Consider the following 288358-nt stretch of genomic DNA (forward strand, 5'->3'; position numbering starts at 1 on the left):
CCCTGACTGGCTAGCGGCTTGTGGCAACGCAAATATTTTCCTGCACTTTTACTGAATATTACTGATTTTTACTGATTTTATAACATTTTTCTCGAGTTTCTGATCACAAATCTGAATCTGCCATATATGTTTGACGATTGTTTTCCGATCAAATTCGCTCATCTCTACTCCTGGTTGGGTATCTGTTGTGAACTGTATTTCTTGGCTCCCTCTTGTGATCACTAGCGGTATGACACTTGGATTGTCTTTCTCCAGGTTGGTACCCACCTGGTTCGTTAGGCCTTGGGTGTTCCTATTTAGACTTCCTGGAAACTCAGTCTAGTGCCTGGAATCGATGTAGTCAGTCTATGTCTGTTTGCTCCTGTCTCCTGATCTCCTGCTTTTTGCAAGATAAGCTAAGTCCTGCTTTCCTATTTTTGTTTATTCGCATTACTGCTATTTTGTTCCAGCTTGTTACAATGTGATTCCTGATTTTTGCTGGAAGCTCTAGGGGGCTGATATTCTCCCCCCACACTGTTAGTCGGTGCGGGGGTTCTTGGATATTCAGCGTGGATATTTTTGTAGGGTTTTTGCTGACCGCATAAGTCCTCTTCCTATTTTCTGCTATTAATTAGTGGGCCTCACTTTGCTAAATCTAGTTCATACTTATGTTTGTCTTTTCTTCTTACCTCACCGTTATTATTTGTTGGGGGCTTGTATCATAACTTTGGGGTCCTTTCTCTTGAGGCAAGTGAGGTCTTATTTCCTTTGTAAGGGTTAGTTAGTTCTCCAGCTGGTGCGAGACGTCTAGAATCAACGTAGGTACGTTCCCCGGCCACTTTTAGTTGTTGTGCTAGGATCAGATATACGGTCAGCCAAGTTACCACCTCCCTATGAGCTAGATTTTGTGTTTGCGGACTTAGCTGGAACTTCTGCGATCCTCTACCACTAGGATCACAACAGTATTCCAGGCCCAAAGTGAATATTCAATGCATTGCAGAAGCGGGATTAAAAGAAAAGAAGTTCTGAGTTTTTTTTTTTTTTCTTCCCCTTTTTCCTCTGAGTGGCTTGAAGCTCTGCTGCAGACATGAATGTTCAGACTCTGATTACTAGTGTGGATCAGCTTGCTGCACGGGTGCAGGGCATTCAGGATTTTGTTACTAGTAGTCCTATGTCAGAGCCTAAGATACCTATTCCTGAGCTTTTCTCTGGTGATCGATTTAAATTTAGGAATTTTAGGAATAATTGTAAATTGTTTCTATCTTTGAGACCGCGTTCGTCTGGAGACTCAGCTCAGCAAGTTAAAATTGTTATCTCTTTCTTGCGTGGCGTGTCATGATTCCCAATGGCAGGGACTTAGGCAAAAAACGGACAAGCTCTAGGAAGGATGGTATCTTAGGTAACCGCGATACTGAACCTAACACGCAACTAAAAGTAGCCAGGGGGTGTGCCTACGTTGTCTCTAGACACCTCGCGCCAGCCGGAGATCTAACTACCCCTAGTAGAGGAATACACAGACCTGACTTGCCTCCAGGGAAACCCCAAAGGTTATAGTAGCCCCCCACATATAATAACGGTTAGGTAAGAGGAAAACACAAACGCAGTATGAATATAGATTCAGCAAAGCGAGGCCCTCTGACTAGATAGCGGAATATACAAAAGAGGACTTCGCGGTCACCTCAAAACCCTGAACAGCCATCCTGGAATTACCTTCACTCCGTTGTCAACTCATGACACAGGAGTAGCAATTCCAGATCACTAGAGCTTCCAGCCGCACAAGATATGTAAATGCATGCTGGACAAAACAAACACAAAAAGCCAAAGATTCAACTTAGCTGACTTGCAGACTTGGAGCAGGAAGCAAGCAACAAGGTGCTCTGATAACATTGATTGCCGGCACTACAATGACTGGGAAGCCAGACTAAATAGGAGACTCCCAATTTCCTAATGGAAACAGGTGCACTGGAAAAAACAAGACACAGTCAACCAGTACCACCAGTAACCACCAGAGGGAGCCCAAAAACAGAATTCACAACAGTGGCGACCCTCAGGATTGGGCTTTTTCATTGATGCCAGGAGATCCGGCATTGGCAAATATCGACGCGTTTTTTCTGGCGCTCGGATTACTTTATGAGGAGCCCAATCTTGAAATTCAGGCAGAAAAAGCGTTGCTGGCTATCTCTCAGGGCCAGGATGAGGCTGAAGTGTATTGCCAAAAATTTCGGAAATGGTCCGTGCTCACTCAATGGAATGAGTGTGCTCTGGCCGCAAATTTCAGAAATGGCCTTTCTGAAGCCATTAAGAATGTGATGGTAGGTTTTACCATTCCTACAAGTTTGAGTGATTCTATGGCTCTGGCCATTCAGATAGATCGGCGTTTGCGGGAGCGCAAATCTGCTAATCTTCTGGCAGTGTTGTCTGAACAGACACCTGACTCAATGTTATGTGATAGAATTCAGACTAGAACTGAACGACAAAATCATAGACGTCAGAATGGGTTGTGTTTTTACTGTGGTGATTCTACACATGTTATCTCAGCATGCTCTAAACGCCTAACAAAGATGGTTAGTCCTGTCACCATTGGTAATTTGCATCCTAAGTTTATTTTGTCTGTAACTCTAATTTGCTCATTGTCTTCCTACCCTGTTATGGCATTTGTGGATTCAGGTGCTGCCCTGAGTCTTATGGACTTGTCGTTTGCCAAGCGCTGTGGTTTTGTCCTGGAGCCTTTAAAAAATCCCATTCCTCTTAGAGGAATTGATGCTACGCCATTGGCGGAGAATAAACCGCAGTATTGGACACAAGTGACCATGTGCATGACTCCTGAACATCGGGAGGTGATTCGTTTTCTTGTTCTGCATAAAATGCATGATTTGGTCGTTTTAGGTCTGCCATGGTTACAGACCCATAATCCAGTCTTGGATTGGAAGGCAATGTCTGTGTCAAGTTGGGGTTGTCAGGGAATTCATTGCGATTCTCCGTCGGTGTCTATTGCTTCTTCTACTCCTTCTGAAGTTCCGGAGTATTTGTTGGACTATCAGGATGTACAGTGGGGCAAAAAAGTATTTAGTCAGTCAGCAATAGTGCAAGTTCCACCACTTAAAAAGATGAGAGGCGTCTGTAATTTACATCATAGGTAGACCTCAACTATGGGAGACAAACTGAGAAAAAAAAATCCAGAAAATCACATTGTCTGTTTTTTTATCATTTTATTTGCATATTATGGTGGAAAATAAGTATTTGGTCAGAAACAAAATTTCATCTCAATACTTTGTAATATATCCTTTGTTGGCAATGACAGAGGTCAAACGTTTTCTGTAAGTCTTCACAAGGTTGCCACACACTGTTGTTGGTATGTTGGCCCATTCCTCCATGCAGATCTCCTCTAGAGCAGTGATGTTTTTGGCTTTTCGCTTGGCAACACGGACTTTCAACTCCCTCCAAAGGTTTTCTATAGGGTTGAGATCTGGAGACTGGCTAGGCCACTCCAGGACCTTGAAATGCTTCTTACGAAGCCACTCCTTCGTTGCCCTGGTGGTGTGCTTTGGATCATTGTCATGTTGAAAGACCCAGCCACGTTTCATCTTCAATGCCCTTGCTGATGGAAGGAGGTTTGCACTCAAAATCTCACGATACATGGCCCCATTCATTCTTTCATGTACCCGGATCAGTCGTCCTGGCCCCTTTGCAGAGAAACAGCCCCAAAGCATGATGTTTCCACCACCATGCTTTACAGTAGGTATGGTGTTGGATGGATGCAACTCAGTATTCTTTTTCCTCCAAACACGACAAGTTGTGTTTCTACCAAACAGTTCCAGTTTGGTTTCATCAGACCATAGGACATTCTCCCAAAACTCCTCTGGATCATCCAAATGCTCTCTAGCAAACTTCAGACGGGCCCGGACATGTACTGGCTTAAGCAGTGGGACACGTCTGGCACTGCAGGATCTGAGTCCATGGTGGCGTAGTGTGTTACTTATGGTAGGCCTTGTTACATTGGTCCCAGCTCTCTGCAGTTCATTCACTAGGTCCCCCCGCGTGGTTCTGGGATTTTTGCTCACCGTTCTTGTGATCATTCTGACCCCACGGGGTGGGATTTTGCGTGGAGCCCCAGATCGAGGGAGATTATCAGTGGTCTTGAATGTCTTCCATTTTCTAATTATTGCTCCCACTGTTGATTTCTTCACTCCAAGCTGGTTGGCTATTGCAGATTCAGTCTTCCCAGCCTGGTGCAGGGCTACAATTTTGTTTCTGGTGTCCTTTGACAGCTCTTTGGTCTTCACCATAGTGGAGTTTGGAGTCAGACTGTTTGAGGGTGTGCACAGGTGTCTTTTTATACTGATAACAAGTTTAAACAGGAACCATTACTACAGGTAATGAGTGGAGGAAAGAGGAGACTCTTAAAGAAGAAGTTACAGGTCTGTGAGAGCCAGAAATCTTGATTGTTTGTTTCTGACCAAATACTTATGTTCCACCATAATATGCAAATAAAATGATAAAAAAACAGACAATGTGATTTTCTGGATTTTTTTTTCTCAGTTTGTCTCCCATAGTTGAGGTCTACCTATGATGTAAATTACAGACGCCTCTCATCTTTTTAAGTGGTGGAACTTGCACTATTGCTGACTGACTAAATACTTTTTTGCCCCACTGTATTTAGTGAGTCCAGGTCCAGTGCCCTTCCTCCTCATAGGGACTGCGACTGTGCTATAGATTTGATTCCTGGTAGTAAATTTCCTAAGGGACGATTATTTAATCTATCTGTACCTGAACATGCCGCAATGCGTTCTTATATAAGGCTAGGTTCACATTGCGTTAGTGGGTGATCGCTAACGGACAGCGTTGCACGGCGAAAATGTCGCAATTAACGCCGTGCAACGGGTCCGTTAGCGCACCCATTGACAGCAATGTAAATTTTGCCTGCAGCGCATCACTAGCGCGTGCCTTTTTCGGCTCGCGCTAGTGATGTGCCATTCTTCTGTGACGCGCCTCGGACGCTGCTTGCAGCGTCCGCGGCGCGCCCGAGGTCCGTTCCCCGCTCTCGCAGATCGGGGATCTGCGAGAGCGGGGACGTTAACGCGACCCATGAACGCGGCCCCTAAATAAACATTGCGTTAGCGCAATCCGCTAGCGCTAGCGCTAAACGGATTGCCCTAACGCAATGTGAACCTAGCCTAAAGGAGTCTTTGGAGAAGGGACATATTCGTCCATCCTCTTCCCCTCTTGGTGCGGGATTCTTTTTTGTAGCCAAAAAAGACGGGTCTTTGAGACCTTGTATAGACTATCGGCTTCTGAATAAAATCACGGTCAAATTTCAGTATCCTTTGCCACTATTGTCGGACTTGTTTGCTCGGATTAAGGGTGCCAAGTGGTTCGCCAAGATAGATCTTCGTGGTGCGTACAACCTTGTGCGCATTAAGCAGGGAGATGAATGGAAAACTGCGTTTAATACGCCCAAAGGTCATTTTGAGTACTTGGTGATGCCTTTTGGGCTCTCTAATGCTCCTTCAGTGTTTCAGTCCTTTATGCATGACATCTTCCGGAAGTATCTAGATAAATTTATGATTGTTTATCTGGATGATATTCTGTTTTTTTCTGATGATTGGGATTCTCATGTAAAGCAAGTCAGGATGGTGTTTCAGGTTTTGTGTGATAATGCTTTTTGTGAAGGGCTCAAAGTGTCTCTTTGGAGTGCAGAAGGTTTCCTTTCTGGGTTTCATTTTCTCCCCTTCTACAGTGGAGATGGATCCAGTCAAGGTCCGAGCTATTCATGATTGGACTCAACCCACGTCTGTTAAGAGTCTTCAGAAGTTCTTGGGTTTTGCTAATTTCTACCGTCGTTTTATTGCTAATTTCTCTAGCGTTGTTAAACCTTTGACGGATATGACCAAGAAAGGTTCTGATGTGGCTAATTGGGCTCCGGCAGCCGTGGAGGCTTTCCGGGAGCTGAAGCGCTGGTTTTCTTCGGCGCCTGTTTTGTGCCAGCCTGATGTCTCACTTCCCTTTCAGGTTGAAGTGGACGCTTCTGAGATTGGTGCAGGGGCTGTTTTGTCGCAGAAAGGCTCTGGTTGCTCTGTGATGAGACCTTGTGCTTTTTTTTCTAGGAAATTTTCGCCTGCGGAGCGGAACTATGATGTTGGTAATCGGGAGTTGTTGGCCATGAAGTGGGCATTTGAGGAGTGGCGTCATTGGCTCGAGGGAGCTAAGCATCGTGTGGTGGTCTTGACTGATCACAAAAATTTGATGTATCTCGAGTCTGCTAAGCGCCTGAATCCTAGACAGACTCGTTGGTCGTTGTTTTTCTCCCGTTTTGACTTTGTGGTCTCATACCTGCCTGGTTCGAAGAATGTGAAGGCTGATGCTCTTTCTAGGAGTTTTGTGCCTGACTCTCTGGGAGTTTCAGAGCCAGCTGGTATTCTTAAAGAGGGAGTAATCTTGTCAGCCATTTCTCCTGATTTGCGACGTGTGTTGCAGAGATTTCAGGCTGGTAGACCTGACCCTTGCCCACCTGATAGACTGTTTGTTCCTGATAAATGGACCAGCAGAGTTATCTCCGAGGTTCATTCCTCAGTGTTGGCAGGGCATCCTGGGATTTTTGGTACCAGAGATTTGGTAGCTAGGTCCTTTTGGTGGCCTTCCTTGTCACGGGATGTGCGTTCTTTTGTGCAGTCCTGTGGGATTTGTGCTCGGGCTAAGCCTTGCTGTTCTCGTGCCAGCGGGTTGCTTTTGCCCTTGCCCGTCCCGAAGAGGCCCTGGACACACATTTCCATGGATTTCATTTCAGATCTTCCGGTGTCTCAAGGAATGTCTGTCATCTGGGTGGTGTGTGATCGCTTTTCCAAGATGGTCCATTTGGTGCCCTTGCCTAAGTTGCCTTCCTCTTCCGATCTGGTTCCTTTGTTCTTTCAGAATGTGGTTCGTTTGCATGGCATTCCTGAGAATATCGTGTCTGACAGAGGATCCCAGTTTGTGTCCAGGTTCTGGCGATCTTTTTGTGCTAAGATGGGCATTGATTTGTCGTTCTCATCTGCCTTTCATCCTCAGACTAATGGCCAAACGGAGCGAACTAATCAGACGCTGGAGGCTTATTTGAGATGTTTTGTTTCTGCGGATCAGGATGATTGGGTGACCTTCTTGCCATTGGCTGAGTTTGCCCTCAATAATCGGGCTAGTTCCGCTACTTTGGTTTCGCCATTTTTCTGCAACTCTGGTTTTCATCCTCGTTTTTCCTCGGGTCATGTTGAATCTTCTGACTGTCCTGGGGTGGATTCCATGGTGGATAGATTGCAGCGGATTTGGAATCATGTGGTGGACAACTTGAAATTGTCACAGGAGAAGGCTCAGCGTTTTGCCAACTGCCGCCGCGGTGTGGGTCCCCGACTTCGTGTTGGGGATTTGGTTTGGTTGTCTTCTCGGTATGTCCCTCTTAAGGTTTCCTCTCCTAAGTTTAAGCCTCGCTTTATTGGTCCTTATAAAATTTTGGAAATCCTTAATCCGGTTTCTTTTCGTTTGGATCTTCCGGTGTCGTTTGCCATTCACAATGTGTTCCATAGGTCTTTGTTGCGGCGGTACGTTGTGCCTGTGGTTCCTGCTGTTGACCCTCCTGCTCCAGTCTTGGTTGAGGGCGAGTTGGAGTACGTGGTGGAGAAGATCTTGGATTCTCGTCTCTCTAGACGGAGGCTTCAGTATCTGGTCAAATGGAAGGGCTATGGTCAGGAGGATAATTCCTGGGTGGTCGCCTCTGATGTTCATGCGGCCGATTTGGTTCGTGCTTTTCATGCTGCTCATCCTGATCGCCCTGGTGGTCTTGGTGAGGGTTCGGTGACCCCTCCTTAAAGGGGGGGTACTGTTGTGAACTGTATTTCTTGGCTCCCTCTTGTGATCACTAGCGGTATGACACTTGGATTGTCTTTCTCCAGGTTGGTACCCACCTGGTTCGTTAGGCCTTGGGTGTTCCTATTTAGACTTCCTGGAAACTCAGTCTAGTGCCTGGAATCGATGTAGTCAGTCTATGTCTGTTTGCTCCTGTCTCCTGATCTCCTGCTATTTGCAAGATAAGCTAAGTCCTGCTTTCCTATTTTTGTTTATTCGCATTACTGCTATTTTGTTCCAGCTTGTTACAATGTGATTCCTGATTTTTGCTGGAAGCTCTAGGGGGCTGATATTCTCCCCCCACACCGTTAGTCGGTGCGGGGGTTCTTGGATATTCAGCGTGGATATTTTTGTAGGGTTTTTGCTGACCGCATAAGTCCTCTTCCTATTTTCTGCTATTAATTAGTGGGCCTCACTTTGCTAAATCTAGTTCATACTTATGTTTGTCTTTTCTTCTTACCTCACCGTTATTATTTGTTGGGGGCTTGTATCATAACTTTGGGGTCCTTTCTCTTGAGGCAAGTGAGGTCTTATTTCCTCTGTAAGGGTTAGTTAGTTCTCCGGCTGGTGCGAGACGTCTAGAATCAACGTAGGTTCGTTCCCCGGCCACTTTTAGTTGTTGTGCTAGGATCAGATATACGGTCAGCCAAGTTACCACCTCCCTATGAGCTAGATTTTGTGTTTGCGGACTTAGCTGGAACTTCTGCGATCCTCTACCACTAGGATCACAACAGGTATCCATCTGCTGGACTAGGTGTAGTTGAAGACCTGTCAGTCCCTATTATACTATCTATGCTGTGGTGAAATTGATTCCACTTTGGTGGTGTCTGCCAATAATTTTTATAAATGTTTACACTCATGGTTGAGTCTCCTTCATGCGTGTTGCCTGTAGCCGTAGGCCCCTGAGACGGTCAGGTCTCCGGCTCCTTGGACTCAACTACCCTGTTACTATCCATGCATTTTTCTGACAATGGTAGTCAGCATGAATGGCTCAGCATGAAAGCAGGTAGAGGTGTTGCATGTGATATCAGGGCTCCCAGCAAAGGGGCCCTACACCGATCCCTCACCCACCTCGTCTTACTGAGACGTTCAATTGAAAGCTGTAAATGCTGTCCAAGACCCCGATACCTCATGCCTGGCTGATTGCTGCAGTGCCATGCTGTCTGCACTGTGGTTGAATTGAGGCCACTTTCCTGGTGTTTGGCCCTCATTTGATGTGTTTTGGCAGCATTTGGGGCCATTCTAAGGTATTGTGCATGCGTTTTTTTTTGCCTCCCATTGACGTGAATGGCGTTCGGCTATGTTCGACGAATATTGCAAATTCGGCAAACGTAATCTGAACCAAACATTGAAATATTCGCTCATCTCTAATTACAACCACATAGTGACCAAATACTACAATACTGATCATTAATAAAAAACAATACTAATTTTACCATAAGTGCCATTATACACAAGCTTTGTATATAGAACACAACCAGAAAACATATTACCGGGACCAGAAAACCGTCAGCAGAGGAGCTAATTACCACATAATAATGAACAAATAGCCCTCAGGCCTAACACTAGGCCACCCACTCCATGACACCACTAAGAACAAGGAGAAAATGAGGAGTATATTGGGTATCAAAATTTTTTTATTAGGTATACACTGTATAAATACTAAAATTAATTACGTATTTTAGCAGTCAAAAGTACAAAACAACATGTAAAGTGCATATAGGATGAGGACAGAAATCCCTCTGGTGCATGGCGCCCTAAGGGTAAACCAATCTGCACAATGGCGCAGATAAATAGAAATGGCCGTAATATGCCATGTGGCTTACACAAATACAAAATAATGACACCGGTAGTCGATAATAAGAGCCACAAGGCGTGCTTACCACAACAATAAGAGGGCTACACCAAGGCACCAGGCTGGGACCAGAAGAGAGACCCCCGACGCGCGTTTCGCTAACGCAGTACACAGCTTTCTCAAGGATCCCCTTATTATCGACTACCGGTGTCATTATTTTGTATTTGTGTAAGCCACATGGCATATTACGGCCATTTCTATTTATCTGCGCCATTGTGCAGATTGGTTTACCCTTAGGGCGCCATGCACCAGAGGGATTTCTGATTTACATGTTGTTTTGTACTTTTGACTGCTAAAATACGTAATTAATTTTAGTATTTATACAGTGTATACCTAATAAAAAAATTTTGATACCCAATATACTCCTCATTTTCTCCTTGTTTTTAAGCTTTGTATATAGTACACAGTGTATAGTGTCAATATACACATAATACAGAGATCACCGGTGACATACACAGGAGCTCTGTATATAGTGTCAGTGTACAGGTAATACAGTGATCACCAATGACATTAAACACAGGATCACTGTGTAAAATGCATCAAATAAGTAGTATAATGCACCTCTATAGCAGTATAGTGCATCCAAATAGTAGTATATGGCACCCCATAGCAGTAAAATGCAACCCCATAGTAGTATAATGCACCCCTATAGTAATATAATGCACTCCCATAATAGTAAAATGCACCCCATAGCAGAATAATGCACCCCATAGTAGTATAATGCACACTATAGCAGTATAATGCACCCCAACAGTAGTACAGTGCACCTACACAGCAGTATAATGCACCCCCATCACCCCCATAGTAGTATAATGCACCCCAAAGTAGTATAATGCAATCCCATAGGAGTATAATGCACTCATACTAGTATAATGCACCGTCATAGTAGTATAATGCACCCATATAGTAGTATCATGCACCCCTATAACAGTATAATGCACCCCCATAGCAGTAAGATGCATCCCCATAGTAGTATAATGCATCTCCAAAGCAGTATAATGCACCCCCATGGCAGTATAATTCATCCCCATAGCAGTATAATGCACCACCATAGTAGTATAATTCACCCCATAGCAGTATAGTGCAGCCCCATAGTAGTATATTGCACCCCCATAGTAGTATAATGCACCCCAATAGTAGTACAATACAGTCCAATAGTAGTATAATGCACCCCCATGGTAGTATAATGCACCACTACAGTAGTATAATGCAATTCCGTAGCAGTATAATGCACCCCCATAGCAGTATAATGCACGCCAATAGTAGTATAATGCAGCCCCATAGTAATATAATGCACCCCATAGCAGTATAATGCACCCCCATAGTAGTAAAATGCACCCCTATAGTAGTATAATGCCCCCTTAGTAATATAATGCAGCCGCATAGCAGTATAATGCACCTCACAGCAGTATAATGCACCCTTATAGTAGTAAAATGCACCCCCACAGCAGTATAATGCACCCCAATAGTAGAATAAGGTACCCCATAGTACTATAATGCAATCCCTTAGCAGAATAATGCACCTCCATAGCAGTATAATGCACCCCCTTAGCAGTATAATGCACCCCCATAGTAGTATAATTCACCCCATAGCAGTATAATGCAGCCCCATAGTAGCATAATGCACCCCATAACAGTATAATACAGCCCCATAGTAGGTTATTGCACCCCCATAGTAGTATAATACACTCCAATAATAGTACAATGCAGTCCAATAGTATTATAATGCACCCCCATGGTAGTATAATGCAACACTACAGTAGAATAATGCAATCCCATAGCAGTATAATGCACCCCATAGCAGTATAATGCACCCCCATAGCAGTATAATGCACCCCAATAGTAGTATAATGCACCCATAGAGTAGTATAATGAAGCCCCATAGTAGCACCCCCATAGTAGTATAATGCACCCCCATAGTACTATAATGCAGCCCCATGGTAGTACAATGTATCCCTATAGTAATATAATGTACCCCCATAGAAGCACATTGCACCCCCATAGCAGTACATTGCAAACCCATGGTAGTATAATGCAACACTACAGTAGAATAATGCAATCCCATAGCAGTATAATGCACCCCATAGCAGTATAATGCACCCCCATAGCAGTATAATGCACCCCCATAGTAGTATAATGCACCCCTACAGAAGTATAATACATCCCCATAGCAGTGTAATGCACTTCTGTAGTAGTATAATGCACCCCATAGCAGTATAATGCAATCTAATGCACCTCATAGTAGTATAATGCACCCCCATAGTAGTATAATGCACCTCATAGTAACATATTGCACCCCAATAGTAGTATAATGCAGTTCCATATTAGTATAATGCACCCCTATTGTAATACAATGCACCCCCATAGCAGTATAATGCACCGAAATAGTAGTATAATGCAGCCCCATAGTAGTATAATGCAGCCCCATAGTAGTATAATGCACCCCCATAGCGGTATAATGCACCCCCATAGAAGTATAATGTACCCTATAGCAGTATAATGCAATCTCAAAGCAGTATAATCCACCCCCATAGTAGTATACTGTAATGCACCCCCTTAGTAGTATAATGCTGCCCCATGGTAGTATAATGCACCTCATAGCAGTATAATGCACCCTTATAGTAGTAAAATGCACCCCCACAGCAGTATAATGCACCCCCATAGTAGTATAATGTATCTCATAGTAGTATAATGCAATCCCTTAGCAAAGGGTGAGAAACCTCAGGCCCCAGGGCCATTTACGGCCCTCGATGACCTTTTATCAGGCCCCTAAGCAGATTCTCAGGGATCGTAGTCTTGGGCAGGGAGGTGTATTTTGTTTACAGCCAGCTCATTAATTTCTTCTTGCTCTGTTAGAAGACACACGCAGTGTTCACTACTGAACACTGAAGGGCATGCAATGAAAGATTACGTCCTGAAACCAGTGCCAGAATCAGGACATATTTCGTGGGTGGAGTTTGTAGGGCCCCTGAAGGATGGTATAAATATCCAAATGGCCCCTGGTAGGAAAAATATTCCCCACCCCTGCTTAGCAAAATAATGTACCCCCATAGTAGTATAATGCACGCCATAGTAGTAAAATGCAATCCCATAGCAATATAATGCACCCTATAGTAGTATAATGCACCCCATAGTAGTATAATGCACCCCGTAGTAGTATAATGCAATCCCATAGCAGTATAATGCACCCCCATAGTAGTATAATGCAATGCCTTAGCAAAGGGTGGGGAACCTGTTATGATTTTCCCAATGGCAGGGAAATCAAAATAACAACGGACTAGCTCTCGGGTGATGGGAACTAAAGTGACCGTGACCTGAACCTGACACGACACTGGAAGTAGCCGGGGAGTGTTTCCTACGATGCCCTAGACACCACGCGCCAGCCGGAGATCTAACTACCCCTATCAGAGGAATATACAGGCCTGCCTTACCTCCAGAGATGAACCCCAAAAGGAGATAGCAGCCCCCCACAGATATTGACGGTGAGTCAAGAGGAAAAGACATACGTAGGATGAACAGCAGATTTAGCACAGTGAGGTCCGCTTACTAGATAGCAGAAGTACAGGAAAGAGTCACTTCACGGTCAACTTCAAAACACTACTCAAAAACACCATCCTGAAATTACTTTAAAACTCCAGTGACAACTCATGCCACTGGAGTGGCAATTTCAGTCCACGAGAGCTTCCAGCTACAGAGAGTCACATTGCAAATAGCTGGACAAAAATAGCATAAACTAGAAACAAAATTCAACTTAGCTGAACAGGATCTTGAGGCAGGAGAATGCAACAGAATGCTACTGATACATTGTTGGCCGGCATCAGACCAGCAGCCAAGCAGCCTTAAATAGGAAACTCCCCGAATGGGTGTCAACAGGTGATCAAGGATAGAAGAAGGCAAATAAGTGGCACTACCATAAAACACCACCGGGGGAGCCCACAAACAGAATTCACAACAGTACCCCCCCCCTTAAGGAGGGGGCACCGAACCCTCACCAGAACCACCAGGGCGATCTGGATGAGCACTATGAAATGCACGAACCAAATCAGGAGCATGAACATCAGATGCTGTCACCCAAGAATTATCCTCCTGACCATAGCCTTTCCACTTAACCAGATACTGAAGTTTCCGTCTGGAAACACGGGAGTCCAAGATCTTTTCCACCACATACTCCAACTCACCCTCAACCAGCACAGGAGCAGGAGGATCAGCAGACGGAACAACCGGCACCTCATACCTCCGCAACAATGACCGATGAAAAACATTATGAATAGTAAAAGATGCTGGGAGGTCCAAACGAAAGGACACAGGATTGAGAACCTCCAGAATCCTATAAGGGCCTGTGATGAGGGAACAGCCGCCATCTTGGACGGGCATACTAACAGAGATTGGCGTGACTCCATTTTGCCTCCTGGTCACAGGTCTGCAGAGAGGAGTGCTCCTGGCCCCCACCTTTTCTAATGAACATAGTGCCTATTAGTATGGTAATCGGCTGAGCTCAGAGGAGATTGCAGAAGGTACTTCAAAGCTCAGTTAAGGTACCGTCACACTAAGCGACGCTGCAGCGATAGCGACAGCAATGCCGATCGCTGCAGCGTCGCTGTGTGGTCGCTGGGGAGCTGTCACACAGACCGCTCTCCAGCGACCAGCGATGCCGAGGTCCCCGGGTAACCAGGGTAAACATCGGGTTGCTAAGCGCAGGGCCGCGCTTAGTAACCCGATGTTTACCCTGGTTACCAGCGTAAAAGTTAAAAAAAACAAACAGTACATGCTCACCTGCGCGTCCCCCAGCCTCTGCACCAGCAGGGGGCTTGGAAATGCTCAAGGGCTTAATTTAAGCACGCATGTCAAGGGGCCACTGGATACACATCTAGTATGGTCGTCCAGCCGAACCGTCTCTGACATGGAATCGTGAATTATGGACGCATCGTCCGAGGTAGCGGCTCATAAAAAATATTCCCCTCGTCCTAAAGAAATGGTGCATCTAATGGTGCGACTCCTGTATCCGTGGGAGGTCTGAAACCCGAGATATAGAGATCAGCCTCCCACAGGGACCGAATGGGTCCAGGTTTGATCCCAGTACGACCGGCTGAACAAACCACAGGCGCTGGTACTGCCCGTGTGCTGATCCGATCATCCTGAGAGCAGTTATCCCATTTATTAGATATTGGAACAAATATCGCAGGGAGGCAGAGGGGTGGAGATTGCTAAGCCCACCCAGCTACAGGGGGAGGGACACGGCAGGGTTAAGAGCTGGAACATGTGGAGAGTGACACACACAGAAGATGACCAGCTAAGAAACAGGGCATATGCCAGCCAGAGGGGGGCAAGCACACGCTTTCTGGGGGCTGCCCGGCAACTAAAGTTTTGGACCTGCGGAACGCTGCGCCCCCCCGGCTTCCACAAGCGACCTCTAACCTGGTAAAGTGACCTCCAGCTTTATACCTTAAGCCTTGTATCATTGTTGTTATATTGTACTCTGACTGTAACTCTTGGTATATTGTGATTGTATATTTCTTGTAATTACCTAGTGCGCCCTTAAGGCAATTAAATCATAAATTAATTTTGGGCTGATCCTTTTACTCTGATTGCGAATCTTAGAATACCCAGTGTGGGTAACAGGGCAGTCTCCCCGGCGGCCATTTGCTCTAGGTGCAGTTCCCTTACTGACCTGAGAGACAAAGGGGGCGCCGGAGAGCTGGGCCTGTGTAGGGACGTCACGGATTGGTGACGTGGGAGGAACGGGGCTTCCTTCACAGGGCCGATAAACCGAGGCTTAAACTTAGGAGACGAGACCTTCATAGGAACAAATCGAGAAGACAACCAAATCAGGTCCCCAACACAAAGACGAGGACCGACACGCCGATGACGATTAGTGAACTGTTGAGTCTTCTCCTGGGACAACTTCAGATTGTCCACAACCTGTCCCCAAATCTGATGCATTCTATCAACCACAGCATCTACTCCAGGACAATCCGAAGACTCCAATTGACCGGACGAAAAGCGAGGGTGAAACCCTGAATTACAAAAAAATGGAGAAACCAAAGTGGCAGAACTGGCCCGATTGTTAAGGGCAAACTCTGCCAATGGCAAAAAATCAAGCCAATCGTCCTGATCAGCGGACACAAAACACCTCAAGTAAGTCTCCAAGGTCTGATTAGTACGCTCAGTCTGGCCATTAGTCTGAGGATGGAATGCAGACGAAAAAGACAAGTCGATGCCCATCCTGGCACAGAACGCCCGCCAAAATCTAGACACAAACTGAGTACCCCTGTCAGACACTATATTCTCAGGAATACCATGCAAACGCACAACATTCTGAAAAAATAGAGGGACCAGCTCAGAGGAGGAGGGCAATTTGGGCAAAGGTACCAAGTGAACCATCTTGGAAAAACGGTCACACACCACCCAGATGACGGACATCCTACGAGAAACAGGAAGGTCAGAAATAAAGTCCATAGAGATGTGCGTCCAAGGCCTCTTAGGAATAGGCAAGGGCAACAACAACCCGCTGGCCCGGGAACAGCAGGGCTTAGCCCGAGCACAAACATCACAAGACTGCACAAAAATACGTACATCTCGAGACAAGGAAGGCCACCAGAAGGACCTAGACACCAGATCCCTGGTGCCAAAAATTCCAGGATGACCTGCCAACGCGGAAGAGTGAACCTCCTAAATAACTCTACTGGTCCAGTCATCAGGGACAAACAGTCTACCAGGCGGACAGCGATCAGGCCTATCCACCTGAAACTCCTGCAAAGAGCGCCGCAGGTCTGGGGAGACAGCTGACAATATCACCCCATCCTTCAGGATGCCAGTAGGTTCGGAATCACCAGGCGAGTCAGGCTCAAAACTCCTAGAGAGGGCATCCGCCCTCACATTCTTAGACCCAGGCAGATATGAAACCACAAAGTTAAATCGAGAGAAAAACAACGACCAGCGCGCCTGTCTAGGATTCAGACGCCTGGCTGACTCAAGATAAATTAGATTTTTGTGGTCAGTCAAGACCACCACCCGGTGTCTAGCACCCTCAAGCCAATGACGCCACTCCTCAAATGCCCACCTCATGGCCAAGAGCTCCCGATTTCCAACATCATAGTTTCGCTGAGCGGGCGAAAACTTTCGAGAGAAAAACGCACATGGTCTCATCACTGAGCAGTCAGGACCTTTCTGCGACAAAACTGCACCTGCTCCGATCTCGGAAGCATCTACTTCAACCTGGAACGGGAGCGAAACATCAGGCTGGCGCAACACAGGAGCAGAAGAAAAGCGGCGCTTAAGCTCCCGAAAGGCCTCCACAGCCGCAGAGGACCAATTAGCAACATCAGCACCCTTCTTGGTCAAATCAGTCAAAGGTTTAGCAATGGCAGAAAAACCCGCTATGAATCGGCGATAGAAATTAGCAAATCCCAAGAATTTCTGAAGACTCTTTAGAGAAGTAGGTTGTATCCAATCACAAATAGCCTGAACCTTAACAGGGTCCATCTCCATAGATGAAGGGGAAAAAATATATCCCAAAAAGGAAATTCTCTGAACCCCAAAAATACACTTTGAGCCCTTCACAAATAGAGAACTAGCTCGTAAAACCTGAAAAACTCTCCTGACCTGTTGAACATGAGATTCCCAGTCCTCCGAAAAAATCAAAATATCATCCAAATACACAATCATAAACTTATCCAGATATTCACGGAAAATATCGTGCATAAAGGACTGAAAAACGGAAGGGGCATTCGCGAGACCGAAAGGCATTACCAAATACTCAAAATGGCCTTCAGGAGTATTAAATGCGGTCTTCCACTCATCCCCCTGCTTAATCCGCACCAAATTATACGCACCACGTAGATCGATCTTAGTGAACCACTTCGCCCCCTTTATGCGAGCAAAAAGATCAGTCAGTAAAGGTAACGGGTACTGGTATTTAACTGTAATCTTATTCAGAAGTCGATAGTCGATACAAGGTCTCAATGAACCATCCTTTTTACCCACAAAGAAAAACCCTGCCCCCAGTGGAGACAAAGAGGGGCGAATATGACCCTTTTCCAAAGATTCTCTGATATACTCCCGCATAGCAGTATGTTCAGGTACAGACAAATTAAACAAGCGACCCTTAGGAAATTTACTACCGGGAATCAACTCAATAGCGCAGTCACACTCTCTGTGAGGGGGGAGAGAATCAGTTTTAGGCTCCTGAAAGACATCATAAAAATCTGACAGAAATGCTGGGATCTCAGAGGGAGTAGATGAAGAAATGGGAACCAAAGGTGCATCCCCATGAATCCCCTGACATCCCCAGCTCAGCACAGACATTGATCTCCAGTCCAAGACTGGATTATGAATTTGTAACCATGGTAATCCAAGTACTAATACGTCATGTAGATTATATAACACAAGGAAACGAATAATCTCCTGATGGTCTGGGGAAAGATGCATAGTCACTTGTGTCCAATATTGTGGTTTATTGCTAGCCAAAGGTGTAGAATCAATACCCTTTAAGGGAATAGAAACCTCCAGAGGCTCTAAATCAAACCCACAACGCTTGGCAAAGGACCAATCCATGAGACTCAGAGCGGCGCCAGAATCCACATAAGCATCCACAGTAACCGATGATAAAGTACAAATCAATGTCACGGACAAAAGAAATTTAGACTGCAAGGTACCCATAGAAAAAGATTTATCAACCTTTTTATCAACCTTCTTTATGCGTTTAGAGCATGCTGATATAACATGAGCTGGATCTCCACAATAGAAGCACAACCCATTTTTGCGCCTGTAATTCTGTCGTTCGCCTCTAGACAATACACTATCGCATTGCATATGCTCTGGTGCCTTTTCAGAGGTCACCGCCAAATGATGCACAGGTTTTTGCTCAGAAGATACCGCCATATGGTGCACAGGTCTTTGCTCAAAAGATACCGCCATATGGTGCACAGATTTGCGCTCCCGTAAACGCCGATCAATCTGGATAGCCAATTTCATGGCATCATTCAGACCTGTAGGCACAGGGAACCCCACCATGACATCCTTCACGGCATCAGAGAGACCTTCTCTGAAATTAGCTGCTAGAGCGCACTCATTCCATTTAGTAAGCACCGACCATTTACGAAACTTTTGGCAGTATATCTCAGCTTCATCTTGCCCTTGGGAAAGAGCTATCAAGGCTTTCTCAGCCAAAATCTCTAAATTAGGTTCTTCATAAAGCAACCCCAAAGCCAGAAAAAACGCATCTACATTTAATAACGCAGGATCCCCTGGCGACAATGCAAATGCCCAACTTTGTGGGTCACCCCGCAATAGAGAAATAACAATTTTAACCTGTTGCGCAGGATCACCAGCAGAGTGAGATTTCAGAGACAAAAACAATTTACAATTCTCTCTGAAATTCAAAAAACGGGATCTGTCTCCGGTAAAAAATTCAGGCATAGGGATCTTAGGTTCAGACATTGGAGCACGTATAACAAAATCTTGTAAGTTCTGGACCTTTGTAGCCAGGTTATTCAGACCTGCAACCAAACTCTGTGGATCCATGATTCAAACAGGTGTAACCAAAGCCATTCAGAGATTAAGAGGAGAGGGAAAAAAAAAAAAAGGCTGAAGACTGCAGTTTAAGCAAGGAGTACAAATAAGCACTAAGGTGCACTTTCCAAACACAGAAGGAAAAAAAACATTTTCATATCCTTTCCTGCTTTAGTGCATAGTTTAAACACATCTGGCCGGCCAAACTGTTATGATTTTCCCAATGGCAGGGAAATCAAAATAACAACGGACTAGCTCTCGGGTGATGGGAACTAAAGTGACCGTGACCTGAACCTGACACGACACTGGAAGTAGCCGGGGAGTGTTTCCTACGATGCCCTAGACACCACGCGCCAGCCGGAGATCTAACTACCCCTATCAGAGGAATATACAGGCCTGCCTTACCTCCAGAGATGAACCCCAAAAGGAGATAGCAGCCCCCCACAGATACTGACGGTGAGTCAAGAGGAAAAGACATATGTAGGATGAACAGCAGATTTAGCACAGTGAGGTCCGCTTACTAGATAGCAGAAGTACAGGAAAGAGTCACTTCACGGTCAACTTCAAAACACTACTCAAAAACACCATCCTGAAATTACTTTAAAACTCCAGTGACAACTCATGCCACTGGAGTGGCAATTTCAGTCCACGAGAGCTTCCAGCTACAGAGAGTCACATTGCAAATAGCTGGACAAAAATAGCATAAACTAGAAACAAAATTCAACTTAGCTGAACAGGATCTTGAGGCAGGAGAATGCAACAGAATGCTACTGATACATTGTTGGCCGGCATCAGACCAGCAGCCAAGCAGCCTTAAATAGGAAACTCCCCGAATGGGTGTCAACAGGTGATCAAGGATAGAAGAAGGCAAATAAGTGGCACTACCATAAAACACCACCGGGGGAGCCCACAAACAGAATTCACAACAGGAACCACAGGCCCCAGGGCCATTTACGGCCCTCGATGACCTTTTATCAGGCCCCCGAGCAGATTCTCAGGGACTGTATTCTTGGGCAGGGAGGTGTATTTTGTTTACAGCCAGCTCATTAATTTCTTCATGCTCTGTTAGCACACACACGCAGTGTTCAGTACTGAACACTGAAGGGCATGCAATGAAAGATTACGTCCTGAAACCAGTGCCAGAGTCAGGACATACTTTGTGGGCGGAGTTTGTAGGGCCCCTGAAGGATGGTATAAACATCCAAATGGCCCTTGGTAGAAAAAATATTTCCCACCCCTGCTTAGCAAAGTAATGCACCCCCATAGTAGTATAATGCACCCCATAGTAGTAAAATGCACCACGTAGTAGTATAACGCAATCCCATAGCAGAATAATGCACCCCCATAGTAGTATAATGCACCCCCATAGCAGTATAATGCAATCCCTTAGCAAAATAATGCACCCCATAGTAGTATAATGCAGCCCCATTGTAGTATGATGCACCCCATAGTAGTATAATGCACCCCATAGTAGTATAATGCACCCCATAGTAGTATAATGCAATCCCATAGCAGTATAATGCACCCCATAGTAGTATAATGCACCCCATAGTAGTATAATGCACCTCCATAGCAGTATAATGCACCCCTATAGTAGTATAATGCACCCCCATAGTAGTATAATGCACCCCATAGTAGTATAATGCAATCCCTTAGCAGAATAATGCACACTCATATTAGTGTAATGCACCCCATATCAATCCCATAGCAGCAAAATGCACCACCATAGGAGTATAATGCACTCCCATAGTAGTATAATACACCCTGATAGTAGTATAATGCACCCCAATAGCAGTATAATGCACCGCAATAGCAGTATAATGCCCCCATGCAGTCTAATGCACCCCCATAGTATTCTAATGCACCCTCATAGATGTATAATGTAGCCCCATAGTAGTATAATGCACCCCCATAATAGTATAATGTACCTCCATAGTAATATAATGCATTCCCATAGAAGTATAATGCACCCACAGCAGTTTAATGCACCCCCATAGTAGTATAATGCACCCCCATAGCAGTATATGCACCTCCATAGTAGTATAATGCAGCCCCATAGTAGTATAATGCACCCTATAGCAGTATAATGCACCCCATTGTAGTATAATGCACCCCCACAGTAGTGTAATGCAGCCCCATGGTAGTATAATTCACCCCCATAGAAGTATAATGCACCCCCATAGCAGTATAATACACCCCTATGGTAGTATAATGTACCCCATAGTGGTATAATTTATCCTATAGCAGTATAATGCAGCCCCATGATTGTATAATGCACCCCCATAGCAGATAATGCACCCCAATAGTAGTATAATGCAGTCCCATTGTAGCATAATGCACCCCCATAGCAGTATAATGCACCCCCATAGTATCATAATGCACCCCCATGGTAGTATAAAGCACCCCTATAGTAGTATAATGCAATTCCATAGCAGTATAATGCACCCGCATAGCAGTGTAATGCACCCCAATAGTAGGATAATGCAGCCCCATATTAGTATAATGCACCCCCATAGTAGTATAATGCAGCCCTATGGTAGTACAATGCACCCCCAAAGTAGTATAATGCACCCCCCATAGAAGTATAATGCACCCCATAGCAGTATAATGCAATCCCATAGTAGAATAATGCACCCCCATAGTAGTATAAAGACCCCCTTAGTAGTATAATGCAGCCTCATGGTAGTATAATGCACCTCATAGCAGTATAATGCACCCCATACTAGTATAATGCACCCCAAAGCGGTATAAGGCAATCCCTTAGCAGAATAATGCACCCTTATAGCTGTATAATGCACCCCATAGTAGTAAAATGCAATCCTATAGCAGTGTAATGCACCCCATAGTAGTGTAATACACCCCTACAGTAATATAATGCGCCCCCATGGCAGTATAATGCACGGTCAGTTTTTTAAAATTTGTATTCATTAGCCTTCTGACTGAGCACTCTGCCTCTTAAACCCGACTCTGCCACCGACACTTGAGAGCGGACCGTGCAGTTCCATGTATTGCTGTGCGGCCACACGCTCCGCTCTGGTGTGTCGGCGGCAGAGCCAGGTTTTAACATGCGGGACTCGACCGTATTTCACGCAAGTGAGAAGGAGCCCTAGGTGTTACTATATCTCCACTGCTTTCAGTGCTAGTAATGGCGGCACAGGCAGGGAGACTGCTGTCAGTGGTGAGAGTTCATGACATCTGTTACTGCTGGAGAGCAGCCTGATGCCTGTTCAGCCATTACTAGCCTCACTAGCAGTGGTGAGAGGACAGATCTGCTCCACACTGACCTGCTATAGGGAGACCTTGTTTGTTTCTGTCCCTCCTGTGTCTGGCAGCTACTCACTACACTGCAGTCTCCTGAGGTGAGCTATGATGAGACTGAGAGGGAGGGAGCCATAAATCCTTCACCCCTCTCTCAGATAAGCAGAACAGGTGGCCAGGAAGCCTTGTCCCATCGCTCCCAGATCTGCAAAATTGCCATGAATTCAATGGAAAGTTTTCTAAAGGGTGTTTGTGTTCCCTATCTAACTTCTATGTTAGAAATTGTATAATTTATTGGTGTTGGACAGTCAAAACTTGATTGATAACCTATCCACGGGTCCAATTATAATAATGAGATTATTGGGGTCCAACATCCCGCCCCCACCCCACTGATTATTATTATTATTATTATTATTATTATTATTATTATTATTATTTATTGTTATAGCGCCATTTATTCCATGGCGCTTTACATGGGAGGAGGGGTATACATAATAAAAACAAGTACAAGAATCTTAAACAATACAAGTCATAACTGGTACAGGAGGAGAGAGGACCCTGCCCGCAAAGGCTCACAATCTACAAGGGATGGGTGAGAATACAGTAGGTGAGGATAGAGTTGGTCATGCAGCGGTTTGGTTGATCGGTGGTTACTGCAGGTTGTAGGCTTGTCGGAAGAGGTGGGTCTTCAGGCTCTTTTTGAAGGTTTCGATGGTAGGCGAGAGTCTGATGTGTTGTGGTAGAGGGTTCCAGAGTAGGGGTGATACGCGAGAGAAATCTTGTATACGATTGTGGGAAGAGTAGAGAAGGAGATCTTGTGAGGATCGGAGGTTGCGTGTAGGTAAGTACCGGGAGACGAGGTCACAGATGTATGGAGGAGACAGGCTGTGGATGGCCTTGTACGTCATGGTTAGGGTTTTGTAGTGTAGTCTCTGGGCAATGGGGAGCCAGTGAAGGGATTGACAGAGGGGAGAGGCCAGGGAATAGCGGGGGGACAGGTGGATTAGTCGGGCAGCAGAGTTTAGAATAGATTGGAGGGGTGTGAGAGTGTTAGAGAGGAGGCCACAGAGCAAGAGGTTGCAGTAGTCAAGGCGAGAGATGATGAGGGCATGGACTAGGGTTTTTGCAGATTCTTGATTGAGGAATGTACGGATTCGTGAAATATTTTTGAGTTGAAGTCGGCAGGAAGTGGAAAGGGCTTGGATATGTGGTTTGAAGGAGAGATCAGCATTAAGGATTACCCCGAGGCAGCGAGCTTGTGGGACTGGGGAGAGTGGGCAGCCGTTTACTGTAATGGATAGGTTCGTTGGGGGGGTCGCGTGAGATGGGGGAAAGATGATGAATTCTGTTTTGTCCATGTTACGTTTCAGAAATCTAGCGGAGAAGAAGGATGAAATAGTGGACAGACATTGAGGGATTCTGGTTAGTAGGGAGGTGATATCTGGTCCAGGGATGTAGATCTGTGTGTCATCAGCATAGAGGTGATACTGAAAGCCATGAGATTCTATGAGCTGTCCCAGGCCAAAGGTGTAAATGGAGAAGAGCAGGGGCCCAATTACTGAACCTTGTGGGACTCCGACAGATAGGGGGCGAGGTGAGGAGGTGGTGTGTGAGTGGGAGACGCTGAATGTCCGGTCTGTTAGGTATGATGAGATCCAGGATAGGGCCAAGTCTGTGATGCCAAGGGATGTGAGGGTCTGTAATAATAGGGAATGGTCCACTGTGTCAAAGGCAGCCGACAGGTCGAGGAGGAGGAGGACAGAGTAGTGTCGCTTGCTCTTGGCGGTTAAGAGGTCATTGGTGACCTTAGTTAGGGCAGTTTCAGTGGAATGCTGTGACCGGAAGCCAGATTGTAAGCGGTCAAAGAGGGAGCAAGAAGAGAGATGGGAGGACAGTTCAAGGTAGACGTGTTGTTCCAGTAGTTTGGAGGCATAAGGGAGAAGTGATATAGGGCGATAGCTAGATACAGAGGATGGGTCAAGAGAGGGCTTTTTGAGGATAGGTGTGATGGAGGCATGTTTAAAGCTTGAGGGGAAAACACCAGTTGTTAGTGATAGGTTGAAGAGATGGGTTAGGGTTGGGATGAAGACTGTGGTGAGGTTTGGGATGAAGTGGGATGGGAGTGGGTCAAGTGCACAGGTGGTGGGATGCGATTTTGAAAGTAGAGTGGAGAGTTGATCTTCTGTAATGGTGGAGAAGTTGGTTTTGAAGGTGGAGGGCTGGGAAGTCGGGAGGAAGGGCTCTGGGGGTTGTTGACCAAAACTGTCTCTGATGTTCTCAATCTTCTGCTTGAAAAATGAGGCAAAGTCTTCAGCTGAGATAAGTGGGGAGGGAGGAGGTGCTGGGGGACGGAGGAGAGAATTGAAGGTGTTGAATAACTGTTTAGGGTTGTGAGACAGGGAGGATATGAGAGATGAGAAGTAGGTTTGTTTAGCTGTGGCGAGTGTGGTCTTGAAAGTAGTGAGGGACTGTTTGAATGCGATGAAGTGCTCTTTTCCATCTGCGCTCAGCAGCCCTGGAAGCTCGCCTCAGTTCTTTGGTCAGGCTGGTGTGCCAGGGATGTCTGTTGATTTTGCGAGCTTTGGTATGCGTAAGTGGGGCAGCAGATTCCAAAGCTACAGCTATTGTGGTGTTATATAGAGTGGCAGCATCATCCACATTGTGTAAGGAACTTATGTCTGTGAGAGGGAGGAGGGATTCAGAGAATGAATGTAGGTAAAGATGTTTAAGATTTCTGCGAGGGTGTGAAAGTTTGTGGGGTGGGGATTGTAGACATGGAGTGGAGAGGGAAGAGAATGTGAGAAGGTTGTGGTCAGAGAGAGGAAGAGGTGAGTTAGAGAGGTTAGATAGGGAGCATAGGCGGGTGAAGATGAGGTCCAGTGTGTGACCATCTTTGTGACTGGCTGCAGAAGACCATTGAGTGAGGCCGAAGGAGGAAGTGAGAGATAGAAGTTTAGTGGCAGCTGAGAGGGAAGTGTCAATGGGGATGTTGAAGTCGCCCATGATGATAGTTGGGATGTCCGTGGAAAGGAAATGAAGTAGCCAGGTGGTGAAGTGGTCAAAGAAGGTGGTGGCCGGCCCTGGGGGGCGGTAAATGACAGCCAGTTGGAGGTTGGAGGGGGAGTAGATGCGCATAGAGTGCACCTCAAAGGAAGGGAGGGTAACAGAGGGTGGCAGTGGGATTGGGGTGAAGGAGCAGTTATCTGACAGGAGAAAACCAACTCCTCCGCCATGTTTGCTGCTGGGGCGGGGTGTGTGAGAAAGGTGGAAGCCACCGTAAGAGAGTGTAGCAGGGGAGGCTGTGTCAGAAGGGGTGAGCCAGGTTTCGGTGATGGCGAGGAATGAAAGTTTGGTAACAACAAAAAGATCATGGATGTAGGAAAGCTTGTTGCAGACAGAGCAAGCGTTCCACAGAGCTCCTGTTAGTGGGACTGGGGAAGCGGAGGCTGGGCGAATGGGTATAAGGTTAGAGAGGTTACGGAAGTTTGTGATAGAGCGTGGATGGGAGGTAGAAATGACTGTGGGAATGTGGTGAGGTGAGATGGATGGGGAGGATTGAAGCAGAGATAGACAGTTCTTTACTTGGTGTGGGGATTAGGGGAGTTAGCAGAAAGTGAAGGATTATAGGGATGAAAGTGAAAACAAACAGAAACATTGTTTACAGTGACTGGCCACTTACCTTCAGTTCCTTTCAGGTTCAATTCAGGTTTTAATTCTCCTGTTATCTACACACTTTTAGGACACACTTCTAGGCATCACACTGCAGACTAAAGTCATGCAGACTTTAGCTATGCAATATATGTAAAACTAAGTGCGTTCAGGTGTGAAGCAGAGAGGAGTGGTCTCTGCTCATCTTGGTCAGAGAATTAAGGGTGGACCAGATGCATACAATCAAGCCTGAGTAAACAAGGTCATAAATAACAGGGTAAGCTGGGGTTAGCTGAAAGGCATACCATGAGAATGCTAGGAGCAGAGGAAAGTCTGTGTGCAAAGCTGGGTGATGTACTATGTGCACTTCATAGACAGACAGCAGGAGAGCTGGGTGGATGAACATACCTGTCGGAAGAATAGAGATGCTTGTTAGAGTGCGATGGTGGCAGGTAGCAGGGCACAGTCTGTATACATCTTTCAGGTTTTAATTCTATTGTTATCTACACACTTTTAGGACACACTTCTAGGAATCACACTGCAGACTGATCTGCTGTTATTTGGGTCAGATATAATGATGAATGTAGCTACAATAGTCATTCCATTGAATGTGTAGCAGGCACTGCTGGGTGCTGCAGACCAGCTCTTATTATAGCTGCAGCCGTTCTGCAGTACCCGGTAGCGCCTGCTACACAGCAGCTCTCACACTCCGCTGCTCTATGGAAAGTGTTTACATATTGCCGCCAACAGCTTGGACCTGACCACACACAATCTAAGGCTTTGTGCACACGTTGCGAATTTACTGCGGATCCGCAGTGTTTTTTACCATGCAGAAACGCTGCAGATCCACAAGTGATTTACAGTACAATGTAAATCAATGAAAAAAAAAAAGGCTGTGCTAATGGTGCGGAAAATTCTGCACGGAAAAGCTTGGGATTAAAAGAAGTAGCATGTCACTTCTTTTGTATGGATCTGCAACGTTTTTGTACCCATTCCATTATAGAAATCCGCAGGGGTAAAAAACTCAAGAAATCTGCACAAAATCCGCATAAAAAACACGTCAAATCCGTACCTGCGTTTTCTGCCAAGAGATGCAGAATCCACACAAAAAATTCCTGAGGCAAATCCGCAACGTGTGCACATAGCCTAATATTGATGACTTATCCCATGAATAGCTCCTTTAGTTGTATCGGCATCAGCTGCAGGGGTGTAAGGCTACGTTCACATTTGCGTTGTTGGGCGCAGCGTCGGTGACGCAACGCAAAACGCATGCACAACGCAGTGTTTTGTGACGCATGCGTCCAACGTTTCAAAAATTTACACTTCACTTTTTTTTTTTTCAAAAGACGCATGCGTCAAACAACACAGGACGACGCAGACACTTGCGCCCTATGCGTTTTCTATAGACACTAATGGTTTTTTTTGGCGCATTTACGACGCAAGTGCGACGCATGCGTTTTTTAAAAAAATTAGGACGCAGGAAAACTGCAACATGTAGCGTCCCCTGCGCCCTGTCTTGTGCGTCTATATGACGCATGCGTCATAAAACGCTAGAAAACGCATACCGACGCATGTCCATGTGCCCCCCATGTTAAAGATAGGGGTGCATGACGCATGCGTCGGTATGCGTCGACGACGCTGCACCCAACAACGCAAATGTGAACGTAGCTTAAGTGATGAACTGCAGCATCAGTGTTTAGACCTCATTCAGACATCCATGTTGCATATACATGTTCTGTCTGTGGTTTTCTCAGATACAACACGTCCCTATTATGTTTTTTTTCAACATCTATTATAGCCTGTGGGGCTGTTCACATGTCTCTGATTTTCACAGACTTTGTGTCTGTGCAAAATTCACGGAGACATGTCCATTTTTTTTAGATGACAAACTCCAAATTTGAGGATAGAAAAAGGCTTTGGAGAGGTGCATTATTAACAACTTGGGGAGAACCCCAAATAAATGCTCACTATCAAGCCCTAAAATTTAACTTTTATTATATTAATGTTAAAAATTGCTTTGTGGTCTAAAAATTGAGGTCCCTAATCTGCCTAAATGTGTTGTCATTAAATGGAATCTGTCACCAAAAAATTTGCCTATAAGCTGTGGCCACTGGCATCAGGAGCTTTTCTACAACATTCTGTAATGCTGTAGATAAGCCCCTGATGTAAACTGAAAGATGAGAAAAACAAGTTAGATTATACTCACCCAACGGCGGTCCGGTGCAGTCCGGTCTGATGGGTGTCGCGGTTCGGGTCCAGTGCCTCCTATCTTCATGCGATGACATCCTCTTCTTTTCTTCCTGTCGCTGCTCCTGTGCAGGCGTACTGATTTGCCCTGTTGAGGGCAGCGTAGAGTACTGCAGTGCACAGGCGCCAGGAAAGGTCAGAGAGGCCCAGCACCTGTGCACTGCAGTACTTTACTCTGCCGTCAACAGGGAAAATCAGTACACCTGCGCAGGAGCCGCTGGAGGAAGCAAAGAGGACATCATCGCATGAAGATGGGATGTGCTGGACCCACACCACGACACTCATCGGACCCGAACCGAGACCGCCCCTGGGTGAGTGTAATCTAACATGTTTTTCTTATCTTTCAGGATACATCGGGGGCTTATCTACAGCATTACAGAATGCTGTAGATAAGCCCCTGATGCCGGTGGCCGCAGCTTATATGCGAAAAATGAGGTGACAGATTCCCTTTAATGTGTTCGATTTCTTATACTTAATGGGTAATACCATGGAGTGCTAACACTTATTTGGCAGAGTAGGGCATACACATTTTTTCACCGCATTTGCAACAGCATCAGGGGACAAGGCACTGTCCTATCCCCAAAGTGGTGGCCATAATACTGTAGAACTCCATTATGTTATATGAGGTGAGCTGAATTATATTCTATGGGGAGGGCTGCATTATACCCTATGAGGGGGATGCATTATATTCTATTGGTAGGGCTGCATTATAGCCTATGAGGGGGCTGCATTATATTCTTTTGGGGGATGCATTATACCCTATGAGGTGGGCTGCATTATATTTTATGTGGGGGCTACATTATATTCTATGAGGTGGGCTGAATTATATTCTATAAAGGGCTACATTATATTCTATGGGGGAGAGTTGTATTATATTCTATAGGGGGCTACATTATATTCTATGGGGGAGGGCTGTATTATACTATATGAGGGGGCTGCATTATATTTTGTGGGGGCTATATTATTTCCTATGAGGTGGGTTGCATTATACTCTATGAGGGAATTACATAACCTATGAGGGGGCTACCCCAACCCCTGCTATATCATTAAGACGTGTACTACCTTATATTATACCCTGATATTAGCGTGTTTTACGGCACAATTGGTGGTCTTGTATATATTTGTATGTAGCTACATAGTGGGCCCCAAGAATGATTTTCTCTGGTGGGCCCAAAGTGCTCCAGTCTGACGCTGTTTACAGATACTGAGGTAATAAACTGACCAAATACTGAACGTGTGAACGTGGTGAAAACCTACATTTCTGCAGTGCTTTTATCCTACTGTAGATTGCTGAGTGCTCTCTGACAGGATTCAGTTCTGCTCTGCGCCAGCTGACCTCTCCCCACTGTCCTCAGTGCTGCATGCAGTAGTCACGTGCTTTAGCAAACACAAGTTCATTTGAGGTAAATCAGCTCCTCAAACAGTAGAGTAAGCACTACAGAGAGATGCCTGTAGGTGGCAGTGTAGCACACAGCAATGTGGTCTGCTCTCTGTGTGACCTGGAGCCTACAATCCACACTGACCAGCGGCACGCAGAACACAGCAGTGGTAACATGGCGCTGTGTGCTGCAAACGCTACGCTGGTGTCGTCTGCTCGGTTCCTGCACCGTGTCCTGAAGGCTCCGCAGCCCCGCACAGCCGCACTGTTTTACTGGTAAAGGTTTTTGTGCTTGCTCGTGTTAACCCTTCATATGCTCATGTCGCTGCACAGATGCTTTATGAAAAATGTTTAGAATTGAGAGTCCTCAGTGGTTGATACCTTTTAATGGCTAACTGAAAAGATGGTAACAAATTGCAAGCTTTCGAGACTACACAGGTCTCTTCATCAGGCATAGACTAATACAAATTCTGAAGAAACACATATTTATGCACAACATAGCACAGAAAAAAAATTAAAAATGGATAAGACAGGTGGCATGAAGCAGAATTACCATGAGTGATAAACAGTTATGTCCATAAATGTTGGGCCAGTTCTTAGATAAGGAATGTTTTATTGTCCTCTGATTGGGGTCTGGTTCTGTTGTGATGACCCCTCATAGTCTGAGGGGCAAGTTCCTTAGTTGATGTAAAAAGACATAAATCCGTGCGACACATTCATTCCACCACTAAGACAGTCAAGATCCCAGGTACTTTCAGCTGCGTCACTTCTAATGTGGTGTACTTAATTATTTGTACTAAATGTCCAACTGGGGGTCTGTATGTGGGGGAAACAGGGCAAAAGCTTAGAACAAGAATGAATTCTCATCGCCACACAATAAGAGAAAAAAGAATGGATCTACCTGTGGCAATACATTTTTGTCTCCCCGATCATAACATTATGGACATGAAATTAATTGTGTTAAAAGGTAGCTTCTAATCTAAGAGAGACAGAAGAGTGAGGGAATATAAACTGATGACGACCTTTGACACTCTCACTGCAGGAATGAATGTGTCACATGGATTTATGTCTTTTTACATCAACTAAGGAACGTGCCCCTCAGACTATGAGGGGTCATCACAACAGAACCAGACCCCAATCAGAGGACAATAAAACATTCCTTATCTAAGAACTGGCCCAATATTTATGGACATAACTGTTTATCACTCATGGTAATTCTGCTTCATGCCACCTGTCTTATCCATTTTTTTTTTCTGTGCTATGTTGTGCATAAATATGTGTTTCTTCAGAATTTGTATTAGTCTATGCCTGATGAAGAGACCTGTGTAGTCTCGAAAGCTTGCAATTTGTTACCATCTTTTCAGTTAGCCATTAAAAGGTATCAACCACTGGGGACTCTCAATTCTAAACATTTTCCTATCTACTGGCTAACACGGTACCAAGATATATATCTTTCCTGTATCAGATGCTTTATGGAAACTAGTGACGTTCCTGGCAAGCTTGTGAGGAGTCATGTGACCAGTGCCCTATATACTGAGGTGTCCTGTGATCAGGGCTACCACTAGGAGTTTCGGGGTCCCATACTAGCAAAATTTTCGGGACCCCCTTGAGTCTCCGCAAAAGCTCCTACCCAGCCCTGCCTCCACCCCTCTATCTGTCCACAGTCCCACCACCCTCTCTTGGAAAAACTCAATTTCTGCACCATGTCCTCACCGATCACTCATTTACAGTTCCCATCACCAGATCACATACAAAGCCACAAGCTTTTGTTTTGACCAAAAGATTTTTTAATCTGCCACCATGACAAAGTAGACTCTTTAAGCCCTACTCTACTCTATCCTTTTAATCATTTGTTAAAATATCCAATACAATTTATGTATATTTTTATTTATTTTTCAATGTTTAAAATGACCAATAATATCACAATAATACCACATACAAGGGACAAATACCACCACACCATGACCAGACAACATATTACCATCACAGTGACCGAACAATACCACATACAAGGAAGAAATACCACCACACCATGACCAGATGACAAATTAACACCACAGTTACCGAATAATACCACATACAAGGACTAAATACCACCGCACCATGACCAGATCACATATTGCCTCCACATAGTGACCAAATACTACAATACTGATATTTAATAAAAAATAAACACAATACTAATATTATCATAGGTGCCATTATACACAGGAAATATTTATTTAGTATGCAGTGTCCATGTACAGGTAATACAGTGATCACCAGTGACATTATATACTGGAGCTCTGTATATAGTGTGTCATGTACAGGTAATACAGTGATCACCAGTGACATTATATACAGGAGCTCTGTTTATAGTGTACAGGTAATACAGCGTTCACTAGTGACATTACATACAGGAGCTCTGTATATAGTGTATAGGGTACAGGCAATACAGTGATCACAAGTGACGTTATATACAGGAGCTCTGTATATATTCTCAGTTTACAGGTAATACAGTGATCACCAGTGACATTATATACACAAGCTCTGTATATACTGTATAATGTACAGGTAATACAGTGATCACCAGTGACATTATATACAGGAGCTCTGTATATATTGTACAGGTAATACAGTGCTCACCAGTGACATTATATACAGGAGCTCTGTATATAGTGTTGTCATGGTTTGTTTGGCAGGTTTGGCTGGGACCTCAGGGGTTAAGACTTTTCAGCCTCTCTCTGGCTGTGTTAGGGCTTTATATGACCTCAGCTGGGCTCTGGTCTTTGTCAGTTATACTTCTGCCCTCGGCTGAGTAGTTTGACCCTTGTGTGCTTGTGCCTTGTGCCTGCTCTTGTGTGTTATCCTGTTACTGACCTGGTTTTGGCCCCTCTTTTTGCTGTTGTCTATTGATTCTGTACTGCTCATTCGTTTTGCCTGGTTTCTGACTTCTGCTCTGCTCTGACTACTCGTTCTGCCTGTCCCCCTGGTACTTTTGCTGCCCTCTCTGGTTTCTGACACTTGGCCTGTATTTGATTCCTCTTTTGTACCTCGCTCCTGTACCTCGCTGACCTCTCGGTTTTGACCTCGGCTCTCCTGACCTTCTCTTGTTCTGTTGGTACCCGCCGTCCTCCGCTGTCTTCTCTGGGAGCACTGCGGCTTTCTCCACCAAGGTTTCACTCCCTGCAGTCACGTGCTGCAGGTCCTGCACGTCAGCGGTTGCGTTCCATCCCGGTAAGCTTTCCATGCGCTGCATTGCCTCACTCATCCAGGACATAGCGGAACACGTGTACTGAGTTAGCCTTACCAGTCACGGTGTTCCTTACATTGTAACTGACCATCACAGTCTTCTGGCGCTGGGGGCAGTATAGACCCCCATGCAAACCTTTTCTGAGCAGGTGAAGCACCTGACTCAGATGATGCAGAAATTGACTATGGAGCAACAAGCTCTTGCTCAGACTCAGCAACTGGTATCTGATGCGGTGCAAGGAGCCCTGTCGTCGGGGGTTCAGAGGGCAGGGGATAGAGATGTTACTCTAATTCCTCCTGAACCTCCAGTTAAGTTGCCGGATACATTTGCTGGGGACAAAGTGAAATTTAGAGCCTTTAAAGGGGGCTGTAAGTTTTTTTTTTTGCTAAGACCCCGCTCTTCTGGGGATGAAAGTCAGAGGGTGGGGGTCATAATCTCTTTATTAAGGGGAGCCCCGCAGGCTTGGGCTTTTTCTCTTCCTTCCACAGCCCCAGAGAGAATGTCTGTGAATGCATTTTTTGCAGGCCTTGGGCATATCTACGATAAACCTGATCGTGTGCGGCTGGCTGAGGACATGGTGATGAGTGTTTGTCAGGGAAAGCACTCGGCCAAGTGGTTCTGTACTGAGTTTAGATGCTGGACTGCTGAGGTTTCCTGGGATGATGCTGCCCTTTGGGGCTTGTTCCGAAGGGGCCTCTCTGAATGCCTGAAAGATGCCTTGGCCCTTCATTCTCCACCTGACTGTCACGATCCATGCTTGGATCTGTGGCAGATCTGGTTTCCCTCTGATTTTTTTCCTTTCTGGCCATTTGGGTTTAATGCAGTTTTCCACCCGGTGGCCGCTGGTGTTATTTCATTGCATTGCTGCTGGGTCAGCTGATGTTGGTGGTGACCACTCCCACCATCCTTCATAAGGTCACCTGATGCACCAGCTGACTGTTGGTTATACAGGTCCTTCTGGAGATCAACCATGCAGGTGGAAGGAGTGTTCTGAGTGCAGTGGTTCTTCTGCTGAATATTCGTACCTGGTGCATTACTCTGCTGTACTGTACATTGCAGCAGAGAAAGCTAAGTGTTGTTTGCTTATATCGTGTTTGTCTTTACTTTCCTTTTGTGTTTATTAGTGCAGCGGTGGGACCAGTGCTCTCACTCGCCATTTCCCTACCCAGGGATAGGTGCAGGGCGAGTGAGGGCTAAGGTATCCAGCTCGGCGACAGGTTGAAAGAACCTGTATAGGGACATCAGGAAGATTAGGGCACATCCTTAGGAGAGTGCAGGAGGTGTCCATTTTCCTCATTCCCTATCGCTGGGCCCACTGTTGTTAAAGTTTTCCCTTATGAGTCTCGCCCCTTTGTGACCGACCACCCATTGGGTTGTGTCATGCTTGGACACTCACTTCGTGACACTGACTCTCTGGAGGATGCCAAGACCCAGGCTGTCCACAAGAACTGTAGGTTGCGGGCGAGAGGGGTGATGCAATTAGAAACCTCATTGTTCCCCAGTAGGAGTGAAGATATGTCCTCATCTGAGGCTATGGAGTTGGGTGCTGTCACCCTCAAGGAGAAAGAGAGGAGACGCCATCTTGAGAAGCAGCTGTGCTTTTATTGTGGAGAGTCTGGACACTGGAGGAAGGACTGTCCCTCCTGCCCTTCATCGATCAAAGTGTCGGGAAACGACTAGGTCTGGATAGTTTTTGAGGAGACTATCCAGACCCTCAGGTACACTTTTCCTCATTTTCTAAAGTTTTTCTGCAAGTGGAACTTCTGGTGGACGACTGTCCTTTTTCGACAGCTTTTGTTGACTGCAGTTTGTCCATCAACTTCATCGACTCTCGGTTGCTTTCTCAATGCAAGATAGGGACAGTCAGGCTTAAGCCTCCAATTAAAGTGGTGGCTATTGACTCTTCTCCCCTCACCAAGGAAGGGATTCTCTGTGTTGGACATTTTTTCACTCAAGGTGGGCTCTCTTCATGTTGAAAAAATAGGTTGTTTTGTCTTGGAAAATCTGCCTGCTGGGTTGGTGTTGGGGATGCCTTGGTTGCAACGTCACAACCCCAATCATTTGGGAGACCGGAGAAATTGTTCAATGGGGGCCTAACTGTTTCAATCAATGTTATAAATCTGCATTTTTTTCTGAACCTGTCAGATCTGTCTCTATGTCGTCTGTCGGTCTGGAGGGTATTCCGGAGTACCTGAAGGACTTCAAGAACATGTTCTCTGAAAGCGAGGCTGAGGTTTTACCGCCACATAAACCCTTTGATTGTGCCATTGAATTGGTTCCTGGGGCTAAGTTGCCTAAAGCCCGTTTGTTCAATTTGTCCAGTCCTGAGCGTTTGGCCATGAAGGAGTATATTGCAGAAAGACTCCGCAAGGGGGCATATACGTCCTTCCATCTCTCCTGTGGCTGCTGGATTCTTTTTCGTTAAAAAGAAAGATGGCAGCCTACATCCCTGCCTCGACTTTCCAGAACTAAACAATATAAACTTGAAAAATACATACCCTCTTCCCCTTATCCCAGATCTATGTAATCAATTGTCTGGGGCTAAATGGTTCTCCAAACTTGATCTCGGGGGAGCCTGTAGTCTGATAAGGGTTCGAGAGGGGGACGAGTGGAAAATGGCCTTCCTCACATCTGATGGTCTCTTTGAAAACCTGGTTATGCTGGTTGGTCTTACTAATGCTCCCACCATATTTCAGAATTTCATTAATGTAGTGTTTGCTGATCTTATAGGACGTTTTGTTGTTTTCTATCTTGATGACATTTTGGTGTATTCCCCAGTCATACTCATTTGCAGCATTTACTAATTGTTCTCCAAAGGCTCAGGAAAAATCAGTTGTTTGCTAAATTGGAGAAATGTTCGTTTTTCATACAGGAACTGTCTTTTTTTGGTCTGATTGTGTCCTGTGAGGGGTTTCGTATGGATCCTAAAAAGGTACAGGCTATTGCTGACTGGTTTCAAACCCAGGATCTTAAGGGACTCCAGCGCTTCTTAGGGTTTGCCAATTATCGTTAATTTATTAAGGGGTTTTCACAAGTGGTTAAACTGCTTACTGATCTTATACGTGAGGGCGCGGATGTAAAAAATTGGTCTGAATCTGCCAAAAATTCCTTCTTGACTCTGAAAAAATGTTTCATGTCCGCTCCGATTTTGGTGCAGCCAGACTCGTCTAAACCTTTTATTGTGGAGGTGGATGCCTCTGAGGTGGGGGTAGGAGCAGTGTTGTCTCAGGGACCTGCCACTTTGACCAATCTCAAGCCATGTGCCTTCTTTTCCAGGAATTTCTCTTCAGCCGAAAGAAATTACAATGTGAGCAATAGAGAACTTCTTGCGGTCAAATTGGCATTTGAAGAATGGAGGCACTTTTTGGAAAGGGCTGCTCATCCTATCACTGTTATTACAGATCATAAAAATTTTGCCTATATTGAGTCTGCTAAAAGATTGACTCCCAGACAGGCCAGTTGGTCCCTTATTTTTTGTCGGTTTCCGTTTTCTATTACTTTCCGTCCTGGGTCCAATAGTGTTAAAGCTGATGCTTTGTCCCGAAGTTTTGATTGTCTCCCCCCGAGCCGCTGTCCTCGATTCTTCATTCTGGGGTGATGGTGACTGGGGTCTTGTCGGAAATGGAGCAGGAGATTGTGGGGGCTCAGTCTCTTACCCCTGCCTCCAAACCAGGGGGGAAATTGTTTTTCCCGGAGAAGTTTTGACTTAGGCTCCTTCAGGAGTTCCATGAGTCTAAGCTTAGTGCTCATCCTGGTATTTCGGCCACACAGGAGGCGGTGGCAATAATTTTTTGGTAGCCCTCACTGGGTACGGATATCAAAAGATTTGTAGCTGTGTGTGGGGTTTGTTCCCGTTCTAAGAGCTCCCATTGCCGGCCGGGGAACTGGTGCCTCTCCCAGTTCCTGATAGACCAAGGACTCACCTGTCCATGGACTTTATCACCAAACTGCCTCTTTCCAGGGGTAATACTGTGATATGGGTGGTGGTGGACAGGTTTTCTAAACAAGCCCATTTTGTACCTTTACCTGCTCTACCTTCAGCTGAAACTTTAAGTTGTTTGTGTTACATGTGCTGCACTTGCATGGGGTACCCGTGAAAGTGGTGTCTGACAGAGGTGTGCAGTTTGTGGCCAAGTTTTGGAGGGCATTCTGTAAGAAACTGGGTCTTTCTTTGTCTTTCACGTCAGCTTAACGTCCTGAGAGTAATGGTCAGACAGAACGCACCAATCAGTCCCTGGAACAGATTCTTAGGTGTATGGCCTCTGTTAGGCAGGATGACTGGTCTGATGCATTACCTTTGGCGGAGTTTGTCTTTAACAGTCGTGTGAGTAGGTCCACTAGTATATCCCCATTTCTGGTCAACTATGGGTTTAGCCCACATTTTGGGCAGTTTTCATGCCTGGATTCTGGTTGCCCTGGGGCAGAGGGGACGGTTCAGCAGTTAAAAAATCTCTGGGTTGAGGTCCGTCATAATATCTCCAAGGCTCAGGGGAGGTATAAGTTCTTCGCTGACAAGAGATTTCCACACGGAATATCAACCTTTAGCTTCCGTCTTCCAAGTTAGGTCCTAAGTTTATTGGGCCATATGAAATTGTGGAGGAGGTCAATCTGGTAGCATATAGGTTACGTCTCCCAGACTCTTTTAAGATTGCTAATGTATTTCATAAATCTCTTCTGAAACCCTTGGGGGCGGTTGAGGAGGACTCTGGGTCAGCTCCTTCTCCAGTACTGGTTGAGGGTCATAGTCATATGGAGTATGAGGTTGGACACATTGTGATTCTCATCTGGTACGTCGCTCCTTGCAGTATCTGGTTCATTGGAAGGGGTATGATCCAGAGGATCAGTCATGGGTTCCTGCCCACTCCGTACACACTGATAGTTTGGTTCAGGTTTCTCATACCAGACACCCTGAGAAGCCTGGGGGTCCAGTGGCCCCCCGTTTGAGAGAGGAGTACTGTCATGGTTTGTTTGGCTGGGACCTCAGGGGTTAAGACTTTTCAGCCTCTCTCTGGCTGTGTTAGGGCTTTATATGGCCTCAGCTGGGCTCTGGTCTTTGTCAGTTATACTTCTGCCCTCGGCTGAGTAGTTTGACCCTTGTGTCCTTGTGCCTGCTCTTGTGTGTTATCATGTTACTGACCCGGTTCTGTCCCGTTTTTGCTGTTGTCTATTGATTCTGTACTGCTCATTCGTTTTGCCTGGTTTCTGACTTCTGCTCTGTTCTAACTACTCGTTCTGCCTGTCCCCCTGGTACTTTTGCCGCCCTCTCCTGTTTCTGACACTTGGCTTGTATTTGATTCCTCTTTTGTACCTCGCTGACCTCTCGGTTTTGACCTCGGCTCTCCTGACCTTCTCTTGTTCTGTCAGTGCCCGCCATCCTCCGCTGTCTTCTCCAGGAGTGCTGTGGCTTGCTCCACCCCAGTTTCACCCCCGGATGGTGCACCACCACATTATGGGTGTCAGGTCCGAGCATTCCTACATGAACAGTTTCCTGGAAAGTGGATTGGTCGTTGTGGGCCAGTTGAATGGCCACCAAGGTCTCCCGATCTGACCCCCTTAGACTTTTATCTTTGGGGTCATCTGAAGGCAATTGTCTATGCTGTGAAGATACGAGATGTGCAGCATCTGAAACAACGGATACTGGAAGCCTGTGCTAGCATTTCTTCTGCGGTGTTGCTATCAGTGAGTCAAGAGTGGGAGAAGAGGGTTGCATTGACAATCCATCACAATGGGCAGCACTTTGAGCACATTTTATAAGTGGTCATAAACTTGTAAATAACTCATGACAGAATAAAGTTAGGTTAAAACCAAGCACACCATTGTTTTTCTTGTGAAATTTTCAATAAGTTTGATGTGTCACATGACCCTCTTCCCATTGAAAAAAAGAAAGTTGGATCCAAAATGGCCAACTTTAAAATGGCCGTCATGGTCACCACCCATCTTGAAAAGTTTTCCCCCTCCCATATACTAATGTGCCACAAACAGGAAGTTGATATCACCAACCATTCCCATTTTATTTAGATTTATCCATATAAGTGGCCCACCCTGTATATTCTCAGTGTACAGGTAATACAGTGATCACTGGTGACTTTGTGCACAGGAGCTCTGTATACAGTGTCAGTGTTAGGCTATGTGCACACAGTGCAGATTATTTGCGGTTTTTTAGCGTTTTTGCGCTATAAAAACGCTATAAAACCGCAAATAATCTGCATACATTAAGCATCCTATCATTTTTAATGAAATCCGCACTTTCTGTGCACATGATGTGCGTTTTTCCGCATGAAAAACGCATTGCAGTAAAAAACCGGACATGCTCATTAATTTTGCGTTTTTTTCGCGGTTTTCCCACTGTCTAATGCATTGGGAAATGTTTGGGAAAAACCGCGTCAAAAACGCGTCAAAAACGCGTCAAAACCGCGTCAAAAACGCGCAAAAAAACGCATGCGGTTTTTATGTGGAAATCTGGCAGAAATGTCCGGATTTTCACAGGAATTTTCTGCATCAATTCCTGAACGTGTGTATGGGGCCTAAAGGTAAAAAAAATATTTAGAATTGAGAGTCCTCAGTGGTTGATACCTTTTAATGGCTAACTGAAAAGAATGGAGGATAGTAGAAAGGTAATAAAGTGATCACTGGTGACATTGTACACGGGACCTCTGTATATAGGATACAGTGTATAGTGTCAGTGTACAGGTAACACACTGACTCACCAGTGACGTCTCTAGGTGAAGTCTTTCATCTTCACTTTTCATCTTCATCCATAACAGGCCGGTCCGACTTCTTCCAGCCAGGGCTTGTCTCTTCAGGAAATAACACAGTTGTCTAGAGCACCGCTTGCAGAGCACATTACTTAATTTTTTCCCAACTTTTACACTACAATACATGAAGAAAAAAAGGTGACATAGTGTTGCTCTGCACAGTAACAGCCCCCCCCCCCCCCATTGAAAACAGTATCCTCAAAAAATAAAATGCATGATTGCAATAATAATATCCCTTAATTAGCCCCTAGGGTAATAATATTCCCCATCCTGGCCCCCTTGTGTCTCCATCCTACCTCATGATCCTGCACCATCTGTCTCCATCCTGCTTCATGATCCTGCCCCATCCATCTCCATAATGCCACATGGTCCTGCCCCATCTGTCTTCATCCTGCCCTATTTTCCTGCCCCATCTATCTCAATCCTGTCCCATCTGTCTCCATCCTGCTCCACGTTCCTGCCTCATCTGTCTCCATCCTGTCCCATCTGTCTCCATCCTGCCCCATGTTCCTGCCCCATCTGTCTCCATCCTGCCCCATGATCCAGCACCATCTGTCTCCATCCTGCCCCATATTCCTGCCCCATCTGTTTCCATCCTGCCCCAAGTCTCCATCCTGCCCATGATCCTGCACCATCTGTCTCTATCCTGCCCCATGTCTCCATCTTGCACCATGTGTCTCCATCCTGCACCATGTCACATGGTGCAGAATTATGAGGCAGGAAGGATACAGATGGGGCACAATGGAGACTCACGGTCCATGTGTCTCCATCCTGCTGCCCAAACATATTGCGGCTTGCCGCTTTCAATAAAAATTTAAAAATTAAAAAAAAACACTTTCTCCTTACCTGGCCGCTCTCCAGTGGCGGCATCCACCCCAGGTATTTCAAGCGCCTACTCATCGGACCCAGGTTCAGTTACTGCACTGGCAGAATCCTGCCGCTGGGGCCCGGTGAGCAGAAGAGACGGGGCCTGCTGTGGGCCCCCTCTGCTCATCGGGCCCCATACGCCAGTCAGGCCTGTAATGCCCTGATGGTGGCCCTGACCACATTTATGGCCATTTTCATAGTTACCCACTACCGTGCACTCCCGGTGGTAACATAAAAAAAGTCCATTCAAGTTTCCACAAGTTTATCTGAAGCTGCTGTCAATTGTGGCGGTGTCATGTAAGAGGTTATGGTGGGCTGAGATGGCAGCCAGGGGTAGTGCTTACTGAAGGTGCCCGTGTTACTGCAGGTGATTGGCAGTCTTCCATTACACTGCGGTGTTACAGTATGGGCACCTGTACAACTGTAGACTAAATAGAAATAGTAAAAAAAAAAATAAATATAAAAACCCTCACCTTTTAATATAATAACTGAAATTTCCTCCTTTTCCCAAAGTTATTTCTCTGTGATTGATTGTCTGAACTTGTACAATATTAAAGTATTTCTCCCAGATGGTGAACATCAAAACAAGAAAAAAATGTTTGAGTCAGTTATTATTGTTCCGTCATATTGATGCCCTGTTGACCTGCTTAGGTTGGCATGGGTTTTCTACTGATATCAGCTTTAGTCCAGGGTCCGAGTTTTATCCAGAAAACCCAAAGGATTTCAGCCCTATTAAATTACACTAATCTGTGCGTTATTTGATTTTTACTCAGACAGCAGGCATAATAAGTTAGTCTGAACAAGCCCTTAGGAAGATAGACCTCACCCCCATTTTGGCTCTCTAAGGCTAGTTTCACACTAGCGTTTGGAGGAGCTGCAGAGGGCTGCGGACTTCCTCCATGAAGCCCCGCCCTCGGCCGCTAGCCCCACCTACTTCTGCATGCGGCCTGCATGCGGCCAGCGTACCTATCTTTAACATTAGGTACGCAGGTCGTGCTGCTATATGCAGATGCTTCCGTATGCGTCGTTTTGACCATGCAGAGAAAAAAAATTGCTACAAGCTGCGTTCTACGCTGGTCGCCACATCGTCAAAACGACGCATGCGGAAGCATCCGCATACAGCGGCACGACCTGCGTACCTAATGTTAAAGATAGGTACACAGGCTGCATGCAGGCCGCATGCAGAAGTAGGCGGAGCTAGCGGCGGAGGTGCGGCCGAGGGCGGGGCTTCACGGAGCAAGTCCGCAGCCGTCCGCAACGCTAATGTGAAACCGGCCTAAGGGTATGTGCACACGTGGCGGATTAAATTGCGGATTTTTCCACGCCGGTTCTGCAAAATTACTGCGGATTTACTGCAGATTTAGGCTATGTGCCCACGATCAGGATTTTTTTGATGGTTTTCCGCTGCAAAAACGCTTAAACGCTTACATTAAGCATTCCATCATTTTAATGCATTCCGCCATCACACTAGCAGTATTTGGTCTGTATTTTACATCAATATTTGTAAGCCAAAACCAGGAGTGGAACAAATAGAGGAAGCGTATATGGCCGGCGTCACACTCAGCGTAGGGAAATACGATCCATATTTTACGGCCGTAATACGTAGTAATTTTCACAAAACACTGTTTAGTATTCAATGCGAGGATGTGATTTTTATGGACAAATGTATCCGTGTGTCATCCGTATGGCTTCCGTACGACTTTTTTTTTGCGCAGGCGTGCAAAATGGACAAATCATGGATCCATCGGCTAAAATATTCCTAAAAACATATACCGTATATACTTGAGTATAAGCCGAGATTTTCAGCCCACTTTTTTGGGCTGAAATTGCCCCTCTCGGCTTATACTCGAGTCATACCCGGGGGTCGGCAGGGGAGGGGGAGCGGGGGCTGTCTAAAAATACTCACCTAGTCCAGGCGCGGTCCCTGCAGGTCCCTGTCTTCCCCGGCGCCGGCAGCAGCAGCTTCAGCTTCTTCCTGTACTCAGCGGTCACATGGTCCCGCTGATTACAGTAAATGAATATGCGGCTCCACCTCCCATAGGGACCGCTGAGTACAGGATGAAGCGCTGCGGCGTCGGGGAAGCAGGATCTACACAGCGGCAGGACCAGGTGAGTATACGGGGAGGGGAGCGCTGCGCTGCGCGATAGTCACCTGCTCCTCGTTCCGGGCACCGATCTGTCTCCAGCACTGACGCTGAGGTCAGAGGCACGGTGACGTGGTCAGTGACCACCACGGGGATATGAACACACACACAAAATGCGCCACACACTATCACGTGCTCGACCACATATACCACCCTCAGCGCACATTTCACCACACATACACCAACCTCGCCACATAAAAGTCGAACCACAAAAGTCGCCGCCCAAAACTCGCCACGCGCAAAACTCTCCACATGCAAAACTCGCCACACGTGCAAAACTCACCTCATGGAAAACTCGCCACACACAAAACTTGCACACACAGAAAAATTGCCACATGCACAAAAGTTGCAACACATGCAAAATTTGCCTCACACAAAACTTGCACATACTCAAAAGGCACCACACATAAAACTCGCCATGCGCAAAACTTGCTGCACACAACTTGCTACACTAACCTGTCACATGCAACTCGACACACAAACAGTTGCTACACGCCTGTCGCCACACAAAACTCATCTCACAAAAGTCGCTACATGCATGTCGCCACACGCAACTCAACACACACAACTTGACACACGAAACTCGCCCTAAAACACACACAAGTCTGGTATTATCCTTCAAAAATAAAAATCTGATTAATAAGCAGACAAACTACAAGAGCAACAAATGTACCATATAGGAATCCGGCAGCTGTCAGTCACATGACCAGTCTATTATGTGTATGTGTGAGCTAATATATACTGCCAGGGGGTGGGCTTACTGTTGGCTGGGGATTTATCAGGCTGCCAATTTAGCTTACAAATACTGAGGTAAAAATACTGACCAAATAACGTGTGAACGAGGGCCAATACAGGAGGAGATGACATACAGATATATACTATATACAGGAGGAGATGACACACAGGTATATACTATTTACAGGGGAGATGACACACAGGTATATACTATATACAGGAGGAGATGACACACAGATATATACTATATACAGGAGAGATGACACACAGGTATATACTATATAGAGGAGGAGATGACATACAGGTACATACTACATACAGGAGGAGATGACATACAGGTATATACTATATACAGGAGGAGATTACCTACAGGTATATACTATATACAGGAGGAGATGACATACAGGTATATACTATATACAGGAGGAGATGACACACAGGTATATACTATATACAGGAGCAGATTACCTACAGGTATATAGTATATACAGGAGGAGATGACATACAGGTATATGCTATGTATAGGAGGAGATGACATACAGGTATATACTATATACAGGAGGAGATGACACACAGATATATATTATATATAGGTGAGATGACACACAGGTATATACTATATACAGGAGGAGATTACATACAGGTATATACTATATACAGGAGGAGATGACACACAGATATATACTATATATAGGTGAGATGACACACAGGTATATACTATATACAGGAGGAGATTACATACAGGTATATACTATATACAGGAGCAGATTACCCACAGGTATATAGTATATACAGGAGGAGATGACATACAGGTATATGCTATGTATAGGAGGAGATGACATACAGGTATATACTATATACAGGAGGAGATGACACAGATATATACTATATATAGGTGAGATGACACACAGGTATCTATATATATAATTGTCTAAGGGTTTTTCTGTCTGTCTGTCTGTCCCGTTTATTCATTCGCTGATTGGTCGAGGCCGCCTGGGCCTCGACCAATCAGCAATGGGCATAGCATGGCGACGATGATGTCATAATGGCAATCCCGCGTCTCTGATTGGTCGAGGCACAGTATCGACGTAGATGTCATAATGGTTGCCATGGCGACGATGATGTCAAAAAGGTTGCCTCAACCAATCAGCGACGGGCACAGTCGGAATCATCATTGTCCATATACTACGGGGACATGCATATTCTAGAATACCCGATGCGTTAGAATCGGGCCACAATCTAGTATACTATATACAGGAGGAGATTACATACAGGTATATACTATATATAGGAGGAGATGACATACAGGTATATACTATATACAGGGGAGATGACACACAGCAGGTATATACTATATACAGGGGAGATGACATACAGGTATATACTATATACAGGAGATGACATACAGGTGTATACTATATATAAGGGAGATGACAAACATGTATATACAGAGGTGAAAATGAGAGGTGTGAGTGCAAAATGAGAGGAGTGAGGGAAAATAGTGGAGTGATCGGAAAATGACAGATGTGAGGTCGAAATGACAAGTGTTAGGGGGGAATGAGAGGAGTGAGCGGGAAAATAAGAGGAGTGAGGGGGAAAATGAGAGGTGTGAGGGAGAAAATGAGAGATGTGAGGGGGAAAATGAAAGATGTGATGGGGAAAATGAGAGGCGTGATGGGAAAATAAGAGAAGTGAGGTGCTATAACTATCCACAGATATTTACTATGCCCAGGCAACGCCGGGCTCTTCAGCTAGTATATATATATATATATATATTTATATTTAATTCAGCGCAAGATAGCATAAAAGCCGGTAATTCAATTGCCGGCTTTTGCTATCTCCTTCCCAAACCCGACAGGATATGAGACATGGTTTACATACAGTAAACCATCTCATATCCCTTTTTTTATTACATATTCCTCTTTACTAATGTAACAAGTGTCTGTGTGTAAAATTTTGAAGCTCTAGCTATTAAATTAAAGGGTTAAATCCCGGAAAAAATTGGCGTGGGCTCCCGCGCAATTTTCTCCGCCAGAGTGGGAAAGCCAGTGACTGAGGGCAGATATTAATAGCCTAGGGAGGTACCATGGTTATGGGACCCCCCGTGGCTAAAAACATCTGCCCCCAGCCACCCCAGAAAAGGCACATCTGGAAGATGCGCCTATTCTGGCACTTAGCCTCTCTCTTCTCACTCCCGTGTAGCGGTGGGATATGAGGTAATGAAGGGTTAATGTCACCTTGCTATTGTAAGGTGACATTAAGCCAGGTTAATAATGGAGAGGGGTCAATTATGACACCTATCCATTATTAATCCAATAGTATGAAATGGTTAATAAAACACAGGGAAAGCAAGGGGGGTAGCCAGCTCACCAGTAATCACCGCAGGTGCACGGAACTCCGCTGCGGACAGACGTAATGTTCATCAGAAGAAAACAAAAATTTGAGTTCCAGCTCCTAAAACAATTCGTTTATTGAATCCAAGTTAAAATCCAAATGTCCATGGTGTACACACTCCCACCGATAAGTGCCTTGGTCACAGAGCTTATACGGCAACGCGTTTCGATCAGAGTGATCTTTATCAAAGCCATACCTTGATCTGGTTGTGTTCCTCTATATGGGGAAACTCCGCCAAGCAGAGCATTTGTATATATCACATGACAATTTACAAGGTCCTATTTTAAAACCAATATATAAACATGTAAGGAAACTTAAAATATTTATCTCACAGTCAACAATAATGTAACATAGTTTCTATTCTTTTATTTAGTCCTATTGGGGCACGAGTATTTAGTTGGAAAATCCAATATGCTTCTCGTGTGAGAAGCCGGCGTCTAATATCGCCGCCACGAGGAGATGCACTGACTCGTTCTATTCCCTGGACCTGGAAATACGTAGTACTGCGTGAGTGGTGCATAACAAAATATTTCGATGCTGCCGATATACTTCTATTTCCATTAAGTACATTACCTATATCATATAGGTGTTCTCTAATGCGAGTTTTTAATTTTCTAGTTGTACAACCCACATATGATAAATTGCACTTTGTACATTTAATTTTGTACACTACATTAGATGAATTGCAGTTAATGAACTGCTTTATATCAAATTTAATTGTTTCATCCGAGTTTTGAAAATTTTTATCGACAGCTGCAAATTTACATGTACTGCAATTAGTCGTACCACATCTAAAGAACCCTGAGCAGCTCAACCAGGTTTTTGTTGATTTAGTCCTATCAGGGCGAAACATATTGGGAGCTATCTTGCTGCCAATTGTCGGAGCCCTTCTAGATACCACATTAATACCAGAATTCAGTATATTGTATAACTGTTGATCTTCATATAAAATGGGCAAATACCTATACAGGTCCTTCTCAAAAAATTAGCATATAGTGTTAAATTTCATTATTTACCATAATGTAATGATTACAATTAAACTTTCATATATTATAGATTCATTATCCACCAACTGAAATTTGTCAGGTCTTTTATTGTTTTAATACTGATGATTTTGGCCTACAACTCCTGAAAACCCCAAAAACCTGTCTCAATAAATTAGCATATTTCACCCGTCCAATCAAATAAAAGTGTTTTTTAATAACAAACAAAAAAACCATCAAATAATAATGTTCAGTTATGCACTCAATACTTGGTCGGGAATCCTTTGGCAGAAATGACTGCTTCAATGCGGCGTGGCATGGAGGCAATCAGCCTGTGACACTGCTGAGATGTTATGGAGGCCCAGGATGCTTCAATAGCGGCCTTAAGCTCATCCAGAGTGTTGGGTCTTGCGTCTCTCAACTTTCTCTTCACAATATCCCACAGATTCTCTATGGGGTTCAGGTCAGGAGAGTTGGCAGGCCAATTGAGCACAGTAATACCATGGTCAGTAAACCATTTACCAGTGGTTTTGGCACTGTGAGCAGGTGCCAGGTCGTGCTGAAAAATGAAATCTTCATCTCCATAAAGCATTTCAGCCGATGGAGGCATGAAGTGCTCCAAAATCTCCTGATAGCTAGCTGCATTGACCCTGCCCTTGATGAAACACAGTGGACCAACACCAGCAGCTGACATGGCACCCCACACCATCACTGACTGTGGGTACTTGACACTGGACTTCAGGCATTTTGGCATTTCCTTCTCCCCAGTCTTCCTCCAGACTCTGGCACCTTGATTTCCGAATGACATGCAAAATTTGCTTTCATCAGAAAAAAGTACTTGGGACCACTTAGCAACAGTCCAGTGCTGCTTCTCTGTAGCCCAGGTCAGGCGCTTCTGCCGCTGTTTATGGTTCAAAAGTGGCTTTACCTGGGGAATGCGGCACCTGTAGCCCATTTCCTGCACACGCCTGTGCACGGTGGCTCTGGATGTTTCCACACCAGACTCAGTCCACTGCTTCCTCAGGTTCCCCAAGGTCTGGAATCGGTCCTTCTCCACAATCTTCCTCAGGGTCCAGTCACCTCTTCTCGTTGTACAGCGTTTTCTGCCACATTGTTTCCTTCCAACAGACTTACCATTGAGGTGCCTTGATACAGCACTCTGGGAACAGCCTATTTGTTGAGAAATTTCTTTCTGGGTCTTACCCTCTTGCTTGAGGGTGTCAATGATGGCCTTCTTGACATCTGTCAGGTCGCTAGTCTTACCCATGATGGGGGTTTTGAGTAATGAACCAGGCAGGGAGTTTTTAAAAGCCTCAGGTATCTTTTGCATGTGTTTAGAGTTAATTAGTTGATTCAGAAGATTAGGGTAATAGGTCGTTTAGAGAACCTTTTCTTGATATGCTAATTTATTGAGACAGGTTTTTTGGGTTTTCAGGAGTTCTATGCCAAAATCATCAGTATTAAAACAATAAAAGACCTGACAAATTTCAGTTGGTGGATAATGAATCTATAATATATGAAAGTTTAATTGTAATCATTACATTATGGTAAATAATGAAATTTAACACTATATGCTAATTTTTTGAGAAGGACCTGTAGATGATGTCTTTAATTTTAGCAAATTGTGGGCTATATTGGAAACATATATATGGCTTTTTATCCATTTCCAAATTATTATTTTTATTTTTATAAGATGTAACTAGCTCTTTGCGATCTCTTTCATTTACAATTCTTATTGCCCGATTAATTGTCCATTGTGGGTATTTGCGACATTTTAATTTATTTGCTATTTGGTTAAATTCACCCTCTAAATCTCCCTCCATACTACAGTTTCGTTTGATTCTGGTGAACTCGCCCACCGGGATTGATTTAATTGTATGCTTGCTGTGGCTACTAAGTGCATGTAGCACAGTATTACCTCTCACTGGTTTGTGGTGTGTTTTAGTAATAATATTCTGATTTTTCTGTCCCGTTAATTCCAAATCCAGAAAGGAGATACTTACATTCTCCAACCTATATGTAAATCTGATGTTATATTCATTATGATTGAGGTATTCCATGAAGTGTGGTATGGCAGGCACATCCCCCTCCCATATTAAGAGGGTATCATCTATGTATCTGCCATACCACACCACATGTTCAAGGTATGGATTAGTGACAGAAAACACATACTCCATCTCCCAAAAGGCCATCACCAAATTTTCATGCGAGGGTGAGTATTTAGCACCCATGGCGACTCCCGCCTGTTGTACATAAAACTGGCCATCAAATGTAAAGAAATTACTTGTCAACAGAAAATGTATAACCATTAATAGATACTCAATTAGATCCATAGAATAATTGCTAAACCTTATGAGATGTGTTGTGAACTCTGTTTCCGGGCTCCCTCCTGTGGTCATGAGAGGTACTGTGTGAGTTCTCTCTTTGGGCTCCTCCTGGTGGCTCTTTTTGTTATTTTGCAGGTTTCTGGCAGGATCAGCTGTCTCGTCATCTGCTAGTTAGGTTTCCTATTTAATCCACCTGGTCCTTCATTCCTTGCCTGTTGTCGTTGTATTCAGTGCTATTCTGATTGCTCCTGTCTACATCCGTTATCAGTCTCTCCAAGAGAATCTAAGTTCTGTTTGCTTATTTTTGCTCATCTGTGTTCAAGATGTTTCCTAGTATATGATGAGTTTTTGTCCAGCTTGCTAATATGTGATTTCCCTGCTTGCTGGTGCTCTGGGGTGCTGAGTTGCTCCCCCCACATCGTTAGTTGGTGTGGGGGTTCTCGCATTCTCTGCGTGGATATTTTTGCATAGGGTTTTTTACTGACCACACAGATCCCTTGCTATTTTCTGCTATCTAGCGTTAGCGGGCCTCATTTGCTTAACCTGTTTCATCTCTGCGTTTGTCTTTTCCTCTTAACTCACCGTTATTATTTGTGGGGGGCTTCTATATCTCTGGGGGATTTCTCTGAGGCAAGTGAGGTCTTTACTTTCTCTTTAGGGGTAGTCAGTTTCTCAGGCCGTGAAGAGACGTCTAGGATTTCAGGAAACGTTCCACGGCTGCCTATAGTGTGTGCGGTTAGGATCAGGTTTGCGGTTAGTCCAGTTACCACATCCCCAGAGCTCGTCCTATTATTTTCTACTTAGCTGGTTAGATTTGTGATCCTAAGCCACTAGGATCATAACAGTGCAACAGGCCAAAAGTGTTAAATGCATCGCAAAAGTGGGATAAGAGAAATCCTGAGTTCAATTTTTTTTTTTCTGCTCTGCAGTCTGTCCTGCTTATCTCCTCCCCTTAATCTCTGGGTGGCTTTGAGTTCTGCTGCAGACATGGATATTCAGAGTCTGACTTCTAGTGTGGATCATCTTGCTGCAAGGGTGCAAAGCATTCAGGATTTTGTTGTTCACAGTCCTATGTCTGAGCAAAAAGTACCTATTCCTGAGTTTTTTTCTGGAGATAGATCTAGGTTTCTGAATTTTAAGAATAATTGTAAATTATTTCTTTCTTTGAGACCTCGTTCCTCTGGTGATTCCGCTCAGCAAGTTAGAATTGTTATCTCTCTATTACGCAGCGACCCTCAAGATTGGGCCTTCTCCCTGGCGCCAGGAGATCCTGCATTGCTGAATGTGGATGCGTTTTTTCTGGCGCTTGGATTGCTTTATGAGGAACCTAATCTGGAGAACCAGGCAGAAAAGGCCTTGCTGGCTCTCTCTCAGGGTCAGGATGAAGCTGAGGTGTATTGTCAAAAATTTCGGAAATGGTCGGTGCTTACTCAATGGAATGAGTGTGCCCTGGCTGCAAATTTCAGAGAAGGTCTTTCTGAAGCCATTAAGAATGTTATGGTGGGGTTCCCCACGCCTGCGAGTCTGAATGAGTCAATGGCTTTGGCCATTCAGATTGATCGGCGTTTGCGGGAGCGCAAACCTGCGCACCATCTGGCTGTGTTTTCTGAACAGAAATCTGAGTCTATGCAATGTGATAGGATTCTGACCAGAATTGAACGGCAAAATCATAGACGTCAGAATGGGTTGTGCTTTTACTGTGGTGATTCAGCTCATGTTATCTCAGCATGCTCTAAGCGCACAAAAAACTTTGCTAGATCTGTCACCATTGGTACTGTACAGTCTAAATTCATTTTGTCTGTTATTTTGATTTGCTCTCTGTCATCCTACTCAGTTATGGCTTTTGTAGATTCAGGTGCCGCCCTGAATCTGATGGATTTGTCATTTGCCAAGCGCTGTGGTTTTATCCTTGAGCCATTACAGTTCCCTATTCCATTGAAGGGAATTGATGCTACACCATTGGCCAAGAATAAACCTCAATACTGGACTCAAGTGACCATGTGTATGACTCCTGCACATCAGGAGGTGATTCGCTTTCTTGTGTTATATAATTTGCATGACATTGTCGTATTGGGTCTGCCATGGTTGCAGGCTCATAATCCAGTCCTGGATTGGAAAGCTATGTCTGTGTTGAGTTGGGGTTGCCAGGGAATTCATGGCGATGCTCCCTTGGTATCAATTGCTTCCTCTACTCCTTCTGAAGTCCCTGAGTTTTTGTCGGACTACCAGGACGTATTTGATGAGCCCAAATCCAGTGCCCTACCTCCTCATAGGGATTGTGATTGTGCTATAAATTTGATTCCTGGTAGTAAGTTCCCTAAGGGACGACTGTTTAATTTGTCTGTACCAGAGCATGCCGCTATGCGGAGCTATGTAAAGGAGTCTTTAGAGAAGGGACATATTCGCCCCTCCTCGTCCCCTCTTGGTGCGGGATTCTTTTTTGTGGCCAAGAAGGATGGTTCGTTGAGACCCTGTATAGATTATCGCCTTCTAAATAAAATCACGGTCAAATTCCAGTATCCCTTGCCATTGTTGTCTGATCTGTTTGCTCGGATTAGGGGGTCTAGTTGGTTCACCAAGATAGATCTTCGCGGTGCGTATAATCTTGTGCGTATAAAACAGGGCGATGAATGGAAAACAGCATTTAATACGCCCGAAGGCCATTTTGAGTACTTGGTGATGCCTTTTGGACTTTCTAATGCCCCTTCTGTGTTTCAGTCCTTCATGCACGATATCTTCCGATAATATCTGGATAAATGTATGATTGTGTATCTGGATGATATTTTGGTATTTTCAGATTATTGGGAATCCCATGTGAAGCAGGTCAGGATGGTATTTCAGGTCCTGCGTGCCAATGCCTTGTTTGTGAAGGGTTCCAAATGTCTCTTCAGAGTCCAGAAGGTTTCCTTTTTGGGCTTTATTTTTTCTCCTTCTTCTATTGAGATGGACCCAGTCAAGGTCCAGGATATTCATGATTGGACTCAACCTACATCGGTTAAGAGTCTTCAGAAGTTCTTGGGTTTTGCTAATTTTTACCGTCGCTTCATTGCTAATTTTTCTGGTGTGGTTAAACCTTTGACGGATTTGACCAAGAAGGGTTCTGACGTGACTAATTGGTCTCCTGCGGCCGTTGAGGCCTTTCAGGAGCTGAAGCGCCGGTTTTCTTCGGCTCCAGTTTTTTTTTTAAACCAATAAATTTTTATTGAAAGATTGTATATCAAACAACATTTCAAAAAGAAACATCAGGAGGGGGAGAGGAGTAAGGGAGGGGGAGAGAACAAGGAAAGGAGGGCAACAAAAACCCCAGTACATAATACAATAGGACCATAATGTAGACAAAGCAAAACACATAAAATCCACAATAATAGAGTCAGTCATGACGAGCGACAATAGTAGACGCGAGGCCTTGCATAAAACTTTAAACTTTAAATGAAAAACAAAATTTTAAATTAAAATGCTAGATGAGGGCAAGTGCCGACTGAGATATGTGTGTGGAGGAGATCCATGGGTCCCACCACGAAAGAACCCTGGACCTCCGCGATAGATCCTGCGCCATAATCACCTCATAACAGAAATGCAGTTCAATTTTCGCAATCAACTCGGCTCTGGAGGGGAGGGCCGGGGACTTCCAGTACTTTGCAATACATTGTCTGGCGGCCACAAGAACATTAGAGATTACGGGCCGGAGAGAGGAGGGGAGGTCGATGAGAGAAATACCCAGAACCGCAAGCTGCCCACTCAGCAGAAGGGGGAGACACGTCAGCTCAGTAATCAGTGCCTCCACCTCACGCCAAAAAGCCCGAACCCGCGGACATGACCACCAGACATGGGAAGCCGACCCCACAGCTCCACAACCCTTCCAACAGAGGGGGGAGGAAGATGGGGAGAACCTCGCCAGACGGGACGGAGTAATATACCAATGTAATTGTATCTTTTTTACCTGTTCCAAGTGGCCAATGCATGAAGAGAACTTAGCGGGATGTATCATTGCAAACCGCCAGTCCTCCAAGGAAGCCTCAAAACCCAACGAGGACTCCCAGGAGGTCATGAATTGAAATTTGTCAGCAACGCCACAGGATAGGAGGGCTTTGTAAATAATGGAAATGCCATGGGACAGTATAGTGGAAGGTCTAAAAAATCTATGGACCAAGTCCTCTGTCAAAGGCGGGGGGGCCCCGAATGAGGGACGAGACTTGAGGAAACTACGGAGTTGGAAGTATTGAAAAAAGTCAGAGGCGGTCAGGGAGAACCTCCCCGAAAGCACCTCAAATGACAGAAGGCCATCTGAGCCGAATAGGTCCGCCACCCGAAGCACCCCGCGCCTCCTCCAAGAGGAGAGAGATATGTGTCCAATGGCATATTCCAGAGCCCTTAGAGAGACATGATCATGCATGAACCCCAGTAGAGAGGGAATGAGCAGCGACCACAGTTTTGTAGCAGTCCTGACAGAGCGGAGACACCTGCCCACAAGGGGAATCCGGAGAAACTGGAGTTCCAAGAGCAATTTTAACGAATTTTGGGGGGCAAAGTGAGATTCGATAAGAAACCAGGGTAGACGTGAACCCCCTTCCCACCATATTTTAAGGGGCTCAAGGATCGCCGCTTTATAATAAGATTGAACCGCCGGGACACCCAGACCTCCCATTGAGTACGGTAAACACATAATCCGACGCTTGACCCTATGCGGTTTCTTGTTCCAAACGAACCTATCAATCAGCGATTGGAAAGCAGAGATAAATTTCGAGGGAACAAAAAGGGGAAGGCAACGGAAGAGGTACATAATTTTAGGTAGAAATAACATTTTCGCAGTTTGAATACGAGCCATCCATGATAGAGTCGCACTCGATAACTGATCCATACCTCTTCTGACCTCTGTAAGGGTTTCCTCACAGTTCGCACGGACTATGTTGTCTAACCTAGTTATCTTGATGCCCAAGTATGTGAATCCCAGGGGGGCCCAAATGAACGCATATTTCGATTGAATCTGGACCTGAAGGGAGGTTGGAAGAAACAAAGGGAAAATAGTGGATTTTGTCAAATTAAGCTTATAATACGAAACCGCTGAAAATTCAGTTAGAATAGAAGTAATGGCGTTCAACGAGGTTAGGGGTGAAGTGCAAGTTAATACTACATCGTCGGCATAAAGACCGATTTTATGTTCCGACCCCCCCACCACAATTCCCTTTATATCCGACGACTGTCTAACTCTCGCGGCCAGGGGTTCCATAACCAAAGCGAAGATAATCGGTGAAAGGGGGCAGCCCTGACGCGTACCATTACGAATAGGGAACGTCCGAGAGCTAAAACCCGCCGAGCGAACCGACGCACAGGGGTTGGAGTACAACGCCATAACAGCTCTAACAATCTGTCCAGTAAGCCCAAATTTCCCCAAAGTGAGTTCAATATAGTCCCAGTGTACCCTGTCGAACGCTTTTTCAGCATCAAGTGACAGGAATACACTGGGAATGCCCCCCTCCCCCACCACATCCAAAAGGTCTATCAGGCGTCTAGTGCCATCCCTGGTCTGCCTACCCGGGACGAACCCAACTTGATCTGGGTGAACAAGACTAGGGAGAACTGCAAATAGTCTGTTGGCCCAAATCTTGGCATAGATCTTCACATCACAGTTTAGCAGTGCTATCGGGCGGAAATTCCCCGGAGATGTTGGAGGTTTTCCTGGCTTGGGGAGAGTCGCAATGGAAGCCTCCAAACCCTCAGCCCTAATACTACCCGCCGACATCCAACCATTGAAAAGCCGCAGGAGGAAAGGAGAGAGAACAGAAAAGAACTGTGCGTAGTAGAGAAAGGAAAAACCATCTGGTCCAGGAGAGGAACCTTTATTAGCCTCTCTAATAATTTGTGATAGTTCAGACTCAACAATGGGGGAGTTTAGGAATGCGAGCTGCTCCTGGGTAACCGAGGGGAGATTAGCCCCATCCAAGAACGCCAAAATTGACTCCCGCGAAGGCTGGGGAATCCCTAGGTCAGACCCGAGGTCGTAGAGCGAGGAGTAATAGGAGGCAAACTCCTCAGCAATCTGAATCGGGTTCCTCACCTGGGAGCCGTCAGTCCTAAGTAAGAATGGGATCTTAGACTGAGCTTCTCTCTTCCTTACACGTCTGGCCAGGAGAGCGCCCGCTCGGTCCCCCATTGCGTAGAACTTCGCTCTAGATTTCCTCAGGTTCCTCTCAGCTCTATGGAGCAGAAGGTTACGGACATGTATACGGGCCCTAGAAAGGTCAGAAAGAAGGGCTGGGGTAGGAGATAGTTTATGAGCAGACTCCAGACGAGATAAATCCTCCAGAGCCGAGTGTAGGACCGCATTATACTTCCTCTTAGCCCTGGCAGCCAGTTTAATGAAGTGGCCCCTAATTATCGCCTTGTGCGCAAACCAGAGGGTGTCATCCGCTATATCAGGAGTGTCATTGTAGGCGAAAAATTCACCCAGAGCCGCCTCTATGCATTGGGAGTTGGTTTGGTCAGCAAGGAAATGGGCGTTAAGACGCCAATGTCCGGGGGGTCTAATGGCCAGGGGGTCCTTCAGGGTGAGGGACACCGGAGCATGGTCCGACCAAGTAATGCCTCCAATATCTGCTGAAATACAATGAGGGAGAGCCACGTCATTCACCAGCACAAAATCAATCCTGCTATAGGAACCGTGCCTGGGAGACAAAAACGTGTAGTCTCTCTCGCCGCAATGCAGATATCTCCAGATATCATGAAGGTTGAAAGAATTGATTAAGGGCCCCGCTTCACATCTTGAAAGCGAGGAGGCAGAACAGTCCAAATCCTTAGACATTGGGACATTGAAGTCGCCAGCAATCAACTGGTGACCATGTTGGATATCGTGAAGGGTTTGAAAAACCCCCTCCAGGAACCTAAGCTGCCCCACATTAGGGCCGTAGATCGAGGCGATGGTATAGGGTACATTGTTAATGAGACATAACACCACAATAAACCTACCCAGCGGGTCTGCAATGGAACGGACCAATTGAAAGGAATTGGACCTACTAAAGAAAATGGCTACTCCCGCCTTTTTAGTCGGGGCGTTAGCAAAAAACTGGTGCGGATATAAGCCTGAGTGCATTCTCTGGTTGTCACATTCCAGCAAATGCGTTTCCTGAAGGCACAAAATATCATGGCGGGATTTACCTAATTGGCGCCACACAACAGACCTCTTGCCCGGGGAGTTAAGACCATTAACATTAATTGAAAATAGCGAGATACTCATAATGAGAACATAAAAACAATTTGATAAACATCAAATACTGACAATCTGTGAATAAAAGAAAACACAATATGGTCAATGAATTAAAGCATATATGCGAGCAGACCGGGGGGAGGGGGGAAGGGAAAGGGAGGACACAAACAAGACATACAACAAGTAACAAATAAACTAGCGGACTGGAGTCCATTCAGGAAAACCCTGAGTCCAAAAAGGTGAGGATCCAAAAAACAATTCACCTATGGGGCACAAGAAAGCTGTAGAGAACCTCAAAAGAGGACTCAATACAGCAGCAAAACCAAGAAAAAAGAAAAAGAAAAAAAAACCAGAGTACAACCGTGTGGGAAAATAGCCAGGAGCCACAAAAGCCGTGAAATCAGACCTCCTCCCAATCAGGAACAATGCGGGCCCTGGGGCCATTGTTACCTCCAGTCTTGGTAAAGGATGCAGAAACCGGAGAATCAGGAGACGCGAGTCCCCATTTGGAGAGAGCGGAGGCCGCGTGGGCCGGAATTAAGCAGGTAGTAATCGAACCATCTTTACGGATGAGAAGCTTGGTAGGAAATCCCCAGCGGTACTGGATACCTTTCTCTCTGAGGATGGTGGTGTAGGGACCAAAGGACCTCCGAAGCGCCAAAGTACCTGGGGAGAGATCTGGAAAAACAGCAATGCGCGCGAACTTATCAGGAAGCGCTGGATTTTTCCGTAGAGCCTGTAGAAATTCTTCCTTTATTTCGTAGAAGTGTATTCGTGCTAACACATCTCTTGGGACGGAAGGACCCAGGCCGGACGGTTTAGGGATCCTGTGTATACGATCAATTATGACCTTCTCAGGGGCAAGTTGAGGAAGAGCTGCAGCCACAAATTCCTGCAGGAAGAGTTTCAAATCTCCTGACAAGATAGATTCATCAATGCCCCTGAGTTTGACGTTGTTTCTCCTGGACCTATCTTCCAGATCCAGGGCTTTAGATTGGATTTTAGAAGCCATGGTTTGCAGGGCCTCATGAGCGTCCCAGAGGTCATTGTGTGAAGAGACCAGCTCCGCCATCTTACGCTCCAGACGGTCTGTGCGGTTACCCAGTTCCGCCACTTCCCCTTTAAGCTCAGCCAGCATATTGCGCATATCCTCTTGAATGGAAGCTCTGAGGTCTCCAAGAAGGTTTTTGAGGAGAGCAGCAGTCACCGGACCATCAGCCGAATCCGACGCCGCAGCGCCTGAACGCGACGCCTCTCCGCCAGATTTGAACGCTGCAGCGTTGGACTTCGGCGCCGCACCACCCGATTGCGACGCCTGAGCGTTACGTTGCGCAGAGCGGGAAGACCTGGGAGGGGACGGCGCCATCTTGGCTGTCGGCGGGAGCTGCGGGGCAGCGGCAAAGAAATCAGGAATTCTCCTTGAGGGGTCCCGGGCGCCTGCTTTCGCTTTCCCCATGCACTCACCACTGCAGCAGGGATCAGCGGCGATATCGTGGAGGCTAAGAATACAGCAGAGAAGGTAGATAAGTGCCGTTTTAGGGATCCTGGCTGAGGAGCTCCCACTCTGTGCGACCTACTCCATCAGCAGTTAGGCCACGCCCCCTCGGCTCCAGTTTTATGTCAGCCAGATGTCTCTCTTCCCTTCCAGGTCGAGGTTGATGCTTCTGAAATTGGAGCAGGGGCTGTTTTGTCACAGAGAAGCTCTGATTGCTCTGTGATGAAGCCATGTGCCTTCTTTTCAAGAAAATTTTCGCCGGCTGAACGAAATTATGATGTTGGTAATCGGGAGTTGTTGGCAATGAAGTGGACATTTGAGGAGTGGCGACACTGGCTAGAGGGAGCTAAGCATCGTGTGGTGGTCTTGACTGATCATAAAAATTTGATTTATCTTGAGTCGGCCAAGCGGTTGAATCCTAGACAGGCTCGTTGGTCGTTGTTTTTCTCACGTTTCGATTTTGTGGTCTCGTACCTTCCTGGTTGGAAGAACGTGAAGGCTGATGCTCTTTCTAGGAGTTTTGTGCCTGACTCCCCTGGAGTTTCTGAGCCGGTTGGTATCCTCAAAGAGGGGGTAATTTTGTCTGCCATTTCCCCAGATTTGCGACGGGTGTTACAGGAATTTCAGGCGGATAGACCTGACCGTTGTCCATCAGAGAGACTGTTTGTCCCAGATAGATGGACCAGCAGAGTTATTTCAGAGGTCCATTCTTCAGTGTTGACGGGTCATCCTGGGATTTTTGGTACCAGAGATTTGGTGGCTAGATCCTTCTGGTGGCCTTCCTTGTCGCGGGATGTGCGTTCCTTTGTGCAGTCCTGTGGGATTTGTGCTCGGGCTAAGCCTTGCTGTTCTCGTGCCAGTGGTTTGCTTTTGCCTTTGCCGGTTCCTAAGAGGCCTTGGATGCATATTTCCATGGATTTTATTTCGGATCTTCCGGTCTCTCAGAGAATGTCTGTCATCTGGGTGGTTTGTGATCGTTTTTCTAAAATGGTCCATTTGGTGCCCTTGCCTAAGTTGCCTTCTTCCTCCGATTTGGTTCCGTTATTTTTTCAGAATGTGGTTCGTCTGCACGGCATCCCTGAAAACATTGTGTCTGACAGAGGATCCCAGTTTGTGTCCAGATTTTGGCGGTCCTTTTGTGCTAAGATGGGCATTGATTTGTCTTTTTCGTCGGCCTTCCATCCTCAGACGAATGGCCAAACCGAGCGAACTAACCAGACCTTGGAAACTTATTTGAGATGTTTTGTTTCTGCTGACCAGGATGATTGGGTGACTTTTTTGCCATTGGCCGAGTTTGCCCTTAATAATCGGGCTAGTTCGGCTACTTTGGTTTCGCCTTTTTTTTGTAATTCTGGTTTTCATCCTCGTTTTTCCTCGGGTCAGGTTGAGTCTTCTGACTGTCCTGGGGTGGATTCTGTGGTGGATAGGTTGCAGCAGATTTGGAACCATGTGGTGGACAATTTGACGTTGTCACAAGAGAAGGCTCAGCGCTTTGCTAACCGTCGTCGCTGTGTGGGTCCCCGACTTCATGTGGGGGATTTGGTGTGGTTGTCTTCTCGTTATGTTCCTATGAAGGTTTCTTCTCCTAAGTTTAAACCTCGTTTTATCGGTCCTTATAAAATTTTGGAAATCCTCAACCCTGTGTCATTTCGCTTGGACCTCCCGGCATCGTTTACCATCCATAATGTGTTCCATAGGTCTTTGTTGCGGAGGTATGTGGTGCCTGTGGTTCCTTCTGTTGAGCCTCCTGCTCCGGTGCTGGTTGAGGGAGAATTGGAATATGTGGTGGAGAAGATCTTGGATTCTCGTATTTCAAGATGGAGGCTTCAGTATTTGGTTAAGTGGAAGGGCTATGGTCAGGAGGATAATTCCTGGGTTGTCGCCTCTGATGTTCATGCGGCCGATTTGGTTCGTGCCTTCCATGTGGCTCACCCTGATCGCCCTGGGGGTTCTGGTGAGGGTTCGGTGACCCCTCCTCAAGGGGGGGGTACTGTTGTGAACTCTGTTTCCGGGCTCCCTCCTGTGGTCATGAGTGGTACTGTGTGAGTTCTCTCTTTGGGCTCCTCCTGGTGGCTCTTTTTGTTATTTTGCAGGTTTCTGGCAGGATCAGCTGTCTCGTCATCTGCTAGTTAGGTTTCCTATTTAATCCACCTGGTCCTTCATTCCTTGCCTGTTGCCGTTGTATTCAGTGCTATTCTGATTGCTCCTGTCCACATCCGTTATCAGTCTCTCCAAGAGAAGCTAAGTTCTGTTTGCTTATTTTTGCTCATCTGTGTTCAAGATGTTTCCTAGTATATGATGAGTTTTTGTCCAGCTTGCTAATATGTGATTTCCCTGCTTGCTGGTGCTCTGGGGTGCTGAGTTGCTCCCCCCACATCGTTAGTTGGTGTGGGGGTTCTCGCATTCTCTGCGTGGATATTTTTGCATAGGGTTTTTTACTGACCACACAGATCCCTTGCTATTTTCTGCTATCTAGCGTTAGCGGGCCTCATTTGCTTAACCTGTTTCATCTCTGCGTTTGTCTTTTCCTCTTAACTCACCGTTATTATTTGTGGGGGGCTTCTATATCTCTGGGGGATTTCTCTGAGGCAAGTGAGGTCTTTACTTTCTCTTTAGGGGTAGTCAGTTTCTCAGGCCGTGAAGAGACGTCTAGGATTTCAGGAAACGTTCCACGGCTGCCTATAGTGTGTGCGGTTAGGATCAGGTTTGCGGTTAGTCCAGTTACCACATCCCCAGAGCTCGTCCTATTATTTTCTACTTAGCTGATTAGATTTGTGAACCTAAGCCACTAGGATCATAACAGAGATGGTACCGAATTGCTTTTATTGCCAGATCATGTGGTATGCAAGTATATAGGGATATAACGTTGCAGCAAAGCCAAGAATAATTGGCCTGCCAAATCCTATTTTCAAAGACACGTAACACCTCTTTGGAATCTCTGATATACCCAGGGGTTCGTTTGACAAGGGGCTGTAGAAGTGAATCTACCCACTGGCAGAGTTTTTCATTGCATGATCCAATTCCGGATACTATGGGTCGCATAGGTTGAATACCCTCTTTTTTATGTATTTTAGGTACCCCATATATAATGGGGTTAATTGGATTTTCTACTGTAAGATATTCTGATTGTTTTTTTGTTAATACCCCCAAATTAAATCCTTCCTTTATGATCATGTCTCTTTTGCCAATAATTTCTTGAGATGGATTATTTTTTAATTTTTTTATATGTATTTAGGTCAGATAATAGCTCTAACATTTTCATATGGTAGTCTGTTGTGTTTAACACTACAACAACCCCTCCCTTGTCCGACATTTTAATGGTTAAATCTGTTCTCTCTTGAAGTTCTTTTAATGCATTTCGTTGTTTTATGGATATATTTTTATGATTATTTTTACCATTTATTTTAACATCATTGTATAATCGTCTTAATTCTCTTTCTACATTCTCCTGAAATCGATCCATACATTCAGACCTAGTTTGGACCGGATAATAATATGGATTTTTGGTGACAAAATCTTGGGAGATTTGCACCCGTTCATGATCTGGCAATATTTCAGAACTAAGGTCCTGTAACGCAATTAGCGCCACTTGTTCTTTAAAATCCATTTGCGAAAATTCATTAGTCACTTCATGTGAGATAATGGTTTTGGTTGCTTTCCCTTTGTCATTGATATTGTTGGATTGCCGTGCCCCCAGTTCCGCTCCCTAAAAATTGACTGTGTACAATTGTACTTATATATTACCGATTAAGTGGCCTGTGGATACGGAGCAGTTTTATTATTTATCTCACCTGTTAATATGGCTATGGACCTGTCCAGAGACAGACTGCGCAAAGCTGCACAGGTGTTCTCCACCCAACAAGATATTGATGGGGGTATATTAACCCTCAATGAAAATCTAAATAAAATAGAAGCACTTATGGTGCAGGAAACAAAAGTATGGTGGGTTCAGACCACACTAAATAATTATGTGGCTAAGGACATGATTCCGAGAGGCTTGCGGATCAAAAAATTACCTACAATTGTATATTCAGCGGATTTTGTAGAGGAATGGAACTCTGTTTTGAGCAATTGCTCAAAAGATTTGATGAAACTCATTATTAAATATGAGGATGAAAAATTAAAAGGAATACAGCGAGAATTGGATGAAGTGAATTCCCTCTTGAGTGAACATAAACGGGAGCACATTTTAATGCATCTATGACGAAAATTAATGAAAGAATAGCTACTCTAGAGGAACAGATCATGGATCGTAAAAAAAGAAAATTCACCAGAGATTCCAATGATTATTCCACCAACAAGGTATATGACTGTGGAAATTGGACAAATGTTAATGGAACCCCTAAATCTATACTCAAACAGAGTCAGCCGCATCAAAGACGCAAAGGATCTAAAAAGAGAAAAGCTTCTAAACCACATGTTTATTTTACCTCATCAGATCCAGACTCGTCGGATAATCAGGGTAATACCTCAGATGTTTCCCTTAATGATAATAGGGCATGCACCTCCAGAAATGATAACCGCCAGACAAAAAACGTAAAAGGCGGGGGGGAGAAAGCACAGACGAAGGCGGGATGATTACACGCAACAAGAAACTTCACATGAAATAAATGATTATACTAATGTGTTGAATTTATCATCCATATCTTTATCATCTGAACAGACTGAAGTTCTAGCTCTTGGCTCTTGGCCTTAATTTCGTTCCGGATCAGGATTTTGACCTTTTTTCAACCATCATGGATACCAATAAATTCGTACGCAATCTGACTATTAGAAAGCATTTTCAAAATGCAGAAGATCATGAAGAGGAATTCAATCAGGATAAAACCATTATCTCACATGAAGTGACTAATGAATTTTCGCAAATGGATTTTAAAGAACAAGTGGCGCTAATTGCGTTACAGGACCTTAGTTCTGAAATATTGCCAGATCATGAACGGGTGCAAATCTCCCAAGATTTTGTCACCAAAAATCCATATTATTATCCGGTCCAAACTAGGTCTGAATGTATGGATCGATTTCAGGAGAATGTAGAAAGAGAATTAAGACGATTATACAATGATGTTAAAATAAATGGTAAAAATAATCATAAAAATATATCCATAAAACAACGAAATGCATTAAAAGAACTTCAAGAGAGAACAGATTTAACCATTAAAATGTCGGACAAGGGAGGGGTTGTTGTAGTGTTAAACACAACAGACTACCATATGAAAATGTTAGAGCTATTATCTGACCTAAATACATATAAAAAAATTAAAAAATAATCCATCTCAAGAAATTATTGGCAAAAGAGACATGATCATAAAGGAAGGATTTAATTTGGGGGTATTAACAAAAAAACAATCAGAATATCTTACAGTAGAAAATCCAATTAACCCCATTATATATGGGGTACCTAAAATACATAAAAAAGAGGGTATTCAACCTATGCGACCCATAGTATCCGGAATTGGATCATGCAATGAAAAACTCTGCCAGTGGGTAGATTCACTTCTACAGCCCCTTGTCAAACGAACCCCTGGGTATATCAGAGATTCCAAAGAGGTGTTACGTGTCTTTGAAAATAGGATTTGGCAGGCCAATTATTCTTGGCTTTGCTGCAACGTTATATCCCTATATACGTGCATACCACATTATCTGGCAATAAAAGCAATTCGGTACCATCTCATAAGGTTTAGCAATTATTCTATGGATCTAATTGAGTATCTATTAATGGTTATACATTTTCTGTTGACAAGTAATTTCTTTACATTTGATGGCCAGTTTTATGTACAACAGGCGGGAGTCGCCATGGGTGCTAAATACTCACCCTCGCTTGAAAATTTGGTGATGGCCTTTTGGGAGATGGAGTATGTGTTTTCTGTCACTAATCCATACCTTGAACATGTGGTGTGGTATGGCAGATACATAGATGATACCCTCTTAATATGGGAGGGGGATGTGTCTGCCATACCACACTTCATGGAATACCTCAATCATAATGAATATAACATCAGATTTACATATAGGTTGGAGAATGTAAGTATCTCCTTTCTGGATTTGGAATTAACGGGACAGAAAAATCAGAATATTATTACTAAAACACACCACAAACCAGTGAGAGGTAATACTGTGCTACATGCACTTAGTAGCCACAGCAAGCATACAAATAAATCAATCCCGGTGGGCGAGTTCACCAGAATCAAACGAAACTGTAGTATGGAGGGAGATTTAGAGGGTGAATTTAACCAAATAGCAAATAAATTAAAATGTCGCAAATACCCACAATGGACAATTAATCGGGCAAAAAGAATTGTAAATGAAAGAGATCGCAAAGAGCTAGTTACATCTTATAAAAATAAAAATAATACTTTGGAAATGGATAAAAAGCCATATATATGTTTCCAATATAGCCCACAATTTGCTAAAATTAAAGACATCATCTATAGGTGTTTGCCCATTTTATATGAAGATCAACAGTTATATGATATACTGAATTCTGGTATTAATGTGGTATCTAGAAGGGCTCCGACAATTGGCAGCAAGATAGCTCCCAATATGTTTCGCCCTGATAGGACTAAATCAACAAAAACCTGGTTGAGCTGCTCAGCGTTCTTTAGATGTGGTACGACTAATTGCAGTACATGTAAATTTGCAGCTGTCGATAAAAATTTTCAAAACTCGGATGAAACAATTAAATTTGATATAAAGCAGTTCATTAACTGCAATTCATCTAATGTAGTGTACAAAATTAAATGTACAAAGTGCAATTTATCATATGTGGGTTGTACAACTAGAAAATTAAAAACTCGCATTAGAGAACACCTATATGATATAGGTAATGTACTTAATGGAAATAGAAGTATATCGGCAGCATCGAAACATTTTGTTATGCACCACTCACGCAGTACTACGTATTTCCAGGTCCAGGGAATAGAACGAGTCAGTGCATCTCCTCGTGGCGGCGATATTAGACGCCGGCTTCTCACACGAGAAGCATATTGGATTTTCCAACTAAATACTCGTGCCCCAATAGGACTAAATAAAAGAATAGAAACTATGTTACATTATTGTTGACTGTGAGATAAATATTTTAAGTTTCCTTACATGTTTATATATTGGTTTTAAAATAGGACCTTGTAAATTGTCATGTGATATATACAAATGCTCTGCTTGGCGGAGTTTCCCCATATAGAGGAACACAACCAGATCAAGGTATGGCTTTGATAAAGATCACTCTGATCGAAACGCGTTGCCGTATAAGCTCTGTGACCAAGGCACTTATCGGTGGGAGTGTGTACACCATGGACATTTGGATTTTAACTTGGATTCAATAAACGAATTGTTTTAGGAGCTGGAACTCAAATTTTTTTTTTTCTTTTAATAAAACACACACACATTATTAAAAAGTATTTTAATGAAATAAAGACACAGGGTGTTTTAATATTTTATTATACTCTCAATCCACCTGAAGACCCTTGTCACCTGAAATAAAGTTAAACAAAACAAACAACAATATTCCATACCTTCCGTCAATCAGTCTTGTCCCACGCTGTAAATCCATCTGAAGGGGTTAAATCATTTTACACCCAGGAGCTCTGCTAATGCAGCTGTGCTCCTGTCTGTAAAATTTGGTGAATGAATGGAATGCAGGGGAATGTCCTGTAGTTACCTCGAGTCGCAGTGATGCGCCCTCTGCTGGATGAACTCATATGAACTCGAGCCTGGGAACTTTTCTCAACTGCTTTTTATAAAGCAATAAAATTAACATTATGCAGAATTAAAAAGGCAGTCCGAAAACTAAAGTAAATTTCATAGTAGACGTCTATTTAATTTAATAATGTAATCACTTTTCTAACATACTTTAATTTTTAAAAATTCTACCATTCCCTCTCTATAACTTCCTCTCTGCTTGTTTTTTTGTTTGCTTGTTTTTTTTTTATTTCCAACAATGTTTGTTTGAGAATGCCAGTGCATTTTTGGATACTCACACAGAATTTCATAAGGGGGGCGGAGGCTGAGGTCACAGCCACAGCTGCTTTCCCCAGCTTGAAATGAAGCATCATCAGTGGCATCTGTTTCAGACACTGGACTAGTTCCTGCTCGCCGTATTGCCTCCTTACAATTTGCACTGTCACTTCTCTATAGAGCCAACAAGGGAGCGCACTGTCACTGTGCATTCACAGGAATATAGCATATACTGAGTATGAGTCGGAATTTACACCTGACACATTATCAGGTGAGCAAAACTAACCCAGCCCCTGAAACAGACATCACTCATGATGCCTCATTTCAGAGAGTGCACAGAGGCCTTTGTCCCCTGATGACTGCTCATTTGAGTATCCCAGCATGCACTTGTGAATCTCATGCAAAATGTCCTTGGAAGTTTAAAAAAAAAAAAAGGACAGAGAGGAAGTCAGATTGTAATGAAATTAGGTGACACTAAATAGGTACATTTAGTATGAAATTCACCTTTGGTCAGCCGTTTTGCCCCTCCACAACAGTGCCAGTTTCTCATCCGACCCCTTGGGAAAATTAATTGCCCACCCATTATATACACTGAATGGCCACTTTATTTGACACCTGCCCTTTCACAATTGCACATCTCACCTTTCCTTAGTATACATGAGTTACACCAGTAGATTACCAGTTTGAGTGCCTTTGCTGTCCAGTGCTGCATTCATTACTTCCATGCAGATGCTAAAGGTCTCCTGACAGAAGTCTAATTAATTTTGCTGGTACTCTAAAGTGCAGCTTTTTGGTGCAGAAATGTCTGCTGCAAATGCTGAATGTGTGCATATACCCTTGTTTCAGTTTTGATACCTGCTCTTTTTGAAGAATGGGCAGAGTTTAGTGGAGAGCATGGATTAAATGATGACAGAAATGTTCTTCGGTCCCTCACTGAAGTACATTTCTTACTCTGGCACATTGCAGCTCAAAGATGCGCTAAATTAAGAGGCGCATAGCTCTCAATGAATCTGGTGCATCATGTACTTGTCATCAAGACTGGCTTATATTAACCTTGATTCAAAGCCATAGCCTAAACCTTGTACAAGAAGTGAACAGTAACGGTTAAAAGTTTGGACATTCCTGTTCTTGCAATGGGTTTCCTCCGCTCTTATTGGAATGTGCACATTGTAGATTCAAAACAAACTAGCAGGTGTAAGGCAGCCCTTTAGGGATGAAAATTCTTACTCACAGATTACCCAGAGGGTAAATAAACCCTATATAAGGGATGTAATAAAACGTGACTTTTATTTAGTATGAATAAAAGGTTGTATATACTATTTAAAAGTGTTAAAGTTACAGCCTATATGTTGACCCAGTATAATGTTAAGCCCTATTGGCGTTCCGCATAGCCAGCTTTCCCTCACCTGTCCTACCTCCCTACCTGCCTAAAAATTACTTGTTATAGTTTAAAACGCGTTGTCCCTAACTAGTCCTTATGTCCCTACAGTGTCTCTATACACTGCTGCTCAGCACGTTGTGCTTAGCCAATGTTGTAGTTTTCCCTGCCCTACCTACATCCCAGTTATGCCCGACCCGTTCTATTTATGTTGACCTGATCACCCAACACTTCTTCCCCATCTACCACCCGAGTAAACATTGTCCATCTCGCCGGAGCATAAGGGCCTCTTCTACTTCCCGCCCCATGCCACGTTTGATAATTACCATAAGTGATTCTCATATCCTCTTACCATGCCGCTAACGATTATTTCGCACAATGTACGGGGCCTTAATTCTCCACACAAACGTACCAAGGCCTTTCGCTATTATAGGTCTCAACGGGCTGATGTGGTCTGCCTCCAAGAAACGCACTTCTCGGCTAGCTCCTATCCGAAGTTTCTATCCACTTCCTACCCATTATATTATTTAGCTAATGCCCCAAATAAAACTAAAGGCGTGGCCATCTGTTTTAAGAGGTCCGTCCCCTTTGTCTTTAAATCTTTAGTAGCCGATAAAGAGGGCCGTTACTTAATAGTTACAGGCTCCATTTCGAATGAACTGATAACTATTGTCTCATATTATGCCCCTAACACTCATCAATCCGTCTTTTTCTCCCAGTTGTGCGAATTAATCACCGAACACGCCCAGGGAACCACGATACTTTGTGGCGATTCTAACTGTATACTCAAACCTAATTTGGATAGGTCAATTAACGCACAATCCCCTGCTACCCCATCGCCGCCTACATCAGTGGACTCGACCTCCCTTAATAAACTCCTTTCCCAATATCACTGGGTGGACCTGTGGAGGGACTTGAACCCTTCATTTAGAGACTATACGTATTTTTCCCCAAGACATTTAGTCCATACTAGAATAGACCATATATTTGCCCACCCATTCTTTATTCCTAACGTCACTAATATTTCCATCCTTTCCACCCCATGGTCTGATCTCTCCCCAATCATCCACGCTACATCCTAAACCTCAATCATACAATTGGATCTTGAACGACTCTCTGCACTCCTACCCTGACATCGCTCTAAAATTAAAAAACCACCTCGAAGAATATTTTTCTTTAAATCTTCAATCAGCTTCTTCTCCAATTTCTTTATGGGAAGCTCATAAGGCAGTGTTGAGAGGTCTTTGTATTCAAGTGGCTTCCCGCAAGAAGAAAGAAAGACGTGCGAGGGTGGCAGAATTGGAGGACAGGGTATCAGTGCTCGAGACTCAGTTGAAGAATTCGCCATCCCCAGATATATACAAAAACCTCACTCATGCTTGAACTGAACTCGATCTTTGCCTATCCGAAGATGCAGACCGAGCCCTACGCTGGTCACAGAAACGGTTTTACGCCCTCAATAATAAAAACAATTCTAACCTGGCACGACGGTTAAAATGTTTACCCCAGCCCCGCCCCCCAGTAAGATTACGTACTCCTTCAGGAATCACGTCCAACCCGCAAAGAATTACTCAACTGTTCCAACAGAAATTAAAACAATTATATAGCGCTAATACATCTGTGGATCCTGAGGAGCTAGACGCTTTTTTAGGTTCCGTTCCTCTCCCAGCGTTAGGCCCAAATTTGATTGAATCACTGAACCAACCTATTTCCTCTAACGATATAGAGTTGGCTATCCAGCAATTGAAAGTCAATAAAATGCCTGGCCCAGATGGATTTACAGCCCTATATTATAAAAAATATGCCCCACTCCTGATTCCCCATCTTACCAATTACTTTAATTCCTTGAGGGACGGTAATAAACCTGGAGAGGCATCATTGATAGCGGCAGTGTCTATGATACCAAAGCCTAATTCTGATCAGTTAGTATGGTCCAATTATAGACCAATATCCCTAATCAACGTAGATCTTAAGATATTAGCTAAAATTTTATCTCAGCACTTAAAATCGGGTCTGGGGATGTTGATACATAAAGATCAGGTGGGTTTTGTTCCTAGAAGACAAGCTTCCGATAATATAAGAAGGGTCTCTCATCTGTTGCATCACTGCAAACAGCACAATATACCAAGCATGTTACTGTCGCTAGACATTAAAAAAGCCTTTGACTCCATTTCGTGGTCGTACCTGTTTGCGGTTTTGCAGAGATGGGGTTTCCCTGATCACTTCCTTACATGGATTCACGCCCTCTATAGCTCCCCTTCAGCATATGTACGATACAATGGCTTCTCTTCTACACGCTTTCCCATTCATAGAGGCACCCGCCAAGGCTGTCCCTTATCGCCCTTATTATTCCTTTTAGCTTTTGAGCCTCTGGCGATACATCTTCGACTCAACTCATCCATCCAAGGAGTTACCATAGCATCAGTCCCCCATAAACTTTTCTTATTCGCAGACGATATGCTGCTCCTCCTAACTTCTCCTCGGTCATCCCTCCCAGCCCTACTACAGACTCTTTACAGTTTTGAGTACATTTCAGGTCTACAACTTAATCCTTCTAAATCCTATGCCATGAATATAACGCTCCCTCCCTCCACTATTGCAATACTAAAACAAGATTTTCCGTTCCAGTGGACCTCCAACCACTTGGACTACTTGGGAGTGAAACTCACTCCAGAGTACAATGCATTATACGCAGCTAATTACCCTCATATGCTTCGTAAAATTAGATTAATGCTCCAGTCATGGAGCAAACTTCATCTTTCCTGGCTCGGCCGAGTGCGTGCATTAAAAATGACTATACTCCCTAAACTACTTTACCTATTTCGGGTTCTGCCAGTCTCGGTTCCTGCTCATTACCTTAAAATAGCCCAGCGAGCGATTAATACCTTTGTTTGGAGGGGCGGTCTTCCCAGGGTTAATAGAGCCACTCTTTATTGTCACCGCCTAAAGGGTGGGTTGGGGGTCCCAAATCTCTCGAAATACTATCAAGCAGCCCAACTAGGCCAATTGATGTTATACCATGCCTACTCGGAATCCCCCTTGTGGCTAGCTCTAGAGGCCTCTGAACTCCATTCAAATACCCTTGATACAATACTCTGGACTCTCCCTTCGCAGCGTAGAGAAATTACCAACCCCATCATGATACATTCTCTTAGAATTTGGGACTCTTTAAAATATTCTGCACACTTAATATCACCTTTTCTGCCTTTGGCCCCCCTGTGGAGTAATACCCAGTTCCTCCCGGGCGTGGAATCCCTCAGGGATTTCCGTCTATGGGTGGCAGTGGGAATAACGAGAGTCCACCAACTTTTCAACGTGGATGGGATAATCCCATTCTTTGTTTTGTGCGAAAAACACCATCTTCCACCTAGAGAAATATTTCGCTACCTACAACTTAAAAATTTTGTTCAATCTCTGCTAAGAAATTCCACCCCCCCTTACTCTTTCACCCCTTTTGAACAGAGATGCCGTCAAAATCCACATGCCCCAGGCATCATATCTCTTCTCTATTCACACATCAACTCACCAACTCACAGGCGGTGCCTAGGCTACACCTCTCGCTGGGAGTCCGATATTGGTTCTTCTCTGACGGACTCAGAGTGGGCTCAGATTTGGTCTTCCTCCACTGGTGGTATATTAAACACCCTCATGCTGGAAACTAATTATAAAGTACTAACCAGATGGTACCTGACCCCAGCCAGGGTGGCAAAGGCAGTCGCTAACTACTCCCCAAACTGTTTTCGTGGATGCAAATCCATAGGTGATATGATTCATATCTGGTGGCTATGCCCAATTGAACGAAGGTTCTGGACCAGGGTATACTTCTTGATTCTCTCTATAACGAATATCAATCTTAGGAAAAACCCCTGAGAAGCTCTACTAAATAAGTGTATCCCTAATTTGCCCAGACATTCCCGAGCCCTTATTACAATGATATTTTTAGCAGCTAAACAAACTATAGCTTCGGCTTGGAAAAAAACAAACTTGGACCTCTCTGGAGTTAAATCTCGTCTATCGTGGTACATGGTAAACGAAAAACTATCTGCCATACTTACCGACAAGGTGGACAGATTTGAACTTATTTGGCTCCCATGGGCAGAGTATGCTTGCCATACTCCCTTCGCTATTCCGGTATCTTGGCTGTCCAACTCTAGCCCTCAGGCTTCTGATTAAATTACCCAATTAGGTAAGGATATAACATAATCTTTCCTCGGGTCTCCCTTCCCTCCCCCCCAGACCCTCGACTCCCACCTTGATGTTTTTTTTTCTTTCTTTCTCTCTGTTGTTCCTGTGTTAAGATTACTGTTAGTTTTCTGGAACATAATTGAAGGACAGTTACTCCGTATTCATGGTGCAATGTAATTGACGAAAATATCATTGTTCCTTCTTTTTTCTGTACTGTATTTGTGAATTTCAATAAAAATTTATTGTTCAAAAAAAAAAAAAAAGTGCTAAAGTTGTATATTAACCCCTTTCTGACTTGCGCCGTACATATACTGCTTTGTGGGAGCCGTGTTCTAACACCGATCACGGGCATTAAACCCCTCTGATGCCGCTGTCAGTAGTGACAGTGACATCGAGGAGCATTGCGCAGGGAATGTGTTTCCTGCCCGTTTCCATCAGGACAACGCGATTCACGTTGTCCTGATGGTCTCCATGGAGACACCTGGCCGCAAGATGGCCATGGGGTCCTTCAGAGAAGTCAGTGCCTGCTCAAGGCAGGGCCTGAGATGCCTCCTTCTGTGCCAGTCAGATGCTGTTCTGATGCTCTGCTGTGCAGAAGCATTTTAGAGCATCAGATCAGCTATCTGATGCTATACAGTAATGTCCCCTCCTGAGACAATGTAAAAAAAGTTGTTTTTTTAAAAAAATCCCCAATTAAAGAACAAAAAAAGAAACAAATATTTTCCAATAAATTCATTTACCGTATTTTCCGGCGTATAAGACGACTTTTTAACCCCCGAAAATCTTCTTAAAAGTCGGGGGTCGTCTTATACGCCGGGAATCGACTTGTACGCCGGTGTATATGGTGGGTGGGGAGGGGGAGTGATCCTGATGACGAGGGGGCGTCTCACAGGAAAGTGAGTAATCCCCATTACCTTATCCTAGCGGTGCAGCGTGGGGGTGTCAGTGCTGGGAGCGGCTGTGTTCTGGTGCGGCGGCTCCTCTTCTGTGTGGGGCCTCTGTGCTGTGAGGTGGCGGCGGCAGCGGCGTATCTTTATCCAGTTGGGGCTCCTCCGGCATCTCCTTAGCCCTGGAGGCCCCGCCGCAACTCCATCGGTGCAATGTGGTGGCCTCCGGGAAAATGGCCGCTGCTCAGATTCAGATCTCGTGTCCCGAGATTTCGGGACGAGATCTGAATCTGAGCAGCGGCCATTTTCCCGGAGGCACCGCATCGCACCTATTGAGCTGCCTCCGGGAAAATGGCCGCTGCATTGCACTCATGGAGTTGCGGCGGGGCCTCCAGGGCTAAGGAGATGCCGGAGGAGCCCCAACTGGATAAAGATATGCCGCCGCCACCGCCACCGCACAGCACAGAGGCCCCACACAGAAGAGGAGCCGCCGCACCAGAGCACAGCAGCCGCCGCACCAGAGCACAGCAGCCGCCGCCGCCACTCCCAGCACTGAGACCCCCACGCTGCACCGCTACGATAAGGTAATGGGGGATACTCACTTTCCTGTGAGACGCCCCCTCGTCATCAGGATCACTCCCCCCCCCCCCCAAAAGGCACATATTCACCGGCCCTATAAGACGACATAGGGTGTATAAGAAGACCCCCGACTTTTAAGAAGATTTTATATTTTAACTGGTAAAGTTGGGGGGTCGTCTTATACGCCCAGTCGTCTTATACGCCGGAAAATACGGTATTTATGCAAATAAAAAAATAAATAAAGGAAGCAAATATATTTGGTATCTCCTCGTCCGTAACGACTCGCTCTATAAAACTGTCCTACTAGTTAACTCCTTCAGTGAACAACGTGTAAAAAAAAAAGTAAAAAAACAATGCTTTATCGTACTGCCGATCAAAGAGTGCAATAAAACACGATAAAAAATATGAATGTAAATAAAAAATAGTACCACTGAAAATATCATCTTGTTCTTCACAGAACAAGCCACCATACAGCTCCATCAGCAGAAAAATAAAAGTTATAGCTCTCAGAATAAAGCGATGCAAAAATAATTATTTTTTCTATAAAATAGTTTTTGTGCAAAAAGGCCAAAACATTAAAAAATATAAATTAGGTATCGCTGTAATTGTACTGACTCGAAGAATAAAGCTGCCTTATCAATTTTACCACATGTGGAATGGTATAAAAACAACCCCAAAAAGCAATTCCTGAATTGCTGTTTTTTGTTCATTCTGTCTCCCAAAAATTGGAATGGCAGGCACAATACTAACTAAGGAACCTGCCTCTGACTGTGGAGCCCCTATGGAAAAGCTAGAAGGAAAATCTGGAGGGGGGCTCCCACTTCTCCCCCAGGTGATGCAGTAATTTGGAACGCCAAACTAAGGGGAAGAAGGAGGAAGGGGCGTTCGGCCACACCCACAAGGGTTAAATTCAGGTGCCCGGGGTCAGTACCTTCCTCTTTCTCCCCGGCCAACCCCTGGAAGCTGTTGTGGGAGGGGGGGGAAGCACTGTCTACGACACACGGGTCTCTGCAGTCTAGAAAGTGATAAAGAAAGTCATGTGCCCGAAACTTGTACCAATGAAACTTTCAACTCGTCATGCAAAAAACAATCCCTTACATGACTCTGTGGGCCAAAATATGGAAACATTATAGCTGTCTAAATATTGTAATGCAAAAACTAGTTTTCACAGTAAAAAGCATCTAATAAAATAAAAAGCCATTTATAATTTCCAAAATTAGGTCACTTGAGGGGGGATTCTGCTTTTCTAGTGCAGCGCCCCAGAGTCCTGGTCGTTGCAGTACTGTGGCTCCGCCACTATGGGGAGCTATGGTACGTCTGATGGCACTAAGGGAGTTTCTCTGACCAGGTAACACCTCACTACACTTCACACTCCGGCCACCAGGGGGGGTGGTCCTATCTAGTAGGCCACTCCTCACACTATGGTAAAACTGGGGGTTGGACAGGAAGACAGGGAGAAGTAGCTGGGAAGAGCTAGTGAGAGGACCTGTCAGGGATGGGATCCTGGCAGACTCCTCAGAGCAGAACAAACCAGTGAACAACGGGAATACAGTAAAGAGGAATTAGAACCAGAAGGAGTCGTGCTGTTAGACCGAGGCAACATCCTTCTGAGGCGCAAACAGTCGGTGGCCGGAACGCCGAGCAAGTAAGAGACTTTAAGTACTACTGCAAACCACGGCCGGACAGCCAATTATAGGTTGGCTGTCTCACTTAACAGCTAAGCAGACAACGGAGGCAGCTGTGGGAGAGGGGCGACTCTAGGGTCCCGGAAGAACTCCAGGCCTACCCCGTCATACGGGTGCGTCCTACCATATCATCTGGAGGACGGAGAAAACGAACATCAGAGACAGACAGAAACAGTTGTGAGGACTATCCCGGGAGCTCAGCAGGGAAGAACTACAACACTCAGCGCTAGAAGGTAGACACTGATTCCCACCTGTAAAGAGAACTCCTGATGTGTCTTTGGACCGGCCGGTCTCTGACAACCCAGATAACAGCGCTCTGGACTGAGGTCTCCGAAACCTTCAGTAAAGAGGTAAAGAGACTGCAACCTGGTGTCCTCATTATTTACCGCGACCTGCATCCCACAACTGCACCATTATCATCATTTATTGCACTGGACGTTCCCCCACTGACAGACAGGGCCACGGACCGGGTCTAGCCACCGTGACAACCCCAGAACTGAGACTCAGAGGCCCGGCTCCGGGTACCCCTCGGCCCTGTGGCGGTGTGGGGGCGCTCCAACTTGGCGTCACGAACAGGATCTACTTAAGCCAGAAAAGTCAGGTCATGTGTGCCTTGGAACTGTGATTTGTTGTGCTTGGACTGTGTATTGCCATTTACCGCCAAAATTCGCCATTGCCGCGCACGGAGGGAGGAGCCTTAGCTACGTGGGCGGAATCAGCCAAAAGAAGCGCGGAACGGAAAGCGCGGTAAGGCGCCAATCCCGGAAGAGGAACTCCGACCTCCAGCAGGTTAGTGGGAGGAAGGGACAGCCATGTCTGAGTCGGGAGGAGAGGAGGTGGCGGTCGCAGCCGCAGACGCAGGGGCAGCTCCGGTCCCCGCAGCAGACGAAGCCGCGGCCCTAATACCACCACCGGTAGCTGCAGAACCCGCTGTTCCCCCCAGCCAGCCAGACGCTGCCGCTAACACAAAAGCCATAATGCCCTTCTCTATGCCGTACCTGCCCGGAGCGGCCTGGCTTCAGCAATACTCTGGGGAGTCGCATACATTCACTGACTTTAAGGAAGGGCTCTGCAGCCTGCTCGAGTTCTATCCCCTGACAGAGCCTCAGAAGGTTCATATGATAACCGGCCAACTCTTTGGGGCGGCTCTGAGAGAATTGAAGTCCTGGCCCGCCGAGGATAAGGGAACTGCGCAACAGATTTTTGCAAAGCTTAAGGCCACCTTCGATACTCGCACTGCTACAGAAATTAAACTGACTTTCTATGGATGCAAACAGAGACCGCAGGATAGCTTACGGGACTATGCCCTTAATCTCCAGGAGGCGATGCGGGCCATTAAGCAGAGTGACCCCGGCAGCATGCAGGATGAGGATAAACTTCTGAAGGAACGGTTCATTGAGGGGCTCCTGTGCAGTCACCAGCGGGGTCAATTGCACTTCCTGGCCATGCAAAATCCAGACTTGACTTTTGCGCAATTCAAAGATAAAGCTATCCAGGCATTGCAGGAGCGCCAGCCCAGCCGCACAATACCACCCAGGCGCCCCGCTCTCACATACCACCAGGAGGTGGCATCGGACACCCCAGTTGCCGCGGAGGCCGACGCCCAGAGCTTCGAGGACGACTCCCCTGCAGGACTCCGCCTCCAGATGCAAGAGCTAACCAAGAGCGTTGCTGCCCTGGCCCGGACGGTGCAGTCCCTACAGGAGGCCCCCAAAGGGAAGATCCAGTTGGCTTCCAGCCCGGAGGATGTCCCTTGGATGCGACAGAGGAGGACTCCGCCGACCAGAAGCCGGCCCGACGATCGCTTTCACCAGGATGGACGACCCATCTGCCGCTGCTGTCACCAGGTGGGCCACCTTGCAAGGTACTGTCCTTTAAACGAGCAACCCCTGGGGCAAAGGGCCAACCCCCAGGAGTAGGACGATCCGGCCCGCAGCATTGGAGAACCAAGTACATTGGAGGACGGACAGTTCTCCCTGTAGTGGTTGATGGGATCCCCTTGAACGCTTTGCTGGACACTGGTTCTCAGGTGACGACTATACCTTACGTGCTTTACAAACGGTATTGGGAGGACACTGATATTACCCGTGGCCCTGACGATGATTTCACCATAATTGCCAGTAATGGTCAGCCGTTGCCACAAATGGGGTATAAGGAGGTCACCATCAAGGTGGGGCGGGTGGAATTGAAAGCCCAAGGGATTGTGATTGTTGATATTGATTGTCGAGAATGTAATCCCATGATGACTCTTGGTACTAATGTTATAGAAAATTGTCTTGCAGAAGTTATTGTTTTGCTGCAACAGGTGGCAGAAACCGCTGGCCACAGTGAGCAACGTGCCCTGCAGAAAGAAATCAGAGCTCTGATGCAGAGACAGCAGGTAGAGCTGACTGGTGGTGAGATTGGTCGTGTCACTGTGAGTGATTCAAACCCCATCACGATACCCCCCAGGAGTGAGATGTTAATATGGTGTCGGGCAGACATAGGCCTCAGGGGTAAGGACTACCAGGCCTTGGTAGAACCCGTATATTCAGACAATAGGCCTACTGTTCTGACAGCCCGGGGGGTGGTCGACGTCCGCCAGGGGAGAGTGCGTACGTGTCCTCAATTGTGGGGAGGAAGAGGTTCACCTCACCAAGTATACCACGCTCGCCAAACTGTTCACTGTCAACAATAATGTGATACAGACACCTGAACCCTTGGTCCCGTCCAACGTGGCGGAGAACAAAGGTTCTGCAGAGCCCTCGAAAGACTGGTGTCGGGAATTGCATGTGGGCACTGACTCTACCCCATCCCATCAAAAACAGGGGGCCTACAGGGTGGTACACGAGTACGAGCAGGTATTCAGCAAACACCCCTCAGATTTTGGGCAGGTGAAAGGGATCCAACATCACATCCCCACGGGAGATCACCGACCCATAAAAGAGAGATATCGCCCTGTACCCCCAGCTCATTACCAGTGTGCCAAGGACATGTTGCGGGAAATGAAGGAGGCTGGGGTGGTGAGAGACAGCTGTAGCCCCTGGGCAGCTCCGTTAGTCCTTGTTAAAAAGAAAGATGGTACAATGAGGATGTGTGTTGATTACAGGCAGTTGAATCGCATTACACATAAGGACGCATACCCACTGCCCAGGATAGAGGAGTCTCTGGCTGCCTTAAAATCTGCTAACTACTTCTCTACCTTAGATCTCACCAGTGGGTACTGGCAGGTTCCTGTAGCGGAGGCGGACAAAGAGAAGACGGCCTTCACGACGCCAATGGGTCTCTGTGAGTTCAACTACATGCCCTTCGGATTGTGCAATGCTCCCGGAACGTTCCAGAGGATGATGGAGTGCTGCTTGGGACACCTGAACTTTGAAACCGTGCTGTTATATTTGGATGATGTCATTGTCTTCTCTAAGACCTACGAAGACCACCTGAAGCACCTGGCCGAGGTGTTTGAAGCCCTATCCAACTTTGGCTTAAAGGTGAAACCATCCAAGTGTCATCTGCTGAAACCTAAAGTGCAGTACCTGGGCCATGTGGTGAGCGCTGAAGGAGTGGCCCCAGACCCCGACAAGGTCACAGTGATTAAGGACTGGCCAAAGCCCAGTGACCTCCACGAAGTCCAGCAGTTCCTCGGGCTGGTAGGCTATTACCGGAGGTTCATTAAGGACTTCACCAAGAAGGCCGCACCCTTGCAAAACCTGTTGGTGGGCCAACCAAAGAAGACCAAGGGGAGGAACACCCCCTTTGATTGGAACGAAGAGCTGGAGGAATCCTTCACCTGTTTGAAGTCGGCACTGACGGGAGAAGAGGTACTGGCTTACCCCGAATACGACCAACCGTTTGTGCTGTACACAGATGCCAGCAATGTGGGATTAGGAGCCGTGCTGTCCCAGGTCCAGAAAGGCAAAGAGAGGGTGATCGCTTACGCCAGCCGGAAACTCCGTCCCACGGAAAGGAACCCTGACAACTACAGTTCCTTTAAGCTGGAATTCCTTGCCATTGTCTGGGCAGTGACAGAGAGGTTCAAACACTACCTGGCCTCCGCGAAATTCACCGTCTTCACGGACAACAATCCGCTAACGCATCTGGATAATGCCAAACTCGGGGCCTTGGAGCAGCGGTGGATGGCCCGGCTATCCAACTACAATTTCACCATCAAGTACCGGGCAGGACACAAGAATGCCAATGCCGATGCCTTGTCCCGAATGCCCAATTTGCCAGAAGCGGGAGAAGACCCGGAGGCACTTGAAGAGGTGGAGCTGCCTGCATTCCATCACCCCAAAGCCACCCAAAACTCTCATCAGGTGAAGAATAGGCACAAGAACCAACCAGATGCCACGCTCAATCCCCTGCCCCACCACGGATGGGCAGAAACCCAGGATAGTGACCCCGCGGTCCGTCAGGTGAAGGAGCTCTTGACGCAGGCTGGGTTGCACCCTGGCCCAGATGATCCACAAGAAACCCAACAGCTGTGGAAGGGGAGAAGCAAACTGTTTATCCATGATGGCAAGTTGTGCAGGAGGAGCATCGACCCACGTACTCATGAATTGGTGTGGCAGATAGTGGTGCCAAGGCGAGATGCGCCCATGGTTCTGGGAGCCTACCATGATGGAGCCGGACACTTCGGATGGAGGAAGCTAGAGAAGCTGCTCCGAGGGAGGTTCTATTGGATTGGCATGAAGAGAACCATTGAGAAGTGGTGTCGGGAGTGTGGTCCATGTAGCCTGCGCAGGAAGGACCGTGACAGTCAACGGGCTCCCCTGCGGCCTATCATCACCAAACGGCCGCTTGAACTGGTCGCGCTGGATCATGTGAAGCTGACACCTAGCCGGTCGGGCTATATCTACGCCCTTACCATCGTGGACCACTACTCCAGGTTTTTGGTGGTTGTGCCTGTCAAGCATCTAACGGCCAGGACTGCCGCCAGGGCCTTCCAGCAGCACTTTTGTAGGCCCCATGGCTACCCAGAGAAGGTACTGACCGATCAGGGACCTGCCTTCGAAGCGGAAGTGTTTCAAGAATTCTGCCAACTGTACGGGTGTAAGAAGATCAGAACCACACCGTACCACCCTCAAACCAACGGGATGTGCGAGAAGATGAACCAAGTGGTAATTGATTTGTTGAAGACCTTACCCGTGGAGGAACGGAACCTGTGGCCGACAAAGTTGCCTGACCTGGTGGATATGTACAATCACATCCCAGTAAGTTCCACCAACTGTACTCCAGCGTACCTGATGCGAGGAAGATCTAGTCGGTTACCCGTTGATCTGGACATGGGGGTCCTAGTACCCAAAGATACCTCGCCGGATGCAGATTGGGATGCAGAAAGGCAGCGAAGGTACCGCGAAGTACAGGAGTGTGTAGAAAGAAGTCTCGCCCAGGCTAGGCAGAAACAGGAAAGAGATTACAACCAACACGCTCCTGCGATTCCCCTGTCACCTGGCGAGCAAGTACTTAAACGAAAGAGGAGATTACACAAGCTCGATGACCAATGGGAAGCGGAACCGTACACCATCCTGCCATCCGACTTCGACAACACAAAAGTCTGTCTCATCAGCAAAGACAGAGGGGAGACCTCGACAGCGGTATCCAGGGATCACCTTAAGGTCTGCCCCGATAAGTTGAAAGAGAGGGGCACGGCCCCAGAAATCTCCCCGCCGGTAGAAAAGGAGAAGATGTTCCACACCGTCCTTGGTGACTTTCCCCAGTCCTGGACTCAGATAAACCAAGCCATCGTGGTGCCTGTTCTAATGTTTCAACAGCCGGACCCACCAGAAACAATGGTGATACCAGATCATCCGGCCCCGCTACCTCAACAGGCCTTACCTGATGAAGCCATGCCAACCATTGAACCGGCAAATCCTCCCTCTGCTATCAGTGAATCTGCTGTACCCACTGTTGATAGCAGCAGCTCTGAGAGCCCCAACCTGCCAGTGCTACCCAGACTCACTAGAAATGTAGCTAGAAGACAGTACACTACACCAGCGGTAGCAAGCATAGCGGGCCCTGTTAGGCCAATAGCAACCCCTGCGCTGCGAAGGTCCACACGCAGCACTCAAAATCAAACTCCCCTCCGCTACAAAACTTGGAGGTATTAATAAGGGCTGCTCTTTAGTTGAAAATGTTTTTCTTGTATATATCTTTTGTTACAGGTTTTAAAATGGACAATAGAGTAATGGACGGTGAATTGCTCGAAAACTTTCAAAAAGGGGGACCCCTTTGTTTACCCGGGGTCCCCGCTGTTTCAACCACTGAACTGAGAGTCATAAACTGTGCATGACCTAACTTTCGCAACGTTCAAGAGTTCTCACCTCCCCTAAGGGGAAGCACTGTTATGTTTAATTGTTTATGCTATTTCAAAATGTTGTGTGTTTCCTGTTGACATGTATTGTTGTTCTTGTTTTCCCAGTCCCGGAGTACTGGATTTAACCGGGGGGGAGTGCAGCGCCCCAGAGTCCTGGTCGTTGCAGTACTGTGGCTCCGCCACTATGGGGAGCTATGGTACGTCTGATGACACTAAGGGAGTTTCTCTGACCAGGTAACACCTCACTACACTTCACACTCCGGCCACCAGGGGGGGTGGTCCTATCTAGTAGGCCACTCCTCACACTATGGTAAAACTGGGGGTTGGACAGGAAGACAGGGAGAAGTAGCTGGGAAGAGCTAGTGAGAGGACCTGTCAGGGATGGGATCCTGGCAGACTCCTCAGAGCAGAACAAACCAGTGAACAACGGGAATACAGTAAAGAGGAATTAGAACCAGAAGGAGTCGTGCTGTTAGACCGAGACAACATCCTTCTGAGGCGCAAACAGTCGGTGGCCGGAACGCCGAGCAAGTAAGAGACTTTAAGTACTACTGCAAACCACGGCCGGACAGCCAATTATAGGTTGGCTGTCTCACTTAACACCTAAGCAGACAACGGAGGCAGCTGTGGGAGAGGGGCGACTCTAGGTTCCCGGAAGAACTCCAGGCCTACCCCGTCATACGGGTGCGTCCTACCATATCATCTGGAGGACGGAGAAAACGAACATCAGAGACAGACAGAAACAGTTGTGAGGACTATCCCGGGAGCTCAGCAGGGAAGAACTACAACACTCAGCGCTAGAAGGTAGACACTGATTCCCACCTGTAAAGAGAACTCCTGATGTGCCTTTGGACCGGCCGGTCTCTGACAACCCAGTTAACAGCGCTCTGGACTGAGGTCTCCGAAACCTTCAGTAAAGAGGTAAAGAGACTGCAACCTGGTGTCCTCATTATTTACCGCGACCTGCATCCCACAACTGCACCATTATCATCATTTATTGCACTGGACGTTCCCCCACTGACAGACAGGGCCACGGACCGGGTCTAGCCACCGTGACAACCCCAGAACTGAGACTCAGAGGCCCGGCTCCGGGTACCCCTCAGCCCTGCGGCGGTGTGGGGGCGCTCCACTAGCACTTAGGGGGTCTTTATATCCGAATCTATTCTAGGCAAATCTGCGTTCCCAGAGGCAAATAGTGCTCCGTCCCTCCCAAGTCTCTCCGTATGGCTAGGTAGTACTGTACAGCCACATATGGAGTATTGCCTTGTTCAGTAGAAATTGTGGGACAAATTTTGGTGCCATTTTTACCCATTTCCCACTATGAAAATGTAAAACTTGGGGCTAACACACAATCTTGGTGGTAAAATCATAAATTAATTTTTCTTCACTGCCCAATGGTATAAAAGTCTGACACACCTGTGGTGTCAATATAATCACTGCATCCCTAGATGAATTCATTGAGAGGTTTAGTTTGTAAAATGGTGTAACTTATGGGAGGTTCTGCTGTTCTGGCACCTCAGGAGCTCTGCCAATGTAACATGGCACCCTCAAACGAGTGCAGCAAAATCTGCAATGTAATATGGCGCTACTCCCCTTCTGAACTTTGCACTGTGCCTCAAAAGTAGTTTTCAACCACATATGGGGTATCGGCGTACTCAGGAGAAATTGCACAATAAATTTTGGGGTTTCAGTTTCTCCTGTTACTATTGAGAAAATGCAAAATTTGGAGCTACTTTTTTTTTTTCTAAGGCTTTACGTTATAAACTTCTGTGAAGCACATGTGGGTTTAACATGCTCAATTAAGCTTTGTATGGGGTCTAGTTTCCAAACTCGTGTCACTTGTGGGGAATTCCACTGTTTAGGCACATCAGGGGATCTCCAAGCACAACATGGCATCCGCTAATTATTCCAGCAAATTTTACATTCAAAAAGTCAAATGGCGCTCCTTCCCTTCCAAGCCCTGCCGTGCGCCCAAACAGTGGTTTTCCCCCACATATGGGGTATCAGCATACTCAGGAGAAATTGCACAACAAATTGTATGGTCCATTTTCTGCTGTGGTTTTGAGTACCTTGAGGGGTCAGGTGGTGTAATTTTACCACTATCATGAAGTACAATATGTCATGAGAAAACATTCTCAGAATCAGTGATATCTATTGAAGCGTTGCAGAGTTATGACCTCATAAAGTAACAGTGGTCAGAATTGTAAAAACTGGCATGGTCAGGAAGGTAAAAATGAGCTTCAGGGTGAAGGGGTTAAATGGTATTTCTAGGATTAGGCAACCCTATTTGCTAACTACCCTAAACACATTGCTAAGGCTCTACTGTCCTTCATAAACCATGGCTGCAGTCCATGAATTTATATAGCTCTATCAGGGTAAGTATGATTAATAGTATATATACAAGAAGCACTAAAGCTGTCTAAAAGTAACTCTTAAGCTAGGTTCACATTGCGTTAATGGGTGTCCGCTAGCGGACTCTGTTACATGGCGCAATTGTCGCAATTAACGCTATGTAACGGGTCCGTTAGCGCACCCATTGACTGCAATGTGCTAACGGGTCGCTAACGCAAAAATGGCATGCGTCAGCGATGTCCCGTTATTTTCGAACCGACCTCGAATGCTGCTTGCAGCGTCCGAGGTCCGTTCCTCGCTAGCGCAGATCGGGCATCTGCACTAGCGGGATCGCCAAATGCGATCCTTTTTGGGACATTGCGTTAGCGCAATCCGCTAGCGTATGCGCTAAACGGATTGCCCTAACGCAATGTGAACCTAGCCTTAGCCTCCCCAACAGTTTTCGCCTAGACAGGCTTCCTGAGGGGGTTGGGATTGCATTGTAGATTCAGACAGAAGACAGTAAGACCACAAAAGAACACATGGAAACAAGGAGTAAAGAAGCACAAGTGAAACAAACCAGAATATGTATTAAAGTTTAGATTACTCAAAGTATCCTTCTCTTACTTTGATGACCATTTTACACACTCTTGGCATTCTCTTAAGCAGGTTCATCAGGTAGTCACTTGGAATGGCTTTCCATCCATCAGTCTTGAAGACGTTCACAGAGGTGTATAGAACTTGTGGTTTATTTGCCTTTACTCTGCAGTCCAACTCATCCAAAACAATTTCATTTGGGTTAAGGTCGTGTGATGATGGAGGCCATGCCATCTCATGCAGCGCTACAATCCTTTCCTTCTTACGCACAAAGCCTGGATGTGTGATTTGGGTCCTTGTCCTGTAGCAAAGCAAATTATTGACCCAGTAAGTTCAACCTAGATGGGATGGGATGTCATTTCAGAATGCTGTGGTAGCCATGCTGGGTGTGCCTTGAACTTGGAAAAAATCATCAATAGTGTCAGCAGCAAAGCACAATCACACCTCCCCCTTCATGGGCACCATACAGGTAGAAACTATCTACTCAGCTTTTCTGTATCTCACAAAGACATGGTGGGTGGTCCCAAATTTTGACTCATAAGCCCACTGTATCCATTTCCAACAATCTAATGTCCAACCTTTGTGTTGCTTGGCCATAACAAGTCTCTTCATCTTGTTTTTGGTCCTCAGTAGTGTTTTTTTTAGATCAATTCAACCTAAAAGGCTTGCTTCTCGCAGTCTCCCATGGACAGTTGATTTAGAACTCTGTCTGCTACTTGATATCTGTACATCATTTATGAGGGCTTTTATCAGAGGTACAGTCAATTAGCGCTTACAGAGACTAGTAACTCTAATGAACTTATCCTCTGTAGCAAGGTAATTCATGGTCTTTCTTTCTTTGGGTGGTCATCATGCAAGTCAGTTTTATCATAGCAATTTGTCTTCATGACTGCATTTGTTTGATGATGCCTTCAGGGTTGTAGTGATTTTCCAGTGAGACTGACCTTTATGTCTTAAATAGTGATGAGCGAACGTGCTGGGATAAGGTGTTTTCTGAGCATGCTGGTGTGCTATCAGTGTCTTTGGCATGCTCGAAAAATGTTTGGGTCCCTGCGGCTGTTTAAGAGTCGCAAAACACATGCATGGATTGCTTAACAAACAGGCCATCCTTGCATGTGTTGCGGCTGTTGAACAGCTGCAAGTCATGCAGCCGCGGCAACTTGAACATAGTTTTCGAGCATGCCGAAGACACTCGGTTAGCACCCGAGCATGATTGTATAAGGCTACGTTCACATTTGCGTTGTGCGACGCAACGCACAACGCAAACAAAAACGCAGCAAAACGCATGCACAACGCTGCGTTTTGCGACGCATGCGTCATTTTTTTGGTTGATTTTGGACGCAGCAAAAATGCAACTTGCTGCGTCCTCTGCGCCCGGACGCGTGCGCCGCAGTGACGCATGCGTCGCAAAACGCAAGTGCAACACATGTCCATGCGCCCCCATGTTAAATATAGGGGCGCATGACGCATGCGGCGACGCTGCGGCGCCCGACGCTGCGGCGCAGACCGCAAATGTGAACGTAGACTAACACCTTATCTGAGCACATTCGCTCATCACTAGTCTTAAATTAATGATGGACTATCATTTCTCTTAGTTGAGTTGTTCATTCCATATTCTGGTATAGAACAGTTCTGGGATAGGGCTTAGCACTGTATGAAACTGTGCGCCAAAACTGCCACTGTAAAAACCACTTGATGGTCACAAACTCTGAAGGCCTGTGATTCCACAAATAAGCTCTTGAGACATTCCTGTTCTTTGGAAGACATTCCAGGTGACCACTTGAGGGAAATACATTGGAGTGCAAAACTATCTTCAGAATAAAAGGAATCTAAAGATTAAGACTTATTCTTGTATGTGTCACATACCAGTGCTTCTCACAAAATTAGAATATCATCAAAAAGTTAATTTATTTCAGTTCTTCAATACAAAAAGTGAAACTCATATTATATAGAGTCATTACAGAGTAATCTATTTCAAGTGTTTATTTCTGTTAATGTTGATGATTATGGCTTACAGCCAGTGAAAACCTAAATGTCACTATCTCCGTAAATTAGAATACTTTATAACACCAGCTTGAAAAATGACTTTAAAATCTGAAATGTTGGCCTACTGAAATGTATGTTCAGTAAATGCACTCAATACTTGGTCGGGGCTCCTTTTGCATCAATTGCTGCATGGGCTTGACACAAGGAATGTGACACTTGTAGTCCATCTCCTGGATACATCTGTGTGTGGTGGCTCTTGAAACAATGACTCCAGTAGCAGTCCACTCCTTGTGTATCTCCTTCAAATTTTTTAATGGCCTTTTCTTAACAATTCTTTCAAGGCTGCGGTTATTCTGGTTGCTTGTGCACCTTTTTTCTACCACACTTATTCCTTCCGCTCAACTTTCCATTCACATGCTTGGCTACAGCACTCTGTGAACAGCCAGCTTCTTTAGCAATGACCTTTTGTGGCTTACCCTCCTTGTGGAGTGTGTCAATGATTGCCTTCTGGACATCTATCAAGTCAGCAGTCTTGCCCATGATTGTGGAGCCTACTGAAACAGACTAAGGCTACTTTCACACTAGCGTCGGGCTCGGCCCGTCGCGGTGCATCGGGCCGAGGTTCCCAACGCTAGCGTTGTCTCCGCCGTACAACGGGGGCAGCGGATGCATTTTTCCAGCGCATCCGCTGCCCCATTGTGAGGTGCGGGGAAGTGCGGGGAGGTGGGGGCGGAGTTCTGGCCGCGCATGCGCGGTCGGAAAAAGCGGACCGTTGTGAGCAAAAAACGTTACATGTAGCGTTTTTTGGTCCCGACGGTCTGCCACAACACGGCGCAACCGTCGCACGACGGTTGCGACGTGTGTCAATCCGTCGCAATACGTCACTTAATGTAAGTCTATGGGGAAAAAACGCATCCTGCAAGCACTTTTGCAGGATGCGTTTTTTCGGCAAAACGACGCATTGTGGCGGATTGCAGTTAACGCTAGTGTGAAAGTAGCCTAAGGGACCTTTTTAAATGCTTAGTAAGCCTTTGCAGGTATTTTTGTTAATTACTCTAATTTACTGAGATAATGACTTTTGGATTTTCATTGGCTGTAAGCCATAATCATCAACATTAACAGAAATAAACACTTGAAATAGATCACTCAATAATGACCCTATAATAGGACTTTCGCTTTTTATAATGAAAAACTGAAATAAATTAAGTATTTAATGATATTCTGATTTTGTGATTTCTTTACTCCGTGTCTCATATTAACACCTTTGTGGCTTTGCTGCTATCAGTGTTAATCTATAATGTGCACATTGTACAAGTACAAGGAAAACCATTGCATGTATAGGTGTATCCAAACTTTTGACCATTACTGTATCTCCAATGATGGCAAGTGTCTTGTAGTCGAGAGACAACTGTACAATATGATTTCATTCTCTCAAGCCTTTGCCTGCTGCTAAATACAGTATATGTTTCTTTTCAGCACAGCAATCACATCTGGAAGAATACAGGTTAATGGTGCCAAACTTCATTATCAGCGCACAGGACATGGAGATCATGCCCTTCTGCTACTTCCTGGTGCTCTAGGTGTGAATTTAACATAAGCAATGAAAGACATGATGATATATTGAGTGTATATGTACCAGGTAAAGTGTGTTATTCTGTACTTGGTTCACTGCTAGATTGCCTGCTTCATGGAAAAAAGGGTAGTATACAAGATTTGAGGTTTGATTTTTAACAATTATCTTTGGGCTCCTGGTTTATTTACAATATAACTTTGAGAGTTGCAGTATTCACCCGAGTGCCATAACCAATGTAGAGTCATAGGTCCCGATTCCTCAAGACCGGCTGAGGAGATGTACTGGAGTCAGACGTACACCCTTCATGAATCAGGAGTGGTGTACACCTCTTTATGCTCTTCGCCACAAATCCTACTATACTGAATATAATAAAGTCCTTGTGTGATGCCCCAGAGTCCAGGCAGTCACAGTGGCATTGCTTTCCCCAAGGGGAGAGCGATGTCACGCTTGGAGGCGATGAAGGATAACTTTCACCAGGTAAATCTCATAAACAACACGTTCACACTCCAGGCCAGAAGGGGGAGCTCTGAACCCGGATTAAGGGGAGCTGCCCTTATATATATAGTTGAGACCAAAAGTTTGGACACACCTTCTCATTTAAAGAGTGTGCAAAGCAGTCATCAAAGCAAAAGGTGGCTACTTTGAAGAACCTAGAATATAAGACATATTTTCAGTTGTTTCACACTTTTTTGTTAAGTATATCATTCCACATGTGTTAATTCATAGTTTTGATGCCGTCAGTGTGAATTTACAATTGTCATAGTCATGAAAATACAGAAAAAATCTTTAAATGAGAAGGTGTGTCCAAACTTTTGGTCTGCACTGTATTCTGGCTGGAGGGGAAGTAAGAGAGGAGCTGGTCCAGAGAGACCAAAGCAGTTGTTCCAGAGAGACCAAGGGAGTAGAGAGCATCTGACAGCAGACTGGAGCAGTCTGGGGTGAGGAACGTGTTTGGAGTCGTGCAGCCGGAGGTGCTGCAGCTCAAGCATTGAAAGGATTAAGAAAGACGAACAGATTGTGGAAGAGATTGCAGGAGGGAGAAGCGTAGGAGAATAGTGCCAGAGGAACAGAGCTGCAAGTGGCTACCTCCCTGGCTAGTGCAGATTCCGGTAGCCGGAAGACCGTGGCCTTGCTGAACTATATAGTGGCATAGCAGAAACCGGCAGGACAGCTGGATTGTAGATCACCTGTCCTCATTGATACCCAGGAGACACAGTGATATCTATAGGGCCCGGGTCATGATAGAGACCCTGTAAAACGGCCCAGTTCACCTGTCATATGGGTTGTGTCCTAACCTTTATGGGGGACAGAGAGGAACTGCGAGGACCTTATGTGAAGCCTTAGGCAGTAAGGAACCACATCACCACACTTTTAGGAAGGCTTCGATCTCCACCTGGTGAGAGGACTCTGGAGTCGCCTCCAAGCCGGCCGGACTCTGCCTGTACCTGTTGTCCGGTGCCCTGGATTGCGGTTGCCTGAAGCCTACAGTAAACCAGGTAAAGACATTGCAAACCTGTGTCCTCATTCTTCATCGCACCATTCACCATCTTTACCTATACACCGGGAGCCCTAGGGGTCTACTTCACCTGCGGGAAGTTATTCCATCTAGCTGCCATACCATCTCCCCCCAGAGGACCCCTTTAAGCAGCGTCGTTCCCTACTGACCGAATACCGCAGGTGGCGTCACAAACTTTATTCATAAAACCCCTAAAGGACTTTTCCTTTAATTGGGCGCCCAGGGCCACGGACCGAGTTGCCGCTACCGTGACATCCCCTTTAAGACCGGACCCGATACCGAGTATCCCACAGCCCAGGCTGGTGACTCACTTGCAAATGGGTCTGCTTGACATAGGAGAAAGAAAGCTGTCAATGTTGTATTGGGTGGTCGAGCAGCTCTTTCCTCTGCATTGTTGGGAGTAAAATAAACTCGTCCATTTTCAAGATGGACACTGAGATGAACTACAGTCGGATGTCTTTTATGGATGGTAAAATTTAGTAATCGCCACACGGCTTCATTACTACTTATATACCTTCCCATCTGATACAGCATAATCTCATCAGATGTACATTTTGGATTCTCTAGCTAGAAAACTGCCATATCACTGCCCTTGTTAGCATATTTGCAAATGTATTTAATTGACTTAACAGAGTTACAATATTCTACGTTAATGTGCGCATCAAACATTTTTAAAAGCAGTGGAGACTGGAGAGTAAAGGTACCTTCACACTGAGCGACTTTAGAACGATAACGATAGCGATCCGTGACGTTGCAGCGTCCTGGATAGCGATATCGTTGTGTTTGACATGCAGCAGCGATCAGGATCCTGCTGTGATATCGCTGGTCGGAGCTAGAAGGCCAGAACTTTATTTGGTCGTCAGATCGGCGTGTATCATTGTGTTTGACAGCAAAAGCAACGATGCCAGCAATGTTTTACAATGGTAACCAGGGTAAATATCGGGTTACTAAGCACAGGGCCGCGCTTAGTAACCCGATGTTTACCCTGGTTACCTGGGGACTTCGGCATCGTTGGTCGCTGGAGAGCTGTCTGTGTGACAGCTCTCCAGCGACCACACAGCGACGCTGCAGCGATCGGCATCGTTGTCTATATCGCTGCAGCATCGCTTAATGTGACGGTACCTTAAGGTACAACCCATCGATTACACAGGTCAACAAAAAAAATTTTTTTTTCTGGTGTCCAAAATATTTTAATGAATTTGGGGTATTTTTGGGGTGCTGATTCTGAATATGTCATCAGTTTTGCCAGATTGGCTCAAGTTTTTGAGATTTTTGGTATCTTATTTATAGCACTTGTTGGTAAATGCGACGCATCATCTCATTAATTTCTTTGGATTAGTACTTGAACTGAGCAGTTCTCAATATAGTTTTGTGTTAATTAGTGTTCTAAAAGTTTGTTCATAGCTTGATTTTTGCACTAACTTTATGTTGTTGTCTGTTTTCCAGTGAAAAGCATGAACTCATCAAGAAGAAGTTGTCTTAACGATCCAGACTCATTCTGTTACATTTGTGGTGAATACACACTGCAAAAACATAGAAGAAACATAACAGACTTCGTAAAAAAAAGTGTATTTTGCCTATTTTGGGGTTATGCTTGGGGACCAAGACAAGTTTTGGGCACCACACATAGTGTGCAAAGCATGTATCGAATTATTACGAAAATGGAGCAAAGGACAAAGAAAAAGCTTCAAATTTGGTGTTCCAATGGTGTGGAGAGAGCCAAAAAATCATCATGATGACTGTTATTTCTGTGCAGTGCAAGTGCAAGGATTCACTAAGCATAAGAAACGAAAATGGGAGTAACATGGAATCTGCAAGAAGGCCTGTCCCTCATTGTGAAGATGTGCCTGTACCTGTGTTTACCATAAATAACAGTCATCATGATGATTTTTTGGCTCTCTCCACACCATTGGAACACCAAATTTGAAGCTTTTTCTTTGTCCTTTGCTCCATTTTCGTAATAATTCGATACATGCTTTGCACACTATGTGTGGTGCCCAAAACTTGTCTTGGTCCCCAAGCATAACCCCAAAATAGGCAAAATACACTTTTTTTTACGAAGTCTGTTATGTTTCTTCTATGTTTTGGCAGTGTGTATTCACCACAAATGTAACAGAATGAGTCTGGATCGTTAAGACAACTTCTTCTTGATGAGTTCATGCTTTTCACTGGAAAACAGACAACAACATAAAGTTAGTGCAAAAATCAAGCTATGAACAAACTTTTAGAACACTAATTAACACAAAACTATATTGAGAACTGCTCAGTTCAAGTACTAATCCAAAGAAATTAATGAGATGATGCGTCGCATTTACCAACAAGTGCTATAAGTAAGATACCAAAAATCTCAAAAACTTGAGCCAATCTGGCAAAACTGATGACATATTCAGAATCAGCACCCCAAAAATACCCTAAATTCGATGAAATATCTTTGGCACCAAAAATGCTGTTGACCAGTGTTATCTATTTCAATCTCTGTGTTTTGTTTAACCCTTTTTAATCTGATTGTTGCAGTATATCCTCCCTGTTTAGGTTTTCGTCTTGTGTAAAAAGGATAATAATCATCTCCTGTTTGTGTTTCTACAATCAAGTTGCGAGGATACTTTTTATTACATTTTCCTTCCTTCATACATGGCGATCTTGAGTTAAGTGGCCCACATGGGCCATGGATCATACAGTATTTTTAGAAATAGTTTCAAAAAGTACCGGGTCCTCTTCTCAATTTGGAAGCTCAGCAGAAATAACACTGTCAATTTGATTAGGGCATATCTTATCCTTTAGCCATATCAGTAAATGAGCATGTGGAACACCTCTTTTTTGGCACTCAATTGAATATATCCAACACTGACTTTCACCAAAAATGTAACACTTTGTAATTACGTCCATGAGCTTGATCAGTTTTTGTTTTAAAACTCTTGCTGTTAAATAATATCGATCAGAGGGGCCCTGACCATTCAGAAGGTATTCCCTTATCTCTGGCCAAGTTGGATTACATGTAACTGTAATAAACAAATCAGGACGACCATATATCCGAACATATGTCATAGTGTCCTGAACATACTCATGTAGTGATGAGCGAACGTGCTCGCCACTACTCATTACTCGCCCGAGTATCAGTGTACTCGGTGTACTTGGCGAGTACCGAGCATTTCAGGGATTATTCGGCGGTAACTGGTGTCTCAACCAAGTATTTTTGGCGGACTTTAGAGACCCAATCACGCTGCAGGGATTGTCTGCCAGGCCATGAAACGCCACAGCCATCTTTGTTGTGGTCGTGCAGTGATTGGCTTGGCCACACAGCATCATCCCGAGTATAAGAGACATTGCGGTGCCATTCAGCTCCGGATTCAGCGAGAGTAGGGAGAGCTGCTGCAGAGATAGGGTCAGAATCATGGTTTTAATTAGGGTTGAGCGAAACGGATCGGACATTTTCAAAAATCGCTGACTTTCGGCAAAGTCGGGTTTCGTGAAACCCGACCCGATCCCAGTGTGAGATCGGTCATGCTGTCGGCGATCTTCGCGCCAAAGTCGCGTTTCGTATGACGCTTTCAGCGCCATTTCTCAGCCAATGAAGGTGGACGCAGAGTGTGGGCAGCGTGATGACATTGGTCTCAGTCCCCACCATCTTAGAGAAGGGCATGACAGTGATTGGCTTTCTTTCTGCGGCGTCACGGGGGCTATAAAGGGGCGTGCACGCTGACCGCCATCTTACTTCTGCTGATCTGAGCATAGGGAGAGGTTGCTGCAGCTTCGTCAGAAACAGAGATATTGTAAGGGAGGAAATATTAACCCCCAAACCGCTTGTGCTGTAGCGATTTCCACTGTCCAACACCACCTTTTCTTTGCAGGGACAGTGGAGGCTAGATTTCTGTGCATCAGCTCTGTAGCTTATAAGGCTCCCTGATAGCTGCATTGCTGTTTGTACGCCGCTGTGCAAACCAACTGCTAGTGCAGCACCCCAGAGTCCTGGTTGTTGCAGTGCTGTGGCTCCGCCACTACGGGGAGCTATGGTGCGTCTGATTGCACTAGGGAGTTTCTCTGATCAGGTACACTCACACCACACTTCACACTCCGGCCACCAGGGGGGGTGGTCCTATCTAGTAGGCCACTCCTCACAACTCTGGTAAAACTGGGGGTTGGACAGGAAGACAGAGAGAAGTAGCTGGGAAGAGCTAGTGAGAGGACCTGTCAGGGATGGGATCCTGGCAGACTCCTCAGAGCAGAACTAACCAGTAAACAACGGGAATACAGAAAAGGAGAAATACCAGAAGGGGTCTTGCTGTTAGACCGAGGCAACATCCTTCTGAGGTGCAAACAGTCGGTGGCCGGAACGCCGAGCAAGTAAGAGACTTTAAGTACATTGCAAACCACGGCAGGGCAGCTAACTACAGGTTGGCTGTCTCACTTAACACCTAAGCAGACAACGGAGGCAGCTGTGGGAGAGGGGCGACTCTAGGGTCCCGGAAGAACTCCAGGCCTACCCCGTCATACGGGTGCGCCCTACCATATCAACTGGAAGACGGAGAAGGAACAGTAGAGACAGAAAGAAACAGTTGTGAGGACTATCCCGGGAGCTCAGCAGGGAAGAACTACAACACACAGCGCTAGAAGGTAGATACTGATTCCCACCTGTAAAGAGAGCTCCTGATGTGTCGTTGGACCGGCCGGTCTCTGAAAACCCAGTTAACAGCGCTCTGGACTGAGGTCTCCCACATCTTCAGTAAAGAGGTAAAGAGACTGCAACCTGGTGTCCTCGTTATTTACCGCGACCTGCACCCCACAACTGCACCGCCATACCACCGTTAACAGTACCTATTTGCAACGGACGTCCCCCACTGACAGACAGGGCCACGGACCGGGTCTAGCCACCGTGACAACCCCAGGACTGAGATCCCAGAGGCCCGGCTCCGGGTACCCCTCGGCCCTGCGGCGGTGTGGGGGCGCTCCAAATCTTGGCGTCACGAACAGGATCTACTTAAGCCTGAGGAATCAGGTCATGTGTGCCTGGAGACTGTGATTTGTTGTGCTGGAACTGTACTTTATTGAGAGAACTGTGTGCTACTGCTTGCTGCGGAAAGTTACCGCCAAAATTCGCCATTGCCGCGCGCGGAGGGAGGAGCCTTAGCTACGTGGGCGGGATCGGCCAAAAGAAGCGCGGAACGGAAAGCGCGGTGAGACGCCAATCCCGGAAGAGGAACTCCGACCTCCAGCAGGTTAGTGGGAGGAAGGGACGGCCATGTCCGAGTCGGGAGGAGAGGAGGTGGCGGTCGCGGACGCAGGGGCAGCTCCGGTCCCCGCAGCGGGCGAAGCCGCGGCCCTAATACCACCACTGGCTGCCGCAGAACCCGCTGCCCCCATCAGCCAGTCGGACACTGCCGCTAATGCGAAAGCCATAATGCCCTTCTCCATGCCCTACCTGCCCGGAGCGGCCTGGCTCCCACGATACTCTGGGGAGGCGCATACGTTCACTGACTTTAAAGAAGGGCTCTGCAGCCTACTCGAGTTCTATCCCCTAACCGAGCCTCAGAAAGTCCATATGATAACCGGTCAACTCTTTGGGGCGGCTCTGAGAGAAGTGAAATCCTGGCCCGCTGAGGATAAAGGAACTGCACAACAGATTTTTGCCAAGCTTAAAGCCACCTTTGATACTCGCACTGCCACAGAGATTAAACTGACTTTCTATGGATGCAAACAGAGGTCGCAGGATAGCTTACGGGACTATGCCCTTAATCTCCAGGAAGCGATGCGGGCCATTAAGCAGAGTGACCCCGGCAGCATGCAGGATGAGGATAAAATCCTGAAGGAGCGGTTCATCGAGGGGCTCCTGTGCAGTCACCAGCGGGGCCAATTGCACTTCCTGGCCATGCAAAATCCAGACTTGACTTTTGCGCAGTTTAAAGATAAAGCTATCCAGGCATTGCAGGAGCGGCAGCCCAGCCGCGCAGTGCCACCCAGGCGCCCCGCTCTCACCTACCACCAGGAGGTGGCATCGGATACCCCAGTTGCCGCGGAGGCCGACGCCCAGAGCTTCGAGGACGACTCCCCTGCAGGACTCCGTCTCCAGATGCAAGAGCTAACCAAGAGCGTTGCTGCCCTGGCCCGGACGGTGCAGTCCCTACAGGAGGCCCCCAAAGAGAAGATCCAGTTGGCTTCCAGCCCGGAGGATGTCCCTTGGATGCGACGGAGGAGGACTCCGCCGACCAGGAGCCGGCCCGACGATCGCTTCCACCAGGATGGACGACCCATCTGCCGCCGCTGTCATCAGGTGGGCCATCTTGCAAGGTACTGTCCTTTAAACGAGCAACCCCTGGGGCAAAGGGCCAACCCCCAGGAGTAGGACGGTCAGGCCCGCAGCATTGGAGAACCAAGTATATTGGAGGACGACCAGTTCTCCCTGTAGTGATTGATGGAATCCCCTTGAATGCTTTGCTGGACACCGGTTCTCAGGTGACGACTATACCTTACGTGCTCTACAAACGGTATTGGGAGGACGCTGATATTACTCGTGGCCCTGACGATGATTTCACCATAATCGCCAGTAATGGTCAGCCGTTGCCACAAGTGGGGTATAAGGAGGTCACCATCAAAGTGGGGCGGGTGGAATTGAAAGCCCAAGGGATTGTGATTGTAGATATTGATCGTCGAGAATGTAATCCCATGATGACTCTTGGTACTAATGTTATAGAAAATTGTCTTGCAGAAGTGATTGTTTTGTTGCAACAGGTGGCAGAAAACGCTGGCCACAGTGAGCAACGTGCCCTGCAGAAGGAAATCAGAGCTCTGATGCAGAGACAGCAGGTAGAGCTGACTGGTGGTGAGATTGGTCGTGTCACTGTAAGTGATTCAAACCCCATCGCGATACCTCCCAAGAGTGAAATGTTAATATGGTGTCGAGCAGCCATAGGCCTCAGGGGTAAGGACTACCAGGCCTTGGTGGAACCTGTATATTCAGACAATAGGCCTACTGTTCTGACAGCCCGGGGGGTGGTTGACGTCCGACAGGGGAGAGTGCCCGTACGTGTCCTCAATTGTGGGGAGGAAGAGGTCCACCTAACCAAGTATACCACGCTCGCCAAATTGTTCACTGTCAATAATAGTGTAATACAGACACCTGAACCCTTGGTCCCGTCAAACGTGGCGGAGAACAAAGGTTCTGCAGAGCACTCGAAAGACTGGTGTCCGGAACTGCATGTGGGCACTGACTCCACCCCGTCTCATCAAATACAGGGGGCTTACAGGGTGGTACACGAGTACGAGCAGGTATTCAGCAAACACCCCTCAGATTTTGGGCAGGTGAAAGGGATCCAACATCACATCCCCACGGGAGATCATCGACCCATAAAAGAGAGATATCGCCCTGTACCCCCAGCTCATTACCAGTGTGCCAAGGACATGTTGCGGGAAATGAAGGAGGCTGGGGTGGTGAGAGACAGCTGTAGCCCCTGGGCAGCTCCGTTAGTCCTCGTTAAAAAGAAAGATGGTACAATGAGGATGTGTGTTGATTACAGGCAGTTGAATCGCATTACACATAAGGACGCATACCCACTGCCCAGGATAGAGGAATCTCTGGCTGCTTTAAAATCTGCTAACTACTTCTCTACCTTAGATCTCACCAGTGGGTACTGGCAGGTTCCTGTAGCGGAGGCGGACAAGGAGAAGACGGCCTTCACGACACCAATGGGTCTCTGCGAGTTCAACTACATGCCCTTCGGACTGTGCAATGCTCCAGGAACGTTCCAGAGGATGATGGAGTGCTGCCTAGGACACATGAACTTTGAAACTGTGCTGTTGTATTTGGATGATGTCATTGTCTTCTCTAAGACCTACGAAGACCATCTGAAGCACCTGGCCGAGGTGTTCGAAGCCCTGTCCAAATTCGGCTTAAAGGTGAAACCGTCCAAGTGCCATCTGCTCAAACCTAAAGTGCAGTACCTGGGCCATGTGGTGAGCGCTGAAGGAGTGGCCCCAGACCCCGACAAGGTCACAGTGATCAAGGACTGGCCAAAGCCTAGTGACCTCCACGAAGTCCGGCAGTTCCTCGGGTTGGTAGGTTACTATCGGAGATTCATTAAGGATTTCACCAAGAAGGCCGCACCCTTGCAAAATCTGCTGGTGGGCCAAACAAAGAAGACCAAGGGGAGGAAAACCCCCTTTGATTGGAACGAAGAGCTGGAGGAATCCTTCACCTGTTTGAAGTCGGCACTGACGGGAGAAGAGATACTGGCTTACCCCGAATACGATCAACCGTTTGTGCTGTACACAGATGCCAGTAATGTGGGATTAGGAGCCGTGCTGTCCCAGGTTCAGAGCGGCAAAGAAAGGGTGATCGCTTACGCCAGCAGGAAACTCCGTCCCACGGAAAGGAACCCTGACAACTATAGTTCCTTTAAGCTGGAATTCCTGGCCCTCGTCTGGGCAGTGACAGAGAGGTTTAAGCACTGCCTGGCCTCCGCGAAATTCACCTTCTTCACGGACAACAATCCGCTAACGCATCTGGGTACTGCCAAACTCGGGGCTTTGGAACAGCGGTGGATGGCCCGGCTGTCCAACTATGATTTCACCATCAAATATCGGGCAGGACACCAGAATGCCAATGCCGATGCTCTGTCCCGAATGCCCAATCTACCAGAAGTGGGAGAAGACCCGGAGGCACTTGAAGAGGTGGAGCTGCCTGCCTTCCATCGCCCCAAAGCCACTCAGAACTCTCACCATGTGAAGAACAGGCACAAGAACCAACCGGATGCCACGCTGAATCCCCTGCCCCACCACGGATGGGCAGAAACCCAGGATAGTGACCCCGCGGTCCGTCAGGTGAAGGAACTCTTGACGCAGGCTGGGTTGCACCCTGGCCCAGATGATCCACAAGAAACTCAACAGCTGTGGAAGGGGAGAAGCAAACTGTTTATCCATGATGGCAAGTTGTGCAGGAGGAGCATCGACCCACGTACTCATGAATTGGTGTGGCAGATAGTGGTGCCAAGGCGAGATGCGCCCATGGTTCTGGGAGCCTACCATGATGGAGCCGGACACTTCGGATGGAGGAAGCTGGAGAAGCTGCTCCGAGGGAGGTTCTATTGGATTGGCATGAAGAGAACCATTGAGAAGTGGTGTCGAGAGTGTGGTCCGTGTAGTCTGCGAAGGAAGGACCGTGACAGTCAACGGGCTCCCCTGCGGCCTATCATCACCAAACGGCCGCTCGAACTGGTCGCGCTGGATCATGTGAAGCTGACGCCTAGCCGGTCGGGCTATATCTACGCCCTTACCATCATGGACCACTACTCCAGGTTTTTGGTGGTTGTGCCTGTCAAGGATCTAACAGCTAGGACTGCCGCCAGGGCCTTCCAGCAGCACTTTTGTAGACCCCATGGCTACCCAGAGAAAGTACTGACCGATCAGGGGCCTGCATTCGAAGCGGAAGTGTTCCAAGAATTCTGTCAGTTGTACGGGTGTAAGAAGATCAGAACTACACCGTACCACCCTCAAACCAACGGGATGTGCGAGAAGATGAACCAAGTGGTAATTGATTTATTGAAGACCTTACCGGTGGAGGAACGGAACCTGTGGCCGACAAAGTTGCCTGACTTAGTGGATATGTACAATCACATCCCCGTAAGTTCCACCAACTGTACTCCAGCGTACCTGATGCGAGGAAGATCTAGTCGGTTACCCGTTGATTTGGACATGGGGGTCCTAGTACCCGAAGATACCTCGCCGGATGCAGATTGGGATGCAGAAAGGCAGCGAAGGTACCGCGAAATACAGGAGTGTGTAGAGAGAAGTCTCGCCCAGGCCAGGCAGAAACAAGAAAGGGACTACAATCAACACGCTCCTGCGACTCCCCTGTCACCTGGTGAGCAAGTGCTTAAACGAAAGAGGAGGTTACACAAGCTCGATGACCAATGGGAAGCGGAACCGTATACCATCTTGCCATCCGACTTCGACAACACTAAGGTCTGTCTCATCAGCAAGGACAGAGGGGAGACCTCGGCAGCGGTATCCAGGGATCACCTTAAGGTCTGCCCCGATAAGTTGAAAGAGAGGGGCACGGCCCCAGAAATCTCCCCGCCGGTAGAAAAGGAGAAGGTGTTCCATACTGTCCTTGGTGACTTTCCCCAGTCCTGGACTCAGATAAACCAAGCCCTCGTGGTACCTGTCCTAACGTTTCCACAGCCGGACCCGCCAGAAACGATGGAGGTACCAGATCATCCGGCCCCACTACCTCAACAAGCCTTACCTGATGAAGCCATGCCAACCGTTGAACCGGCAAATCCTCCCTCTGCTGTCGGTGAATCTGCTGTACCCACTGTTGATAGCAGCAGCTCTGAGAGCCCTAACCTGCCAGTGCTACCCCGACTCACTAGAAGTGTAGCTAGAAGACAGTGCACTACACCAGCGGTAGCAAGCATAGCGGGCCCTGTTAGACCAATAGCAACCCCTGCGCTGCGAAGGTCCACACGCAGCACTCAAAATCAAACTCCCCTCCGCTACAAAACTTGGAGGTATTGATAGGGCTGCTATGTAATTGAAAATGTTTGTATGTATATCCTTTTGTTACAGGTTTTTAAATGGACGGTGAATTGCTCAAAAACTTCCACAAGGGGGGCCCCTTTGTTTACCCGGGGTCCCCGCTGTTTCAACCACTGAACTGAGAGTCATAAACTGTGCATGACCTAACTTTTGCAACGTTCAAGAATCCTCACCTCCTGTAAAGGGAAGCATTGTTATGTTCAATTGTTATGCTATTTCAAAAATTTGTGTGTTTTCTGTTAACATGTATTATTGTTCTTGTTTTCCCAGTCCCGGAGTACTGGATTTAACCGGGGGGGAGTGCAGCACCCCAGAGTCCTGGTTGTTGCAGTGCTGTGGCTCCGCCACTACGGGGAGCTATGGTGCGTCTGATTGCACTAGGGAGTTTCTCTGATCAGGTACACTCACACCACACTTCACACTCCGGCCACCAGGGGGGGTGGTCCTATCTAGTAGGCCACTCCTCACAACTCTGGTAAAACTGGGGGTTGGACAGGAAGACAGAGAGAAGTAGCTGGGAAGAGCTAGTGAGAGGACCTGTCAGGGATGGGATCCTGGCAGACTCCTCAGAGCAGAACTAACCAGTAAACAACGGGAATACAGAAAAGGAGAAATACCAGAAGGGGTCTTGCTGTTAGACCGAGGCAACATCCTTCTGAGGCGCAAACAGTCGGTGGCCGGAACGCCGAGCAAGTAAGAGACTTTAAGTACATTGCAAACCACGGCAGGGCAGCTAACTACAGGTTGGCTGTCTCACTTAACACCTAAGCAGACAACGGAGGCAGCTGTGGGAGAGGGGCGACTCTAGGGTCCCGGAAGAACTCCAGGCCTACCCCGTCATACGGGTGCGCCCTACCATATCAACTGGAAGACGGAGAAGGAACAGTAGAGACAGAAAGAAACAGTTGTGAGGACTATCCCGGGAGCTCAGCAGGGAAGAACTACAACACACAGCGCTAGAAGGTAGATACTGATTCCCACCTGTAAAGAGAGCTCCTGATGTGTCGTTGGACCGGCCGGTCTCTGAAAACCCAGTTAACAGCGCTCTGGACTGAGGTCTCCCACATCTTCAGTAAAGAGGTAAAGAGACTGCAACCTGGTGTCCTCGTTATTTACCGCGACCTGCACCCCACAACTGCACCGCCATACCACCGTTAACAGTACCTATTTGCAACGGACGTCCCCCACTGACAGACAGGGCCACGGACCGGGTCTAGCCACCGTGACAACCCCAGGACTGAGATCCCAGAGGCCCGGCTCCGGGTACCCCTCGGCCCTGCGGCGGTGTGGGGGCGCTCCACTTTTATAAAAGCAAAAGTCCTGTTGCTCCTTTCTGCACAGTTCTATTTTTTATTTGTCCACACTTTTGTGTGCAGCAGTCCTTTTTATTGCTGGCTGCCATACTTGTCCTGAGATCATTGTAGGGAGATTGTTATTGTAGTACAGTCCCTTTTTTTTATATATATATTTCCAGCCACTTTCTGCCACTTATACTGTGTAGTGTAATACAGTGGGCCTGAATTTTGCAGCAGTCTCCCACACATAAAAAGGGAGATTTATATTGCCACTAAGTGCATCTGCGTCAGTTCTGTTTGGCGTATATCTGCCAGCCACTTTCTGCCACTTATACTGTGTAGTGTAATACAGTGGGCCTGTTTTTTATTTGCAGCAGTCTCCCACACATAAAAAGGGAGATTTATATTGCCACTAAGTGCATCTGCGTCAGTTCTGTTTGGCGTATATCTGCCAGCCACTTTCTGCCACTTTTACTGTGTAGTGTAATACAGTGGGCCTGAATTTTATTTGCAGCAGTGTCCCACACATAAAAAGGGAGATTTATATTGCCACTAAGTGCATCTGCGTCAGTTCTGTTTGGCGTATATCTGCCAGCCACTTTCTGCCACTTATACTGTGTAGTGTAATACAGTGGGCCTGTTTTTTGCAGCAGTCTCCCACACATAAAAAGGGAGATTTATATTGCCACTCAGTGCATCTGCATCAGTTCTGTTTGGTGTATATCTGCCAGCCACTTTCTGCCACTTATACTGTGTAGTGTAATACAGTGGGCTTGTTTTTTATTTGCAGCAGTGTCCCACACATAAAAAGGGAGATTTATATTGCCACTAAGTGCATCTGCGTCCGTTCTGTTTGGCTTATATCTGCCAGCCACTTTCTGCCACTTTTACTGTGTAGTGTAATACAGTGGGCCTGTTTTTTATTTGCAGCAGTCTCCCACACATAAAAAGGGAGATTTATATTGCCACTAAGTGCATCTGCGTCAGTTCTGTTTGGCGTATATCTGCCAGCCACTTTCTGCCACTTTTACTGTGTAGTGTAATACAGTGGGCCTGTTTTTTATTTGCAGGAGTCTCCCACACATAAAAAGGGAGATTTATATTGCCACTAAGTGCATCTGCGTCCGTTCTGTTTGGCGTATAGCTGCCAGCCACTTTCTGCCACTTATACTGTGTAGTGTAATACAGTGGGCCTGAATTTTGCAGCAGTGTCCCACACATATAGAAAGGGAGATTTAAATTCACAACATGTTTACATACACCTTCTACCTTGTTTTACAGTACCATATAACGGTTGTTAGTTTGGTTACATTTTCCCAAGAATGAGGAAGTCTCGTGGAAGAGATCTTGGCCGTGGGCGGTCATTGCCAGCTGGTAATAATGGTGGTGGTGGTGGAGCATCTGGTGGTAGTGGGAAAAGCAAAATAGCACCTAAGGCTCGAGTTGTTGAACCAGCGTCATCATCTGGCTACACAAGGCCTCGAACGCTCCCTTTTCTGGGAGTAGGAAAACTGCTTTTAAACCTGGAGCAGCAGGAAAAAGTTTTGGCTTTCCTTGCTGACTCAGCCTCTAGCTCTTTCGCCTCCTCTTTGGAAAGTTCAAAATTTAAAAGCAGCGAGTCGTCAGTGGATGCTCCCGGTCAGGAACAAGTCGCTTCCTTGTGTCCTTCACCCAGAACAACAGTGAAGGATTTGTCAGGCGACACAACAGGTTACTTCATGGAGCTCTTTACACATACCGTGCCTGGGTTAGAAAGGGAAATTGTTAACAGGCCATTACAAGATGAATCGGACATGGAGTGCACAGATGCACAGCCACAGCTAGATTATTATGCTGTTCCATTGACTCAGATCACAACATTGCCCTCGCAGTGTACTGAGCCAGAACCTGACTCTGATGAGACTATGGTGCCCCGTCCCGAACGCTATAGCACCTTACACGGTGACACAGAGGAAGGTGCACAGGACATTGAAGAGGAGGTGATAGATGACCCTGTTGTTGACCCCGATTGGCAGCCATTGGGGGAACAGGGTGCCGCTGGCAGTGGCTCTGAAGCGGAGGAGTATGAGCCGCAGCAGGCATCAACATCGCAACAGCTTTCATCTGGCAGGCCCGTATCTGGCCAAAACCGTGTGTCAAAACCAAAAACAGTTTTAGGACAGCGTGGCCATCCGGTGAAAGTAGCACAGCGTGCAATGCCTGAAAAGGTATTCGATAGTAGGAAGAGTGCAGTCTGGCAATTTTTTAACCAAGATCCGAATGATCAGTGCAAAGTTATCTGTAAGAAATGCTCAAGGACCTTTAGCAGAGGGCAGAATGTCAAAAATTTAAATACAACTTGCATGCGTAGACATTTAACCAGCATGCACTTGCAAGCCTGGACTAACTATCAAACGTCCCGTAACGTAGGTGCACCCACTCTGCATGAAGCTAGTCAGCAATGCTACATTGCTTCCCTCAATGTAAGCCCACCGTTTAGGACACCACCTGCAGCAAATGTGGAGGTATCGTCACAAGGCCAAAGCAGTCAGGGAATCACCATGTTGTTGGCAGGAAACACTGTATGTAGGCCAACAGAAAGAATACCGTCACCAACCCTCTCTCAATCTGCCATGTCCGCCACCACCCCCGCTAGTTCCACCATATGCAGCTCTCCAGTCCAGCTCACCCTACAAAAGACTCTCGTTAGGAAAAGGAAGTACTCATCCTCTCATCCGCGTACACAGGTTTTGATCGCCCACATTGCTAGACTAATCTCGTTAGAGATGATGCCCTGCCGGTTGGTTGAAAGCGAAGCTTTCAAAGCCCTGATGGCCTACGCAGTACCACGCTATGACCTACCCAGTCGACACTTCTTTGCGAGAAAAGCCATCAGAGCCCTCCACCAGCATGTCAAAGACCGCATTGTCCATGCACTCAGGCAATCAGTCAGTAGAAAGGTGCACCTCACAACAGATGCATGGACCAGTAGGCATGGCCAGGGACGTTACGTGTCCATCACGGCACACTGGGTTAATGTGGTGGATGCAGGGGACAGCCATAGTGGGACAGTTCTGCCTAGCCCACGGTCTAGGAAACAGTTGTCTGTAGGCGTTCGCCACCCCTCCTCCTCCTCCTCCAGCAGAAGTGAAAGCTCGTCCACAGAGCGCAGTCGCACGACCACTCCATCCACAGCTGCCAGTGTTGCACACGAGGTGTCCCATTATGGAACAGCTAGTGGAAAGCGTCAGCAGGCTGTGTTGGAAATGAAGTGTTTGGGCGACAACAGACACACCGCGGAAGTTCTGGCCGAGTTCTTGCAGCAAGAAACTCATTCATGGCTGGGCAGTGTACATCTTGAGGCAGGCAAGGTAGTCAGTTTTAACGGAAGGAATTTTATGGCTGCCATAGCCCTTTCAGAACTGAAACACATACCTTGCCTAGCTCACACCTTGAACCTGGTGGTGCAGTGCTTCCTGAAAAGTTATCCGGGGTTACCAGCCCTGCTCCTAAAGTTGCGAAGACTTTGCTCGCACATCTGCCGGTCGCCCGTACACTCCGGCCATATGCAGAACCATCAGCGATCGTTGAAGCTTCCCCAGCACCGCCTAATAATCGACGTTGCAAAAAGGTGGAACTCCACACTGCACATGCTTCAGAGGCTGTGCAAACAGAGGCGTGCTGTAATGTATTTGTGGGAGGATACACATACACGGGCAGGCAGTTGGATGGCAGACATGGAGTTGTCAGGTGTGCAGTGGTCAAAGCTACAAGACCTCTGTCAAGTCCTTCAGTGTTTTGAGGAATGCACACAGCTGGTAAGTACAGACGACGCCATCATAAGCATGAGCATCCCACTAATGCATCTGCTGATGCAAAGTTTGACGCACATTAAGGAGCAGGCGTCTGCAGCCAAGGATGAGGGAAGCCTTCATGACAGTCAGCCATTGTCTGCTCAGGGAACTCTCCTGGACAAGGTGGTGGACGAAGAGGAGGAGGAGGAGGAGGATGATGGGGATGAATATTTATGGGAGGAAGAAGCTTCTCAGGGGGCAATAGAAACTGGTGGCGTTGCAAGGTCAGGTACAGGGTTTTTGCGGGAGACAAGTGATGTTGATTTGCCAGAAAGTGCTCCTCAACCCAGCACAAGCAGTGATTTGACACCTGGAACATTGGCCCACACGGCTGATTATGCCTTGCATATCCTAAAAAGGGACCCCCGCATTATCAAAATGATGACCGATGACGATTACTGGTTGGCCTGCCTCCTGGATCCACGCTATAAAGGGAAAATGCAAAATATCATGCCACATGAGAACCTTGAACAAATATTGGCTACCAAACAAGTAACTCTTGTAGACCGTTTGGTTCAGGCATTCCCAGCACACAGCGGCGGTGATGTTTCTCACACAAGCTGCAGGGGGGCAACATGGCAGAGGTGTTAGAGGTGAACAAATCAGAAGTGGCGTTGGACAGAGGGGTTTTATGACCAGGTTGTGGAGTGATTTCGCAATGACCGCAGACACGACAGGTACTGCTGCATCAATTCAAAGTGACAGGAGACAACATTTGTCCAGTATAGTTACGAACTACTTTTCCTCCCTTATCGATGTTCTCCCTCACACGTCATTCCCCTTTGATTACTGGGCATCTAAAATAGACACCTGGCCTGAACTGGCAGAATATGCATTACAGGAGCTCGCTTGCCCAGCTGCTAGTGTGCTATCAGAAAGAGTATTCAGTGCTGCTGGTTCAATACTGACCGAAAAAAGGACTCGTCTGGCTACCCAAAATGTTGATGATCTAACCTTGATTAAAATGAACCAATCATGGATTTATAATTATTTTGCCCCACCTTCCCCTGCTGACACGTAGCTTTCCTGTAAAAAGGTCTTGCTTTTGGCCTCCTCTTACTGACTGCTCCAATTCCTCCATTTGCAGCTGCTGAATGTCCACCATAGGCCATTTTTACACCTCCCTAAATGGTCTGACTCCCCCCACGGGGCCGTGGTCACCACTTGGCGCAAGCACCCGTGCGAGTGCCGTTTGCCTGGACAGGTGGGTGTGCCCACTTTTGGCCGACGGCAGTGACACAGGGTCCCTCATAGTACAATGAAGTGTCTCTGGCGATGGTGGTGCACACCCAACATCAGACACACCGTCGTAATATGAGGGGCCCTGGGCCAGTACCGCCGCCCACGAGAGAGTGTTTCCCCCCCCCCAGCTTAAACAGTGCTCTACCACTTGCAAAACTTACTTCTCACTGCTCCACCACTGTTTAGTCTGTGCTGTTAAATCCTTCAATGGCACTGCCAATACAAATTTGTTGAAATGATAGATGATAGTAAAAATATACAGGGGCCCTGCCCTCCATTTAGACCTGTGAATACTGTGCGCGAACTACCACTGTCTGCTACTCAGCAGAGGAACCCACCCCTGTACCTAGCTTTGCCACCTGTTTATTTAGGAACATTTTTTTGCAGACATTTAGCCCACTTTACTATTTTGGCCAACTTACTGTGTCAGCCACTTCTTCCAGTTGTCCTCCACCGAACAAAGCAGTGCCGCCAGTTTACTCCTGTTACCAGTTTAGAACTGCATTGAGCCTACTTTTTTATTTTAGGCCTAGTAAGTCTGTCTGCGCCACTCCTTGCAATCGTCCTCCGCTGACCAAACCAATGCTGCCTGTGTACCCCTGTAACCTATTTTAAACTGCATAGAGTCTACTTTTTTATTTTAGGCCTAGTAAGTCTGCGCCACTCCTTGCAATCGTCCTCCGCTGACCAAACCAATGCTGCCTGTATACCCCTGTAACCTATTTTAAACTGCATTGAGCCTACTTTTTTATTTTAGGCCTAGTAAGTCTGTGCCACTCCTTGCAATCGTCCTCCGCTGACCAAACCAATGCTGCCTGTGTACCCCTGTATCCTATTTTAAACTGCATAGAGCCTACTTTTTTATTTTAGGCCCAGTAAGTCTGCACCACTCCTTGCAATCATTCTCCACTGACCAAACCAATGCTGCCTGTGTACCCCTGTAACCTATTTTAAACTGCATTGAGCCTACTTTTTTATTTTAGGCCTAGTAAGTCTGCACCACTCCTTGCAATCATCCTCCGCTGACCAAACCAATGCTGCCTGTGTACCCCTATAACCTATTTTAAACTGCATAGAGCCTACTTTTTTATTTTAGGCCTAGTAAGACTGCACCACTCCTTGTAATCGTCCTCCGCTGACCAAACCAATGCTGCCTGTGTACCCCTGTAACCTATTTTAAACTGCATTGAGCCTACTTTTTTATTTTAGGCCTACTACCTGTGTCTGTCTGCGCCACTCAATACAGCTGTCCTCCACTGAACAAAGCTGAGCTTCAATCTTCAGGCTTTCGGCCTATATTTTGAATATGAAACTGCATTTGGCCTACTAGTTTGGTTGGGCCCTACTAACGGTGTCTGCCGCTCCTTGCTTTTCTCCTCCACTGAACAAAGCTGAGCTTCAATCTTCAGGCTTTCGGCCTATATTTTGAATATGAAACTGCATTTGGCCTACTAGTTTGGTTGAGCCCTACTAACGGTGTCTGCCGCTCCTTGCTTTTCTCCTCCACTGAACAAAGCTGAGCTTCAATTTTCAGGCTTTCAGCCTATATCAGATATTTAACTGCATTTGGCCTACTTGTTTGGTTGGGCCTACTTACGGTGTCTGCCGCTACTTGTGGTTCTCCTCCACTGAACAAAGCCGAGCCGCAATTTTCATCCTGTTTCGAATATTAAACTGCATTTGGCCTACGTTTTTGGTTGGGCCTACTAACGGTGTCTACCGCTGCTTGTTGTTCTCCTCCACTGAACAAAGCAGTGCCACCTGTTTACTCCTGTTACCAATTTTGAACTACATTTGGCCCACTTTATTATTTGGCCCTACTAACTGTGCCTGCCACTCATTACAGTTGTCTTCCACTGAACAAAGCAATGCCGCCTGTTTAGTCCTGTTACCACATTTGAACTGCATTTAGCCTACTTTATTATTTGGGCCTACTAACTGTGCTTCCTTCTCATCCTGCCCATTGCCCAGCCACTGCTAGATGAGTCTGCTGGTACATTGACCCAGACCACTACATTCCCCTTGCACTCTACACAGCCAGAATCTGACCCTGCTGAAAGTCAGGTTCCCCTTCCCGCATACTATACCACCTTACACGGGGACAAAGAGGAAGGTACAGATGAAAGTGTAGGTTCCGTCATCAGGTAGGGGGGGCATACTCGTTGGCAACGTCACTGGCACAGGGCCCCTCATAGTACGCAAAAGTGTCTCTGCCGGTGGGAGGCGCCCCCACCGTCCACCACACCGCCGTACTTTGAGGGGCCCTGTGCCAGTGCCAATGCGAACGAGTGTGCCCCCCCCTGCTTGCTCAAGATCACAGCACTTGCAAAGTTGAAATACTTACCTCTCCCTGCTCCACCGCCGTGACGTAGTCCGCGTTTCCTGGGCCAACGGAAAACTTGAGCCAGCCCTACCCCCCATAACTTTAGCCAAATGACCCCCAATTTTCAATGCCTAATTATTATAAGGCAAATTAAGATTGACAAGGTTAAGTAACAAGAATTGATGTTTTTGGCATTAAAATGGGCACTGTAGGTGTTTTCCTGTCCTCCACTTACTGCCGACTTTGCTTCCCCATTGACTTGCATTGGGTTTCGTGTTTCAGTCGGATCCCCGACTTTTCGCAATAATCGGCCGATTTCACCCGACCCGACGTTTGACAAAGTCGGGTTTCGCGAAACCCGACTCGATCCTAAAAAAGTAAAAGTCGCTCAACTCTAGTTTTAATAGTTAGTGTAGGTCTGCAACTGTTAATTCCATAACTCCTCAGAAACTAACAGTCCTTTTTAGGGCTAATTCCTGGGTCCTGAGATTGCAGCCCTAGGTAGGCAGGGCACAGCATATCCACATCAGTGCAAGGCCTGCAGGCACTGTATGTGCGTACATTGCTCCCACTGCATCCCTCCCAAAGCTCCATAACTGTCTGCTGCTGCTGCTTATTTACTATATACCGTACCTAGTTGAGTTTTCATTTTTTTTTCTTTTTTCTAAAAATTCACCCCCCAAAAAAATATTCAGTGTGTTCTGTCAGACTGGTGCCTGTTTAAAAATCATAGTTTGTCAGGCATACGTAGCATAGTTATGTGTGCTAGCCTTGTGCCACTGTTTGGTTTTTTTTAATTCATCCAAAAGCCAAAAAAAATTACCGTAATACAGTCTGTTATGTCAGGCTGAGTCATCGTGTATGTTTTTTAAAAAACGTATTTCCACAGGCATACGTAGCATAGTTCTGTTTGCTAGCCTTGGTCAATTTTTTTTGTTTACATTCACCAAAAAGCAAAAAACACATTAGTACAGTCTGTTAAGTCAGACTGAGTCCATGTGTATCTGTTTTTGAAAAATCAAATTTCCGCAGTAGCATAGTTCTGTGTAGCCTTGTGCCACTCTTTTTTTTTTGTTTTAAATTCACCAAAAAACAAAAAAGGCCTCATATACCTGCGTGCTCCAAGTTTGGGCATTTTAGGCCGGTTTTCCACTGTTTTTGCTGTCTGTGACTCTACTTATATACAGCGCTATTTTGCATTTAAAAAATACAGGCCACATATTTGGCAGTGTTGTATTTCCGTGACAGGCCTCATATATCTGCGTGTTCCAAGTTTGGGCATTTTAGGCCATTAGTCCACTTTTTTCCAGTATGTTACTCTACTTATATACAGCACAATTTTGCATAAAAAAATACAGGCCACATATTTGGCAGTGTGGTATTTCCGTGACAGGCCTCATATATATGTGTGCTCCAAGATTGGGCATTTTAGGCCGGTGTACCACTGTTTTTGCTATCTGTGACTCTACTTATATACAGCCCTATTTTCCATTTAAGAAAATACAGGGCACATATTTGGCAGTGTTGTATTTCCGTGACAGGCCTCATATCTGCGTGCTCCAAGTTTGGGCATTTTAGGCCGGTTTTCCACTGTTTTTGCTGTCTGTGACTCTACTCATATACAGCATTATTTTGCATTTAAAAAAATACAGGCCACATATTTGGCAGTGTGGTATTTCCTTGACAGGCTTGATATATCTGCGTGCTCCAAGTTTGGGCATTTTAGGCCATTAGTCCAGTTTTTTCCAGTCTGTTACTCTACTTACATACAGCACTATATTGCATTAAAAAAAAATACAGGCCACATATTTGGCAGTGTTGTATTTCCGTGACAGGCCTCATATATCTGCGTGCTCCAAGTTTGGGCATTTTAGGCTGGTTTTCCACTGTTTTTGCTGTCTGTGACTACTTATATACCCCACTATTTTGCATTTTAAAAAAATTCTACAAAACCCCCCAAAAAATGTAAGACAGGCTGTTATGTCAAACTAAGGCCTATTGTATCTGTGGTTGAAAAATCGTAGCTTGACAGGCATAAGTTTCATAATTCTGTCTGCTAGCCTTGTTCTTTTTTTTTTTAAATTATACAAAACCCTAAAAAAAAGTTAATACAGTCTGTTATGTCAGGCTGAGTTCTATTGTATGTGGTTTAGAAAAATCGTATTTCACAGGCATACATAACATAGTTCTGTGTGCTAGCCTTGTGCTACTCTTTTTTTGCGGGGTTTAAATTCACCAAAAAGCCCCAAAAAATTGAATGCAGTCTATTATGTCAGGCTGAGGCCTGGTGTTTGTGTTTGAAAAGTCATAGCTTTGCAGGCATACTGATCAGATATCATTTAGCTCCAAATAAATACATTTGTGTTGAGCTTTTGAAATAGTGCAGTAGTCCTTTTAAAATGGGCAAGGCAAGGGGCAAGGGACGGGGAAATGGACGTGATGCTGATGGTGCATGCAGAGGACGAGGCCGTGGCCAAGGTGAAAGTGGCCACAACAAAGACCCACATCTCGCTCGACCTTCCTGTCCCAGTTTCTAGGGGACCGCAGCACACCACTATTGAAGCCAGAGCAGTGTGAAATGGTTGTTGGTTGGATAGCGGATAATTCTTCCAGTCACTTAGCCACCACCATGTCTTCCACAGGGTCAAGTCTGAGTAGCCATGAGTGTGGCCCGGATATTCCTCATCCTGATCCTCCTTCCTCCCACCATGCTGAGTGCCCTGAGACAACTGATCCCACACTTGGACACTCTGAAGAGCTGTTCAGTTTTCCATTTCAAGATTCCAGACTCTCGGACGGTCAACTTGAAGTGGGGACAGATGAGATTGCATGTAGAGCTGCCCAAAGCTTTGACCAGCCCCGGTCACACGAAGGTGATGGTGGGAAAGTGTCACAAGAGGTGGACGATGATGAGACACAATTGCCAGAAAGTCAGGAGGAGGAGCAGGGTGCGGATGTGGAAGACGAGGTGGTGGATGACATAGTGACTGACCCAACCTGGCAGGAGGACATACATAGCGAGGACAGCAGCACAAATGGGAAATGAGGCATATCCCCCAACAGGCAGGAAGAAGCAGTGTGGTGGCCACAGAGAAGGCGTGTATCCGTTCCCCGTAACACCAACATGAGTGAAGTTGCCATTCCAACTGTTAGATCTTCCCGAGTCTGGTTATTTTTTAAAGACTCTGCCGATAACCCCAAACAGGCCATTTGCAGCACCTGCCATGCCCGTATTAGCAGGGGTAGGAAAACAACAAGCCTGACCACCACCAGCATGATCAGGCACATGGCAGCAAAGCACCCGACTTTGTGGGCCAAACCCCAGGCTCCAGGAACACTGGCTGCAGGTGAAACCACTGCTTCTTCCACTGTTTTGCGTAGAAGCCAATCCCCAGTCCACCGTGCATGTGAAGATGCATCTAGCCCTGCACCTGTTGTTGCTCACAATCAAGCAGCACCATCATGAAGCCTGTCCACGTCCTTGTCCCAGCACAGCCTTCAGTTGTCTATACCCCAGTCTTTGGAACGCAAGCGGAAATACCCAGCTAACTCACCACAGGCCACAGTCCTAAATTGTAACATTTCTCTTCTGCTTGTGCTTGAAATGTTGCCTTTTAGGCTCATTGGGATGGAAGCTTTCCGCAACCTGATGGCAGTGGCTGTCCCAAGGTACTCGGTCCCTAGTCGCCACTATTTCTCCCGGTGTGTCATACCGGCATTACACCAGCATGTGTCCCACAACATTACCTGTGCCATCAGCAATGCTGTTACAGGGAAAGTCCACCTAACCACGGACACGTGGACAAGAGCTTGTGGGCAGGGACGGTACATCTCACTGACGGCACACTGGGTTAACATAGTGGAAGCTGGGACCCAGTCGGACTTTGGGATGGAACACATCCTTTCCACGCTGATGATTGCTGGCCCTACGTCAATCAGGGTTGCCTCCACAGTCTACAGCTCCTGCACCTCCTCCTCTTCATCCTCCATCTCTGAAATCAGCACATCAGTCAGAAGCTGGAAGCACTGCAGCACTGCCTCAGTCAAGTGGCAACAGGCTGTGCTGAAGCTAATCTGCATATGTGACAAACCGCACAATGCAGAAGAGTTGTGGACAGCGCTGAAAGAGCAGTCAGATATTTGGATGACACCGTTGAACCTACAGTCAGGCATGGTCATGTGTGACAATGGCCGTAACCAGGTGGAGGCTCTGAGGCAAGGTGAGCTCACACATTTACCTTGCTTGGCCCATGTGTTTAACTTCGTGATTCAACGTTTTCTGAAAAGCTACCCGGAGCTGCCGGATCTGCTAGTGAAAGTACACCATCTTTCTGCCCCTTTTAGAAAGTCAGCTACAGCTTCAGCCACCCTTGCTGTGCTTCAGCAGCGTTTGCAGCTTCCAGCTCACCAACTGGTGTGTGATGTCCCCACGCCCTGGAACTCTACGCTGCATATGTTGGAAAGAATTTGTGAGCAGAAGAGGGCAGTTGTTGACTACCAACATCAACAAGGCCATCGATATTCAGTTCAGGCTCCACACATAAGACCTCAGGAGTGGACATGGATGTCAGACATATCTACCATCCTCCAAAACTTTGAGGACTGCAGCAAGATGGTGAGTGGCGATGATGCCATAATTAGCATCACCATCCCTCTTCTCAGCAATCTGAAAACCTCCCTGCTCACAATTAAAGAGGATGCATTGCAGGCAGAGCACGAGGACATGGAGCAAGGAACCATACAGGAGGATTACACTCAGCCTCATGTCTTCTCAAAGTGGATTGGTAGGCAATGAGGAGGAGGAAGAACAGGAGCTACTTTCATGCACTATAGACGGTACTACAAACACAGCTGTCATACCGTCTGTTCAGCAGGGATGGCCTGAGGACAGGGAGGAGGAGCATAGCATGGTCAGCCGTCCTGTTGGTGAGGACACAGAAGTGTTGCCTGTTAGCAGTCTGGCACGCATGGCTGACTTTATGTTGCGCTGCGTTTCATGTGACCCTCGCATTATAAAAATTTTGGGTGACACTCATTACTGGTTGGTGACACTTCTAGACCCATGCTACAAAGAGAACTTCCAATCTCTTCTGCCAGAGCCAGAGAGGTGTAATAAAATGTTGCAGTACCAGAGGGCCCTTGTAGCGGAATTACTTAGAAAATTCCCATGTGAGAACGCTGGCAGCAGATGTCAGAGTTTGTTGTACAACCAAGGAGTCCAAGCGAGAGAGACAGAAGTACAATCCAGCTCAGGCAAGGGAACAATGGCAAAGTTCTGGGACAGTTTTCTCAGTCCCTCCCATCATGATGGCACAGAGGCAAGGGGTGCTGTCACAAGAAGTGCAATGTTTGGGAAGATGGTGAGGGAGTAACTTGCAGATCGTACAAGCATCCTCCGTGATTCCTCTGTGCCTTTTTAATTATTGGGTATCCAAGCTGGACACGTGGCACGAACTGTCTCTCTACGCCTTGGAGATCCTGGCCTGCCCTGCTGCTAGCGTTCTGTCAGAGCAGGTTTTTAGTGCCGCTGGTGGAATTATAACAGATAAGCGCATCCGCCTGCCAACTGAAAATGCTGTCAGGCTCTCTTATAAAAATGAACAAGGGCTGGATTGGGAAAGACTTCTGTACAGCACCGAGTGAAAACAGAGAAACATAACCTCAAATACATTCTGTGTTTTGGGGAGGTGTATTCTCATGCACCTATTCACAACCACACATGGGTATACGCTTCCAGATTTGGTCTGTTTTTCTTATCCTCCTCCTTATCCTCATCCTCATCATCCAGAACCACTAGATGACCAGGGTTAATGTGCTCTGTACTGTTATAGGTCACTGAATTTTGTGCAAGGGGGTTGTGATGGCACTAGTTTATTTATTAAAAAAGATACCTTGGGGAATTGTACTCTTCTACAAGTCTCAGAGACCCACACCCCTACATTGGGCCTACTTCTTAACTCTGTCTCCTGCAATGTCTCTTCTTTAACTGCCACTAGATGACCAAGGTGAACATGCTCTGTACTATTATAGGCCGGTGAATTTTGGGCAAGGGGTTGTGATGGCACTATTTTATTTATTAAAAAAAGGACCCTCTCTTGCTTATCTCTGACTACATGACCTGAGTGAACGTGTTCTATACTGATATAGGCCGGTAAATGTTGGGCAAGAGGGGCTGTGATGGCAATAGTATTTTTAAAAAAGGTACCCCATTGGGGAATTGATTGTCAGCTCATGCACTCCATAACAAGTCTCAGAGACCCACACCTCTATATTGGGCCTACTTCTTAACTCGGTTTCCTGCAATGTCTCTTCCTTATCTCCAACTACATGACCTGGGTGAACGTGTTCTGTACTGATATAGACCGGTGAATGTTGGGCAAGAGAGGCTGTGATGGCAATAGTATATTTTTTAAAAAAGGTACCCCCATTGTGGAATTGTTTGTCAGCTCATGCACTCCATTACAAGTCTCAGAGACCCACATCCCTACATTGGGCCTACTTCTTAACTCGGTTTCCTGCAATGTCTCTTCCTTATCTCCGACGACATGACCTGGATGAACGTGTTCTGTACTGTTATAGGCCACAGAATTTTGAGCAAGGGGGGCTGTGATGGCAATAGTATATTTTTAAAAAAGGTACCCCCCATTGGTGAAACCACATCCTTGTTGGCAAAGACTTCATAACATTTGTGTACCTTGAAAAGCTTCTTTTTGTGTTGCCTGGTTGCTCACATTGGACACAATACACTTCATATAAATTTGATAAAGCAATGCTGTTAGTTTGGCTCAGTAGTTCATTACAAAAATTTTTGTTTGTCCACTATATTAGTTTCTCTACATGAGAGCCATAACTGTGGCTGCATCAAATGTACAAATGGCGAATATACAAATGGAGATTTGGAATCCAGATTAAAATACTGTATACCGAATGCATTCAGACAATTACATAGCTGCATTTCTTGTAAAACATTTACAGATGTGACAGACAATGCTCATAGTGACACAATCTTGAGAAATGTTTGTTTATTCACTTCACAAACAGTTCTAAGCCTCTATATCTTTGCTGTTTGTCATTGTAAAACATTAAGGTTTAAGGTACCTTCACACTAAACGACTTTGCAACGATAACGATAGCGATCCGTGATGTTACAGTGACCTGGATAGCGATATTGTTGTGTTTGACACGCAGCAGCGATCTGGATCCTGCTGTGATATCGCTGGTCGTTGCTGAAAGTCCAGAACTTTATTTGGTCGTCAGATCGGCGTGTATCGTCGTGTTTGACAGCAAAAGCAACGATGCCAGCAATGTTTTACAATGGTAACCAGGGTAAATATCGGGTTACTAAGCGCAGGGCCACGCTTAGTAACCTGATATTTACCCTGGTTACCATTGTAAAAGTAAAAAAAAAACAGTACATACTCACCTTCTGATGTCCGTCAGGTCCCTGGCCGTCTGCTTCCCGCATTGACTGTGAGCGCCGGCTGGCCGTAAAGCACAGCACAGCGGTGACGTCACCGCTGTGCTCTGCTTTTACTTTACGGCCAGCTGGCGCTCACAGTATGTGGGTTCAAAGGGGTAATGGGGTGCATATGACTATGCATCAGGGATGGCCTTGCTGCCAATGTGTAAAACAAAGGAGTACAGGAGTACAAAATGCATATTGTGAAGTGGATTTTCCTGGGCCCATCCAGTATGTGGGTTCAAAGGGGTAATGGGGTGCATATGACTGACTATGCAGCAGGGCTCGCCTTGCTACCAATGTGTAAAACAAAGGAGTACGGGAGTACAAAATGCATATTGTGAAGTGGATTTGCATGGACCCATCCAGTATGTGGGTTCAAAGGCTTATTGGGGTGCATATGAATTGATAGCAGGGCAGGCCTTGCATTCAATGCAACATTTTTTCAGGAGGCCCTCCTGGACATCTTATGAAAGGGGTATTGTGGTGCGTTGTAATTCTTGGCAGCCCATCCGCTCTCAGTGTAGGCTACAACAGTTTAGGAGAACCACTGTTTAATAATGGCCCTTTAACAAGATTAATGCCACCTGATGCACCAGTAAAAATAGGCTCTGTGACTTTAAGAGTCCCTCCTTCATAAATGAAACAAGATGGGTCTGCTTATGTGTCACACACCACATGGCCAGCTAAGGTTCTTAAATGTTACAAAGACATTTCCCAGTGAATGCATTTGTAGTGGTTGAAAGCAATTTTAAAGTTGAAAAATGCTTCAAAAAGCTGCGTCTGAACTAAGCCCAAGTGAGGGAGGAAATTTTCGGTCTGGGGTTAATTATTCGGCCTTGCAGGCAAGTCATTAACCTGCAAAAGATGTGCCTTAACATATTTCCCGGCAAAATCCGTTTTGGATTCGTTTTAGTGTGTTTTTTGTGGCACCGGGAAAAATGGCATGAATTTCGGAAAAAATTGTTTAAAGCTTTGAACTAGGAGTCAGGAATGCTTCCAGGGGCGATCCCCATGATGTCCCTGTGTCAATTGAGCAGTATTTCCATCATTTTCAGATGTTTTTAGGCATTAAAAGGACCCCCAGGGGGGATCACGGTAAAAATACTCTGGTCTCCCATAGACTTACATTGGGCTCGTTGTTCTGGCCGAGTACCCAAGTATTCCAATTTGCTCGACCCGAGCAACGAGCATCCGAGCATTTTAATGCTCGCTCATCACTATACTCATGCATATGTCTGGGACTTCCAGAAAATATAGCCGGTAAAATAAACATACGTCCAATGTCAGCCACGCTGCCATCGTTAGCAACAGCATCCCTTAAATTAATGTATTCATCCACTCCAAGTTTTTGTTGGTTCAATCGTATGTACAAAAGACGCTCACTTTCCACCTTGGCATACATATCAACTATAAATTGATGAAAAAGTTGTCTATGTTGTAAAATGTGGTTAGAAGCCCCATATCTGATCATTATTTGGTAGGCATAAAAGTCCATAGCTGATATTTTTTTATTGGTTAGTCTAGCAGACTTGGGATCAGTCTGTATTAGATTAAAGTGATAGCCATCTTGGCCATTCCAAAATATTATCGGATATTGCAGAGCATCATATGATCTATGTGTTTCTGCAATACGTTGAAGATTGTCACTTCATCGCTGAATAATTATATCTCGGCTTTGAAAGTCCTGTCCAACCATTACAATAGCTACTTCGTTAACAGTGGGAGAATTAAATCCCCTTTCATGCTCGCCAACCGGTGTCTTGTCTGCTCCTCTTACAACTTTGATATTCATCACTTGGCATTCTTTCGAAGGCTATTTTGAAAAGATTTACTAACTGATTGTGCTGATGGAAAAATCTTTGCAAATTCAACTCAATTTTTTTTTCACAAGTATAGCTTCACAACGTCTATCAGCTTGCATTTGTGTGTCTCCCAAAAAATACATTTGTAAAAACTTTGGATCTTCATTTGCTACAGGAAGCATTGAACCGATTTTGTGATATATTTGGCTCTGGACTTTAAAAGTTGGTATAAATCCTGCTTCCTGGAGTACAGCTGTAGTACCAAAGGATGTCATCTGGAATAATGAATTGTATCTCCTAATATTTTGTAGAAAATGCTTGGACTCGGGAGTTGTTCCCAAGATGTATGAAAGAAGTGGTTCAGGAGGTAGATCTAAAGGTGGCAAACTGACTTTGCGATTTGAGCAGCACATACCAGGCGATTCCAAGTTAAACTTCTTTGGTTAACAATGTTTGCATATTATGTCCGTTTTGCCAATTATGACTTTCTGATGTGACCTATAGTCCTGAATTGGGTTGTAGTGAAATGCTTCCAAACTCAAATCAGCCTGCCTACATCTTTGCACACGTTGCATATGTCGTATGCGGTCATTTTCACAACGTTCATCCTTTTGTTCACATGTTTCCATATTCCTTTCTTCAGCCTGCCCTATTCGATTCTTGTGAAGACCACATTCCCGTTGCTCTGATGTCTCAGCTGCCTTACATTTAGCCTGTCTCATCAGTTTCTTTTCAAGCTGCGAGTCACGTTGTTCACTTGTCTCAGCTCTTTGACACAATTTTGTTTTCTTAGCTTTTGGATGAACTTGCCCAATAGATGGCCATTTTTTGGGCTGCATTTTAAAAAACAGTCCTTAGTATTATGACCCTTTACTATTCATCTGACACTGATAAGAGATGTAATAGGATGAACAGTAAATACAGAGCAGCCCTCACACAGTATTACTATGACCTGAGGGAGCTCACATCTCAGTAATCAAAACCGCCTCACAGGCAGACTTGTCTAGTTGCCCATAGCAACCAATCAGAGCTCCACTTTCACTTTACCTCAGAAGCTTCAGTGATGAAAGCTCCCTGTATAGTAAGCAATAATGACAATCTTACTATGAGGCATTTTTTGCCTGACCAATATTGCTGCTCAGTAATGTTCATCCGTGTGCGTAAGGTGCATCCATCTGAGTGTGTTTGCATGCGTGTGTGGTCCTTGCGTGTGTGTGTGTGTGGTGTGCATGTGGTATTTATGAGGTGGTGGTGTGGTGTTTGTAGGGTGGTGTTTTTGTTGCGTGTCTAGAGTGGTCTGGTGTTTGTGTGGTGTGTTGTGGCATTTGTGTGGTGTTGTGCTTGTGGTTTGATGTATGTGTGATGTTTGTATGGTGTTTGTGAAATGTTTGTGTGTTGTGTGGTGGTGCGGCCCCTTTAGCAGTGACTTTTTGGCAGTGTCACTATAATCCATCCCTGTCAGTCACAACTGTTGTTTTCCCTTCAGCACTTTTACTTTCACCTTCAGATTTCTCCATTATAAGTATAGGGCCTAACTTCAGGGGCCTCAATCTCATGATGGTGAGATTTAACGTGTGCAGTATTCTGCTCCTGTGGGTGGAGAGGGGGCATGCCAAATTTCACCCAAATCAGGCGAGAACTGTGGATTTGTATAGAGCGGGCTACAACAGATTTTGAGTTTTATATATATATAGATTGACATTAAAGTACCAAGTATCTTCTGCTTTATACAAATCTCCGTAGACTTTAATGCAAATTTTGATTCGCAAAAAGAATGAGAATAGGATGTAGGACTCGTGCATAGGACTGATTTTCTCGTATGAGTGCTCTCCGTGGTTTTCACTGATAGCGCTCATACCTATGATATTCCATGGGGTTGTGCACATGTGTGATTTCTTTTCTCGAACCGAGTGGTCCACAGTAAAAAATTGGACACATGTCCAATTTTGATCTCAATGTCGGATTAAGCTCAGCAATGCAAATCTAGGGTCCGTGAAATGTGCGAGTGATGTACGATTTTCATGAACTGACAGTATGGAGGGGATGGAGTTATTTTTTTTTCTACACATCCAAGAAACATTGATGCCACGCTGATCAAACTCTGATCAAATTAATCTGATCGTTTTTCTCGAATGTGGAGAAGACGATCATGTGACCCTACCAATGCACTGAGTCTCCTGGACCGGAGAACATGGATCCATTTTTAAAATGTATATGTGTATAGATCAATGAAAAGCTATGGATCCTTGTGTTGTCCTAGAAAAAAAACCCACCAAAAACATTCATCCCATTTCTTACAAGTGTTTTGAAACCACTGAAAAAATTAGTGTATGAAGGAGAACTAAAGCCTCCTTCACATGTCCATGTTTGCAGTACGTGCGACATTTGTTTGTTTTTTTTACGGATGCCAAACGTACTCATTATAACTTATGCTGCGTGCTATGCACACAGAGACATGTCCATTTTTTTCCAGCAGCATGGATAACAATGGTCAATAGAAGTCTATGGGTCCATGATAAACACGTACAGCACAAGGATGACTTCCGTATTCTATAGGTGTGCTGTACATGTTTAACATTGCAAAGTATAGGCAAAGCTTTGTAATTGAATTCTTTTTTAACCATACTGGAAAAACACTGATGGTAAACATGGATGACACACTGATGGCACAAATCATGGTTTTTCACGTACGTATTTAAACCTAGACGTGTGAAGGAGGCCTAAAGCAAGACCCAATATAATTGGCACTGTTCCACTTAGGTACTTTTGAACAGGGTTTTGCCCATGATTACTGGTTGGGATGTGCTTTTTAAAAGAAATATTATTAATTGATGTACATTTTTCTAACATTTAAAGCGGTCCTGTCACGTGCTCCAAAAATGAAGTTAAATATTTTGTAAAAATCCCTGAGCTTTCCTATTTTGGATGCCTTTTTTCTATTTTTCTCTTTGTTGCCGCATTGCAGCGATATTCGCATTTTTTTATTTTAGACACCAGTATGTGAAATCTCTGCTTGTAGTGCAGTCGGTCGTTTCAATGGGGGCATGTGATTTTACTACTACCTTCCAGATGCTGAAAATCAAGCACAGATTTTACATACTGCGCTTGAAAGCCAATAAATGTCAATATATGTGCAATGCGGTGATGCAGCACAAAAAAGGCGTGCAGCAGAATTGGGGAGCTCAGGGATTTTCACAAGGAATTTAACCTAAAGGGGTATTCCCGTCTCCAAGATCCTACCCCAATATGTAGTAAGTATAATATTAGCAAATAACTCCAATTAGAAATGTAGTATAACTTTTTGGATTCACTTTGTCTCTTTCCTCATGTAAAGGCATTGCAGGACCTTAGGTGTCCATGATTACGACCACTGATATAATGAAGGTTAGCTAGGTGACAAGTCCTCTTTAATTATACGTGATCACACTGCTTTTATGTGTTTTTAGGATGCAGTCAAACTGACTTTGGACCACAACTCAAATTTCTAAATAAAGAAGTTTTCACTATCATTGGATGGGATCCTCGAGGATATGGACTCTCCATCCCACCAGCTCGTGACTTTCCTCCAAATTTTTTTTCAAGGGACGCAAAAGATGCTGTAGATTTGATGCAGGTAAACTAAATGTTTGTGAATGCATTAGACCTGTGATGATTTGGCAGATCTAGCAAATGTTTCCATGTAGGCTAAAGGGAACCTGTCACCCCCCAACAGGGCCTATTAAAGTAAAAGAGCCACCCTCAGCAGCACTAAGGTTGCATTCTATGAAGGTGGCTCTTATGTTTATTATACCTAGGAACGCTGAAATAATTAGTTTTATAAATTTTCCGCCATACCTCTTTTGAGTCAGGGAGGTATGTTTTCTCCCCCTGACTCAACCGCCTCACTGCCGTCCATCATCCCCCTCTGTCTCCCGGGCGCCGCCTCCTCTCTTTCTAGCGACGTCACCGGCGCCTGCGCTCTGCAATCAGTTCTTGGGCATGCGACGTGCACGCTGCCTGAGAACTTACATAAGGATATCGCGCCTGCATGTAGCGGAGGCCCCAGATCCCGCCCCGCAGTGTGTTATGATGTACTCATACTGTGGGGCTGGGAATCTGGTGCCTGCGCAGTGGAGCGGGTCACCGTGCGATACTTCGGCACTTCTATCGAGGAGCACGGTGACCCGCTTCACTGTGCAGGTGCCAGATTCCCAGCCCCGCAGTGTGAATACATCATAACACACTGTGGGGCAGGATCTGGGGCCTCCGCTACAGAGGACACAGGAGGATGATGGACGGCTGCGAGACGCTTGAGTCAGGGGGAGAAAACATACCTCCCTGACTCAATAGAGGTATAGCGGGAGATTTATAAAACTAATTATTTCAGCTTTCCTAGGGATAAAAAACATAAGAGCCACCTTCACGGAATGCAGCCTTAGTGCTGCTGAAGATGGCTCTTTTACTTTAATAGGCCCTGGGAGGGTGATAGGTTCCCTTTAATCGACTAAAAAATGAAGCTTGCTTAGTCATGAAGTTAAAATTAAGAAGCCACTTTTAATATTAGGCAAATATCCCCTTAGATATTTATTACATTAGGAAACGATCGCACACAATGTTAAAGTGTATTTTTAGTGGTCTGAATTTGTTTAAAAAAATGCTGTTGCCAGATATTCCAAATTTGCCTAGAGTTTAGCAGTATATTGAAAACTGAGCGGAAAAAAATTAGGGAGATCATTCAGCATTGTGAGGGGTTGATTCACTCAGCTGCTTCCACAGGTAAACTCAGGAACGCTTCTTGTGGTATCACCAGCTGGTTTATTAACCCCTTTCTGACATCCGACGTACTGTCCCGTCCATTTGGGCTGGGCCCGTCTGACCATGGATATGATAGTACGTCATAGCCGATTGGCCGCTCACACGGGTGGTGTGCCGATCAGGGCCGGGTGTCAGCTGATTTTCACAGCTGACACCGGTCACAAAGTGCCAGGAGCGGCACTTTAACCCCCGGAACACTGTGATCAAACATGATCACAGCATTCCGGAGCCCGCACAGGGGCTGATGACCCCTCTGCCTTTGGATCGGAGACCCCGCAGCATTCCACGGGGTCCCGATCACTGCCATGGAGACCTGATGTTGTTATAATGACATCCTGGTCACCAGAGCTGAGAGACTTCCTGTCATGTATAGTCATTGTCACAAAGTCTCTAAGGTCAGTGTACAGAAGCTGCAGCGCTGGCAGCTTCTATAGCATGCAGTTCTGCATGCTATAGAAGTGATCTGACTGCACAAAATGAGTGTCCCATAGTTGGACAAAGTGTAAAAGTTAGAATGAAATAAAAAAAATTTTAAAAAAATAATTGTAAAAATAGTTAAAATATAATAATAAAAAAATCAATATTTATTCCATCAATAAATATTTGAATAAAAAAATAAATAATAATAAAGTACATATATTTGGTACCGTTGCGCCTGTAAACACCCGACCTATAAAACTGTCCCACTAGTTAACCCCTTTACTGAACACCATTTAAAAAAAACAAACAATGCTTTATCATCATACCGCCGAACAAAAAGTGGAATAACACACGTTCAAAAAGACGGATATAAATAAACATGGTACCTCTGAAAACATCATCTTGTCCCGCAAAAAACAAGCCACCATACAGCTCCATCACCGGAAAAATAAAAAAGTTATAGCTCTTAGGATAAAGGGATGCAAAAATAATTATTTTTTATATAAAATAGTTTTTATTGAATAAAAGCGCCAAAACATAAAAGAGATATAAATGAGGTATCGCTGTCATCGTACTGACCCAAATAATAAAACCACTTTATCAATTTTACCACACGCGGAACGGTGTAAACGCCCCCCCCCCCAAAAAAAAAGCAATTCCTGAATTGCTGGTTTTTGTTCATTCTGACTCACAAAAATCGGAATAAAAAGCGATCAAAAAATGCCATGCACCCGAAAATGGTACCAATAAAAACGTCAACTTGTCTCACAAAAAACAAGACCTCACATTACCCTGTGGGCCAAAATATGGAAAAGTTATAGCTCTCAAAATGCGGTGATGCAAAAACGATTTTTTGCAATAAAAAGCATATTTTAGTGTGTGACAGCTGCCAAACATAAAAACCCGCTATAAAAACCTGCTATAAATAGTAAATCAACCCCCCCTTTATCACCCCCTTAGTTAGGGACAAATAATAAAATTAAAAAATGTATTTATTTCCATTTTCCCATTAGGGTTAGGGATGGGGCTGGGGCTGGGGTTAGGGTTAGGATTGGGGCTAAAGTTAGGGTTGGGGCTAAAGTTAGGGTTAGGGTTGGGGCTAAAGTTAGCATTAGGGTTGGGGCTAAAGTTAGGGTCAGGGTTACGATTGGGATTAGTGATAGGGTTGGGATTAGGGTTAGGGGTATGTTAGGGTTAGGTTTGTGGTTAGGGTTATGGTTAGGGTTGGGATTAGGGGTGTGTTGAGGTTAGGATTGGAGATAGAATTGGGGGGGTTTCTACTGCTTAGGCACATCAGGGGCTCTCCAAACGTGACGTGGCGTCTAATCTCAAATACAGCCAAGTTTGCATTGAAAAGTCAAATGGCGTTCCTTCCCTTCCGAGCTCTGCCATGTGCCCAAACAGTGGTTTATCCCCACATATGGGGAATGAGCATACTGCATACAAATGGCACAACAACTTTTGTGGTCCAATTTCTCCTGTTACCCTTGGGAAAATAAAAAATTGGGGGCAAAAAGATCATTTTTGTGAAAAAAATATGATTTTTTATTTTTACGGCTCTACATTATAAACTTCTGTGAAGCACTTGGGGGTTCAAAGTTCTCACAACACTTCTAGTTCCTTAGGGGGTCTACTTTCCAAAATGGTGTCACTTGTGAGGAGTTTCCACTGTTTAGGCAAATAAGGGGCTCTCCAAACGCGACATGACGCCCACAGACCATTCCATCAAAGTCTGCATTCCAAAACGTCACTACTTCCCTTCCGAGCCCCGACGTGTGCCCATACAGTAGTTTTCTCCCACATATGGGGTATCATTATACTCAGGACAAATTGGACACCAACTTTTGGGGTCCAAATTCTCCTGTTACCCTTGGGAAAATAAAAAATAGGGGACTAAAAGATCATGTTTGTGGAAAAAATATGATTTTTTTTATTTTCACACTCGGGCGTTATAAACTTTAGTGAAACACCTGGGGGTTCAATGTTCTCACCACACATCTATATAAGTTCCTTGGGGTGGTCTAGTTTCCAAAATGGTGTCACTTGTGAGGGTTTTCCACTGTTTAGGCACATCATAGCTCTCTAAATGCGACATGGCGTCCGATCTCAATTCCAGCCAATTTTGCATTGAGAAAGTCAAGCGGCGCTCCTTCCCTTGCCATGCGCCCAAACAGTGGTTTACTCCCACATATGGGGTATCAGCATACTCAGGACAAATTACACAATAATTTTTGGGGTCCTGTTACATTTAGGAAAATTAAAATTGGGGGTGAAAAGATCATTTTTGTGGAAAAAATATGTTTTTTTAAATTTTACGGCTCTACGTTATAAGCTTCTGTGAAGCCCTTGGGTGTTCAAAGTGCTCACCACACATCTAGATAAGTTCCTTGGGAGGTCTTGTTTCCAAAATGGGGTCACTTGTGGGGGGTTTCTACTGTTTAGGCACATCAGGGGCTCTCCAAACGCGACATGGTGTCCGATCTCAATTCCAGCCAATTCTGCATTGAAAAAGTCAAACAGCGCTCCTTCTCTTCCAAGCTCTGCGGTGCGCCCAAACAGTGGTTTACCCCCACATGTGGGGTATTGACATACTCAGGAGAAATTGCACAACAACTTTTGTGGTCTAATTTCTCCTGTTACCCTTGTGAAAATAAGAATTTGTGGGCGAAAAGATCATTTTTGTGTAAACAAATGCGATTTTTTATTTTCACGGCTCTACTTTATAAACTTCTGTGAAGCACTTGGGGGCTTAAAGTGCACACCACACATCTAGATAAGTTCCTTAGTGGGTCTAGTTTCTAAAATGGTGTCACTTGTGGGGGGATTCCACTGTTTAGGCACATCAGGGGCTCTCCAAACGTGACATAGCGTCCGATCTCTATTCCAGCCAATTCTGCATTGAAAAAGTCAAACAGCGCTCCTTCTCTTCCAAGCTCTGCGGTGCGCCCAAACAGTGGTTTACCCCCACATATGGGGTATCGGCATATTAAGGAGAAATTGCACAACAATTTATGGTTAAATTTCTGTTTTTACACTTGTGAAAATAAAAAAAATGGTTCTGAAGTAAAATGTTTGCAAAAAAAAGTTAAATGTTCATTTTTTCCTTCCACATTGTTTTAGTTCCTGTGAAGCACGTAAAAGGTTAATAAACTTCTTGAATGTGGTTTTGAGCACCTTGAGGGGTGCAGTTTTTAGAATGGTGTCACACTTGGTTATTTTCTATTATATAGACCCCTCAAAATGACTTCTAATGTGATGTGGTCCCTAAAAAAAATGGTGTTGTAAACATGAGAAATTGCTGGTCAACTTTTAACCCTTATAACTCCCTAACAAAAAAAAATTTTGTTTCCAAAATTGTGCTGATGTAAAGAAGACATGTGGCAAATGTTATTTATTAACTATTTTTTGTGACATATCTCTCTGATTTAAGGGAATAAAAATACAAAGTTTGAAAATTGCAAAATTTAAAAATTTTTCGCCATATTTCCATTTTTTTCATAAATAATCGCAAGTAATATCGAAGAAATGTTACCACTAACATGAAGTACAATATGTCATGAAAAAACAGTCTCAGAATCAGCAGGATCTGTTAAAGCATTCCAGTGTTATAACCTCAAAGTGACAGTGGTCAGAATTGTAAAAATTGGCCCGGTCATCAAGGACCAAATTGGCTCTGTCACTAAGGGGTTAAACAATACAGGTCATAACTGGTACAGGAGGATAGAGGACCCTGGCGGCGAGGGCTCACAATCCACAAGGTATGGGGAAAAGAGCTCTTATATGCCTTTTCCCCCATTGCCATGATCCCAAGAGTCCTCAGGAAGATCCAGAAGAAGGCGCTTTGGTTATTTTAGTTGTTCCATTTTGGCCAAAGCGAAGCTGGTTTCCCTTGCTGAGGAAGATGTCCCGGGGAGATCCGCTCCTGTTACCAGAGAGGACCTGCTTTCCCAGGGACCAGTTCTTCATCCAGATCTGAGGAGTCTTCAGTTATCAGCATGAATTCTGAAAGGAACATCTTAAGAGCTAAGGGTCTCTCTGACCAGGTGATGTCCATGATCCAGGCCAGCCATAAACCTGTCACTTGCGCAATTTACAATAAGATCTGGAAGAAGTTTTGTCTGGAATGTGGTAGTTCTTTCATAGACTCTTCCCAGCCGGTCATCCCAAAGATCCTGGATTTTCTCCAGGCAGGATATAATAAAGGGTTAAAGCCAAGCACGCTGATGGTGCAGATAGCGGCCCTGATTATTTTCTTCGATTCTCCCATGGTAGCACGTTTTTCTAGAGCCATCCAGAGATTAAGGCCCACGATAAGGAAATCGGTTCATCCGTGGGATTTGAATCTAGTCCTCAACGCCCTATGTAGGCCCCCTTATGAGCCAATAGAAAATATTAACATGGCGAAGCTCACGCTCAGGACAGTCTTTTTAGTGGCCATCATTTCAGCTAAAAGACTGGGAGAGATTCAGGCTCTTTCAGTGCAGAACCCTTATATTCAGATCTTTGATGACTGCATAGTTCTAAGACTTAACCCCATTTTTTTGCCAAAAGTGGTTTCTTCTCAGAACTTAAATCAGGAAATAATACTTCCCTCCTTCTGTCAGGCTCAAAAAAAACCTTAAAGATAAATTCTTCCACTCTTTGGATGTTAGGCTGGCAGTTATTCATTATCTGGAAGCCACTCGTGAGTGGAGACAGGACACTAATCTGTTTGTACAGTATGAGGAAAAAAATAAAAGGAAAAAAGCATCAAAATCTTCTTTAGCTAGATGGATAACAACCACCATCTCCTTAGCCGAGAAATTGCCCGTTCCCGAGGGCCTCAGGACTAGTGTTGAGCGATACCGTCCGATACTTGAAAGTATCGGTATCGGAAAGTATCGGCCGATACCGGCAAAGTATCGGATCCAATCCGATACCGATACCCGATACCAATACAAGTCAATGGGACTCAAGTATCGGACGGTATTCCTGATGGTTCCCAGGGTCTGAAGGAGAGGAAACTCTCCTTCAGGCCCTGGGAACCATATTAATGTGTAAAATAAAGAATTAAAATAAAAAATATCGCTATACTCACCTGTCCGACGCAGCCGGGACCTCAGCGAGGGAACCGGCAGCGTTGTTTGTTTAAAATTCGCGCTTTTACTTGGTTACGTGAAGTCCCGGCTTGTGATTGGTCAGGGCGGCCATGTTGCCGGGACGCGGACCAATCACAGCAAGCCGTGACGAAATTACGTCACGGCTTGCTGTGATTGGTCCGCGTCCCGGCAACATGGCCGCCATTAACCAATCACAAGCCGTGACGTCACGGGAGGCTGGACATGCGCGTATTTTGAAAAGCGCGCGTGTCCAGCCTCCAGTGACGTCCCGGCTTGTGATTGGTTCATGGCGGCCATGTTGCCGGGACGTCACTGGAGGCTGGACACGCGCGCTTTTCAAAATACGCGCATGTCCAGCCTCCCGTGACGTCCCGGCTTGTGATTGGTTAATGGCGGCCATGTTGCCGGGACGTCACTGGAGGCTGGACACGCGCGCTTTTCAAAATACGCGCATGTCCAGCCTCCCGTGACGTCCCGGCTTGTGATTGGTTAATGGCGGCCATGTTGCCGGGACGTCACTGGAGGCTGGACACGCGCGCTTTTCAAAATACGCGCATGTCCAGCCTCCCGTGACGTCACGGCTTGTGATTGGTTAATGGCGGCCATGTTGCCGGGACGTCACTGGAGGCTGGACACGCGCGCTTTTCAAAATACGCGCATGTCCAGCCTCCCGTGACGTCACGGCTTGTGATTGGTTAATGGCGGCCATGTTGCCGGGACGCGGACCAATCACAGCAAGCCGTGACGTAATTTCGTCACGGCTTGCTGTGATTGGTCCGCGTCCCGGCAACATGGCCGCCCTGACCAATCACAAGCCGGGACTTCACGTAACCAAGTAAAAGCGCGAAATTTAAACAAACAACGCTGCCGGTTCCCTCGCTGAGGTCCCGGCTGCGTCGGACAGGTGAGTATAGCGATATTTTTTATTTTAATTCTCTTTTTTACACATTATTACATTAATGTTGTTGCGATACCCGATACCCGATACCACAAAAGTATCGGATCTCGGTATCGGAAATTCCGATACAGCAAGTATCGGCCGATACCCGATACTTGCAGTATCGGAATGCTCAACACTACTCAGGACCCATTCCACCAGAGCGGTAGCAACATCATGGGCCGAAAGGGCAGGGGCTTCGGTAGATCAGATTTGTAGAGCAGCTACATGGTCTGGCTAAAACACATTTTGTAGGCATTACAAGCTAGATACGTTGGCAGGTAGCCAGATGGTGTTTGGCCAGAATGTTCTACAGGCAGCAGTTCCACCCTAGAGATAGAGTACTTTGGTATTCTCCATAGTGCTGTCAGGAGGGATGTCCTGGAAAATGGGGATTAGACCTACCGGTAACATTGTTTCCAGGAGTCCATCCTGACACCACTGGTAATTCCCTCCCTTAAATTTTGTATTGGTGATGATTAAATTGTACAGAATTTCAATAAATAAGAATGGCATCCATCTTGGTGTGGTACTTGGAAGATCACTGGTGGGTATGGGCGGGGAGGGGTATTTTATCCTCTTGTGTATTTCCTGTCCCTATAAGGATGGAAGGACAACCTCCATGGTGCTGTCAGGATGGATTCCTGGAAACAATATTACCGAGAGAGGTCTAATCCCCGTATTTTATCACTAAAATGATGTTTTAGCCCCAAGTTTTAAATTTTTCTAAGGGCTAGTAGGATGAAATGGACATTAGTTTGTTCTAAAAATTTCTCCTGAGTGCACAAATACCCTACATGTCATTGCGAAATACTTTTCAGGCACAGTGCAAAGCTCCGAAGGGAAGTATGGTTGCATTATAGTGCAAATTTTACTGTTATGGTTTTGCACTTGGTGAGCCCCTGAGATGCCAGAACAGCAAAAACCCCTTCCCCATAATTAACCCTATTAAAAATGCCTTAAACATTCTCTCTCTCTCTCATTATTCTGGCATTTGCAAATATTAATAATTATGGTAATCCTAATTGACTAAAACGGGAAATGTTTATTCTGATTTCATTTCAAATATTGAGAAAAACATGCATATGTGTCTTTTTATATAGTGTATGGAATGAATATATCTACTATATATTTGTCTAAGGGTCACTTCCGTCTGTTCTTCTGCCTGTCTGTCTGCCTGTCACGGATATTCATTGGTCATGGCCTCTGTCTGTTATGGAAATCCAAGTCGCTGATTGGTCGCGGCAAAACAGCCACGACCAATCAGTGACGGGCACAGTCCGGCGGCAAAATGGCCGCTCCTTCCTCCCCGCAGTAAGTGCCTGCTCCATAATCCCCTCCAGTCAGTGCTCACACAGGGTTAATGGCAGCGCTAATGGACCGCGCTATGCCACGGTGTAACGCACTCCGTTAACGCAGCTATTAATCCTGTGTGACCGACTTAATAGTAAAAAGATCTAATGTTACAAATAATAATAATAATAATAATAATAATAATAATAAAAAAAGGTTATTCTCACCTTCCGACGTCGCAGCTGTCCTCGGCAGTGCAAGCGGCAGGTTCAGATGCCAAGGATGCTATGCGAGAAGGACCTGCCATGACGTCACGGTCATGTGACCGCGACGTCATCACAGGTCCTGCACTCATTCCAACCCTGGGACCGGAAGCTGCCCCGTGCACCGCACACAGGCGCCAGGACTTCAAGGGACCTTCGGAAGGTGAGTATATGTTTATTTTTTATTTTAAGTCAATTTTTTTTTAACAGGGATATGATGCCGACATTGCTATATACTACATGGACTGTGCAATATACTATGTGGCTGTGCAATATACTATGTGGGCTGGGCAATATATTACGTGGGCTGTGCAATATACTACGTGGCTGTGCAATATACTACGTGGGCTGGGCAATATACTATGTGGGCTGTGCAATATACTACATGGGCTGTGCAATATACTGTGTGGACTGTGCAATATACTGCTTGGGCTGTGCTGTATACTACGTGGGCTGTGCTATATACTGTGTGGGCTGTGCTATATACTGCGTGGGCTGTGCTATATACTGCATGTGCTGTGATATATACTACGTGGGCTGTGCTATATACTACGTGGGCTGTGCAATATACTATGTGGGCTGTGCAATATACTGCGTGGCTGTGCAATATACTACGTGGGCTGGGCAATATACTATGTGGGCTGTGCAATATACTACAAGGGCTGTGCAATATACTGCGTGGGCTGTGCAATATACTGCATGGGCTGTGCTATATACTGTGTGGGCTGTGCTATATACTGCGTGGGCTGTACTATATACTACGTGGGCTGTGCAATATACTACGTGGGCTGTGCAATATACTACGTGGGCTGTGCAATATACTACATGGCTTGTGCAATATACTACGTGGCCTGTGCAATATACTATGTGGGCTGTGCAATATACTATGTGGGCTGTACAATACACTACGTGGCTGTGCTATATACTACGTGGGCTGTGTTATACACTATGTGGGCTGTGTTATACACTACGTGGCCTGTGTTATACACTATGTGGCCTGTGTTATACACTACGTGGCTTGTGTTATATACTGCATGTATGGGCTGTTATATACTACATGGCTGTGTTATATGCTATGTTGGCTGCTATACACTCCGTGGGCTGTGCTATATACTACGTGGCTGTGCTATATACTCCTTGGTCTGTGCTATATACTTCGTGGGCTGTGCTATATACTACGTGGCTGTGCTATATACTACGTGGCTGTGCTATATACTATGTGGGCTGTGTTATATACTATGTGGCTGTGCTATATACTCCGTGGGCTGTGCTATATACTCCGCTGTGCTATATACTACGTGGCTGAGCAATTTACTACGTGGCTGTGCTATTTACTACGTGGGCTGTTATATACTACGTGGCTGTGCTATATACTACGTGGCCGGCCGCGAACAATCAGCGACAGGTGCAGTCCGGCCACGAATTGGCGCGGGATTTGAACCACGCTTCGCTAATTGGTCGCGGCCGGCCGAATCCTGTGTATTCAATGTATTATTCTAAAATTTTCATAAATAAACTACATACATATTCCAGAATACCTGATGCGTTAGAATCGGGCTACCATCTAGTATATATTTATATATATACTAGACTGTGGCCCGATTCTAAAGCATCGGGTATTCTAGAATATGCATGTCCCCGTAGTATGTGATTCGCGGCAGACTGTGCCCGTCGCTGATTGGTCGAGGCAACCTTTATGACATCATCGTCGCCATGGCAACCATTATGACATCTACGTCGATACTGTGCCCGTCGCTGATTGGTCGAGGCCTGGCGGCCTCGACCAATCAGAGAGGCGGGATTTCCATTATGACATCATCGTCGCCATGCTGTGCCCGTCTCTGATTGGTCGAGGCCCGGCGGCCTCGACCAATCAGAGAGGCGGGATTTCCAGGACAGACAGACAGACAGACAGACAGACGGAAAAATCCTTAGACAATTATATATATATATATATATATATATATATATATATATATATATATATATATATTCCACCAAATATTGATTTCTGAACTCTTCCTGAGTTAAAACATGAGTATTGTTGTTTCTAAATGAATAAGAACTTGTTTTCTTTGCATTATTTGAGGTCTGAAAGCACTGTTTCTTTTTTATTATTTTGATGATTTTTCATTTGCTGCAAAAAAATAAAAAAAATTTAGCTTTGAATTTCGGAGACATATTGTCAGTAGTTTATAGAATAAAACAGCAATGTACAATGTACATTTTACGCAAAAATATACCTGAAAAATCAGAGAAACTGAAAATGTTGAAGTGGTCTCTTAATTTGGGCCAGAGATGTATATGCACTGCTCAAAAAATACAGGGAACGCTTAAACAACAGAACATAACTCCAAGTAAATCAAACTTCTGTGAAATCAAACTGTCCACTTAGGAAGCAACCCTGACTGACAATCAATTTCACATGCTGTTGTGCAAATGGAATAGACAACAGATGGAAATTATTGGCAATTATCAAGACACCCTCAATAAAGGAGTGGTTCTGCAGGTGGGGACCACAGACCACATCTCAGTACCAATGCTTTCTGGCTGATGTTTTGGTCACTTTTGAATGTTGGTTGTGCTTTTACACTTGTGGTAGCATGAGACGGACTCTACAACCCACACAAGTGGCTCAGGTAGTGCAGCTCATCCAGGATGGCACATCAATGCGAGCTGTGGCAAGAAGGTTTGTTGTGTTTGTCAGCGTAGTGTCCAGAGGCTGGAGGTGCTACCAGGAGACAGGCCAGTACACCAGGAGACGTGGAGGGGGCTGTAGGAGGACAGCAACCCAGCAGCAGGACCGTTACCTCCACCTTTGTGCAAGGAGGAACATGAGGAGCACTGCCAGAGCCCTGCAAAATGACCTCCAGCAGGCCACAAATGTGCATGTTTCTACACAGTTAGAAAACGATTCCATAAGGATGGTCTGAGTGCCGACGTCCACAGATGGGGGTTGTGCTCACAGCTGAACACCGTGCAGGACACTTGGCATTTGCCACAGATTGGGAAATTCGCCACTGGTGCCCTTTGCTCTTCACAGATGAAAGCAGGTTCACACTGAACACATGTGACAGATGTGACAGAGTCTGGAGATGCCGTGGAGAGCGATCTGCCTGCAAAATCCTTCAGCATGACCGGTTTGGCAGTAGGTCAGTAATGGTGTGGGGTGGCATTTCTGTGGAGGGCCGCACAGCCCACAATGTGCTCGCGAGAGGTAGCCTGAGTGCCATTAGGTACCGAGATGAGATCCTCAGACCCCTTGTGAGACCATATGCTGGTGTGGTTGGTCCTGGGTTCCTCCTAATGCAGGACAATGCCAGACCTCATGTGGCTGGAGTGTGTCAGAAGTTCCTGCAAGATGAAGGCATTGAAGTTATGGACTGGCCCGCCCGTTCCCCAGACCAGAATCCGATTGAGCGCATCTGGGACATCATGTCTCGCTCCATCCACCAACGTCACGTTGCACCACAGATTGTCCAGGAGTTGGCGGATGCTTTAGTCCAGGTCTAGGAGGAGATCCCTCAGGAGACCATCCGCCTCCTCATCAGGAGCATGCCCAGGCATTGTACAGTAGGGAGGTCATAAAGGCACGTGGAGGCCACACACAATACTGAGCATCTTTTCCTTATCATGAAGCATTTCCACTGAAGTTGGATCAGTCTGTAATTTGATCTTCCACTTTGATTTTGAGTATCATTCCAAATCCAGACCTCCATGGGATATTCATTTTTATTTACATTGATAATTGTTATGTTTTATTGTTCTGAACACATTCTACTATGCAATGAATACAAATTTGCAACTGGAATATTTAATTCAGAGATATCTAGGATGTGGTATTTTAGTGTTCCCTTTATTTTTTTTAGCAGTGTGTATATATATATATATATATATATATATATATATATAAGTGAAAAATTGGAACAGCATCAGATACTACCTTAAGGGCTGTCCCGCACGTCCAGATAATTCCGGTACCGGAATAAATCGGTACTGGAGTTATCCGTGTCCGTATGCCTGGGAACTCACGTAGGCCATACGTGCGGCACACGTGTGCCGCCCGTATAGCGAGTGGGTACCACACGGAGCGTGTGGTACCCACGCGTGTGGTACCCTGCATCGCGGATTCATATGTTCCCTGCAGCAGCGTTTGCTGCAGAGAAAATATGAAGAATAGTGTTTAAAATAAAGATCTATGTGTCCGCCGCCCCCCCACCCCCTGTGCGCCCCCCCCCCCGCTGTTCAGAAAATACTTACCCGCCTCCCTCGCTGCTTCCTGGTCTGGCCGCGGCTTCTAGTGTATGCGGTCACGTGGGGCCGATCATTTACAGTCATGAATATGTGGCTCCACCTCCCATAGGGGCGGAGCCGACTATTCATGATTGTAAATGATCGGCCCCACGTGACTGCATACAGTGGAAGCCGCGGCCAGACCAGGAAGGAGCAACAGCCAACGTGGGAGCGGGTGAGTATTTTCAGGACAGCGGGGGGGCACACAGGGGGTGGGGGGGCGGCGGAGACATAGATCTTTATTTTAAACACTATTATTCATATTTTCTCTGCAGCAAACGCTGCTGCAGGGAACATATGAATCGCGGCTTCAGCACCATGTGGGGGGGACAGCGCTTACTGTAGCGCTGTCTCCTGCACGCATACGGACCCCAGACGGAGAACGTCCGTGTGAGGTGCGTGTTTTACACGGACCCATTGACTCTATTGGGTCCGTGTAATCCGTGCGCTCCCACGAACACTGATATGTCTCCGTGTTTGGCACACGGAGACACGGTCCGCAAAAAATCAATGACATCTGAACAGATGCATTGATTTTTATGGGTCTACGTGTGTCAGTGTCTCCGGTACGTGAGGAAACTGTCACCTCACGTACCGGAGCCACTGACGTGTGAAACCGGCCTAATAATGCGCAAAGTTTCCCCAACCAATATTCAAATGGCTCTTAGAAATAAAGATAAAAAAAGGAAAACAGCACAAAAAAATGAAAAAAAGTGGTCTTTATTGCCCAAACGGCGTGGCTATATATATATATATATATATATATATAATATTTTTATTTTTTTTTAAGAATATTTCCTTTGAAAATGATGTGTAAATGACATAGATCAATTCTCTATGTAAAAGTTCATGTTAAAATCGCATTGCAGCTGGATAGCAATCACACTGCTTTCGGATATAAATCAGATGCTAGCTGTGGAAAATCGGATTGTACTCGCATAAAAAATGCATGGCATTCGCATGACACTTGCATTACACTCGTCCGACTTTGCAGATGGCCAGGCAAGCAATAGGACAGATGGGATGTGCTGCACTTCCTGTTCAGAGGTGCTTGGTCAGCACAGAAGCAGGTAGGAGGTGCAGGGAATAACTGTCAGACCGCTAGCTTTGGTCTAGGCCCTTTTGGCTGAAAGATGGCCATTGTGAAGCCTGAACTCGGTCCTGGTCCCAGAATAAATCAGCAAGCAGGTGACTCTTATTGTGCAGGTGTATTTGGCTGCAGCTGAGGTGGATCAAGAGTGCCAGGCATATTTCTAGAAAGGCAGATTTAAAGGGGGTATCTGGGACTTTACAAAAAACAGAATGTACCTAAGCACTAACAGGCAAGTAATTGCAGCGTACCTGCCTGTTGTGCACAGTGCAGTTCTTCCCAGGTACAGAGTGGTCACAAACTGTTCCTGCTGGGGATTCAGTTGCCTCTGCTGAGGCGGCGGGGCAGGACTTCTGACGTCTTTCTGACTGACAGCCGGCTCCCCCTGTTAGGCAGCGATGATCAGGCTGTCAATCAGAATGACGCCGGAAGTCCTTCCCCATCTAGAGAGCGGAGTGGAAAAGAAGCCTCCGCGCTGTAGACGTAACGTCAGCAGAGCCTTCTGAATCCCTGGCAGGAGCGGTCTATGACCACTCTGTGCTGGGCAAAAACTGCACCGGACACAACAGGCAGGTAAGTAGCAGCTAAATTCATATTTAGTAAAGAGAAAGCCAGCTTACCTAGTACTTGAAGTCCAGCTTGCACAGAACCAGGTGTAGCAACTACCTGCCTGTTAGTGCTTAGGGTATAGTTTTTTGTATAGTCCTGGATATACCCTTTAATGTGTTCTGTAGGCATGAATGTGGCCGGGACCGAGCAGGCAGTGTTGCAGTGAGTATTATGCACTAGAACTCCAGGGCAATGAAATATTTGGCTCTGGTGGAAGACCAGAGTTTCTGATGTAGTTATCTCTCGTTTCCAGATGGTTTGAGCAAGAGAAGGAATATAACTGTATTAATCAATCATCCATCTAGAGCTCTTGTAATAAATGGCCATGTAAGATGCAACTCCCCCAAAAGTCCCTGTGACTTGTTTTTAACGTCGTTCACTCAGTCTGCAAAAAAACATAGCCATATGAATAGTCCCACAGACTATAATGGGTACCAGTACTATTTGTGAAAGAAAAAAAAGATTGAACTTAAATGTGAAAACCTTTCTGAGGTCTAACTCTTTTTACCCCAGAAAGTAGTGCGCCAAAACAGTAGAGCATTATTGTAAGTTTAGGTGTATCTTTGTTTCTTTATGCTGCATGAGATTAATTGTAAAGATATGAAAAATGACCTAAATTGTAACTTTTCGCAGGCTTTGAATTTCAAAAAATTTTCCTTGCTTGGATGGAGTGCTGGCGGTGTAACTGCACTGATTGCAGCTGGGTCTTACCCATCGCTTATCAATAAGCTTGTGATCTGGGGAGCCCCTTCTTATGTTACTGAAGAGGATGTCGCTCTTTATAATGGTAAGAAGATTCAGCTGCCATAAAATGCACTCACTAAATGTTGTTGCATTGCTATAATTACTGGGGAAAACTGGGAGCTCTTTAAGGCAATGCAAATTGTGACATTAATGCTAGCAGTATTTCCCCATAAAAAACATAGTTAAAATTGTTATTACTCTTCCTTCTTCATGCTGGTACACATGCTACATCTGTCTGACAGCTAATGGGTCAAGTGTCTGGATCCTATTAATTGTAGTTGGACCCATGCATGAGTTATGTTAGGTGTCAGATGCTTACCCTGGCACCAGAGCCGGACTGGGACTAAAATTCAGCCCTGGCATTTGAAGTTACACAGGCCCACTTGTCACATGGTGACTTTATAATATGTTTGTACACTTGTAGGCAGGGCCGGTTTTAGGCAAAGTGGGGCCCTAGGCAAAGTTTAAAATGGGGCCCCAAATGCTAACATATTGCACATCACACAAAAGCATTTCGGTTGTATTTACAAGCGCTGAGTTCAGGCCGCTAAATGAGTTTGATCGACAATACTGAAGTTGTTCAACACTTGTTTCCTGGCCTCTTTCCACCGTCTGAGAAAGAATGATGGGACAGAACGATCACTAACAGATCACTAACCGATCCCCATACAGTATAATGTTATCAGCAGCACATCTACAGTTTACAGCGGCGATGTGCTGCTGAGAACAATGACTTTTGTTCCGGCAAAAACAATCTGAATATGCAGCATTTTACTTGTTTAGTAAAATACACCCCATAGTCCTCCATATATTATAATGTGCTCCACAGTCCTCCATATAGTATAATACACTCCCTATAGTCCTCCATATATTAAAATACACTGCTCAGTCCTCCACATAGTATAATACACTCCTCATAGTCCTCCATATAGCATAATACACTCCTCATAGTGCTCCATATAGTATAATGCACCGCCATAGTCATCCATGTAGTACAATTCACTTCCCATAGTATAATGCACCCCATAGTTCTTCATATAGTATAACGTATTCCCCATAGTCCTCGATACAGTATAATGCAGCCCACATATAGTATAATGTAGCCACCACCCTACAGAATATAATGCGGCAACCACAGAGTATAATGCAGCCACCCCACAGAGTATAATGCAGCCACCCCACAGAGTATAATGTAACCCCATAGAATATAATACAGCCCACCTCCCCATAATATATAATGTAGCCCCCCATAGAATATAATGCAGCCCCCCATAGTATATAACACAACCTCCCCCATAAAATATAATATACCCCCACAATAGTATATACCACAGCCACATAGTACATAACATGGCCTCCCCATAGAAGATAATATACTCCCCATAGTACAGAGCAAAGCCCGCATAGTATATAGCATAGTAGGTAACACAGCCCACACAGCAGTATACAGCACAGCCCACACAGTAGTATATACAGCACAGCCCACACAGTAGTATATACAGCACAGCCCACACAGTAGTATATACAGCACAGCCCGCACACTAGTATATACAGCACAGCCCGCACAGTGGTATATACAGCACAGCCCGCACAGTGGTATATACAGCACAGCCCGCACAGTAGTATATCCAGCACAGCCCGCACAGTGGTATATCCAGCACAGTGGTATATACAGCACAGCCCGCACAGTGGTATATCCAGCACAGCCCGCATAGTGGTATATCCAGCACAGTGGTATATCCAGCACAGCCCGCACCGTGGTATATACAGCACAGCCTGCACAGTGGTATATACAGCACAGCCCGCAGTGGTATATACAGCACAGCCTGCACAGTGGTATATACAGCACAGCCCGCAGTGGTATATACAGCACAGCCCGCACAGTGGTATATCCAGCACAGCCCACACAGTAGTATATACAGCACAGCCCACACAGTAGTATATACAGCACAGCCCGCACACTAGTATATACAGCACAGCCCGCACAGTGGTTTATACAGCACAGCCCGCACAGTGGTATATACAGCACAGCCCGCACAGTAGTATATCCAGCACAGCCCGCACAGTGGTATATCCAGCACAGTGGTATATACAGCACAGCCCGCACAGTGGTATATCCAGCACAGCCCGCACAGTGGTATATCCAGCACAGCCCGCATAGTGGTATATCCAGCACAGTGGTATATCCAGCACAGCCCGCACCGTGGTATATCCAGCACAGCCCGCACAGTGGTATATACAGCACAGCCTGCACAGTGGTATATACAGCACAGCCCGCAGTGGTATATACAGCACAGCCTGCACAGTGGTATATACAGCACAGCCCGCAGTGGTATACACAGCACAGCCCGCTGTTGTGAAATTGGATTTTGGGCTCCCCCGGTGGCCACTGGTGGAATTGAACTGGTGTGCATCATCCTCTCTGTTCACCTGTTTCCATCAGGATGTGGGAGTCGCTATTTAGCCTTGCTCCTCTGTCACTTCCATGCCGGTCAACATTGTAATCAGAAGCCTTTCTGTGCATGTTCCTGCTGCTAGACAACTCCCAGCTAAGTTGGACTTAGTCCTTGTTTGTTTTTGCATTTTGTTCCAGTTCACAGCTGTAGTTTCGTTTCTGTGTCTGGAAAGCTCTTGTGATCTGAAATTGCCACTCTGATGTTATGAGTTAATACTAGAGTCTTAAAGTAATTTCAGGATGGTATTTTGATAGGGTTTTCAGCTGACCATGAAAGTGCCCTTTCTGTCTTCCTGCTATCTAGTAAGCGGACCTCAATTTTGCTAAACCTATTTTCATACTACGTTTGTCATTTCATCTAAAATCACCGCCAATATTTGTGGGGGCCTCTGTCTGCCTTTCGGGGAAATTTCTCTAGAGGTGAGCCAGGACTATATTTTCCTCTGCCAGGATTAGTTAGTCCTCCGGCCGGCGCTGGGCGTCTAGGGATAAACGCAGGCTACGCTACCCGGCTACTGTTAGTTGTGCGGCAGGTTTAGTTCATGGTCAGTTTAGTTTCCATCCTTCCAAGAGCTAGTTCGTATGTTTGCTGGGCTATGTTCTCTTGCCATTGAGAACCATAACAGTTTGACCGGCCTAAAAGGGTTAAATTAATTGACAGAGTAAGGAGAGAAAAGAGAAGTCTGCTGAAGATTTTTTTTTTTTTTTTTTCTCAGTTCTGAGTGTGCTTGTAATTGAATCTCTTGCAAGTCTGCCTATATTGCAGCCTTTCTCTCTCTCTCTCTCCTTCTAATCCTGGAATGGCTCTGTGTTCACCTGTTTAAAATGGATATTCAGAGTTTAGCTGCAGGTTTGAATAATCTCACCAGGAAAGTTCAAAACTTACAAGATTTGGTTGTTCATGTTCCTATATCTGAACCTAGAATTCCTTTGCCTGAATTTTTCTCGGGGAATAGATCTTGCTTTCAAAATTTCAAAAATAATTGCAAGTTGTTTTTGTCCCTGAAATCTCGCTCTGCTGGAGATCCTGCTCAGCAGGTCAGGATTGTGATTTCTTTGCTCCGGGGCGACCCTCAGGATTGGGCTTTTGCATTGGCTCCAGGGGATCCTGCGTTGCTCAATGTGGATGCGTTTTTTCTGGCCTTGGGGTTGCTTTATGAGGAACCTCAGTTAGAACTTCAGGCGGAAAAGGCCTTGATGTCCCTATCTCAGGGGCAAGACGAAGCTGAAATATACTGCCAGAAATTCCGTAAATGGGCTGTGCTTACTCAGTGGAATGAGTGCGCCCTGGCGGCGAATTTCAGAGAGGGTCTCTCTGATGCCATTAAGGATGTTATGGTGGGGTTCCCTGTGCCTGCGGGTCTGAATGAGTCCATGACAATGGCTATCCAGATCGATAGGCGTCTGCGGGAGCGCAAACCTGTGCACCATTTGGCGGTGTCTACTGAGAAGACGCCAGAGAATATGCAATGTGATAGAATTCTGTCCAGAAGTGAACGGCAGAATTTTAGACGAAAAAATGGGTTGTGCTTCTATTGCGGTGATTCAACTCATGTTATATCAGCATGCTCTAAGCGTACTAAGAAGCTTGATAAGTCTGTTTCAATTGGCACTTTACAGTCTAAGTTTATTCTATCTGTGACCCTGATTTGTTCTTTATCATCTATTACCGCGGATGCCTATGTCGACTCTGGCGCCGCTTTGAGTCTTATGGATTGGTCCTTTGCCAAACGCTGTGGGTATGATTTGGAGCCTCTTGAAACTCCTATACCCCTGAAGGGGATTGACTCCACCCCATTGGCTAGCAATAAACCACAATACTGGACACAAGTAACTATGCGGATTAATCCGGATCACCAGGAGATTATTCGCTTTCTTGTGCTGTATAACCTACATGATGTGTTGGTGCTTGGATTGCCATGGCTGCAATCTCATAACCCAGTCCTTGACTGGAAAGCTATGTCTGTGTTAAGCTGGGGATGTAAGGGGACGCATGGGGACGTACCTGTGGTTTCCATTTCATCATCTATTCCCTCTGAGATTCCTGAATTCTTGACTGAATATCGTGACGTTTTTGAAGAACCTAAGCTTGGTTCATTACCTCCGCACCGGGAGTGCGATTGTGCCATAGATTTGATTCCGGGTAGTAAATACCCTAAGGGTCGTTTATTTAATCTGTCTGTGCCTGAACATGCTGCTATGCGAGAATATATAAAGGAGTCCTTGGAAAAGGGACATATTCGTCCTTCGTCATCTCCCTTAGGAGCCGGTTTTTTCTTTGTGGCTAAGAAAGATGGCTCTTTGAGGCCGTGCATTGATTATCGGCTTTTGAATAAAATCACGGTTAAATATCAATATCCGTTGCCACTGCTGACTGATTTGTTTGCTCGCATAAAGGGGGCCAAGTGGTTCTCTAAGATAGATCTTCGTGGGGCGTATAATTTGGTGCGAATTAAGCAGGGGGATGAGTGGAAAACCGCATTTAATACGCCCGAGGGCCACTTTGAGTATTTGGTGATGCCTTTTGGTCTTTCAAATGCCCCTTCAGTCTTTCAGTCCTTTATGCATGACATTTTCCGTGATTATTTGGATAAATTTATGATTGTGTATCTGGATGATATTTTGATTTTTTCGGATGACTGGGACTCTCATGTCCAGCAGGTCAGGAGGGTTTTTCAGGTTTTGCGGTCTAATTCCTTGTGTGTGAAGGGTTCTAAGTGCGTTTTTGGGGTTCAAAAGATTTCCTTTTTGGGATATATTTTTTCCCCCTCTTCCATCGAGATGGATCCTGTCAAGGTTCAGGCTATTTGTGATTGGACGCAACCCTCTTCTCTTAAGAGTCTTCAGAAATTTTTGGGCTTTGCTAACTTTTATCGTCGATTTATTGCTGGTTTTTCTGATGTTGTTAAACCATTGACTGATTTGACTAAGAAGGGTGCTGATGTTGCTGATTGGTCCCCTGCTGCTGTGGAGGCCTTTCGGGAGCTTAAGCGCCGCTTTTCTTCCGCCCCTGTGTTGCGTCAGCCTGATGTTGCTCTTCCTTTTCAGGTTGAGGTCGACGCTTCTGAAATCGGAGCTGGGGCGGTTTTGTCGCAGAGAAGTTCCGATTGCTCCGTGATGAGACCTTGTGCTTTTTTCTCGCGTAAATTTTCGCCCGCCGAGCGGAATTATGATATTGGGAATCGGGAGCTTTTGGCCATGAAGTGGGCTTTTGAGGAGTGGCGTCATTGGCTTGAGGGGGCTAGACATCAGGTGGTGGTATTGACTGACCACAAAAATCTAATTTATCTTGAGTCCGCCAGACGCCTGAATCCTAGACAGGCGCGCTGGTCGTTGTTTTTCTCTCGGTTTAATTTTGTGGTGTCCTACCTGCCGGGTTCTAAGAATGTTAAGGCGGATGCCCTTTCTAGGAGTTTTGAGCCTGACTCCCCTGGTAATTCTGAACCTACAGGTATCCTTAAGGATGGAGTGATACTGTCTGCCGTTTCTCCAGACCTGCGGCGGGCCTTGCAGGAGTTTCAGGCGGATAGACCTGATCGTTGCCCACCTGGTAGACTGTTTGTTCCTGATGATTGGACCAGTAAAGTCATTTCTGAGGTTCATTCTTCTGCGTTGGCAGGTCATCCTGGAATCTTTGGTACCAGGGATTTGGTGGCAAGGTCCTTCTGGTGGCCTTCCCTGTCTCGAGATGTGCGAGGCTTCGTGCAGTCTTGTGACGTTTGTGCTCGGGCCAAGCCTTGTTGTTCTCGGGCTAGTGGATTGTTGTTGCCCTTGCCTATCCCGAAGAGGCCCTGGACGCACATCTCGATGGATTTTATTTCGGATCTTCCTGTTTCTCAGAAGATGTCTGTCATCTGGGTGGTGTGTGATCGTTTCTCTAAGATGGTCCATTTGGTTCCCCTGCCTAAGTTGCCTTCTTCTTCCGAGTTGGTTCCTCTGTTTTTTCAAAATGTGGTCCGTTTGCATGGTATTCTGGAGAATATCGTTTCTGACAGAGGTACCCAATTCGTGTCTAGATTTTGGCGAGCATTCTGTGCTAGGATGGGCATAGATTTGTCTTTCTCGTCTGCTTTCCATCCTCAGACTAATGGCCAGACCGAGCGGACGAATCAGACCTTGGAGACATATTTGAGGTGTCTGCAGATCAGGATGATTGGGTTGCTTTTTTGCCTTTAGCGGAGTTTGCCCTCAATAATCGGGCCAGTTCTGCCACCTTGGTGTCTCCCTTTTTCTGTAATTCGGGGTTTCATCCTCGATTTTCTTCTGGTCAGGTGGAATCTTCGGATTGTCCTGGAGTGGATGCTGTGGTGGAGAGGTTGCATCAGATTTGGGGGCAGGTAGTGGACAATTTGAAGTTGTCCCAGGGGAAGACTCAGCTTTTTGCCAACCGCCGGCGTCGGGTTGGTCCTCGGCTTTGTGTTGGGGACTTGGTGTGGTTGTCTTCTCGTTTTGTCCCTATGAGGGTTTCTTCTCCCAAGTTTAAGCCTCGGTTCATCGGCCCGTACAAGATATTGGAGATTCTTAACCCTGTGTCCTTCCGTTTGGACCTCCCTGCATCTTTTTCTATTCATAATGTTTTTCATCGGTCATTATTGCGCAGGTATGAGGTACCGGTTGTGCCTTCCGTTGAGCCTCCTGCTCCGGTGTTGGTTGAGGGCGAGTTGGAGTACGTTGTGGAAAAAATCTTGGACTCCCGTGTTTCCAGACGGAAACTCCAGTATCTGGTCAAATGGAAGGGATACGGTCAGGAGGATAATTCTTGGGTGACTGCCTCTGATGTTCATGCCTCCGATTTGGTCCGTGCCTTTCATAGGGCTCATCCTGATCGCCCTGGTGGTTCTGGTGAGGGTTCGGTGCCCCCTCCTTGAGGGGGGGGGTACTGTTGTGAAATTGGATTTTGGGCTCCCCCGGTGGCCACTGGTGGAATTGAACTGGTGTGCATCATCCTCTCTGTTCACCTGTTTCCATCAGGATGTGGGAGTCGCTATTTAGCCTTGCTCCTCTGTCACTTCCATGCCGGTCAACATTGTAATCAGAAGCCTTTCTGTGCATGTTCCTGCTGCTAGACAACTCCCAGCTAAGTTGGACTTAGTCCTTGTTTGTTTTTGCATTTTGTTCCAGTTCACAGCTGTAGTTTCGTTTCTGTGTCTGGAAAGCTCTTGTGATCTGAAATTGCCACTCTGATGTTATGAGTTAATACTAGAGTCTTAAAGTAATTTCAGGATGGTATTTTGATAGGGTTTTCAGCTGACCATGAAAGTGCCCTTTCTGTCTTCCTGCTATCTAGTAAGCGGACCTCAATTTTGCTAAACCTATTTTCATACTACGTTTGTCATTTCATCTAAAATCACCGCCAATATTTGTGGGGGCCTCTGTCTGCCTTTCGGGGAAATTTCTCTAGAGGTGAGCCAGGACTATATTTTCCTCTGCCAGGATTAGTTAGTCCTCCGGCCGGCGCTGGGTGTCTAGGGATAAACGCAGGCTACGCTACCCGGCTACTGTTAGTTGTGCGGCAGGTTTAGTTCATGGTCAGTTTAGTTTCCACCCTTCCAAGAGCTAGTTCGTATGTTTGCTGGGCTATGTTCTCTTGCCATTGAGAACCATAACAGCCCGCACAGTGGTATATCCAGCACAGCCCGCAGTGGTATATACAGCACAGCCCGCACAGTGGTATATCCAGCACAGCCCGCACAGTGGTATCTACAGCACAGCCCGCAGTGGTATATACTGCACAGCCCGCACAGTGGTATATACAGCACAGCCCGCACAGTGGTATATACAGCACAGCCCGCACAGTGGTATATCCAGCACAGCCCGCAGTGGTATATACAGCACAGCCCACACAGTGGTATATACAGCACAGCCCGCACAGTGGTATATTCAGTACAGCCCGCACAGTGGTATATCCAGCACAGCCCGCACAGTGGTATATACAGCACAGTCCGCACAGTGGTATATACAGCACAGCCCGCACAGTGGTATATACAGCACAGTCCGCACAGTGGTATATACAGCACAGCCCGCACAGTGGTATATACAGCACAGCCTGCACAGTGGTATATACAGCACAGCCCGCACAGTGGTATATACAGCACAGCCCACACAGGGGTATATCCAGCACAGCCCGCACAGGGGTATATACAGCACAGCCCACACAGGGGTATATACAGCACAGCCCACACAGGGGTATATACAGCACAGCCCACACAGGGGTATATCCAGCACATCTCACATCTCTCCTCCTCCTCCCCCCACCCCGAGAATGTCCCCACAGTCCAGTAAAAAAAAACAAAAAAACACTCTCCTCACCTTTCCTCTTGCCCGCGTTGCTTCCTGCTCCTGTCTCAGCAGCTGCAGTCTGCCCGGGACACAGCAGGTGCGCGATGATATGACATCATCGCGCACCCGCAGTGTCAGAGGCAGAGCGGGGAATGATGGGAGAGGGAGCGTCTGTAGACGCTCTCTCCTCCATCATTGCATTCCGTTGAATGCGGCGGCAGGGGGGTGAGTCGGCGGCGGCGGGGGGAGGCGGATCGAGCGGCCCACGACTGGCACCGGCCCTTATGGCATTTGCCAGAAGTGCCCAATGGCCAGTCCGGCCCTGCCTGGCACTGTAGAAACCACCATGCATTGGCATCTCTCCATGCCCGATGTTGGATAATGTGGGAGAGTATGCCTGGACAACCACTTTTTTCTGAGCTGTTATAGTACTATCGTGAGCAGGAAGGTCTTGGAGACCTTAGGTGTATCAGCTGTATTAGGCAGCTGACACCCTCCTCTACTGATTGGAATTCGAGAATTCTAATCTCAGACATTTAACACTTTCGACATCAGGCATCAAAGTGGTTAGCAACTACTCAAATTGTCCATTGTGATCTGATCGCAGGGTGCCACTGTCCTCCAGGCCTTCATATGTGAATGCCTATTGTATGTTGCCTATGATTTTATTATTATTAATAAAATACAATAAATTTCTATTCAAAAGTTCTATATTGTAATATAATTCAATCATAAGTGAGAAACAAGAGTCTGTATATAATAAAAAATTTGAACGGGGATAAACTAGAACTGAGAAAAATGCATTGGATAGGTTCTTCTAATGCCCTTATATGATCCAAAAATACATGCACCTAAACAAAAGTTTTACACTTAAAATATTTTACTGTAAATGATGACGTTTGAAAAAAAAATGTATCACCATATCTTATTAGGTATATTCTCACTCTCACTCTTGCATAGGTTACATTGAGACTGTTGTATATACATCGCATAGGATACACAACTTATGTGTATATGTAGATCACATAGGATGCACGGAACTAATGTATGTAAAACGCATAGAATATATTTAGACTTGTATGTACATCGCATAGGATACACTGAAGCTGTTGTATATGCATTGCATAGGATACATTCCTGGCATAAATCGCATAGGAGACTCTGAGACTGCTGTGTATAGATCATATAGGGACACTGAGCTTTTTCTGAATACACATCACATAGGATAGACTGAGACTCTTCTGTACACATCATATAGGATACGCTGAGACTGCTGTATGTACGTCGCATGGGATACAATACTACTGTTGTATATACATTGCATATTGTAGCATGGCTAAAGGGTGTCTAATCGACAGGAGGTATATATCACAGAGAAGGCTTGTCGCTGTGATGTAACCCGGAGTGTTTTCTGTTTGCACATAAGGCAATAAGGAGTTGCTTAGTATATTTGGGTCTGGGTTACGGGTAGCTATGAGAGATGGGAGGGTCTGGCTACCCATATACCTCACCCCTGGGTAAGGGGCATAACCATGCCTGTCTATGTTTGTTGCAGGACCTGTGGTGAGGTCACAACTACATGTCTGATCATGTGATGGGTTCTGGGTGTGGTTAGACCTATTAAAGAAAGCCTAATGCTAGCCTCCAGGGAGAGTGTGGGAATCTGTCATGGTGGACAGAGATCCCTGTGTCCAGGCGGGACACTACAGACAGGAGTCTGTATGTGTGGAGGAGAAAGCCTCCACAGGACTGAGCCTGAAGGACTGGACATTTGTATTTTCCTTTCCAGAGCTAAAGGCTATTTCTTTTCTGTTTTGCTGTATGGTTTATGGTGCAAATAAACCTGTGAACTTTTAAAGAGAATGTGCCTCCTGTTTCCTCCAATGCACCTGAGCGAGTGAATCCCTACAATTGGTGTTTGGAATGCGGGCAAAGATCCAAGGAGCACGTCTTGCAGCGCTGGCTGGTCTGAGCCAGAAGATTGGACGGTCTTGAAAAACCGTGAGTAAAAACTGATCGGGGTCAGTGAGAACTGCAGTTTGTGGATACCTCTGAGGAGAAGAGGGATCCGGGAACCTGTGTGGCCGCCACCAACAGGTAACGGTCTGGAAACCATGTGATACTGACCAGGGTCAGCGAAAAACTGTGTTTGGGCTGTAAAGCCGGGTGTGAAACAGACCGAAGTCTGTGTGCTGTACTGACCGGGGTCAGTGAAAGACTGTTTTTTTTTTCTATAAAGCATGTGTGCAGGTGCTTGCTGTGGACCGGCGAGTCCAGGTATTTCTCTTTTTCCTTCTGTGATCAGCTTGCTGTGGCTCGGTGAAGTCACGAAGCTTGCTGTGGCTCGGTGGGGTCACGAAGGTGACAAGCGGCTTGCTGTGGATCGGCGGGTCCACGAAGGTGACAAGCGGCTTGCTGTGGATCGGTGGGTCCACGAAGTTTGCGGTGCAGAGCCTTGTGAAGTCTAGCTGCAGTTGCAGCAAAAAAAAAAAAAAAAAGACATTGCTGGTTTAATGTGTGCAGACTCTTAAAGGGCCAGAGTCACATTGGTGTGCTGGGCGAACTGGGGCCTGAGAGTACTGTGGGAAGTCCACGGGGTGTACCCCAGAGTGGGGTGGTGTACCTAAAAGTGGGGTGGAGTCCCAAAACGGAGCGGTGACCCCAAATAATTATGGTTGGCCAAAAAGGGGCTGCATCTCAAAAGGGGGTAGTTGCCCAAAAGGGGGTGGAGTCCCTAAAGGGGGTGGTGGTCCTAAAGGAGAAAATAGCCCACAAGGGGGTGGTGGCCCTAAAAGGGGCAGAGTCCGAAAAGGGGAAAGTGACCCAAAAAGGGGTGGAGCTTTCAAAAGGAGCGGCATTGGTTACCTCAGTAGACATGTCTGGGGAACAGCAATGTTTGTGTTTTGCATATTCTGAGTGCGACATAGACTTCCCATTTGATGACAGCCCACAGGTGTGTACTGTTATGTTACACTGTGAAGGAGTATCTGGACTGCTGGACTCAAAGAGTCAGGTGACTCTGACAGGAACTCCTCTCGTTCTCTGTCTAACCGAGAAAAAGGTCAATGTTCGCTGCATTCATGGGGTCACTGTTAACTATACTGTGGACAGAGTGTTCATTGATATGTCCAAAAATGTAAAGTGCCAAGATGGCGGTATAACACCAGACTTGTTCTACCCATTTGAGAGGGGCCGGGACTTTGTGATCTTTGAAGACATATGGGAAGTTGACGCAGTGTGGGGTTGTTCAGAGGAGAGACGCAATGGTCAATGGTCATATTGAAGCCCCACTACAGCAGCAGGCTGTGGGGATTCCTGGTAATGGGATGTGTGGAGAGGAGGTGGCGCCACCTAGTGTCAATGGTCCAGAGTTACGGGTGACCAGAAGAAAGTGTGGGTCTGACACCTGTTTAAATGGGGAATTGCTGTTCCAGGATGACAGAGTGAGAGAGGGTGACTCCTGTTCAGACTGTGACTCAAGCGCAAAGGGAAAAGAGTGCAGTAAGGAGGAGCCGAGTAAAAATCACAAATCTTCATCTCGTCGTCAGGGCCGCAGAAAGGCGGGACAGGTTACACCCTCTGAGAAGAGAGGTGATGAGGAAGAGACAGGGTCAGGTACAGATCAGGTTACTGTCCTTGATGAGGAGGTCAATTTATCTCTGACAAACCCTAGCACTGAGATAGTTAGTGACGGGCTGGGGTTAGAACAGACCTGTAGTAGACCCACATCTGCAATGCCTGGTAAAAGTGAAGTGGCTCAGTATGATGAAGTACCTGATGCGGAAGAAATGGAGAACTCTGAGGTTACCAAGAGTCCAGAGGTACCAAAGAGTAAACAGACAGAGAGCCCAGGAGAGACCATAGAGCTGGATGCAGAAACAGCTGGAACTCTAAAGAGGCAGAGTCTGGGTGGACAAGAGAGCCCTTCTGAAAATCTACATGTGCTGGCCAAAAGAGAGCAGGACCATAACATAGAGCTGCTTAGAGAAACAGTCGAACGAGAAAGGGTCCTGAGTAGTGTTGAGCATTCCGATACCGCAAGTATCGGGTATCGGCCGATACTTGCGGGTATCGGAATTCCGATACCGAGATCTGATACTTTTGTGATATCGGGAATCGGTATCGGGATTAATAGCAATGTGTAAAATAAAGAATTAAAATAAAAAATATTGCTATACTCACCTCTCCGACGCAGCCTGCACCTCACCGAGGGAACCGGCAGCCTTCTTTGCTTAAAATGCGCGCGTTTACTGCCTTCCGTGACGTCACGGCTTCTGATTGGTCGCGTGCCGCCCATGTGACGGCGACGCGACCAATCACGACAAGCCGTGACGTAATTTCAGGTCCTGAATGCCTAATTCTAGGCATTCAGGATTTGAAAATTACGTCACGGCTTCTGATTGGTCGCGTGCCGCCCATGTGACCGCGACGCGACCAATCACAACAAGCCGTGACGTAATTTCAGGTCCTGAATGTCTAATTCTAGGCATTCAGGATTTGAAAATTACGTCACGGCTTGTGATTGGTCGCGTGCCGCCCATGTGACCGCGACGCGACCAATCACAAGCCGTGACGTAATTTTCAAATCCTGAATGCCTAGAATTAGGCATTTAGGACCTGAAAATTACGTCACGGCTTGTTGTGATTGGTCGCGTCGCGGTCACATGGGCGGCACGCGACCAATCACAAGCCGTGACGTAATTTTCAAATCCTGAATGCCTAGAATTAGGCATTCAGGACCTGAAATTACGTCACGGCTTGTTGTGATTGGTCGCGTCGCCATCACATGGGCGGCACACGACCAATCAGAAGCCGTGACGTCACGGAAGGCAGTAAACGCGCGCATTTTAAGCAAAGAAGGCTGCCGGTTCCCTCGGTAAGGTCCAGGCTGCGTCGGAGAGGTGAGTATAGCAATATTTTTTATTTTAATTCTTTATTTTACACAGTAATATGGATCCCAGGGCCTGAAGGAGAGTTTCCTCTCCTTCAGACCCTGGGAACCATCAGGGATACCGTCCGATACTTGAGTCCCATTGACTTGTATTGGTATCGGGTATCGGTATCGGATTAGATCCGATACTTTGCCGGTATCGGCCGATACTTTCCGATACCGATACTTTCAAGTATCGGACGGTATCGCTCAACACTAGTCCTGAGGCAAGCAATTGAGCACAAAGTGGGTGACCTAGAGAAGGAGGTCGTTGAACTCAGAGGTCACCTATCAGCGTGTCAGGCCATGAATAGGGCCATATTGAAAGATATGGATGTGCTCAGAATGGCACAAGAAAAGCATCAGCAGGAGCTTCTCCAGAGAGAGGAGGAACGTCGCTGCCTGGCAGAGGAGTTTCCAATGCCCATCTTGGCGAAGGCTCAAGCGGAAGAAAAGACTGAGGAAGAGTTCGTGCTAAAAGCGGAACAAGAGAGTCACCCGGTCGTGACAGACGTCTTGGTGGAAAGGTCAGAGGCAAAAGGGGAGCCATCTGTCTATGAAGAGAGTGAGACCCTGCTCTTCAAGACCGTGATTGATGTACCTGAAGAGGTGCAAGAAGCCTGCACCGGTGAAGGTGTGCATGAGGCATTTAGAAAGGCAGTAGAGGCATGTAGTGTGCCCTGGGCGCCTGAGACTCATCAACTGGTCATACTTTCATCTAGAGAAGTCACAGTGAAGCGGGTGGCTGTCCTGAGAGAGATGCATCTACAATGCCTCCGCACAAAACAAATGATCACGTTGAAGAATGAGAAAGCCGCTCGACGTCTAGAGCTAGCGAGAGAAGCTCAAAATCGGCTTGGCTTGGTGGAAGACATCATTCTGGTACCCAGAAATTTGGTGGGAAAAGTCATCGGGAGGCTTGGCCGAGTGATGCAGGAGATGGTGAATAGGTCCGGTGTGAAGAGACTGAGAGTTCTGGGTGATGACGAGGCCCAGGTCGTGGGTGAAGATAAGATGGTTCCGTTCCTTGTTGTCGGATCCATGGAGAGTCTTGAAAATATCCGGATGCTCCTGGGGTATCGCATGAGTTACCTAATAGAAGTTGAGCAGCTAAGACGTGAGAGGGAGCAGGTCAATATAGAGCTGCGGGAATTGGCAAACAGATTGCCACCACCTTCAACTTGCGGTGTAGAGAGACGAAGAGGTTCTCTAAAGATTCGAAGTCCCCAAGCTAACAGAGGATATAGAGATACAGGGAAGAACTGCTCTTTAGGCAATAAAGACCATGGGAGAAGGTGGCCTGTTGAAACAGGTAGAAGCAGTAGTGCCTCAGTTAGCTCAGGGTTAAGTGACCTCAGCAGGAGATCCTGTAGCAGACGAGGTGACAAGGGTTCAATAACAGGCCCTGACTTAGACAGACGGTTTGACTGTCAGGGACAACTGAGAGGGGTCTCTAGTCGGTTAAGGACAAGTGCCAAGCCCCACGGCTTTAGGCAGAGGGGGGAGGTATGTAGCATGGCTAAAGGGTGTCTAATCAACAGGAGGTATATATCACAGAGAAGGCTTGTCGCTGTGATGTAACCCGGAGTGTTTTCTGTTTGCACATAAGGCAATAAGGAGTTTCTTAGTATATTTGGGTCCGGGTTATGGGTAGCTATGAGAGATGGGAGGGTCTGGCTACCCATATACCTCACCCCTGGGTAAGGGGCATAACCATGCCTGTCTATGTTTGTTGCAGGACCTGTGGTGAGGTCACAACCACATGTCTGATCATGTGATGGGTTCTGGGTGTGGTTAGACCTATTAAAGAAAGCCTAATGCTAGCCTCCAGGGAGAGTGTGGGAATCTGTCATGGTGGACAGAGATCCCTGTGCCCAGGCGGGACACTACAGACAGGAGTCTGTATGTGTGGAGGAGAAAGCCTCCACAGGACTGAGCCTGAAGGACTGGACATTTGTATTTTCCTTTCCTGAGCTAAAGGCTATTTCTTTTCTGTTTTGCTGTATGGTTTATGGTGCAAATAAACTTGTGAACTTTTAAAGAGAATGTGCCTCCTGTTTCCTCCAACGCACCTGAGCGAGTGAATCCCTACAATATATATATATTCATTGTAGCAAACAGCCGGAAGCGCCGGGTCCACCGCCTCAGGCTTTTTCGCCGGAGACAAAAAACGTTGCAGTAGACGTTTTTTTCAGAAGCCAGAATCGGAATTTTAGCCGGATCTGGAAAAAAAGGAAGAAACGCTGGGCCATGCTAATACAAGTCAATGGGGGAAAAATCGGTTCCGGTTTTTATTTTTTCCGGTTTTTCTCTAAAGAGACAGATTTAGCCTGAAACAAAAAACCTGATGTGTGAAAGCAGCCTTAGCATGATAGAGTGCAACCTTTTTTGTTTACCTTTAATTTTTCAGGCACCTGGTGGTTCAGCATCACAGGGGCGGGTCGCGCAGCGTGCACATGTAGCTGGAGCCACGGCAGGCTTCACTAATGTGCATGCAGTGGTGAGAGGGGGCAGCTCCTTGAACACAACTAAAAGAAGAGGAGCAGCATCCTCCTCTTCTCTGTGTGCAGATCTCTGATGTCAGATCAGCCAGGAGGGGGAGGAGCATCAGAGTGCAGAGCAGCAACACAGGACAGCAGGGCAAGATGAGAAATAACTGCCCTGTGTGCCCACTGCCCTGAACACTCCAGATAAACTCTCCAGTGGCCCATCTCAGCTTTTGCTGTGCTAAGTAGCAGGGGGCATTTGACAAATGATAAATTAAGCATGTCAGGTTATAGTATGTGTGTTTTCCTGACTGTGTGATTTCCTATGTGTGTGAGCGTGCATGTGTGATTTCCCATGTGAGTGAGTGTGCATGTGTGTTTTCCTATGTGTGTGAATGTGCTTGTGTGTGTTTTCCTATACTTGTGAGCTTGCATGTGTGTGTTTTCCTATGTGTGTGTATTTTCCAATGCGTGTGTGTGAGCATGCATGTGTGTTTTTTGCAATGTTTGTGAGCGTGCATGTGTATCTTTTGCAATGTGTGCGAGTGTACATGTGTGTCTTTTTCAATGTGTGTGTTTTGCTATGTGTGTGTGTTTTGCTATGTGTGTGTGTGTGCATATTTTCCAATGTGTGTGTTTTGCAGTGTGTGTGAACGTGCATGTGTGTGTTTTCTCCAATGTGGGAGCGTGCATGTATGTTTTCACATATATGTGTGTGTGCATGGGCAGCCCATAATTTCACTGTCAAATATCACATATGTAATGTATATATACAGTGGGTACGGAAAGTATTCAGACCCATTTAAATTTTTCACTCTTTGTTTCATTGCAGCCATTTGGTAAATTCAAAAAAGTTCATTTTTTTCTCATTTATCCCGTGTGGTGGCTATACGTCGGACCGGGCGTATCCCCATGTGGTGGATACTGGTCGGGCCCAAAGTATCACGTGTGGTTGATACTTGTCGGCCCCGGTGTATCCCGTGTGGTGGATACATGACAGCCCTGGCGTATCCCATGCGGTGGATACATGTCGGCTCTGGCATATTCTGTGTGGTGGATACTTGTTGGCCCCGGTGTGTCCCGTGTGTTGGATACCCGTCGGCCCTGGTGTGTCCCGTGTGGTGGATACATGTTGGCCCCGGTGTGTCCCGTGTGGTGGATACTCGTCGGCCCCGACGTATCCCATGTAGTGGATACTCATCAGCCCTGGCGTATCCCGTGTGGTGGATACTCATTGGCCCCGTTGTGTCCCGTGTGGTGGATACACATCAGCCTGGCATATCTCGTGTGGTGGATACTTGTCGTCCCCAGCGTATCCCTTGTGAAGTAAATGGCATAATTAAAGGGAACCTATCAGCAGGATTGTGCTCAGTAGCCTACAGACAGTGTAAGGTTGGTGCCATTATACTGATTACACCTGGTGATGAAATCCGTCTTGTGGTTGTTGTGTAATCTTTATTTGCAGTTTTGTGTTAATGATATGCTCGTGCTCCAGGGCGGCCTGGGGGGGGTCTTCATGTGGTGCTCTGCTTAGGTATTCATCATTATGGCTTCAGACAGGTCACTGATCCCTCTCTGACTGCCCCCTAGTTTACATAATGAATAATATGTATGTATCTTGGGAAAAAAATCCCCTTCTGCAGGCAGGCGCCGGCGCTGCAGCCTGATCGCATATGTAATGTGTATATAATTCATTTGTTTAAGGTTATCCTGAAATTCATTAAAAAAAATTGTTTTGAAAATGGCACCCGGCGTGTCTGCACAGTAGCAGCTATCAGTGTGTATAGAGGTGATCCGACAGAGAAGAAAAAAAATGTCCTCCTCCAAGATGGCGCTGCTGGTGCCTGCCCAGTAGCAGCTATAGTATCACCTCTATACATAGCTGCTACTGCGCAGGTGCGGCCGGCTACATTTTCAAATGGATTTTTTTTTAATGAATTTTAGGATAACCTTAAACAAATGAATATACACATTGCATATGCGATCAGGCTGCAGTTCAGGTGCCACCGTCAGCGCCTGCCTGCAGAAGGGGATTTTTTTTTCCAAGATATATATAATATTCATTTTGTAAACTAGGCGGCAGTCAGTGAGGGATCAGTGACCTGTCAGCAGTCTTCATTATGAATATCTAATCAGAGCACCACATGAAGACCCCCCACAGGCCACTCCAGAGCACAGGCATATCATTAACTCAAAACTGAAAATAAAGATTAAACAACAACCACAAGATGGATTTCATTAACCAAGGTATCATTTTAATCAGTATAATGGTGCCGACCTGACACTGTCTGTAGATTACTGGGCACAATTCCGCTGACAGGTTCCCTTTAAGTATATAGCGAGTACTTGTGTAAATAGCATATAATAAGGTGCGGTGTATAGTTATAATGCAGATACGTGTATATAATATGGTGCTGTGTGTATATTAGGCCTCTTTCACACGTCCAGATAATTCCGGTCAGTATTTTACATCAGTATTTATAAATTACCAAAAATGTCCCAGAAAAATAATTAATGGCACCACATTAGTTATAAATCAACAGCACGGATGTCCATCAATCCGCGACAAAGAAGAGACCCATAAATAAAACTAATAAGTTTATTTCAACATATAAAAAAAAAATTATAAATAAATAAAAAAGCAAAATGTCTCAAAATAAGAACATGCCACTAACCACAATTACGGTAATCCTAAAGGGAGAGTAAAAGTACCCATAAATAGCAAAAAAGGATATTTAGCTTAAATCCACAGTAGTGGTACACATTAATAATATATGTTCCCAAAAGCTCTCTACAATCAAGGATACATCAAAATAATAAAGTGCACAGTGCTATTTCAATATGTCATTAACCCCTTAAGCCCCAAGGGTGGTTTGCACGTTAATGACCGAGCCAATTTTTACAATTCTGACCACTGTCCCTTTATGAGGTTATAACTCTGGAATGCTTCAACGGATCCTGATGATTCTGACAATATTTTCTCGTGACATATTGTACTTTATGATAGTGGTAAAATTTCTTCGATATAACCTGCATTTATTTGTGAAAAAAACGGAAATTTGGCGAAAATTTTGAAAATTTTGCAATTTTCCAACTTTGAATTTTTATGCCCTTAAATAACAGAGATATGTCACACAAAATACTTAATAAGTAACATTTCCCACATGTTTACTTTACATCAGCACAATTGGAACCAACATTTTTTTTTCTTATGGAGTTATAAGGGTTAAAAGTTGACCCGCAATTTCTCATTTTTACAACACCATTTTTTTTTTAGGGACCACATCACATTTGAAGTCATTTTGAGGGGTCTATATGATAGAAAATAACCAAGTGTGACACCATTCTAAAAACTGCACCCCTCAAAGTGCTCAAAACCACATACAAGAAGTTTATTAACCCTTCAGGTGTTTCACAGGAATTTTTTGAATGTTTATAAAAAAAATGAACATTTAACTTTTTTTCACAAAAAATTAAATTCAGCTCCAATTTGTTTTATTTTACCAAGGGTAACAGGAGAAATTGGAACCCAAAAGTTGTTGTACAATTTGTCCTGAGTACGCCGATATGCCATATGTGGGAGTAAACTACTGTTTGGGCGCATGGCTGAGCTCGGAAGGGAAGGAGCGCGCGTTTGACTTTTCAATGCAAAATTGACTGGAATTGAGATGGGACGCCATGTTTCGTTTGGAAAGCCCCTAATGTGCCTAAACATTGAAACCTCCCACACGTGACACCATTTTGGAAAGTAGACCCCCTAAAGAACTTATCTAGATGTGTGGTGAGCACTTTGACCCACCAAGTGCTTCACAGAAGTTTATAATGCAGAAACGTAAAAATAAAAAATCATAGTTTTTCACAAAAATGATCTTTTCGCCCCCAATTTTTTATTTTCCCAAGGGTAAGAGAAGAAATTGGACCTCAAAAATTGTTGTTCAATTTGTCCTGAGTACGCTGATACCCCATATATGGGTGTAAACCATTGTTTGGGCGTATGGCAGAGCTCAGAAGGGAAGGAGTGCCATTTAACTTTTCAATGCAAAATTGACTGGAATTGAGATGGGATGCCATGTTGCGTTTGGAGAGCCCCTGATGTGCCTAAACATTGAAACCCCCCACAAGTGACACCATTTTGGAAAGTAGACCCCTAAGGAACTTATCTAGATGTGTGGTGAGCACTTTGACCCACCAAGTGCTTCACAGAAGTTTATAATGCAGAGCCATAAAAATAAAAAATCATATTTTTTCACAAAAATGATCTTTTCGCCCCCAATTTTTTATTTTCCCAAGGGTAAGAGAAGAAATTAGACCACAAAAGTTGTTATGCAATTTGTCCTGAGTACGAAGATACCCCATATGTGGGGGTAAACCACTGTTTGGGCGCATAGCAGAGCTCGGAAGGGAAGGAGCGCCATTTTACTTTTCAATGCAAAATTGACTGGAATTAAGATGGAACGCCATGTTGTGTTTGGAGAGCCCCTGATGTACCTAAACATTAAAACCCCCCACAAAAGACACCATTTTGGAATGTAGACCCCCTAAGGAACTTATCTAGATGTGTTTTGAGAGCTTTGAACCCCCCCCCCCAAGTGTTTCACTACAGTCTATAATGCAGAGCCGTGAAAATAAAATTATTTTTTTTTTCACAAAAATTATATTTTAGCCCCCAGTTTTGTATTTTCACAAGGGTAACATGATAAATTGGACCCCAAAAGTTGTTGTCCAATTTGTTCTGAGTACGCTGATGCCCAAAATGTGGGGGGGAACCACTGTTTGGGCGCATGGCAGAGCTCGGAAGGGAAGGAGCGCCATTTGGAATGCAGACTTAGATGGATTGGTCTGCAGGTGTCACGTTGCATTTGCAGAGCCCCTGATGTACCCAAACAGTACAACCCCCCCACAAGTGACCCCATATTGGAAACTAGACCTCCCAAAGAACATATCTAGATGTGTTGTGAGAACTTTGAATCCCCAAGTGTTTCACTACAGTTTACAACGCAGAGCCGTGAAAATAAAAATCCTTTTTTCCACAAAAATGATTTTTAGCCCCCAAAATTTTTATTTTCCCAAGGATAACAAGAGAACTTGGACCCCAAAAGTTGTTGTCCAATTTGTCCCGAGTACGCTGATACCCCATATGTTGGGGTAAACCCCTGTTTGGGCGCACGGGAGAGCTCAGAAGTGAAGGAGCACTGTTTTACTTTTTCAATGCAGAATTGGCTGGAATTGAGATCGGACGCCATGTCGCGTTTGGAGAGCCCCTGATGTGCCTGAACAGTGGAAACTCCCCAATTCTACCTGAAACCCTAATCCAAACACACCCCTAACCCTAATCCCAACTGTAACCCTAACCACACCTCTAGCCCTGACACACCCCTAATTCTAATCCCAACCCTAATCCCAACCGTAAATGTAATCCAAACCCTAACCCTAACTTTAGCCCCAACCCTAACTTTAGCCCTAAACCTAACTTTAGTCCCAACCCTAACCCTAACTTTAGCTCCAACCCTAGCCCCAACCCTAACCCTAGCCCTAGCCCTAACCCTAACCCTAACCCTAGCCCTCATGGGAAAATGGAAATAAATACATTTTTTTAATTTTATTATTTTTCCCTAACTAAAGGGGTGATGAAGGGGGGTTTGATTTACTTTTATAGCGTTTTTTATATCGCATTTTTATGATTGGCAGCTGTCACACATTAAAAGACGCTTTTTATAGCAAAAAAGTTTTTGCGTCTCCACATTTTGAGACCTATAATTTTTCCATATTTTGGTCCACAAAGTCATGTGAGGTCTTGTTTTTTGCGGGACGAGTTGACGTTTTTATTGGTAACATTTTCGGACACGTGACAGTTTTTGATCACTTTTTATTCCGATTTTTGTGAGGCAGAATGACCAAAAACCAACTATTCATGAATTTATTTTGGGGGAGGCGTTTATACCGTTCCACGTTTGGTAAAATTGATAAAGCATTTTTATTCGTCGGGTCAGTGCGATTACAGCGATATCTCATTTATATCTTTTTTTATGTTTTGGCGCTTTTATACGATAATAACAATTTTATAGAAAAAATAATAATTTTGGCATCGCTTTATTCTGAGGACTATAACTGTTTTATTTTTTGGTTATGATGCTGTGTCATGGCTCGTTTTTTGCGGGACAAGATGACGTTTTCAGCGGTACCATGGTTATTTATATCCGCTTTTTTTATCGCGTGTTATTCCACTTTTTATTTGGCGGTATGATAATAAAGCGTTGTTTTTTGGCTCGTTTTTTTTTTTTTTCTTACGGTGTTCACTGAAGGGGTTAACTAGTGGGACAGTTTTATAGGTTGGGTCGTTACGGATGCAGCGATACTAAATATGTGTACTTTTATTGTGGTTTTTTTTTTTTTTAGATAAAGAAATGTATTTATAGGAATAATATTTTTTTTTTCTTCTTTATTTAGGAATTTTTTTTTTTTTTTTTACACATGTGGAATTTTTTTTTTAACTTTTTTACTTTGTCCCAGGGGGGGACATCACAGATCGCCGATCTGACAGTTTGCACAGCACTCTGTCAGATCGGCGATCTGACATACAGCCGTGCAGGCTTACCAGCGCCTGCACGGCACCCGGAAGTAGTCCCTGCAGGACCCGGATGCAGCCTCGCGGCCATTTTGGATCTGGGGACTGCAGGGAGGAGACGCTCAGTACAAGGTGAGTACATCGCCTTGTACCGATCGTCTCAGGGAAGCCCGCAGGGAGCCCCCTTCCTGCGCGATGCTGCCCTGTACCGCCTGTACACTGCTATCATGTTTGATCGCGGTGTGCCAGGGGTTAATGTGCTGGGGGCGGTCCGTGACCGCTCCTGGCACATAGTGCCGGATGTCAGCTGCGATAGGCAGCTGACACTTGGCCACGCTCCCCCCGTGAGCGCGGCCGATCGCTATGACGTACTATCCTGTCGGTGGGAATTAAGGCCCACCCCACCTCGACGGGATAGTACGTCATATGGGATTAAGGGGTTAAACTGCACGAGGAACGGAGTAAAAAATAAATAAAACCAGTTCTTCACCTGCTGTTGATTTCTTTCATTCTGCCATTCTGCAATTTTCACTCGTTGCTGATTGTTTCTGGAAAATACCCATGGAGTCAAAATCAATACTACACCTGTAGATAAATTCCCAAGGGGTATAATTTCCAAAATGGGGGCACTTGAGGGGGGATATTGCTCTTCTAGCAATGACGGGCTCTGTGTATGGAGTCCGCAAACTGATCTATGAAAATCTGCGCTTCCGGAGGGAAATAGCGCTCCGTTCAAGTGTTTCCGTATAGTTAAGTACTACTGTACAGCCACATATGAGGTATTGCCACGTTCAGTAGAAATTGTGGGACAAATTATAGTGTCATTTTTACCCACTTCTTGTGTGAAAATGTAAACTCTGGGGCTAAAACAAAATTTTGGTGGTAAAAAGGTAGTTATTTTTTCTTTACTACCCAATGGTATAAAATACTGTGACACACCCATGTTGTCAATATGATCACTGCACCTCTAGGTGAATTCATTGAGAGGTGAAGTTTGTTAAATGGGGTCACTTATGGAGATTTCTGCTGTTCTGGCACCTCATGGGCTCTCCCAGTAGGTCATGGCACTCAAAACCATAACAGTAAAATCTGGCGCTCCTTGCCTTCTGAGCTTTGAACTGTGCCTGAAAAATATTTCTCGATTTACTGTACATGTAAGGTATTGGTGCACTCAGGAAAAAAATGGACCTCAGTTTGTTGTAAAAAAAAAAAAATTCCTATTAGCTCTTAGAAAAATTAAAATCTTGGGCTAAAACAGCATTTTAGTGATAAAAATGTAATTTATTCTTTCTTCACCGCTCAATGATATAAAATTCTGTCAGGCACATGTGGTGTCAATATGATCACTGCGCCCCTAAATGAATTAATTGGGGAGTGTAGTTTGTAAAATGAGTTCACATATAGGGGTTTCGGGTGTTCTGGCACCTCATGTGCTCTGCCAATGTGTCATGGCACTCTCAAACCATTCCAGCAAAATCTGTACTCTAATATGGCGACTCTTCCCTTCTGAGCTTTGTACTGTGCCTCAAAAGTAGTATTCCCCCACATATGAGGTATTGGCGTACTCAGGAGAAATCGCACAGCAAATTGTATGGTGCAATTTCTCCTGTTACCCATTTTGCATAAAAATACAAAATTTGGGGCCAAAATAACTTTTTTGTGGGAAAAATGTGATTTTAGTTTTTACAGCTCAACGTTATAAACTTCTGTGAAGCACCTGGGGGTTCAAAGTGTTCACCACACATCTAAATACATTTCTTGAAGGGTCTAGTTTAAAAAATGGAGTCATTTGTGCGGGGTTTCCATTGTTTATGCACAAGAGGGGCTCTCCAAACATGACATGGCATCCGCTAATTATGCAAGCAAATTTTACATTCAAAAAGTGAAATGGCACTCCTTTCCTACACAGCCCTGCTGTGTGCCCAAACATTGGTTTTACCCCATATATGGAGTATCAGAATACTTAGGAGAAATTGCACAACAAATTGTTTGGTCCATTTTCACCTGTTACCCTTGCGAAAGTAAAAAAAAAAATAGGGCTAAAGGAAAATTTTTGTGAAAGAAATGTAAAGGTTTATTTTTTCCTTCCACATTCCATTAATTCCTGTGAAGCACCTGAAGGGTTAATAAACTTCTTGAATGTGGTTTTGCGCAGCTTGAGGGGTGCAGTTTTTTCAAATAGTGTCACTTTTGGGTATTTTCTATGATATAGACCCCTCAAAGTGACTTCAAATGTCATGTGGTCCCTAAAAAAATGGTTTTGTTAATTTTGTTGGAAAAATGAAAAAATGCTGGTCAACTGTTAACCCTTATAACTTCCTAACTAGGGTTGAGCGAAACGGATCGGACAAATTCAAAAATCGCCGACTTTCGGCAAAGTCGGGTTTCATGAAACCCGACCCGATCCTAGTGTGGCATCGGCCATGCGGTCAGCGATCAGCGTGCCAAAGTCGCGTTTCGTATGACGCTTTCAGCGCCATTTTTCAGCCAATGAAGGAGGACGCAAAGTGTGGGCAGTGTGATGACATAGGTCTCGGTCCCCACCATCTTAGAGAAGGGCATGACAGTGATTGGCTTGCTTTCTGCGGCGTCACAGGGGCTATAAAGGGGCGTGCACACCGACCGCCATCTTACTTCTGCTGATCATAGCATAGGGAGAGATTGCTGCAGCTTCATCAGAAGAAGGGATATAGTTAGGGAGGGAAGATTAACCCCCAAACTGCTTGTGCTGTAGCGATTTCCACTGTCCAACACCACCTTTTTCTTGCAGGGACAGTGGAGGCTATATTTTTGTGCATCAGCTCTGTAGCTTATTAGGCTGCCTTATAAGGCTACTTTCACACTAGCGTCGTACTCGGCCCGTCGCAGTGCGTCGGGCTGACGTACCGACGCTAGCAGTGAATGCGCCGCACAACGGGGGCAGTGGATGCTGTTTTTCCACGCATCCGCTGCCCCATTGTGAGGTGCGGAGAGGTGGGGGCGGAGTTCCGGCCGCGCATGCGCGGTCGGAAATGGTGGACCGTCGGCACAAAAAAACGTTACATGTAACGTTTTTTGCTGCCGGCGGTTCACCAAAACACGACGCAACCGTCGCATGACGGTTGCAACGTGTGTGCATACGTCGCAATGCATCGCCAATGTAAATCTATGGGGAAAAAACGCATCCTGCAGACACTTTTGCAGGATGCGTTTTTTCGCCAAAACGACGCATTGCGACGTATGCAAAAAAACGCTAGTGTGAAAGTAGCCTAAGGCTCCCTGATAGCTGCATTGCTGTTTGCACGCTGCTGTGCAAACCAACTGCTTTTTTAAAAGCAAAAATCCTGTTGCTCCATTCTGCAGTTATCTTGTTTATTTGTCCACACTTTTGTGTGCAGCAGTCCTTTTTATTGCTGCCATACTTGTCCTGAGATCATTGTAGGGAGATTGAAATTGTACTTCAGTCCTTGTATTTTTTCATATATCTTCCAGCCACTTTCTGCCACTTACATTGTGTTTTGTTACACACTGGGCCTGAGTTGCGGTGCAGTCTCCCCCCAAAAAAAGTGAGATTCAAATTCTCACAAAGTGGATATACTTCTGTCCTGTTAGTTTGTTGTATATCAGCCAGCCACTTTCTGCCACTTACATTGTGTTGTTTTATACACTGGGCCTGAGTTTTGGTTCAGTCTCCCCCAAAAAACAGGGAGATTTAAATTCTCAACAAGTTAATCTACACCTTCTACCTTGTTTTACAGTACCATATAACAGTTGTTACGGTCATTGCCAGCTGGTACTGATGGTGGTGGTGCATCTGGTGGTAGTGGAAAAAGCACAATAGCACCTAAGGCTTGAGGTGTTGAGCCAGCGTCATCGTCTGGCTACACTAAAAAGCAAGAAACAAAGTAGGCCATACACACTGGGGATCACCAGACAGCGAAGGTTTAGACCAAAAAACACAGCTTTATTATGATATAACACAGGACATGAACATCTAAAAACATTTAAAACAAATAGGAATACACAAAGTCTATAATAAGACAAGTGCCTGTGCTAGATAAATGAGGGAGGCAAGAGAACAAATATTATGCTCCTATATGGACAGCATATTCACGATGTGCAAAAGAATGCAAGTAAATAGCAGCAAAAAAGAACACATATATACAGTTAGGTCCATATATATTTGGACAGAGACAACATTTTTCTCATTTTGGTTATAGACATTACCACAATTTAATTTTAAACAAAACAATTCAGATGCAGTTGAAGTTCAGACTTTTAGCTTTCATTTGAGGGTATCCATATTAAAATTGGATGAAGAGTTTAGGAGTTTCAGCTCCTTAACCTGTGCCACCCTGTTTTTTTAAAGGGACCAAAAGTAATTGGACAATTGACTCCAAGGCTATTTCATGGACAGGTGTGGGCAATCCCTTCATTATGTCATTCTCAACTAAGCAGATAAAAGGCCTGGAGTTGATTTGAGGTGTGGTGCTTGCATTTGGAAGGTTTTCCTATGAAGTAAACATGCGGTCAAAAGTGCTCTCCATGAAGGTGAAACAAGCCATCCTTAAGCTGTGAAAACAGAGAAAAAACCCATCCGAGAAATTGCTACAATATTAGGAGTGGCAAAATGTACAGTTTGGTACATCCTGAGAAGGAAAGAAAGCACTGGTTATCTCATCAATGCAAAAAGACCTGGGCGCCCACGGAAGACAACAGTGGTGGGTGATCGCAGAATAATCTCCATGGTGAAGAGAAACCCCTTCACAACAGCCAACCAAGTGAACAACACTCTCCCGGAGGTCGGCGTATCAATATCCAAATCTATCATAAAGAGAAGACTGCATGAAAGTAAATACAGAGGGTTCACTGCACGGTGCAAGCCACTCATAAGTGTCAAGAATAAAAAGGCTAGACTGGACTTTGCTAAAACACATCTAAAAAAGCCAGCACAGTTCAGGAAGAACATTCTTTGGACAGATGAAATCAAGATCAACCTCTACCAGAATGATGGAAAGAGAAAAGTATGGCGAAGGCTTGGTACAGCTCATGATCCAAAGCATACCACATCATCTGTAAAACACGGCGGAGGCAGTGTGATGGCTTGGGCATGCATGGCTGCCAGTGGCACTGGGTCACTAGTGTTTATTGATGATGTGACACAGGACAGAAGCAGCCGAATGAATTCTGAGGTATTCCGAGCCATACTGTGTGCTCAGATCCAGCCAAATGCAGCCAAACCGATTGGTCGTCGTTTCATACTACAGATGGACAATGACCCAAAACATGAAGCCAAAGCAACCCAGGAGTCTATTAAAGCAAAGAAGTGGAATATTCTTGAATGGCCAAGTCAGTCACCTGATCTCAACCCAATTGAGCATGCATTTCACTTGTTAAAGACTAAACTTCAGACAGAAAGGCCCACAAACAAACAGCAACTGAAAAGCACCGCAGTGAAGGCCTGGCAGAGCATCAAAAAGGAGGAAACACAGCGTCTGGTGATGTCCATGAGTTCAAGACTTCAGGCAGTCATTGCCAACAAAGGGTTTTCAACCAAGTACTAGAAATGAACATTTTATTTAACCCCTTCCTGACATCTGACGTACTATCCCGTCGAGGTGGGGTGGGCCCGTATGACCGCCGACGGGATAGTACGTCATACGCGATCAGCGGCGCTCACGGGGGGAGCGCCGCCGATCGCGGCCGGGTGTCAGCTGATTATCACAGCTGACATCCGGCACTATGTGCCAGGAGCGGTCACGGACCGCCCCCGGCACATTAACCCCCGGCACACCGCGATCAAACATGATCGCGATGTGCCGGCGGTGCAGGGAAGCATCGCGCAGGGAGGGGGCTCCCTGCGGGCTTCCCTGAGCCCCCCGCAGCAACGCGATGTGATCGCGTTGCTGCGAGGGTCTTACCTCCCTCCCTGCAGCTCCCAGACCCGGATCCAAGATGGCCGCGGATCCGGGTCCTGCAGGGAGGGAGGTGGCTTCACAGACGCCTGCTCAGAGCAGGCACTGTGAAGCAGCCTGCACTTTCCTCAGATCGGTGATCTGTCAGAGTGCTGTGCACACTGCCAGATCACCGATCTGTATTGTCCCCCCCTGGGGCAAAGTAAAAAAGTTAAAAAAAAAATTTTCCAAATGTGTAAAAAAAAAAAAAAAAAAATATTCCAAAATAATGAAAAAAAAAATAAAATATTATTCCCATAAATACATTTCTTTATCTAAATAAAATAAAAAAAACAATAAAAGTACACATATTTAGTATCGCCGCGTCCGTAACGACCCAACCTATAAAACTGCCCCACTAGTTAACCCCTTCAGTAAACACCGTAAGAAAAAAAAAAAAAAAACGAGGCAAAAAACAACGCTTTATTACCATACCGCCGAACAAAAAGTGGAATAACACGCGATCAAAAAGACGGATATAAATAACCATGGTACCGCTGAAAACGTCATCTTGTCCCGCAAAAAACGAGCCGCCATACAGCATCATCAGCAAAAAAATAAAAAAGTTATAGTCCTGAGAATAAAGCGATACCAAAATAATTATTTTTTCTATAAAATAGTTTTTATCGTATAAAAGCGCCAAAACATAAAAAAATTATATAAATGAGATATCGCTGTAATCGTACTGACCCGAAGAATAAAACTGCTTTATCAATTTTACCAAACGCGGAACGGTATAAACGCCTCTCCCAAAAGAAATTCATGAATAGCTGGTTTTTGGTCATTCTGCCTCACAAAAATCGGAATAAAAAGTGATCAAAAATGGTCACGTGTCCGAAAATGTTACCAATAAAAACGTCAACTCGTCCCACAAAAAACAAGACCTCACATGACTCTGTGGACCAAAATGTGGAAAAATTATAGGTCTCAAAATGTGGAGACGCAAAAACTTTTTTGCTATAAAAAGCGTCTTTTAGGCTGGTTTCACACTTGCGTTTTTATCTGCATGCGTTTTTTAAAAAAACGCATGTGTGAAAAAACGCATGTAAACGTGGTAAAACGCATGCGTTTTTAGACGCATGCGTTTTTATAGAAAAACACAAGAAAACAAACAAAAAAAAAAAACCCTACCCCTAACCTGAAATACGTGGCACTAAAATATACGTTTATATACGTATATAAGTGCCACGATATTTCAGTGGCCACGTATATAAGTGCCACGTATATAAGTGCCACGTATATAAGTGCCACGTATATAAGTGCCACGTACTTAAGTGCCACGTACTTAAGTGCCACGTACTTAAGTGCCACGTATTTACGTGCCACGTATTTACGTGCCACGTATTTACGTGCCACGTATTTACGTGCCACGTACTTAAGTGCCACGTACTTAAGTGCCACGTATTTACGTGCCACGATATTTCAGTGCCACGTATAACCACATAGTTATAGTATTTATAGTACGTGGCACTGAAATACGTGGCACTGAAATATCGTGGCACTGAAACACGTGGCACTGAAACACGTGGCACTGAAACACGTGGCACTGAAACACGTGGCACTTAAATACGTGGCACTTAAATATGTGGCACTTAAATACGTGGCACTTAAATACGTGGCACTTATGACTGTCAGAAAATGTTCATTAAACGGTTAGAGGTGAGGTTAGGGGTAGGGTTAGGGTTACCGTTGGGATTAGGGTTAGGGGTGTGTTTGGGTTAGGGTTTCAGGTAGAATTGGGGAGTTTCCACTGTTCAGGCACATCAGGGGCTCTCCAAACGCGACATGGCGTCCGATCTCAATTCCAGCCAATTCTGCGTTGAAAAAGTAAAACAGTGCTCCTTCCCTTCCGAGCTCTCCCGTGCGTCCAAAAAGGGGTTTATCCCAACATATGGGTTATCAGCGTACTCGGGACAAATTGAACAACAACTTCTGGGGTCCAAGTTCTCTTGTTATCCTTGGGAAAATAAAAATTTGGGGGGCTAAAAATCATTTTTGTGGGAAAAAAATATGTTTTATTTTCACGGCTCTGCGTTGTAAACTGTAGTGAAACACTTGGGGGTTCAAAGTTCTCACAACACATCTAGATAAGTTCCTTGGGAGGTCTAGTTTCCAATATGGGGTCACTTGTGGGGGGTTTGTACTGTTTGGGTACATCAGGGGCTCTGCAAATGCAACGTGACGCCTGCAGACCAATCCATTTAAGTCTGCATTCCAAATGGCGCTCCTTCCCTTCCGAGCTCTGTCATGTGCCCAAACAGTGGTTACCCCCCACATAGGGGGTATCAGCGTACTCAGGACAAATTGGAAAACAACTTTTAGGGTCCAATTTATTCTGTTACCCTTGTAAAAATACAAAGCTGGGGGCTAAAAAATCATTTTTGTGAAAAAAAAAAGAATTTTTATTTTCACGGCTTTGCGTTACAAACTGTAGTGAAACACTTGGGGGTGCAAAGTTCTCACAACACATCTAGATAAGTTCCTTGGGAGGTCTAGTTTCCAATATGGGGTCACTTGTGGGGGGTTTGTACTGTTTGGGTACATCAGGGGCTCTGCAAATGCAACGTGACGCCTGCAGACCAATCCATTTAAGTCTGCATTCCAAATGGCGCTCCTTCCCTTCCGAGCTCTGTCATGTGCCCAAACAGTGGTTACCCCCCACATAGGGGGTATCAGCGTACTCAGGACAAATTGGAAAACAACTTTTAGGGTCCAATTTATTCTGTTACCCTTGTAAAAATACAAAGCTGGGGGCTAAAAAATCATTTTTGTGAAAAAAAAAAGAATTTTTATTTTCACGGCTTTGCGTTACAAACTGTAGTGAAACACTTGGGGGTGCAAAGCTCTCAAAACACATCTAGATAAGTTCCTTAGGGGGTCTAATTTCCAAAATGGTGTCATTTGTGGGGGGTTTCAATGTTTAGGCACATCAGGGGCTCTCCAAACGCAACATGGCGTCCCATCTCAATTCCAGTCAATTTTGCATTGAAAAGTCAAATGGCGCTCCTTCCCTTCCAAGCTCTGCCATGCGCCCAAACAGTGGTTTACCCCAACATATGGGGTATCTGCGTACTCAGGACAAATTGCACAACGTTTTTTGGGGACCAATTTCTTCTCTTACCCTTGGGAAAATAAAAAATTGGGGGCGAAAAGATCATTTTTGTGAAAAAATATGATTTTTTTATTTTTACGGCTCTGCATTATAAACTTCTGTGAAGCACTTGGTGGGTCAAAGTGCTCACCACACATCTAGATAAGTTCCTTAGGGGGTCTACTTTCCAAAATGGTGTCACTTGTAGGAGGTTTCAATGTTTAGGCACATCAGGGGCTCTCCAAACGCAACATGGCGTCCCATCTCAATTCCAGTCAATTTTGCATTGAAAAGTCAAATGGCGCTCCTTCACTTCCGAGCTCTGCCATGCGCCCAAACAGTGGTTTACCCCAACATATGGGGTATCTGCGTACTCAGGACAAATTGCACAACATTTTTTGGGGACCAATTTCTTCTCTTACCCTTGGGAAAATAAAAAATTGGGGGCGAAAAGATCATTTTTGTGAAAAAATATGATTTTTTATTTTTACGGCTCTGCATTATAAACTTCTGTGAAGCACTTGGTGGGTCAAAGTGCTCACCACACATCTAGATAAGTTCCTTAGGGGGTCTACTTTCCAAAATGGTGTCACTTGTAGGGGGTTTCAATGTTTAGGCACATCAGGGGCTCTCCAAACGCAACATGGCGTCCCATCTCAATTCCAGTCAATTTTGCATTGAAAAGTCAAATGGCGCTCCTTCCCTTCCAAGCTCTGCCATGCGCCCAAACAGTGGTTTACCCCAACATATGGGGTATCTGCGTACTCAGGACAAATTGCACAACATTTTTTGGGGACCAATTTCTTCTCTTACCATTGGGAAAATAAAAAATTGGGGGCGAAAAGATCATTTTTGTGAAAAAATATGATTTTTTATTTTTACGGCTCTGCATTATAAACTTCTGTGAAGCACTTGGTGGGTCAAAGTGCTCACCACACATCTAGATAAGTTCCTTAGGGGGTCTACTTTCCAAAATGGTGTCACTTGTAGGGGGTTTCAATGTTTAGGCACATCAGGGGCTCTCCAAACGCAACATGGCGTCCCATCTCAATTCCAGTCAATTTTGCATTGAAAAGTCAAATGGCGCTCCTTCCCTTCCAAGCTCTGCCATGCGCCCAAACAATGGTTTACACCCACATATGGGGTATCAGCGTACTCAGGACAAATTGTACAACAACTTTTGCAGTCTATTTTCTCCTGTTACCCTTGGTAAAATAAAACAAATTGGAGCTGAAATAAATTTTGTGTGAAAAAAAATTAAATGTTCATTTTTATTTAAACATTCCAAAAATTCCTGTGAAACACCTGAAGGGTTAATAAACTTCTTGAGTGTGGTTTTGAGCACCTTGAGGGGTGCAGTTTTTAGAATGGTGTCACACTTGGGTATTTTCTATCATACAGACCCCTCAAAATGACTTCAAATGAGATGTGGTCCCTAAAAAAAAATGGTGTTGTAAAAATGAGAAATTTCTGGTCAACTTTTAACCCTTATAACTCCCTAACAAAAAAAAATTTTGGTTCCAAAATTGTGCTGATGTAAAGTAGACATGTGGGAAATGTTACTTATTAAGTATTTTGCGTGACATATGTCTGTGATTTAAGGGCATAAAAATTCAAAGTTGGAAAATTGCAAAATTTTCAAAATTTTCGCCAAATTTCCGTTTTTTTCACAAATAAACGCAAGTTATATCGAAGAAATTTTACCACTATCATGAAGTACAATATGTCACAAGAAAACAATGTCAGAATCGCCAAGATCCGTTGAAGCGTTCCAGAGTTATAACCTCCTAAAGGGACAGTGGTCAGAATTGTAAAAATTGGCCCGGTCATTAACGTGCAAACCACCCTTGGGGGTGAAGGGGTTAAAATTATTGAATCTGTCCAATTACTTTTGGTCCCTTTAAAAACAGGGTGGCACATGTTAAGGAGCTGAAACTCCTAAACCCTTCATCCAATTTTAATGTGGATACCCTTAAATGAAAGCTGAAAGTCTGAACTTCAACTGCATCTGAATTGTTTTGTTTAAAATTCATTGTGGTAATGTCTATAACCAAAATGAGAAAAATGTTGTCTCTGTCCAAATATATATGGACCTAACTGTACATGTGCCATACACATATGGCCATGGATGTGAATGCCGAAATAACAAACAGATGCGCATAACATATAACAGACTTAGCGGACCGAGGACCTTGTGGTCACTAATATAGCAGCTAGATCCCTAGCGATCAAAATCACATAGAAAATGAAATGATTATATCAAGTCAAGCAATTATAAAGCCTGAGTGCACAATAAATAATAAGAAAATAACCTGTGCACCCACATTAGTCCTGACCATATAATATGCACGGAACATCACAACCCAGGGTCCCTTACTACTATGAATGCGCAAATACGCAAAACACAAAGTAATGCTATGAGTAAATACTTAAACCTAATTCATGCATGCACAGAGCCATCCTGAGCCATAACCCCCCGAAACCTGGGTATGATAGCCCAATACTAGCAGAACCAGGCACTAAAGAAGCGGATGCCCAACGCGTGTCGCCACACAGCGGTGGCTTCATCATGGGTGCTATTTCCACCAAAGGTGCCCATGTATAAATATCATAATCAATTAGTACAACATCAAATGCAGCTGTGCTGCTTACCTCAGCCGTGTGGAGGGGAAGCAGGTGTATAGCGCCATCATATTCAAGACAGTATCGGTTGCGCATGTGCCGGCGTCCGAGTCCCGGAAGTGACTCACGTTTAGCAACCAATAAGCATATTGAAACACAGTGACGGCTCCTGTGTCATCGCATTATAGACAGTATCGATTGCGCATGCGCCAATGTCCGAGATCCGGAAATTTTTATGTTTGTATGCTAGATCTTGGTATAACTCTATGCAATTATACATATATAAACTTTTTTATATGCAACCTATACTCGGACGCCAGCGCATGCGCAATCGATACTGTCTTGAATATGATGGCGCTATATACCTGCTTCCCCTCCACGCGGCTGAGGTAAGCAGCACAGCTGCATTTGATGTTGTACTAATTGATTATGATATTTATACATGGGCACCTTTGGCGGAAATAGCACCCCTGATGAAGCCACCGCTGTGTGGCGACACGCGTTGGGCATCCGCTTCTTTAGTGCCTGGTTCTGCTAGTATTGGGCTATCATACCCAGGTTTCGGGGGGTTATGGCTCAGGATGGCTCTGTGCATGCATGAATTAGGTTTAAGTATTTACTCATAGCATTACTTTGTGTTTTGCGTATTTGCGCATTCATAGTAGTAAGGGACCCTGGGTTGTGATGTTCCGTGCATATTATATGGTCAGGACTAATGTGGGTGCACAGGTTATTTTCTTATTATTTATTGTGCACTCAGGCTTTATAATTGCTTGACTTGATATAATCATTTCATTTTCTATGTGATTTTGATCGCTAGGGATCTAGCTGCTATATTAGTGACCACAAGGTCCTCGGTCCACTAAGTCTGTTATATGTTATGCACATCTGTTTGTTATTTCGGCATTCACATCCATGGCCATATGTGTATGGCACATGTATATATGTGTTCTTTTTTGCTGCTATTTACTTGCATTCTTTTGCACATCGTGAATATGCTGTCCATATAGGAGCATAATATTTGTTCTCTTGCCTCCCTCATTTATCTAGCACAGGCACTTGTCTTATTATAGACTTTGTGTATTCCTATTTGTTTTAAATGTTTTTAGATGTTCATGTCCTGTGTTATATCATAATAAAGCTGTGTTTTTTGGTCTAAACCTTCGCTGTCTGGTGATCCCCAGTGTGTATGGCCTACTTTGTTTCTTGCTTTTTATTGCATATGCGTTCTTTAGGTCTAGGTTGGATCCCAATTTTCTACTTTTTGTGGTGCCCCCATAAAATATTATTATCATCTGGCTACACAAGGCATCGAAGGCTCCCTTATCTGGGAGTAGGAAAACAGCTTTTAAAGCTGGAGCAGCAGGAAAAAGTTTTGGCTTTCCTTGCTGACTCAGCCTCTAGCTCTTTCGCCTCCTCTTCAGAAAGTTCCAAATATAAAAGCAGCGAGTCGTCAGTGGATGCTCCCGGTCAGGAACAAGACGTTTCCTTGTGTCCTTCTCCCAAACCAAAAGTGAAGGATGCGTCAGGCGACACTACAGGTTACTCCATGGAGCTTTTTACACATACCGCGCCTGGGTTAGAAAGGGAAATTGTTAACTGCCCATTACAAGATGAATCGGACATGGAGTGCACTGATGCACAGCCACAGCTAGATTATTATGCTGTTCCATTGACTCAGATCACTACATTGCCCTCGCAGTGTACTGAGCCAGAATCTGACCCTGATGAGACTATGGTGCCCCGTCCCGAACGCTATAGCACCTTACACGGTGACACAGAGGAAGGTGCACATGACATTGAAGAGAAGGTGATAGATGACCCAGTTGTTGACCCAGATTGGCAGCCATTGGGGGAAGAGGGTGCTGCTGCCAGTAGCTCAGAAGCGGAGGAGGATGATCCGCAGCAGCCATCTACATTGCAACAGCTGTCATCTGGCAGGCCCGTATCAGGCCAAAAACGTTTGTCAAAAACAAAAACAGTTTTAGGACAGCGTGGCCATCCGGTGAAAGTAGCACAGCGTGCAATGCCTGAAAAGGTATTCCATAGTAGGAAGAGTGTAGTGTGGCAATTTTTTAACCAAGATCCGAATGATCAGTGCAAAGTTATCTGTAAGAAATGCTCAAAGACCTTTAGCAGAGGGAAGAATCTTCAAAATTTAAATACAACGTGCATGCTTAGACATTTAACCAGCATGCACTTGCAAGCCTGGACTAACTACCAAACGTCCCATACCGTTGGTGCACCTGCTCAGAATGAAGGTATATATATGTAACCATGAGCCACCAAATAAACCTGTAGCTGAGGGTATATAACCCTCCCTGGACACCCCGAACGGGTCCAATACAAAGGATAACTCCAAGTAGATGTAAACCAAAAAACAAGGAGTGTAGAAATCCAGACCATCATATTAAAAACCAAAAACAAACTTTTATTAGATAAATTACACAATAACAAATTCTAAAATAGTGATGTATACATATCATAACCAATATATATTATACAGAGGTGCCAAAAAAGGAGACCTAACGGTAGCCAGGTTAAATGCACACTACAAAATACATCCCAGACATGGGTAATAGCGCCAGAGGTAAAAGGATGGCATCAGCTAGGACATTATAACAGGCAATGCGTAGTGCACAATATACCGTGCCCATATAGAGCACAAGGTCCACAGCCCACCATCACAACATAATGATTGCACGCTTACCCATAGTCAGTTCCAAGGGGAATAGTCTGCACTTCACCCGGCGGCCCCGGACGCGCGTTTCGCGGTATAGCTTTATCAACGGGGTAAGCCCACTTTAATATTTGGGCCTACTAACTGTGTCTGCCACTCATTACAGTTGTCCTCCACTGAAAAAAGCAATGCCGCCTGTTTAGTCCTGTTACCAATTTTGAACTGCATTTAGGCTACTTTATTATTTGGGCCTACTAACTGTGTCTGCCACTCATTACAGTTGTCCTCCACTGAACAAAGCAATGCTGCCTGTTTAGTCCTGTTACCAATTTGAACTGCATTTAGGCTACTTTATTATTTGGGCCTACTAACTGTGTCTGCCACTCATTACAGTTGTCCTCCACTGAACAAAGCAATGCCGCCTGTTTAGTCCTGTTACCAATTTTGAACTGCATTTAGGCTACTTTATTATTTGGGCCTACTAACTGTGTCTGCCACTCATTACAGTTGTCCTCCACTGAACAAAGCAATGCCACCTCTTTAGTCCTGTTACCACATTTGAACTGCATTTAGCCCACTTTATTATTTGGGCCTATATCTGTGTTTCCTCCTCATCCTGCCCATTGCCCAGCCACTGCTAGATGAGTCTGCTGGTACATTGACCCAGACCACTACATTCCCCTTGCACTCTACACAGCCAGAATCTGACCCTGCTGAAAGTCAGGTTCCCCTTCCCGTATACTATACCACCTTACACGGGGACAAAGAGGAAGGTGCAGATGAAAGTGCAGGTTCCTTCATCGGGTGGGGGGCATACTCGTTGGCGATGTCACTGGCACAGGGCCCCTCATAGTACGCAAAAGTGTCTCTGCCGGTGGGAGGTGCCACCCGCCGTCAAACACACCGCCCTAATAAGAGGGGCCCTGTGCCAGTGCCAGTGCCAATGAGTGCCCCCCCCTGCTTGCTCAGGATCACAGCACTTGCAAAGTTGAAATACTTACCTCTCCCTGCTCCACCACGGTGACGTATTCCATGTTTCCTGGGCCCACGAAAATCTTGAGCCAGCCCTACCCCACCACAACTTTAGCCAAATGACCCCCAGTTTTCAATGCCTAACTATTATTATAAAGTAAATTAAGATTGACAAGCTTCAATAATAAGAATTGATGTTTTTGGCATTAAAATGGGCACTGTAGGTGTTTTCCTGTCCTCCACTCACTGCTGACTTTGATCCCCCATTGACTTGCATTGGGTTTCGTGTTTCAGTCAGCCCCCGACTTTTCGCAATAATCGGCTGATTTCACCCGACTTTTGACAAAGTCGGGTTTCGTGATCCGAAAAAGGTAAAAGTCGCTCAACTCTATTCCTAACAAAAAAAAAAATGGGTTCCAAAATTGTGCTGATGTAAAGTAGACATGTGGAAAATGTTATTTATTAGCTATTTTGTGTGACATACCTCTGTGATTTAAGAGAATAAAAATTAAAAGTTTGAAAATGGCAAAATTTTTGCCAAATGTCTGTTGTTTTTCACAAATAAATGCAGGTCATGCCGAATAAATTTTACCAGTATCATGAAGTACATTATGTTTTGAAAAACAATCTCAGAATCCATTGAAGCATTCCAGAGTTATTACTTCATAAAGTGACATGGGTCAAAATGTTAAAAATTGGCCTGGTCATTAACGTTCAAGCTAACTTTGGGGGTGAAGGGGTTAAGCTTCTTCTTACCCATTGGGGTTGATTGAAAAACTGTCTAATAGCAAAACTAGCTTAGTTTCCCATAGCAACCAATTAGAGTGCAGCATTCATTTTACCAGAACAGTTTGAGAAGTGAAAGCTGAGCTTTGATTGGTTGCTATGGGCAACTAAGTCAATTCTGCTATTACAGTTTTTGATTATCGCCCCATTGTGTGCACTTTTAAGAAGTACAATCATGATTTTTTTTTTTTGCCTCTACAACGCATAGGACACATTAATACTGTTGTATATGCATCACTTAGGGTACACTGAGGCTTATATTTATATCACACAGGATATAAAGCGCGTAAGATACACTGAAATTTTGCTGAATACACATGACATAAGATTGACCGAAGACTCTGCTGTATGCCTCATAGTATGCACAGACTGCTGTATACATTACATAGAATATACCGAAACTGTTGTATATACATTGCATAACATATATGGAAACTGTTGAATATACATTGCATAGGATACATTGAGACTGCTGTATTTACACGACATAAGATACCAAGACTGTGCTGCACATATCACATACGATACTCTGAGATTGCTGTATATACATCATATAGGATATACTGAGACTCCTGGTAGATTATTTAGGAGATACTGAGCCTGTTATGTATTTCAGACAGGATACACTGAGATTCTGCTGTATACATCATATAAGATTAATTGCAACTGCTGTATATATCACATAGAAGACACTTGTACTGCTGCTTATGTCACATTGGTGACAGAGACTGCTGTATATACTACACACAGGAGATACTGAGACTGATGCATAAATCACAGATGCTGAAATTACTGTATATACATTGCATAGGATACACAGGCTACTGTATACACATCTCATGAGACATACTTAGATTGCAGTGTATATACATTACATAGGATACACTTGTACTGCTGCTTATGTCACATTGGTGACAGAGACTGCTGTATATACTACACACAGGAGATACTGAGACTGATGCATAAATCACAGATGCTGAAATTACTGTATATACATTGCATAGGATACACAGGCTACTGTATACACATCTCATGAGACATACTTAGATTGCAGTGTATATACATTACATAGGATACACTGAGACTGTACATACAGTTCTGTGAAAGTGTTTGCACATTCCTGATTTCCTTTTGCATGTTTGTCACACTTAAATGTTTCAGATCACCAAACAAATTGGACAAAGATACCACAACTAAACCCAAAATGCAGTTTTTAAATGAAGATCTTTAAAAAGTGATTGCCCCCCCCTAAAAAAAGCAGAGTTCACATTCCCTAGCCGCACACAGGCCAGATTACTTCCACACCTGTTTTCAGCCAAGAAATCACTTAAATAGGACCTGCCTGACAGACTGAGGAAGACCAAAATATCCTCCACAGCTAGACATTGTGCCGCAATACAAAGAAATTTTGGAACAAATGAGAAACAAAGTAATTGAGATCTATCAGTCTGGAAGAGGTAATATAGCCATTTCTAAAGCTTTAGAACTACAGCGAACCACAGTGAGAGCGATTATCCACAAATGGTGAAAACATGGAACAGTGGTGAGTAGAGTAGAGTGAATTTTTCAAAATTCAGTTCCGATTACGATCAGCCGTGAATATTGTTTTTGCAATATTTACCGAACACAGCCAAACGTCATTGGAGTCAATGGGAGTAGAAATGAACGAATACGTTCGGAACCGATCAAATATAAATTAGGCACGAATAGGGTACCAATATGGCACGAATATGGCAAATTCAGATTTGGCGACCAATTCCGAACATATTCGCATAACTCTATTGGTGAGCCTTCCCAGGTGTGGCCAGCCAACCAAAATTACCCCAAGAGTGCTGTGACGACTTATCCAAGAGGTCCCAAAAGTCCCCATAACAACATCCAAATAATTGCAGGCCTCAATGTCCATGACTCCAACATAAGAAAGAGACTGGGCAAAAATGGCCTGCACGGCCACGACGAAAACCACTGCTGAGCAATAAGAACATAAAGGCTCGTCTCTGTTTTGCCAGAGAACATCTTGATGATCCCCAAGACTTTTGGGAGAATACTCTGTGGACTAACGAGACAAATGTTGTACTTTTTAGAAGGTGTATGTCCCATTACATCCGGCGTAGAAGTAACACAGCATTTCAGAAAAGGAACATCATACCAACAGTAAAATATGGTGGTGGTAGTGTGATGGTTTGAGGTTGTTTTGCTGTTGAAGCACATGGAAGACTTGCTGTGGTAAATGGAACCATGAATTCTGCTGTCTACCAAAAAATCCTGAAGGAGAATGTCTGGCCATCTGTTTGTAACCTCAAGCTGAAGCGCACTTGAGTTATGCATCAGGAAAATGATCCAAAACACACCAGCAATACCACCTCTAAATAGCTTAAGAAAAACAAAATTCGGACTTTGGAGTGGCCTAGGTAAAGTCCTAACCTTAATCCAATTGAGATGCTTTGGCATGGATTTAAAAAGGCGGATCATGCTCAGAAACACTCCAATGTGGCTGAATTACAACAATTCTATAAAGCTACTCTATAAAATTGTAAAAGATTCCTTGCCAGTTATCGCAAACGTTTGATTGCATTTGCTGCTGCTAAGGGTGGCCCAGCCAGTTATTAGGTTAGGAAGCAATCACTTTTTCACACAGGGCCCCTTAGGTTTGGATTTCTTTTTCCCTTAATAATAAAGACCTTCATTTAAAAACTGCATTTTGTGTTTACTTGTGTCATCTTTGTCTAATATTTAAATTTGTTAGATGATCTGAAACATTTAAGTTTGACAAACATGCAAAAGAATAGTAAATCAGGAAGGGGCAAACACTTTTCCACAAACTTGTATATCACATAGGATACACTGCAACTGCTGTTTACATCACATAGGATACATTGAGACTTCTGCACACATCGCAGGCAGAAGTGGGACAGGAGAGTACTGTGTGTAAACTCTGCCCACAAATAGCATCCTGACACTGGCATTGGTCAGCGCCTGAATTAATCTAGTGTCTCATGCACCAAGGCAAATACGCACACACTACTGAGAAATTAAAGGGCTGGCGGCCGGGAAAACAGGGATTGCTGCCCAAGCACTGCAGTCCTCAGGGAATCTGCCCAAGGACCAAAGCAAAATGATATTCGGAGGTTATCCATTCCTATTTTATTGACAGAAGTACTGGCCAGTCTGTGAGTAAAGCTGTGTAAGGAGGTTGCTTTCCCTGCTCCTTGCCTGGAACCACATAGTCCGACAGCTGGGTTGTTGGGGGGAAGATGTTCTGCCCTGGACAGAGGGGACCAGGGGACTGCTGGGAAGAGAGAGGGGAGTGGTCAGAAAAGTGCGGGAGAGAGAGCGCGCCAGAGAGGGGACAGCGTGCCAGAGAGAAAGCAGGCTGCAGAGCCGCGCTCCCCATGACAGAGTGCTCCCCGTGAGGGCACTAAGGCTGGAGTGAGAGTGGGGACTTGGAAGCCTCCATAATCTGAGAAGACTCTTCCCCTGACAGTGCAGAGACAGTGACTCAGTGCAGCCCTGGTGATCGCAGTCACAAGCAAAGATCCCTGAGTGTGATAAGTAACTGCCCAGTGTGTGTGTGACATCGTTATCACAGAGAAGCTGCCAGGCTTACGGAGACTCCTGCAGCAGTGACGGAGAGACTGTTATTTCCTGGTTCCAGTTTCACTTTGAGAAGAGCAGGCTGCAGAGACTTAACCCCGGACTTTCCAGGAGACACAGAAAAGACCAGAATCTCAAGCCCTGCTGGTGACTGTATCCATGTTGGTAAAAGGACCCTCCAGTCAGGATCTCCCTGGGCTGATAAGTTACAAGAACACTCGTTAACCCTTTTGATTCCGCTTAACTGTTTACTGTTTTACTTGACTCTATTAACCCCGTTTACTCCCTGCGAGGAGAATTCTACCCCTGTTAATAAATCCCCTTCAAGAGTTGGTCTGTCTGTTCCGTGGTGGCATACTCAGTACCTGCATCCTATTACAGCTGCACTAACAAGAGAAAGTGGTCAACCTCTAACTGAGAATCCATCAGTGATCATCATTCTGACAGTCTAATGGGAAAGTTTGTATCTATTTTTTTAAGTGTTTTTCTGAGCTCTCCGCTGATTTATGACCACTGACTACAGTAAAGTTAAACATACAGGGAAACAAAAAGCCTGTAAATCCAGACTGTGCAAAATCTTTAATGAAACCCAATTTTAAAAATTATTTTTAGCAGAAAATTCATGTTTTTAAGTAATAAAAATATTGTCCCCAAAGGTATCCAACCCCTTTAAGCAACAATTCTGGATCATCTTTGTGGAGACACGGGGGAGGTCATAGGGTGCCCTGGTCTGCTAGCCGAAACCGCATGGACCTGGGATCATCCCATCAAACGCCAACTCTCCTTTTCCCTTGGGCGTAACACTACTCAGACAACAGAGGGTGTGGGTAAAACAGTGTGGTAATACTTTATTGAACCACAAATCGGGCAAATAACATGTAGAACAGCCCCAGCAAAATAACTAAGATGGTGCAAATTACAGAGTCTCACCCTTCCGCTGACTTGCCGGGATAAGAGCAGCTATTACTTCAGAGCTTGCAGGGCTGACTACCCCACCTATGGTATGCACACAGAGTGAGGGAAATGACAAGCTTTGGAAGAGGACAGTTGATTGAGGTACAAAGCCAGCTGACCAGATGGTCACAACCTGGCTTCTCCAAACATCTCCATAGAGCCAGTTGACCGGCGGGTTCAATTCCTGGCTTCCACAAACATATCTATGGGGCTCAAGTGACCGCTGGATCCAAATCCCGATTGCCCCAAACATATCCATGGTTCAGTGATGGTTAATGGAGCAGATCTGTATTCTTTCAGCCAGGGCCGTAGTCCCCTAAGCTGACATCCTGTCGAATGTCAAATCTGTGTCCCTCGTGATGGAGCTATGATGTCTTGGCTGCTGTCTTGTAAGGCGTCTCTGGTTCTTTGGATCTCTGGATGTTTATGTGTATATGGAGGCATCTGTTACAGAGGTGCATGTATCCTCTTTTTATAGTTAACAACTGTCCTTCAAGCCAGCATCCAGAGGTACAGGGGTTTAATTATTTAACCCCTTTCTGACGTCGGGCATAATAGTACGCCAATGTTGGACTCCCCCTGTTTGTTGCTGGCTCCGGTGCTGAGCCCGCACCTTTCTGGCCACATGACAGCTGATATATACAGCTGACATGGGCCCGCAACAGCCGGAAGTGGAATCGCGAGCTACCCGCAGCTGTTAACTAGTTGAATGCCACTGTCAATCTCTGACAGCACCATTTAACTCGCACATCCGGCAAGCATGCCGGAAATCCTGCCCAATGGTGAACCCGTCACGAGATCGCAAGTCACCGATGGGTTGGCATGACAACCAGAGGTCTCCAGCAGACCTCTATCATTGTCATAGCCGGATTGCTATGAGCGCCACTCGGTGGTCGGAGCTCATAACAAGTGAGCATTTCTACTAAATACAGGCAATCTAATCTGTAACAGAATCGATCGGACAACTGCAGCTTCTAGTCTCCCATGGAGACTATTGAAGCATGCAAGAAGTAAAAAAAATGCTTTTAAAAATATTTAACCCTAGAACGCATATTGGGGGCCTTTTAGGCCCCCATGCTTACATTTTTGCTATTATCTGCAAAATTACTTTAGTTAGAATTTTGAAACTCCAGGTATTCCTCAAGTATGTCGTTGTTGATAATATCCAGTTGTTCATATAATTTTTTTCATAGGCATTATGGTGTAACAATGCTTGTTTGGTGAAAACTACATCTGTACGAATTGGGGGCCTTTTAGGCCCCTGCTATTTTTATCATGTTCTCAGTAGTGTTTGTGTCTCAAGTTACTTTATTTGTACTCAGTAATGCTGGTGGAGGGGCCAGGGTGTGGATAATCACATGTGAGGATGTCATGTGATTTTTGGAGGGAGTGATAAGGCCATGACATCACCTCAGGTCCTTCGGAACACAGTAATGAGCTGTGTATAGAGTACTGAGGACAGTAAGTGCAGCGCCCCAGAGTCCTGGTCGTTGCAGTACTGTCGCTCCGCCACTAAGGGGAGTGATGGTACGTCTGATGGCACTTAAGGAGTTCACCTGACCAGGTATCACAGTCACACATTACACTTCACACTCTGGCCACCAGGGGGAGCAAAGGGTTCTATGTATTAGGCCACTCCTCACAATCTGGTAAAACTGGGGGCTGGATAGGAAGTTAGAGAGAAGCTGACTGGGTTTTGCCTAGGCAACACCTAGTGAGAGAAGAGGTTGCTTGGGAAGATTCGCAGTAAAAGTCCAATATATGCATAAAGTTCCTCTTTTGAGATATTTTTCCAGGACTTATTTTTTGCAGAAGCGATACGTCTTCCTTCTAGGTTTGAACATAATAGGACCTCTTCTGCAGTATTGTCAGAAAAATAAGTACAGAATACATCTTTAGGGGTAAAGTAACTGGGACTTCCCACAGTTCCTTGAGCCTGTCTCACAATATTGTGTGTTGGAGTACGTCCGACTAATGTAGGATTACTGTCCCAAAAAACATTCGTTTTGGATGTTCTGCTTATCACTTCTTGAGGATCCACTAGATTCACTTATTCATCATCAGAAGAATCACTGGATGAGGATGTTTGATTAGCTGGTGGCAGATATTCTTCATCAGACAAAGATAGTTCACTTTCATCATCGCTTTGAAACATAATCGCTTCAATCTCTTGGTCAGTCAGACACTTGGAGGAAGAGTGTGCCATTGCTGACTAGATGTTAGCAGACTAAAAGAAAAAACAATTAACAGAATCAGGGTTGTCCACTCTTTGCTTGTGTGTGACACACTGTAAGTGTAATGTCCCCCCTTCTTCCTCTCACCCTCAGCAGCTCTTACCTTTTATACTTATAGGTGGTGTACAATTCTCTGGATTTTTGTGGCTCACAAGCTCTAGCCTTTGCAAGGTTCTTAGAAACAGAAACTGAAAATGACTGGGTTTTGCCCAGGCAACATCTAGTGAGAGAAGAGGTTGCTTGGGAAGATTCAGGGGGATCCCTGTCAGGGGTGGGATCCTGACAGAGGCCTAGCGAAAAGGACAGATCGTTAGCCTGCACTTCATTGCGGCGGTATCTTAAGAAAGGATAAGAAGCGAGGTTTATTGTGGAGAAGTGAGAAACGAGATCACAGCACAAAGGCGAAAGAACCAGTAGGAGTCGTGCCCCGAGATCGGCAACATCCTACTGAGGCGCGTAGCCGGTGGCCGGAACGCCGAGGAAGTATTGGGCTCCACGCATTACTTCAAACCAACGGCAGGGCAGTTAATTATAGGTTGGCTGCCTCACCTAAATCACCTAATGAAGACAACGGAGGCAATTGTGGGAGAGGGGCATCTCTAGGGTCCCTATAAAATAACTCCAGGCCTACCCCGTCATACGGGTGCGTCCTATCCATATCATCTGGGGGACGGAGAGAAAGAACAGAAACATACACGACAGTTGTGAGGACTATCCCGTGGTGCTCAGCAGGGAAGTACTACAACACCCAGGCGCTAGTAGGTAGGCACTGATTTCCACCTGCAAAGGGAACTCTGGATGTGCCTTCGGACCGGCCGGTCTCAGCCAGCCCAGTTAACAGTGCTCTGGATTGCGGATGCCAAAGCCTTCAGTAAAGAGGTAAAGAGACTGCAACCCTGTGTCCTCGTTATTTACTGCGACCTACACCACCACCTACACCTTTTATTGGGCGCCCCTTAGCAGGACCACGGACCGGGTCAGGCCACCGTGACATCTTCAGAACCGATAGACCCGGTACCGAGTACCCCGCCGTCCTGCGTCTGGGGGCCGCTCCATATACACTGTGAGCTAATTGCTGAAGGACCTGTGATAAGATAAGCTGTTGAGAGGAAATCTGATTCATTTTCAGTTTCTGTTTCTAAGAACCTTGCAAAGGCTAGAGCTTTTGAGCCACAAAAATCCAGAGAATTGTACACCACCTATAAGGGTACCGTCACACAGTGCCATTTTCATCGCTACGACGGCACGATTCATGATGTTGCAGCGTCGTATGATTATCGCTCCAGCGTCGTAGACTGCGGTCACACGTTGCAATACATGGCGCTCAAGCGATAATTTCATGACGTATTTGCGATGTAGAAGCCGTTGGTTACTGTGCGCACATCGTATACAACCTGTGTCACACGATGCAATCATGCCGCCACAGCGGGACACTAGACGACGAAAGAAAGTTTCAAACGATCTGCTACGACGTACGATTCTCAGCGGGGTTCCAGATCGCAGTAGCGTGTCAGACACTACGATATCGTAACGATATCGCTAGAACGTCACGAATCATGCCGTCGTAGCGATGAAAATGGCACTGTGTGACGGTACCCTAAGTATAAAAGGTAAGAGCTGCTGAGGGTGAGAGGAAGAAGGGGGGACATTACACTTACAGTGTGTCACACACAAGCAAAGAGTGGACAACCCTGATTCTGTTCATTGTTTTTTCTTTTAGTTTGCTAACATCTAGTCAGCAATGGCACACTCTTCCTCCAAGTGTCTGACTGACCAAGAGATTGAAGCGATTATGTTTCAAAGCGATGATGAAAGTGAACTATCTTTGGGTGTGTGTCCACGGTCAGTAAACGCTGCTTGTTTGACGCTGCGCAGAGCTGCAGCTTCAAACACGCAGCGTCCAGATGTTCCAGCATAGTGGAGGGGATTTTTTGAAATCCCGTGTCCACTATGCGTGGAAACCCGCACGCGGCGGGCCTGCGACTCCGGACATGCTGCGCGTCTTTTCAGATCGCAGCATGTCCGTACACCTTGCGGGGACGCAGCGTCCCCGCAAGGCATAACACAGGGCCCTATAAGAGGGGGGCGATGATCCCGGATGTGTACAGTTAACACATCCGTCATCATCGCGTCCCAGAAGGGGGCGGGGCTTAGCGCCGAGCGGCTTCGCCGCTCCGGCAATACCGCCGGCCATCCTGAACGTGGACACGCAGCCTTAGTCTGATGAAGAATATCTGCCACCAGCTAATCAAACATCCTCATCCAGTGATTCTTCTGATGATGAAGAAGTGAATCTAGTGGATCCTCAAGAAGTGATAAGCAAAACATCCAAAACGAATGTTTTTTGGGACAGTAATCCTACATTAGTCAGACGTACTCCAACACACAATATTGTGAGACAGGCTCAAGGAGCTGTGGGAAGTCCCAGTTACTTTACCCCTAAAGAAGATGTATTCTGTACTTATTTTTCTGACAATACTGCAGAAGAGGTCCTATTATGTTCAAACCTAGCAGGAAGACGTATCGCTTCTGCAAAAAATAAGTCCTGGAAAAATATCTCAAAAGAGGAACTTTATGCATATACTAGCTGTACTACCCGGCTTCGCCCGGGTTAATGACTGCTGTTAGCAAAATAGAATGTGTTAACAAAAATTTATTCTGCACACAAAAACCACAAAACAAATAGATAGAAATGTAATTATTAAAAGGCAAAAACTAAGCAAATAGAAGCATTTCACAACATATATTAGCTTTGTTATACTGAGAATGTCTTTGTTGCCTATATTAACCAATCAGAGCTCAGGTTAATTAACTGTAGCAAAATAGAAGCTGAGCTGTGATTGGTTGCTATTGGCAGCCTGATAAATCCCCAGCCAACAGGAAGCCCTCCCCCCTGGCAGTATATATTAGCTCACACATACACATAATAGACAGGTCATGTGACTGACAGCTGCCGTATTTCCTATATGGTACATTTGTTGCTCTTGTAGTTTGCTTATTAATCAGATTTTTATTTTTGAAGGACAATACCAGACTTGTGTGTGTTTTAGGGCGAGTTTTATGTGTCAAGTTGTGTGTGTTGAGTTGCGTGTGGCGACATGCATGTAGCGACTTTTGTGAGATGAGTTTTGTGTGGCGACATGCGTGTAGCAACATTTTGTGTGTTGAGTTGCATGTGACAGGTTAGTGTAGCAAGTTGTGTGCAGCAAGATTTGTGCATGGCGAGTTTTGCGCGTGGCGAGTTTTATGTGTGGTGCATTTTGAGTATGTGCAAGTTTTGTGTGAGGCAACTTTTGCATGTGGTGCAACTTTTGTACATGTGGCAATTTTTCTGTGTGTGCAAGTTTTGCATGAGGTGAGTTTTCCATGAGGTGAGTTTTGCACGTGTGGCGAGTTTTGCGTGAGCCTAGTTTTGCATATGGCGAGTTTTGCATGTAGCGAGTTTTGAGTGGTGACTTTTGTGTTTCGACTTTTATGTGGCGAGGTTGGTGTGTGTGTGTGGTGAAATGTGTGCTGAGGGTGGTATATGTGTTCAAGCACGTGGTAGTGTGTGGCGCATTTTGTGTTTGTGTTCATATCCCCGTGTGTGGTGAGTATCCCATGTCGGGGCCCCACCTTAGCAACTGTACGGTATATACTCTTTGTCGCCATCGCTCTCATTCTTTAAGTCCTCATTGTTCACATCTGGCAGCTGTCAATTTTCCTCCAACACTTTTCCCTTCACTTTTTCCCCATTATGTAGATAGGAGCAAAATTGTTTGGTGAATTGGAACGCGCGGGGTTAAAATTTCACCTCACAACATAGCCTATGACGCTCTCAGGGTCCAGACGTGTGACTGTGCAAAATTTTGTGGCTGTAGCTGCGACGGTACAGATGCCAATCCCGGACATACACACATACATACATACACACATTCAGCTTTATATATTAGATATACCTGTATGTAATCTCCTGTATATAGTATATACCTGTGTGTCATCTCACCTATATATAGTATATATCTGTGTGTCATCTCCTGTATATAGTATATACCTGTATGTCATCTCCTCCTATACATAGCATATACCTGTGTCATCTCCTCCTGTATATACTATATACCTGTAGGTAATCTGCTCCTGTATATAGTATATACCTGTGTGTCATCTCCTCCTGTATATAGTATATACCTGTATGTCATCTCCTCCTGTATGTAGTATGTACCTGTATGTCATCTCCTCCTCTATATAGTATATACCTGTGTGTCATCTCTCCTGTATATAGTATATATCTGTGTGTCATCTCCTCCTGTATATAGTATATACCTGTGTGTCATCTCCCCTGTAAATAGTATATACCTGTGTGTCATCTCCTGTATATAGTATATAGCTGTATGCCATCTCCTCCTGTATTAGCCCTCGTTCACACGTTATTTGGTCAGTATTTTTACCTCAGTATTTGTAAGCTAAAATGGCAGCCTGATAAATCCCCAGCCAACAGTAAGCCCACCCCCTGGCAGTATATATTAGCTCACACATACACATAATAGACTGGTCATGTGACTGACAGCTGCCGGATTCCTATATGGTACATTTGTTGCTCTTGTAGTTTGTCTGCTTATTAATCAGATTTTTATTTTTGAAGGATACCAGACTTGTGTGTGTTTTAGGGCGAGTTTCGTGTGTCAAGTTGTGTGTGTTGAGTTGCGTGTGGCGACATGCATGTAGGGACTTTTGTGAGATGAGTTTTGTGTGGCGACATGCGTGTAGCAACTTTTTGTGTGTCGAGTTGCATGTGACAGGTTAGTGTAGCAAGTTGTGTGCAGCAAGTTTTGCGCATGGCGAGTTTTGCGCGTGGCGAGTTTTATGTGTGGTGCCTTTTGAGTATGTGCAAGTTTTGTGTGAGGCAACTTTTGCATGTGTTGCAACTTTTGTGCATGTGGCAATTTTTCTGCGTGTGGCAATTTTTCTGCGTGTGCAAGTTTTGCGTGTGGCGAGTTTTGCACGTGTGGCGAGTTTTGCATGTGGAGAGTTTTGCGCGTGGCGAGTTTTGAGCGGCGACTTTTGTGTTTCTACTTTTATGTGGCGAGGTTGGTGTATGTGTGGTGAAATGTGCACTGAGGGTGGTATATGTGTTCGAGCACGTGGTAGTGTGTGGCGCATTTTGTGTGTGTGTTCATATCCCCGTGGTGGTGTGATTATCCCATGTTGGGGCCCCACCTTAGCAACTGTACAGTATATACTCTTTGGTGCCATCGCTGTCATTCTTTAAGTCCCCCTTGTTCACATCTGGCAGCTGTTAATTTGCCTCCAACACTTTTCCTTTCATTTTTTCCCCATTATGTAGATAGGGGCAAAATTGTTTGGTGACTTGGAAAGCGCGGGGTTAAAATTTCACCTCACAATATAGCTTTGACGCTCTCAGGGTCCAGACGTGTGACTGTGCAAAATTTTGTGCCTGTAGCTGCGACGCCTCCAACACTTTTCCTTTCACTTTTTCCCCATTATGTAGATAGGGGCAAAATTGTTTGGTGAATTGGAAAGCGCGGGGTTAAAATTTCACCTCACAACATAGCCTATGACGCTCTCGGGGTCCAGACGTGTGACTGTGCAAAATTTTGTGGCTGTAGCTGCTACGGTTCAGATGCCAATCCCGGACATACATACATACATACATACATACACACACACACACATTCAGCTTTATATATTAGATTGGACTTTTACTGCTGGCAGGGAGTCAAAAATCGTATGATGTCCCAATACAAGAATTATTTCTGGACCCACTTTCTGATCCACACTATAAGGCGACAATGTCAGTGGGCAGATATGAGGAAATTAGAAGAATCATTCGCTTTGATGATAAGCGAACTCGTGCAGCGAGGTTTGAAACTGACAAATTAGCCCCTATCAGTTATATCTGGAACATATTTATCAAAAATTGCACAAAACTTTACTATCCTAGTACTAATGTTACTGTAGATGAGCAACTTGTACCGTTCAGAGGACGCTGCAAGTTCATACAGTACATGCCCAGCAAGCCAGCCAAGTACGGAATAAAAATCTTCTTTATGTGTGATTCTGCAAATTATTATGGCATAAATGGTGTAATCTACTGTGGCAAAGAGGTTGGTGCACCAGTACAGAAGGATCTGGGGTCTGAAATATTAAAAACTCTTGCTGTTCCAATATTCAATTCAGGTAGAAACATTACCATGGACAATTATTTCACCAATGTTGAACTAGGCAATTTTCTGCTTGCAAAAGCTATTACACTTGTTGGTACTATAAAGCAAAACAGATGAGAAATTCCAGAAGCACTGAAACACAATTGTCAGCGAGCACTTTATGAGAGTGTCTTTGGATTCAATAACAAAGCGACTTTAGTATCTTACAAGGCGAAGAAGGAGAAATCAGTGATTTTACTCAGTACCATGCATCACAATTGCAGTATTGACAGCAATGACAGAAAATTAAAACCAGAAATCATCCTGCATTACAATAAAACAAAAGGAGGTGTAGATAAAATGGATGAGATGGTGGGAGAATATTCATGCAAGAGGCAAACAAAACGATGACCTGTAGTACTTTATTCAAATATGCTTGATGTAGCAGCCCTAAATTCATTCATTATTTATACAGAAACTCATCCGGAATTTCATGCACAGAGGAAGGACAGGAGACGCATATTCTTGAAGGACCTTTGTCATGAACTTGTAATGCCTCACATGATAGAGCGAAGCGACTTGAAATGCTTGCCAAAGCAAACTAAAGAAGCAATGAAACGGCGTGGCGTACAGTTTCAGATTATTCCAGCGCCAGGAGAAAGAAAACGAAAGCGTTGTTTCATGTGTCCAAGAAACATAGAGAGGAAAACTGAGCGATATTGTTCCACTTGTAAGGAAACTGTTTGCAAAGAACACTCTTCTGAAAAAATAACATGTCAGAATTGTTTGGAAGACTAATATAATAGAAAAGAAAGTTAGAATAAAAATGTAGCTGCAGCTAGTTTGCTATAGATTTCTATGCGTTTTTGTGTGTTTTCATGTCTTTGTGTGAAATTTGTGAAAAAAATGATTTTTTGGGTGTTTTATGTGAAAAATTATAATTAAAATTTTGTCCACTATTCATATTTTATTGAGCAATTTTGAAATAAACTTGTGAAAGTTATTTAAGTGTGTTTTTCTACATTACGTGCATGGGGGCCTAAAAGGCCCCCAATACGTTAATATGTATATTTTTAACGTCATGCGTTCTAGGGTTAAAAAATATAAAAGTTCAAATCACCCCCCTTTCACCCCATTCAAAATAAAACAATAAAAAAATCAAATATGCACATATTTGGTATCACCGTGTTCAGAATCGCTCGATCTATCAATATGAAAAAAGAATTAACTCGATCGTTAAACGGCATAACGAAAAAAAATCAAAACTCCAGAATTACGCCCTCACCCAACCCGAGATAACGAAAAATGAAGATGCTACGGGTATTGGAAAATGGCGCCATTTTTTTTTTTTTTAATAATCTTTGGAAAAAAAGTCACCACTTAAATAAAAAGGAACCTATACATGTTTGGTGTCTTTGAACTCATAATTACCTGGAGAATCATAATGGCAGGCCAGTTTTAGCATTTAGTAAACATGGTAGAAAAAAAGCTGTGGGATTGCACTTTTTTTTGCAATTTCACCGCACTTGTAATTTTCTCCCGTTTTCCAGTACATGATATGATAAAACTAATGGTGTTGTTCAAAAGTACAACTCATCCCGCAAAAAACAAGCCCTAACATGGTGATTTTGACCAAAAAATAAAATAAAAAAGTTATGGCTCTGGAAAGATAGGGAGCAAAAAATAAAAATGCAAAAACAAAAATACCTCTGGTCGATAAGGGGGTTGGTCTATTTGCATAGTTCTGCCTTCTGTGTTTTGCAAGTCAACACGCTAGCTGGCCTGGACAATGTGTAATCAACATATCAGCCAAGTCAATATTACAGGCTTATACAAACAAAAGTCTGTGTTTTCTTGACCAGCCAGAAAGAAACACAAATTCAAAAGTCAACATATAGATAACAGTCAATGACTCCTGGCTTACTGAAAATAGACATCTGGTTAATTAAGATAAAATGCTGTGTTATCACAATCTTTTCCTTAGCATTTCTGTAAATGTATGACTAAATTGACAACTGTGTTAGACACACTATTTGATAGTAATAAGTGCAACATTATTTTAACAGGTGATTGCTTTGTGTAGTGAAATTCAGGTTCATGGATTAATGTATACTTTGCCTTCTGCTATTTTTTGTAGCTGTGAAAGATGTCAGAACCTGGAGTCTAGAGATGAGGAAGCCAATGGAGGATATATATGGGATGGAATATTTTGCCAATACATTTTCCGCAGTGATAGAAGCCATGAATCAGTTTAATAGCAAACCTGATGGTAATTATATAAGCTTAAAGTTATCTGGCTTGACATTTTTTTATCTCACATATATCTGTTTGCATGATCATAAAATGATGCATGCATGTTTTTTCTGTGGGAGATGGGAAGTTTGGCAAACAACAATTATCTGACATGTATAGGCACCATTGTATTAGCGCCGGATTGTGCCTGATAGCCACACGTTTCATCCGTTTTGTTACCAGATCCGTCAAAAAAGCTGTTTCCTGTGGACGAAGAAAACGTACAGAGGAATGTTTTTTCTGTCTGGCGAAAACACGGCCAGCGACGGTTCCAGCGATAAACGGATGAAACTGACATGTGAAATGATGAATCCGGCCCCTGAATCCGGTTTTTCATGCATTCATACAAATCATGCACATTTTTCATTTTGGTCTCTCTCTCTCTCTTTTTTTTTTTCCTCAGACCAGGAAGTCCAAACTCTATCTCTGGGTTAATTTAAAAAAAAAATGGATCCAGCAAAAAAAAGGATCCGTTCCATCAGTTTTTCACAATTTGCTATGGATCCGTATTTTCAAAAGTTCACCGCATCCTGCCTCACGGCAAAAAACTGATGTGTGAAAGTAGCCTTAGGGTATCTATCAATGTCCCAAAGGCAGATGGCAGGGGACCTCAAAAAAATTATATGTTGAATGTTAAGCATAAATATTTTTGGTGGAGATTAGAGAAATAGCTGTCAACCAAACGGTCTTTTGGTCAATAGTTAAGCTGCCACCATGGCGTTATACAGTATGGTAATAGGTTTTGAAAGACGATACTGTCTAAACATCAGTACTGTATTACTATATAGGTACAGACAAATCTACAGAAAATATAACTCCTGATACTCACTTATTGCAGCCAAGCAGTCAGGTTATAAGGTGAAGTAATCCATAAACTTTTTCATAATATAAATTGTCAGAATGGGGGTGAAAAGTGAACCTGTCAATACCCCTGGTTTTCTTTATTCTAATAAAGTGTATCATATACCTTAATAATGATGTAGTCCTTGTAAAATTAACTTTTATTCCACAGTACCACATATTGTAATGAGGCAGGACTATTCTTGCAGTAAATCTTTTTGCATAAAGGTCCTAGTATTAGTATTATAAGCAGGCTGTCAATCACGCCCAGGGCGGCATGATTAGAAGATCGAAGGCAGGACTAGTTGAAAGGGACAGACTTCCCGTCAGACTAGTCCTGCCTCTATTATCTTATTGGCGCTGCAAAATAAAAATTAATTCTTCAAAGAGGACATCATTAGCATGGCACATGAAACCCCTTATTGGAATAAAGAAAACCGGATGTATACCACTATAGGGCCGGGTCACACTTGTGAGTGCTATGCGAGAAACTTGCGGGAGTCTCTCGCCTCAATACCCGACACTGCCACTGGCACTCAGGACCAGAGTGTGCGGCTGCATGTATTTCTATGCAGCTGAACACTCCGGTCCCAAGTGCCGGCATCAGTGCCAGGTAGGGTTGAGCGACTTTTGCTTTTTTAGGATCGAGTCGGGTCTCGTGAAACCCGACTGTCTCTAAAGTCGGATCGTGTGAAATCGGCCGATTATTGTGAAAAGTCGGGGGCCAACCGAAACACGAAACCCAATGCAGGTCAATGGTGGTGGTTCCTCCCCCTCCTCCCCCTCCCCCTCCTCTCTCTCTCTCTCTCTCTCTCTCTCTCTCTCTCTCTCTCCTCCGTCCCTGCAAAGTTTGTGTTTCACTGTGCAAATCGCTATATCCCAAATGTTAAGGCTAGGTTCCCATTGCGTTAGGGCAATTCGTTTAGCGCTAAGCGCTAGCAGATTGCGCTAACGCAATGTCTTTTAAGGGGTCGCGTTAAATGTCCCCGCTAGCGCAGATCCCCGATCTGCCAGAGTAGGGAACGGACCTCGGGCGCGCCGCGGACGCTGCAAGCAGCGTCCGAGGCGCGCTACAAAAGAACGGCACATCGCTAGCGTGTGCCGAAAATGACACGCGCTAGCAATGCGCTTTAACATTGCCAGCAATGGGAGCGCTAACGGACGCGTTGCATGGCGTTAATTTCGCCGTGCAACGCTGTCCGTTAGCGCTCACACTAAAACGCAATGGGAACCTAGCCTAAGATGGCGGTTTTACCCCCTGTGACGCCGCACAAAGCAAGCCGGAACCTATGTCATCACGCTGCCCACACTCCTTCATTGGCTGAAAAAATGGCGGGGAAAGCGTCATAAGAAACGCGACTTTGGCGCGAAGATCGCCGACCGCATGGCCGATCCCACAGTGGGATCGGGTCGGGTTTCATGAAACCCGACTTTGCTGAAAGTCGGCGACTTTTGAAAATGTCCGATCCGTTTCTCTCAACCCTAAGTGCCAGGTATTGATGCGAGAGACTCACACAAGTTTCTCGCATTGCACTTGCAAGTGTGACCCCGGCCTAGTAGTGATTGAGGACAGTCAGAAGATTTGACTGGTTTAAAGGGGTTTGTAACTAAAAGAGCCACCTCGTGTGGCACTAATGCTGCATTCTGACAAGGTGGCTCTTTTAGTTCTTGTTGCTGGCACTAATGAAAGAATCGTTTATGAAATTTGTCCCTCATACCTTGAAATCGTTCTGGGGGCAGGTCTTTCCCTCCTAATACAGACGCACCACAGCCGTCACTCAGGGCCTCTGTGCGCCGGGCGTCGTCTCCTCTTCCTTCATTAGCATTCCTGGCGCCTGCGCTGTAATTTTTTTTTTCGGGCATGCGCAGTTGCGCTGCCCTTCGAACTTACAGAGCAGGAGCCAGGGACGCTAATGAAGGAAGAGGAGGCGGCGCCCGGCGCGCAGAGGCCCTGAGCGACAGCTATGGTGCATCTGTATTAGGGGGGAAAGACCTGCCCCTGGGACGATTTCAAGGTCTGAGGGACAAATTTCATAAACTATTATTTCATTAGTGCCAAGGAACAAGAACTAAAAGAGCCACCTTCTCAGAATGCAGCATTAGTGCTGCACAAGGTGGCTCTTTTAGTTACAAATGCCTGGGGGGTGACAGGTTCCCTTTAAAGAGGACTTGTCACCAAGTCAAGAGTGTATAGTTTTTGCTCTTACTTTTTTCTCACTGCTCCCCTGAGTATTCCAGTTTTTGTTTTTAAAATCTGTCATAATGTTCCAGAGATATGATTCTTTTTATTTAGTGCTAATTTTTATTGTATTTACCAAGGGGGTGTACACAATTATATGCAGGCGTGTCTTTATTCTCCTCTTCTGCATAATCACCCTGTGAGAAACACCCCTTTGTAAAGACCATAAAAATTAACACTAAAAAGGCCCATGTTTCTGAAACCCTATGGCGGACTAAAAACAAAACAAAACAATGGATATTCAGGGAAGCAGCAGAAATAAAATAGGACAAAAAACTGTCCACTTTAAATTGGGTGACCGGTTCTCTTTAAGCCAGTTGAAATTGATGTGACAATAGTAATATTGTACCAGGAATTTATCAGATTAGAAATGCCTGTTGTCATACAGTGGAATTATACTGAATCATAGTAACACAAATTTGATGCACTGGAAAATGTTCTGTCTCAGAAATCTAAATTGCAATAAGGTCTGAAATCTTCCCATCCATTTCTCATTTTCCTTTAATTTACGTTGTTATTACAGTTTGTGTAAACTATGCATGATGATTTGCATTAATGTAATATGTAATTATGATGTTATCAGGTAATATCTGTCGACATTTGCTTCCGCTTATTGGTTGCCCGACATTAATAATTCATGGTATGAAGGATCCTCTGGTCCCAAAAAGTCACCCACAATTTCAACATGAACATATCAAAAATTCAAGGTGAGTGATTACATGGATAAATATAGATATAAATGTGTATATTAACCCTGACAGGAATAATAGTTGATTCCAAAATCTCCCATATACAGCCTTCAGACCAGTTTACTTAGTAATACAAACCCAGACTAAACCCCCCCACTTTACAGACCTCAGGCTAGGTAAGCTCATAGGTACTCGTCTCTCTTCGTTCATTTGCCCCTTTAACTTCTGGGCACTGCTGCGGACAAGGTCCTTATGCCAGTGGGTCATTATCGGTGACCATAGCTGAGAATGGAGAGGAACATAACTTGGAGAGATGAATGTCATTTTAAAATCCCTAAAAATCTATAGCATGGTGTGCTACAGGGATCCTCAACCCGTGATACTTCAGATTTTGTGAAACTACGACTCGCAACATGCATTGACAGCTGCCTGGCAATCTGTGTCGTGTAATGCTGGAAGTTATGTTTTTACCAGTGCTGGAGCGTGAGAGATTGCTGACCCCTGGACTGATTCCCTCTGACTCTACACCTCTCATTTGCACTGACGCCTGTTTTCTTGACGTACCGTAGATTAGGTAAAATAGGCATTTGTCAGTGAAGTATATTCCTTTGATACAGTTTCCTTACCAGTTTACTAAATGTAAATGACTATCATAAACAGTCTTTCTGACTGTACATAGAAAATACAACCTAGAATAGAATTACCATTAATTACTTACTGCAGGGTATATATTCCTTGTTTTTACCCCTAGGTTGTGTTTGTTGGTTAGTGGCTACAGTGTTAACATGCACCTACACATTACACTTATACCAACAGGTGTGCTGGCCTATGTTTTCAGGTTTCTACATAGAAAATAGAAATGTACTTTTTACAAACTTTGCATAAATCAGTAATACAGGAAAATTTCAAAAAAACTTTGTAATAAACCTTATCAATGAAATACGCTTCCATTCCCTCTTATTGAACATTTCTTCCATTCCTGGCTGCCTTTTGAAACTATCAGTTATCATCCACTCTCCAATTATAACTCAAGACTGTCTTGTCCAGACAAGTCGGATTGCTAGCTCCCTATGCTGTCATGTTACAAATATCATTACAGTCTATGGAGAGGGGAGGGGGAAGGAGTGACGAGCAGGGAGAAGAAATGGGCAGATGTAGACAGTGAGAAGAAGATGATGGTGAGCGTTCTAAAAAGTCTTTTACCTAAAATCCAAGCAGATTCACATTGAGACTGCTCAGTATTATTGAATGTGTTCATCTATTTTGTTACTTGTGTGCTAAAAAATGTTTGAAGAGCTGGCATTCCTCTGTGTGCTGTGCTCTGCATGGCAGACATCACTGCAGCTAGTCTTCTCCCCCTATCTACTAAGAGGATTGTAAATTAGAGACAGAGCATGTACTGGTGTAAAAGCAAAGGGCTGTGCAATTTGAGAATTGTCTGAAAAAATTTAAATGCCATAAAGAGGACATTTCACCTAATTTTTCATCTTGATCTGGATACATAATGTAATAGTGGCTACAGAGCAGTTTAACCCCTTAAGGACGAGGTGTATTTCCGTTTTTGCATTTCCATTTTTTGCTCCTCTTCTTCCCACGGCCATAACTTTTTTATTCTTCCGTCAATATGGCCATGTGAAGGCTTGTTTTTTGCAGGACGAGTTATACTTTTGAAGGACACCATTGATTTTACCATATTGTGTACTAGAAAACGGGGAAAAATTCCAAATGCGGTGAAATTGCAAACAAAAAATGCAATTCCACATTTTTTGGGGGGGAATTTTTTTCACCATGTTCACTAAATGCTAATTATGCCATTATGATTTTCCAGGTCATTTTGAGTTCACAGACACCAAACAGGTTTAGGTTCTTTTTTATTTAAGTGGTGAAAAAAATGCAAAGTTTGTAAAAAAAAAAAGTTGCCATTTTCCAAAACCCGTAGCGTCTCCATTTTTCAGGATTTGGGGCTGGGTGATGGCTTATTTTTTGCGCACCGATCGGATGTTTTTATTGATACCATTCTGGTGTGTATACGATCTTTTGATCGCCCACTACTGCATTTTATTGCAATGATGCAGCGATCAAGAAAACATAATTCTGGGGATTCTTTTTTTTTCTTGCTATGCCGTTTACGGATTTGGATTAGTTATTTTTATGTATTGATAGATCAGGTGATTCTGAACGCGGCGATACCAAATATGTGTATATTTGATTTTTTTTAATTGTTTTATTTTGAATGGGGCAAATGGGGGGTAATGTTAACCCCATAGTGACAGAGCCAATTTGGTACTTAATGACCGAGCCAATTTTTACAATTCTGACCACTGTCACTTTATGAGGTTATAACTCTGGAACGCTTCAATGGATCGTGATGATTCTGAAATTGTTTTTTTGGGACATATTGTACTTCATGTTAGTGGTAAAATTTCTTCAATATTACTTGCGATTATTTATGGAAAAAAAAACTGGAAATATGGCGAAAATTTTTAAAATTTTGCAATTTTCAAACTTTGTATTTTTATGCCCTTAAATCAGAGAGATATGTCACAAAAATAGTTAATAAATAACATTTCCCACATGTCTACTTTACATCAGCACAATTTTGGAAACAAAATTTTTTTTTGTTAGGGAGTTATAAGGGTTAAAAGTTGACCAGCAATTTCTCATTTCTACAACACCAGTTTTTTTTAGGGACCACATCACATTTGAAGTCATTTTGAGGGGTCTATATGATAGAAAATAACCAAGTGTGACACCATTCTAAAAACTGCACCCCACAAGGTGCTCAAAACCACATTCAAGAAGTTTATTAACCCTTTACGTGCTTCACAGGAACTGAAACAATGTGGAAGGAAAAAATGAACATTTAACTTTTTTTTGCAAACATTTTACTTCAGAACCATTTTTTTTTTTTTTTCACAAGTGTAAAACAGAAATTTAACCATAAATGTTGTTGTGCAATTTCTCCTGAATACGCCGATACTCCATATGTGGGGGCAAACCACTGTTTGGGCACACCGCAGAGCTTGGAAGAAAAGGAGCGCCGTTTGACTTTTTCAATGCAGAATTGGCTGGAGTTGAGATTGGATGCCATGTCACGTTTAGAGAGCCCCTGATGTGCCTAAACAGTGGAAACCCCCCCACAGGTGACACCATTTTGGAAACTAGACCCATTAAGGAACTTATCTAGATGTGTGGTGAGCACTTTGAGCCCCCAAGTGCTTCACAGAAGTTTATAAAGTAGAGGCGTGAAAATAAAAAATCGCATTTGTTTACTCAAAAATGATCTTTTCGCCCACAAATTCTTATTTTCACAAGGGTAACAGGAGAAATTAGACCACAAAAGTTGTTGTGCAATTTCTCCTGAGTACGTTGATACCCCATATGTGGGGGTAAACCACTGTTTGGGCGCACCGCAGAGCTTGGAAGAGAAGGAGTGCCGTTTTACTTTTTTAATGTAGAATTGGCTGGAATTGAGATCGGACACCATGTCGCGTTTGGAGAGCCCCTGATGTGCCTAAACGGTAGAAACCCCCCACAAGTGACCCCATTTTGGAAACTAGACACCTTAAGGAACTTATCCAGATGTGTGGTGAGCACTTTAAACCCCCAAGTGCTTCACAGAAATGTATAAAGTAGAGCCGTGAAAATAAAAATCCTTTTTTTTTCCTCAAAAATGATTTTTTAGCCTGCAATTTTTTATTTTCTCAAGGGTAACAGGAGACATTGGACCCCAAAATCTGTTGACCAGTTTGTCCTGAGTATGCTGATACCCCATATGTGGGGGGAGCACTCTTTGGGCACCCATCGGGGCTCGGAAGGGAAGGAGCGCCGCTTGGAATGCAGACTTTGATGGGATGGTCTGCGGGCGTCATGTTGCATTTGCAGAGCTCCTTATGTACCTAAACAGTAGAAACACCCCACAAGTGACCTCATTTTGGAAACTAGACCCCCCCAAAGAGCTTATCTAGATGTGTGGTGAGCACTATGAACCCCCAACTGCTTCACAGAAGTTTATAATGTAGAGCCATGAAAATAAAAAAAATCATATTTTTTCCACAAAAATGATTTTTCACCCCCAAATTTTTACTTTCACAAGGGTAACAGGAGAAATTGGACCCCAAAATGTATTGTGCAATTTATGCTGAGTAGGCTGATACCCCATATGTCGGGGTAAACTACTGTTTGGGCGCATGGCAGAGCTCGGAAGGGAAGGAGCACCGTTTTGGAATGCAGACTTTGATAGAATGGTCTGCGGGCGTTATGTTGCGTTTGCAGAGCCCCTGATGTACCTAAACAGTAGAAACCCCCCACAAGTGACCTCATTTTGGAAACTAGACCCCCCAAGGAACTTATCTAGATGTGTGGTGAGAACTTTGAATGCCCAAGTGCTTCACAGAAGTTTATAATGCAGAGTCGTGAAAATAAAAATAAAAAAATTTTTCCACAAAAAAGATTTTTTAGCCCCCAAATTTTTATTTTGACAAGGGTAACAAGAGAAATTGGACCCCAAAAGTTGTTGCCCAATTTGTCCTGAGTACACTGATACCCCATGTGTGGGGGGACCACTGTTTGGGCGCATGGCAGAGCTCGGAAGGGAAGGAACGCCATTTTGGAATGCAGACTTTGATAGAATAGTCTGTGGGCATTATGTTGCGTTTGCAGAGAACCTGATGTACCTAAACAGTAGAAACCCCCCACAAGTGACCCCATTTTGGAAACTAGACCCCCCAAGGAACTTATCTAGATGTGTGGTGAGAACTTTGAATGCCCAAGTGCTTCACAGAAGTTTATAATGCAGAGTTGTGAAAATAAAAAATATTTTTTTTTCCACAAAAAAGGTTTTTTAGCCCCCAAGTTTTTATTTTCACAAGGGTAACAGGAGAAATTGGACCCCAAAAGTTGTTGTCCAATTTATCCCGAGTACGCTGGGGCATCCATATGTGGGGGTAAACCACTGTTTGGGCGCACAGCAGTGCTCGGAAGGAGGGAGCACCATTTGACTTTTTGAGCGCAAAATTGGCTGTGGCGTTTAGAGACCCCCTGATGTACCTAAACAGTGGAAACCCCCAAAATCTAACTCCAACCCTAACCCCAACACACCCCTAACCCTAATGCCAACCCGATCCATAATCCTAATCACAACCCTAAAGATAATCACAACCCTAACCCCAAAACAACCATAACCCTATTCAGAACCCTAAGTCCAACACACCCCTAATCCTAATCTCAACCCTAACCTCAAACCTAACCCTAATCCCAATACACCCCTAATCCCAACCCTAACCTTAACCCTAATCCCAAACCTAACCCTAATCCCAAACGTCACCCTAATGCCAACCCTAATCCAAACCGTAATCCCAACTCTAACCCTAACTTTAGCCGCAACCCTAGTCCTAACTTTAGCCCCAACCCTAGCCCTAACTTTAGCCCCAACCCTAGCCCTAACTTTAACCCTAACCCTAAATTTAGCCCCAACCCTAACCCTAAATTTAGCCCCAACCCTAACCCTAACTTTAGCCCTAACCCTAACCCTAAATTTAGCCCTAACCCTAAATTTAGCCCCAACCCTAACCCTAGCCCTAACCCTAGCCCTAACCCTAAATTTAGCTCCAACTCCTCTAGCTGCCGGCCAGCAGATCATGGCGGGTGCACTGCGCATGCGCCCGCCATTTTCTTACCGAAGGAAGAAGCCGGCGGCCAGGATAGGACACAGGAGGACCCAGGGACATCGGTAAGTATGATAGGGTCCCCGAATCCCCCTATTTCTTTGTCCTCTGATGTGCGATCACATCAGAGGACAGAATTACACTTCGCTTTTTTTTCTTTTTGCGGTCGCCGGTAAACAGTTAATTACTGGCGATTGCAAAACAGGGGTCGGTAAAAACCGACCCCGATCATGTTCTTTGGGGTCTCGGCTACCCCCGGTAACCAAGACCCCAGAGAAATTCCGACTCTGGGGGGCGCTATTCACTTTTTCCACAGCGCCGTTAATTAACGTATCGGCGGTCATTAAGGGGTTAACATGTTAACAGCTGTGGGTAGATTGCGATTCCACCTGCTGCTGTTAGGGGCACATGACAGCTGCTCAGGTCAGCTGTCATGTGCCGGAAAAGGTGCGGGCTCATCGCCGGAGCCCGCACGAAACAGGGGGAGGCTTTCAATGTCAGATATATCCGTCATTGGCCGTTGAGGGGTTAAAATGTTTTTGGTTTATTTGTTTTGTTTTTTTAATTTTGCCTCTCTATTGCAGAGATATTAGTGATCAAAATATTTGGGACCTAAGCAGTATATTTTATTTACGCCTAAGTTGCATTACCAGAGAGATTTCACTGGGGGTGTGTACTACTTCCTCTTTCTATCATTGACCAAATCATAAGCAGGCGGCAACACACGGGGAAAGAATAACACACTGCCACAATAGAACTGACAAACCGCCTGCTCTCCTCCCTGCAGCGTGAGAACGTGATGGACCGCAGGAAATCTGAGTGTGATTGTTTTATTCTGCTCTGATATATACTAAGACCTAAAATATAACTTTTAATAAATCTCGAATGGATAATAGCGCAACATGTGATAAAGTGCAAAAAAGTGCTCATATAACCAATGCCATATTAAAAATTGGTTTTATCTCACCAAATGGTCCTCATTCTTTTTCCTTTTGTCCGGGAGCATCCAACAATGTTCCCTACGCGTTTCCTCTCCCATAGGGGAGAATCATCAGGGGAACTGCAAAATGAACGTGGGGTATTCCTATCAAGAGGGAGTCCCTGCGTCAGCAGGTGACTCTCGTGTCTAGAGCTCCCAGTAGTGGGACCAGACTTATGGTAAGGTCACCATGTTTTGGTGGGTACAATATAGTAGACTGACTTGGAGACTGCCCTTGTCAGGGCGGGAGCTACACAGGGGCACGACTGGGGTAGTATAGAATACAAATCTCCCCCTCCCCTTAAGAACATTGTTGGATGCTCCCGGACAAAAGGAAAAAGAATGAGGACCATTTGGTGAGATAAAACCAATTTTTAATATGGCACTGGTTATATGAGCACTTTTTTGCACTTTATCACATGTTGCGCTATTATCCATTCGAGATTTTAATAGTATTTATTAAAAGTTATATTTTAGGTCTTAGTATATATTAGTTGGTCTCCTAGCTTATTTGCCTATATTTTGAGGACCTTGAGAGGGGTATCATACTCAGATACACCCTATATGTGATACATTTTTATTCTGCTCTGCAGCGCCTATTAAGTCGTGTCTCCAGTTCAACATGAAAAATTTGGTGAAAGTCCAACTAAAAAAATAAAAAAGGAGTGCCAGCCAACACCTCTAAAATAATGTCTCCTGACTTTTGATAAATCCCAACATTTACTCTGTAGGTAGGAGTGGGCTGCCTTTATCCCCTTCCTCTCCTCTTTATGTAAATCTTTCCTCCAGGTTCGAACTCTCCACGATCCTTGCTTCTCCTCAGCTGAAAGAACCACCCTCTCCAGAGGGAATCCGATTGCCTCCTCTCATCTTCGGAATGGAACAACATACCAGAGATAAGGAGATCCAACTGTCTTACAACAACAAGGCTTATTCCACATTACATAAAAATTCCATAATTTTTATGTTCCGTTCAGCTGATGAGAGGAGGCGATTTGGTGTGGAGGAGCTTGTGTCCTGCTTGCCTCCAGAGCTTTTGGTTGATTCAGCTGAGAAGAGGCAGAGATCGTCTGACTCTCCTATTTTATTTTTTTAGCTTGATTTTGATTCACTGTGTCCAAGGCCCTGGGCGACTGGTTTGGAAGCAGCAGGCTGATCCCAGATGTTGGAAGGCTTCTTTATGTATGTGAGTGGCTTCCATGCCTCACACATATTGTAAGTTCTAATTGCTGTTAATAGTGTGCTTATAGTGTGCTAATAGTGTGCTCCTCTGTCCAGTGTTTTTTGTTTTTGCTGTACATTTGGTGAAAGGTCCTCTTTAATGAGTTAAGTATCTTTTTATATATAGTGTTTCTTTTGTTGGGCTGTACAATTTAAGGACGTTTTACAGTTTAATGAAAGTGGACCTCAAATGTTCTAATATATCTAAAGTAACAAATACAGCAGATACTTGACCTTACTGGGTCCAGAAGCTGATATCTGATGATGCTCAGGTCTTTTTGTTTTGGCTGCAGTAGAAACATCACATCGACAACTTACATCACCGCTGCAGCCAATCACTGAGCTCAGAAGCTGTGCTGTAGTAGACTGCACAAGCCGCTGAGCTCAGTGCTTGACTGCGGTGGTGATGTGAACTGTTGACATGACGACGTTGCCGCAAATACCACATTGCATCAATCGCTCATATCACCACCAGAGCCAATTGCGGAGCTCAGCGCATCATGCCGTCTACCTCAGTACAGCTGCGGAGCTCGGTGATTGTTTGTGATGGTGATGCACATTGTTGACGTGACGTTACCACAGCGGAAAGAACACTGAGACTGAAGCTGGGAGCTGGCTCCGAACCCAAAGAGAGGGGAGTACCTGCTCTTTGTTATTTTAAGTGCATAAGAGCATTTGACGTCTACTTTTCTTAAATTGTAAAACTCCTTGAAAGAGGTATGGGATTGTACATTACTTTGAAGTATCACCTCTTTCTATTTGACATACCAAGATTTCTAGTCTCTAAGTGATGGTTACTGGGTGTTTCTTTCATGCATAATAATATATTAAATTGTGGAACTTTTTTCTTTTACAGGCTGCATCTGATGCCGGAGGGCAAACACAATCTTCATCTAAGATTTTCTGAAGAGTTTAACAGATTAGTGGAAGACTTCTTATGCTCAGCATAACCTTTCTGTAAAACTACCTCAAATGGTAGCGTAGCTAGTAATGAAAGAAAACAGTGCATATCAGATTTCCTTAATATTTTGCTGTTAAAATTAATGAAAACTCTAGTGGCCATGAGTTATGTAATCACTTGCTGACAAAATAAAACTGGTTCATGTGCAAAACTGCTTAGCCTTTCTTTTGTACGTATTGCAAACCGCTTTCTGTGAGTGCCCAGAAATAAAACTCATTTTATGATTTGCAGTAAATTATAAACTGCACCCTATCAAAGCTGTAAAGTTAGATAGCTACATGCACTTTTCTGCTATATGTGTCCATACATATCAGATGAATATTGGCTGAAAACACATTTAAATTGGGCATCTTGAATTTTACCATGTGTAAGAAAGCAGGAGGTATAATCGTTTATGGCACATATGTGTCACCGAGGTGATTGGCCTCGGTAGAATAAAGTCTGCACCAGTAACACTAGGTTACTCAGAGAATTTTAATTTGTCTGGATTTTTTTGTCAAGGATTTAGGAGCTTCCAAAAGAGTCTGGGTGGGAAAGGTTGTTCCTATAATGCAGCCCAGTGCTTACAGGCTTACCAGGCAGCTAAGGCTTCTTTCACACTTCCGTCGGTACGGGGCCGTTGCTAAGCGTCGGCGCGACGTACCGACGGATGTTGTGAAAATTCGGCACAACGTGGGCAGCGGATGCAGTTTTTCAACGCATCCGCTGCCCATTCTAAAGTCCCGGGGAGGAGGGAGCGGAATTCCAGCGGCGCATGCGCAGTAGGAAATGCAGGATGCGACGTACGAAAAAACGTTCCCTTGAACGTTTTGTCGTGACGACGGTCCGCCAAAACACGAGGCATCCAGTGCACGACGGACGCGACGTATGGCCATATGTCGCGATCCGTTGGCAATACAAGTCTATGGGAAAAAATGCATCCTGTGGGCACATTTGCAGGATGTGTTTTTTTCCCAAAATGACGCATTGCGACGGTTGCCAAATGACGCAAGTGGGAAAGTAGCCTAAGTTAGCTCAGCAGAGTGGATTTCTGCTGGAGCTGGACAGAGGTGTTTGGTGAACACATTTAACCCCTTCTAACACCCCCCACATCCACTCCCCCCCCTTTAGCCTGTTTTCACCTTCCTGACCAGGCCAATTTTTTTCAATTCTGACCTGTGTCAATCTATGAGGTAATAACTCTGGAAAGCTTAACCCCTTAGTGACAGAGCCAATTTGGTACTTAATGACCGAGCCAATTTTTACAATTCTGACCAGTGTCACTTTATGAGGTTATAACTCTGGAACGCTTTATCGGATCCCGCTGATTCTGAGATTGTTTTTTCGTGACATGTTGTACTTCAAGTTAGTGGTAACATTTCTTCGATATTACTTGCGATTATTTATGAAAAAAATGGAAATATGGCGAAAATTTTTAAAATTTTGCAATTTTCAAACTTTGTATTTTTATGCCCTTAAATCAGAGAGATATGTCACAAAAAATAGTTAATAAATAACATTTCTCACATGTCTACTTTACATCAGCACAATTTTGGAAACAATTTTTTTTTTTGTTAGGGAGTTATAAGGGTTAAAAGTTGACCAGCAATTTCTCATTTTTACAACACCATGTTTTTTTTAGGGACCACATCACCTTTGAAGTCATTTTGAGGGGTCTATATGATAGAAAATAACCAAGTGTGACACCATTCTAAAAACTGCACCCCTCAAGCTGCTCAAAACCACATTCAAGAAGTTTATTAACCCTTTACGTACTTCACAGGAACTAAAACAATGTGGAAGAAAAAAATGAACATTTTACTTTTTTTTTTGCAAACATTTTACTTCAGAACCATTTTTTTTAATTTTCACAAGTGTAAAAACAGAAATTTAACCACAAATTTTGTTTTGCAATTTTTCCTGAGTACGCCGATACCCCATATGTGGAGGTAAACCACTGTTTGGGCGCACCGCAGAGCTTGGAAGTGAAGGAGCACCGTTTGACTTTTTCAATGCAGAATTGGCTGGAATTGAGATCGGATGCCATGTCGCGTTTGGAGAGTCCCTGATGTGCCTAAACAGTGGAAACCCCCCACAAGTGATACCATTTTGGAAACTAGACCCCTTAAGGAACTTATCTAGATGTGTGGTGAGCACTTTGAACCCCCAAGTGCTTCACAGAAGTTTATAACGTAGAGCCGTGAAAATAAAAAATCTCATTTTTTCTACAAAAATGATCTTTTTGCCCCCAAATTTTTATTTTCACAAGGGTAACAGGAGAAATTAGACCACAAAAGTTGTTGTACAATTTCTCCTGAGTACGTCGATACCCCATATATGGGGGTAAACCACTGTTTGGGCGCACCGCAGAGCTTGGAAGAGAAGGAGTGTCGTTTTACTTTTTCAATGTAGAATTGGCAGGAATTGAGATCGGACGCCATGTCACGTTTGGAGAGCCGCTGATGTGCCTAAACAGTAGAGACCCCCCACATATGACACCATTTTGGAAACTAGACCCCTTAAGGAACTTATCTAGATGTGTGGTGAGCACTTTAAACCCCCAGGTGCTTCACAGAAGTTTATAACGTAGAGCCGTGAAAATAAAAAAATCGCATTTTTTCTACAAAAATGATCTTTTTGCCTCCAAATTTTTATTTTACCAAGGGTAACAGGAGAAAATGGACCCCAGAAGCTGTTGTACAATTTGTCTTGAGTACGCCGACACCCCATATGTGGGGGTAAACCACTGTTTGGGCGCATGGCTGAGCTCGGAAGCAAAGGAGCGCCATTTGACTTTTCAATGCAAAATTGACTGGAATTGAGATCGGACGCCATGTCGCGTTTGGAGAGCCCCTGATGTGCCTAAACAGCAGAAACCCCCCAAAAGTGACCCCATTTTGGAAACTAGACCCCCCATGGAACTTATCTAGATGTGTAGTGAGAACTTTGAATGCCCAAGTGCATCACAGAAGTTTATAATGCAGAGTCGTGAAAATAAAAAATATATATTTTTTAACAATAAAGATTTTTTAGCCCCCAAGTTTTTATTTTCACAAGGGTAACAAGAGAAATTGGACCCCAAAAGTTGTTGTCCAATTTGTCCTGAGTATGCTGGTACCCCATATGTGGGGGTAAACCACTGTTTGGGCGCACGGCAGAGCTCGGAAGGGAAGGAGCGCCATTTTGGAATGCAGACTTTGATAGAATTGTCTGCGGGCGTTATGTTGCCTTTGCAGACCCCTAATGTACCTAAACAGTAGAAACCCCCAACAAGTGACCCCATTTTGGAAAATAGACCCCCCAAGGAACTTATCTAGATATGTGGTGAGAACTTTGAATGCCCAAGTGCTTCACAGGAGTTTATAATGCAGAGTAGTGAAAATAAAAAATATTTTTTTTCCCACAAAAAAGATTTTTTTAGCCCCCAAATTTTTATTTTCACAAGGGTAACAAGAGAAATTGGACCCCAAAAGTTGTTGTCCAATTTGTCCTGAGTATGCTGGTACCCCATATGTGGGAGTAAACCACTGTTTGGGCACACGGCAGAGCTCGGAAGGGAAGGAGCGCCATTTTGGAATGCAGACTTTGATAGAATTGTCTGCGGGCGTTATGTTGCGTTTGCAGACCCCTAATGTACCTAAACAGTAGAAACCCCCACAAGTGACCAAATTTTGGAAACTAGACCCCCTAAGGAACTTATCTAGATATGTGGTGAGAACTTTGAAAGCTCAAGTGCTTCACAGAAATTTATAATGCAGAGTAGTGAAAATAAAAAAATATATTTTTTTCCAACAAAAAAGATTTTTAGCCCCAAAGTTTTTATTTTCACAAGGGTAACAGGAGAAATTGGACCCCAAAAGTTGTTGTCCAATTTATCCCGAGTACGCTGATGCCCCATATGTGGGGGTAAACCACTGTTTGGGCGCACGGCAGAGCTCAGAAGGGAGGGAGTACCATTTGACTTTTTTAGCGCAAAATTGGCTGTCGTGTTTGGAGACCCCCCTGATGTACCTAAACAGTGGAAACCCCCAAATTATAACTCCAACCCTAACTCCAACACAGCCCTAACCCTAATCTCAACCCGATCCATAATCCTAATCACAACCCTAACGATAATCACAACCCTAACCCCAAAACAGCCCTAATCTCAACCCTAACCATAACCCTAATCAAAACCCTAAATCCAACACACCCCTAACCCTAATCCCAACCCTAACCCTAATCCCAAACGTAACACTAATCCCAACCCTAATCCCAAACGTAACACTAATCCCAACCCTAATCCAAACCCTAACCCCAATCCCAACTCTAACCCTAACTTTAGCCCCAACCCTAACTTTAGCCCCAACCCTAACCATAACTTTAGCCCCCGTCGTCACAAAAAAAGTTCAATGTAACCTTTTTTTTGTACGTCGCGTCCGCCATTTCCACGGATGCGTGGCTGTAACTCTGCCCCCTCCTCCCCAGGACATAGACTGGGCAGCGGATGCGTTGAAAAACTGCATCCGCTGCCCACGTTGTGCACAATTTTCACAACGTGCGTCGGTACATCGGGCCGACGCATTGCGACCGCCCCGTACCGACGCAAGTGTGAAAGAAGCCTAAGGCTACTTTCACACTAGCGTCGTACTCGGCCCATCGCAGTGTGTCGGGCCGACGTACCGACGCTAGCGTTGTAAGCGCCGCACAACGGGTGCAGCGGATGCTGTTTTTTCAACGCATCCGCTGCCCCATTGTGAGGTGCGGGGAGGCGGGGGCGGAGTTCCGGCCACGCATGCGCGGTCGGAAATGGCGGACACGTCGCACAAAAAAGTTACATGTAGTTGTTTTTGTGTCGACGGTCCGCCGAAGCATGACGCATCCGTCGCACGATGGATGCGACATGTGGCAATCCGTCGCAATGCGTCGCTAATGCAAGCCAATGGAGAAAAAACGCATCCTGCAAGCACTTTTGCAGGATGCGTTTTTTCTCCAACGACGCATTGCGACGGAAGCCAAAAAACGCTAGAGTGAAAGTAGCCTAACCCTAACCCTAGCCCTAACCCTAACCCTAAATTTAGCCCCAACCCTAACTCTAACCCTAACCCTAACCCTAACCCTAACCCTAACTCTAACCCTAACCCTAACCCTAATTTTAGCCCCACTTGTCTTCTCCTGCCGGCCGGCAGATGGCAGCAGATGGCGGGCGCACTGCGCATGCGCCCGCCATGATGAAAAAGCCGGCTGGCAGGAGAAGACAGAAGAGGACCCAGGGACCCCGGGTGAGTATGATAGGGTCCCCGAATCCCCCTATTTCTCTGTCCTCTGATGTGCGATCACATCAGAGGACAGAGAAATAACTGATCGCTTTTTTTTTTTTTTTTTTGCGGTCGCCGGTAAACTGTTAATTACCGGCGATCGCAAAGCAGGGGTCGGTGCAAACCGACCCCGATCATGTTCTTTGGGGTCTCGGCTACCCCCGGCAGCCGAGACCCCAAAGAACATCCGGGTGCCGGGCGGCGGGCGCACTGCGCGTGCGCCCGCCATTTTTTCCCGGAAAAAAGATGGCGGCGCCCATGGGGAGACACGAGGAGCACCGGGGGAGGTAGGTAAGTATTGGGGGGCTATTGGGGGCCATCGGGGACCACATTTCTCTGTCCTCCGATGTGCGATCACATCGGAGGACAGAGAAATTAAACGGCAAATCGCGTTGTTTTTTTTTTGTTGCGACCGCCGGTAAACGGTTAATTACCGGCGATCGCAACTCGGGGGTCGGTAAAAACCCCCCGAATCATGTTCTCTGGGGTCTCGCCTACCCTCGGCAACCGAGACCCCAGAGAAAATCCGACTCTGGGGGGCGCTATTCACTTTTTCCACAGCGCCGTTAATTAACGGCGCTGTGGATTAAATACCCTTAGCGGCCGCCGTTAAAAGGCGTATCGGCGGTCGTTAAGGGGTTAAACATATTCCAGTGATTCTGAGAATGTTTTTGTGACATGTTGTACTTCATGTTAGTGGTACATTTTGGGCGATATAATTTACATTTATTTATGAAAATATTGTAAATTTTACACACAATTTTGCAATTTTCAAGCTTTGAAATTTTATGCCCTTAAGCCAGATAGTTAATAAACAACATTTACCACATGCCTATTTCACATCAGCATCATTTTTGAAACATTAGGTTTTTTTTAATGGGAAGTTAGAAGGGTTAAAAGTTGATCAGTAGTGATGAGCGAGTGTACTCGTTGCTCGGGTTTTCCCGAGCACGCCCGGGTAATCCCAAAATATTCTTTAACTACCTAAATAGTAAGAAACTAAAAAATGATAGTGTTGGCCCCCTTAAAAATAGTCTAGGTGAAATAGTGGATAAGGAAAAAGCCAATGTCACGGCCACTCCTTCCACTCATTCTTACCCGCTGCGGCGCGGTCCTCCTGCAGGCGCGTGTCCTCTCCTTCATTCTCTGCTCTCTGGTTCTCGTCGGGTGCACGCGCACCGCCCACTCCAGCACTTCCTCTTTCTGATTTGCAGGTGATTTGTATCTCCTCTCTGTGATCCTGGAGGACCGTGACCCGGTAGTCCTCCAGCACTCCATGTATATAAGGTGATTCCTTCCTCTGCTCCTTGCCTGTCTGTCATTTGTGCTTCTGTGACTCAGGTCCACCATTGTCTTTGCACTGCCTGTTCTGAGTCTCCGCTCTGTCCAGCCAGTTCAGCTTCTCTGCCTTTCCCAGGCTACCTTGTCTCCTCTTCCAGTCCAGTCCTCCCAGGGTCCTCTCCGTACTCTGTAGTCTGGTGTCTCTGTCCTGTCCTGCTTCCTTTGTGTCATCCCCTTCGCAGTTCTCCTTTGGTCTCGCCGGTTCCCAGCTCTTACCTAACTGTACTTCATCTTGCCTCACTCTGTCCGTCCTGCGCCTAGCTTCTTTATCTTGTACTTCCTACTACCTGTCTCCGGGTTCCAGCTTCTGCGGCAATAGTCTCCCTTGGGTCTGCCCCTAACGCTCCCTGTATAGGGGGTGGTCTACCTGGTCAGCTCACCCTTGGGAGGTTCGTTGTCGTGGATCTGCGGGTCCACCCCAGGTATTCCAATAGGACTGCACTCGGATGACATCTGAGTGCAGTCTGATTCTCACAGTACAGACAGGCCATGGACCCCGCTGGTACCCCGACTCCTACCCAGAAGGAATTATTATTCCTCCGGGAGAATCAGTCCAGGATTATGTCCTTTTTGAAGTCCATGGAGTGCCGACTCTCGTCCCTGCAGGCCTCCGACCCTGGGAGCGCCTCTCTGTTAGCAAGTCTCCAACAGGAGCTGGCCCAACAGCGTGACACTCAAGCTCATATCCTTAATTTTATGGCTTCGGTGGATGATCGCCTTCATGCCCTCCAGTCTTCCGCTCCCATTCACTCTCAGGCTTCAGCTCCTCATCCGTCTCCCCGTCTGGCTAAACCTCCTCGCTATAGTGGGGATCCTAAATTGTGCAGAGGGTTTTTAAACCAATGCCAGCTTCATTTTGAGTTACTTCCCATGCAGTATCCCACTGACCGTTCTAAAGTGGCATTTGTAATCTCTCACTTAGAGGGCGAGGCTTTGGCGTGGGTTAATCCCCTTTGGGAGCGGGATGATCCCCTTGTTTCCCAACTCCACCTTTGTTGAAACGTTTCGTAAAGTATTTGATGAACCGGGTCGTTTGGCCTCTGCCACCGAGTCTCTGTTTAACCTTCATCAAGGTACGCTTTCGGTGGGTCAATACGCTATCCGGTTTCCCTAGGTATCCCTGAACCCTCTCAACCCCTCACTCTTTCTGCTCTTTTACATGTGGGAAATAAACGTTTCTCTGACTCTGCTTATATAGATTCCGGGGCAGCCGGGAACTTTATTCAACTCGAGGCAGTTAGGAGATTGCGGATTCCGGTCAGATCCCTGGAGACTCCTCGACAGATTGCGTCAGTCGATGGCCAACCTCTGCGGGAGTTCGTTACGTTGGTTACTGAAGAATTGGAACTCCAAATTGGAATCCTGCATCGTGAGAAGATCGTCTTCTATGTTCTGCCTTCTTTATCCCATACGTTTCTTCTTGGACTTCCTTGGTTAAGGACTCACGAGCCTTGTATTGACTGGCGGTCTGGCGAAATCCTGCGTTGGGGACTCTTCTTCCAGAGTAACTGTTTGCTTCCCGTGTTGCCAAGAGAATCTTCTCGTCCTATCTCGGCGTCTTCCAATTTACCTTCTGCATATTTGTCTTTCCTGGATGTCTTCGATAAGAAAGAGGCTGAGACCTTACCTCCGCATCGACCATACGACTGCCCAATTGATTTACTTCCGGGTTCTACTCCTCCTCGAGGTCGAATCTACCCGTTGTCTCCAGCCGAGACTCAAGCCATGACTGAATACGTCCGGGAGAATTTAACCAAAGGTTTTATTCGCAAATCCTCCTCCCCTGCAGGTGCGGGTTTTCGTTAAGAAGAAGGATGGGACTCTTCGTCCTTGTATAGACTACCGTGGCCTCAACAATCTCACAATCAAGAACAAGTACCCGCTACCACTCATACCTGAGTTGTTTGATCGCCTGAGAGGAGCCCGAATTTTCACGAAATTGGATCTTCGTGGAGCTTACAACTTAATCCGTATTCGTTCAGGAGACGAATGGAAAACTGCTTTCAACACCTGGGATGGTCACTATGAGTATTTAGTCATGCCTTTCGGCTTGTGTAACGCTCCAGCAGTATTCCAGGAGTTTGTGAATGATGTTTTCCGAGATCTACTCTACTCCTGTGTGGTGGTGTACTTAGACGACATTCTGGTGTTCTCCGCTGATCTTGCTTCTCACAGAAGAGATGTCCGTCAAGTGCTCTCCCGTCTTAGAGAGAATCGTCTTTACGCCAAACTCGAGAAATGCGTTTTTGAGCAGTCTTCGCTACCGTTTCTTGGCTATATTATTTCTGACTCTGGCTTGCAAATGGACCCGGAGAAAGTGTCTGCTGGGCTTGACTGGCCACGCCCCCAAGGAGTGAAAGCAATTCAACGTTTTCTTGGGTTCACCAATTACTACCGGCAGTTTATTCCACATTTCTCCACTCTGGTCGCCTCAATTTCTGCTTTGACTCGCAAGGGATCCAATCCCCACATCTGGTCTTCCGAAGCTGAAGATGCTTTTCGGTCTCTGAAACATGCATTTGCCTCGGCTCCTGTACTCCGCCGGCCTGAGCTCAACAAACCCTTCATTCTTGAGGTAGACGCTTCTGCCATTGGAGCTGGTGCAGTACTCTCCCAGAGATCTTCTTCCGGACGACTGGTTACTTGTGGTTTCTTTTCCAAAATCTTCTCAGCCTCGGAGAGGAACTACGCCATTGGTGACAAGGAACTATTGGCCATAAAATTGGCGCTGGAGGAATGGCGTTATCTCTTAGAGGGAGCTGTTCACCCTTTCAAGATCTTTACAGACCACAAGAACCTGGAATATATCCGCTCTGCGCAAAGATTGAATCCCCGACAAGCCAGATGGTTGTTATTCTTTGCCTGTTTTGACTTTGAACTACATTTCTGTCCTGGCGACAAGAACTTTAAGGCTGATGCTTTGCCCAGGTCATTTCTTGCTTCCGATGTTGTAGAGGAACCAGCACACATCGTGGACCCCAGCAAAATTATTCTTGTGGCTCCGGTCAGCTTGTCTTCCTTACCACCAGGTAAAACCCTTGTCCGGGTGAGCGAGAGGTCTCGAGTCCTACGTTGGGGTCATGCCTCAAGACTGGCAGGCCATGTCGGGTACAAGAAAACGCTCGCTCTCATCTCGCGCCATTATTGGTGGCCATCCCTTTTTTCGGATGTTCGAGGTTTTGTCGCTTTGTGTCCGTCTTGTGCTAGGAACAAGGTTCCCAGACATCTGCCTTCCGGTCTCCTACATCCTCTTCCAGTTCCTTCAGCTCCGTGGCAGCATATCGCTATGGACTTTATTACTGATCTGCGTAAGTCCTCTGGTCATACAGTCATTTTTGTTGTTGTGGATCGATTCTCCAAGATGGCTCACTTCATCCCTTTGCCTGGATTGCCCTCCGCTTCAGAATTAGCGAGAATCTTCATTTCTCATATCTTCCGGATTCATGGCTTTCCGTTGCACATAGTCTCTGATAGAGGAGTACAGTTCACTTCTCGTTTCTGGCGGGCTTTATGTAAACTAATGAATGTTACCCTGGATTTTTCTACAGCTTATCATCCTCAGACCAACGGACAAGCAGAGCGCACAAACCAAATACTGATGACCTATCTCCGCCATTTTTCCAACGCTCATCAAGATAACTGGTCTGATTTGCTTCCGTGGGCTGAGTTCGCTTACAATAACCACATCAATGAGTCTTCTTCCAAGTCTCCATTCTTCATCGTCTATGGGCAACATCCTGGTATCCCTCTGCCGGTACTCCCTGTCTCGGGTGTACCAGCGGCTGATCTTCTGTCCGAGGAGTTCTCCAGGGTCTGGCAGGAGACCAAAATCGCCCTGGAACAGGCTCAGGCCAAGATTAAGAGACATGCCGATAAACGACGTCTGGATTCTCCTGTATATCGGTCAGGCGATAAAGTGTGGTTGTCCTCTAGGTTTATTCGTCTTAAGATTCCCTCGTATAAATTGGGTCCACGGTACATAGGTCCTTTCGAGGTTGTGTCTCGTATCAATGACGTTACCTACAAATTGAAATTGCCCACCTCACTTCGCATCCCCAACTCTTTTCATGTCTCCCTTCTAAAACCTGTGGTTTTCAATCAGTTCCATGTTTCTCCTGCTCAAACTCCTTTACCTGTCTCTGACCCAGATGTCTCTGAGGTTAAGGACATTCTTGCCATGAAAAAGTCTCGAGGTAAAACTCTCTTTTTGGTTGATTGGAAGGGTTTTGGTCCCGAAGACAGGTCTTGGGAGCCCCGTGAGAACATTCAAGCTCCTCAGATTTTATCCAGGTTTCTGTCTGGTCTTAGAAAGGAGGGGAGTAAGGGGAGGGGTACTGTCACGGCCACTCCTTCCGCTCATTCTTACCCGCTGCGGCGCGCTCCTCCTGCAGGCGCGTGTCCTCTCCTTCATTCTCTGCTCTCTGGTTCTCGTCGGGTGCGCGTGCGCACCGCCCACTCCAGCACTTCGTCTTTCTGATTTGCAGGTGCTCTGTATCTCCTCTCTGTGATCCTGGAGGACCGTGACCCGGAAGTCCTCCAGCACTCCATGTATATAAGGTGATTCCTTCCTCTGCTCCTTGCCTGTCTGTCATTTGTGCTTCTGTGACTCAGGTCCACCATTGTCTTTGCACTGCCTGTTCTGAGTCTCCGCTCTGTCCAGCCAGTTCAGCTTCTCTGCCTTTCTCAGGCTACCTTGTCTCCTCGTCCAGTCCAGTCCTCCCAGTGTCCTCTCCGTACTCTGTAGTCTGGTGTCTCTGTCCTGTCCTGCTTCCTTTGTGTCTTCCTCTTCGCAGTTCTCCTTTGGTCTCGCCGGTTCCCAGCTCTTACCTAACTGTACTTCATCTTGCCTCACTCTGTCCGTCCTGCGCCTAGCTTCTTTATCTTGTACTTCCTGCTACCTGTCTCCGGGTTCCAGCTTCTGCGGCAATAGTCTCCCTTGAGTCTGCCCCTAACACTCCCTGTATAGGGGCTGGTCTACCTGGTCAGCTCACCCTTGGGAGGTTTGTTGTCGTGGATCTGCGGGTCCACCCCAGGTATTCCAATAGGACTGCACTCGGATGACATCTGAGTGCAGTCTGATTCTCACAGCCAATATTCTAAATTACTTTTTTTCATCAGTATTTACACAAGAAAATCCCATGGCAGACAATATGATCAGTGATAACAAAAATTCCCCATTAAGTGTCAACTGCTTAACCCAGCAGGAAGTACGGCGGCGTCTAAAAATCACTAAAATTGACTAATCTCCGGGCCCGGATGGGATACACCCCCGAGTACTGCAGGAATTAAGTACAGTCATTGATAGACCATTATTTTTAATCTTTAAAAACTCCATAATAACAGGGTCTGTACCACAGGACTGGCGTATAGCAAATGTAGTGCCAATATTCAAAAAGGGGACAAAAACTGAACTCGGTAATTATAGGCCAGTAAGCTTAACCTCTACTGTGGGTAAAATCCTGGAGGGTATTTTAAGGGATGCTATACTGGAGTATCTGAAGAGGAATAACCTCATGATCCAATATCGACATGAGTTTACTAGGGACCGTTCGTGTCAGACTAATCTGATCAATTTCTATGAAGAGGTAAGTTCCGGACTGGACCAAGGGAACGCAGTGGACGTAGTGTATATGGACGTTTCAAAAGCTTTTGATACGGTGCCACACAAAAGGTTGATACATAAAATGAGAATAATGGGGATAGGGGAAAATATGTGTAAGTGGGTTAAGAGCTGGCTCAGGGATAGGAAACAAAGGATGGTTATTAATGGAGCACATAGTAAAAATAAGTAAACTGACTGAACAATATATATAATAATTATAAATGCTGGTGCATAGCCAAAAAAATACATACATAATAATAGATTAATCTATTAATCAGTCAGTTTACTTATTTTTACTATATACTATTTTCTGACTTGAACGTCCCGCCCTTCACCATACCTGTGATTTTTAATTACATCTTAACACTATTGGTTCTGAGCCTCCCTATATAAGAAGGCTTTATCATGTCATTAGCCACAAGCATGTGTTCACATTGGGCAGTAGCTCAGAGACCATAGGTAAGTGTTCACACCAGGCAGGCAGTGTAGTTACCCATTCAATCTGAGATTACCTTGTCGTTGGTGAATGGGCTCACAATATTTGGCCAAATCTTGTGCTAAAATCTCATGTTTGTTCATAAAGTTCATAAGCCGTTATGCTATTCCTATTCCTTATATTTCAAACTTCCTTATTTTAGCACAGATGTGTGCAGCCATAATCTATTATTATTAATGGAGCACACTCGGACTGGGTCGCGGTTAGCAGTGGGGTACCACAGGGGTCAGTATTGGGCCCTCTTCTTTTTAACATTTTTATTAATGACCTTGTAGGGGCATACAGAGCAGAATTTCAATATTTGCAGATGACACTAAACTCTGCAGGGTAATCAATACACAGGAGGACAATTTTATATTACAGGATGATTTATGTAAACTAGAAGCTTGGGCTGATAAATGGCAAATGAGCTTTAATGGGGATAAATGTAAGGTCATGCACTTGGGTAGAAGTAATAAGATGTATAACTATGTGTTTAGAAAAGATACAGAGAAATGCGGCAACACTCACCAGTCCAAGTGTGGTTCAATTCCTTTATTGAAGCATGTAAAACACAGCCGTCCTATTCATGGTCCGGGATGGTGAAACAGAGAAGGAGGTGAGCAGCATGTGAGACATAAGTAGGCGGGTAGGAGTGACACTCCCCTCCCCCTACCATCCCTCGTCCATTAACCCCAGCACCTCCATACAAGATAAACCATGTGTAAAACACTAAACATATTACAAATGTTTTAAAAATATATATCAACAATACATTAAAAACCGTATGTATTATTGAAGAGCGACCAAGGTTATTAGAGGACTGGGGGGTCAGCAATACCAAGACAGGTTATTACACTTTGGTTATTTAGTTTGGAAAAACGAAGGCTAAGGGGTGATCTTATTTTAATGTATAAATATATGAGGGGACAGTACAGAGACCTTTCTGATGATCTTTGTAATCATAGACCTGAGACAGGGACAAGGAGGCATCCTCTACATCTGCAGGAAAGAAGGTTTAAGCATAATAACAGACACGGATTCTTTAGTGTAAGAGCAGTGAGACTATGGAACTCTCTGCCATATGATGTTGTAATGAGTGATTCATTACTTACATTTAAGAGGGGACTGGATGCCTTTCTTGAAAAGTATAATGTTACAAGTTATATATACTAGATTCCTTGATAGGGCGTTGATCCAGGGAACTAGTCTGATTACCGTATGTGGAGTCGGGAAGGAATTTTTGTTTCCCCAATGTGGAGCTTACTCTTTGCCGCATTGTTTTTTTTTGTCTTCCTCTGGATCAACATGTTAGGGCATGTTAGGTTAGGCTATGGGTTGAACTAGATGGACTTAAAGTCTTCCTTCAACCTTAATAACTATGTTACTATGAGTATTTGTAACTGTTCGGAGATTTTGTTTTTATCACCTCAGCTGAATGATTTACAGCTACTTGCCAGGCTGAGTACATGTGGGTGTTGCCTGGTTGCTAGGGAATCCCCACATGTAATCAAGCAGACTAGTAGCTGTAAATCATTCAGGGACTGGACTGAGCAGGTCAAAGGCATGTTAAGGATGCACCCTATGACCCCCGCGATGCAAACCGAAATTGCCATGATGGCTCTAGACGGAGAAGCGAGGTGCTCCGTCATGTTCCGGCCTCCTCGAGCAAAACCCCTTTGCCAAGGTGCTACAAATTTTAGAGGAGATGCATGGGAACTCTACAGACGTTGGGGAATTGCGCATGTGCTTGTTTAGTCGTGTCCAAAGGGAGGGGGAGTCGGTGACCCAATACATGAATGTGCTGCAGGAGATCCACGCTGCGATCGGTAAGAGGGATGACACAGACGTAGGGCTTAAGCAGGCTTTATGGGCGTGCTTGTGAGCTAATCCGCCTATGTCGTTTTTGGAGGTTGGGGCAGAGGCACGTGTACGTGACCAAGAGCAAGGAGTGACCGCCCCGGCAGGGAAGGTCTGGAGTGGGGAGGTATCCACTCCGCTTGCAACTGAACCAAGTTAGGTGAGCGAAATTCAGAAGGAAATCCAGGAAATGCAAGAAGAATGGTCTGACTTACGGAAGAAACATCCCCTAACCCTGGATCCCTCTAGAGGTCGAAGTAATCCTAAGCCTCGCTGGGAAAGGAGACAATCTCACCCAGAAAGACCGCTGACCTGTTTTGCATGTGGAGATATTGGACATTTTGCCCGTGGATGCGCACGCCAGGGGAGATCTCCCACTCCTTTAGTGTGGGCAATGACCGAGAAATTTGCCGAGTACCTGTCCGGGTCTGATGTCTTGGTACACACTGATAACAATCCCCTAGCCCACCTGGAAAATGCGAGACTGGAGGCTCTGGAGCAGAGATGGGTGGCCCGTATGGCGAAGTATCAATACAAGATTGCATATTGAAGAGGAACGGAGAATACACATGCTGATGCTCTATCCAGAGTGACTCTTGAGCGACCTGGGTGTAATTGAGACGAAGAGCTGGAGGTCGAAGAGACCCCTGGGTTTCGAAACCTCGCCAGGACGTTGGCGGCAACGCAGGGACAGATCGGAGAGGCGTCCGGGAACACACCCTGGGATGTCCCCGTGATGCCTGGGTCCAGCTTCAGCAAGAGGATGGTGAACTTGCTCAATTGAGGCAGTGGGTGGCCTTGAAGCAACTTCCCAGCCGAGAAGAGAGGGAGGCCCTGTCCCCAGGAACACTGCAGTTCCTCCGGGAATGGAAGAAGCTTCAGTTAGAAGATGACTTGTTGTACCAGAAAGTGCAGCTAACATGAGATATGGGAATTACCTGGCAAGTGGTGCTTCCTGAAAAGCTGATCAGTGAGGTGGCCACCGAAGCCCATGAGAGAGGGACCCATTTTGGCCTGGAAAAGACATTTCAGTGGCTGCAGAAGTTAGTCTACCATCCATGCTAAAGACGGCAGTAGATGAAACGTGTCACAAGTGCAGAAACTGTGAACTGGCCAAGCCTCCGGAACAAAGGGCCCCTATGCAGACCATCGTGGCTTCTGCTCCCCTAGATGTGTTGATGATCGATTACTTGACTGTGAGTCCAGCTCATCTAGGATATGAACATTGGTGATGATCGATCATTTCACTAAATTTGCGGTGGTAACTCTGACCTGGGACCAGACTGCCGAATTGGCGGCACAGGCCTTTTGCAGAGACTTCATCCGAGTATACGGTTGTCTGAAGAGAATCCACTCTGACCAAGGCGCCTGTTTCTGAGGAGTAATAATGGAAGAACTGCATTGCCTGTATCAGATTGAGAAATCCAAAACGACGCCCTATCATCCACAATGAAACGGAGTTTGTGAGCGTTTCAACCGGACACTGATTAAGATGCTGAGGACACTAGAGGAGGACTGGAAAGTCCGTTGGCCTGAGTATGTGGATGAATTAGTTTGGGTGTACAACAACCGGGTACACAGAATGACTGGATGCACGCCATACACCCTGCTGTTTGGCCAAAAAGGACGAGAGATCACCGAATTGGAGCTGGACCCTGAGGAGGACTACCCACGGACAGGGGTGCCCACCTGGGTCTGTGAACATCGACATTGCTTACAGATTCTGCATCGATTAGTCCAGACCAAATTTTGGGAGCTTGAACATCATGAGACGATGCCTCTGCGAGGGACAGCTCTCAAAGCCGGGTGACAGAGTACTGGTTCGAGACATGCGGCCTCAGGGCAAGTTAAGAGTATTGGTGGGAGAAAACTCCGCACCAGGTGAAATGCCGGATTGGGTCCGAAGGTCCTGTCTATGAGATTCAACCCGAAGGAGAAGAAGACGCCCCCACTCGAGTAGTCCACCGGAATATGCTACGTCAGTGCCTGTCACGAGACCCAGATCATTTGGAGGGAACGCAAAATATTCCTGACACACACCCTCCTGCAATTGTTGACTGTGACGATGAATTCACCGGCCCATCACCTATCAACCCAGAAGAGGCACCGGAGCCTGAAACTCCCAAAGTGGCTGCTCCACTGAATATGGGTGCATCCCCGCCCTTGCCCGTTCAACCTGACTCCACTACTCAACCTGACTCGGCCACTCAACCTGATTTACGCCTCACAGAACGAACCACCGCTGGAATACCACCCAATCGATACGAACAAGACCAATTTATTTGGCCACTGATCATTCAAGAAATGGAGGAGTGTCAACGTTTACTGTAGAAACTCTGACCTGTGGAATGGCGATCTAAAGGAGAGGGGGAGTGTAAGAAGTAGAACAAGGCCGCGGGTACCTGTCCTATGCTGGGGCTGTCTACTTTGTTGTCCGGGGAAAAGAGTCAGAGACCGGACAGACCTTTGCACTCAGAAATAGGGGGTATGGCTAAGTGGCAACAGCAACAGCTCATGCGGAAGCAGTCAGTCTCGGCAGGAACAGGCAGCGCGCAGGACAGAGAGAGAAGCGCTCCAGCCCTTGAGCATCGAGGCTGCGCCGGCCCGCGTTCATGTACTCCAGCCGTGACCAGCGGGTACTGCAGAGAGAGAAGTGCAGTGTGCCCGGTAACTGACAGAGAGCGAGGTGCCGTGCACTTTGTGACCGTGAGTACAGCGCCCATGCCACAAAGAGAGAACCGGCTATTGGACATATGTTTGCTGCCCACCTTAACATCAGACACCTTCCCGCTTACAGAGGGCCTTGATCGTGCTGCGGCCTTGTTTGCTCCGGTTGCATATGTTCTATGTTCATGGACTAGTTGCTCAGTGGAAGGTACCGGAGACTGACTGCCAGAAGATGGACTGTCATTACCAGCTGAATCTTCTTGGGCCAACAACGCGCCAGCCGTTGATGGCGCTACCCACCCTCCATGAGATACCTGCATTATGAAGAACTTCTGACATAAGTGCACCACCGAACTTCTGACACTTTGTTTATTTACCTTGCATATTTCCCACAATTGAACTGCTATTCCCCTGTTTAACCCTTCACCTCCCTGCGAGGAGTTAACCCCTTGTTAAAATTAAAACGGTTAAAATTTGTTAACCCTTGCTCTGCCTTCTGTCTGTCACTGCATCCCACAATCTGCTTACATCTGGACGATTTATTGATTGTAGGAAGGTCAGTAGAGCACTGTAACTGCCAGCTTCTAAGAGTCATAACTATCTTAGCTGAGTTGGGATGGTTGTTCAATCTGGGAAAGTCAAGGTTTAATGTAAACCCATTAAGCAATGTCATCCTTTGCAATAATCTAGTTGCCCGTCTTTGAATCAGTTCAAAGACGGGCAACTAGATTGTTACAAGGGATGGAAGACCTCTCATATGATGAAAAGTTGTGCTTGTTTAGTTTAGAAAAACAAGCCTGAGAGGACATCTCATTTACATGTATAAATATGTGAGGCCATTACAAAAAAATGGCACATGACTTATTCCTTCCAATGACCATACTGAGGACTAGGTGGCACTCATTATGGGTGGAGGAAACGGTGATTCTGACAGCTAAAAAGGAAAGGGTTCTTTACAGTTGGAGCAGTCAGACTGTGGAATACCCTACCACAAGAGGTAGTAATGGCAGACACTATAATAGCTTTTAAAAAAGGGCTGGACAATTTATTTGATACACATAACATTGCTGGTTATAGTTAAATTGGTGACGAAATGTACAATTGGTGGAGAAAGGTTGAAATTGATGGACCTAGTTCTTAGTTCAACCTATGTACCGTATATACTCGAGTATAAGCCGACCCGAGTATAAGCCGACCCCCCTAATTTTGCCACAAAAAACTGGGAAAACTTATTGACTCGAGTATAAGCCTAGGGTGGAAAATGCAGCAGGTACTGGTGAATTTCAAAATTAAAAATAGATACTCCATACCGTTCATTATGGCCCCATAGATGCTCCACATAAAGCTGTGTCACATATAATGCTCTGCACCGTTCATTATTGCCCCATAGATGCTCCACATAAAGCTGTGCCATATATACAATGCTCTGCACCGTTGCCCCATAGATACTCCACATAAAGCTGTGCCATATATACAATGCTCTGCACCGTTGCCCCATAGCTGTGCCATATATATAATGCTCTGCATCGTTGCCCCATAGATACTCCACATTAAGCTGTGCCATATATACAATGCTCTGCACCGTTGCCCCATAGCTGTGCCATATAGTGCTCTGCACCGTTGCCCCATAGCTGTGCCGTATAGTGCTCTGCACCGTTGCCCCATAGCTGTGCCATATAGTGCTCTGCACCGTTGCCCCATAGCTGTGCCATATAATGCTCTGCACCGTTGCCCCATAGCTGTGCCATATAGTGCTCTGCACCGTTGCCCCATAGCTGTGCCATATAGTGCTCTGCACCGTTGCCCCATAGCTGTGCCATATAGTGCTCTGCACCGTTGCCCCATAGCTGTGCCATATAGTGCTCTGCACCGTTGCCCCATAGCTGTGCCATATAGTGCTCTGCACCGTTGCCCCATAGCTGTGCCATATAATGCTCTGCACCGTTGCCCCATAGCTGTGCCATATAGTGCTCTGCACCGTTGCCCCATAGCTGTGCCATATAGTGCTCTGCACCATTGCCCCATAGCTGTGCCATATAGTGCTCTGCACCGTTGCCCCATAGCTGTGCCATATAGTGCTCTGCACCGTTGCCCCATAGCTGTGCCATATAATGCTCTGCACCGTCCATTATTGCCCCATAGCTGTGCTGCTGCTGCTGCAATAAAATAATAAAACACATACTCACCTGTCTTGCTTGCAGCTCCTCGGCGCCATCTTCCCGGCGTCTCTCCGCACTGACTGATCAGGCAGAGGGCGCCGCGCACACTATATGCGTCATCGCGCCCTCTGACCTGCACAGTCAGTGAGGAGAGACGGCGGGAAGATGGCGCGGCGCCCGGCGTGTGGAACGAGGACAGGTGAATATGTCATACTTACCTGCTCCCGGCGTCCCGATCCTTCCCCCGGACAGCTGGTCTTCGGTGCCGCAGCCTCTTCCTCTATCAGCGGTCACCGGCACCGCTGATTAGAGAAATGAATTATGCGGCTCCGCCCCTATGGGGGGTGGAGCAGCCTATTCATTTCTCTAATGAGCGGTCCCACGTGACCGCTGTACAGGGGAAGAGGCTGCTGCACCGCCACCGAAGACCGTGGGACGGGCAGGGGGAGCGTCAGGATCGCCGGGACTAGGTAAGTATGCCTCGGCGCCCTCTCCCCCTCACCCGCCGACCGTGACTCGAGTATAAGCCGAGGGGGCACTTTCAGCCCCAAAATTTGGGCTGAAAATCTCGGCTTATACTCGAGTATATACGGTAACTATGTATAACAACAGATGCAAGCACACCTGGATGGAGGGCACATCTAAGAGAGTGTGTAGTCCAGGATGTGCAGATAAACCAGAAGAAAAATAAGTAATCCAACATGAGGGAGTTGTTAGCTGTGGGAAAGCATTATAGAAGTTTCTCTTTGTACTTCAGGCCCATCATGTTCGTAAACTGCCGGACAACCGAGTGATGGCACATATAAACCATCAGGGGGTAACGATATCTCGCTCCTTGATGGAAATAACTGTGGACAGTTATAACAGAACAACACCTCTATTCCCTGACAGCACTACACATAAGGGGAAGGAGAACGACAAAGCAGATTCCCTGAGTCGGGACTCGGTTAAGGCAGGGGGAATGGTCCCTGAAACACAGTGTTCTGGCAGTCATAGGTCTGTGGTGGGTCCCAGAAATAGACCTGCTCGCCAACAAGGGGAACAGGAAAGTGGATCGATTCTGCTCTTTTAACCCAAGGCAATAGCCTTATGCAGTAGATGCCTTGCAGATATCATGGGTGTACAGCCTAGTCTTTGCCTTTCCTCCCATAGTGATGATACTGTTGGTTCTGAGGAAAATTGGGGAAGAACAGGCAAAGGTGATATTAATAGTCCCGTTATGGCCCGAGACCATGGCTTTTGGATGAGGCAGATGTCCATTTCATATCCGTGGATCTTGCAGGAGATCCCCATCTGCTCTCCCAGGGCCCAGTCGTTCACCCTCAGATTTAAAATCTCCATTTAACAGCCTGGATTTTGTGAGGGCACTGTTGACAGGGGAGGGATTCTCCCAGGATTTAGTATCTATCCTTCTGAAAAGCAGGAAACCTGTAACCACTAGGATATATTGTAGAACATGGAAGAAGTTTCTATCTGGCTCATGGGAGAAACTAGGTCGAGAAGTTCCAGTAAGATCTATCCTAGAGTTTCTCCATAAGGGTTGGAGCTGGGGTTGTCCACCACCACTCTTAAGTTTCAGGTGTTTGGCCTTGGGGGGCTCTGTACAGTTATAATCTAGCAGCCTATAGTTAGATTTTCCGGTTTATTAAAGGGGTTGTCCACTACTAGAACATCCCCTTCTTGAACTAAATGTTTGGCCCAGATAAAATTAAAAAACTATACTCTTCTCCCTTGCTGACGCCGTTCCAGCGATGTCCGCACTCGTGGTCCCGGAGTTTTCTTGCGGTGTTGTGACACATGGTGCTTGGCACCCAATCAGCGCTGGCGTCACGGTTTCATTCTTCATACGGATTAAACATGGTGAGGAAATCCGGGCTGCAGCTGATCTCTGGATTCCTCTTCCTCCAGTCATCCAGGAGGCTGCTTCTTCGAATTCTTGTAGCTCTATGGATCTGTTCATCTATTATCAGTGATTTGCATCCTTGTTGTAATAGATGAACAGATCCACAAAGCTACAAGGATCCCAAGAAGCAGCCTCCTGGACTACAGACAGAGGGAGGACAACAGGTTGCATCTTGTGGTCACATACAACCCCCACATGAGCATCCTAAGTAAAATTGGGGCTGATCTCCCCTGCATATTCCACAGAGACCACAGACTGAAAAAAATATTCCCAGAACTACGATTTCTTCCTACAAACAGCCCACTAACTTAAGGAATCTCCTTGTCAGAAGTGTCCTCTCATCACCATAAGTGGCATATTGCCATGTAACAATAAAAAATGCAAAACTTGTACCCACATATTGTTAGGGCTAGCGGAACGCACCAAATAATAAAGAGTATATCACACAAGAGACGGTACCATAACCGTCACTTCAAAGAAGGCAACACATCCATATTAGATCTAATAATTTTTTAATGAACAGAACATAACAAAAAAGTTAAAATTGCCACATACTCAAAGTCTCACCATATTATAACCCCAAGGAGGGTAAACAACCAGCATATTTGAATAAGCAATCAAAAGAGTAAAAATAACTCTATATTTAAATGTTCTTTCATTGAACTAAGTACATAGAAGTCTTTAATAAATAATTTAGGTGCTAAAAAGCATTCCAGTTACTCCCAATTGCATATAAACACAGAAAAATTGCACCCAATATTATACTGATATAGATCATTCAGATGCTAAATCGCATCCTAATTATTCACTGCTACGTATAATACCAGAACAGTTGCAAATAGTGTCATATATCATATGCAAAATAATTTGCACCTCAAATATTCATTACTGCATCTTTATGCCAAAAGGTAAATAACTACCCATCGTACCAGACCTATAAGCACCTTAATACTAAGTCCTAAAGAGGGGACGTGCAAATAAACTTGTTCACAAAAATAGTGATCAAAATTGTTCACTATTTTTGTGAACAAGTTTATTAAGGTGCTTATAGGTCTGGTACGATGGGTAGTTATTTACCTTTTGGCATAAAGATGCAGTAATGAATATTTGAGGTGCAAATTACTTTGCATATGATATATGGCACTATTTGCAATGGTTCTGGTATTATACGTAGCAGTGAATAATTAGGATGCGATTTAGCATCTGAATGATCTATATCAGTATAATATTGGGTGCAATTTTTCTGTGTTTATATGCAATTGGGAGTAACTGGAATGCTTTTTAGCACCTAAATTATTTCTTAAAGACTTCTATGTACTTAGTTCAATGAAAGAACATTTAAATATAGAGTTATTTTTACTCTTTTGATTGTTTATTCAAATATGTTGGTTGTTTACCCTCCTTGGGGTTATAATATGGTGAGACTTTGAATATGTGGCAATTTTAACTTTTTTGTTGTTCTATTCAATAAAAAATTATTAGATCTAATATGGATGTGTTGGCTTCTTTGAAGTGACGGTTATGGTACCGTCTCTTGTGTGATATAGTATTGGTAGGAAGTTGCATTGGAAATATAGGACACTAATAAGTAATTCCAAATAATAAAGAGGCAGATATGAGGTGCGTTTGGAGCGGCCCCCAAACGCAGGACGACGGGGTACTCGAATCCGGGTCTCTCGGTTCTGAGGATGTCACGGTGGCCTGACCCGGTCCGTGGTCCTGCTAAGGGGCGCCCAATAAAAGGTGTAGGTGGTGGTGTAGGTTGCAGTAAATAACGAGGACACAAGGTTGCAGTCTCTTTACCTCTTTACTGAAGGCTTCGGCATCCGCAATCCAGAGCACTGCTAACAGGGCTGGCTGAGACCGGCCAGTCCGAAGGCACATCCAGAGTTCCCTTTACAGGTGGAAATCAGTGTCCTTCCCACCAGCGCCTGTGTGTTATAGTACCTCCCTGCTGAGCACCACGGGATAGTCCTCACAACTGTCGTGTATGTATCTGTTCTTTCTCTCTACGTCCCCCAGATGATATGGATAGGACGCACCCGTATGACGGGGTAGGCCTGGAGTTATTTTATAGGGACCCTAGGGACGCCCCTCTCCCACAATTGCCTCCGTTGTCTTCGTTAGGTGTAAAGGTGAGACAGCCAACCTAAAGTTAACTGCCCGGCCGTAGTTCAAAGTAATGCGTAGAGTCTCTTACTTCCTCGGCGTTCCGGCCGCCGGCTATGCGCCTCAGAAGGATGTTGCTGATCTTGAAGCATGACTCCTTCTGGTTCTATCTCCTTTGTGCTGTGATCCCGTTTCTCACTTCTCCACAATATGCTTCGCTTCGTGTCCTTTCTTAGGAGTCTGCCGCTATAAGGCACAGGCACGGCTCCGTAACGATCTGTCCTTTTTGTAGGGCTCTGCCAGGATCCCACCCCTGACAGGTCCTCTCTCGAGCTCTCCTCAGCTACTTTCTCCCTGACTTCCTATCCAACCCCCAGTTTTACCCATGTGTGAGGAGTGGCCTAGTAGATAGGACCTTTTGCTCCCCCTGGCGGCCAGAGTGTGAAGTGTAATGTGTGTCTGTGATACCTGCAAGGTGAACTCTTTTAGTGCAATCAGACGTACCATCACTCCCCTTAGTGGCGGAGCAACAGTACTGCAACAGCCAGGACTCTGGGGTGCTGCACGTTCGCAGCCTGGGGTCTACCGTGCGTAGATGGTACCTGCTGCTGAGTAATGGCGGATGGACACTTGCTCACACGTGGGTTAGACTTCACCCAGTGTGCATGGAAGCGAACTCTGTTGCCAAAATACACTGCACCCTAGCAGTCACAGGGTGCAGCTGCAAGACACTAGTGGGATCCCTATGAATCACCCCCACTAAACTGGTGATTGGACAAGCTCTGACCCTTGGTGGCTTTTGAGCCCGCGCCTGAGGACGCCCCGAGTCAGATGCAGAGTCCAAGCGGGAATTCCCACCCTACACTGACAGGCTGTCAGGAAAGCGCACTGATTGAGCATGGTGCCGTACAGACGGGCACTACAAAAAAGGCACTGTAACGTGTGCTACGTGTGCAGGTAGCACTGTCTGGCGCTAGATAGCTTCCACCATTCGCAAGCAGTCAACAACACAAGGAATGGGAATGATTAAGGAGCTTTCATCCATCGACAGTCATTCATCTACACACACACATTATCAAGTTTATACCAGCGCATGACCGTGCGGCCATGCGAACCTTTTATAGCTGAAGCTCTTCGGGACCTTCCTAGTGATCCAATAGGAGCCGCTACGGGACCTGAGCATGTGACCCCAGACCTCCAATGAGAGGTCGTCCCTTGGGCATGCTCAGTAGAGGAAAAGCGGGACTTAGAGCCAGGAGCGTCTGTTTACCGCCGCTAATCAGTGCTGGTTACAATGGCTGGACCTGGAAGGGCAGCAGTAACCAAGCGCACAGTATCTGCCTGAGCCAGATGCTGGGACTGACGTCTCTACTAAGCAGGCTCCACAGTGGCTGGAGAAGAATGGGAGACCGCAGCAGACATGGTTTGAGATTCCCCCTGTGCAAAGGCAGGAACTTGACACCTAACACATACTACCAACAAATACAGTCTGCATACCAAACACAAATCAGGACTATAAGATTTCTTTTCATGTACATCCTCCAATGTGGTGTACATGATACAGAGTACAAGGTGCCCTGGAGATATTTACACCGTGTTCCAAATTATTATGCAAATTGGATTTAAGTGTCATAAAGATTTAATTGTTTTGTTTTTCAAATGAACTCAAGGATGGTATTGTGTCTCAGGGCTCAATGGATCACTGAAATCAATCTTAAACACTTGTGATAATTAGTTTTCCAGGTGATTCTAATTAAAGGAAAACTACTTAAAGGGAACCTGTCACCTGAATTTGGCGGGACCAGTTTTGGGTCATATGGGCGGGGTTTTCGGGTGTTTGATTCACCCTTTCCTTACCCGCTGGCTGCATGCTGGCCGCAATATTGGATTGAAGTTCACTCCCTGTCCTCCGGAGTACACGCCTGCGCAAGGCAATATTGCCTTGCGCTGGCATGTACTACGGAGGACAGAGAATGAACTTCAATCCAATATTGCGGCCAGCATGCAGCCAGCGGGTAAGGAAAGGGTGAATCAAACACCCGAAAACCCCACCCATATGACCCAAAACTGGTCCCGCCAAATTCAGGTGACAGGTTGCCTTTAAAAGTGATGTTCCACATTATTAAGCAGGCCACAGGTTTCAAGCAATATGGGAAATAAAAATGATCTCTCTGCTGCCAAAAAGCATCATAGTGCAATGCCTTGGTCAAAGGATGAAAACATTAGGTATTTCACGAAAACTTAAGAGTGATCATCGTACTGTGAAGAGATTTGTGACTGAAACAGAGCACAGACAGAGTTCATGCAGATAAAGGCATAATGAGGAAGGTTTCTGCCATACAAATTCATTGTATTAAGAGAGCAGCTGCCAAAATACCATTACAAAGGCACAAACAGATATTTGAAGCTGCTGGTGCCTCTGGAGCCCCTCGAACCTCAAGGTGTAGGATCCTTCAAATGCTTGCTGTGGTGCATAAACCTACTATTCGGCCACACCTAACAGTGTTCACAGGCAGAAACGGTTGCAGTGGGCCCAGACATACTTGAAGACTAATTTTCAAACAGTCTTGTTTACTGATGAGTGTCGAGCAACCCTGGATGGTCCAGATGGATGGAGTAGTGGATGGTTGGTGGATGGCCACCATGTCCCAACAAGGCTGCGACATCAGCAAGGAGGTGGAGGAGTCATGTTTTAGGCCCGGAATCATGGGGAAACATCTGGTAGGGCCCTTTAAGATTCTTGAAGGTGTGAAAATGACCTCTGCAAAGTATAAAGAGTTTCTGACTGACAACTTTTTTCCATGGTATAAAAAGCAGAAACGTGCCTTCAGGAGCAAAATCATCTTCATGCATGACAATGCACCATCTCATGCTGCAAAGAATACCTCTGGGTCATTGGCTGCTATGGGCATAAAAGGAGATAAACTCATTGTGTGGTCACCATCTTCCCCTGCCCTCAACCCTATAGAGAACCTTTGGAGTATTGTAATAGTATGCAGGTACTGAGTATGTCACCACGGAACAGACAGACCAACAGTTGAGGGGTTTAATAACAGGGATCAGGTTCTCCTCGCAGGGAGGAAGGAATGGAATATAACTAGCAATAAAACAGTGCAAAAATATGGGAGTCAAACAGTGTAACAGAAGTAGGCAGGATTTCTTGAGAAAAGAACACTTATCTGTCTGATGAGAACTTGCTTAAAGGGTTGTCTTCTCCAACGTAGGTGCCGAGAAATAGCGGCACTTGTCGTCCCTCTGTTGTCTGTGGGCTGTGTAGTCTCTAGGAATCCGCTGCCTGGGGTTTCGGGAGTTAATGTGATAGGCCGGAGTCACACTACAGCGAGATACAGCCGAGTCTCGCAGGTTAAAAACAAGCTCTGACACCAGCACTACGGAGCGGAGCATGCGGCTCCATGTATTGCTATGCGGCCGCACACTCCGCTCTGGAGTGCCGGTGCCAGAGCTTGGTTTTAACCTGCGAGACTCGGCCGTATCTCGCTGTGTGTGATCCCGGCCATATGCACAGGCTCTGAGTCTTTAGCTTTTACAGCACAGCCTATCCCGGGAAAACGATGGTCAGTCTATTATTAAGTCTCTCACCAGGAATCAGGGGCTCTGCACTGTTAAGTCTCTCACCAGGAATCAGGGGCTCTGCACTGATACCGTGGGTACCAGGGGTCACAGTCTCTGTACTGATACCGCGGGTACCAGGGAGTCGCAGTCTCTGCACGGGCCAATGTCTCTACATGGGTCTCAAAGCACCCCTCTCCAGTCACAGCAGAATCCTCTTTCATGTACTCACAAGATGCAGTCTTTCTGGGCAGTCTCCCTTTATTTGTCCTCTGACCGGGAGCTCTCTCTCTCCCAGAGCGCAACTGCACCCTGCTCTGACCGCTGCTCACGCTGCTCTGTTCCTTGCGCGCGTGCCTTACCCGCTCTCTGCCTGGCTTCCTTCCTGTCCCAGTCTCTAAGTCTGCCCCCTGGGGAACCTGTAGCACAGCTCAATGGTTCCAGGCATAGAGCCGAGAAGGTAACCGCCCCAGGACTCTTCTTGTGCTTCACCTCTTTACAGTATTATCAAGCAAAAGATCTATGAGGGTGGAAGGCAGTTCACATCAAACAAAACAGCAGCTCTGGGAGGCTATTCTGACTTCATGCAAAGAAATACAAGCAGAAACTCTCCTAAAACTCACAAGTTCAATGGATGCAAGAATTGTGATGGTGATATCAAAGAAGGGTTCCTATGTTAACATGTAACTTGGCCTGTTAGGATGTTTTGGAGTGAAATAGCTCTTTTGTTCAGTGAATGTGACCTCCTAATGCTGCAAATTCCACAAATGAGCATTGTCAGTTCTTAAAAACATGTCAAATGTTCAGAAATTCTACTGTGCCTAATAATTTGGAACAGTGCATTTTGAGTTTTTATTCATTTTGGAGATTATACTGTTATCATTGGGAGGCTTCTTCGATAAAATAGGATGTATACTCTAACGGGTGATTACTTTTATTAGATTGACTATCATTTGCACTGACCATTTAGGAAAATCCGAGAAAAATATAATTTGCATAATAAGTTGGAACATGCTGTATATTGGGGCAACCACGCAGGGGTGGATTAAGGGTAGCCAGGGCCCCGGGCTGTTCAGACACTGTGGGCCCCCCCGGTCATGTGACGGGGGGGTCATGTGACGGGGGTCATGTGACGGGGGGTCATGTGACGGGGGTCATGTTATACCCGAACCAGATTATTCCAGAAAAATGGCCGGGCCCTACTCTACTGTAACCTATTAAATATTTGTTAAAATCTGCAATACAATTTAGGTATATTTTGACCAATAATATCACATACAAGGAACAAATACCACCGCACCATGACCAGACCACAAATTACAACCACAGTGATCGAATAATATCACATACAAGGAACAAATACCACCGCACCATGTCAAGACCACATATTACCACCGCTTGGTGACCAAATAGCACATTCAAGGGACAAATACCACAACACCATTTCCAGACCACATATTACCACCACATAGTGACTGAATACTACAATACTGATCAGTAATTAAAAAAAAAAAACGAAAACCCAATACTAACACCATAAGTGGCAGTATTCACAGGAGATCTGTACTTAGTATGCAGTGTCTGTGTAGAGGTAATACAGAGATCACTGGTGACATTGTACACAGGACCTCTGTATATAGTATACAGTGTATAGTGTCAGTGTATAGGCAACACTGACTCACCAGTGACGTCTCTAGGTGAAGTCCTTCATCTTTCATCCAGCACAGACCGCCATCATTTCTTCCAGCCAGGACTTGTTTCTGCAGGAAATAACAGTTATCTCGAGCTCTGCTTGCAGAACACAGTACTTAATTTTTCACAACTTCTACATTACACCACATGGAGAAAAAAAGGCGATATAGTGTCACTCTGCACAGTAACAGGACCGCCCCCCCCCCCTTTTAAAACAGTATACTCAAAAAATAAAATAAATACATCACTGCAGTAATAATATCCCTTAATTAGCCCCTATGGTAATAATATTCCCCACCCTGGCCCCATGTTTCTCATTCCTTGCTCCAGCCATATGTTCTCCCATCCTGCACTTATGAGTATCCATTCTACACCATATGATCTCCCCATCCTGCCCTATCTGTCTCCATCATATCCATCCTGCCCCATGATCCTATCCTGCCCCATGTCTTTCATTCTGCCCCGTGTCTACATTCTGCCCATGCCTCCAGTCCTGCCCCCAGTGTGTCCAGCATATTACCCCCAGTGTGTCCAGCATATTACCCCCAGTGTGTCCAGCATATTACCCCCAGTGTGTCCAGCAATCTGCCCCAGTATGTCCAGCATATTGCCCCAGTGTCCAGCATTGCTCCCAGACAGTGTCTCCAGCAATCTGCCCCAGTGTCTGACTCCAGCATATTGCCCCCAGTGTGTCCAGCATTGCCCCCAGTGTGTCCAGCAATCTGCCCCAGTGTGTCCAGCAATCATCTGCCCCAGTCTGTCCTCCAGCATTGCCCCCAGTGTCTCCAGCATTGCCCCAGTGTGTCCTCCAGCATTGCCCCAATGTCTCCAGCATTGACCCAGTGTGTCCAGCAATCATCTGCCCCAGTGTGTCCTCCAGCATTGCCCCCAGTGTCTCCAGCATTGCCCCAGTGTGTCCAGCAGCATTGCCCCTGGAGCGCCCCCACACCGCCGCAGGGCCGAGGGGTACCCGGAGCCGGGCCTCTAGTTCTCAGTCTCGGGGTTGTCACGGTGGCTAGACCCGGTCCGTGGCCCTGTCCGTCAGTGGGGGACGTCCGGTGTAATAGGTGGTAGTAATGATAGCGGTGGAGCGGTGCAGTTGTGGGGTGTAAGTCGCGGTAAATAACGAGGACACCAGGTTGCAGTTTCTTTACCTCTTTACTGGAGATCTCTGAGTCCTCAGTCCAGAACACGGTTCACCAGGCTACGCAAGTCCGGCCGGTCCAATGGCACCTCCAGAGTTCTCCTCTCAGGTGGAAATCTGTGCCTTCCTTCTAGCGCTATGTGTTGTAGTCCTTCCCTGCTGTGCTTACGGAAAGTAACCCCACAACGGTTGTGTCTGTTTCTTAAGTTCCCTCACAACTCGATTTGATGTTCCTCTGTAATCCACCCCTTCCCTGTATTCAGGTTGGAATGGCACCCGTTTGTCAGGTAGGCCTGGAGTTCTTCCGGGACCCTAGAGTCGCCCCTCTCCCGCAATTGCCCCCCAAGACTTCATAGGTGATATGTGGTAGACAGCCCGCCTGAGACCGACTGTCCTGCCGCTGTTTGGAGTATGGCTTGAAGCTGTATTCTAATCCACTCCCTCGGCGTTCCGGCCACCGGTATTGCGCCTCAGCAGGGTGCTGCCTCTTTCAGCACAACCCCTGCTGGTATTCTCCTTCTGCTTGATCTCGTTTCTCACTCAGCACAATCTGTCTCGCTTCTAGTCCTTTCTTAAGTCCCGCCGCTTCCAGGAGCCTGCGCGGACCCGTTACGTTCTTTCAATGCCAAGCCTCTGCCAGGATCCCACCCCTGGCAGAGACCCTACAGTCTCTCCCTTCACAACACCCCCTGCCACAGGATGTTGCTCCGTTCAATCCCGTCAGCGTTCTCACTCACTTTCTGCCTGACCCCCAGTTTACCCACTATGGTGGGGAGTGGCCTAATGAATAGCACCCTTAGCTCCCCCCGGAGGCCCAGCTGTGAAACATATTGGTGTCTGTGATACCTGATTGGAGGAACTCCTTCGGTGCCATCGAACGTACCATGGCTCCCCTTAGCGGCGAAGCCACAGTACTGCAACGACCAGAACTCTGGGGCGCTGCACTCCCCCCTGGTTAAACACAGTACTCCGGGACTGGGAAGAAAAACAACAATACAGATTAGCAAAAAGACATACAATTTTGTTGAGTGCAAAACAATAAGTATACTTGAACAGGCTTCCCTTTATGGGAGGTGAGGACACTTTTAACGTTACAAACATGGTCAACATTATAAATTACAGGCTATGCATAACTCCTGTTACCCAACCGGGTATTCTACTTAGTGCAAATTCTGGAACAATAAATTAACATTGCCTTTAAGAAACATACACTCTTAGTTTACCAAAGGCCTTCCTATAATCACATTACAGGGTAAGGTAACTTCACATTCTCCTACTTTGAACCTGCAGGACCGCCTGTCCCTATGGCACCAGACCTACTGCCTCTCCTTTCTTTTACAGGACCGCCCTGTTCATCCAGGGCCTACTGCCTTTCTCTACTATACATGGTATAGACATAACATTCCTTTCGTTTAAAGAACTCTGAGCCAGCTCTACTCGGCTCCTTTAAGGACTCACTCTCTAACCCCTACGGGTTCACTCTCTGTCCTTAGTAACAAAGTAACTTTCAATGGGGACGCGGGGTTTACCTTCTATCCTCACCTTCATTATTACTTTGCTTACTTTCAACTATGCAGACCTCTATCTCTACCCCTACGGGCTCTCTGCATCTTTTCTTTCTGCAAAACATTATTTAGACATTTCAACAAATTCAACACATATAACTTAGCATGTAAAACAGTTACATTTCTTTTCAAGGCATCATTATGGCATTACTGTTCTGCAACAGTATCTCTCTCAAGTTCAGTTTCTCACATCCCCTTTAAGAGGGGACCAAGTCTTTCTAAGGTAGCTCGTCTTCTCAGCCTACCGGCCCATGCAAAGGTTCCGGTATGGTATCTTCGCAAAGTGTCTTTAACTAGAACCGGTAGGAATGATATCTTCACAAAGTGTCTTTGGCTCAAACAAATAGGGCAAATATCTTCGCAAAGTGTCTTTGGCTAAAACCAGTAGGGAGCGCCTTTAAGAAGGTGCAAACTATTTACAAGGGAAGTTCGAATCATGCACAGTCCATGATTTCTGCAGTTTGTATAACTTTTGTGCAACAACTTCAGAAAAGGAAAACAAACAAAGAGGATCCCGGGTCAACAGAGGGATCCATTAACCCTGGGCGGGTTTAGCAGCAACTTAAAGGAATAAAAGACAAACAGTAACTATTTACATTTTCATAAAGTGACTCTTCTTTCAGAAGTTTCCATGAGGCGCCACCTGGCGGGCGGACCCCTGCAATTCAGGTTTCAGGTCCACTCCCGCTGCCAGATACACCCCATGGGTTCGGGTCTGTTGCACGACCAGGTCGTGCGCGGCGATCAAGGTCTGTGTTCCCACTTCTCTCTGTGCTGGCACATCCGGAACATCGGTCACTCGAAGGGGCACCTCTTTAGGCACGACAGTGGTGGCGGCGATCGGGTGGCAGATCGCAAGTTCTGTGGTCAGGCAGGTGGGGCCGACCAGGGTGGTTACAGATCGGTCACACGGCGGCACTTTGGCCACAGGGGCTGGTTTCTCTTTCTTGTAGACGTTCAGAGCGAACCACCCCTTTTCCCCAAGGTGCCGGGTGTAGGTAACACTGTCTCCCGGATAGAGGTCTCGATCGGGGTGACCCTCTCTAAGGTGTGACTCGACATCCCGTCGGTTAACAAAGACCTCTGCGTATAGCCCCGGTTCTTTAATGAAGCCCCAGCCTCCTTGGAGTTTAAAGACGGTGATGATGCCCTGCCTGCGCGGGGCCTGGTGAGTGGTGGGGTCCTTACGGGCCCGGTCCTTGACCGCCAAATCTTTTTGATGATAGGCCTCCCGTTTAGCCTGATGTGTTTTCTCTTCCTCTCGCCACCGCTGTTCTAGCTGGATCTGGTATTCCTCCCAGCTTAGGGCCTGCACCATTTCTCCCTTCTGAGTCTCCACCCCGGGGAACCCCATGAGATTGGATCCAGGGTTCACCCAGCGGCACACCGTGCGCTCCGCGCTGACCTCACACGGCAAGGGAGTAGGGGTGATTGGGGCTCGCATACGGTGTTCCATGCCCGTGGCTTCCTCCCATGGTAACAGGCGCTGAAGTCTATGGGTCCCCGGGAGAGGTGGTGCTGCTACGGGACCCACTAACACACCCTCTGCTAGTGGGGTAGGATCGGCGGACTCACCCACTGGTACGATTCCACTTTCCGCGACAGGTCCCGCTGGTTCTTCCGATGTCCGGGAATCCACTGCCGGTCCCACCTGATGCGGGGCCTGGACTCTTACATGCAGTTGGAGGAGCTGGTTATATAAATCCTCCATCTCGGCTCTCAGGAATTTGGTGTTATCCACGGAGGACAAGCTGCTGGGCTCAGCCGGGTAGTCAGGGGAGACTTCCACTTCAACCCCGCTGTCGGGTTCGGAGCTGCTGGCCATAGCGTCCTCCACGTGGGTCGCTTCCTGGTCTTTTTCCCGCTCTCTCCTGCGTGAGCAGTTTCGTTTTCTCTGCCTCCGCCCCCCATTAAGGATTAGGAGGCGGATCTCTGCTGCTGACGGACACGTCCTCACTGCACAGAAATATTTAGACTGGGCGGCCATTATTCTTCGCGCTCTCCAGCTCGTCTACGCCCACTCCACGCCCCTCTTCTCTTCCTGCGCTTTCCTCAGCGCTGCAATGGCGGCGGATTTTGGCGGCAAATGGCACAACACAGTCTTACAATAAAGTACAGTCCAAGCACAGTAAATCACAGTCTCTAGGCACACATGACCTGATTCTTCAGGCTTAAGTAGATCCTGTTCGTGACGCCAAGTTGGAGCGCCCCCACACCGCCGCAGGGCCGAGGGGTACCCGGAGCCGGGCCTCTAGTTCTCAGTCTCGGGGTTGTCACGGTGGCTAGACCCGGTCCGTGGCCCTGTCCGTCAGTGGGGGACGTCCGGTGTAATAGGTGGTAGTAATGATAGCGGTGGAGCGGTGCAGTTGTGGGGTGTAAGTCGCGGTAAATAACGAGGACACCAGGTTGCAGTTTCTTTACCTCTTTACTGGAGATCTCTGAGTCCTCAGTCCAGAACACGGTTCACCAGGCTACGCAAGTCCGGCCGGTCCAATGGCACCTCCAGAGTTCTCCTCTCAGGTGGAAATCTGTGCCTTCCTTCTAGCGCTATGTGTTGTAGTCCTTCCCTGCTGTGCTTACGGAAAGTAACCCCACAACGGTTGTGTCTGTTTCTTAAGTTCCCTCACAACTCGATTTGATGTTCCTCTGTAATCCACCCCTTCCCTGTATTCAGGTTGGAATGGCACCCGTTTGTCAGGTAGGCCTGGAGTTCTTCCGGGACCCTAGAGACGCCCCTCTCCCGCAATTGCCCCCCAAGACTTCATAGGTGATATGTGGTAGACAGCCCGCCTGAGACCGACTGTCCTGCCGCTGTTTGGAGTATGGCTTGAAGCTGTATTCTAATCCACTCCCTCGGCGTTCCGGCCACCGGTATTGCGCCTCAGCAGGGTGCTGCCTCTTTCAGCACAACCCCTGCTGGTATTCTCCTTCTGCTTGATCTCGTTTCTCACTCAGCACAATCTGTCTCGCTTCTAGTCCTTTCTTAAGTCCCGCCGCTTCCAGGAGCCTGCGCGGACCCGTTACGTTCTTTCAATGCCAAGCCTCTGCCAGGATCCCACCCCTGGCAGAGACCCTACAGTCTCTCCCTTCACAACACCCCCTGCCACAGGGTGTTGCTCCGTTCAATCCCGTCAGCGTTCTCACTCACTTTCTGCCTGACCCCCAGTTTACCCACTATGGTGGGGAGTGGCCTAATGAATAGCACCCTTAGCTCCCCCCGGAGGCCCAGCTGTGAAACATATTGGTGTCTGTGATACCTGATTGGAGGAACTCCTTCGGTGCCATCGAACGTACCATGGCTCCCCTTAGCGGCGAAGCCACAGTACTGCAACGACCAGAACTCTGGGGCGCTGCACCCCCAATGTCTCCAGCATTGCCCCAGTGTCTCCAGCATTGCCCCAGTGTGTCCAGCAATCATCTGCCCCAGTGTGTCCTCCAGCATTGCCCCCAATGTCTCCAGCATTGCCCCAGTGTCCAGCATTGCCCCAGTGTCTCCAGCAATCTGCCCCAGACTCCAGCATTGCCCCAGTGTGCCCAGCATTGCCCCAGTGTGCCCAGCATTGCCCCAGTGTGTCCAGCTGCAGGCTGCAGCAATCATCTGCCCCAGTGTGTCCTCCAGCATTGCCCCAGTATGTCCAGCAATCATCTGCCCCAGTGTGTCCTCCAGCATTGCCCCAATGTCTCCAGCATTGCCCCAGTGTCTCCAGCATTGCCCCAGTGTGTCCAGCAATCATCTGCCCCAGTGAGTCCTCCAGCATTGCCCCCAAAGTCTCCAGCATTGCCCCAGTGTCCAGCATTGCCCCAGTGTCTCCAGCAATCTGCCCCAGACTCCAGCATTGCCCCAGTGTGTCCAGCTGCAGGCTGCAGCAATCATCTGCCCCAGTGTGTCCTCCAGCATTGCCCCAGTGTCTCCAGCATTGCCCCAGTGTCTCCAGCAATCTGCCCCAGACTCCAGCATTGCCCCAGTCAGTGTCTCCGACTCCAGCATTGCCCCAGTGTGTCCAGCAAATTGCAATCATCTGCCCCAGTGTGTCACTGTCACTGACTGACTGCAGTGTCCAGCATTATAATCCGCCCTGGGCCCTGATTATTGCCATTACTTAGTTAGGTCACGGTGGTTAGCAAAATAAAAAAAAAAAAAACAAAAAAAAACCGAGTTCTCCTCACCTGACCAGCGCTCCAGCGGCGAGCTCGCTCCAACAGCGCACACTCGCTGGCAACTGACAATGATGTCAGACGCCGGCGAGTCTCGCAACTTGTGTGCTGCGCCTGCGGCCGGCTTCAGCTGCCAGTCTCCAATTGGCTGGCTGGCGGCTGTTGTTAACTATTGACGTGCGGGCGTGCGCCCGCACGTCAATAGGAGACCGCCGCAGCGGCGCCAGTAGCGGTAGGGGCCCGGTGAGCAGATGAGACGGGGCCCGATGCGGGCCACCTCTCTCTGCCCTCCGGGTCCGGGCCCATAATGATACTTACATACGCGGCGCCAGTCAGTCAGGGGGGCACGACCATGCACGGTGCACTGCAGACAGTAATAGCGGCGGCCGGCGGGCAATCTGTGCGGTAGCCCAGGGCCCTGGGCTACCGCCCATATTGACCGTCTGATAATCCGCCCCTGCAACCACGCAAAAACTACAAACAATCATGAATCTCCACAGATACACAATTAAGAATGAACTGGACACACCTGTGGAAAAAAAACATTTTTCTGGACCTGGACACTGTATGAGAGATTTAAAAGTCTTAATACTAAAAAGTAATTTTAAGGACAACTGAGAGAGAGGAACTTGGGAATTGAAACTGATAAGGATGTTCAATTCTTTGACAATAGGACTCATTTTAACACCTGAATATATAACTCACTACATGGACAGAATTCACATCTCCACCAGACGGACTCCAGATAACTAAGGCTGGTTTCACATTTGCGTTGCGCAGAGCTTTGGAGGGCTGCGTACTTCCTCTGTTATGCCCCGCCCACTGCCACACCTCTTCCAGTCAGCTCCGCCTATGTCTGCATGCGTCCTGCGTACCTATCTTTAACATTGATTGTGCAGCGCCCCAGAGTCCTGGTCGTTGCAGTACTGTGGCTCCGCCACTAAGGGGAGCTATGGTACGTCTGATGGCACTGAAGGAGTTCATCTGACCAGGTATCACAGACACCAATACATTTCACAGCCGGGCCTCCAGGGGGAGCTAAGGGTTCTATTCATTAGGCCACTCCTCACATACTGGTAAAACTGGGGGTCAGGCAGGAAGTTAGATAGAAAGCTGACTGGGTTGGAACCAGGCAACACCTTGTGGCAGAGGGTGTTGTGGGAGAAGATTCAGTAGGGTCCCTGTCAGGGGTGGGATCCTGACAGAGGCCTGGCAACTTGAGAGAACGTAACGGGACCGTGCCTGCTCAGTATAGCGGCGGTACCCAAGGAAGGATTAGAAGCGAGATAGATTGTGCTGAGTGAGAAACGAGATCAAAGCAACAAGGAGAATACCAGTAGGAGTCGTGCTGTAAGACCGAGGCAACATCCTACTGAGGCGCACAACCGGCGGCCGGAACGCCGAGGAAGTATTTATAAATTCAGCTTCAAGCAATACTTCAAACCAACGGCAGGACAGTCAGTCAAAGGCGGGCTGTCTCACCTAAATCACCTATGCAGTCTTGGGGGGCAACTTGTGGAGAGGGGCGACTCTAGGGTCCCGGAAGAGCTCCGAGCCTACCCATCATACGGGTGCCGTCCTAACCGTAACATCAGGGAGGGACGGAAGATTAGCAGAACATCATCTAATCGAGTTGTGAGGGAACTTAAGAAACAGACACAACAGTTGTGGGGACTTTCCGTAAGCACAGCAGGGAAGGACCACAACACATAGCGCTAGCAGGTAGGCACAGATTTCCACCTGCAAGGAGAACTCTGGAGGTGCCATTGGACCGGCCGGACTTGCGCAGCCTGGTTAACCGTATTCCGGATTGAGGACCCAGAGATCTTCAGTAAAGAGGTAAAGAGACTGCAACCTGGTGTCCTCGTTATTTACCCGCGTCCGGCACCGCACCACTGCCACCATCCTCACATATCATTTGACTGTGCGACCCTCGGCAGGGTCACGGACCGGGGCCTAGCCACCGTGACAACCCCAGAGCAGAGACTCAGAGGCCCGGTACCTGGTACCCCTCGGCCCTGCGGCAGTGGGGGCGCTGCAAACTTGGCGTCACGAACAGGATCTACTTAAGCCTGAAGAATCAGGTCATGTGTGCCTTGGAACTGTGATTTACTGTGCTTGGACTGTACTTTATTGCAAAGACTGTGCCGCGCCATTTACCGCCAAAATCCGCCGCCATTACAGCGCTGAGGAGAGCGCAGGAAGAGACGAGGGGCGTGGAGTAGGCGTAGACAAGCTGAAGAGCGCGAAGGACCATGGCGGCCCAGTCTAAATATTTCTGTGTCCTGAGGACGTGTCCGTCAACAGCCGAGGTCCGCCTCCTGATCCTGTTTGGAGGGTGGAGACCATGGAGACGGGGCCGCCCACGAAAGAGACCGCGGGAAGAGGACACCAGAGAAGAAGCGAAAATGGCGACGCCGGAAGCACCGCGTGCGAATGCCCCAACTCAGCACGAGGTTGCAGAACCCGACATAGCCCCGGACGCGCCATTGTTGCGGGAACTGACCCTTGCGGAGCTACCGATAGGCCAGCCCCCATGGCCGATGTCCGAGGAGTGTGTGGCTGCAGCCGAGGCCCGGCAGGTAGCCTACCGCCTGGAAGCCGATGCCCGTGTAATCACTCGGCTGGGCCAACCCACGGAGGTCCGCCTGTCTCCGGTGTCTCCCGCTTCCTTCATCCCGGCCGCGGCGGAGTGTGAGCTGCAGGCACAGGGCCTGAGGATCCTGCCGGAGGCGGAGCACCTGCAGCGCCTGATGACAGCGTGGCGGAACAGGCCACAACCGACAGCCCAGGTCGATCTGAGGAGTGTTGAGGAGGTTCCACCGTCACACTGGGGTGTAGTGGTATCCTTTAACTCCCAGAAAGGAAGGGGAGTTATACAGGAGATCGGGGAGCCACTGCAGGTCCGTGTGGATCGGGAAGAAGTGGAGCCCTGCGGGGGAAGGTACGATCCCGATCTGGAGCCTGGCGATGCGGTGACCTACACCCGGTGGAGGAGGGAAGCTGGCGGAGCTGGCTGGATAGCTCGGGGCGTCCAGCGGTGCGTCGCCCTCCAGGCTGCTGCCAGAACGCCGGAGGACGAGCCTTCTGCAGGGAAGGTGCCGGAGCCCGTCCCCACGGAACCTCAGGAGGTCCGGGTCCACCGCGTGCCTCTGGGTCGCGCTCGCCCACAAGCAAGGAGGGCATCCCGGCGAGGGATCCTGTCGCTGCTGGAGCCAGGACCGGTCCTTGCTGTACCAACGCGGCCCGTTGGCCAGGTGAGGCCTGGAAGGAGACCACCCCCTACACTACAAGACTGAGTAAGCAAGAATGCTTTAATAACTGTAAATAGTTCCTTAAACTGTTTGTTCCCGCTATGTTGCTGCTAAACCCGTCCAGGGTTAACTCTTAAAGGGATCCCTTTGTTGACCCGGGATCCCTATTGTTTTTGGTTATTTTCTATTTTCTTCTTTGTTATCAAGAACTGCCGCAATCATGAACAGTGCATGATACAAACTGCTTGTAAATAGTTTGCACCTTCTTAAAGGTGCTCCCTACTGGTTTTACTTAAAGAGAGACTCTTTGCGAAGACACCGCACCGGAGCCTTTATTGTGTACGGACTGGTAGCTGAAGAAGCTGTGCTACCTCATAGAGACTTGATCCCCTCTTAAAGGGGATGTTCACCTGTGTACTTACGAGTAATACTGCCTTAAAACAGTAAAGTGATAATAATGCCTTGAAAGAAGTGATAATGTTTTGATATAGTGAGTTATATGTGGTCAGTTAGACAATTATAAGAAATGTTGATAATGTGCTCTGGAATAAAGTAATTATTGGAAAGATGCAGCAGACCCGTAGGGGTAGACATAGTGTCCTGCATACATGTTAGTAAGAAAAGTAGAGAAGAAAGTTTAATGTTTTACTTAATAGGAAATGTCTAATAACGTGCAAGAAAATGAGGACAGGAAGTGAACCCGTAGGGGTTAGTGGTGAGTCCTCCTAGGAGCCATGTAGGGATGGCTCAGTGACCTTAAATTGAAGGTAAATGTTATGTTCTATACTGTGTATAGTAGTTGAAAAGGCAGTAGGCCCGGGCTGAAAGGGGCGGTCCTGTATAGAAAGGAGAGGCAGCAGGCCTGGAGCAGTTAGGACAGGCGGTCCTGCAGATTTAACGAAGGAGAATGAAAGAGAAAGAGTTAATTAATATTATAATGTTCAGAATAAGTCCTTAGCGGATAGGAAGTGTACGTCCTTAAGGACAATGTTAACTTATTATTCAAAAGTTTGCACTGAGTAGAATACCCGGTTGGGTAACAGGAGTTGTTTATAGCCTGTAATTTATAATGTTCAACCATGTTTGTAACGTTCAAGTGTCCTCACCTCCCATAAAGGGAAGCTCTGTTCAAGCTTACTTATTGTTATTGCATTTTCAAAATTGTATGTCTTTTTGCTAATCTGTATTGTTGTTTTCTTCCCAGTCCAGGAGTACTGGATTTAACCGGGGGGGAGTGCAGCACCCCAGAGTCCTGGTCGTTGCAGTACTGTGGCTCCGCCACTAAGGGGAGCTATGGTACGTCTGATGGCACTGAAGGAGTTCATCTGACCAGGTATCACAGACACCAATACATTTCACAGCCGGGCCTCCAGGGGGAGCTAAGGGTTCTATTCATTAGGCCACTCCTCACATACTGGTAAAACTGGGGGTCAGGCAGGAAGTTAGATAGAAAGCTGACTGGGTTGGAACCAGGCAACACCTTGTGGCAGAGGGTGTTGTAGGAGAAGATTCAGTAGGGTCCCTGTCAGGGGTGGGATCCTGACAGAGGCCTGGCAACTTGAGAGAACGTAACGGGACCGTGCCTGCTCAGTATAGCGGCGGTACCCAAGGGAGGATTAGAAGCGAGATAGATTGTGCTGAGTGAGAAACGAGATCAAAGCAACAAGGAGAATACCAGTAGGAGTCGTGCTGTAAGACCGAGGCAACATCCTACTGAGGCGCACAACCGGCGGCCGGAACGCCGAGGAAGTATTTATAAATTCAGCTTCAAGCAATACTTCAAACCAACGGCAGGACAGTCAGTCAAAGGCGGGCTGTCTCACCTAAATCACCTATGCAGTCTTGGGGGGCAACTTGTGGAGAGGGGCGACTCTAGGGTCCCGGAAGAGCTCCGAGCCTACCCGTCATACGGGTGCCGTCCTAACCGTAACATCAGGGAGGGACGGAAGATTAGCAGAACATCATCTAATCGAGTTGTGAGGGAACTTAAGAAACAGACACAACAGTTGTGGGGACTTTCCATAAGCACAGCAGGGAAGGACCACAACACATAGCGCTAGCAGGTAGGCACAGATTTCCACCTGCAAGGAGAACTCTGGAGGTGCCATTGGACCGGCCGGACTTGCGCAGCCTGGTTAACCGTATTCCGGATTGAGGACCCAGAGATCTTCAGTAAAGAGGTAAAGAGACTGCAACCTGGTGTCCTCGTTATTTACCCGCGTCCGGCACCGCACCACTGCCACCATCCTCACCTATCATTTGACTGTGCGCCCCTCGGCAGGGTCACGGACCGGGGCCTAGCCACCGTGACAACCCCAGAGCAGAGACTCAGAGGCCCGGTACCGGGTACCCCTCGGCCCTGCGGCAGTGGGGGCGCTGCAAGTGCGCAGGCCATGCAGATGTATGCGGATGCGTCCGCATGCGTCGTTTTAACTCTGCGCCGAATGCAACTGCATTTTGTTGCTGTCGGCGCAGTGTCCAAACGACGCATGCGGACCCATCCGCATACATCCGCATGGCCTGCGCACCCAATGTTAAAGATAGGATGCATGCAGACGTAGGTGGATCTGAATGGAAGAGCGGCAGTGGACGGGGCCTAATGGAGGAAGTGCGAGGAAGTACGCAACTCTGCCCAACGCAAATGTGAAACCAGCCTAAAGGAATATTCCCACTGCCTCTCCATTTCATAAACCCTAATTTGATTTCCTTGGCTTATCTTTAGGAGGCATCACCCCTTCCACCTCATGAACAAATGTCCTATTGTAATATCGTTTAAATGTGCTCTTGTCTTATTAATTCACTTGTAAACCTGTCTGAAGAAGGAGCCCCTTTGCTCTGAAAGCTTGCAAATATATATTTTTTCTGGTTAGCCAATAAAGGTAACACTCTGAAAATACTTTTGTCGTTTTTGGGCATAAAAGTATTTACATCGATTTTCCTGGCTTACATGGTGCCACAATATATTTTTTTTATTGTAAGTCATGTAGTACACCTAGAATCTCTAAGAAGAAGGAGTTCCACACAATAAATGTCAGATGAACCCTAATTAAATACAGCTCTGGCAAAAAATTAAGAGACCACTGCAAAATGTTCAGTTTGTCTGATGTTTCTCTTTATAGGTATATTTTTGAGTCAAATTATGTAGCGCCCCCACCGCCGCAGGGCCGAGGGGATACCCGGTACCGGGCCTACGAGTCTCTGCTTCTGGGGGGGTCGTCACGGCGGCTAGGCCCCGGTCCGTGACCCTGCCGTGGGGCGCACAGTCAATGCTAGGTGTGGATGTTGGTGGTGCAGTTGTGGGGTGCAGGTCGCGGTAAATAACGAGGACACCAGGTTGCAGTCTCTTTACCTCTTTACTGGAGATCTCTGAGTCCTCAGTCCAGAATACGGTTCACCAGGCTGCGCAAGTCCGGCCGGTCCAATGGCACCTCCAGAGTTCACTTCACAGGTGGAAATCGGTGCCTTCCTTCTTAGCGCTATGTGTTGTAGTCCTTCCCTGCTGTGCTTACGGAAAGTACCCCACAACCGTTGTGTCTGTTTCTTAAGTTCCCTCACAACTCGATTAAATGATGTTCTTCTAATCTTCCGTCCCTTCCTGATGTTACAGTTAGAACGGCACCCGTTTGTCGGATAGGCCTGGAGTTCTTCCGGGACCCTAGAGACGCCCCTCTCCCGCAATTGCCTCCCAAGACTTCATAGGTGATATGTGTTAGACAGCCCGCCTTAAACTGACTGTCCTGCCGCTGTTTAGAGTATTGCTTGAAGCTGGTTATTGTAATACTCCCTCGGCGTTCCGGCCACCGGTAGTGCGCCTCAGTAGGATGTTGCTCCGGTCTTACAGCACGACCCCTACTGGTATTCTCCTATTGCTTGATCTCGTTTCTCACTCAGCATAATCTATCTCGCTTCTAGTCCTTTCTTGGGTCCCGCCGCTTCCCGGAGCTGGCGCGGACCCGTTACGTTCTTTCAATGCCAAGCCTCTGTCAGGATCCCACCCCTGACAGAGACCCTACTGTCTCTTCCTCCACAACACCCTCTGCCACTAGGTGTTGCTTCGTCCAATCCAGTCAGCTTTCTGATCTAACTTCCTGCCTGACCCCCAGTTTACCCACTATGGTGGGGAGTGGCCTAATGAATAGCACCCTTAGCTCCCCCCGGAGGCCCGGCTGTGAAATGTATTGGTGTCTGTGATACCTGATCAGATGAACTCCTTCAGTGCCATCGGACGCACCGTAGCTCCCCATAGTGGCGGAGCCACAGTACTGCAACGACCAGGACTCTGGGGCGCTGCAATTACATAGTTACATAGTTATTAAGGTTGAAGGAAGACTTTAAGTCCATCTATTTAGATTGTGAGACCAATCAGGGACAGCGATGATAATGTGTGCAAACTGTAAAGCGCTGCGGAATATGTTAGCGCTATATAAAAATAAAGATTATTAATAAAGATTATTATCTAGTTCAACCCATAGCCTAACCTAACATGCCCTAACATGTTGATCCAGAGGAAGGCAAAAAAAAACCATGTGGCAAAGAGTAAGCTCCACATTGAAGAAAAAAATTCCTTCCCGACTCCATATTCGGCAATATCAGACTAGTTCCCTGGATCAACGCCCTATCAAGGAATCTAGTATATATACCCTGTAACATTATACGTTTCCAGAAAGGCATCCCGTCCCCTCTTAAATTTAAGTAATGAATCACTCATTACAACATCATACGGCAGAGAGTTCCATAGTCTCACTGCTCTTACAGTAAAGAACCCGCGTCTGTTGTTATGCTTAAACCTTCTTTCCTCCAGACTTAGAGGATGCCCCCTTGTCCCTGTCTCAGGTCTATGATTAGAAAGATCATCAGAAAGGTCTTTGTACTGTCCCCTCATATATTTATACATTAAAATAAGATCACCCCTTAGTCTTCGTTTTTCCAAACTAAATAGCCCCAAGTGTAATAACCTATCTTGGTATTGCAGACCCCTCAGTCCTCTAATAACCTTGGTCGCTCTTCTCTGCACCCGCTCTAGTTCAGCTATGTCTTTCTTATACACCGGAGACCAGAACTGTGCACAGTATTCTAAGTGTGGTCAAACTAGTGACTTGTATAGAGGTAAAATTATGTTCTCCTCATGAGCATCTATGCCTCTTTTAATGCATCCCATTATTTTATTTGCCTTTGTAGCAGCTGCCTGACACTGGCCATTTGTCATCCACCCATACACCCAGGTCTTTTTCATTGATGGTTTTGCCCAGAGTTTTAGAATTAAGCACATAGTTATACATCTCATTACTTCTACCCAAGTGCATGACCTTACATTTATCCCCATTAAAGCTCATTTGCAATTTATCAGCCCAAGCTTCTAGTTTACATAAATCATCCTGTAATATAAAATTGTCCTCCCCTGTATTGATTACCCTGCAGAGTTTAGTGTCATCTGCAAATATTGAAATTCTACTCTGAATGCCCCCTACAAGGTCATTAATAAATGTTAAAAAGAAGAGGGCCCAATACTGACCCCTGTGGTACCCCACTGCTAACTGCGACCCAGTCCGAGTGTGCTCCATTAATAACCACCCTTTGTTTCCTATCCCTGAGCCAGCTCTCAACCCACTTACACATATTTTCCCCTATCCCCATTATTCTCATTTTATGTATCATCCTTTTGTGTGGCACCGTATCAAAAGCTTTTGAAAAGTCCATATACACTACGTCAACTGGGTTCCCTTGGTCCAGTCCGGAACTTACCTCTTCATAGAAGCTGATCAAATTAGTCTGACATGAACGGTCCCTAGTAAACCCATGTTGATATTGGGTCATGAGGTTATTCCTCTTCAGATACTCCAATATAGCATCTCTTAGAAAACCCTCCAGGATTTTACCCCCAGTAGAGGTTAAGCTTACTGGCCTATAACTTCCGAGTTCAGTTTTTGTCCCCTTTTTGAATATTGGCACCACATTTGCTATACGCCAGTCCTGTGGTACAGACCCTGTTATTATGGACTCTTTAAAGATGAAAAATAATGGTCTATCAATGACTGTACTTAATTCCTGCAGTACTCGGGGGTGTATCCCATCCAGGTTTGGAGATTTGTCAATTTAATGATTTTTAGACGCCGCCGTACTTCCTGCTGGGTTAACCAGGTGACACTTACTGGGGAATTTTTGTTATCACTGATCATATTGTCTGCCATGGGATTCTCTTTTGTAAATACTGATGAAAAAAAGTCATTTAGCATATTGGCTTTTTCCTCATCCTCATCCACCATTTCACCCAGACTATTTTTAAGGGGGCCACCACTATCATTTTTTAGTTTCTTACTATTTATGTAGTTAAAGAATATTTTGGGATTATTTTTACTCTCTCTGGCAATGAGTCTCTCTGTCTCAATTTTTGCTGCCTTGATTTGCTTTTTTACAGAATTTATTTAATTTTTTGTATTTATTTAATGCCTCATCACTACCTACTTCCTTTAATTCTCTAAATGCTTTATTTTTGTCATTTACTGGGCCCCTTACAGCTCTATTTAGCCATATTGGTTTCCTCCTATTTCTAGTATGTTTATTCCCATACAGTATATACTGTGCACAGGTCCTATCCAGGATGCTAATAAACGTCTCCCGTTTTCTTTGTGTATTTTTATGTCTCAGGATATCGTCCCAGTTAATTGCACCAAGATCCTCTCTCATCCGTGGGAAATTTGCCCTCCTGAAGTTTAGTGTCCTTGTAACCCCTCTACTACACTTCTTATTAAAGGATACATGAAAACGTATTATTTTGTGATCACTAGTGTTGAGCGATACCGTCCGATACTTGAAAGTATCAGTATCGGATAGTATCGGCCGATACCCGAAAAGTAACGGATATCGCCGATACCGATACCAATACAAGTCAATGGGACACCAAGTATCGGAAGGTATCCTGTATGGTTCCCAGGGTCTGAAGGAGAGGAAACTCTCCTTCAGACCCTGGGATCCATATTAATGTGTAAAATAAAAAATAAAAAAAAAAAATATTGATATACTCACCTCTCCGACGCAGCCTGGACCTTACCGATGTAACCGGCAGCTTCCGTTCCTAAGAATGAGCGCTTGAAAGACCTTAGATGACGTCGCGGCTTGTGATTGGTCGTGTGGCGGTCACATGACCGCTCACAATCCCTGTCTTTTTGACAGATTGCCCTATCTGTTCCCCTAATAATTGAGTCCCCCACTACCAGCACCTGTCTGGCCTGCCCTGCTCTCCTATTTCCCTCCTTACTGGAGCAGACCCTCCTCTGGCTTTCAGAGGACATGCCTGGCTGCAGCAGTGCTACCCCTGTACTGACACCCCCCTCATCTGCCAACTTAGCAAACTTATTGGGGTGTGCCAGACCAGGACTAGCCTCCCTGGCACTCTTCCCTCTACCCTGCTTCCTAACTGTCACCCAGCTTGCTACTTCACTGTCCTGCAGCTCCATCCTACCATCCCCCCCCTCATCTATCCTATTGAGCGTCTGCTCAGTGAGCAGCAAACTCCTTTCCATATTGTCTATGGATCTCAGTGTTGCCAGCTGCACATTTAGATCCAGAATCTGGGCTTTCAAATGCACAACGTGCTCACATCTCGCACAGCAGTATGCACCCTCGACCGGCTGCTCAAGGACTGCATACATGTGGCAAGATGTGCATTGGATGGCATTAAAAAAAGGTGGAGCACATTTCCTAATGGGGATTGCACCAGACAGAAGCGTTAAATAAAAATAAATACAAAGTATTAATAAAATACAGACAGCAATTCCTCCCTTGGAAACTCCCTAAATCCAAAGTCACTGAATCACAAGTCACACTTACCGCTGTTCACACTTACGCTCAGGTCACACTCAGCCCATTCACACTCGCTAAGCTGAAGATTTAAAGATTTTTTTTTTCTTTTTCCCCTCAGCAGCAATCCACCTTGCTGTTCAATGCACTTCCAAAAAGGCAAATGTAAATTGTTCTTTTATTCTATAAACTTCTGACAACATGTCTAGGAATTTCCAAGCAATAAATTTTGTATTTTTTTTCTGATAGAAAAATGGTCAAAATTACAAAAAAAAAAACCCATTGCTTTCAGACCTCAAATAATGCAAAGAAAACAAGTTCATAATCATTTAGAAACAACAATACTAATTAGTGATGAGCGAATATACTCGTTGCTTGGGTTTTCCCGAGCACGCTCGGGTGGTCTCTGAGTGTTTGTGACTGCTTGGAGATTTAGCTTTTGTTGATGCGGCTGCATGATTTACAGCTGCTACCCAGCCTGAGTTCATGTGGGGGTTGTCTGGTTGCTAGGGAATCCCCACATGTACTTGTAACACCCCAGGTAACTGGTTGTTACAGTAGCATTGCTTTCCTCACGGGGAGAGTGATGTCATACTTGGAAGCGAGGAAGGATCCCTTTAACAGGTATTCAGCACATACAACACCGTTCTGACTCCAGGCCAGAAGGGGGAGCTCTACACCCGACTTCAGGAGGAGTCAGTTGCTAGGCAGTTGCTAGGCAGTTGGGGAGAGTTAGACAGTTCGTGAGAGGAGAGCTGTCATGCTCGCGCCCAGACTGGTTGGCGCGGGCGTGCGGGGGAGTGGCCCCACTGGACCACAGACCAAACCTCCCTGGAAGGGGCGTAACTAAGTAGCTTCCTAGGTGTTCGCTGGAGCCTCTGATGGTGAGGTCAGACTTGTGCAATAGGAAGCTACCAGGTACCACTCCAGGGTGGAGTCTGGTTGTGGCTGCTGATCCCACCGGGGAACGGAACATAGACAAGCAAGCGGGCACGGCTGGCACATAGGCAGGCAGACGGGTACAACAGGAACACTGTCAGGCAGGCGGGCACGGCTGGCTCTCTGGTAGGCAGGCGGGCACGGCTGGCTCTCTGGAAAGGCAGGCGGGCACGGCTGGCTCTCTGGCAGGACTGGTGGACAAGACTGGTACACTGGAAGAACCGGTAGGGACCGGTCTGCAGGCAGGTATGTAGAACGGGTAAGAACCTGTTCTGACACGAGGACCTAGGAATAAGTAGATAAAGACCGCAAGAGCGGATGCAGAGCGAAAGCACAGGAGCTAGAGCCAAGAACAGAAATGCAGGAGGCGGAGCCAAGAGCAGGAGGCGGAGCCAAGTGCAAAACCGCAGGAGGCGGAGCCAAGAGCTGGAGGCGGAGCCAAGTGCAGAAAGGCAGGAGGCGGAGCCAAGAGCTGGAGGCGGAGCCAAGTGCAGACAGGCAGGAGGCGGAGCCAAGAGCTGGCGGTGGAGCCAAGTGCAGGAGAAGAAGAACCGCAAAGAGCGGAGCCAGGTAGAACCGCAAGGAGCGGAGCCAGGTAGAACCGCAAGGAGCGGAGCCAGGTAGAACCGCAAGGAGCGGAGCCAGGTAGAACCGCAAGGAGCGGAGCCAGGTGGAACCGCAAGGAGCGGAGAGGAGCTGCGGGAGAGGTCTCTGCAGCAAAGCTGAGCAGAGCCACAAGGAATGTGGAGAGAAGCTGCAGCAAGGGATAACTGCAACAGCAGAAGATAAGCTGAGAAGAAAGGAGCAGAAACGCAGAAGTGAGGAGCAGAGGTAAAGTAACAAAGGTTCAGAGCAGGCAGAGCTGCAAGAGTGCGGAGTGTAAGCAGACTGAGAATACAAGGAAAGACAACAGGGAAGGAAGCCAAAGACTAGGAGACCGAGGTAAGACTAAGTGCAGACAAGGCAATGGAACAAGACACAAGGACAAAGACACTGGGACCAGGATATACTGCCTCCTGGTGGGCGGACAACAAGACCAAGGAAATAACACAGAAAATCCTCCAGAGAGGGAGTAACTCAGAGAAAGGCCAGGCAAACTCAGAAGCAAGACACTAACTGAGCTAACACATTGCACAGGCCCAGACCACTGGGTGGAGCTGCACTATATACTGGAGGTCTCTTGGCAATTGGTCAGGAACAGATTAGACAGATGCACCTGATTGCTATAAGAACCAGAGAGTTCAGGCGCCGCCCCTCTATACACAGAACCATGAAGCATGCAGAGAGCAGAGACATAGAACATGGAGCTGGCATAGAACAGAAACCACATCATGGCCTGGAGCAGTGGGTAAGATAGTGTGAGAAATGCGAGGCCATGCCGTGATGCCAGCAGAGTTGTTACAAGAGCGAAGAGAGAGGAAGGAAACCTAGGGCCGTGGAGACTAGTGATTCTGCGGCTCCTGGGTAGGAAAGATAATACAGAGCAGTCTGTAGTAGACTGAGAGGGAAAAGAATCGAAGGAGAGTGAAGAGCTGGAGAGAGAAGTTGCGACTGGGTTTCCTCCCCGCTGAGCGCAGATACCAGTAGCCGAAAGACCGAGGTTATTCAGCACTTTATGTATCACGGCAGAAACCGGAGGACAGCTGATTGCAAGTTACCTGTCCACCATTAACACCCAAGGACACAGTAGCAGATAGAGCCCGGGTCGTGATAGAGATCCTGTAAAAAGGCTTGAGTTACTTGTCGTATGGGTAGTGTCCTACCAACAAAGGGGACAGAGAGAAAACGTGAGGACATTGTGTGAGGCCTAAGGCAGCAAGGGACTACAACAGCACAGCACTAGAAGGAAGGCTTCCAACCCTACCTGGATTGAGGGATTCCCAATTCGTTTCCAAGCCGGCCTGACCATACCAGCATCCATGATCCGGTACCCTGGACTGTGGCTGCCTTAAACCAAGAAAAGAGGTAAAGAGACTGCAACCCTGTGTCCTCTGTTTTCTTACCACACCACCTAATACCAAATGTTTGCACTTGTGTTATGTAACGTTCAAGAAAGAAACCTCCCATAAAGGGAAGCAAAGTTATTTTCTGCCCTTGTATATATGTTCCTGCAATGTTTAAGAAAACAGCCTCCCATAAAGACCTTCCCTTTAACATGGGCGCCCAGGGCCACGGACCGGGTCAACGCCACTGTGACACATCCCTTTAAGTACCGGACCCGGTACCGAGTACCCCATGGCCATGGCGGGCGTTTTATACTCAGGCTGACTAGTAGCTGCAAATCATGCAGCTGTGGCAATGAAAACTAAATCGCCGAGCAGTCACAAATACTTGGAGACCACCCGAGCAACGAATACACTCGCTCATCACTAATACTAATGCTTTAACTCAGGAAGAGTTCAGAAAGCAATATTTTGTGGAATAACCATGACTTTTAATTACAGCTTTCATGTGTCTTGACATGCTTTCCACCAGTCTTTCACACTGCTTCTGGAGCAAAAATTTAAGCAGTTCTTTGTTTGATGACTTGTGACTATCCATCATCCTCTTGATTACATTCCAGAGGTTTTCAATGGGGTTCAGGTCTGGAGATTGGGCTGCCCATGACAGGGTTTTGATATGGTGGTCTCTTAATTTTTGCCAGAGCTGTATATGGAATGATTCTTAAAGTCTATAGAAAGATTAACGGCACTAGCAAAAATAAAATCCCTTAGTGGAATGGCAGACCAGAGAGCTGGAGTTGTTCGCCGAATGGTGTCAGGTGCTCAGCATCAAAGTATACATGACTTCTGGAGATAAAAATATGCAGCACTCACCAATTCTGAAAAGTGTAATAGTCCTTTATTCCGTGCTGTGGGACATGGACAAGACCGAGTCAGGGAGGTTACAGGGGCATGCGGAGAGAGACAAGAAGGATGATGGCCGTTTCGCATAACAATGCTCCAACGGGTCCGTGTGTGTAATTACTTAAGGTCACGCTAGTAGCGTAGCTACTGGGGGGGCCATCGCCCCGGGTCCCGCCCTCTGAGGGGGCCATCGCCCCGGGCCCCGCACTCTGAGGGAGCCCACCTGGAGCTACGCTACTGTAACTGTAATGGCGTGTGCACAGCGCACCAATACAGTTACATTCTGCGGCAGAGCAGGGAGAATCAATCTCCCCTGCTCTGCCGCCTGGCCACCATGGGGCCCCTGAGCAGGTGGGGGGGCCCTGTGCCAGCAGTGGGCCCCCCGCCTGTAATCGCAGGGTCAGCTGTATGGGCTAGATGCCGATACAGCTGACCGCATTCATGAGAGGGAGCATTACGCTGCCTCTCCCATCATCCCCCTGTCAGCGTCTGACTCAGACACTGACAGCGGACACAATGACGTCACTACCTGGCACCCGCTATCCGGAGTAGTGCTTAGAGCAGCAGAGGAGCCAGGAAGAAGAGAGGTGAGTATATATTTATTTTTATGGGGACTGCCTTATACTACAGAGTCTGCCTATGGAAGGGGGGTCTGCCTTATACTAGAGTCTGTCTATGGGGGGTCTGCCTTATACTACAGAGTCTCCCTATGGGGGGTCTGCCTTATACTACAGTCTGCCTATGGGGGGTCTGCCTTATACTACAGAGTCTGGCTATGGAAGGGGGGTCTGCCTTATACTAGAGTCTGCGTATGAGGGGGTCTGCCTTATACTACAGTCTGCCTATGGGGCTGCCTTATACTACAAAGTCTGCATATGGGGAGTCTGCCTTATACTACAGAGTATGCCTATGGGGGCTGCCTTATTACAGAGTCTGCCTATGGGTGGGTCTGCCTTATACTACAGTCTGACTATGGGGGATCTGCCTTATACTACAGTCTGCCTATGGGGGGCTGTCTTATACTAGAGTCTGCCTATGGGAGCTGCCTTATTAGAGTCTGCCTATGGGGGCTGCCTTATACTACAGAGTCTGCATATGGGGGCTTCCTTATACTAGAGTCTGCCTATGGGGTGCTGACTTATACTACAGAGTCTGCCTATGGGGGGCTACCTTATACTACAGTCTGCCTATGGGGGGCTACATTATACTACAGAGTCTGCCTAAGTGTGCTGCCTTCTGCTATAGAGTCTGCCTATGGGGGCTGCCTTGTGCTATAGAGTTTACCTATGGGGGTGCATTATACAAGAGTTTACCTATGGGGGTGCATTATACAATATAGAGTCTGCCTATGGGGGTGCATTATACAATATAGAATCTGCCTATGGGGAGTGCTTTATACTATATGAAGGCCTATGGGGAGTGCATTATACTATATTGAGGACTATCTGGTGCATTATACTATGTGGAGGCTATCTAGGGGCCATGGTGCAGTGTGGAGATTACAGTGAGGTGTTCATCATACAGTGTTGGAGCCATCAGTTTGGGGACTACTAAGGGGTCAGTATACTGTGTGGGTGGTACTATACAGTGAGAGGGCATTATACTTTGTATAAGAGAGCATCATACTGTGTATTGGGGAGCTGTACAGGTTGGAGACTCGGGACATTATTAAATGTAAAGTGGGCACTTATTGTTATAGGGGAACTCAGGTTACTGTGACTATCAAAGGGGCACACAGAATGCATCATTACTTTCTAGGGGGCAAAATATGGGTACTGTTTTCTAGGGCACTTGTACCTGGCATTATTATATTATAGAGGGGTGCTTTAGAATTTAGAAGGCTGAGAGAACCACACAGCAGGTGCAGTAATAGGGACACATACAGCAGCAGCGGCTCAGTATTGGGGTATCAGCAGGATGAGGAGTTTGTGCAGGTTGGGAATAGATGGTGATGGGGCTGGAATATGAGAATTCAGATGTGTCATTGTTGTAATCTCTGCAGACGAGTCCTGGCTGGAAGAAGTCGTCATGTCGGTCAGGGCCAGGTGGAAATGACGGGAAAAATGAATGATTCCATCAGAAAGAACGTCAGCAGTAAGTCATTATCTGTAAGGGTAAGTTCACACAGGACGTTTTTGCTTTTTTTTCTGCAGCAAAACCAGGAAAGAAGCTGTGTAAAAAAAAAGCAGGTTTAGGTGCGTTTTTGGTGCGTTTTTTTATGCATTTTCTTTTTCTCTTTGTCCATGCTAATATCCTTGGATTTTTAGCAGCAAAAACGCAGCAAATAATGATACCTGCATTTTTGCTGGGTTTTTTTCAACACCCATTCAAGTCAATGGGTGAAAAAACGCAGCAAAATCGCTGAAAGAAGTGACATGCTCTATGTCCAAAAAAGGCAGCAAAGCACAAAATACTGATCAAACAAAAAACCAATGTGTGTGCATGACAGTTCTGAAATCTCATAGGCTTTGCTGGAATTGTAAAAAGCAGCTGAAAATTAGCATTAAAAAATGCAGCAAAAACGCCCTGTGTGAACTTACCCTAACTGTGCTGTGATCTCACTTGTTCTGTAGGGCTGGTATCTACCACTGACCATATGGCGGTAATATCTATGTTGGTCTTTATATAGAAATTATCTTTAGTAATAGCACGGTCATCTGCTGAGGTTCTCCTCCACTATTAGGGTGTATCACCGAGTTGTAATCAAGGTTACCTGGTTAGGGGCCCACTCAACAGCTTCGCCCCCCCCTGAACCAAAGCCCTAGCTACGCCTCTGGGTCACGCCCTTTTAAAGGGCTGACCATCCAGTATATAGTGAAGGGAAAATCATGTGATATACAAAAGCATACATAATGAAATAAATAAAGTAATTGCCATTAAAACAGAAGCATATATATCAGAGGAAAACAGACAACCTGCCATTTAAACCAGTTGAACCATTGGTCATAATCCATCTTGTCTCATGTCTTAACAATAAATTATTGTGGTTGCCATGTTGGGGTGGATAGTTAACCATGTCAAGACCTGCAAAGCACAAGGTGTTTGGATCAGAGTTATGTTTCCCCTGCATGAGTTTTAGAAGTCTTAGTGAACCCTTGCCTTAAGTGATTGAATGATAATGTACACAGAATCTGGTTTTTAAAGTTTTGATGGGCATAAAGTTTCAAAGAGCACCTTAGCAAGGTGAATTAGGAGGCCATCAGTATGGCTTATTCTGCCAGAAATGTTTCAATACCGGAAGGCATTAAAGCTCATTCCACTCGAGCAATTGCATCTTCTTAGGCAGAGGTGTCCATCGACCAGATATGTAAGGCAGCAACTTGGTCCTCTCCTTCAACCTTTTAGACACTACAGGCTGGACTTATCCTCAACTGACCTAACTTTTGGTAGAAGGGTTCTACAAGCGGAGGTCCCGCTCTAAGGTGAATTGTTATTATCTATAAATCTCTCAGTTGGTGCAGTCATGAGCAAAGGGAAAAATTTTAAGTTATTCACCAGTAATGGGATTTTGAAGAACCCATGACAGAACCCTTATATTGACCCCTTATCACTGGCTGTGGGTGCACAGAGGGGATCTGGTGGACTGGGGACATTGTATTTTGGCCATATACCCGGAATTATGGTAAAACCATGGACATAAGGAATAAAAAAAAAATAGCTGCATCGTTAACCTGCTTAGGTGATTATTTCAACCAAAAGCCTCAGATCTTCACAGCCAACATGTACTCTGACATTCTGAAACAGAGCATGATCCTCTACCCTCAGAGACTGGGCCACAGGCAGTATTGCAACATAACGACACCAACACACCTTCAAGACGACCACTGCCTAGCTAAAGAAACTGCAGGTAAAGGTGGTGGACTGGGCCAGAACATCTCCAGACCTAAACCCTATTGAGCATCTGTGGGGCATCCTCAAACAGAAGGTTGAGGATCACAAGGTCTCTAACATCCACCAGCTCCATGATGTCGTCGTGAAAGACAATTCCAGTGGCAACCTGTGAACTCCATGCCCAAGAGAGTTAAGGCTGTGCTTGAAAAAAAAAATGGCGGCCACACAAAATATTGACATTTTGGGCACAATTTGGCCATTTTCACTAAGGGGTATACTCACTTTTGTTGCCAGTGTTTTAGACATTAATGGCTTGGCACAATAGGTTTACACGGTTATACAAGCTCTATGCTGACTTTACATTGTATCAAAGTGTGAGATCTGCAATGTTGTCCCACAAAAAGATATATTTATAAAAAGGTGAGGGGTGTACTCCCTTTTGTGATGTGCTGTAGGCCCTGGTTATCCAAAAAAAAAAAAACAACTCATGCTGTCCCTATACAGACTATACCCTACAATTACCGAGTGCTTCCCGACATTTCTTTCAGGTTAATAAGGGGATATCAATCCATATGTTCGCCGGTTTTCAGGATATGGTACCAACATCCCAATAGTGGATTTAGAATCATAATGGTTAAATGGTTATTGGCTTGCTTGATGCTAAATCAACTACTGGGATGTTGGCACCATAGCCCTAAAATCGACAACTGGTCTGTCCATGTCAGGCCGGGAGTATTTGGGGGTAACCAGGGCCCACCTAAATTTTTAAGGGCATCATAGGGTTCTCTCTAAACTGCACTCTATTGGACAGACATTTCATTGCAACATGGACTGGTATGATATGGACTTGGCAACTAGGTGAGAAGGTTCTTTTTTCCTTTGTGTAACTCACTCCTTTTATTAAGGTATGGTTAGATAGATAGCAGATATTAACTGTACAGGTGGGTTCTTTGTATTTGCAGTCCAGTCAATAGGTATCGGTCTGAGCAATTTTTGGTGATTTTTCTCTGTCATACCTGCATCCATCACTACGCATTGGGCATATTTGGGGGTGGTTTGGCCTGAAGCTCACAGGTAATTTATTGTGTGTGAATATTTAATGGTTGTTAACTTTTAATAGATATTGATAAAATTATGTATTTGGAAAAGAGGTATTGACAGTTTTATCACAACATAAAAGAAAAGATAAATAAATAAGCCAGACAACACTGCACAGACAAAAACTTTTGTTTTATGATCTCCAGTGCAAAACAACATCTAAGAGCAGTCAATCACTTCTACATCCTTCTAGTACAAATCTTCTCCCGAATTAGGAGAGCCTAAACAACTTTCAACATTGTTAAGGTAAAAAAAAGACAACGATCTTGACGTCACTGCCAATGGAAAAGAAAAACACATGCTCAAACACAATTCTGCTGTAGACTTCATACTAGCTATTTAGAAACTGTGCCTTGTATTTCTAAGAAACAAAAGCCTTTCTTATCATCAAGCTTCATCATCTCCTTCTTCCTCTTCAAACTCTCCTTGCTCATCAGCAGTGGCATCTTGGTATTGTTGGTACTCTGATACCAGATCATTCATGTTGCTTTCAGCTTCAGTAAATTCCATCTCATCCATTCCTTCTCCTGTGTACCAATGTAAGAAGGCTTTTCGGCGGAACATAGCTGTAAACTGCTCTGAGATTCTCTTGAATAGCTCTTGAATGGCAGTGCTGTTGCCAATAAATGTGGCAGACATTTTGAGGCCTCGTGGTGGAATGTCACACACAGCGGTCTTCACATTATTGGGGATCCATTCTACAAAGTAGCTGCTGTTTTTGTTTTGGACATTGAGCATCTGCTCATCGACTTCCTTCATGGACATTCTTCCTCGGAAGATAGCAGCCACAGTGAGGTAGCGTCCATGACGAGGATCACAAGCCGCCATCATGTTCTTGGAATCAAACATTTGTTGTGTCAGTTCTGGCACAGTCAGGGCACGGTATTGCTGACTGCCACGGCTAGTAAGTGGAGCAAAGCCGGGCATAAAAAAGTGCAGTCGTGGAAAAGGCACCATATTGACAGCCAGTTTTCGTAAATCTGCATTGAGCTGGCCTGGAAAACGAAGGCAGGTTGTTACCCCACTCATGGTTGCAGATACCAAATGATTGAGGTCACCATAAGTTGGTGTTGTTAGCTTTAAAGTGCGGAAGCAGATGTCATAAAGAGCTTCATTGTCTATGCAGTAGGTTTCATCTGTGTTTTCCACCAACTGATGTACAGAAAGAGTGGCATTGTATGGTTCAACTACAGTGTCCGAGACTTTGGGTGACGGCATCACACTAAATGTATTCATGATTCGGTCAGGATACTCTTCCCTAATCTTGCTGATGAGCAGTGTGCCCATACCAGAACCAGTGCCACCACCTAAGGAATGGGTCAACTGAAAACCCTGCAGGCAGTCACAGCTTTCAGCTTCTTTTCTCACCACATCTAGAACTGAATCTACCAGTTCTGCTCCTTCGGTGTAATGACCTTTGGCCCAGTTGTTTCCAGCACCACTCTGACCTAAAATGAAAATAAATTATATTCAGTTAATGAGTCCTAGCAAGATATGCTATGCAATGCAATATGGGAGTATTCATCAGCTGCCGCCTGCGCTATGAAAAAAAACAAAAAAAAAAACCAGGGTGGGTTCCCCTGTATTCTTGATAACCAGCCAGGCAAAACTGACAGGAACGGGCTGCAACCCTCAGCTGTCAGCGTTGGCAAGGCTGGTTATCAAGAATAGAGGGGTCCCCACACTTTTTTTTTTTAAATGATTTAAATAAATAATTTTAAAAAACTGCTTGTGGACCCCCATTTTTTTGACAATCAACCTTGCTAAAGAAGACAGCTGGGGGCTGATATTCTCAAGCTGGTAAATTCAGCTCAGTGAGTTCACCGCAGATCCAAAATCTGCGATTAACTCAGTGACTCCCATGGAGCTGAGATCACCGCAGTTCAGCTTCAGTTCAGAGCTGCTATTTTTAGCCTGGGGGGGGGGGGGGGTGTCAGTATCCATGGACCCTTACCAGCCAGAGAATTCCAGCCCCTAGCTGTCTGCTTTAGCAAGCCTCGTTGTCAAAAATGGAGGGGGGACAACATGCCGGTTTTTTAAATCATTTTAAATAGTCATAAAAAAAAACAGCATGGGGACCCCTCTATTTTTGATATCCGTGCTGAAGCTGACAGCTGAGGGTTGCAGCCTGCAGCCGTCAATTTTACCTAGCTAGTTATAAAAAATATAGAGGAACACGCTGGTTTATTTATTGATTTATAGCGCAGGCTGATGAATACTCCCATCAGCCACCACCTGCTCTCACTGTTATTACTGGCAGCTGGTGTAGGCTGATGGGAGTAATAGTCCCATCAGCCGCCGTCTGCTCTCGCTGTTATCAGTTGAATATAACTCTCACCCACCATTATCTTTTGCTCGCGCTGATCGCTGGCAAAGCAGGGGAGAATCATGAGAGCAGTCTTCAAAATCCGTCGCCGCAGAGTAGCACTAACTGTACCACTGCTTCCCAGGTGCTAGTACGTGTCACACTGATGACACACGGATGTCATCCGTGTGTGGGACATTTTGTGGTCCGTGCTACTGTTAGAAAACGAACATGTCAGCGTACTTTGCCCACGAACACAAGGTCGGAGGAAACACACAGACATGTGCACAGACCCATTCATCTGAATGAGTATACCTGTGTAAGAGTCTCAGGTACGTGTGAAAACTGTCACCACATGTACAGGACACACTGACATGTGAAAGAGACCTAATGGTGATTCATGAATTGTACCTTTATTTGCTTTCTTCAAGGCCTTAAAGGGAACCTGTCTTGTTTGGAATGGAATAAATGAGTCTTGTTATCTAGACTTGTAGAATGTAGGTCTTTTCATAGTAACATAGTTCTTAGGGTTGAAGGAAGACTAAGTCCATCTAGTTCAACGCATATCCTAACCTTCTCAGCACACAAACTTAAAAGCTGATCATGGAAAGCAGATTTTTGAATGTAGTTACGCTGGATGAGCAAACAGTCACAAGATATTAAATCCTATCGAATATATCTGTTCCGAGTGGTCCATGGCAGCTTCCAGTTGGCTTTTTTGCTTGCCAATCTTGGGTCTTATTTAGCAGCATGGCAAGGAACTACAACTTTCAGTAAACAGAGTGGATATTTTGTTCAGCAGCCCACATAGGAATATTGTGTAGTCTTCCAATATTGTTCATTTGTGCTGGTGAACAAAAAAATCCACTTTGTTCCTGTAGGTAGATCTTTGCCACGATGCTAAAGAGATCCAAGATTAGCAGCCAAAAAGGTAGCCAGAACCATCAATGCAGAAATTGGATACTTGAACAAACAAAACTTCTAATTTGTGAATAAATAGAAAGTCCAAGATAGTGGTTAAAAGATCAGATAAATAACATGACTAAAACATTGTGCACAGTAGAGCAAGCATATCTAGCGGTTTCAAGTGCAGTGTACCCATAACCTAATTTAAATAATAGGTGCAGAAATTCTGCAACATCAAAAGCTCATAATGTGACCACAGCCTTAATGCCTCGGTACAAACATTGTAGGAAATGGGTTATGCTCAGTGGTGGAACTTGAAGGCCATGGGCTCTAATGCCCCCCAACTATCATAGGTCTTTAATATTGTCTCTTAAAATGGTAGACTGCATCTTTTAGGCCCCCCTGAGCTCCAGGGCCCAGGTGAGATTGCAACCCCTGCACCTCCTATAGTTACGCCCCTGGCTGTGCTTTATCGAGCAGTGAGAGGACATTCAAAAACCTGCTTCCCATGGAGAGCATTTGAGTGCCGCAATGGCCAATAATCCACAGGTCGACATAGCAGGGCTCGTGGATTCCATTCCAGATGGGGTTGAAGAAAGCAACTAGTGGTACAATGAAGTTTTGGCATTTGTATGAAGTGGATACTGGCTCATCTTTAGAATGTCTTTTCAAAATTTACACCACCTATCAGTTGGCTTACGTCAGGCCAGATATTTGCACCAAACTGCGACATTCTTTGGAGCACACGTCACTTGTTAAGCCATACCTGCTTTGATTAATTTGCGCCCCCTTGATGTACAAAGAATAGAAAGACCACTTTTGCATTTTTTTTATGCAGTTAGCTTGATAAATTCCTTCATTGTCTGTCTGAAAATCCAGGTGTGCATATGGGTGGTCTCTGTACTAGAGCCATGTGTGGTAGAAATGTTTTGTATGAAATTACTTAAAAGGTGTTGTCCAGTCTAAATTGATAATTCACACAGTGACTGCAGACTTATGAATCCCCCCAACACATGCACTACACGTAGCGAGGATTCGCCGATGTCACAGCCAGGAGCGGCGATGATGTATGCGTTATACATACTCCTGGGCAGAAGCCACCTAGTGCGCGCAGCCTCGCTCAGTACACTTGCATTGTATTGTAACCCCTATAACAGAAGTGCCCAAAATTTCCATTAGTATATCACTGAGGAAAGGGAAAATATGTCAAATATATTAAATTCCATTGTTTAACTTGTGACGCCAATTTCAACTACAGTTTTGCTCATGTTCATTTCTGTAACTGTAAATATTTCTCAACCTCCTTTATAAGAAATCACCAAAAGACCATTGACAAATACAAGTGACCAGAACACTGGGTCTGACCCAACATAATGAAAGTGTAAAGACATAAAATGAGATTATGGAGCTATAACGATAGATTTATCAATGAATAGAACAGCAATGGCGTCCTAGATCACAGGAAAAATATTGGATTATTACCGGTCAATCCTAACGGAGAAAGGGAGTCCGTTCCCTAAGTAATCCTAGAGTAAAATTTAGGATTTAAAATTTATTTATTTTTCTTCCATAATCTCATCTGAATTACTGTACTTTATGCAATTTTAGAATTTTTGATCCTAACCCATTTCCGCTTTGGTCCTTATAGAAGGGTATCTCACACTATTGCTAGTCAGGAATCAACCATGATAACAGAAATACTAACCAAATACAAAGTTGTCGGGTCTAAAAATCTGCCCGAATGGTCCTGATCGCACGGAGTCCATTGTGCCGGGTTCCAAATCCACCAGGACGGCGCGGGGGACATATTTATTTCCTGTGGATAGAAGATAAATTATTTTAAACTTGATTGATGAAAAGCCTTATAGCGATGAACATCTAACACATAGACCTCCAACAGAAGTAGACGTCGGATTACCGGAGGCTTCATTGTAGTAGACATTGATTCTCTCCAGCTGCAGGTCACTGTCGCCATGGTAACTGCCGGTAGGATCAATGCCGTGTTCATCGCTAATAACCTCCCAAAACTGGAGGAAAAGAAGAAAATCAGCATTTTTAATATTTGCTTTTATCTCAAGACAGCAGTGGATAAGATTGTGATCAATGGCGTGAAGGAAAAATAAAGAATGTCCAAATCCAGCCACCAGAATAAAGAGGAAAAGGAGCCGTCACTGATGTATTCATTCCTATTTACAGTTTATTCCTTAAACATCCGATGCTCATTTATCAGGATTGTTATCTGGAGACGGCGCTGTACAATCAGCCACATGGTGAATGAGCAGAGTGACGGCACCACACCCAGTGCGATAGTCTGCAGGTGCAGAGCATCGGATGGGGAAGGAACCGAGCATGTCCTCATGGCAGAGGGCAATTCACACAGCCAGACCCTCATATCCCCTGTAATGGGGTCTTCTCTGCAGACCTGCACATTGGGGATTATCAGGGAAGCTGGTGCATCAGATCATCCCCCCAGATGGTAACTACGATCAGACCCTCATCTCATTGCTTATTATATACAACTATGTGACATTTTGCTGCTACACATAAGGATACAATGAAAGCCGACATGTTGTGTTGCCAGGACAACCTTTGAGAAAGCTCAATTCAGCGCCTAGCACAAAGAGCCAACACACCTCCCCCCATAACTAGTGAAGAAGGTGCCTGAGAACCCCACCCAGTGCCTGCTCATGGAGGACCACCTTGCACATCACTTCCACCGGCAGAGACGCTAATGTTACACATAGAACACCCCATCTAGTCAGCGTTTATTAAGCCCCCCCATAGTACAAGCCCCCATGGCACACACCTGAAGGGCGATCCACCTTACCTTAGCGCCGATCTGGTTGCCGCACTGGCCAGCCTGAAGGTGCACGATCTCACGCATGGTTGCTGCGGGTGTGGGGTCAGCCCGTCCTCTGCTGCGGCTCCTGTGCTGGGGTCAGCCCGTCCTCTGCTGCGGCTCCTGTGCTGGGGTCAGCCCGTCCTCTGCTGCGGCTCCTGTGCTGGGGTCAGCCCGTCCTCTGCTGCGGCTCCTGTGCTGGGGTCAGCCCGTCCTCTGCTGCGGCTCCTGTGCACGCTCCTGCTGCCGGTGTCTGGGCTGGCGAGGCTGCTCCTTCACACTGATATATGGATATTCAGGGTAGGCAGGATGATGATGATGATGGACCCTCCTCCACTCTCCTGACGACGCACCCGTCTCTCCCATTCACTTGCACTGTCTCTGGGATGGATGATGTAATGGGGATGGGGCAGGAGGAGGGCTTACAAGGAAAAAATGGAGCCAATAACAGGACAAGGTTTGGGTGGTAAGGGGCTCTGTATTGTCTCCCCATCAAATAAAGAAAAAAGGGGGTGTCTGGAGGTCTTCTGTGCTGGGTAGACTGACTGGTGGTATTACATTGTCCTGCATAGCTGCTCTCACAGCTCCTGACGTGAGTAATATCAATATCTAAGTCACAAGTCAATAGCTTAGTCATTCTGGAGTCCCTCATCCCATCCCCCACTATTCCCACCCTTCTCTCAGTAATGAACTGAGGGGGGAGGCTGCAGCCATCACTGACAGAGCAATGTGCCGGCAGCTCTCTGGGGTGGTCTCTTCCTGGATATGTGCCAGAGATGATAGCAACTCCATAGAGCTGTGCACCTCAGGTGATGGTGGAATATATTGTAATGCCATGATGCTGCATGTGTCAATGGCTTCAAAATCATGTAAAAGCCACCTTTGGTATGTATGTATGCCACCAGTCCTAGGCTGGTAAATCTACCTGTTACCTCACTGGTCTTTGTGACAGCTCGGACACTATACTGCCCACTCCCGGGGATGCCAGGGCATGGTACACTTCTAGTTATTTTAAGCAGAGACCCATGCTCTGTCTCCATCTTGTAACTTTTCTTTGCCTTAGGCCGGTTTCACACATCCGTTTATTTCCAGTACCGGAAAAACTAGTACCAGAGATATCCGTGTCCATGTATATAATACTTGTGGCACACGTGTGGCAACCGTGGCAAGACGGCTCTCATCATTCTCCCCTGCTCGCCCTGTAAGTCACCGCTTAGTACACAGCGCTGTAAGCACACCCCATACAGTCACCGCTTAGTACACAGTGCTGTAAGCACGCCCGTACAGTCACCACTTAGTACACAGCGCTGTAAGCACGATCCGTACAGTCACCGCTTAGTACACAGTGCTGTAAGCACACCCGTACAGTCACCGCTTAGTACACAGTGCTGTAAGCACGCCCCATACAGTCACCGCTTAGTACACAGTGCTGTAAGCACGCCCGTACAGTCACCGCTTAGTACACAGTGCTGTAAGCACGCCCGTACAGTCAACGCTTAGTACACAGTGCTGTAAGCACGCTCCGTACAGTCACCTCTTAGTACACAGTGCTGTAAGCATGCCCGTACAGTCACCGCTTAGTACACAGTGCTGTAAGCACACTCCGTACAGTCACCTCTTAGTACACAGTGCTGTAAGCACACCCCGTACAGTCATCGCTTAGTTCACAGTGCTGTAAGCACACTCCGTACAGTCACCGCTTAGTACACAGCGCTGTAAGCACACCCCATACAGTCACCGCTTATTACACAGTGCTGTAAGCACACCCCGTACAGTCATCGCTTAGTTCACAGTGCTGTAAGCACACTCCGTACAGTCACCGCTTAGTACACAGCGCTGTAAGCACGTCCTGTACAGTCACCGCTTAGTACACAGTGCTGTAAGCACGCTCCGTACAGTCACCGCTTAGTACACAGTGCTGTTAGCACACCCCGTACAGTCACCGCTTAGTACACAGTGCTGTAAGCACGCCCCGTACAGTCACCGCTTAGTACACAGTGCTGTAAGCACGTCCTGTACAGTCACCGCTTAGTACACAGTGCTGTAAGCACGCTCCGTACAGTCACCGCTTAGTACACAGTGCTGTAAGCACGTCCTGTACAGTAACCGCTTAGTACACAGTGCTGTAAGCATGCTCCGTACAGTCACTGCTTAGTACACAGCACTGTAAGCACACCCCGTACAGTCACCGCTTAGTACACAGTGCTGTAAGCACACCCCGTACAGTCATGGCTTAGTTCACAGTGCTGTAAGCACACCCTGTACAGTCACCGCTTAGTACACAGTGCTGTAAGCACACCCCGTACAGTCACCGCTTATTACACAGTGCTGTAAGCACACTCTGTACCGTCACCGCTTAGTACACAGTGCTGTAAGCACGCTCCGTACAGTCACCGCTTAGTACACAGTGCTGTAAGCACGTCCCGTCCAGTCACCACTTAGTATACAGTGCTGTAAGCATGCTCCGTACAGTCACCGCTTAGCACACGGTGCTGTAAGCACGCCCCGTACAGTCACCGCTTAGTACACAGTGCTGTAAGCACACCCCGTACAGTCACCGCTTATTACACAGTGCTGTAAGCACACTCTGTACCGTCACCGCTTAGTACACAGTGCTGTAAGCACGCTCCGTCCAGTCACCGCTTAGTACACAGTGCTGTAAGCACGTCCCGTCCAGTCACCACTTAGTACACAGTGCTGTAAGCATGCTCCGTACAGTCACCGCTTAGTACACGGTGCTGTAAGCACGCTTCATACAGTCACCACTTAGTACACAGTGCTGTAAGCACGCCCCATACAGTCACCGCTTAGTACACAGTGCTGTAAGCACGCCCCATACAGTCACCGCTTAGTACACAGTGCTGTAAGCACGTCCCGTCCAGTCACCACTTAGTACACAGTGCTGTAAGCACGCCCCATACAGTCACCGCTTAGTACACAGTGCTGTAAGCACGCCCCATACAGTCACCGCTTAGTTCACAGTGCTGTAAGCACACTCCGTACAGTCACCACTTAGTACACAGTGCTGTAAGCACGCTCCGTACAGTCACCGCTTAGCACACGGTGCTGTAAGCACGCCCCGTACAGTCACTGCTTAGTACACGGTGCTGTAAGCACGCCCCGTACAGTCACTGCTTAGTACACGGTGCTGTAAGCACGCTCCGTACAGTCACCGCTTAGCACACGGTGCTGTAAGCACGCCCCGTACAGTCACCGCTTAGTACACAGTGCTGTACCCTGGTACTTTGTCAGCTCTGCAGCGCATCTGTGACTGAAGCTGCTCCGGTACGCCTCTATAAATGTATAATTTGCTGCTCATTGGAGGAATACAGTCAATTTTCTCCCAGTAGCCACCCCTTTCAGAAAGGTGGCCAGAAACATTAGAGCTCTATTAAAGGATACTGTCCAAGCATCCTACCTGCACGAATCGAGGAACGAGCACTCGAGCATTTTCGTGCTCGCTCATCACTAGTGATCACGAATAATAGATCTGTGATTTAAATAATGCCAATATTGGTTCATATGGTTTTTCGTGAAGGGCAAGGCGCTTCCTACAAAGCTGCACGTGGCCCTTTGAGGCAGACTCCTAGGTTTCGAGCTTGCAGCTTTTCGCTGACATGCACACAGTTTTTTCTTTTCTGGTACTGCAGCAAAGGAGGGGCAGCCTCACACAAAGCACACGATAATGAGAGACCGAGAATTAGTTCACACACTGCAGGAATGAGAAAGACGCTGTTCCTGGAAACCTTACAAAAATGATGTCACTCTCCAGGAACAGAGGTAGTGTCCTATCACAGGAGGACTGGGCCACGGCTTTGCTACTATCAATCAGTTTACTAATTGCAATTTGCAGAAATCTGATGATGGGGCCCCATTTTATAGAAGCATACTTGAGTGTGTTGTTCTGCATTTCCGAAAAATAAATATTAATAACCCATAAAGTCATGCTCCATGCGAGACAACATCAGAATGATTGCTATTACCCTCTGGCAGTGTTACACTTCTATGATGAGAGCATATGGTTCTTTGGTGATCGAGTTAAAGGATGAATCATGGTGACCTAATCACCCAGACTCCCAGAATCTGGCCCAGTATCAGTTACATCTGGTGTCAGGACTCCAGCGTGGCACTGGGCGGCGGCACGGCTGACGCTACACATGGGAGATATTGTGCATATTGGACATTTTATTCGTTTTGAGAACTATGCAATTTGCAGCAGTTTTTGTCTATAAAGGAGAGGATTTCTCAGAAAATTCTGTAGAAGGTAGAGCCCAAAAGAAAATGAACTGCGAGTTATCAGAGTGCACAAATTCATTCTCATTCACTCACATTTCCTCTAACTTCCCCTATTATCTATCTATTATCCATCAATATATCAATTATCTAAGGTATCTATATAATATATATCTATCATCTATTTATCTATCTAATACCTATCTTCTATCTATCTCTATCTATCATGTATACTACCATTCAAAAGTTTAGGGTCATTTATAAATGTCCTTATTTTTGAAAGAAAAGCAGTTTTTTCCAATGAAGCTAACATTAAATGATTCAGAAATACACTCTATACATTGTTAATGTGGTAAATGACTATTCTAGCTGCAAACATCTGGTTTGTAATGCAATATCTTCATAGGTGTATAGAGGCCCATTTCCACCAACCATCACTCCAGTGTTCTTATGGTACTTTGTGTTTGCTAACTGTGTGAGAAGGCTAATGGATGGTTAGAATACCCTTGAAAACCCTTGTGCAAGTATATTAGCACAGCTGAAAATAGTATGGCTGATTAGAGAACATATAAACCTGACCTTCCTGTGAAGTAGTTGAGAATCTGGAGCATTACATTTATTGGTTCCATTAATCTCTCAAAATGGCCAGAAAAAAAGAACTTTCATGTGAAACTCGACAGTCTATTCTTGTTCTTAGAAATGAAGGCTATTCCATGTGAGAAATTGCCAAAAACTGAAGATTTCCTACAAAACGGTGTACTACTCCCTTCAGAGGAGATCTCTAACCAGAGTAGAAAGAGAAGTGGGAGGTCCCGCTGCACAACTGAGCAACAAGACAAGTGCATTAGAGTCTGTAGTTTGAGAAATCGACACCTCACAGGTCCTCAACTGGCAGCTTCATTAAAGGGAACCTATCACCCCGTTTTTTAAAGATTAGATAAAAATAGTGTGAAATAGGGGCAGAGCTGGGCTTTACATTAGTGCCTTTTTGGTGCCTTTACACCCCCGTTAGGCTGCCGAAATACCTTTGTGAAGTGGCCGTTTTGTCCTGTCACTCAAGTTGGTCAGGTCGGATGGGCGTGGTCACAGCGCTGTTTGTCCCCCAGGATCCTGCTCATCATTACGTTGGTGGCGTAGTGGTGTGCGCATGTCCAGCAGGCGAATCCACTGCCCAGGAGATGAATAACAGCGCGGTCTTCGCTATTCAGCCGTTTACCGGTGGGCGCGGCCATCTTTCCTGTGGCCGCGCCTGCGCAGATGGAGCGCTCTGCTGCCCGGGGCTTCAGGAAAATGGCCGCGGGATTCCGCGCGTGCGCAGATGGAGATCGCGGCGGCCATTTTCCTGAAGCCCCGGGCAGCAGAGCGCTCCATCTGCGCAGGCGCGGCCACAGGAAAGATGGCCGCACCCACCGGTAAACGGCTGAATAGCGAAGACCGCGCTGTTATTCATCTCCTGGGCAGTGGATTCGCCTGCTGGACATGCGCACACCACTACGCCACCAACGTAATGATGAGCAGGATCCTGGGGGACAAACAGCGCTGTGACCACGCCCATCCGACCTGACCAACTTGAGTGACAGGACAAAACGGCCACTTCACAAAGGTATTTCGGCAGCCTAACGGGGGTGTAAAGGCACCAAAAAGGCACTAATGTAAAGCCCAGCTCTGCCCCTATTTCACACTATTTTTATCTAATCTTTAAAAAACGGGGTGATAGGTTCCCTTTAAATAGTACACGAAAAACGCCAGTGTCAATGTCTACAGTGAAGAGGCGACTCCGGGATGCTAGCCTTCAGGGCAGAGTGGCAAAGGAAAAGCCATATCTGAGACTGGCTAATAAAAGGAAAAGATTAATATGGGCAAAAGAACACAGACATTGGACAGAGGAAGATTGGAAAAAAGTGTTATGGACAGACGAATCCAAATTTGAGGTGTTTGGATCACACAGAAGAACATTTGTGAGACGCAGAACAACTTAAAAGATGCTGGAAGAGTGCCTGATGCCATCTGTCAAGCATGGTGGAGGTAATGTGATGGTCTGGGGTTGCTTTGGTGCTGGTAAAGTGGGAGATTTGTACAAGGTAAAAGGGATATTGAATATGGAAGGCTATCACTCCATTTTGCAAAGCCATGCCATATCCTGTGGACAGCGCTTGACTGGAGCCAATTTCATCCTACAACAGGACAATGACCCAAAGTGCACCTCCAAATTATGCAAGAACTATTTAGGGAAGAAGCGGGCAGCTGGTATTCTATCTGTAATGGAGTGACCAGCGAAGTCACCAGATCTCAACCCCACTGAGCTGTTGTGGGAGCAGCTTGACTGTATGGTACGCAAAAGTGCCCTTCAAGCCATACCAACTTGTGGGAGGGGCTTCTGGAAGCATGAGGTGAAATGTCTCAAGATTACCTCAGCAAATTAACTGCTAGAATGCCAAAGGTCTGCAATGCTGGAATTGCAAGGAGCATTCTTTGACAAAAGTTTGAAGGAGAAAATTATTATTTCCAATAAATATCTTTTTTGAACCTTGCCAACATCTGGACTAGATTTTAAATTCATTTGGCAACTCATTTGATTAATAAAAGTATGAGTTTTCATGGAAAACACAAAATTGTCTGGGTGACCCTAAACTTTTGAACGGTAGTGTATCTACTGTATTTAACTATCTATCATCTATCTATATACGGTATCTATCTATCTACAGTGTCTATCTATACATCTGCGGAGCGCCCCCACACCGCCGCAGGGCCGAGGGGTACCCGGAGCCGGGCCTCTGAGTCTCAGTCCTGGGGTTGTCACGGTGGCTAGACCCGGTCCGTGGCCCTGTCTGTCAGTGGGGGACGTCCGGTGCAATAAGTCGTGTTGTAACGGTGCAGTTGTGGGGTGCAGGTCGCGGTAAATAACGAGGACACCAGGTTGCAGTCTCTTTACCTCTTTACTGGAGATCTCTGAGTCCTCAGTCCAGAATACGGTTCACCAAGCTGCGCAAGTCCGGCCGGTCCAATGGCACCTCCAGAGTTCACTTCACAGGTGGAAATCGGTGCCTTCCTTCTTAGCGCTATGTGTTGTAGTCCTTCCCTGCTGTGCTTACGGAAAGTACCCCACAACCGTTGTGTCTGTTTCTTAAGTTCCCTCACAACTCGATTAAATGATGTTCTTCTAATCTCCCGTCCCTTCCTGATGTTACAGTTGGAACGGCACCCGTTTGTCGGATAGGCCTGGAGTTCTTCCGGGACCCTAGAGACGCCCCTCTCCCGCAATTGCCTCCCAAGACTTCATAGGTGATATGTGTTAGACAGCCCGCCTTAAACTGACTGTCCTGCCGCTGTTTAGAGTATTGCTTGAAGCTGAATGTTATAATACTCCCTCGGCGTTCCGGCCACCGGTAATGCGCCTCAGTAGGGTGTTGCTCCGGTCTTACAGCACGACCCCTACTGGAATTCTCCTATTGCTTGATCTCGTTTCTCACTCAGCACAATCTATCTCGCTTTTAGTCCTTTCTTGGGGCACCGCCGCTATTCTGAGCAGGCACGGTCCCGTTACGTTCTTTCCAATGCCAAGCCTCTGCCAGGATCCCACCCCTGGCAGAGACCCTACTGTCTCTTCCTCCACAACACCCTCTGCCACAAGGTGTTGCTTCGTTCAATCCAGTCAGCCTTCTCTTCTAACTTCCTGCCTGACCCCCAGTTTACCCACTATGGTGGGGAGTGGCCTAATGAATAGAACCCTTAGCTCCCCCCGGAGGCCCGGCTGTGAAATGTATTGGTGTCTGTGATACCTGATCAGATGAACTCCTTCAGTGCCATCGGACGCACCATGGCTCCCCATAGTGGCGGAGCCACAGTACTGCAACGACCAGGACTCTGGGGCGCTGCACTCCCCCCTGGTTAAACACAGTACTCCGGGACTGGGAAGAAAACAACAATACAAGTTAGCAAAAAGACATACAATTTTGTTGAGTGCAATGACAATAAGTATACTTGAACAGGCTTCCCTTTATGGGAGGTAAGGACACTTGAACGTTACAAACATAATTAAATATCATAGCAACAGGCTACAATTAACTCTCATTACCCAACCGGGTATTCTACTAAGTGCAATTTAATGAACAATAATTTAACATTGCCTTCAAGGAACATACACTCCTAGCTCGCTAAAGGCCTTCCCATAATCACATTACAGGGCAAGTTAACTTTTCATTCTCCTACTTTGAACCTGCAGGACCGCCTGTCCCTATGGCACCAGACCTACTGCCTCTCCTTTCTTTTACAGGACCGCCCCGTTCAGCCAGGGCCTACTGCCTTTCTCTACTATACATGGTATAGACATAACATTCCTTTCAATTAGAGAACATGGAGCCGGCTCTACTTGGCTCCTATTAGGACTCACTCACTAACCCCTACGGGTTCACTTTCTGTCCTTAGTAACACATTATTAACTTTCTATGGGGACTCAGGGTTTACCTTCTATCCTCACCTTCATTATTACTTTCTTATATGCAAAACAGTTACATTTCTTCCAGAGCATCATCATCAGTATTTCTTTACATTTAACTAGTTAAAACACATACAACTTTTCTCATTCCAACATTATCATGGCATTACTGTTCTTAAAACAGTATATCTCGTAAGTACGCTGTTGGACATCCCCTTTAAAAGAGGATCAAGTCTTTCTGAGGTAGCTCGTCTTCTCAGCCTACCAGTCTTTGTTCAGCAAAGGTTCCAGAACGGTATCTTCGCAAAGAGTCTTTAAATAAAACCAGTAGGAAGCGCCTTTAATAAGGTGCAAACTATTTACAAGAAAGTTTGGATCATGCACTGTTCATGATTTCTCAGTTTGTAAAACTTGTGCAAAACTGTAGAAAAACAAACAATAAGGATCCCGGGTCAACTAAGGGATCCATAAATTGTTAACCCTAGACGGGTTTAGTAACAAACAATCAGGAACAGTAACTATTTACATTTTCAGGTTTCCGAGGTTTATCCTCATTCAGGCGGCCTTGGCCCCTGGGCCCCGTCCACGGTGGCACGGATTCCAGCGGCAAGCCCCGCAGGGGCCACCAGGTCACTCGGTGTCTGGATTTGAAGATTAACCCAGCGGGCAAGCTCGGGAGCTACTACAAAGCGCACAGTGGAGACAGTAACAAGATCCGGCAACTCTGGACCAACCGTAGTTGGGGCCACAGGTGAGACCCCTTCAGACTCACATCGCTGTACCTTCCGGGCACGCCATCCTTGCGCATTCTGGTGACGGGTGTACGTCACCTGATCTCCCTCCCGTAGTGGCTCGCCTTCTCGATCACAGCAGGGAGTCTCCACGTCGTAGCCAGCAACGAAGATGCCAACAGGTAGACCCGACTCCCAAATGGAGCCCCATCCTTTCTTGGGGTGGTAGGCCGACACAATTCCTCGTCTTACCACATCCATTCCACCATATATCAACTTCTTGCTTTGCAATTCCCGTTTTTCAACTTCGTTGCGCTGCCCCCAGTGCTGGAGCACGCATTGTTTGTACTGGTCCCAGGTAAGTATCGCAATAGTGAGACCATCCACTGGAACCCCATCCTGCTCGACCCAGGGGGTATCCCACCGAAACATCACTCCACCGGGGTCCATTTCTATGGGCTCTCCCCACTTAGTTGGTAATGGCGGTAACAACTTCCCGAACGCACTGGGGCCGAGGACCACCCGCTCAATAGTGAACGAATGATTACTGCTGCGGGGAAGATCGGTCGCGGGAGCGGGGCCGAGCGTGGAGGCAGGGATATCTGTCGTACCTGGGCCTGATGTGGTTTCACTGGTGTCGAATCGGTCCGCTGACAAGAACGCTGGAGTCGGCTGCTGCTCGGTCCGCGGCTCTTCCAATGCGGACCCCGAACGCTGCTCCACTCGCTGGGGTTCTTCCTCCGCTGACTCCGAGGCCAGGATTGGGTGACTCGGCTCCGCTATCTGTTCCAAAGGCTTCGGATCTGCCGGCTGTAGAGGACACGGGTCCACCTCTAGTGAACGAGGGTAAGCCGGGACTGCTCCTTCCCCGTTCCGGCACTCGCTGTTCTTCATCATGATCTGTTGATCGGTGGCAATGCATGCATCTGACTCCGCCATTTCTCCGAGGTCGGGCTTCTCCATCACCCGCTTCCCGCCGTTGCAAATCAGGGGGTTGTCCTCTGCTTTGGGGCAGGTCATCTCCTTGCAGCCAGAAGCGCAGGGGGCGGTATCCATTTCTCGCGCCATTCTGGTAGTCTCCTCCCATAGCACGCCCTCCTTCTTTTCCGAAGTAGCAATGGCGGCGGCTTTTGGCGGGAACTTCTCTTGGTCAATGATAGCACGCAGTCTTCTTAATAAAGTACAGTCCAAGCACAACAAATCACAGTCTCTAGGCACACATGACCTGATTCTTCAGGCTTAAGTAGATCCTGTTCGTGACGCCAAGTTGCGGAGCGCCCCCACACCGCCGCAGGGCCGAGGGGTACCCGGAGCCGGGCCTCTGAGTCTCAGTCCTGGGGTTGTCACGGTGGCTAGACCCGGTCCGTGGCCCTGTCTGTCAGTGGGGGACGTCCGGTGCAATAAGTCGTGTTGTAACGGTGCAGTTGTGGGGTGCAGGTCGCGGTAAATAACGAGGACACCAGGTTGCAGTCTCTTTACCTCTTTACTGGAGATCTCTGAGTCCTCAGTCCAGAATACGGTTCACCAAGCTGCGCAAGTCCGGCCGGTCCAATGGCACCTCCAGAGTTCACTTCACAGGTGGAAATCGGTGCCTTCCTTCTTAGCGCTATGTGTTGTAGTCCTTCCCTGCTGTGCTTACGGAAAGTACCCCACAACCGTTGTGTCTGTTTCTTAAGTTCCCTCACAACTCGATTAAATGATGTTCTTCTAATCTCCCGTCCCTTCCTGATGTTACAGTTGGAACGGCACCCATTTGTCGGATAGGCCTGGAGTTCTTCCGGGACCCTAGAGACGCCCCTCTCCCGCAATTGCCTCCCAAGACTTCATAGGTGATATGTGTTAGACAGCCCGCCTTAAACTGACTGTCCTGCCGCTGTTTAGAGTATTGCTTGAAGCTGAATGTTATAATACTCCCTCGGCGTTCCGGCCACCGGTAATGCGCCTCAGTAGGGTGTTGCTACAGTCTTACAGCACGACCCCTACTGGAATTCTCCTATTGCTTGATCTCGTTTCTCACTCAGCACAATCTATCTCGCTTCTAGTCCTTTCTTGGGGCACCGCCGCTATTCTGAGCAGGCACGGTCCCGTTACGTTCTTTCCAATGCCAAGCCTCTGCCAGGATCCCACCCCTGGCAGAGACCCTACTGTCTCTTCCTCCACAACACCCTCTGCCACAAGGTGTTGCTTCGTTCAATCCAGTCAGCCTTCTCTTCTAACTTCCTGCCTGACCCCCAGTTTACCCACTATGGTGGGGAGTGGCCTAATGAATAGAACCCTTAGCTCCCCCCGGAGGCCCGGCTGTGAAATGTATTGGTGTCTGTGATACCTGATCAGATGAACTCCTTCAGTGCCATCGGACGCACCATGGCTCCCCATAGTGGCGGAGCCACAGTACTGCAACGACCAGGACTTTGGGGCGCTGCACATCTATCCAGCCATACATCTTGTCCTTTTTCTCTGACAGTCAAGCAGTCTTGTCAGTACACACAGATTTTGCGGATTGTCGTCAAAATACCCAAATGATTGTTTTTCACATGTAGACTTATCCAAAGAGAGAGCTACATTCATAGATCTTATAATTAATTGTCCATAAGTTGGTTTAGGTTATGGTCACAGCTCTGCATACATTACAGTGTAGACACTACTCTTTCTTTCTCATTGTTTTTCTCTATTTTCCTCATATTCTCTCTCTCTTTTTCTATCTCTTTCCCTCTCACGTTCGTTCTCACTCTCTCACTTCTCTCATTTAAGTGTGAAGAGAAATTCAAAATTAGTAAGTTCCCTTCTACAGTGTGTAGAGTCATCAATAAAGCATATGTACACTATATGCTCCCTAGAAAAAATAGTGTAATAAACATTGATATTAAATATTACTGTTATTGCACTGATACACCCCGGCCCTCTCACCAGCAATCACTTGTCCATGTAGTCTTTTCCCACAATTTGTGGCTGAGTAAGAACTTGAAAGCGCTGGCAATACTGCTCCCATTTGCTTTTTGACCTGAACAGATGCAGGAATACTGTCAAAGCTGATTTTGCTATTAAGACTTACTACTCCCAGTAAGCGAAGCAGAAGCTTTTGGAGCCTAGACGAGACAAGGGAGATATTGTTGTGGCGCCCCTAGGGGTATTTGCCACAAAAATAGTTATTGACACTAAATACAAATATTAAAATAGCAAGACTGCACTACCATCTCCGGCCAGAAGGGGGAGCTCCAGAGACTCCCCTTGATCTATTCTGGTCTGAGAAAAAGACTGGCAGTTGGGTTTAGGAGCTGAAAGTGAGAGGTCGTATAACTGAACTCCTAACAGCCCTATGATGGATTATAGGCCCGTATTATCCATAGTAGGAAAAGAGGAATAGAGAAAAAGGACATTGTGAGAACCGGGTAGCAATAACCTCTATCCAGAATAGGCGCAGAGACGGATACCGGATCCGTGGCTATATTCATTATACATAATACAGCAACCGGAAGGAAGTGAGGTGATATCAGCTTCACCAGGGTAAGACGCAGCAACAGACACAGAGTTCAGCGGTACTCCCAGAGGGGGTAAGCCGACAAAAAAGGACTCGGGTTGTCCGTCGAACCAGAGTACAGAAGAGACAGATTGGGTCGGCAGCCAGTTCACAAACAGCAGCAGGGCCATACAGAAACTGCGCATAATAAGAGGTGGAAATCCTGACAGGGTCAAAGTAATTCAGAGTTCTTAAACAGACTCCGGTGACAGTATTGGTTGCAAATCCCTTTTTTGTTGAAGTAAACTGGTTAAACGTTTCAGCGCCTCAGTCTTTCATTTGGACAATAGCCATCGATCCGGGATCGGGGTCATCACAGCTGAGAGGACCTGCTGCTGATCAAGTAAGTGTCTGTTCCTTCATGATATCCCTTACATTGTGCATCGCCTGAGGCCACAGCACCGGGTCAAGCCACTAGTGACATCCCCCTCAAGAGACGGACCTCATTGATCTGGTGCTGGGTACCTCGGTCTCCCGGGCGTCACATTGTGACTATGATTATTCTAGATCCGGACGCAAGTCATGTCAAACTGCAAATCTAAAGCAGAAGAAATTCAGGGATCAGCCTTCGATTTCTGCCACAAATTCTTTTGTAAATGCGCATTTAATTTTTCAGACAAAGACATGCTTCAGTACTTTTATATTGATGACCTATCTTTAGGATGTCAATGTCAGATCAGTGTCAGTACGATACTCTGCACTCCTTCGACCAGCTGTTCTCTGTGCTGGACGGACGCGATCAGAGCTCAGATTAGTCGATGAGGCATTCGTTTCCCCAGACTAGTCAGCCCTCTTTCCATGTTATCACTCTCCGCTGGGTGTGGTAACGAAATTTGCAAGAGCCAGGCTCATCGCCAGCTCATGCAAATGCACATGCGCACTGTTTTTTTGGGCAGCATCAATGCATCTTTGAAGCCAAGTGTATGCCTCCCGGCTTTAGAGGCGTATTGCGCATGACCAGAAGCCATCTTCAGAACTTCCAGTCATGCACAGTGCGTCTCTGAAGCTGGGAAGTGTACACTCGGCTTGAGAGACGCATTGACACAGCCAAAAATTGTGGCGCACCTGCGCTAGATTTGCATGAGCTGGTGATGAAACTGACTAGTGCAAATTATGTCACCACACCCACAGGGGTGTGATAACATGGAATGAGGGCTGACCAGTCTGGGGAAACTAACACCCCAATCAAAGTCCTCATTAGCACAGGAAACGGACATTATAAATGCTTTTATAAAGCATTTATTTAACTGAATTTCATTGCACAGGGCTGGTTAGGCATGGAGTTTAATCATATATAGGTGAATGCTGCGGTGTTGGAGGGCATGTAGGACCTGACAGGTTCCCTTTAAGAAAGTGTAGTTGTACTTCTACACTCATAAAGGCCTGCATACATACAAAGCCAGAAAAAAATTATGAGGGTTATCCATACACCATTGAAGTCAACAATGGAGGGTCTTATTCAAATTTTAAAGATTAAAAACACTCTATGTGCTGCTGTCATCTGGTGGAGTGGGTTAATCCAGGCTTTGATCATTTTTGTCAGGGTGAGCCTGTCTCAGCATTTCAAGTACCTGTCTATTATGACCCCCTGCTGGCACTAAAAACCCCCTCAGACAAGACGCTAGCGGCAGGGCAGCAAATCACCCCCAAGGCATAGAGGGACAGATGCCCAGCTTTGAGAACCAGTAGCACTGGGTCAACTTCATCCGATTGTAAAACGGACTGTAAAAAAGGGAATCTGTCACCAGAACTATGCTGCCTGCCTGTGAAAAGTATAAATTAGTGACAGGCACTGTCATCGTTAGACTGGCATGACGAGGGCCCAGCAGTCAAACTTATTTTGGGGCCATTTTGTAGCTACATGTAATTATTACCTGACCCCTATTGTTGTTCAACCCATTCTCCATAGATTTGAATGGAAAGGAGAATGTGTTTTGTGCAGCCATATCTTCATTGTGTGATATGTAGAATGTAAAGCAGCATGTTCCGGACTGGACCAAGGGAACCCAGTGGACGTAGTATATATGGACTTTTCCAAAGCTTTTGATACGGTGCCACACAAAAGGTTGTTACATAAAATGAGAGTAATGGGGATAGGGGAAAATATGTGTAAGTGGGTTGAGAGCTGGCTCAGGGATAGGAAACAAAGGGTGGTTATTAATGGAGCACACTCGGACTGGGTCACGGTTAGCAGTGGGGTACCACAGGGGTCAGTATTGGGCCCTCTTCTTTTTAACATATTTATTAATGACCTTGTAGGGGGCATTCAGAGTAGAATTTCAATATTTGCAGATGACACTAAACTCTGCAGGGTAATCAATACAGGGGAGGACAATTTTATATTACAGGATGATTTATGTAAACTAGAAGCTTGGGCTGATAAATTGCAAATGAGCTTTAATGGGGATAAATGTAAGGTCATGCACTTGGGTAGAAGTAATAAGATGTATAACTATGTGCTTAATTCTAAAACTCTGGGCAAAACCGTCAATGAAAAAGACCTGGGTGTATGGGTGGATGACAAACTCATATTCAGTGGCCAGTGTCAGGCAGCTGCTACAAAGGCAAATAAAATAATGGGATGTATTAAAAGAGGCATAGATGCTCATGAGGAGAACATAATTTTACCTCTATACAAGTCACTAGTTCGACCACACTTAGAATACTGTGCACAGTTCTGGTCTCCGGTGTATAAGAAAGACATAGCTGAACTGGAGCGGGTGCAGAGAAGAGCGACCAAGGTTATTAGAGGACTGGGGGGTCTGCCATACCAAGATAGGTTATTACACTTGGGGCTATTTAGTTTGGAAAAACGAAGACTAAGGGGTGATCTTATTTTAATGTATAAATATATGAGGGGACAGTACAAAGACCTTTCTGATGATCTTTTTAATCATAGACCTGAGACAGGGACAAGGGGGCATCCTCTACGTCTGGAGGAAAGAAGGTTTAAGCATAATAACAGACGCGGATTCTTTACTGTAAGAGCAGTGAGACTATGGAACTCTCTGCCGTATGATGTTGTAATGAGTGACTCATTGCTTCAATTTAAGAGGGGACTGGATACCTTTCTGGAAAAGTATAATATTACAGGGTATATATATTAGATTCCTTGATAAGGCGTTGATCCAGGGAACTAGTCTGATTGCCGTATGTGGAGTCGGGAAGGAATTTTTTTCCCCATGGTGGAGTTACTCTTTGCCACATGGGGTTTTTTTGCCTTCCCCTGGATCAACATGTTAGGGCATGTTAGGTTAGGCTATGGGTTGAACTAGATGGACTTACAGTCTTCCTTCAACCTTAATAACTATGTAACTATGATGCATCTATTCCCTTTTAGGCCAGTCTCACACGTCCAGATAATCCCGGTACCGGAAAAAATCGGTACCGGAGTTATCCGTGTCCGTGTGTCCATGAGCTCACGTAGGCCATCCGTGTGGCACACGTGCGGCAGCCGTGTGCCGCCTGGGTACCACACGGACCGTGCAGGAGAGACAGCGCTAAAATTTAGCGCTGTCCCCTGCATCGTGCTGAAGCCGCGATTCATATCTTCTGTGCAGCAGCGTTTGCTGTAAAGAAGATATGAATAATCCATTTTTTTTAGTGGTATTTCGTGTTTAAAATAAAGCTCCATGTCCCCACCCCCTGTGCGCCCCCCGCTGTTCTGAAAATACTCACCCGGCTCCCTCGGCTGTCGCTGCTTCCTGTCCTGGCCGCACCTTCTACTGTATGCGGTCACGTGGGGCCGCCGATTACAGTCATGAATATGCGGCTCCACCTCCCGGCTTTAGAGGCGTATTGCGCATGACCAGAAGCCATCTGGGGTGGAGCCGCATATTCATTACTGTAAATGAGCGGCCCCACGTGACCGCATACAGGAGAATCTGCGGCCAGGACAGGAAGCAGCGACAGCCAACGAGGGAGCCGGGTGAGTATTTTCAGAACAGCGGGGGGGCGCACAGGGGGTGGGGACATGGAGCTTTATTTCTTCATTCTCGACAACACGTTGTCCTGTGTAAACAGGACCTGCATTGCTAAGAACAAAGGCAGCCTATGCTTACTCATAGACCTGTTATGATCATTCACTTCGTTCCTGACATGCAGTTTGCTTGTTTATATAGGATTTTAAAATACTGCCGACCGACAATGTTGTCAGCCGGCGTCAGTTTAATGCCATATATTGTGCATACAAGGACAAATGCACTCTGCACTGCAGTGTAACACATCTGTATAATACATCAGTGAGCAGTTTATTATGGCTGGTCCTAAGGACAGAGCACAAGAACATTACAGGTCCTTCTCAAAAAATTAGCATATAGTGTTAAATTTCATTATTTACCATAATGTAATGATTACAATTAAACTTTCATATATTATAGATTCATTATCCACCAACTGAAATTTGTCAGGTCTTTTATTGTTTTAATACTGATGATTTTGGCCTACAACTCCTGATAACCCAAAAAACCTGTCTCAATAAATTAGCATATTTCAACCGTCCAATCAAATAAAAGTGTTTTTTAATAACAAACAAAAAAACCATCAAATAATAATGTTCAGTTATGCACTCAATACTTGGTCGGGAATCCTTTGGCAGAAATGACTGCTTCAATGCGGCGTGGCATGGAGGCAATCAGCCTGTGACACTGCTGAGATGTTATGGAGGCCCAGGATGCTTCAATAGCGGCCTTAAGCTCATCCAGAGTGTTGGGTCTTGCGTCTCTCAACTTTCTCTTCACAATATCCCACAGATTCTCTATGGGGTTCAGGTCAGGAGAGTTGGCAGGCCAATTGAGCACAGTAATACCATGGTCAGTAAACCATTTACCAGTGGTTTTGGCACTGTGAGCAGGTGCCAGGAAGCATGAAGTGCTCCAAAATCTCCTGATAGCTAGCTGCATTGACCCTGCCCTTGATGAAACACAGTGGACCAACACCAGCAGCTGACATGGCACCCCACACCATCACTGACTGGGTACTTGACACTGGACTTCAGGCATTTTGGCATTTCCTTCTCCCCAGTCTTCCTCCAGACTCTGGCACCTTGATTTCCGAATGACATGCAAAATTTGCTTTCATCAGAAAAAAGTACTTGGGACCACTTAGCAACAGTCCAGTGCTGCTTCTCTGTAGCCCAGGTCAGGCGCTTCTGCCGCTGTTTATGGTTCAAAAGTGGCTTTACCTGGGGAATGCGGCACCTGTAGCCCATTTCCTGCACACGCCTGTGCACGGTGGCTCTGGATGTTTCCACACCAGACTCAGTCCACTGCTTCCTCAGGTTCCCCAAGGTCTGGAATCGGTCCTTCTCCACAATCTTCCTCAGGGTCCGGTCACCTCTTCTCGTTGTACAGCGTTTTCTGCCACATTGTTTCCTTCCAACAGACTTACCATTGAGGTGCCTTGATACAGCACTCTGGGAACAGCCTATTTGTTGAGAAATTTCTTTCTGGGTCTTACCCTCTTGCTTGAGGGTGTCAATGATGGCCTTCTTGACATCTGTCAGGTCGCTAGTCTTACCCATGATGGGGGTTTTGAGTAATGAACCAGGCAGGGAGTTTTTAAAAGCCTCAGGTATCTTTTGCATGTGTTTAGAGTTAATTAGTTGATTCAGAAGATTAGGGTAATAGGTCGTTTAGAGAACCTTTTCTTGATATGCTAATTTATTGAGACAGGTTTTTTGGGTTATCAGGAGTTGTAGGCCAAAATCATCAGTATTAAAACAATAAAAGACCTGACAAATTTCAGTTGGTGGATAATGAATCTATAATATATGAAAGTTTAATTGTAATCATTACATTATGGTAAATAATGAAATTTAACACTATATGCTAATTTTTTGAGAAGGACCTGTATTTCTCAATACTAAGGGTTGGCTTTATCTATAATTGCTTCCCATATTGATCCAGTGCACATATGTTTATTTAGATTAGTGGCATGGGCCTAGATTTGCTAAGCTCCAGCTGTCTAGACCCCAATGATCATAGTCTGTTGTCCTACGGCGGTATTTTCAGCAGTTCTCTTATAAAGTGATGGCTAGCCTGCAGGACACTCATTTTCCTTCTATCACCATCTGCTGCTTATTTGAGAATGGAGTAGACAGAGTTCATACTCTAATCAGCAATGCTGGTATATGATGAATAAGTGCCAGAAAACGCAACACACATTATACGTACACCTCATCAGCTGCTCAAGCACAGGGGCGTATAGGGAAGGTGACAAGTGAGCATGTTACCCTCGGGAGGAGAATCTGATGAGCAGCAGATGGATGGAGACAGTTAAATAAATGCATTTCAGTCTCCAGATGCTTCAGAAGTGACCGTTCATTCAGCAGCACATGTGGGTATAGATTTACAGTAATGAGTCTGGACAGGCACATAATGACTCTGATCTATAAAGTGACAATTCATAAGTTACACTACAATCCAAAGAGTAGAAGCAATGTTTCCATAGTCTAATATGCAATGGGATAAAACGGACCGATTTAGAAAGTAAGCACATTAAAAGTATCTTAAAACATTAGGGTTAAAATAACATGGAAAAACCTCCCTTACTAAATCCAGCGGAAACAAAGAGCCCTTCTTTCTGTGGCTGTATCCTTTATTTAAAGTGAATCTGTCACCAGGTTCTTGCTGGGTAATCTGAGAGCAGTGTGATGTAGGGATATTACAGCCATGTTTTACTTAGGCCTCTTTCACACTTCCGTCGTTTGGCCAACGTCGCAATGCGTCGTTTTGGAGAAAAAACGCATCCTGCAAAGTTGCTCGCAGGATGCGTTTTTTCCTCCATAGACTTGCATTAGCGACGCATTGCGACGTATGGCCACACGTCGCATCCGTCGTGTAACGGATGCGTCGTGATTTTGCGGCCTGTCGTGACGAAAAAACGTTCAATGTAACCTTTTTTCGTCCGTCTGAACCGCCATTTCCGACCGCGCATGCGCGGCCGGAACTCCACCCCCTCCTCCCCGGAACTTATAATGGGCAGCGGATGCGTCTGAAAACTACATCCGCTGACCACATTGTGCAATATTTGCACAACGTCCGTCGGGCCGACGGTTTGCGATGGCCCCGTACTGACGGAAGTGTGAAAGAAGCCTTACTGGTCTGCTCGGTGCAGTTTTGGTCAAATCAGTTGTCTCTGCTGCTGTAGGAATGTGGACTGTCAAGGTCAGGTTCAGGTACAGTGGGCTGCTAGGGGCAGCATGGGGCATTCGTTCGAGGTGGAGGGAAGCCGTACTGACATCCCGGATGGACATTCCAGTAACGTCTGGAGTCTAGGGCTCGGGCAAGGTACCAAGGAGCTGGCCTGGTCTTCTGACATCTTGAGGTCAGTGGACGTGGAATTACGTAGGGGCAGGTGGCCGATCCTGGGTAACTGCTGAAAAGGACAGGAAATCCCTGAGGCTGATGGAGTCAGTGGGTTTAGGGGTAGTCCAGGACGAACGAGTGGCATGGCTGAAGAGGTACTGTACTAAGGAAAGAAGAAACATGAAATACTGTGCCCTATCCCTCATGTCACCACCTGATGAACTTGAACTGACCAGTAAACGTTTGCCTGATGTAAAGAACTTGGTGTCACCTGAATTGTGTGCGGCAGCTCCTGAAGATGGAGGCCTGGAGACAGCATAAGCCTATGGCCCACAAGTGAGTGTGATGCACCACTCACCTGACGGCACACTGGAACTGGGGCACCGTTTGTAAAGTGCTAGAGCATAACTGGACAGTAGCTCGGTCATGACTACCACTCTTCAGCGCTATACAGAGATGTGCTAATTCTCTGGCTGCTGAGCTCTGTATAATCCCACCCACACAAATGATTGACAGCTTCCTGTGTACACTGTACATAGGCAGGAAGCTGCCAATCAGTGGTGGGGGTGGGATTATGCAGAGCAGTAAGACTACATGGCACAAGGCAAATAGTCCTCCAGTAACTGCTGATAAAATGCTGATTTTATTCAAACTACCTCAAGAAGCCCAGTAAGCGACATATCGCTGGAATCAGGGTCTCTACCACTACATTATATTGATCTCAGAATAAATAGCAAAAACCTGCTGAAAGATTCAATGTAAAGTTACTTCTGTTATTAATAAATGGGTTGTCCACCATCTTAAAAATCTTTGCCCATAACGTCTGATTGCCATAAAACAATAAACTTAGTTGTAGTCACCTTGTTAATTCCGGGCATTCAGTATCCTGGCCGCCAATGCTGATATTTCATACAGACATGTGACCGTTGCACCAATCATTGGCAGTCACAGCGATCTAAATGGTGTATGCTGCACTCTGTAATAGTCACATTAGCAGATTGGTACACATTGGATACAGAGACCAATTTGGAACACAGAAAACATCAGGGTTCAGGGAGTTGAGTATGGCTCAATTTATATTACATAATTCTGAGAAAAAGCATGTAAGGGGCCGAACAACCACTATGACTTATTGCATACTCAAAAATAGCAACACAGAACAACATTGAGAAGCCTCTCCTCCCCATTATTTACCCCAAGCAGCGGATGCAGCGCACAATGATGGGGAAACAGTTAAACCGGCAGGGACTTCAGGGCGTTTTACTGGGTACAGTGATTCCAGTGTTGTGAATTCTGCTCTTGGGCTCCCTCCGGTGGTTGTTGGTGGTAGTGCAGTTGTCTTGGGGTTGTAATCCGGGCAGGTGTTTCTGCTGATTGCAGCTCTATTAGGTATTTAGGTGTGCAGGATCCATGAGTCCATGCCAGTTGTCCATTGTACTTGGAGGGATTGCATCTCTCTCTGGCTCCTCATGCCCTGTTGCCAATTCAGCTAAGATAAGTGTCTGGTTTTTTGTCTCTGTGCACACATGCAGTGTGCTTTGCAATTCAGTGCAATTCATTGTGTTTTTGTCCAGCTTAGACTTTGTTTGGATTTTTCAGTCATGCTGGATTCTCAGGAGATGCAGATCTACTTTCTATGTCTTTAGTTAGATGTAGAATATTTGTATTATCTGCTGTGGATATTTTTAGGATTTTAATACTGACCGCTTAGAATTCTGTCCTATCCTTTTCTATTTAGCTAGAAGTGCCTCTTTTGCTAAATCCTGTTTTTCTGCCTGCGTGTGTTTTTCCTCTTATACTCACAGTCAATATTTGTGGGGGGCTGCCTATCCTTTGGGGTTCTGCTCTGAGGCAAGATAGAATTCCCATTTCCATCTATAGGGGTGTTTAGTCCTCCGGCTGTGTTGAGGTGTCTAGGACGTGTTAGGTACATCCCACGGCTACTTCTAGTTGCGGTGTTAGTTTAGGGTTTGCGGTCAGTACAGGTACCACCTACTCCTGAGAAAGTCTCTCATGCGGCTCCAAGGTCACCGGATCATAACATTCCAGCTGCCGAGAGGGCTGGGCTGTCACTGCTCTAGAATGTGAACGAGGGAATAACTGTGGCACATTAGTATGTGATGTATTTTTGCCATAACACAACTATTTAACCCCTTAGTGACCAAAAGAAAAAATGCCAGACAAGAAATAAATACAAAATATAATAAATCTTGATTGGAAACTATGTAATATGATGATTGAAATATATTAAGTGGATAAAAATCATGATTGGAGCAGTGTTTCTTTAATGCAAAGTGGAATGAAAAAAGTTTTAGCTTTAGCCCCAATATTTTCATCTTTACAATTGATAGCATGACATCATGGCCCCAAGTATTTGTTACCTAATTTCTTCTGAGCATGCTGACACCCCACAAGTGGTGAGAAACCTCTGTTTGGACAGATATCGGGGCTTAGAAGTGGAGTACAATTTGAATTTTGGAACACAAATTTGGCTGTAATAGATTGTTGCATTTGCAGGGACCCTAAGGCTACTTTCACACATCAGGTTTTTTCCCTCTTGCCCAATCCAGCTCTTTTTTTTGAAAAACCGGAACTGGCGAAATCAAAAGCCGGATCCGTTTTTTTTTCTCATTGACTTGTATTAGCGCCGGATTGCGCCGCATGGCCTACCGTTCCTCCCGGTTTTTGCCGGATCTGGCTAAAATTTCAATTTCGGCATCAGGAAAAAACATCTACAGTAACATTTTTTGTCTGCGGTGAAAAAGCTGAAAAAAACCCACCGGATCCAGCGATTACGGCTTTTTGCTGCAATGCAAGTCTATGGGCGCCGGATCCGTCTTTTTCTGTTTTTTTAATCTGAGCATGCTCAGAACCAATTGGCCAGCCCCCAGGAAACAGATATAAACAATGCCAGTGAGGCCCTCACTCATCCATTTACCAGCCAGCAAGACAGCCAGCCACAGAGCAAACCTGCCAGCTACAGACCAGAACCTGCCAGCCACAGAGCCAGAGCAGACAGCGAGCGGAAAGGCTACCAGCCACAGAGCCAGGCCAGCCACCATCCAGAGTGTGCCATCAGCCAGGCAGCCACAGCTTGACAGTAGCCGTGTCTTCTTCTGGGAGCCCTCCCCCCGCGTCGGCAGCGCTGTGAGGTAAATAAACTGTTTTGTTTTTAATGATGATGTTCCTTTTTTTTTTGCTATGTCTATCTATCTATTATCCAGAAAAATGAAGGCAGCACTCCAATAGAAAAATAAATGTGGTTTATTGGCCCATGTGCGACGTTTCAGTCCAAGATGTGGACCTTTCTCAAGCTATCTATCTAT

At 45.8% G+C, this 288358-nt stretch overlaps 2 protein-coding genes across 2 annotated transcripts; one reads left to right on the top strand and one right to left on the bottom strand.

The window, feature by feature from the left end:
- The first annotated feature begins 29876 nt into the window (after positions 1–29876).
- On the top strand, positions 29877–203623 carry BPHL (biphenyl hydrolase like). The gene is made up of 7 exons (XM_077267644.1): positions 29877–30023; positions 87227–87330; positions 120770–120936; positions 136755–136908; positions 190727–190858; positions 194544–194667; positions 203372–203623. Exons 1-7 carry the CDS (start codon positions 29923–29925, stop codon positions 203463–203465), a joined length of 876 nt encoding a protein of 291 aa, XP_077123759.1. The 5' UTR covers positions 29877–29922; the 3' UTR covers positions 203466–203623.
- A 55249-nt stretch (positions 203624–258872) lies between these two features.
- Positions 258873–265206, bottom strand: LOC143782394 (tubulin beta-2B chain). The gene is made up of 4 exons (XM_077269792.1): positions 264798–265206; positions 263889–263997; positions 263676–263786; positions 258873–260207 (listed from the first exon to the last, which is right to left on the bottom strand). Exons 1-4 carry the CDS (start codon positions 264852–264854, stop codon positions 259147–259149), a joined length of 1338 nt encoding a protein of 445 aa, XP_077125907.1. The 5' UTR covers positions 264855–265206; the 3' UTR covers positions 258873–259146.
- Positions 265207–288358: the final 23152 nt, after the last annotated feature.

This window comes from Ranitomeya variabilis, chromosome 6 (genome assembly GCF_051348905.1).
Source record: "Ranitomeya variabilis isolate aRanVar5 chromosome 6, aRanVar5.hap1, whole genome shotgun sequence".
In the NCBI taxonomy this organism is placed as follows: domain Eukaryota; kingdom Metazoa; phylum Chordata; class Amphibia; order Anura; family Dendrobatidae; genus Ranitomeya; species Ranitomeya variabilis.

Bases quoted from the DNA above. Each gene is read 5' to 3' on its own strand.
- LOC143782394 (XM_077269792.1), bottom strand. From the start codon at position 264,854: ATGCGTGAGATCGTGCACCTTCAGGCTGGCCAGTGCGGCAACCAGATC. The intron at 263,787-263,888 runs GTAATCCGACGT...TTCTATCCACAG, and splicing joins CTACTACAATGAAGCCTCCG to GAAATAAATATGTCCCCCGC. The intron at 260,208-263,675 runs GTTAGTATTTCT...TTTTCATTTTAG, and splicing joins ACCCGACAACTTTGTATTTG to GTCAGAGTGGTGCTGGAAAC.
- BPHL (XM_077267644.1), top strand. From the start codon at position 29,923: ATGGCGCTGTGTGCTGCAAACGCTACGCTGGTGTCGTCTGCTCGGTTC. The intron at 30,024-87,226 runs GTAAAGGTTTTT...GTTTCTTTTCAG, and splicing joins ACAGCCGCACTGTTTTACTG to CACAGCAATCACATCTGGAA. The intron at 120,937-136,754 runs GTAAACTAAATG...AACTTTTCGCAG, and splicing joins ATGCTGTAGATTTGATGCAG to GCTTTGAATTTCAAAAAATT.